General features: G+C 45.6%; 6 protein-coding genes and 1 long non-coding RNA gene across 34 annotated transcripts; 5 read left to right on the top strand and 2 right to left on the bottom strand.

The window, feature by feature from the left end:
* The first annotated feature begins 55725 nt into the window (after positions 1-55725).
* Positions 55726-66936, top strand: LOC130262543 (transmembrane protein 45B-like). 3 transcript variants are annotated; one of them, XM_056509771.1, is made up of 6 exons: positions 55726-55938; positions 61873-62074; positions 62571-62783; positions 63812-63996; positions 64987-65132; positions 66250-66936. In XM_056509771.1, exons 1-6 carry the CDS (start codon positions 55741-55743, stop codon positions 66362-66364), a joined length of 1059 nt encoding a protein of 352 aa, XP_056365746.1. In that variant the 5' UTR covers positions 55726-55740; the 3' UTR covers positions 66365-66936. The 3 variants fall into 3 exon arrangements, with proteins under 3 accessions (XP_056365746.1, XP_056365747.1, XP_056365748.1); XM_056509772.1 differs by lacking the exon at positions 55726-55938 and adding an exon at positions 57567-57741; XM_056509773.1 differs by lacking the exon at positions 55726-55938 and adding an exon at positions 57567-57777.
* A 7770-nt stretch (positions 66937-74706) lies between these two features.
* On the top strand, positions 74707-78116 carry LOC130262591 (transmembrane protein 45B-like). The gene is made up of 5 exons (XM_056509913.1): positions 74707-74899; positions 75583-75795; positions 76400-76584; positions 77192-77337; positions 77565-78116. Exons 1-5 carry the CDS (start codon positions 74710-74712, stop codon positions 77692-77694), a joined length of 864 nt encoding a protein of 287 aa, XP_056365888.1. The 5' UTR covers positions 74707-74709; the 3' UTR covers positions 77695-78116.
* An 8603-nt stretch (positions 78117-86719) lies between these two features.
* APLP2 (amyloid beta precursor like protein 2) lies at positions 86720-135552 on the bottom strand. Of its 12 annotated transcripts, none has more exons than XM_056509898.1 (18): positions 135401-135542; positions 112518-112691; positions 111153-111282; positions 106889-107001; positions 105204-105373; positions 104128-104345; positions 102366-102533; positions 100317-100432; positions 99652-99726; positions 98334-98492; positions 97764-97892; positions 94689-94788; positions 93968-94138; positions 93345-93380; positions 90534-90616; positions 89697-89771; positions 89059-89214; positions 86720-88304 (listed from the first exon to the last, which is right to left on the bottom strand). In XM_056509898.1, exons 1-18 carry the CDS (start codon positions 135479-135481, stop codon positions 88203-88205), a joined length of 2256 nt encoding a protein of 751 aa, XP_056365873.1. In that variant the 5' UTR covers positions 135482-135542; the 3' UTR covers positions 86720-88202. The 12 variants fall into 12 exon arrangements, with proteins under 12 accessions (XP_056365873.1, XP_056365874.1, XP_056365875.1 ...); XM_056509899.1 differs by having other exon boundaries at positions 90537-90616; positions 135401-135538; XM_056509900.1 differs by having other exon boundaries at positions 90549-90616; positions 135401-135538.
* Positions 135553-139318: 3766 nt separating this feature from the next.
* On the bottom strand, positions 139319-149963 carry LOC130262387 (uncharacterized). The gene is made up of 3 exons (XR_008842115.1): positions 149169-149963; positions 148637-148780; positions 139319-140818 (listed from the first exon to the last, which is right to left on the bottom strand). It is a non-coding gene; the product is annotated as an uncharacterized LOC130262387 (long non-coding RNA).
* Positions 149964-152859: 2896 nt separating this feature from the next.
* On the top strand, positions 152860-200524 carry PRDM10 (PR/SET domain 10). Of its 10 annotated transcripts, none has more exons than XM_056509465.1 (24): positions 153137-153242; positions 160156-160275; positions 162488-162689; positions 164411-164578; positions 166186-166245; positions 168945-169064; positions 170004-170211; positions 170591-170832; positions 171865-172068; positions 173965-174037; positions 174675-174792; positions 175735-175864; positions 180980-181204; positions 186268-186615; positions 188365-188520; positions 189224-189403; positions 190298-190408; positions 191448-191648; positions 192180-192323; positions 193399-193569; positions 194789-194929; positions 195563-195731; positions 196353-196465; positions 197231-200524. In XM_056509465.1, the coding sequence occupies exons 3-24, from the start codon at positions 162597-162599 to the stop codon at positions 197465-197467; spliced, it is 3612 nt and encodes a 1203-aa protein (XP_056365440.1). In that variant the 5' UTR covers positions 153137-153242; positions 160156-160275; positions 162488-162596; the 3' UTR covers positions 197468-200524. The 10 variants fall into 10 exon arrangements, with proteins under 10 accessions (XP_056365445.1, XP_056365439.1, XP_056365440.1 ...); XM_056509468.1 differs by lacking the exon at positions 153137-153242 and adding an exon at positions 154291-156503 and having other exon boundaries at positions 156907-160275; XM_056509466.1 differs by lacking the exon at positions 153137-153242 and adding an exon at positions 154291-156992 and having other exon boundaries at positions 158768-160275.
* A 1048-nt stretch (positions 200525-201572) lies between these two features.
* Positions 201573-220886, top strand: NFRKB (nuclear factor related to kappaB binding protein). Of its 3 annotated transcripts, none has more exons than XM_056509460.1 (27): positions 201573-201650; positions 201757-201917; positions 202248-202388; positions 202779-202977; positions 203069-203196; positions 204306-204480; positions 204675-204776; positions 205345-205418; positions 205823-205907; positions 206138-206318; positions 206517-206625; positions 207066-207192; positions 208153-208218; positions 209153-209232; positions 209303-209343; positions 209763-209820; positions 210638-210812; positions 211191-211297; positions 211747-211870; positions 212042-212118; positions 212732-212952; positions 213443-213722; positions 214375-214593; positions 215008-215784; positions 216629-216735; positions 217491-217626; positions 218372-220886. In XM_056509460.1, exons 3-27 carry the CDS (start codon positions 202266-202268, stop codon positions 218495-218497), a joined length of 3897 nt encoding a protein of 1298 aa, XP_056365435.1. In that variant the 5' UTR covers positions 201573-201650; positions 201757-201917; positions 202248-202265; the 3' UTR covers positions 218498-220886. The 3 variants fall into 3 exon arrangements, with proteins under 3 accessions (XP_056365435.1, XP_056365434.1, XP_056365436.1); XM_056509459.1 differs by having other exon boundaries at positions 209760-209820; XM_056509461.1 differs by lacking the exons at positions 205345-205418; positions 205823-205907 and having other exon boundaries at positions 209760-209820.
* Positions 220887-226873: 5987 nt separating this feature from the next.
* Positions 226874-248828, top strand: ST14 (ST14 transmembrane serine protease matriptase). 4 transcript variants are annotated; one of them, XM_056509590.1, is made up of 21 exons: positions 226874-227068; positions 227255-227416; positions 229483-229809; positions 237924-238083; positions 238303-238430; positions 238989-239059; positions 239474-239634; positions 240069-240104; positions 240383-240620; positions 240756-240895; positions 241303-241400; positions 241868-241977; positions 242776-242906; positions 243163-243267; positions 244281-244388; positions 244759-244872; positions 245059-245184; positions 245557-245743; positions 246397-246671; positions 246935-247071; positions 247600-248828. In XM_056509590.1, exons 2-21 carry the CDS (start codon positions 227411-227413, stop codon positions 247759-247761), a joined length of 2820 nt encoding a protein of 939 aa, XP_056365565.1. In that variant the 5' UTR covers positions 226874-227068; positions 227255-227410; the 3' UTR covers positions 247762-248828. The 4 variants fall into 4 exon arrangements, with proteins under 4 accessions (XP_056365565.1, XP_056365567.1, XP_056365566.1 ...); XM_056509591.1 differs by lacking the exon at positions 226874-227068 and having other exon boundaries at positions 227094-227416; positions 229483-229602; positions 229669-229809; XM_056509592.1 differs by lacking the exon at positions 229483-229809.
* Positions 248829-257989: the final 9161 nt, after the last annotated feature.

Genomic DNA, 257989 nt, shown 5'->3' with positions numbered 1-257989 from the left:
CTCTCAGGATCTGGTGTCAGGACTGCCGATTGCTCACCCCAGAAATCTGACCAGAGACAGGAGCCCTGGGGATTGAGCCCTGATGATGTTCAGGGGTATTTGGCTTCCAGCCCTGGCAGGAAGGAGCCAGCCCCGATGTCAGAATCCCAGCTCCCCTACAGGGATGGGAAGTGCTCATCTCCAGAGTTCTGGCTGGGACCCACCTTTTATTGCACCCACTCCTGAGGTAATTGTGCGAAGCACTGAGCTCATCCTGCAGGATGGTTCCCCCAGGTCCCAGCAAGGATTAATAAGGAAAGAAAAAAACCTTTATCCATTTGACTTCAGGCCAGTACAAAGAAATTCGGTGTTTGAGAGGGTTGTCAGTTTTCTCCCCTTCAAACATCTTTCTTTAGCAGCAAAATGGAAAAGGAGAGTATACAAGAATGGACTGGAAAAGGAGATGAGAAGAAGTAGTTGAAAGAAAAAGCAAAGGGGAAGAGCTTAAGTGCATTAACCTACATGAAAAATAAAACTATGAAGAAAAATAATCATGGTAAAAAGTCAACCTCTCTTTTTTTGGACAGACAAAGCACTAGTTCTGTAAAGAGGTATTTTTCTGTGGTTTAGCTATACGTGCAAGGATGATGAATGACAGGTTTTTTATGTTTCCTTTTATGCACTATAAATTAAAATACAGCTGGATAAAGAACAGTTCTTAGATTAGACTCAAGCTACAATACAGGATTTGTGCCCAAATCTTGACAAATGGAGAGGTTTGAAGTCTAGATCCTGTAGAATCCTAGATGTTGGGCATGAATATCCTGGAAGAGCCTCACTTCTCTTTCTTCCCAAGGTCTGGTACTGCCAGGCAGGATTTATCAGGTTCTATTGTAAATTGAAGAATAGGTGGTTTAGGGGCACCAATCTCTGGAGCACAGTAGCTTTCCATTATTATATTGTATTTGCAATTTAAATCTCTTACATTAGTGATATTTGGTTTAAATTAATATCTAAAAACTGGCAAAACTCCTCCCCAGCTTGTCCCTTGTCTTGTGTCTAGGAATCCACAACTGAATACAAGCTTCAGACCTTGAAGTCGTGGAGTTAAAGTCCATGGGAGTGATTTTTAATGCAGGGATTTGAACCCTAAAATCTAGATATATTTTTCCCTGGCAGAAATGGATTGTCTGGTTGTTGTTTTCATTTAAACCAGACACCCTGGTGTTTTTAGGCTTTCCCCACTAATTCCAGTCCCTTCCTGTATTATAAACCTCCTTGAATGTGGTGTCCCAGTGCAGTGGAATTAAAATCACTGCTCAAAAGGAACCTCTGGATCTGCTGGGATCCATGGGCAAAATGATCCCCTCCCAAAGGGAGAAGCGTGGGCAGCTACCCATGGACAGGGAACCCTTCCAGGCTGCTCTGGCAGGTCCCCCCACTGCTGGAAACACTGGAGATCTTGTTTTGTCAAACAACTGAGAGCAATAGAAAGTGTTACTCACTAGGAGAAGCTCCTGAAATCATAGACAGCCTTCCTTCCTGCATGCAGCTGGGAGTGGGGACTTCACCTCCAGAGAGGAACAAATTTATCAAGGTAAAATTTCAGGAACGAAAATTTCCTGGGGAAGAAGGTGGTGGAGGCTGCTGAGCACTAACAAAAGCAGAGGAAGTGATGGTACCCCTTGGGCAAATGATTGTAATATTTGCATAAACCAAAGGAATCAAACCCTTGTAGGGAAAAAAATAGTGAAATATTTCAGGCCCTCTAGGCTTCCTACATGGACCATTAATGCCCTTCCCAAGCAGGAGCCAGACTTGCCAGGTGGAGAAGGTTCCAATTTCCTGGGCACTTCACCCTCCTCACCACACCCAAAGCCAGCTCTCACTTGAGCTGAAGTGAAACTTGCATTAGTTGTATCAGAGCTGCAATACCCAATTCTGGTGCTGATCCTGGCAGACCACAATGAGTTCAGGTGGGTTTGGTGAGGACAAAGAGTACAAAGGACCCTGAAGCCCTGGAAGGTGTCACAGAGGCTGTCACAGAAAGGGGATTAAGTTAAAGCAGGTCTGATACCTGGCTGAAATCCTGCTATTTATGCTGGAAGGAGCTCACTGTGAGAAAGCTTTCAGCAGCATCCCTTCCTGTCCCAGCTTGGGTTGCTGTTCCAGCAGTGCCACCTTGTCATTACAGTGCTAGAGTAGTACTCTTACTTACTCTTACTCTTATGAAAGTAATGGGAAAAAAGAGGAGTAAACTGTCATGAAAACAGCAGGGTTCCATCCTTGAGGCTGCTGGGTACAAACCCTGCAGATTTTTGTGGCACTCAAGAACTTTTTAGAAAGCCAGCATTGAGGAAGGGGGGTTAACTGTAAATCTAGGTCACACAGCTCCCTGTGGCACTTTCCCGCTGCATCTGGAAAATTCACATTATCCTGTAGGTCTGGTAGCTCAGTGAGGAGCAAACAAGCTGGAAGTGGTGGATTAGAAATGATAAATGGCAGGTAGGTCACAGGCTGGGTGTTCTTGCTCACAGTGGTTCTGCTGAGAGATGGTGGTACCAGACCAGTGAGGAGACACTTCTCCATCATCCATCCCTGTCCTTGGCACGTCAGCATGGGCACAACCCTTCGTGTTTGGGGTAAGCTCCTGCCAGGCAGGATGGGAATTTCCATCTTCTTATGGACCTTTGGATTGCCCATAACCCTGTCTCTCTTCCCCACCTTCCTACCTTGGACACTCCTGCTCCATGCTGCTCCCACGGGAGGTCCTTTGGGCTTTGGCAGCTGGGGAATTGCACCCCATGGGATTCCCAGAGCTGTGATCTACCAATGCCACTGGGTTTGGAGCAGCAGACACCTGAGTGTGCTCTCAAACCACAGGCTGCCACACCAGTGCTGTTTTCCAGAACAATTGTTCTCTTTTTCCTGTGCTGATTGGTGTGGGAGGATTGGAGGAACGAGCATCAGCTCTCTACAAACCTCAAAGAGAACAAAGCTCTAGAGCCTGGGCCACCTAAGGAGAGAGAACAGCTTTCTGTGCTGGGATTTGCTTCATGGTGAAAATTAACAGCAGCTAATCCATAACATCACCTGCTTCTCCACATGGAGCTATTTCTATTATTTGGGTGGGGGAGCATGACTCAGAGAAACTATTTCCTCTCCTGTCCATGCTTTTCATTACTGGAAAGACAATGGAATTTTCCCCCATGTTTCATTTTGGGTTATGTAGGATAATGATGCTGATAATAATCCCTGATAATGGGATTAAAAACTCAGACTGGGAGTTACCTGCCTTATTCTCCATGTGCTTCAGTGAATATTTACCCCTGAGGTAATAATTAGATCTGCTCCTGCAGGGAAAAGTCACCATCTTGTGCAGTGAGATGAAGATGTCAGAGAGCAGAGGATGGGTTGGTATTTGATCCAAGCTCTTGCCAGAAGAAAGGGAACAGCTCATTTCTGAAGCATCAGCCAGTCCTTCAGCTGCTAAGTATGATTGTTATTGATTGTTATGAAGGTTCACTGGTTCCCTTCCCCAGGTTCTGCTCCTCTCCTTGTGCTGAATTACCAAAACATGAGTATTGGTCTAATACCGACACTCAACTGTGATGGACAAAAGACTCTCTAACAGTTTAAAGTTACAAAATGTGTGTTTATTCAGCGTGAGGTAATCCTCTAATACCCACTGCAAAATCACAGGTGATCACAAAGTCTATTTATTAGCAAAGGATTCAAACAAATACATATTCATAATAACAGCCCCTCCCATCCCCTGCTTCCTGTGATAATGACCTTGAATAGCTATTAAGCTGCATGATTGACTTCTTAAATTAAGTCTGGGGTCGTTTTTGTGGGGAGGGGTCTTAAAAGGAGGAAGTAAGGCGAGTCTTCCTCACCCTAAGCTTTTCACCTTTTCTATCACTGACAATACAAATGATTTCTGGGGATAGTCCAATTTTCCAAAGAATGGGTTTCTGGTTGCATTGTCTATGTTCCTTTGGATCTGCTCACTAGTTTCATCTTTTTCCATTGTAAGCACAGCTGAGCAAACATGAAATGACAGAAAATCAATTATTTAAGTTTCAGATAATTACTCCCTTCTAACTTTTAATTGTTTTCAGCAAGGTAACTAAAATCCTAATTTTCTAAAATTAGTGTTTCAGTGCCATGTTACCACCCTGGGATGAGCAAAAGCCCCTGAACTTGATCCTTCCCTTCACAGCAAGTGACTGGAAGCCGTGGAACAGTCTCCCTACACCCTCTCCCAAGGAATGCTCAGCTCCCTGCTTCCTTTGGGGCAGCATGGAGCCCTTCTGCTCCAGCAGCAATCTGGGAGCCTGAGGCCGCAGAGGGAAATTGTCACCATTTACTCAGCACCCTGGGCACCTTGTGTGGGACATGGGCCTGGAACAAGGGCCAAGATAAGGCTTTCAAGTCTGAAATTGAGGCATTTGGGGAGAAATGCTGATTCTGAAGCAGCAGATAATGCTGCCTCTGAAGGCACTGAGGGTATCACACACTTATCCTTGCAGCCCTGGTGCCCCCAAATCAGGACTTACTGCATATCCAATCCCTGCAAAGGCAGAATGTTTCTCTTTCCTTCAGAAAACCAAAGCTTTCTACATTTTAACTCTTTTTCAAGATCTGCTCCTAGAAAAGAAACTGAGTTCTAGCTGTGCCCAATGAATCTGGAGCAGGTGAACAAGGGAGTATTGCCAAAGCACTGATGCTCCCTAAGTGCTTCCCAGAGCCAGGTATCCTCTTTGGAGGATCCTATTTTGATCAGCTTCATTTCCTGCTTGTTCCTCCTAACAGCTCACATTGATTGAACTCAGAGTAGTTACAATGCAATAGAGCAGGAAATGGATGCTTGTGAAACAGAACACAAATGTTCTCCATTGACCTGTGCAGGATGTGTGCAGGTGGTGCTGGGGATGCCTTCTCAAGCTGGATTCATGGCAGGAGATAAAAGTCAGGATTAGCAGGGCTGTTTAGGTTATAAGACCAGCTTGTTGCTGTTTCACGTTTGTTCATATATTTTAGAACTTTCACAAGTATTTCTGTCTCTGTTTAAAAACAAATGGAAGGGGTTTTAGGTTTCTACTCCTCTTGAAAAGCTGTTGCAGAGGCCAGTTCCTGTGGCCACCCTTCATTAAATTTTCTCTCTAGGCCTCTGTGTGTCCCATTTCATGGCCTTCTATTTTCCCCTGGCATTGTCCACTGACACAAGCAGTTCTCCCTCTCTGCTGCTTCTCTCCTTGGGTATTTGAAGCTGGGGATCAGATCTCCAAGCAATCCTCATCCTGTCAGGCTCTTGGAGGTTGTCCCATGAGGTAATCTGCTTCCCAGGATCACTCCCATGTCCTTTTGCTGTCTCTGTTCCAGGCTGGATTTATCTTTCTTGAGCACAGGTGATGAAAACCATACACACTGCTGCAGTGAAGGTCTTATAGCAGCCTCTCCTCTACCTCAGGTATCTCTTCTGGCTCATTCTGGAGTTACAATAGTGGGGTTTTTTAAGGTGGGCTGGCTGATTTTGGTAGTCAGAGAGCTCATTTAATCATTCAGTGATTACCACATGGTTTGCTTCTGCCATATTTCATTTCTCAACCTCCTATTTTCATGCAGATTGTACAATTCCTTTGGTAATGGCAATCTGACTCAGATTTTTGTCATCAGCACACTTGGATGGCTCAAGTCTGTTTTTACTGCCCAGGGTTTTAATTAAAGACTTACATAAAATTAATCTCAGTTGGAATCCTGAACAACTAAGTTAATAAACTTCCACTTGCCTCTCTCTGAACACATTTTCCTTTTATCTCCAATCACCTCTGGATCCTCTTGTACAAGCTCTGCTTTTGTCAGTGAGGATACTGCTTCCCTTTGCATACAAATTGCTGGTGATGACATTTCCCTTGTCTAGAAAATCCATTATCTTATTGAAAATAGACTAGCCAGAGCAAATTATTTTCACTTTGTCCCATTTCCCTGTATTTCTTCTGCTTTATTCTCCTAAGCTGTTAAAATCTGTTTTATCAAATTTTCTTCCCAATTTGTAAATATATGTGCCAATTTTTCGTGCTAATTTGCTAAAACCTTTGCTCTGGGGTTTCTGTGATAAATCATCTTGTTTGTGACATGAAATTAGTTTCTTACAGGATTGTCATAGTTCCAAATTTTCTGCCTGAATTTCCCTCCCTGACTCCTGCTTTCAACAATCTGAGGATTTGTATTCATTTTTTCCTACGTGGAGTCAGGGTTACCATTTCATAAATGCAAATCCCACTTTCCACGAGCATGGAGATGTCCCTTGTCTAACCCAGGAGGTGCCAGTGGATGGGGACACCTGCACAAGAGATGGATGTGCACCATTCACATCAGGTTTATCTTACTAAACACAGAGCACCCAGACATCAGCCCAGCCCTGATTCTTCTGAGAATTCCAAGGTCAGGCAAACAGGGGAAGGAAGTGGGAGCAGTGCTGCTCAATACCATTCCAAACAGTTTTAATGACAATGGCCTTTCATACCTGCCAGTGGGGTTGTTGAATTTTTTTCCTTTTAGCTCTCTGCCATTGTTAATCTTTTTTTCCCCTCTCATCCTCTCTGTTTATTTTTGTTGCAGATTTATTAGGTACACGGTTAAGTGCCATTTAGCTTTGCTTTAGAACTGTCATCACCAGCACTTTATGAATGGGATCATTCACTGACAAACTACTTAAACTCTAAAAGGGGGGAAAATTTACTGCTCCAGGTCAGTGCAGGAGCCAAGATCAACTGAAACTCAGCTGTGTTTCTCCTTGAATACAGGAATGTGACGAAGGTGCTCAGAGTTTTCTTTAATGTATTCTCATCCTTAATTCATCCTCACACATCAAATGGAATGTCACTCTGTTTTGCAGTGTGACTTTTCCTAAAATAATGCCTTTTCTTTTCTGACAGCTTGCAAGAGCCCAGAGATCTAAAAATATGGGTAAACAGGCAGTCACACAGCTGCTAATTAAGGCTATGGATAAGCTGTGACCAGTCATGCAGGCACTGACAACCAATTCCAGGCAGGGAAGTTTTTTTGATAAAAAGCAAGGAGAGTTCTGCAGATCAAATTCAATCCTGGATGTGGGAGCCTGGGAGTTGGTCTCCCTTCATAATCTTGAAAAAATATCTTACTGTATTTTAATATTTCTGAACCAGAGCTGCCACAAATGCAGAGTGGTGTGTTCTTTCTTTGGACAGCAGATTCACAAGAATTCCTCAGGGTGCCCAGAGAAGCTGTGGCTGCCCCATCCCTGGAAGTGTCCAAGCCCAGGCTGGATGAGGCTCAAAGCCACCTGGTCTAGTGTCCCTGGCCTTGGAAGGGGGAAGAAATGAGCTTTAGCTCTCTTCCAGACAAACCATTCTGGGATTCTATATCAGAACTGGACTTTTTCCATGGTCGCCTGTTCCACCCATGGAGCCTGGCATTAATTAATTCTGTGGGTCAGAATGATTGTTACAAGTGCTCACCTCTGCCCTTCTTCAGTCTCCTAGCCCAGGGAAGTCCTGCAGGAAGCTGTACTTGCTGTGTTTCCCCCATTCCTCTTGCAAGGGAATTGTCTCCCTCTTTTTTTTTAGCCTGGTAATGTATATAACCTTCAAACAATGGTGCAAGGTTGTCTGTTTGCTTATGTGATTTCATGTGTTTAACCATGTCCTTCACATCCTAATCTTTCGGGGTTGTCTGTAATTCCTCGGAGTGTGTAAATATGTATTTGTGTGTGTTTGTGTGGCTGCAGGTCTGCAGAGGGGCTGGAGCAGCTCCAGGAGTGCAGCTGGTGGGGGCTGTGGGTGTGAGTGAGGGACCAAGGTGGCCTCAGGTTTCCCAGCTCTGATGCTCCAGCTCCCTCAACTCTTTTGTTCCCAAGTGAAATTTTCCTCTCCATCTGATCCCAGGATATTGCCAGGCTCACTATACGTGGGAGGATCAAGTTGTATTGTAGAGTTGATGAAAGTGACAATTTTATATCTTTTTCTCCAGCAGTTCCACATTGCTGTGGAAGTTTTTTGACTAATCCACTCAGATTTGGAGTTAATCCTCCTGCACTTGGAATATTTGAGTGTAGCTATTTGAGAGATTTAAATGGACACCACTAACCCCTATGGGGTTTCATTTCTTAACATACCTTAGAAACTCTATCTGTGGAGGAGGATGAGACACAAAGGTTTTTTTTGTGTTTTTTTTTTTTTTTTTTTTGTTTTTGTTTTTGTTTTTTTTTTTTTTGTGGCAATCTGCTTTGGTTTTACTCTCTTTATAGTGTGAAATCAAGAAAACAAGAACTCCATGGCTATGATTTTAATGCTTTGACAACTTTAGTTAAGGCAGAACTTCTAAGTTAGGGGAAGTGCCCATTTTACAGATATGGAAACTAAAGGCACACAAAGTTCTCAAAATAGCAAAGACAAAAGTGGCAGGAGTACAAACACCAGGGGTCCTCTCTGAGAGCAGCAAGAGTATGGACATGAGTTCAGCTGCTCATAAGGAATGTATTTCAATTCCTTTGAGAGACTTTGACTGGAGTTTCTCTTAAATTCTCCCAAGATTATGTGCTTTTGGTGCACTGGGAAATATTATAACAGCCTTTATTTTCACCACCTGCAATTGCAGGTGCAGGGAGCAAGCTGGAGAATTCAGGTCTGGAGCTGGATTATGACATCCCACAGTCAGGTGGAGTTTTCTGTCAGGGATGAGCTGGGGAAGGCCCCAAAGCTGAGTGTCAACAAAACCTCCCAAGTCCTCCTGTTGTTGTTCTTCAGTGCTGGAGAGGTTCAGGTTGAAGCTCTTAATGCCTGAAGCTGGAGCCCTGCCTGACTGAAGCCTCGAGTGGCTTTGCTGTCCAGTTTGGGTCTGACCCTTCAGACAGGGCAGGTCCCACCTCTGTTGCTGTGACTCACCTCCAGACCACCCTGTCAGTCATGTTCTTGAGCCCAATGAGCCAATACCAGTGAGTTTCACAAGGATTTAATGGTTTAATGTCACAATTTCTTGATGGAAGTTGCTAATGATTTACAAAATTTTGTTTCTCCTCCAGTTTAGGGTGGTAGTCAGTTCACTATGTCAATTTTTTGTTGTTTTTATGGTACACAAAAAATGGGCCCTTTCAGGACTGACAGATCAAATGTGAGGAAATAAACTTTTATTCCACTTTTATTTTTTTAACTTAAAGCTGATATTTTTATTCTCATCTTGGTAGTCTCTTAGGCAATGCTACACAACAGCAGTTTGAAACATTTCTTCCTTTGAATGGGCTTCATCCCACCCAACTTTGACCATCTTAAAGTTTTCTATTAAGTCTGAGCTGACCATCTCCTTCCATCTGTGACAATTTATCCTGTCTCCTGCAGAGGGGAGTCATTCTCTGGAGGCACCAGAGTTAAGTAACTGTACACAGATTTAGGATCCTTTCCCTAATCTCATTCATGTTTCTAGTTAACAGCTGAAGCCACCAGACCTTGATTTGTGAGGAAATTAATGATCACTGAGCATTTTTAGCAAAAGAAGATGTCTTAGAGTTTGTTTTTAGCTGAAGGCTAACACAGAATGGTCTAGGGGAAGGTGTCCCTGCCCATGGTGGAGGATTTAATGAGAGGGTTTTAACCCAAACAGCTCTTGGAAATGGAGAATTAATATGGAGTAGTTTAGAAAAGTGGCTGAGTTCAGTGTGTCCAGCGTCACCCTGGCTGCCAAGGGGAACACGAGGAGCAGCTCAGACTGAAGCAGAGCAATCTTTCCTCCTTTTCCTGGCCTCCTGCAGAGGCTTAACCCTGGTACATGACACCGTGTCTGCCTTCCAAGTGCTCCTTACTCTGGCTGGAATGACCCTAGATATCATTACCCACAGAAATGACACACGTGGTGTGGCAGGGAGTCCTGCAGCCTCATCAGGCTCCCAGTGCACCCTCCCTCCTCTCTCCTGTGCTGATCCACTTCTTGCTCACGAGATGGGACAAGGACGTGCCCTGGGTACCTCCCTGTGTGCCTCTGGGTCACTGTCCTGCCCTCCTTCCCTCACCTGCCACTGTGTCATTGTGCTGTCAGTGAGTGAAAGGAGTATTGAACCCATCATCTCTGTAATTGGTAGGGTTTATAAATAATAAAAGTCAATTTTTATAAATTTTTTTTCAGGAGCTCTTAGTACTTTATACTTTATTTCACAGTTAAAATGGGTAATCTAGCTGAGCAGGCTGTGAGTGGTGATGTTGTGCTCAGCCTTTGTTTTTAACTTGGGGAAATAGAGATAAATCAAGGTTGCTTACTGAGGTAATAATCACCTGCTGTTATTTCCATTTGGAAATACTCCCCCACACTCAGGCTCAGGGGGTGTGAATGGAGGCAGGGTGAACATGGCAGAGGGTCAACCTTTTATCACAGGGCTGGATTGTGCCAAGCCCCCTCCCAGAAGGAGTGAACTCTCTTGTCAGGGAGTTCATCAGCTCCTGGGCTCCAGTCAGAAACAAAGAGCTGCAGTTGCAGCCTCTGGAGAATCGTGTCTTTGAGGACAGGATTTTTCCTAATGAACATTAAACTTTTTTTTCTTTATTTTGCATTAAAATCTGAAATGACATCCATCTTATTTTTAAATCTAGTGGATTTTCCCTGATGGAGAGGAGGGGTAATGGAGCCATCAGGGGAGAGGTTTTAAGGGCGCAGCTAATTGAGCACGGAGAGTGTGCCCAGGGTATGGTGGAGCTTCCATTACTGGAAACACTGATATCCAGGGTAAATTCCTCTTCTTAAGAGATTTCCTTTAGTTAACATGAATTCTGTGCTTGTACTCCAATGAAGATGAGAAGAGGGGATCACACTGCCTCCCCCTCATGGTGTTATTGCCTCCCAGCCTGGCACTGCTCGGATAGCAACGACTCCTGGATAAGAATGGGAAAACTCCCAGGAGCTGGTGGCTGCTCTCAGCTGGCTCTGTGGCCAGTCCCAAGCCCCTGGCTGCATGTGGTAGGGGATCCATAACTCATCTTTCCTACAGAATAGCCTGGAATTGCTGCAATGAGAGAGGCTTAGTCCTGTCTTGGCATTGCACTTGTTTCGGGCGTGCCTCCCTGGCAATCTTGCTTTATAAATAGAGGCAGCAGGGTTGCCAAAATCACAGGCAAGGAGCATTTTGGGGCTGTGACATGGTGTCACCATATGTGAATCCACCAAGGATGAGGAATGGATGGCACAGAGCTCCTCTCATCTTCAGTCCCCAGCATGGCACATCTCCATCAGATTTTTGGGATCAACAGCAGGAGGAAAAGAGGGAATGGACAGACATCTGTAGGTAGGGCAGACTGGAATGATGGAAAAGGCAGAGAAGGCAGCAGCTGTTATTATTGAGGTTTGTATCTCGCCCCACATCAATGTTTCCAGAAAAAAACCAGATTGATTTTTCATTTCATTATCTTGCAATATCCTGTTTCCAGCATTCCCAGCACCCAAGGCCTGGAGTTTGCAGCTGAAACACTGACAGGTTTATGAGGTTCATTAGCCCAGATGGTCAGATCATCGTGCTAATAATGCCAAGACTGCAGGTTCAATCCCAGTATGGGCTATTTGCTTAAGAGTTGGATTTGATGATCCTTGTGGGCCCCCCTCAAACTCAGAATATTCTGTGGTTCGAATTTCTTCAGGAACCAGGAATGTTTATCCAAGGGTAAGTCTGACAGAGAATGCATATCTGGGGATAGTGTTGTTGTTTTCTGGTTTGTTCAGGTTTTTTTTAATTAAGTTGGTAATCTGCATTCCATTGGAGCAGGAGAAGGGAATAGTCCCTCATTGTTTTCACCTGTTGCAGAAACTTGAAATTTTTAATTAGCTGGAATTCCTGGTTCAGGAGCAGTACAGCACAGGACTGTACAGGAGATATGGTCAAGTTGTATTTTCAGTTGACATAAATCAGTGGGGAGCCATGTACACCTTCTGAGCATCTGGCTGGGGATTGCATGTCACCTTCTGTCCTCCCTGTGTGAGGCTCATCCCATGAGCAAGGAATAGCCTTGACCTGGAGGTGTTCTCAAGAAAGATCAGGGTCACACACAGCAGCTTGTGAAGAGCCACCAAGGGTGGGAATTGGCAGCTCTTGATGCCATATCCGTGGGAAGTTCTTCATCTTTCTGCTCTGGACAGGGAGGGGGAGAAGAGAGTCCTCCAGCAGTGGAGGCAGCAATGTCGTGGTTTCCCAAGCTGAGGGACAGGTCTGAAAATCATCATGTGGACAATAGAGCTACAAGAAAGGCTGGTGCTGGGGAACAATGAGATCTGCAATTGCAGACAAACACTGGGAAAGCCCCATGAATCATGAGCCTGTGAACTGAATTGTTACAAACATTTTGGAGTGGAAGAAGAGTCTTAACTGGTGAAGCCTGGCCCTGGCAGAAGAAGTTGTTCCCATCTATTATTTTTTAAGGCAGACAAAGAGTGAAAGAAAAAGGGAAGAGAAGATAGAAACCACATATAAACATTAATTAATGCTCTCCAGGCTTCTTCTTCTTGCTCATGTTAAACCTTTAATCCCTGGGATTTAATAGCACTGTGGCTTTTCATATATCTCCAGATAATAAGTGTGTAAAGAGAGTGCTGAGGAAAGCCTTTGCATCCAACTCTTGCAGAGGGACTGCCTCCATCCCACTGGAATGCCAGTGCCCCAGAGTCCCTCCACTAAACTCACCTTCCCTGTGCTTTAACCATTCCCTTTCCTGTCTGCAGCAGGCTGAGGGAGTGCCCATAGTCAGCCACATCACCTCCATGGGAAGGTACTCATTTTGGGGAATGTGTGATATGCTTTTCACACACACATGGGGAATCATTAAGGCTGGAACAGCCCCTTGAGCCAGACCCTCCTGACACTGCCCCAAAAGGGGTGGTACTCCAGAGCATACAGCTGCCCCACAGGAGCCCTGGATGTGTCCCTGGCAGGGAGAGCTGGAATGGATTTCTTCTCCACTGATTACTGCTGCTCCTTGGCAAAGGGAAATGCTCCCTTGAACCCTTGAGGTTAAGCCACATCATTCCTGAGTGTCATCCAGCCCTTAAAGGCGCTGTCAAGAAGATGACACAAGAATTTGTTAAGAAACTGATGTTTCCCCTCATCCCCTGCTGTCCCTCGGGGCTCATAGCACCCGGGCTCAGGAAGTGGTAATGAGAGGGGAGGAATTAAATCACATTCCAGCTGCCCCAGAGCCAGCACTGGGGACTGGCTCCTGCCTCCCCCTGGGCTGTGTCCTCTGTGGGGCGGGGGGGAAGGTAAAAGCTCTGGGCTGTATCAAATTGTTTAACCCCAATTATTGTAATTTATGGGACCCCAAGAAACTCCAAGGTTTATTCCTTAACTCCATTTTGCAGATGAGTGGCTGAGACTTGACCACCCAGTGTTTTCTCAACCTGACTTGCTGTTGCAAGGAACAGATAATATCAAGATAATACCAAGATAATACCAGTTTTAAGAGATAGAAAATACCACATTTCCATGTATATTTCTAAGAGCTGAGCATGCAAGAAGTGTTCATCCCACCAAGAAGTAGGAGAGAGCCCAGGGAGGACACTCAGCCTGAAAGGGTCTCCTCTTCAAAAGCTTTGCTCTTTTTTTCATTGCAGAGAAAACCATTCATTTTTTCCAGCAAAATAATGATAGTTTGGGATTAAGATTTATGGTATGGCTGCTAGTATCTTGCTGGTATATATGCAAGACTATTTAGCTCTTGCCAAAGGTGGAAATTCATAAAGATGATGGAAGAGTTTCTCCCCAGACAGTACAAAAGGTCATTTGTTTTATACTGAAGACCTCGTTGAGCAGGCAATGCTGTCAATTTTTCTCTCCTTTTCCTTGGCACACGTGCACATGACTCTACTTCTCTGGTTTTATGGGTTAACAAGGGTGCAGGAGAGGTACTTCTCATTTATTTTATCTCCCTTTCTATTTGTATTTCTCCCCTGGCATCTCTCACTCAAGTTCAAAGCTTCCAGCCTAAGCACCTTGGGACCACCTTGCTCCCAGCTCCTTCCCAGGCTCCTTCCCATCCAACTGCTTCACTCCTATCTGAAATTTTTAAGTGGTTTTTGTCCCATTGCTTGCTTAGCCCACAGGTTCCCCTCAAAAATAGACATAGTATTTCTGTTAGGAAAAAATCCTAAAGTGGGTATTTCAGAACAAGATAACAACAATTATTTCAGGTTCTGGTCCCAGTGCTTCAAGTCTCATCTTAGAATGATCTTTAAAGAAAAATGGAAGAATTAGGCACTTAACAAGGAGATAAAAAAAAAGAAAGGATAGATGGGTAAAACCTCATTTTGCTTCAGATCCAAAACCAACTGATCTGACCTCCCATGGAATATATTCCAAAAAATTTTCTGTGCAGTGTCTGTGTCAGAAGATGCCATGATGGCACTAACTTGGTATCAGGAGTGATGGACCACTGCAGGTTTCTTGTCCTAGAGAACTCATGGTTTCAGTGGATAAAGCAGGAGGAGAGAAGGAAGCATGGAAAAATGACTCCTGCAAAGCCATGCTCCAAGAGAAGGCTCCAAGACGTGACCACCCCCAGGTTTGGTCAGGCGCCTGGAGCACGGGATCAGGAGGAGGGGACACAGCACTTTGCTGTGTGGGTGGTCACCACATGCACAAGGAATAAGATGAAACAGCATCAGCTGCCCATGCCATGTCCTTCTTGATCACAGCTCTACTGCAGGGACAAGGGATGGGAAGAAGCTCTTGAAGGATCTCTCCTTTGCCTCACCATTGGCCTCACTCATCTCTGGTGTGATGGACATTCATTTTCCTACCAAACTTCTGGGACAACCAAGTCTTTCTGCCTCTTTCCCCAAACCTACACACCAAACTTCTGTTCTTCAGAGGCCAGGTGAAGAGCTTCCCTGAGGCATGGAAACCCTGACTGGAGCTCCAGCTCTGCCCACTCCTGGATGCTTTCTGATAACAATGTTTTAATAAAAGATCTGTCACTCAAATATTATCACTAAAGAAAAAATGAATTAAAAGTAATTAGACCCCTGAGCCCAAAGGGGTAATGTAAAAAACCCCCAAACCTACAACCCAACCAACAACACAGGGATTGAGAGACCCTAAGTTTGAAGCTGAGCTTCAGAATCCTCTGGGAATTATTTTCTTGTCCAAAATCTGTAGGGGCCCATGATTCATAGCCTGATCCTGCTCTACAACAGCAGCTGGTAGGAGTTTGATTCAGGTGTTGAATTCTTTCTGTGTCCTCCACCATCAGTTTTGAGCTGGGGATGGAGCAGTGGGAGGAGAGCCAGGAATGAGTAAAGCATCCTGAGCTGGAGCTGATCACAGCCCAGAGCTCTCGCTGCCACTCGGGCCGTGGTCCCACCACACCAGCCTCTGCCAGCTCTGGGATTCTTTCTGCTGTTTGTTGAGATAGGTGTTCATCCAGAAATCCTTGGCTCTAAGGGTCATGGGATCTCCTGAGAGCCTTTTATTCCTGGGAGAAGTAAATAAATCAGAACTTCTACCTCTTGCAGTAGGTGGGAAAATCTGGAAAAGGTGCCACCTATGAATGAAGAACTTAGGATACAACCTTCATTGTGTTCAAGTTCTGGTGGCTTTAAAGCTGATCTCATTCTCTGTGTCAGTGAGTCACAGTGAGTTGAATTTGTGTGGGTGGCAATTAAAAAATTTCCTCTGAGTGCGGAGAGCGGGGTTTGGCAAGTGGGCTCTTTGTGCTTTCTCCTCTCCTCCCACACCAGGACAGCATTGCTCCCAGAGGTGGAGGAGTGAATCATTTCTCCTTTTAATGGCACTTCTGCATCTTCATAGCCCATCCCTAGCTAATTATTGCTTAAAACCCATTTGGCAGAACCCTTCAAAAATTATTTTTTGCAAAGGGTTTTCCAGTAGGAGTTTGCAGGCTTGGGGGGCAGGGGTGGGATACTTTCTCACCTTCCCTCTTGGCCAGGAGCATCTCCTTCATCCAGTGCATGCAGTTAATTCAATAGCAAGAGAAAGAAAATTCTGCTGGGGTAATTAATCAAAAGCCAGGGCTCTCTATCTGCCCTCACTGCACCTCGGGCAGTTCCACTGTCAGTTCATAATGTGCCTCATCCTGTGAAATACGAACTTGGGTGGAGCTTCCCTTTTCACCTCTTTGATTGCTCATCTGGAATCCCAGGGGACTGGAAATTAAATACATTGGCTTAAAGCGATGTTCCCCAGACCAGCAACTGGATCCTGGGAGGATTCCCCGGGGCGGTTTTCCACCAGGTGGGAAGAGGGATGTGCCTCCCTGCCGTGCTGACCCTTGTGAAGGCAAGCACATGCTTGAGTCACTCACTCACCTTTATTTGTGTGATTTAGAGCAATAAATCACACTTGTCTTTTCCGGGCTCCCCCGTGCAATCCGGACACTTCTCCATCCCGTTTTAAAGCCTGGAGCTGAGCTCCCATCAGCCTGCACTGCCTGGGGACTCATTTTACCTGTTGATAGACATCTGCATTGGCAGCACTCATCCCTGGCAGGTGAAGGTTCCTCCTTCTGCCTCGCTGAAAGGTGCAAAAGGGAAAGGACTTGTCCTTTGAGAAAAAAATAGACTCTACTCAGCTTCTTGGAAAGTAATTTCCATTGAAAAATAGAAACATTAAAGCAGGTCATGTATTCCTTGAAGAAATCATTGTATTGGGTAAAATTCCCACTGTTGGTAGGAAGGTGTTTATGGTTAAAATTTTCTGTCTTAATCCTTCCAGCCTATTCCCTGTGAAAGAGAATTCAAATTAATCTCTTCTATCTCATCCTCACAGATGTTATTTATGTTTCTGTCAGGCCCAGCTTGGTGAAAAAACACCATTTTAAGTGCTGTCTGGAAAAACAGCAAACAACAAACCTGGCAATCCCCAAAAGTCATGAAACTCCATCCTTCCAGGACACAGAAGTTGTCTGGTTTTGGTCCTTTATCAGATTAGCAATTCTGGAATAATTACTTTGGTAGGAACATTTGCATCCTAAAACAAGTGTCTTTTTCTCCTTTATTTTAACCCAACTTGAAAGACAATTTCTCCATACCAGTATTGGGCAACTCCTCACCAAGGTGGTTACACACCATCATGCATAGTAATATTTCCTTCTGGGCTGGATCTTACACTCCAAGATTTCCAGGTCTTTGACAGTTCATAGCACCTTCAGTGACATGATTAATCTTGTTTACTCTCCTTCATAGAGAGAGGGAGAAACTGGTGCAGCAGCCCAGCCTACAAGAGGACCCAAAAGCACAGAATCATGGAATTCTTTAGTAGGAAAATCTCGAGGATCATCAAGCTCAACCATTCCCCAGCACTGCCAATCCACCACTGAATGATGTCCCCCAGGTGCCACATCCACAGCTTTAATTCACTCCAAGGATGGTGGGCTGGACCAGGGCTGGACAGCCCTTCTGGGGAAGAAATGTTTCCTAATGTGTTACCTGAACTTCTGGCAGAAGCTGAGGCGTTTCTCTGTCCTAAGCCATCGTGTGGGTTTGTGTGGCAGCCTCGTCTGTTCCTGCAGACTGGCCATGGCCTGCTGGGTCTGGGGGAAGGACAGGGTTGAGAGCAGTGATTTCCCCACCCCTGAGCTCCTCTGTGCTGTGCCAGGTGATGCTTCACCTGCTGGGGTCTGGGGGAAGGACAGGGTTGAGAGCAGTGATTTCCCCACCCTCTGAGTGCTGTGCCAGGTGATGTTTCCCCTGTTGGGGTCTGGGGGAAGGACAGGGTTGAGAGCAGTGATTTCCCCACCCTCTGAGTGCTGTGCCAGGTGATGTTTCCCCTGCTGGGGTCTGGGGGAAGGACAGGGTTGAGAGCAGTGATTTCCCCACCCTCTGAGTGCTGTGCCAGGTGATGTTTTGCTGGTGGCACGTGTCAATACAGGCACAGAGCAGATGGAGGAGCTTGCCTGCTCTGACTGAGCACAGAGCTCTGTTGTGGTGCCTGTTGCTATAAACACGCCAGCGATTTGCACAAGTATGTGGCATTGTAAAAGTTCCTGAAAGATTTTATCTGATTGGTTTTGGCTCAAAGTCCTTTATTCACACAGAAATGCCAGGTAGAAAGACAATACGTGTGTATCCATGTATATATTTTCAACTTCCTAAAGGCCACCAAATTGGAAAAGGAGTGTTTGCTTTACTCAAGAGTTGAAGACAAGGTAACCCAGGAAAAGCCTTTCATCTTAAAAAATACAAATTATAAATGTTGCTTCTTCCTGTACAGATTGTCTGAGCGATCTGTAACAATCTCTTGTACCTCTGAGTTATTTTGACTTTAAAATATTAGTTCATAACTCAAATCTTGAGTTGTCAGAACTAAAGGATTATACAAAATAGCTTCAAGGTTACATAAACAGAGTAGCTGGGAAACAATTAAGCAACACATATTCATTTGGACAGCAAAGATGTTTATTTTTTTAAAAAAATTTCCATCTGAATACTGACACTCTTTGTTTTGGGAAATATTTATTTAATGGGATTGAAATACTTTGTGACAGGAGGAGGAGGGCAAATGGCAGAGAAGGGAAGAGAGGAGCTGGGGCAGCAATTGCCATAGGTGTGTTTAAGGAGGTTCTTAATGAGAAGGAACTGGGGATGGGTGGGAGCTGGGAAGGACAAGGGGTATAAATTAGGATATGCTTGGACTGGGGGGAAATAACTGGGAGAAATCAAGCAGAGAAGGTAAGAGCCACTGAAGGCATAAAGAAGGTGGACAGATCACCTAGCAGGAAAATCCAGGGCCAAAAAAACCAGATATGGGTCAAAAGAATGGAACAGGAGAATAAATATGAGGGGGACTGGGAATGGGTTCTGGACTTTGTGCTGGAGGGGGAATGGATTAGTTCAGCACAGGGATCTTCTGGAGACAGTGCGTGGAGGAGTGACAAGGAAGAAAAGATTCATCTGCAGGGGTGAGGGGAACCTATTCCCTCTGTCCTGGCTGGATTTGGGACCCAACACCTGAGTAAAAGAGGAGGATACAGGGTATCCCTGCAGCTGGGTGTAGAAAGGAAAGACGCTGGTTATGTCTGATGAGCTCCCAGGGAAGGAAAGTAGTGGGTGAAATTCAGAAGGAGCAAATTGCTATTTGCAATATGATATGGAGGGGGCTACACTGGAAGGAGTTGTTGGAGTTTGGGGTGAGAGAGCTCTGCATTTAAAATCACTGTGCTGGAAGAGGGGCTGGAATGGAGGTGGCAACAGGAGCAGGAGAGAATGTGAGTGTGAGACCATAGAGCCTGTGGTGGGGACGAGGGGGGAGAGAGGGAGGAGAGGGACAAAGAGGAGGACTGTGATGGGACAAAGCTAGTAAGAGAACACCTGGCAAAACTCTCCATCCTTCGAGGCCTTCTGCAATAGCCTTTTCCTCCTGGAACAGGAAATCTTACTGCACCAGGGCACATGCCAGAGCGAGCTGCCCCTCTCCCCAGATGTGAATGTTATACTGCTAAAGTGGCTGGGACCAACAGCAGGAGGTGCCTCTCACAGTGCCCCTTCTGAGCCAAGGCTCCAGCTGCTTTCTTTCTTTCTTTATTATTTTTCAGGATATTTTTTCCCCAGCTGCAAATCTGCATTCATTAAATCACTGTCAGCACAGCTTCCGAGATGCTTACAGGAGTTGTGCATTCACACTGACCGTAATTCAGCAAAACACTTAAGCACATGTCTGACTTTGAGCAACTGAACAGGGCTACTGTGTAATTAAAGCTAAACATAACTTGGTGTCTCGTTTATTGAGGGCCTACTCAACTAATTAGTTAAACCTTCCATGAAAAGTCACCAAGATCCTTAATGAAGCAATGCTCCACAAACAGCTGCTGTGGGTCTCTGCCCAGGTCACATTATCTTGTTTGCAGTTTAGATGCTTGAAATATCTTTTTTTTTTTTTTTTTTAATGTGTGTAGAGTTTAGTGTTTATGAGATACCCTCCCTCCTTCCCCCAGTGAGGTACACTAAAGCCACCAAACATTAATTGATTTAAATCCACATGGCACCTACCAGGTAGATGTGGTAAATCACAGTTGTCAGGTAATTAAACACAACTCATAAATCACATTGGAGCATGTGAACCAAGCATTCAGTGTCAATGCTTTTTAATTAATGTTGTAAAACAATATTTTGGGCTTAGATGGAGTGTAGGGGGTGGATAACATATCAAATTATGGCCAATAAAGCATGAGTGGTAGGAATGGCATTAGGAACCAGCAGCCCCTGTGATCTGAAATAGCCCAGTTGCACCCCAACAAGGGCCTGCCTTGGAAGGTGGAATGCAGTGTTATTGCAGGGGGATTAAGGCTGGGCATTAGGCTCTCACTGCTCTTGTAACGCTGGATTAATTAACCAGAAAGCAGAATTGTCTGCCCCCAGATCCATCACCTGCTAAAATGTACCAGCAGGTCAGGAAAGATCAGTCTGGGGGCAGGGAGGCAGGGAGGGGGCTCTGACTCTGTCCTTCCTCCAAGTGCCTGTGCTGGCAGCCCTGGCACTGGCAGGAGGGGCAGCCTGGAAGAAAAAAGGAGATTTATAATATGTAAGGAAAGGGGCAAATTTTGAAAGTACCATGAAGGAGTGGGGTGTTGGCGGGTGAGAGACTTCCTGTGACCCCAGAAATCCAACCATGACTCGAACTCATCCCGCAGCACGGGCAGCACATGAGGGGAATTCTGCCCTCTGCTCTGGGGAGACTGAATCCAGCTCTGCAGCCCCAACACAGGGGGATGTGGAGATGCTGGAGCAAGGATTGTCCTGCCTGGAGAAGAGAAAGCTCCAGGGAAAACTTAGAGCCCCTTCCAGGGCTGAAGGGGATCCAACAGAGGTAGAGACAGACTTTGGACAAGTGCCTGGAGGAACAGGACAAGGGGGATTGGCTTCACCCTGCCAGAGGGCAGGGTTAGGTGGGATACAGGGGAGAAATCCTTCCCCCTGAGGGGGCTGAGGCCCTGGCACAGGGTGCCCAGAGCAGCTGTGGCTGCCCCATCCCTGAAAGTGTCCAAGGCCAGGCTGGACAGAGCTTGGAGCAGCCTGGGGCAGTGGGAGGTGTCCCTGACTATGGCAGGGCTGGCACTGGAGATTTAAGATCCCTACCAGCACAAACTACTCCAGGATTTTGAGTGTGATACCGTGTTCAGAAGGCAAACTCTGGTGCTTTTGAAGATCCTGGCTTATTTTCCTGCCAGTCTCAGCTGGGTCAGTGGCTCAGAGCAAGTTTCCTGCAGCATGATGGGGTTCCCAACCTGGCTCAGCAGCACTGGAGACACTCCAGCCCAGATGGGTGCCCAGGATGCCGAGGGGGAAAGTCAAATGTTGAGTGGCACATCCCAAATCCTGCAAACCCCTTTGTGATGTCCTGCCCAGGTTACAGTAAATCCCCTGCTGTGCATAGGGACTTTGAGGTGGATTAATGAGTGGAAAGCCTTTCCTTAGTGGGTGTTTGCTGGGGCAAACAGCCCGTGACCATTTATGGTCTAGACATCCCACTTGGTACAGGAATGCTGGGAGTCTGGGATAATTGAATTATGTTGCATTTGAGAATTATTGAACAATAAAGATGAAAAAAAAAACAAATTGAAATGTCCTTTAAGAAAAAAAAAAAGAATGCTCGATATTAACAGCCCTGATTTTGCACCAAAAGATTCCTTTTTCAAGCAGCAGTCTTTGCTGATAAAGCCATTAGCTATAACTTTTTTTAAAGCCACTGATGTAGAAAAAGCCTCAAATTTTGAAAAAGGATCAATCTGAGCCCTTCAAAATGCTCAACTTTCATATTTTGGTCTTCTTTTCCCCACAAAAAAGAAAGAACTTCATCTCTAAACCAGTTACTAGTTTCCTTCTGTCCACCTCCAAACTCTCCCATGCTTGAAAAACCTGTTCTCTTCCCACGGAGCATTTTAATTCCATCAGGCCAGCATTTCCCAAAATAATGAGCATTTCTAGGGGCTGTTATGCTGGTCTATTTAAATTTACATCTAATTGATTTCCTCACCTCTTCTTTCCTCTTCTCACTCAGCCATTTAGGTATTAAAAGTATCCTGATAGTCTTTATAACCCTTTGTAAATTTTATTAAGGGTTTATTATGTAATTTATTAAGGATTAAGGTTTACCTAAACCCCACTACTTTAGTCACATATCCATTACATCACTCTGAATTTGTCTTAGAAGTGCATTTTGGCTTGCTGAGCTCCCCGTGGGAGGAAGCTTAAGTTCAGACCAAATTTATCGTGTCCTAAATGCCTGGTGGGAAGGAACCAGTGTCGTCACTCAAGATTTCCTGCAGATCCCTGTGATTTAGCAGGGCTTAAAGTCCACCATTAAAAATTCCCAGGAATTTATTGTGCAAGTGAAATCCTGACCCAATTATGTTTGTAGGTAAATTTTAGTTGGTGGCTCAGGAGTGGGTTTTGAGGCAATGCAGGTGCTTTGGAGTCAGAAGGGATGCAATGCTGTCCCAAATTGGAGTGGACTGTTTTGGAAGGGACATGTCCAGGAATCCTAGCTCTGGAACTCTCCTCTTCCCTCCCTTGCAGAGCTTTGGCCCACCTGCCCTGCTCCTCACTCCTTTTCCTTTTCTCCCTTTGAGTAGCAGTTCTGGGTTGTTGGTTTTCACCCTCATTCCTCAGAGCTGCTCAACCAGTCCTCCCACCTGGAAGGCAAGTGGGAACAAAAAGGCTTTGTGTGTTTTCCAGAGGACTGTCAAACCCCCATGGCATAAATATTATTTGCCTGAAAGGGAAAAGGACTCTAGAAAAAAAGGTAAATAAATATTTTCTCCTTCCTCTCTTACACCTGTGTTTTGTTCCTTGATGTGTTTGTTGTACAAGCCTAGTGCTCACTTACTGTTTGTCTTGCCAAGGGGTCTTGAACCATTTTCCTCTTCCCTTGACTTTTTTGTTTGCTTATTCTTTCAGTGTCCTTGGGTGATGAAATGGTGAACTGTCCTCTGGCTTTTGAAATACTTCTGCTGGCCAGGTTGGACAGGTCTTGGAGCAACCTGGTCTAGTAGAAGCTGTGCTTGCCCATGGCAGGAGGTGGAACTGGATGAGCTTTAAGGCCCCTTTCAACCCAAACCACTCTTGGGGATGCCTGGGGAGGCTGGCCAAGAGCATTTATGTTTGAAGAGATTTTCTCTCAGGTTCACTGCTCACCTTGATTATGATGCTGCAGCTGGATGCTGTAATTAGGAGGTGTCGATTGAGACACATCCTAATATTGAGGAACAGACAATACAGGGCTTGGAGAAATAAGTTTCAGGCTATTTCCTGCATTTCCACTGTTCCTTGAGCTGTTCCAGGCATATTTTCTCATTTTTTTTTCCATGGGCACAAAAGACTGGAAAATAATTGTGAGCAATAGCTGCTTTTCTCCTTTCATTCTCTCTCCTTGCAGATGTGAAGGTGTCTGCTCCCTCTGCACTCCTCCTCTGAAGAGGGATTTGCTTGTTTGGGCTTGTGTTGTCTCCACACTTGGCACAGAGGGTCTCTAAGGCTCTATGGGTTCCACAAGAAATCCCATAACTCATAGTGCTCAATGCTCACCTAGCCCCAAGAACTGGGGTATGAGGAGAACCCCTTTCTGCCACGAGCTGAGCAATGCAGTCACAAGTTATGGCAGCACCACTGAGAAATGTCAGTGATTCTGCAGCAGAAATGTCATGCTGGAACCCCTCCTCTCATTTCCCTTCTCCTCCATTTTCCTGCTCCTTTCCCATCTTTTTTTCTTGTTTGCTCCACATCCCCTGCCAGCAAAGCAACAAAATAAATCAGCCCTGATGGCATTTCCTCTCTCCTCAGGAAGTGGTGTTAAACCTCCTGCAACCTACCAGTTCAACTCAAAGGCAGCAGGACCTGGGTCTTATATTTAATCTGCCAGAGGGCAGGGTTAGCTGGGATACAGGGGAGAAATTCTTCCCTGGGAGGGTTGGCCAGGTTGTCCAGAGAAGCTGTGGCTGCCCCATCCCTGGAAGTGTCCAAGGCCAGCTTGGACAGGGCTTGGAGCAATCTGGGATAGTGGAAGGTGTCCCTGCCCTAGAGAGGGGATGAAACTGGATGGGCTTTAACATTTCTTCCAGCCCAAACCATTCTATGTTGCCCCTTCTTAAAAGGAGTGAAATGCCCAACTACAGGTTGGCATTAACCTCCTGTGCAAATCCTCAGAGTAAGTTCAATATCATGACAGATTTTTATTTTATCTATTTTTTTGTCCCATGATTAAAGCAGCAATTTGGGGCTGCTGGAGTTTGGGTACAACTCATCCCCTGCATGTGTCACACCACGCCTTTCCAACCTCCATCTGCCACAGGGCTGGACTAAATATCTCACAGAGTTTAATTGTTCTTCCACAGCACTAAATAATTCACACCCCAGGGCTTCATGGCTCCTGTGCACCAATTTCCCAGTTTGCACTCCAGGGCTTCCTGTGGATTTTGTGGGCTCTGTTCATGGAAACGGAGGAGTGGGGACAGAAAGGGCAAGAGGGAGTGACTTTTCCCCTCTCCCTTCCCATTTCCCAAGTTTTTCTCTTTCCAGGCACACATGTTGGGACAGTTCACACTGATCTAGGTGAGGAGCTGGCAGAATAGAAGCCCAAATCTCAATTACCTTCCTCCTCGTCCGTTTGCACAGGATCCTTATCTCCCTCTGCGTAACTCTCTCTGTTTAATTATACATAGTGATAATACTTCACACACTAACTGCATTATTAAGCAATCCCTAAGATAAGTAGCTTTCTGGATCCCAAATTATGATCAGATATTGGCAATCAAGCTGTCTTCCACTCTTCCTCTTGGGGCTGGCCTGCCAAAGACAGCCTTGCTTAGGTAGGTGAGACACGAGACCCATGTGAGAAGAGAAATTTAGATAAGAGACTGTTCATGGGTAAAATGTTTAGTTGGCCACACAGGGCTCCATGGAGCTTTTTCAGACATGGATTTGGGGTTACTTTGCTCTTCCAGGCTGGCCAGGTACTGCCAAGTGTCCTCCACACGTGTTGCACATCCTAATCCATCCAGTTGTGGTGGCCACAAAGCTCTTGCAGCTCTGAGGTTTTGTGGTTTCCCATGCAACCTTTGCCTTGGTGGGCAGGATGGGAAACATTTCTGGCAGCCAGGTTGTGGTCTTGGATTTGCTGCAGCTTCACGCTCTGAAATTGAGGATCAGCAGAAATTAGTTTCGTCCATTTCTTTGCATAGTTTATGTTCCCTGGTCCTCTGACCACGTCTGTTGAGCTCCTCTGCTCCCTCCCAGTATATAGATTCCTAGAACAATTTGGGTTGGAAGGGACTTTAAAGAGCACCCAGTTCCAACCTCCCGCCACGGGCAGGGACTCCTTCCTCTAGGTTGCTCCAAGCCTCGTCTTAGCAGTGCTGGGAAGATGAACTGAAAGTTTTGCAACTTGGTAGAGGCTTTGGCAGCACAGAATGCTTTTGTTTTTCTGTGGGGGTTTCTCCTTCCTTCCTACTTTATCTGTCCCAAGTACAGCAGTGGCCCAGAGGGCTGGCAGGGGAGATCCTTGATACCCACGGGGTGTGAGCAGGTCCTGTGCTCAGCACATCTCTTGGGGCAGTCTTCCCTCTTTTGCCAAGAGCATTTCTGGTGCCACCTCGAGTTCTCTCTGTGCAGTTCCCTCATCCAAGTGATCCCCCACCCTGTGTGCACACATGAGATCACTGTGCTCCAATGGCCAAGGGATTATGGAGACTGCTTCCAATTCTGTGAAGGAAAATGCTGTTTGTAAGTGTAATTGAGAGGGTGGCTTTAGAGCTGATGACTCTAAGCTCATGTTTTAGATGTATCATGTTTCACCTCTTTCAGAGCATTTAAGAGCTTACCAGAAAAACAAATGTCATTGCTCAATCTGTGAAGTGTCTATAATGCAACTTTCTGTGTCAGTTCCTTCCCTCCAAGACACAGTGGAAACAGATTTATTTTGCTTTCCAGGCCCTCCAGAGGTGATAGCTGCCCTCACCCTCAGTGTTAATGCATACATGTGTGTACTTGTGTGTGTGTAAGGTGCATGTGTCCATGTAAGAGCACATTCATCCACTCTCCAAAGATTCCTGGTGGAACAAATGTTTAGTCTCAGCTGTTTGTAGGAAATCTTAAATCTTAGCTTTGCTATATATGTGCCTGTATGATCTGCACAAGGACAGACTGGCTCAGTGCAGCTGAAGAGTCTGCAGAGCAGGTTTTTTCCCCCCATCTTGATATTCAGTCATGATTAGCTCAGTCCTGATATTTGCACTTGAATGTGTGGGAGCAGCTTAGACAACCCCCAACTTCTAGAGCTTTCTGCCCTCTGTTGAACTGTTGTCTCATCTGACTGTAAAAAAAGGAGTAAGAGATTCTGAAAGAGGGTGGGTCTAAGTTAGATGTTGGAAAGAAATTCTTCCCTGTGAGGGGGGGTGAGGCCCTGACACAGAGAAGCTGTGGCTGCCCCATCCTTGGAAGTGTCCAGGCTGGGCTTGGATCAACCTGGTCTAGTGAAAGGTGTCTCTGCCCATGACAAGGGGTGGGACTGGATGAGCTTTAAGATCTCTTCCAACCCAAACCACTCCAGGATTCTGTCTACTGAGGCTGTCCAAACTTCAGAGACCTATGTAAATCAATTGCAGTGCTTGCAGCTAGCAAGTATTAAACAGGGATGTGGGGACAAACCCCTAAAAGGGACAAACCCCTAAAATGTGATGCAGAATTTGCAGCTTGAAGATGATTTACAGATATGGAAGTGAAGGCATCTCTGGCAAAGATCAGTAATGTCCCTGGTAAGGCATTTCTTTCTCTCTTGAGGCTTAATTTTAAAGCAGGAGAGCCCTGGCCTGGCCATGTGTTCATCCCCCAGCCAAGAGCAGGTCCTGCCATGCAGCTGAGCTCTGCTCACCCCCACTTGGTGCCCCAGCACCAGCCTCTCTGCTCGTGTCCTCCGTGGTTACCTGCCTGAATGAGGGAGCTGTTTGCTGGCAAGCAGATCATCAGGTTTCACACCCCACTTCCCTTTGGGAGGACAACATTTGTGAAACAGCAGGGGAGGTGAGAAGATAGAGCTGAAAGAGCTGTGCTACTGCTCCCCAGAGTGCCAACAATAATACACTTTTTGCCTTAATACCTTGCATTTTGCGAGTGCATTTTGTTGCGCCTCTCACAGCATTCTGCAAACATTAATTAATTAGAGTCTCATTATATCTGTTAGATCCATATAGTTATAGATGAAGAACTCTCCATCCCCAAGCACTCTGGAATCTGTTAATCACCTGAAGGCAAACAGGAGAGATGAGCTTTGCTGTGAAAATGCTGGGAATAAGCACAAAGATGTTCAGGTGAGCAAGGCTCTGGGTTAGGAATTCAGCTGAGGCTTGATTCCTGCTTCTGCAAACCACGTCACTGACATCATCCTGACATGGTGTAAATGCTTTTTTGGAGAGGATGGTGGTGCTGTGCCCTGTCCAAGTGCTGTGATGTGCTCTCCTAATGTGCTGTGGCACAAATTAAAAGAGATTCATTTAAACCACAGCTGGGCCAGTAACTTTGCAGACCACTGGTTCATGCCAGGCAGGATAGTCTGTGTGAAAACATCCTTTTTCTCTCCATCTCTTGTTTTGCTCTTTGCACTGAAAGGTCTTTGGGATAAGAAGAGACCATTCCTTATTCTGTGCTTCACAGCAAGGAAATAATTTTGGATTTGTTTCTCCATGGCACCATTTGATGCTTTAGTCTTCCAGCTTTGAGCACTGGAAGTGCAGAACACCATTTGGAGAAGTTTTGGTTGATGGTGAGCAGCGAGGCAGTCAGAGGTAACAGGATTATCTGGGTTGACTTTATGTCATCTCCTTGCCACACGAGTTTTAATTCCTACATCAGCAGGGCTTGCTGAGCTGCACATCTGCAAAGGACCCCAGCTGTCAGACTGGGCATCAGTACTGAATTTGGGAGCAGGTTTAGCACCCTTGGCTTCCCCACAGTGTCAGGTTGTGCTGGGAGTTAGCTGACCTGGTGTTACCCTAATCCCCTCGCTGCCCACGAGGTTGGATCATTGCATGGGTATATTTCTCCAGGCTCTGAAGAAGCCCCTGGAGAGAAAGCAAGCAGGGAGATGGTGGGATAAAGCCAGCAGCACACCTGGGAGCAGGTTTCCTCCCAGGCAGGGTGGCACCCAGGGCTGTCCCAAGGACTGGGCAGAGTGAGGGTCTGGTCATGCCCTCACTGCCCCCACTCCCAGCCTGGTTCTCCTCCAGCACCAACAGGCCCCAGTGCAGACACCCCGAGAGGCATCACAGAGGAGCAATTAGCTCCTGTGAAATTTTCCACCATTAGGAACAATGGCTGGCTTAGTTCTCATCTGATTGAATTAATGATATTCTAACAGGTGACGTTTTTTTCCTTTTAAATTCTCTCATTTGGAAGGAATTGCTTGTCATAAATTACACTTATAAAAATTAGGCTGGTGTTTTGTATTGTTTACAACAAGCACTTCAGGGTTATGGATGTTACTCATTGATTTATAATGTTTAATTCTTCTCCCTTTCTTTCCCCCTCCTTTGAGCTGTTCATAAATCAAGCAGCCCTGTCAAACCTGTGTCAACATTTCACTCACCCTGCAAGTTGCAGGCAAGTTGGGACAGTGGATCTTACAGAGAAGGTTGACTCTTCTCCTTCACTGTCTCTCCCATTTTGATGAAACAATAAAAAGGTGAGGCTGGCACTTACCAGTTATTTCTGAGTCACTTTTCATTAGGCCTTTTTCAAACACTCCAGAGAACAATGTTTGAGGCAAGTGATCCAAACAACTCATGTTCCTGCTTGTGCACTTGTGGGTTAGGGCAGCAGCTGCAGTGGAATTACACTGGGAGGCTCGACAGGTGTCTGATGGTCTGGACCAGATCTGGGTGATGTCAGGCAGCCTTACCCTGGCAGCCTTCTCCTCCCCACCAACCTGGGGTCATAGCTTCAAAAGCCTGGGGAGGTGGTTGGATTTTTTTAAAGGGTTCTCCAAGAACTGATGGGACTTCCAGGAGCGCCCAAAGTCAGGTAGAGTCCCTGGGATTTGCAGGTGGCCCAGAGCTGGTGCCTGGGTAAACCCTGAGAGAAGGAGAATTTGAGGGGTTTTAGTGACCAACACAGAACCCTAGATTGCAGTGAGTGTGCAGGGACCTCAAAGAGAATCTAATTCCAACCCCCAGCACTGTGGTTCCAACATGAGGGTTTCAACATTGTGCAAGTGGTCTGTGGTGTAAGGAGCTGACATTTGAGGGAAATTAATGGGAATTAGAGACTGCAGGTCCTCTGAGAGCCTCTGGCAACAAATTGCTTAGTCATAGGATAAATTAGCTCCTTTGGAAAACTGGGAAGAAAACCTTCCTTTCCCCAAAGATGCTGCTAGGAAACAGCAGAGGTCTGGCAAAGAATATCCAAAGAGGTGGAGGTGTAAAATTCCCTAAACCAGGTCAAAACTGAACATGTTCAGCCCTCTCCTCAGGTCAAATATCAGGGAGCTGCTACACCTTCAATATTGAACTGTCACTGTGAGAATTCCCAGTGTCTGACCTCCAGAAGTCAAAAGGTTGGTAGTGATGCTCCAAAATCCATCCTACAGGATGAACACAGATGTTTCTACTGGGACTGAATGTTAAATGAACAACCACATCAGCAGGGATGGTCATCCCCTGTTTCTCCCGCCCATCTGCTCTGTACTCACACTCTTTGGGAGGAGAAATGTGTCACATCAAGCCTGAAGTGCCTGCTGGATGCTTGTGTATGTGTTTGTGTGTGTGTGGATAGCTGTGGATTGGTGTGGATTCCTGCCCACACCATGCTTACACCAGGACATTTTACCAGCCAGCCCCTTTGCTAAGCAGCAGGACTCACCCAGCTGTAATGACAAAAGTAAATAAATACATTTTAATGACCCAATGGTGGTAATTAACAATGCTGAAATACAGATGTCTCCCTGAAGAGCTCACGAGGCGCCCGATTGCATAAGCTGCCCCATTATGTGGATATGAGTTGATTATTAAAAGAAAACATTTAGCTAATGCAGAACAGGATATTCATCTGCTATTACATAATGGTAATAAGCAGCTGGATCCAGGCAGAAATAGTCTTCCAGCCCTTACCGAATGCCGAGTGAAGTGCATTTATGGCCTCCACTATGAAATATCCTCCTTGTTTTTCCAAGAAGAGGAGAGATCTTTCAAGAGATAATAAATAAAATAGACTCTAGTTGCTTTAACATGAAGCAAGATGAGTCCTCGGGATTAGTTTGGATTAGTCTGTTGCCAGTGGCATGGAGCTTTGGCACACAGCCATTTATTCACCTAGAAGACGTACAGCTAATTGGAAAAGCACCTGTGAGGAGATGTAGCTCACCACCTGCACTTTGCTGAAATAAAATAAGCCTACATAATTGCCTATATTACCTATTAATGTTATGAAATCACCCTGAGGCATTTTCAATATTATTATTAATATTGTTATTATTATTATTATCATCTCCTCTCCCCACTCTTCTTCCTGAAGCTTTTATGAACCAAACTTTGGTCTCTTGCTGTTTCCGTGGAAGTCCCAGGATTGTGCTGCTGTACCAAGACCAGGACTGCTCTGACTGACTTGCTTCTCCCTGCAGGGGAATCCTAAGAAACTAATCCTCCTTGATAGGGAGATGAAATAGTCTGACATTTAATTCCTTTTTCTCATGGGACACAGCTTCCTCCTGGTCTCTACCTTTTCCCCCCAGAAAAAGTCTGGTGGGAGTCTTTTGAGTGCCCTACTGGTTGTTGAGATATCCCAGAGGCTCATGATGATAAAATAACTCCTTGTTGGCTTTTTTGTTTGACCTTGGCCACCAGCACAGGATGGGCTTTGCCCAGACACTGTTGGAGGAGCTGTTGGGAGCTTGGTGTGCTTGGCTGGATTGGGGGTGGGCAGGTTCCCTGCCTTGCAGTGAGCACATTGGGAAATGGATTCATCACATGTAGGAGAACCTGGTGCTATAAATTGCAAAATCTGTGTGTAACAGAGGGTGACAGGCAGGTGGTCACAGGGTCTGCCATGCTTAGGACAGCCCTGCTCCTGGCAGTGCATTAAAAACCACGCAGGGAAACCTCTGCTGCTGCATAACTGCAAGGGAACACAGAGCTGGGAAGACTCATAGAGAAGAGCCATCAGAAATTCCTCCTTTTTTATCTTCACCTCCTAGAAGCTTTGCCACAAACTTGAGCCACAGGCTCAAATCAAACCAACTCCAGAACAGATGAAGAGTTTCAGGGCATTTCTTTGGCTTTTGCACGTCCTGATTGGAGAGGTAGGAAACCTGCTGTGGTCAGAGGCACCATGCCAAAATGTGGGCCTGATTTCTAAAAATTCAGAAACCTTGTTTGTTCCCAGGAAAGCCAGTGTTTAGCTTTGCTGCAATCATGAAACCTTCATCCTCATGGGCTTCAACTTGACTGAGCAAACCCAGCTGTTCTTTGCCATTTCACCTCAGAGGAAGGAAAGTGCCTAATTACTGTCCCTGGTTGTTAATTACTACAGCTCTGTATCGATAATTACTGATGTTATTGCACAAATTATTGTGTTACTTTTGGCCAAAAATCATCAGCATCAGTGGGAGGATTGTTTTAAGCCCTTTTAGGCAGAGAAAGAGAGTAAGACAGAGAAGCCTTCTGCTCATGGCATGGATGAGGATGGTGAGTTTGGAATGTGAGAGAGGATGCAGAGTGGAATTTTGGGCTGAAAACATGGCAAACACGTTTCTGCAGACACCTGAGCTCTTTGAAGCACTGTACTTGTTGAAGTGGCTACAGTGGGTGCCCAGGGAAAATCTGAAATTTTTCCTCTCTTGCATTAGGAAAGAAAGGCTGTTCTGCAAATAAATTATTTATCTGTGAACAGGTCAGCCCTGGCTGCAGAACCTAGTTGAGGTACTCTTGTCCCATGGGAAAGGATCAAAGTCCCACCTTAGTGCCCCTCTTTGAAGCTGAGAGAAGAGCTCCAGTGGGGAAGAGCCTCCAAATCCACCAGGCACCTGCATGAAGGGTTCTTGCCACACAGCATGAGGGGTCCTCTGAGATGAATGGTGCTTGGGTGTGCTTGCTGGGGGTCTGTAGGGGATTGTAAGATGTCTGCAGGTCTGTAAGATGTCTCTTACCTCACCTAGTGCCCAGCCACTGGCTTGGCTCTGCTGCTCACTCTCCTCTGGACAGGGCCATTCCTGGGAGATGCTTGGAGGTGCTGTCTCCCCAGGCCTGTGTGCACGTGACAAACTCCAGTTTGGACCTGGACTAAAACATACTGCTTCTCATGTCCCTCCAAGTTTGCATTTTGGGGATTGCACCTAGATGTAGTACCCAAGGACACCAACAGGATCCCCAGGGGATCTGCCTTGCACAGCCAATTCTGTCCCAGATATGTGGGCAGGACTCAGAATCACAGAATGGTTTGGGTTGGAAGGGACCTTAAAGCTCCACCAGTGCCACCCCTGCCATGGGCAGGGACACCTTCCACTGTCCCAGGCTGCTCCAAGCCCTGCCCAGCCTGGCCTTGGGCACTGCCAGGGATGGGACCACCACAGCTTCTCTGGGCTCTCTGTAAACCACAACACAAGGTCTGGAGAAGACACCAGTGGCATCTCAAGATACATCCAGGCAGGAAATCAGAGGTGATTAAACTTTAACAGTGCTGAATCACCAAGGTTCAGTCTGAAGAAGACTGCAGGGAGTTCTTAGAGGCCTTTCCAGTGCCTAAAGGGGATCCAAGAGAGATGGAGAAGGACTTGGGACAAGGGGCTGGAGTGCCAGGATGAGGGGGAATGGCTTTCCACTGACAGATGGCAGGGATACATGGGATATGGGGAAGGAATTCCTCCCTGTGAGAGTGGCCAGCACAGGCTGCCCAGAGGAGTTGGGGCTGCCCCATCCCTGGAAGTGTCCAAGGCCAGTTTGGATGGGCCTGGGAGCAACGAGGTCTAGGAAGGAGTCCCTGACCATGACAGTGAGTTGAAACAAGACAATTGTTAAGATCCCTTCCAACCCAAACCATTCAGGGTTTCCAGGATTACCAGCAGGAAGGTGGCTGCAGCAAATCCATTTAATCCAGTGTTTGCATTTTATCTGTGGGACAGTGAGGTGCTCATGGCCAGCATCCACCTTGCAGATGAGCTGCTAAATTGCCATGGCTCTTCTCCATCTCTGATATTTGGATCTCACCTGAGTCTTGGGACAGATCCACAGCTACCAGGAACTGACTTACACACACACACATGCACACACACATTCAGCACTTCATACCAGGGAGACTGGAAGCAACCACTGTGGGCTAAATATTCCATAACTCAACCCCCTGCCATTATTGTGCTAGTCTTTTTCTTCTTGAGGCTCCTAAGTATTTTGGCTCTCATTATTTTAATTGACCTCTGAAAAAAGAATGGCATCAAAACAGGAGCTCAGGTTGCTGAAGTTATTACTGTGTTATGTGCAATGAGTGATTATTTCATATGTCAAGAGATATAGATACATATAAACTTTTTTTTTTTTTCTGCAAAGGGAGCAGTTCGATAAATAATTAATGTTTCCCAATCCTGTAGTTGTTTTTCTTGCTGTAAAAAATTAATTGGTTTTCCATCATCTGTTTCCCTCTGACCTGGAGGTATCTGGCACGGCGGCTGTGCCCCTGCTTAAACACGCTCCTTGTGATCTTTGTCATGCCCATGGTGCAGAATCTGGGGAATAAACAAACTAATGAGAGATATCTGAGGCACCTCCAGGAAGATTTAGTCATCGTGGCACTTTGCATCCATCCGTCTGGCACTAATTAAGGCTCTCAACCCCTGGTGAGGTAAAGGCTGTGCTCACTGCTGTGGTGGCTGCAAACAGAGTCACAGGGAGGTTACACGGCTTGCCCCAGACCACACAGAATGGCAGGATGGTCCTGAGGTAGAAAATGCTTTTGCACCTCCAGCCTACAAAAAGCAACTGAAATGTGGAGGTGGATGAGGTGAAATGATTAAGAGATCCCAGACAAGGCTGCAATGAATTAAGGACTAGCTTCTGCTCTCTTGGCTGGTCATGCACCTCTGACCTGACCCTCTGCCTGCTCTCCTTCAGTGGGAAACCACCAGGGAGGACACAGGCCCTGACCCCTCCCGGGGTTATCAGGGTCAGTGTGCTCATGTCACAAAACAAATCCCCCTCACAAGCCCTTGCTCGAACCTGGGGCCGATTTGGGCTCACAATTGGAGCCCATTGCTGTTGAATTCTCCCACTCTTGGCCCCAGTCCTGCACCATGGCAACTCGTGTGAGACCCAGCAGCAGCAAGGAGCTCTGGCAGGAGGATGGCATTGATTATCAATAAGAACATTTCATTTAATTTTTTTAGAGAAAAAGGCATTTTGGGAAGAAAAAGGACTTGTTCTTACTGCCTGTCAGCTTTTTTTTCAATGCTTCAGGACTGCTTTGGTCCCAGCCTGGTCCCCAGAGCATCTTCTGGTCCCTATTCTGGTCCCCTTTGTAAACACTGTCATCCTTCTGATCTTCTGTATCTTTCATCTTTCAACCCTTTTTGGCCCAAATTTTGCAGGTTAGGTGAGAGAAATGGGAAGCCCTTAAAGTTTCTCAGTGCTGTCTCTGGCAGCCCTCAGGTGTTTGCTGCAGGGATTTGACTTTGAGATGTGCTTTCTCCTCACTTACTTTTCCTCTTGGCCATGGGCAGATGCTGAGCATCTCCTTCAGCAGGTGGCATTCATAAATCATCCCCGGGCACTCCTGCCCCTCTCCCAACAGCACTGCTTTGTCTGAAGCCTTTACATGCCCTGGAGCATCCCCTGGGCGCCGGTCCTGAGAAGGAAGAGGAGGACAGCTTGCTGTAGCAATGAGCTGCTGCCCCCATTTAACAGGGAAAACCGTGGAACTGCAGGGAGAAACTAAGTACTGGAAAGCTGGAAAAAGTGACATTTGCACCTAATAATTCATCTCATGGCTGCTTTCCATCACCTGGAGGGTTAGTCTTGGGGTCCAGTGTCTCCAATGTCATAGCCATCTCCATCTCCTGTGTTTGCCATCACTACTGTTGCTTTACCTGTGTCATGGAACTTAAAAATGGGATGAAAGGTGCTATTTCAGGCTCCTGTAGTCTTGCATTAGCTGGTGCTGTCACTCCCACTTCTTGTGGGAGACTGGAGGGCTGAGCTTGCTGCAGTGCCTGGGCTGAGGAAAGCAGCTCACTGGGCTCTGCCAGGGAGATACACTCATTGTTTGTGCATGGATTGAGCCTGAAAGAGTTAATTGATGGGAAACAAGAGCCAGTTCAGCCTAGGGGAGCCAGCAAGTACAAGCATTTTCCTAATATGAAGCTTTGTTTAATTACAACTGATGAAGGTTTCAGTGGGAGCCACCACTGCCATTGCGTTTTCTGGAGCAAATTCCTTCCCTTTGATTTGTAATCTGCTCACATCCCTACCAGCCAATCTTGTACAAACAGCCCCATGGGCTATAAAATTAAATGGAAAATGTGGGCTCCCATGGCACAGCTCGAGTCTGAGCTGAAAGGGCAAGACAGGGAGGGCAGGGAGGTTACAAGGTAAAGATTCGTGCTCCAAGTTGTCTCTGCATGTGTCCAGACTGAACCCTCACAGTTGTCTGGAGATCAGTCAAAAGCCCAGCACCTCTGAGACCCACAAATTCATCCAGATGGTCCCAGGGTCCCCCAGCCCCACAGGAATCACAGTGTGGTGCTTTATGTCATCCCACACAGCAAACTTTCATCAGCCTCATCCCTAAAGCAGAGCTTCAGCCTGAGACATTCCTGTAAGCTGAATCAGGAGGGGCTGAGGCTGCTCCAGAGCACAGATATGGTGGCAGAAACACGAACTGGTTTGGGTTGGAAGGGACCTGAAAGCTCATCACATTCCAATCCTGCCATGGCAGGGACACCTTCCCTGTCCCAGCTGCTCCAAACCCCATCCAGCCTGGCCTTGGGCACTGCCAGGGATCCAGGGGCAGCCACAGCTGCTCTGGACACCCTGTGCCAGGGCTGCCCACCCTGCCAGGGAACAATTCCTGCCCAGTATCCTTCCATCCCTGCCCTTTGGCAGTGGGAGCCATTCCTGTGTCCTGTCCCTCCATCCCTTGTCCCCAGCCCCTCTCCAGCTCTCCTGGAGCCCCTTTCAGGCCCTGCCAGGGGCTCTGAGCTCTCCCTGGATCCTTCCCTTCCCCAGATGAGCACCCCCAGCTGTCCCAGGCTGGCTCTAGAGGGGCTCCAGCCTTCAGAGCATCTCTGTGGCCTCCTCTGGACTGGCTCCAACAGCTCCAAGTCCCTTCCACACTGAGACCCCAGAGATGGAGGCAGCTCTGCAGGTGAGGTCACACAAGGGCAGCAGAGCAGCAGGGGAGCCTCTGTCATACAGGATGAATTCCAGCACATCCCTCATCCTGGAGCAAGAGCATTTACAGTATGGGGCACCTGGGATGGGCCACTCCCCTCCTATGAACAGGGCACTCAGGGAAGCAGGTTTGGACCAGCAGGTTATAAACAATGGAGTTGCTTGGACCACCAGCTTATCATCAGTTTATAGGTATTTCTTGGCTAGCACAAGTCAGAGAAGCTGAAAGTTTTTAACTCAAAAGTGCACAGATTACTTTTCCCTAAGTGCATCGACCCTCCCCAGATCACAGATGACTCAGTCCAGTGGTTAATATGGTCACACTGGTTTCACAGCCAGAGTTGTATGAAGCAGAGTGACACAGAGTCCTAAAGCAGGTGCAAAGGAGAGACACTTTATTGCAAAAACCAGGCTTTTTTAAACAGTTAGCCCATTATCAGTTACAAATACAACAAATATAACAAATACAATTCAACCAACCACCATAAACCATGATGTGAGCACATAATGGCTATGTAATTTTAATTTTATTCCACCTCTAATTCAGCTGAGTCACTTTCCCATAGTCCTTTTCTGCTTAGCTGAGGTAGCAGGCCTGAGCCATGATTCTACAAGGGTAGCAAGGCCCTTATTTTATAAGGCTTTACCTATATGCAACAAGAAGCAAATATAATTGGTATCAAGAACTTCTTGCTAAGCTTAGACCAGCAAGGAAAAATATTAATTCTTACATTAAGCCAAAAGTTTTGAATTAATCTATAGTAGTACATTTGAAGAGAACATTTTTCTGGAAACTGGCAGAATGAACTCTTGATTCCTGAACTACTTTGTCTTTTACATCTTATTGCTACTGCTGCTTCAGTTTTTTGTCCTCAAGGGACTTGGATCATGATCCTGCATGTCATGAAGCATGAAGACAGCAGCATTTGCTAGTAGGAGCTGAGATCACAGCATCATTCCCCATGGGAAAACACATCTAGGAAACTTCACCCAGACACAGAATTCATAGGATCATCCCAGATATATTTATATGTTAAAACATAAGCAGAAATGACATATGCTCACATAAATAACTGCATTCTCTCATTACTCATACTTTGCCTTTGGATTTTTTTTCACCTTTTATTGCTGTTTTACAATAGTAGTAGAGTAGTAGCAGTAAATCTACAGTGCCTCTTTCTAATTACATCTTGATTTAATTATTTCCCTTCTTAGTGTCTCCATCCTAATGAGGTTTTCAGGCTGTGACAGTTGATGATGAAGTGGCTGGAAAGGTGTTATCTGCTCTTCACCTGAGCAAGAGCCATCCAAGCCAGAGACCAGAGAGGGCTTTTGACAGGGCTCAGCCTCGCTCTCTCTGCCTTGCACACACAAAACAATCCACATTGTGAAACGCCTGTTGGAAAGGCAGATAAAGAATTTGAACAGCCACAGGGCACCCAGGTTGGTGGATGGGTTCCAGAAACATTAGGTCATAGATTAATTTTTTTTCCCCCTCTCTCCCAAAATACACTCCGGCACTTTTCCAGCAATTATCAAAAGTCACTTTTTATAGCAAGAGTGTCTTCTACAGCATAGTCTTCCAGATTCTCATCCATTTGCTTTGTTCTCACCAGATTTCAAAGCTTTTCTTTATTTATTTTTCTTTAAGGTGGAATGGCTCTAGATGCAGGGTCACTTATTTCCCTCCAGCCCCCCCAGCCCAAATGAGCACCCCTGAGATCAGTACATTACTACCAGAAATTGTTCTTTCTGTAAGTGGGGTAGATACCTTGCTGTGCTTGCTTGGTTCATGCTTTGGCCTCTGCCACTTTGGACTTTTTTTCTGTTGACATCCTGTGCTGGTTTCACACGGAAGGGGGGAGAGGTGGAGCTGCCTGAGGGAAAGCAAAGGGAGGCTGGGGAACAGGAGGGCTGTCCCATCCCTGGGGGCTTCCCCTGTGAGCTGCGGGGATCAATCTGAGAGCTGGTTTAGTGGTGGACAGCTCGGGAAACCAGTTGAGAGTTATTTCACTTTCATTTATCACATGGGATAAAGTTAACTAGATCTCTTTCGGCTTCTGGCCTCCCTGGAGGTGCGGTGGTCTCTGGCCAGGGCCCCAGCCCAGCTCCGGGCTCGGCCTCGGCCTCGGTCCCAGCTCAGCAGGGCTCGGCTCAGCTCAGCTCGGCTCGGCTCGGCTCGGCTCAGCTCAGCTCAGCTCAGCTCGGCTCGGCTCAGCTCAGCTCAGCTCAGCTCAGCTCGGCTCGGCTCGGCTCGGCTCAGCTCGGCTCATCTCGACTCGGCTCAGCTCAGCAGGGCTCGGCTCAGCTCAGCTCGGCTCAGCTTGGCTCAGCTCGGTGCCGCTCAGCTCAGCTCAGCTCAGCTCAGCTCGGCTCAGCTCGGCTCAGCTCAGCTCAGCTCAGCTCAGCTCGGCTCAGCTCGGCTCAGCTCGGCTCAGCTCGGCTCGGCTCGGCTCAGCTCAGCTCGGCTCAGCTCAGCTCGGCTCAGCTCGGCTCAGCTCAGCTCGGCTCGGCTCGGCTCGGCTCAGCTCGGCTCAGCTCGGCTCAGCTCGGCTCAGCTCAGCTCGGCTCGGCTCGGCTCGACTCGGCTCATCTCGACTCGGCTCAGCTCAGCTCGGCTCAGCTCAGCTCAGCTCGGCTCATCTCGACTCGGCTCAGCTCAGCTCAGCTCAGCTCGACTCGGCTCAGCTCCCCTCTCCACGTGGCATGGCTGAGCAGGGGTTGGTGGAGCCACCAAAGGCTCTCCCTTCCCCTCCCGTTCTGAGAAGAGAGGCCCCAGATGATCCATGTGGCTCAGAGTTTTTCCAGCAATGGCCTGGCCCAGCTTCTTCACGTCCTAGATGCAACTTTAACCCTTTTAATGCCTGGATAATATCCTCGATCTCCTGAGCTCCCCTGAATGAGAAGAAATAAAGCATGGAGTCTACAGAAGTCAGCAGAATGAAGATAAAGTTCCTGATAGGAAGGGATTGAAAAGATGCAACTGATGCGTAGCTGAAAACCTTTTTTGTGGGGCTATAAGGGGATTGTGACTTCACTAAAATTCCTTTAAACTGTGAAATATACTTGGGGAGGTTTAAGTGCTTGAAAAGAAGACCTTTTTGCTTTAAGGAAATGGGGCTCTCTGTTTTAGGACTGGAAATATGGACAGAGACATTTAATAGAAAAAGAGATGAAGAGAATTTTGTTTTTCAGCAGCCTGCTTTTAAAAGTGGTACCCCAAGTGTGTAACATAACCCATAGCACAGCTCTGGAAGGACTGTGGAGATGGGAGGAGAGTCATAATCTGCAATATTTCCTGGGTGGATGTAGACTGTGAAAGTGAGACACCCCCTAAGCCTAAACCGAAAAAAGGGACTTTTCTCTCTAGTGTGAACTGAAATGACTATTTAAGTAGATAACTGACTGAAGTTTTCTGTATGTTGTTGTTAAGAAATGTGGAATGAAGAGAGGGGGAGGAGGGAACAATCTAGAAATCTTATTCTGAATTCTTTTTGTGTTATTAATAAATTTCTTCTTATACCCTTTTAAGTTTTAAGCCTGCCTTGTCTCTCCTCCTAAATCCTATCTCTAAAAGAAATTAAATATATTAAAATTGGCAAACCCAAGTCTCACTGTGACACATCCCAAAGGCTATACAGCAAGTGGGGAGGAGTTTGCTCTATTTAAATAATTATTTGCTTGGAAAAGCACAGGCCCAATTAACAGTTATTGCAACAAAACTGTGGAATTCACCCATGGTGCATTACCACACTGAGCAAAATCTGTTGTAAATTCAGAGCAATGAGATTCCTTTCAGCCCAAATGCTGCCTGAACCAGGAGCTGTACTGAGCTTTATAATGCACCTCCAGTCTGGAAAGTGGGAGAAGTGAAGTGGTTCCACAAAGACTATGGCAATCAGTGGTAGAATTCAGGGGAAATCCAGCAGTAATAGAGCTGGCAATGATCTCAGAGTTCACTTTGGGTAGCACTGCAGAGTCAACAGTCTTGTGCTGGTGTGTAGGAGCAACAGTCTCATTTGTGGCTGCTCATAATTCGTTCTGTCCCTAATGGCAGGGTGACATCATTCGGCTCGAGTAAGGAATCACATTCACAGACCAAATACATCACTGGGTGTTTAGTTTCAGAACTTCTTCTCAAGTCCAGTGAAGATTTGGGGTCAGGGGCAACATAACCACCCTAGTTCTTATTTCTCAGCAACATTCCTGCTGTGTTTTCCTACTTTAATGACAGATCAAAGGAAAGAGGAAGGCTGCTTTTATATCTGCCATTGACTTCAGCAGTGCAAGATCTGCAGAGCAGTTAAGAATATGTCTAGCTATAAATATCCCCTTCAGTCCCAATATTGACAGAGTTGTGGCCAAATGATTTCTTACCAATTTATGAAGCAGAGATGGAAAGTAGTCTTGAAACACCACATAACCTACCTGCCCCATGTTTGACACTTTTGTCTATCCTATCCTTAAAACCCATCAATTACTCAAATTCTGTATTTTCAAATCTCTTCTGTTTCTTCATTATACTTAGATGTTTCTCAAAGTTCAGTCTGAACCCCTGTGTTCCATTTTCACTTATTTCTTACTCAACTTACTGAGTGTCAATACAGGTTATTTCACTACCCCACTTAAATATTTTTGCATGGCTTTAATTAGCCCTCCCTGTCTAGCCCCCCTTTCTCAGCTGAGCAACATCATCTTACTCATTCTTCAGATGTCATGTTTTCTGACTGCTCACCAATACTCTGTTGCACAAAACACACAGATGATTGTCCTCAATCTACACACTGAAATTTGTTTAAATCTAAGTAGATAATTGAGACTTGCTGGATAAGTATCAGGCAATGATCTAATATATTGACTAGAGATCTCTATCTGGGTAGCAATGGGTTAGTCATCAATAATGACAGGGCACCTGTGGCCACATCCAACCTGGGCTTACACCATCTTATCCAGATCATCCACATCCATGATTTGGGTTCCCTCTGGGTCCACAAGGGCTTGCCCAGGGATGAGAGTAAACCAAAAACTGGTAAAAGGCTGTTGATGTCAAAGATTATCAGCATCTTGATTTGAATTTGAATTTTGCAGCTTGAATTACCTCCTGTCTGTCTACTGGCTACAAAGACAGCCCAAGTCCTGGGGTTAAGCAGGGTAGCATGAACCTGGTGAGAACAATGGGATTTGGGAATGCTTTCACACCTAGCAAAAATCTTCCCCAAAAGTCCCTACTCCTTTCATTCTTAGTCTGGGCTGAGCAAAGTTCATTAAGAACCTTTGCAAAAAAGTTGTGTTGCATGCTTAAAACATCAAATCCAGGAGCTCAGAAGCCACAGGGTATCTTCTGCCACCTTTAGTTGGTGAGACATGGGAATCTGAACACGACCCAAATAGCCTGAGTTATACATGATGTGGATTTAAGAGAAGGAAAAAAAAATATATTAGCACACAAAATATTAAGTCATTCATACTTTCTGCAATTAATTTATCTGTCATCAATAGACTCATAAACTATTTGACTTTATGACAGCTTGGAAAGAGAAGATGCCAACTTTTCCTGCAGGTGCGCATCTGTTTGGGAAGACACCAGCAATTGTACGTGCAGGGAGAGAGGATGATAGGAGAGAAACAGAGGGGTTGTGAAATAAGATGAGACTAATAGGCTTGGCAAAAATGCTGGCTTGCTGCATTTGTCCTCCTTGGAGATGGGAAGAAAGGGTTTGCAAAGCCCTGGCTTCAAGCTGTGTTACCAAAAGTAGGTTGAGATTCCCTTACTGTGCATTTTTATTGATCTGGCTTCAGGAAATGAGCATAAAAAGAGCCCAGGGCACTATAGAAATGGTTCAGCACATTTCCTATATTCAATGTGATACTTCAAATATTTATTGAGGGACAGACACCAGGTGATAGTGCACTACTGTGATGGTATGTCAGACTAACTTCATAGGATGTGAAACCTTTCTGGGTTTTGCATAATTGCTCTTCAGAGCTTCTCCCTTGGCACCTGTGGGGCTATTTCCATGCTGGCCCTGTTTTATAATCATGATACAAGGCTTTGGGGCTTGGGAGATGGGGAAAATTATCCCAAGCCGAGGCAGATTTGATGCATACTTTTAAAAGTCAAGCAGGGGTGGGTGAGATGGATGTTATAAAAACACTAGATCATATTGTGACTGAGCTCCCTCTCTCCTACTAGACTGAAAATATGCAATAATCCCAGAATAGGCTGTTTTATCTGATTTCCAGGGTCTTCTCTGTGCCAGGGCAACCTGGTTTCAAGGGGATGGAAGATGAACATGGTCAGTGGCCTTGGGGTTTCCAAGTACCTCCAAGTGAAACTCCTCTGTGACAGCAGCTACTAGAATGTGAGTCAGCTACAGGCTGCCTTTCCTGCAAGAGCTGAAAAAAAACCTGGTAGGCAGGAAGTTTCATCCCTTTCCAGAGTGAAAACTCCCCAGAGAGGTGATGGAGGTGACCTCTGGGCTTGGAAGGGGGACCTGAGTCTTCTCCTTTCCCTGCTTGTGCTTGGCTGGAATTTGTGTTTTCCAGATCTCAGTAAGCTGAAAGTTCCTGTAAAGGTAATTCAGTGGCTTTGTAGGATATCTTGGGGCAAAAGTTTCTTGACCTCCTTTTCTCCTTTTATTGAAGTTAATTAACTTTATTAATCAGAAAGATTCTGGTCCCCACACTAGGTTCACGTACTTCCCTCCTTCCTTGGAGACAAATTGTGAGGTTATGGCAAGTTTTTGTCTCTGGCAATTTTGGCTGCATAAAGTTCCAGATAAATGCCTGCTGATTTTTTCCCATACTCTTTTTTTTTTTTAAACAAAACTGGTGTTTGGATGAATCTGATTCTCAGAAAATTGAAACAGTTCTGCTGTCAAAGGGTAAAAGAGATTCATTGCTCACTTGGTGCAAAAGGGAGAAAAAGCCAAGCTATTACAGCCACAGAAAGGAGTAACTGGTGTGGAAATGCGGAAAAGTCCTGATTTGAAAGCACTGTCAAGAAGAAAAGTTAGTAATGAGTCGCAAAGGCCAAGGAAAAACTAGTAGTGAGTAGTGTCCTTGCTGTCTTTTAGCAGAAGATGAAGGGGGAAGGTAAGAGGGGACACTGCTGGATTCCAGAATGGGGAGACAGGAAAAATACACAGTGAGAAACAAGGCAAATAAGAGTTGGGCTCATGAAGTAATGAGGATGCTTCATTTCTACTGAAACTCAAGCAAAGCTAAGGGTGATTTAAAGTGAAACCTTCAAATAATTTGAGCCTGTGTGGTCTTTTGACAAGAGCCTGGATTCACAGGACAAAGGGGGATGGTTTTAAACCACAGAGCACAAGTTTAAGTTGAAAATGAGAAAGAAATCGTTCCCTGTGAGGGTGCTGAGGGCCTGGCACAGGTTGCCCAGAGAAGCTGTGGCTGCCCCATCCCTACAAGTGTCCAAGGCCAGGCTGAACAGGGCTTGAAGCAACCTGGGCTAGAGGAAGGTAAAACCACTCATGGTCCCTTCCAACCCAAACCATTGCAGGCACCTCTCCCATTTGGATCAGCCATGGAAATCTGCAGGGAGCCACTGCCTCCTTCAGTCCCCTCAGCTCTGCCAGCACATCCCACCCTCATAAAGGCATTCAATAAAAATGTGGGGAAAGGAGGAAAAGTGAGGAAGCAACACCAGGAATTTCACTCCACAAACAGGGAAGGATCTTGAACATGTCACTGGCGTGTTGCTGCAGACAGCTTAAGCCGAGAGAAAATTCTTTGGCAGTGACATCAATTCAACAGTAAGTAATGCATTTTCTAGGGCTGAGATTCAATTTAAGGTCTCTCCAGTGAATGGAATGATTGAATGACACTTGAAAAAAAAAAAAAAATCCAACAAATGAGACTTATTATTAAGCTATTGTCAGCCCATAAGTTAAAAGTGGAGGGTTTTACCCTCTTTTTCCATTGAACTGTAATTTTTGTACTGAAGTCTGCTAGAAGTGCTTTGAACTTGGCTTTTTCTAGAAATCACCCATCCACCAAACGGAGAAGTTGACAAGAATGGGTTTAGTGCTGGGTGACTCATCCTAGGCTTGTGGATCTTGAGCCCCTCCACACTCACCCCTTCTACTTACAAGCTGAGACACAGCAGAAATTGCAGATTCACTGAACAACAAGAAAAGGGACAATTTGGGGCTGTGCATCTTTGAGAAATATGGCACAGAACAATCTTTTTTATTTTTTTTTTTTCCTGGTAAACTGTGCAGTTTTCAGAAGTCAGTGTTTTGCAATCTCCCTAAACCAAAATCTGCCTGCAGTGCTCTGGGTTTAATAACCCCCAGCAAATTTCTCCTTCAGAATTTGTCACATTTTTTCCCTCTACAATTAAAAAAAAAAAAAAAATAGAAATTGCTATATTTTTACAGGGAGCTCTCACTGCCTATGAATTAAAAACCAGCCTGAATAATGCTCTGGTGAAAAGGCAGTAAAAAATAGTTTTGTATAATCAAGGCAAGGGCTTGAAAGTTTATTTTGTTGCTGAGTGACTGGAGTTAGGCAAAACCAGTCCCCAAAGGTTTCCTTGCTGGTCATGCAGCTCTGAGGTTTGCCAAGTACATACCCAACAGAGGACTACTTTTCTAAAAATAGTGATTAGGTCATGAACTCTATCCCCCTGTCTTGGTCCAAGTGAGTCTGGAGTGGTGGGAAAGGCTGAGGGGATGCCACTGAGCACTTCTCAAAGTTCTGTCCTCTTGTCTCCTGCAGATGAGGGCTTGGAGGGAACCTGCTGTGACCTGTTGACACCATCATATGATTAAATATGGTGTGGTTTAGGCAAAGGGGGAAAAGGAGGAGAACCTCAGATTTGGGTTGTTTTGGGATGAATAAGTGTATATGATTTTGGTGTTGGGTTTGGAGAATGTGCTGTGCTATGTGGGTGATCAGAGTTAGCCTCTGGCTGGGAAATGGAGTTTCTTTCTCATTGCTGTTTGAAAATGAGCTCTTTAATCAAAACTGGTCATCTTGACTGCAGCAAAGCGGGGAGAGAGAGATGTTAAGCCTGAGCACATCCTGGATCTGTCTGGCCATGGTGAGCTCATCCCTGGTGATGCTCAGTGGGTTTCGTTCCTCTGGGTGTCTGCTGGTGGATTGAGATGGGTTTATAATGGATTCAGATGTTTTGAGGTGGTCTGCAGGTGGATTGAGAGTGGGCACAAGGTGTGCTGGAGGTTTTCCCTCAGCAATCCCCAACTGTACAGTGACATCTCTCTGTCACTTGACCTCTGAGCAATGTAAGACCTGGCCACTGAAGGCTTCTGACCCTGCAAACTGTGCCTGAAAAATTAATAATCTTGGTCCAAGTCAGAATCAGAAGTCTTTCAGACAGGTTTAGGAGGGCCTGGTTCAGAGCCAATGCAGCCTCTGCCTTTGGAGAGGGTAATGTGAGGTACATTTGGAATGATCTCTCCCAGACATGATCCTTCAGGTTGAGGTTGGAGCACTCCGTGGGACAGGATGTAGAAGCAGTTTCCATAGCTGAGCTGCAACCTACTCCCAACGTGCCTTATCTTCATCTCTCCCTGTATCTATTCACATGCAATCAAAGCAGAGGGGTTAGGGATTAAACCTGCTCTGACTTACCCTGGGGGAAGCAACAGCTGGGTGTAGAGTGTTTGTTTTGGGTGTTTGTGCCATGGCAGAGAAAGAGGAGACTTCACTCTATGAAGTGGCTGCAAGGTAAAGCTCAACCCAGCTTCATGTCGGGGCTCAGCTTTGCTTGACAAGTCATCTCTAATCCTTCCTTGCTTTGCTGGTGGCTGCTATGAACACTGTAAGTGGAAATTCTGGGCAAAAATTATAATGCTACTACCAGGATTAACTCAAAATAAAATAAGAAAATCCCATTTAGGAATCAACTGCCACTTGTTAATTCATCTCGTTGCCATGGACCCCATTTTTCCTGCCTTGTGCTTCAACAACTTAAATGTCCTGGTTTGTGGAATAATTTGGATGAAAAGGGGGTGGGACGAGGGAAGAAATCTGCTTTAAAAGTAAGTCAAAGGCTCCAGCATGTGTTCTAGGTGGTTAAATTCAAGATGAGGGTTTTAGGCTTCCCGTGGGACCTCCCTTTCACAGCTCCCCCCTAATCCCCTGGAAATCGCCGGCTACCTACAGCTGTTGGTCACCAGATGAGCTATTTGTTCAATTATTCCTGGTCGTGCCGGCCCAGGCTGCCTCAAAGCTGCCGGCTCAGCCCTCGGCCCACTTCAGTCGCGCCCGGAGGAGCCCAGCCCGTGCGGAGCGCTCGCTGCTGCCGCAGGAGCGGCTCCCGAGCCGGCCCCGCACCGGCTCAGCCGTGTGTCCGCATCGCCGAGAGCCCGAGAGCGGCTCCAGAGCCGGCCCCGCACCGGCTCAGCCATGTGTCCGCATCCCGGACAGCCCGAGAGCGGCTCCAGGGTCAGCCCCGCACCCCGCACCGGCTCAGCCATGTGTCCGCATCCCGGACAGCCCGAGAGCGGCTCCAGAGCCGGCCCCGCACCGGCTCAGCCATGTGTCCGCATCGCGGACAGCCCGAGAGCGGCTCCAGGGTCAGCCCCGCACCGGCTCAGCCATGTGTCCGCATCCCGGACAGCCCGAGAGCGGCTCCAGGGTCAGCCCCGCACCGGCTCAGCCATGTGTCCGCATCCCGGACAGCCCGAGAGCGGCTGCAGAGCCGACCCCGCACCGGCTCAGCCATGTGTCCGCATCCCGGACAGCCCGAGAGCGGCTCCAGAGCCGGCCCCGCACCGGCTCAGCCATGTGTCCGCATCCCGGAGAGCCCGAGAACGGCCCCGCACCGGCTCAGCCATGTGTCCGCATCCCGGACAGCCCGAGAGCGGCTCCAGAGCCGGCCCCGCACCGGCTCAGCCATGTGTCCGCATCCCGGACAGTCCGAGAGCGGCTCCGGGGCCGGCCCCGCACCGGCTCAGCCATGTGTCCGCATCCCGGACAGCCCGAGAGCGGCTCCAGGGTCAGCCCCGCACCGGCTCAGCCATGTGTCCGCATCCCGGACAGCCCGAGAGCGGCTCCAGAGCCGACCCCGCACCGGCTCAGCCATGTGTCCGCATCCCGGACAGCCCGAGAGCGGCTCCAGAGCCGACCCCGCACCGCTCTATATCGCGGACAGCCCGAGAGCGGCCGGCGCTGCTCCGCTGCTGTCGGAGCGCCGCAGTGAGAAAATAATTACAAATGAAAGAGAAGATTAGCAGAGGCTGTTGCGACAAATGCCGAAATGGTCACTGGAGCGCCGGCGGCCCCTTCTAACAGGAGCGGTCGGCTGCAGCTGCCGTCCCTGTGGCGGTGCGGGTCCCGCTGGGATCCCCGAGTGAAAGCCTAAAACCTGAAAAACCACAGCTCAGGGGGATGAGATGACAGACCGGGGCAGCTTCACGTCATACAAATGGACTGGTAATTAACACAATTTTTTCCCACCTTTGTCTGCCCCACCTCTGCCTCCATGCCCCAGTCAGAAGTGCTCAAACCCGCCTAATAAATGGATCACAGCTGCTGAAAGATGGCTCTTGCCTGTGTCTGGGAATCCTCAGAGTTCACATTGCAGTGGATAGGAGTCTTCAGCCTGTCTGAGAGGTCATGAAGTTCCTTAGTGGTTTGTCCTGGCTTCAGGAAAAGCCCCATTTCAGTTTGCCAAACTTGTGCCTATTAAACCAAAAGGTTAGGACAGCACATCACGGTTATCCAGAAATTCTGAGTGTACGGGACATGCAGGAAAAACCTTGATGGTCTTTAGATGAGACCTGAAATAGCTGACTATTCATGTAAGGATGGGAGATAGCTTTGGGAAGCCTTTCCTGGTGGGTGCAAGGCTGAAAGCATCCCACACATCTGCCTGTGCATGGAGTATTTGAAGGGACAAGAGGAGCTGTTCTACATTAGGCTGTTCAGCTCCTGGGGTGGTTGACTTGGAGGGTAAATTCACTGCAATGGCCAGGGCAGTGGTGCCACATAGTAAATAGAAAGGTCACTGGGATGGATATGCTGCTGAGGATCTCTGGAAAGCTAAATGTGGGAAGTGTGCAGGAAATGGGCTTTAGTGGCTTGCAGAGGAGTGATGGAAAACAGGGAGCTCGGTGATACATCTGAAAGAGCCCCAGCTGAGCATCCCCTTTTCAGCAGGCAGATGCTGCATCCCTGGAAGTGCCCAAGTTTGGATGTGGCCTTGAGCAACCTGGTCTAGTGGAAGGTGTATCGGTCCAGGGCAAGGGAGGGGAATTAAATGATCTTTAAGGCCCCTTTCAATCCAACCATTCTGTGGTCCTGTGCTTGAGCTCTCAGTGACCACGCTGACCCTGGGAGGACAGTCCTTCTCACATGAAGGCAGAGCAGCAGAACAAGAAGAGGCCAAGATGATAGGATCTTTGTCTTCTCAGCCATCCAGCCCTTTGCTAATCAGAGGGAATGACAAGTTTGGCTCTGATAATACTCTAATCATCAGCTCTTACATTAGAGGCAACATCAAAATTTTCTCTCTACTCCTGGAGCTATGAAGAAGCTCTGCCTGGATGGCCAAGGCACAGCCAAAGCTTGGCTATCCCGTGGGATTGTGAGCTGCTACTGTTCCTCTCTTCTTCCAGATTCTGAGCTTTGCCCTGGTGAGCAAGGGTGTCACCTGTGTCACTGTCAGAAGTGGTGACTAGGAGAAATGTTTTGATGAGATGTGCTACCCTTTGGGTTCATAGAATCCTAAAATGAATGATTTGGGTTGAAAGGGACTTTAGAAATCATCTTGTTCCAACTGCCTCCCCTGGGCAGGGGTACCTTCCACTACGCCAGGTTGCTCCAAGCCCTATCCAACCTGGCCTTGGACACTTCCATGGATGGAGCAGCCACAGCTTCTGTGGGCAATCTGTGCCAGGGCCTCAGCACCCTCACAGAGAAGAATCTCTTCCTAATAGCCAATCTAACCTCCTCTCTTTCAGTTTAAAGCCCATACGTCTCTGTTTCCCCCATTTGGGACTTGCAGCACCGGAGAAGAGGCACTGCAGCACTCCCTGCTTTGCTTCCCCCCTCTCCAGTTTCTGAAGTCAAAAGAAATGTACACCCTCACCATGTCTGCATCCCCCTCCAGCCCCCCTCTTACTTCCCCCCACCTCCCAGCCCGTCTCCCTCCATCACTCCCAGGTCTCTTCCAGCTGCTCCCCACGTCTCCCGAGTCCCAGCAATTGCTCTTGAAACACATCAAAAGATCATGAGCCGATGCCGGTCCAGCCCAGCTCCTTTTCCCGGCCGAGTGGCCGGGCCAGGACAGGCTGGCGCTGGCGCATCCCCGCCCGGCGCTTTGAAGCGCCCGCCCGCGCTCGGCGGGGACAGCTGTGCCGCGCCGCAATCCCCGCGGCCCTTTGGGCTAAGCCGGCCGTTTTAAAATAGCCCCCCCTCCCCTGCCCGGCCCTGACAACTGCGCAATTATTTAATTATTTCAGACGCTGTTTATGGACCCGCGGCGTAACCGGAACCCGCGCGGGAGGAGTGGGGCTGAAGGGGGAGAAGGCGGCAGCCCTAAGTGGCTTTCACCCTAATTAGCAGCCCCCTTGTTTCTCACCGGGTGCTGGAAAATTCATCCATGCACGTCAAATCTGCAGCAGCCAAGAGATTCGTGGTGAAAACTGGCATTTTGTCAAAATCCTTGGTTTTTAAAGGATGGTTTGTGCGCTTTACGTTTGTTTCAGGGCTCCCCAAAAGGCAATTCTACCTCCTTTCTGGAGAAGAGAAGCTGCCAGGTGGGTCGGGAATTGCCTTGGGTAATGCCTCTTCTTGTGCTGCAGTTTGCCTATTGGCAAAATACGGATGTGATGTCTGGTATGAGCCCGGGCAAGCGGGGGAAGGACCTGGGACAGGGCTGATCTGAAACCAGCGCAGCAGCCCAGCTGCTGGCCAAGTGCCTTTGGAGAGGAAGGAATGTGACAAAGTGACACAAGAGCTTCTCGCACCGGAGCAGGGCTCCCAACCACCCCCAAAATGGGGTTGCAGCCCTTCCCCCCAACCCAGGCCTCCACCCTCGCACGCCGGAGCATCCCTCTGTGATTGAACGGGATCCTTTCCGTGAGCCCTCAGCACCACCTAGTGTTCCCAAATACTCCCAGGGTTCCGCCCCGGTCACAGGACGTGTGATAACTGCTCCCCAAGGCTGGGGCAGCAGCCCATATTCTTACGTCCACAAGGAACCCCTCCAACCCCCAATTCCCACCTCTATTCAGCCTTTAACATCACAAATCCCAGTGCAAGCTCTCAGGTGTGGAGGCTGCTCCCAAAAACTTCGGCACTGCTTCCCAAAGCATCCTCCTCTATGGGGGTGAATTTACAGGGAAGGCTGGATTGCTTTGACATTCAAAACTGCTTCTGCAGAGAGTGTGGGAGATGCTGGTTTGCAACACATCAGAGCTGTGTTTCCATTGCTCAATAAATGCCAGGTTTTGAACTTGCTCTTCTTCCCCGACCCTAGGTATGTTTTCTCGTGGTATTTTTTTATGGTAATTCAACTTTTAGGGTTGCAAATTAAACAAAAGGTAGCATTAGTTATAAATGTTTGCTTGGGAAGCATAGTTGGGGCAGGAGTGGTGGAGAGGGGGAAGATTGCAAAAATGATGACTACAAGGAAGAAAAGCAATTAAATGTCAGTATGGATGACACTTCCCAATTCTAATTTCAAAAGCTAAGGGCTCAGTGTTAACATGTCAAGGTGATGAACTGACTTCTCTCTTCTCAGATGAAGCTACCCACGACATCCAAACCTTCTGGTCCCTCACAGCTTCATGTCCCCAGTAATCTCACTGTCACTCAGAGACATTTCTTCTGGCTCCAGATGAACGAATTCCTGCCCCCAAATACCTCTTGCTTTGTTCGGTGATCTGGGCATGGGTAGCAAGGCTGAGCCTGGCTAAGGAGGTGATATTCCTCCCTCTGCCACCAAGATGTGCCCTTGCTCCATCACTGCTGAATGGAAGCTGGCTGGAGGGGGAGAATCTCCAAATCAAACCTCCCGGGATGTGAGGATTAAATTTTGCCTGGCTCCCAGGGACAATGTTGATGGCACAACCCTGAGGACTGCTCAGCTCCCCTGCACCTCTCCTGGATGTGTCCCTCTCCATGTTAGGTGTTTTAGGGGAGCATTTCCTTGCCTTCCCATTTATTTTTTTTTAAACTGCTCATCACGTATGAGTTATTTTTTAAATTCTGTTAAAATTTCCCACAGAGTTTGGCCACTGTGATGAATAAATCCTTCAGATGGAGCTCTGTTCTTGCTCCCGCTCCCCTTCTGTCCCTGCTGCCGCCCCCCGGTCCCGATCCCGCTCCCCCGGGCGGAGGGGGGCGCTGCCCGTGGCTCCGGCACCGGCTGGAATCCCGGGCAGGCAGCTGGTTTCACAGGAATACGAATTCCCGGGGACGTCACCCGGAGAAAGTTTTACAGCGGTTAAAGTTGTATGTTTTTATAAATGTTCCCGGTTGTCTGTAATGTTAATTGTTAATGTTAAGTTCTTGGCCTCACCCTGTTTCGGCCCCAATTATCTTATCCCATATCCCTTTCCCCTCGCGTCGGGTTAATGCCCTCGCTGCCCCCCTAAAATGGCACCTGTGACAGAGGAGGAGGAGTGACGTCAGTGGAGTATATGCAAATGAAGAAAGCCGCAGAGAATGCTGGGACACCGATCAGCATTGAAACCCTAAAAAAAATGAGCCCAGATAATAGCCGGGAAAATAAAGCAGAAGGCGTATTCGCATCCATAGCTCCTCCATGTTGCCGTGACCTAAAGATCATCTTACTAGTATGACCTCCCCTTACTGCAGGAGGTGTTCCATCTTTGTAGGGATCTGTGAGGAGGGGCCGCCCTGCTGCGCATACGATGTTATGGCAGCGTTATCTCTCTCGTCTTACCTTCGAGGAGCAGTTGAGCTGTGCACAGCCGCTGGGGTTGGGACCCCGAGCCGATCTGCAATAGGGGTGTTACAGAGGGCTGGGTGTGCTGGTCCGTTTGTTTTCTGCTACTTTGTGCTTCCTTGTGGGTGCTGTTGTTTTCATCTTTAACCTTCACCACCTCTCTGTTTCTTGTCGCTTTCTCATGCTCTGCCTTTTCTTCCTCTTCCTCTCCTTTTCTCTGGCTTCACAAAATTTCCTTTTCTGTCTGTTATTAATGCTTTTGCCATATCCAAGCATGCTACAGTCCTGGCATCCGGCTGGGACTGATGCAGTTGGAATCACATCAGGGCTGAGCCCTCCCCACTTTTATTTAATTCTCACCTGTTCTTACCCAGCTGGGATCTCGGATCTTTTCACAGGATGTGTAACAGAGACACTTCTGGAGTTTGTCTTTGCTTATGTCACCTTTCCTTGCCCCAAAGCAGTCCCTTTTCCTCCTGGCTGTGCATGAGTGCTGTTTGCTCTCTGCAGCTGCAGATGTGCCATGTTGGATTTATTCATCTCCTCCTTCTGTCACCTGGAAAACTCCTTCCTCGACCTCCTTGTGTGGGAACTGGGCATTTGAGAGAATTAGGTCACATTTCGGGCACAGTCTGGTGGGTCCCTTGTCATCTCCCTGGGGCACTTTGCACTCCCTATCTTTCTGTATGTGGAGGCTGAATCAGCCCTCAGAAAAGAATAAATTTAGGTGATGGGTCTCTGGAGCAGTTGCAGGTTTCTGCCCCTTCTGTTCCAAGGTACTTCAGGATCACTGGAAATCTGGTTTGCACACAATGGGTGAGCACTCAGGTGACAAACAACACTGAGATGGGAGGGTGCTGTGAGGGATCATTCCCTGGGTACCAGGAAGGCTTAGGAAGGTGCTGCCAGGAGGTGGCTCACTTAGAAACGGGAGCATCCTAAGTGCAAAACCTTCTGCCTGCATTACACAAGCAGGTTTTGTGGGTGCAGGAGGAGAGGAAGGAAACGAGACGTCATCATTTTGGTTGGAAAATACATCGATATTCCAGCAAGGAACAAGACAAATATCTGTGTCTGGCCAGCTTGCTTTCCCATTTTCCTGCCTTTTAAAACTGCAGGCAGCCTGTGCAGCTCCTCTCTCCGGATATGTGGCCACATGGCAAGTAACTCCTTCAACCTGCCAGCACAGGAAAATGAGGGAACTCATTTCCTGGCTCTGACACTCCATCATTTCCCCCATTTCTCTGAGCTGTTAGTTCTGAGCTCTCTCTGAGCATCACTCCCACAGCACACTCCAGCCTGCATCCCAAGCTGCATCCATGGAGACTGCAAGTATTGTCTAACCAGACAGCATACTGAGATGATTCCCAGAGAAGCAAACTCCTGTTTTCTTGGTCATTCCCAGCTTTGCATGTGGATGTGAAGGGACTGCCAGGGTGTTATTTGCTGCCAGATCTCCTGTGGATATGTTTTGGAGCTGCAGCTCTGTGTGAGATAAGCAGGGAGAAAATAGACATCAGGAGGTGGAAAATTAGGGATGGGAGGACACAAAAGAGTTTTTGGGGCCTCAAAATTTCTAAAATAGAAATTCTGAAATTTTTTTCAGGACTTATTTTATGGGAAGGCAATAGGATTTAGAAAATTTGCTGATTTGGACTGGTTTTTTAGGCTGGATGTGCTGAGCAGAATTCCCACCTCCAGTGGTAGCCCAGTGCCTGTGGATGGTGAGAGCCTGAACTGGACACAGGTTTGAAGCATTTACAGCCTTTGTATGTTGTTGTCTAAGGAGCTGTGAAGGTTTTAAGAGTGGCTGAGCTCTAGGAAATTACGGCTACAAGTTGAAGATGACGTCAGGTTTTGATGTGTCTTATCAGGAAATGATTGTTCAAGACCTCTTGGAAATGAGACATTCTGCTAGGGTTCTGTGTAACCCCAGACCAGGGAGCGTCTTTACTACAGTAAATACACCCAGAGAGGTTATTTGTTTCCTTAGAGTAAGATCCAACCCCCTACACACCCGTGATTTTGTTCTGCAAATATTTGAAGGTGCAAATTTCCTGGTAGCCAAGAAACACCAACATGACTTGGCAGAGCTTTGGGTGGGAGCAAGCTCCCATTTCAGAGTCAGGTTTAACTAAAGCTTTAGTTTTTAGCTAAACTCAGCCTTTCTTATATAACAGCTACAGCATGACCAAGACTTTTCCATGGCTTTTCTGGGGGGTTTAATTTCCAGTTTTGGACATCCCCTGGGGGGGTTTTCACCAATTTGTAGCAACTCCTGACTAAATAATGCATTTTTCTCAGGCCCTCCATCTAGACAGGTGTTTTCCTTCCATTTATTCCTCAGCCTCAGTTTTGGGGTAGTTTTTTGGGGGTAAATCCTTCTCTGTGCCTGGAGCAGGGTGAGTGTAACCCCCCCAATTAATTCTGATTTATTGCAGGGTTTGTGGGACACAAAATGTCATCAGGCTCCTGGGACATTTGTGAAACAATTTAATAAGAGACAAGAAATGCCTGCAGCTTGGCTTTTGCCTCTGGAAAATTTGAATTATCTGACCTGAAAAACACAGAGGATTTGAGCATCCAACCCCACCACTGATAAAGGAGAGGATGACTGTGGGATACTTCTTCCTTTCCATCAGCACTTACCTCTCTGGGAGGTAAGAAAGGATGAATGTATTGATAATTATTTATTATTTAAGAACTCATCTGTTTAAACAACACTGTGGGACCAGGAGAGGGAGCAGATTTGATGTCATTATATTACTATTTCAATAAATCAAAATAGTAATATAATAATAAAAGAAAAAGGTTTGGCAGACAGCTCTTCTAAACCTCAAGTAATTTATAAATCAGGGTGGCTATATTTAAAACATTAAAATCTGGCTTTCTTACTACAAATTCCCTGTGGAAGGTGTACTTGCTCTCAGTGCTGTACGTAGCTGGACTGCTCACTAAAAGTGAGTAAAACCCAGGGCTGGAGTACAGAAGGTCCTGCCAGAGCTTCCTTTACAAATAGCCATAATAATGCTTCCCTCCCTCCCAAGGGTGTCATGAGGATTAATTATTTAACATTTGTAAAGCACTTGCAGGACTGGAGATGAAAATGGAAAGTATTATTACGGATAAACTCAGTTTTATAGGAGGCCTGGTCAGAAAATTGCATTTGGATTTGAAATATGGGTTATAAGGGGGGATCCTAGGAGGGGCATCCATCAAACCTGGGAAGCACAGAAAGTGGAAAATGAAGTGCTTGGAAGGAGTTAATCCAGCTAATATTTAATGCAGTGTTTTGGGCATGAGGGGTGCAGGCACCTGGGAGTGAGGAGGGAATACCCACACACCTCCCCTGTGTCCCACCCTGCATGAGGTGGAAATGGGGAACTCTGATGGAAGGAAATTTGATCATTGTGCAAAATCTGAGAAAATTAAGATCTGGAAGGGAAAAGCCTTGAGACAGCCAGAATTCAGCAAACCATGGATAACTGTTGTGGGAGAAAACTGCAAATGAAAGCAGCTGGTGTGCCCAGGAGTGGGGGATTTCTGTGTGCAGAGTCACCTTTTCCTCCCAGCTGGGTTTGGGAGGCAGGGAGGAGGCAGGTGAGGCGGGTGCCACGGGCAGGGGAGGAGCACAGATCACCTGGAGCAGGTGCAGCACCGGGATCACCAGGACAGGTAAGGCTCTGCTGGCACGGGGGGGTCTGTTGGGAAGGGGCTGGCAGGGGAGGGGGTCACCCCACACCAGGGGATGGGAAGGGACCCCTGCCTGCCCTTCATGGACCCCTCAGTTTGGCATCCTGGCTCCACGGGGAGAGGAGAGAGGGGTCAGGGTGGGAAAGAGACTGAAGTGTGCTCAGCCCAGCGGGTGCCCCCTGCTCTGGGGTCCCTGAGGGGGCTCAGAGGGGACTGGCTGCTGTCCCTGCCGGGCTGGGAGGCGATGGCACAGCCCAGCAAACCTGCAGACGCGTTTCCCGAGGAGGAAGTTGAAAAATAAACATGGCATGTGGGGCCCCAAAGCAGGCAGAGGTGAGAGTGGGTCAGCCTGGAGGCAGCAGGGCCCCAAAACCCCCGTGCCCCTCTGCAAGGAGCTCTTGCTGGCTCCCTGCTCCACTCCCAGCCAAACCAAATGCAAACCCTCTGCCTCACAGCCAAACCGAAATTGCTGCTGTGTGCACTGAACCAAAAACTCCCTCCCCATGTTCCTCTGCCCACTGAAACGCTTAGAAAGGTCACTGCCAGTGCCTAACCCCTCGTGGATTGGATTCATGGAGTCCCAGAATGGTTTAGGTCGGAAGGGACTTCGCAGCTCATCCTGTGCCACCTCCCTTGCTGTGGACAAACCTCCCCTTGCTGCAGGAGAAGGTTTTTTCTTTCTTCCTTCCATGCTTTCTGCCAGCTTATCATTAAAAGCTGCCATGCCATCCCCTTGGCAGCACAGCAAGGGCTGAGGCTCCAGGTGCTTGTGGAGGGGGATGTTGAGGGCCACAGCTCTGGCTACCCAGTGCTTAACCTGGGTCACATTCTGGGGCACTGGGACAATTTGAGGACAAGTATTCATCTCTTTGGAAAATGCCCAGAGAAGCTGTGGAATCCAGCAAAGCTGTGGCTTTCCCACCCCTGGAAGAGTTCAAGGCCAGGTTGGAGCAGCCTGGTTTAGTGGAAGGTGTCCCTGCCCATGGCAGGGGTGGAACTATATTATCCTGAAACTCCCTCCTACCCAAACTGTTCTGTGATTCTAGGATTCTATAAATACTGATTTTTGTGACATTTTTGATGGAGGTAATGCTGGATTTGAGTTTATTTTGGGTTGCTACCTGTGAGGAGTTATTGGAGTCAGGGCTGCCCCATCACACATTATGGAGCAAGGTTGGCAGCTCAGGGCAGAGATGGCACCCACCCCTTTAGAAAGCAAATCACTTTACCAATCTCTTTACCACCACGTAGAGACAAAGAAAAATGTCTTTCGATGAGATTTTTTGAGATGGTGAAGTGCATTTCCTCCAGCAGATAATTTTTAAAGTCAGACCTCACTGTTTTAAAACCACAAATAAACAAATGCAGGTCACAAGAGAATTAATGACAATGTGCCCATTCTGAGTGCCTGTAATTAGGCTTTGGCTAATTTATTTTATTTCTTAGCTTTCTTTTTTGGGATGTAGCTTCTTGATGCTTCTCTGATGGCAAGGCTCAGAGCAAGGGTAGGGATGGACCATCCAAACTGGGGGCTTATAAAACAGAAGACAAATGGAGGCAGCATAGGAAGAGGAAGCAGAGTGCTGTATAACCTCTCCAACACTAGCTTTTGTATCTCTCTCCCTCAGTGTCTCCTTCCAGGTGGATCCATTGTGTCTATTAATAGACCTCTAGTCCAGCATCCTGAATTTAAAGCTTTCATCCCTGTCTGAGCTTGGACGTTGAACTTGCCCATTTCAGGAGGATGGATTATCTCAGTGTGTGCTCTCTGTCTGCTGCCACTGTGTAAGCTCCTGCAGTACCTGATGGTCCTTCAGATAGGTACTTCCTGGCAATTGAGCCTCATAGTTTCCAATGATGATGATAATTTTTAACCTAAGTCCAAACCCCTTAAGGATCCTTTAGAGGCAGAAATGTTGCTGTCCTGCTTTTGCAGCTGCAGCTGAGCTCACTAGTATAAGGAAGATGATTGCTCAGTGTCAGTGTTAACACTCCCTGGTGAGGGCAGAGACAGAGGGAAAAGAGAACCTGACAATTATGGGATGAAATGGTTCAGAGTGAGGTTTTTAGCCTGACATCAATGCATTAGGGATCCAGCTCCTGCAGGAGCTAATGGAAGTGCTGCTGAAAGTGCCTCTGCAGACAAATAAGACAATGCTGGTAATGAGTGAAGCAGCACAGGATACAGGAGAGCTTATCACTGTCAGTGATGCCTCTCCTGATACCTTTTGGGTGTCTCCTGCCATCCCTCTGTCCCCAGAGGCAGAGATATCTCACCCCTATGTCTGGACCACAGCCACCCCAATCAGGTGCCAGATTTGGGCTGTGGGGTTATATTGTACTCAGGGAGACACACAGAGGACGTGCAGGACAGGGAAGGGCTGACTGAAAATGGTTTTTTGAGCATGGCACCTCAGCTTCTGTCAGTCTGTAGGTCTGGGTTTGATGTGCTCCTGCAGCTGCAGATTCAACACAAGAGCCCCTCTGGAAAGCTGGGAATAGCTTCATTATTTCCAGACACACATCTCAGTGGCATTGCCCACCTCAGCCTGAGCTCAGCCAGTGGTTTTTTTGCAAGTCAAGACATTTCTCCTCTTCCCCGAGTCAGGTGTTCCCTGGGGACCATCCCTGTCACCCACAGATGCTCTGAGAGCCAAGCACAGGTCCTGTGGTGAGCTTTGGTGTGTCTGAGCTGCCTGATTTACACAGGTTGAAGGGCAGAGTTAATTGTAGGGGTGATGGCTGTCAGCTCCTCCCACTGGTGAACTTTAGACTGTAATTTCCTAGCTGGGGAAAGTGGAAGTGATGCCCTGACTGAGACACTATCAATGCACTTTCAAAAAACCCAAAAACAAACAAACGAACAAAACCCCTCTGGAAACCAAATGCACATTTGGAATAGTAAAGTGACCCAGGTTTTGGCTAAAAAGAGAGATTGTGGCTGCCAGGGTAGTCTGAGACGAAGGAAGGGAAAGTCTAAATTGGGCTCTCAGGCTCCTTACCATCCTCCAGATGCCTCCCCAGGTGGTTGGGTGCATTAGCTATAAACCAAGAAAAAAACCAGCTCCTCTGGGAGGTGATAAGAGCAAATGAAACAGTAAATCATTAAGCAGACACAGCATAGGGCACCACAATAAACAGGGGCAAAGAGCACAAATGACAAGCCAGCAGGGACACGGGGGTGTTGCCAAACCTGGCTGGGTGATAAGGGAAGGGACAAAGTCACATTCAGCAGGGATGCCGTGGGATGGTGGCTGTGGCCACCCACTGGACCTTCAGCTTTTTCTTTTCCCTGCTGATTGTGAGCATGTCTCGTTTCCTTTGGAGCTACAGGGATAAACAAGAGCTGTTTGCCCTAGGGCACAAACATAACTGTGGTTAGTTTTTTTCCCCCTGTGCTCACCCATTGCATGTTTTCAGAGGAGGAAGAGAAGCAGGAGAAATAGTTTTGCTGGTCACGTGTCCCAGGTGAGCCATGTGCTCTCTGCTGTTAGGCAGGAATGGAGACCAGCAACCCCAGAAGAGTCCCCATCACCCCCTGAGCTCAGCCCAGATCACATAAGCACTGTAAGGTGGCTGTGCATACCCCATTTAGCTGATCTTTTAATTGTGATTGATCAGTGTGTCCTTCAGGTCATCCCAGTTTGATTGCATTGATCTCAGGTGGGAAACCATCAGCCCCCACTTTATATCAGCCTTTCATATGTAACTGCAAGAGCTACATCAGGTATATAGTTGACTGAATAATGCTGAGGCCATGTTATTACTGGAGCATTAATACAGCATGTTAAGGCTGGAATCTTGTTGTGGTATTCTGGGATGGATTTGGTTCTGCTTCCAGTTATTACCCTGATATTTAACATCCCTCCTTGTACCTAATCTAAATTTTCCTTCTTTCAGTTTAAAGCCATTGCCCCCATTTCATATATATGATGAAATTCTCTACTCAGCCAGAAAACACGAATTTTTCAGCCCACTCCATGGCTTGGGAATGTTGCTTGCTTCATTACAGGGAAACAGGTGGATGCTCCCATTCCCGAATTGCCCCTTTCAAAAGACTACAAAGATGATTGTTTTAACCCACTGGACTGTGCCAGCCCTGCTGGTAAACAGCATCTTGCTTTGATTTTCTGTTTAATTACCCAATGCACCCATTGTCAATAAATCTTTCCTTTTAAGTCATGAAACAAGGCAGAACCCTGCAGTGCTAGTAGTGACCTGCCAAGCTGCCAGCCCATACCGTGCCCTTTCCATGCATAGCTTTTCCACTCTTGGATTAAATCTCCCCTAAATTCATCTTCATGAACCAACCAGGATAGCTCAGAGGTGAAGACAGGATGGAACAGCCTGGTGGCACTGCAGGGGCATCAGCCCTGTGTGCTGCAACGTGTGCTGTGTGTTCCAGAGTGATGTTTGCACACGGAGCCAATGTTTGCTTAGTTTGAGCTGTTGGATTTGGTCTTTGGTTAAAGCAGCTCAGATCAGGCAGGTTGGTTGCAGGGATTTAGGAGATTAGTTTTAACCCAGTGGATTTTCCTGCTCAGGGACAGACTCCTGTGGGAGATGGTATCATGAACCAACCATGGACTTCACAGGATGAAGCAAGGTGTGCCTGGGACAAACCAACCTGAAATCAGATAATAATAAAGCCAAAGAAACAGCTCCCTTTTTCCAAGGCTGACAGCATCAACTCATGTTTAACCTCACATGCAAATTATCCCTTGTGCAACAGCAGAATAAGAATATTTTTTGGTTTCTATTTTCAGCAAGTGGGGACTGAAGCCCAAAATGCTGCTGGGGAAGGTGGTTTCAGGATAATTGGGATGTCTGGGATGGGGAGGTCAGATCCAGCTCCAAACCATGAAACTTCTGTTATGTGGAGGGACAGCATCCACCCTAAAACAGAGACAATTTCTTCCCAGGGTTAAGTGTGGATTGGCACAGATAAGTTACTAAAGAGGAAGGAAGTCCTGGGCACCAGCAGCACAGCCTTTGTTATCAATTAAAACATTCCTAATGGCCCAGCCTGACACCAGCTCACACCAAGGCAGCCCTCAAACATATGGTCGAGCCCACATGAAAGAGCTGGTCAGTTCTCAACCTAATTAAGCCAACAGCAAACAGGAGCTGGCTGGGTTTAATTGCTGTAATTCTCTCAGGAAATGGGTCCCCCAGCATCCTGCCAACCTCTCGTGTGTGCGCTCCAGCAGCTTGATGCAAGTCCTGGTTTAGGGATGCTCAAGAGAGGGAAGAAAGAGTGTGAGCAGGTCAGGATGCAGGGAATTACTTAATTTGTTTGCCCAAACCCACAATGTTTTGTTTCCAGCAGCTTTTGAGGTATTTTGAAGGTATATTTTTAGCAAAATGCTTTGGTTTGTGGAATAGATACAGGTTATTTTTCACCTGTTTTTTTACCTCTTCCATGGCCTGAAATAATTCCAGAGATTCTAAAAAATTTTGGACTTCTGTGGCTGTTCATGGAGTTAAGAAACACTCTGCTGTTTACCTCTAGACATTCCTGTTTTCCCTGTGTATTATCTCTCCTACCTGGTCCCAAAAAGACCACCCTGCCCTGGTCTGCAAAGATCCTTAAACTCATACTTGCAGAAGAGCAAGAAAAGCAAGACCTACTGCTGAGAGGGATCCTTGGAATCAAAGGTTCAGGCTGGGATGTGTCAGACATTGCAGTGGATTTGGGGTCTTTTTGAAACAACTGTGGCTTTTTTAGACATTTCCTAGTCTTGGGACAAGGACCTCAGGGAGCTCCCAGGGGTTCCCAGTGCCCCTTCCTATTCCCATGTTCTTGGTCAAGCCTACTCCAGTCCTCCCTGGAAGAGAAATCCTTTTTTTTCCCCAGTGTTATGCCAAATAACTCGTGTAAATTGAATAATGACATTGTTTTTCTTTGCCTTGTAGTCAGAGGAGGTTGACAGGATGGCGAATTTTAAGGGTCACGCACTTCCAGGCAGCTTCTTCCTGCTCTTTGGGCTCTGGTGGTCTGTGAAATACCCACTGCAGTATCTCAGCCAGAAACTAAATAAGAAATCACACAGGACTCATTATTTCCAGCGTGTGGATGCCATTGAAGGGGGAATCAAAATCCTCTTTTCTCTAGTAGGTAAGGGTTATATTTCACTTGCTATGCCTTGTTCACCTAGCCTGCAGTGGTGACTGTACAGGAGCCCTGACTCCAGAGCAGCTGGTGTAGATGTGGAAGGATCAGAGAACCTTTAAGGCTGAAAAAGACCTCTTAGGCTGTTAAATCCAACCCCTGACCACTACCAGGTCCCACCATTAAACAATGAACCTGAGCACCACATCTACATGTTTTTGAACACTTCCACATGGTGATGCCAGCACTCCCCTGGGCAGCCTGGAGGCATTCTTGATGTCCACCTTGACTTGATCTCTGGTATAGTTTGATGTGGAAAAGCAAGTCTCACACCCCTTCCCAAAGCCAAGCTGCCATTAAACACAGGCCTGATTCTTCCATCCAGTCTTCTCTCCCTAATGCAAACTCACCAGCTCCTGCTTCAGAACCCCTGGCAGCAAGGAGCAGTCTCAGCCACTGCAGCTGAACCCCCAGAAACTCCGTGCTCTTGGGTGTCCTGCAGGGATGCTGGCGGAGCAGTTTGTCCCCGACGGTCCCCACCTGTACCTGTTCAGTGGGGAGCGGCGTGACTGGGTGAAGCTGATGAACTGGCAGCACAGCACCATGTACCTGTTCTACGGCCTCTCTGGGCTGGTGGATGTCCTCACCTGGACCTCCCAGCTGGTGCCACGGGGTCTGGATCGCCTCATGTTGGCCGTGGCCGTGTTTGTTGAAGGTTAGTAGAAGGTGGTGCTTAATTTGGGGAGGGATGTTGGGAGCCAAGTCAGAGAAGGACTCAAACTTGCCTGACCGAGATATGGCTCCAGATGCCTCTGGAGATAGGACATGTTGTAAGGGATATATTAAGGTAGGCTGGGATGGAATGAGATGGGAAATACAGTCACAGATAGGTTCTGCTTTGGGATTTCTGGGGCTACTGTGGTGCAAAGCAGCAGAATGAGGTTCCTTGTCATAAATGGCTGGTGGACTCTGCCTTCCTCTGCCATCCACATGCTGTTCTCCCACCTCGTGCTGCCCCTGAGAGCCATTAATTGCACTGCAGGCATCATTAGCCTCATCTGCTTGCGTGGCACGTGGTAATTTGAAGTGATTTATTTTGGCTTCAGCACATCATGAATATCATTCTGTCCTCAGGCTGCCTTGCAAGGCACCAGCCAGGATTCCAGACCCCTCTTGGATCATAGAATCTATAAAGACTTGGCTTGTAAGGAAGCTTAAAGATCATCTAGTTCAACACTCTCCCATGGAGAAAGAAGGTCTTGTTTATACAGAACCCTCCTTAATGAAGGCACAGCTCCTGTTATTTTTTCCTTTCCCAATCACAGCAGTTTTTGAGGCAGCAGCAGCAGGGGCAGTTCCACATGCACAGTTTGGCATGTGAGACTAGGAAATTTATCATTTACAGCTCCCAAGAAATTGTGAAGTTTAGCAACAGGAAAGAAGGGCACAGCAGAAGCCTGGCTAGAAGGGAAGGGTCATCTGAAGAGGGGATGGCAAAGATATGGGAAGAAATCTACCCTGTCCTTGGTCACTGTATTGCTCAGATCCTCCTGCCCCAAGGTTGGGCATCTCATCCTTCCAGGATGCTGGGCTGCCAGGAGGCCTAGGGGATGGTGCTGTGTGGAGTCCCTTCTTTCCATGGTGGCCTGTCTCAATTTGCCATCCAGGCAGGTGATTTATTCCACTTGGGGGCCACAGCTGCTGTTGTTAATGCTGCTCTAAGCAGGGCTCATGCTTTGGCAGGTTGTCTCTTCTATTACCACGTCCTTCACCGCCCCGTGCTGGATCAGCACATCCACTCCCTGCTGCTCATCGTCATCTTTGCCGGGGCTGGCAGCATCCTGCTGGAGGTTTTCCTGCGTGACAACATCGTCCTGGAGATGTTCCGAGCCAGCATGACCATTGTCCAGGGAACATGGTTCTGGCAGGTCTGTTCTGCCTTCCCAGAGCAGCGAAGCAAAGGGAAAAGAGGGAAACAAGTTGCACATCACATATCAGTCATACACCTCCCAAGGATTATTTTGCCAGGCTCACTTCATAAATAGCTCATAACCCAGAATGAAAATTTACTTATCACAGGTCATCTCTGTGGCTGCTCCTGCTGCAAGAGCTGATTGTTTTAGCTTATTACTTCTCCAGGGGGAAGAGAGAAAGCAAGTGAGCAACACTTTGCAGTACCTAACGATCAAGCAGTAATTGCTTAATGTGTCTAATGCTCCCTGCAGCCCTCCCTCTGGTTTAGTGGAAAGATACAAACTCCACCAGCAATAAAGCAGTTGACTTAACATAAAGCCAGCTGCTTGCTTTGGTAGGAGTTGGGAAAGAAAAGAAATCAGTTGGAGATAACTGTTTTCAAAACTAAACTGTTAAAAAAACACCTAAACAAGCAAATAAAGAAACCAAACCAACCAACCAACCAACCAACCAACCAACCCCAACCAAACAAAAAAACAACCAAAATAACCACCCCAAAACCAAATCAGTTTGTTTCTTTGAAAAAGAACCCTTTTTTTCAAGGCTACACTAGCTCAAACCAGCCTTTATTCAGAGGAAAAAAAAACCGGGCAGAGCTTGTAAAATACAAAATCTGGGGTTTTTAAAGGATGCCTTGGAGTTTGGAATGCTGAGGGACAATTTTGTCTGGATGTTGAACAGAAAAAAAGATATATTGGGCACAGATTGGCTTTATGTGGTCTCTTGTTGAAAGGATGGACTTCACTCTCTCAGCAAAAACCTCCATCCTGGTCAGGACTCGGGTTCCTCAGTCACCAGATGAATAAAGGTAACTTTCTGAGAAGGTGATGAGGCTCTGGCACAGGTTGTTTAAGGTCCCTTCCAACCCAAACCATTATGGGATTCTGAGATTCTGTAGTGTTTTTCCCAACATAATTGTTCCACCAACTTCTTGTACTACCCAGATCGGTGTTGTGCTGTTCCAGCCATGGGGAGGTCCAGTGTGGGATGAGAATGACCACAGCAACATCATGTTCCTCACAATGTGCTTCTTCTGGCACTGGGCAGCTGCTGTGGCCATCCTGGCTGTGAACTACACCCTTGCTTACTGGTGAGGCTGGGGCAGGTCTGGGGCAGGGGCTGGGAGAGGGGCTGGGACAGGAGCTGGGGCAGGAACTGGGGCAGGGGCTGGGGCAGGAACTGGGGCAGGAACGGGGGCAGGGGCTGGGGCAGGGGCTGGGGCAGGGGCTGGGACAGGGACAGGAACTGGGGCAGGAGCTGGGGCAGGGGCTGGGACAGGGGCAGGGGCAGGGGCAGGGGCTGGGGCAGGGGCTGGGGCAGGGGCTGGGACAGGGACAGGGGCTGGGGCAGGGGCTGGGGCAGGGACAGGGGCTGGGGCAGGGGCTGGGCCAGGGACAGGGGCTGGGACAGGAGCTGGGACAGGGGCTGGGGCAGGGGCTGGGGCAGGGACAGGGGCTGGGGCAGGAACTGGGACAGGGGCTGGGGCAGGAACTGGGACAGGGGCTGGGGCAGGGGCTGGGACAGGGGCAGGAACAGGGGCTGGGGCAGGGGCTGGGGCAGGAGCTGGGACAGGGGCTGGGACAGGCAGGCAGGGTGGAATGTCTGTAGTGAGACACAGATGAAAGCCAGCCCTTTCTGCAGTACAAAATCACAGCTGAATAAGCAGTCCCAGACTACTGCAGGTTTTAGGGCAAGGTACTCGTTGAGTGCACAGAATGCAAAACAGTGTCAGTGAGAGACACAGGCATTAAGCAGGGGGAAGTCAAACAACTGAATCTCTAGAGGGGCTCCTGGAAGTCACACTGCTTATTTTCCTCTGCACTGAGTGCTGAAGTCAAACTTTAATTTGATAAAGACATCAAAGCATTACTAGGACCCCCTGACACTTCATCCTCTGCCTTGCAAGGACTTCAAAGCGGTTGAAGGTCACTGAATTCTTCAAGGTACAAAAACTAAGACATTACCAGACCCTAGTTTGGCTTTTCCAAGGGGATGGGAAGATTATCCCACTTTGAGGGATGCTCTGAGGGATGTTCTGTGAGCTACAGAATGGATAGTTCAGTCCATGCCATCAAATAGACTTTATATAGAACATAAACCACTCAATCCCCCATCAACAGCATTTTTGGAACCCTAGAATGAGGGTTCTGGTGAGTGGCATTAGGTGGGGATTTTTCTAGTACTGATTTACTGCCCGTGTGCTACAGCTGTCTCCAGAGGTTCAGAAGAGGCAGTGGAGAGCCCTACATCAGCCTGGGGGTCCGGCAGAAGTGTGACAGCAGCTCCCAAGCTGCTTTCCTGAATGGCTCTGATGAAGAGTGAAGAGGGTGCAAACTCCTGCTTCAAATACATGAACAGGCTTTTCTCCAGAAGAAGCAAATCTAAAGAAATATTTTTGTTTTGAAAGAGTGAGAGATGCCTCCGTGGTGCTGCTGGGAGGAAGGCTGAGGACACAGGGGTGGCTGCCCTCCATCCATACCCAAATATCTCTGTTCAGACACGGGCAAAGCTTGAAGTGATTTTCAGCAGCAAAACAAAGAATGGAAATTCAACATGACAAGACTGCTTCATCCTATGGGCTTCCCCATGTGTTCCCATAGGGATGGAGGGCATCCTTTGGCCAGCTGACTTTTCCAAGAGCCTGGAGGCTTTGACCTGCCATGGTTGAAGTCAGGGAAATCTCCAGGCTGGGGTCATGCACCTCTGGAGAAAGGCATCACCCAAGGAGGGCAAGTAACAGAGTGCTGAATGTGGGATTATGGCAGTGTTTGCAACACCAGGGCTTGATTGTACACAATACAAATTACTGAAGCTTTGGAGTAAAGAGGGGCTTTGTTAATTGTTTTCATGTTCACTTAAAGGCTAAGAGACTAAATAAATGTGAAATAAAAATCCTCACTGAGCTGATACCCTTAAATTTAGATAAATTACAGAGTGTGTAATAATAGCTTAGAAAAATCCATCCCTCAGACCTGCAAAGCCTGTAAAATACATGGCTGTGCAGGAGGGATTCATGAAATGTCCCAGTTTTCCACCAAAAATAAACCCCCTCAGCTTGGAAAGCAAGATGAAACAGGCACATGGTTTGTTTTTAGGCTGCCTTTACTAGTTTATTTCTTGCAAAAAGTGACTGGAATTGTCACCTCCTAGACAGGAGGAAAATATGCTAGTAGTATAGGGATTAAAATATATATATATCCATTTATAAATGTGAATAAATAAAATGCCACCAGCACAAGGTAAATTGCCATTGCTCGTGTCTCAAACTCCAGGCTGGAAGGATGCTCTGCAGTGAGATTTTCTCCCTGTTGTGCAGTGGGGGATGGATAGCAGGAGCTTTTTGTGATCATGTTCAGAAAAAGAAAAACAGAAAAGCAGCTCCTGGCAGGTCCAAGGGAAGGCAAAGCTCATCCTTTAACCCTCTTCCCCTTGTGCAAAGAGCCAGTTGCAGACTACAGAGACTGCAGCCTGGATTTTATTGCTTATTAACAGTGCTATAAAGAATAGCTTCCCTTGAATGCCAGTTTTCCTGTATATCCCCTGATAAGCTGGTTTGTTTTGCAAGGCTGGATATTGGGAGATGCAAACAGACTGGGCATGATGAGAATGAAGCAGCAGAGCTGCATCTCTGTAAATCCATCTCATAAACTCATGACTGGGTCTCATGAGTCATAACCACTGAACATGAGGAGTTTTTTGTAGATATCTTTTTTCTGTCAAGGCAGAACAGTTTTTTAAAACATTACAAATTCCTCTGGTTGCTGTAGGGAGACACAACCCATTCTGTAGATGCCACTGCTAGTGGCAGAGACCCCAACCACAGTGAGGAAGGGGACAAATGGAGTTAATAGGAGTGCTGCAGTACAGGGATGGGTGCATTGAAAAGCAAAAAGGCCATGTATGAATTATTTCTGGTCTTTTGTGAATTATTTTCTTTCAGGAAACAGCCCAAGCATCACTATTGCCATCAAACAGCCAGGGGAGGGCAGCAGCTGCAGCTGGAGTAGGAACAGATCTAAGCTGGATGCAGTCTTGCTCCTCCTTCCCACCTGCAAAAGCCAGAGGGTTTTTCCATTCCAGGGCACACAAATGACAGCTGACTTTGGTTTTTAAAAGCACTCCTTGCCTTTGGAAGTGGGATAGGGTTTATTTAATTCTTCACAGCTCTCAATCAAGTTGCTGTCTCCTTTCCCCTCTCCCTTCTTTGGTGCCTGTCACTGTATGGCAACAAAACACCTTTTCCCTCCACAGCATCCGGTGTCTGGAATAGTTTCTGTTTGCCTCATTAACTCCCTGCTCCCACAAACATCCCAGGACTGCCAGCAAAGGACTCACTAATTTGTTTGCCAGCTCTGGAGCACATTCTTTTCCAAGGTATGAAGGTCAGCAATCGAGGAGAGATCCAGGCTATGATTAAGAAAGAAACTACAGTTTGGGTTCATTTCCACAGGAGAATTAATGGTTTTCATTTCAACTAAAACCAGTTTGTAAATAGTTTAGGTACCCAAACACGGTATGAAGGTGCCTGGATCAGTGGTACAGAGATGGTTTATTATATAGAGGTGCAACCATAAGCCATCCTCACATTTATTTCTTGATTGATGGATATTTTAGGACACTCCTAAATGAAGACTGGCTTTTAATACAACATTAATATCAAACAGTTGTTCTGGATCATGTTTTTCAGTGTACAGTGTTTGGATTTGATGATCTTGGAGGTTTTCTCCAACCTAAACCATCCTGTGATTCTATGAATTGAGTTAAGGCATCTCTGTACTGGACCCATTGGCCATGCAGCTGGGGTGGGCTGGGGGTGTGTTTGTATCCATGCCCACACTGATTTCAAAAAGAGCAGGATGCCCTTGTGCAGCTGTAGCCTGATGTTTGATTTTGTCAGTCGGGGTGTCCTGCTTGTCCATGGCCAGAAGGAGCTGCTGATACCACCCTTCTCTTCCCAAGGAGCCCAGACAGCACCCCAGAGCAGCCAAAGGTCCTGGCAGCTTTCCTGGCAGGAAAGACAAACCCTTAATTTCACCAGGAGCCAGCACAGCCCATCCACGAGCCTCTCATTCCTCAGAGATTGCATCTCCTGCTGCCACCCCTCACTGCCACTGCTCCCCGAGGCTGAAAGGAAGGTGTAGCAGCAGAACAAGCCCTGCCTCTGCTTTTACCACCTGCTTTACCTCCTGGTGCCTGTTTATGAGATCTGGTCTTAGCATTCGTCATAATAACAATAATAATAAAAATAATGATAGTACTTTGCACTTCCCGAACAGCCATCCATCTGCAGCACTCAAGCTGCTGGCAAACCTTTAATTAGATTGTGCCTCCCACCACCCCCAGAAAAGAGACAAACATTATCACATCTTTTCATTAGCACTGGGGCTGATGATGAACCTTCAGGGAGAAGGTGTTGCAGTCACAGCTGAGAGAAAAAGAAAAACCAAAAATATGAAATCAAATTCAATTCAGGGTTTAGCTTGAGGAGCTGGAGGGGGTCAGACACAGCTCTGCCACCCTCAGTATTTTCCTAGGAGTAAGAAGGGTATATTCTCTAAGGAACTGAAATGGAATCACACCCATTTGTGCCCCAGTGATTTTAGCATGCACGGAGTGTCAGTGACCTGCTAAGGGATTTTCTGGGGGATTTGCTATTTTTTTTCTCCCAACCACCTGTCAGAGTTAATTCCCCATTTTTCTCATGGGGATGGTTTAAAAGAAACCTCCTTTTCTCAACTATTTAAGTCACTGAAAACTTCTTTCACTGTCTGTACCTTAAGGTGCCCTCTTCATAGAAGCTTTCTCTCTGGCCTTTACTTGTTACTGGTCCTTTATGGAAAAAGGCACATTGATCCTCTATGTAGATACTTTCCATCTGGGCCTTGTTTCCTCCCTTCACTCTCCAGCTGATGCACTCCCACCTCACTTTTCCCCACTTGCTCCAAGGGCTTGACTCCTACTTCTTGGGAAGCAGCTTCTTGCCCTTTGGGGTAGTGGTTTATAGAGGTGGGGGGTTGCAGAAAGGAAAACTGAGCTGAAGGAGGCTCCCCTTCAGTAGATGGTGCTGCTGCTTTTTTTTCTCAGCAAAAAAAGTATGGTTTTTGTCCTGCATTATTTTCAGGGGTAGGTCTGTAAGGAAGAATTCCTATGAGGGCTGTATTTCTCCCTGTGCTTGGATTTAATGTGGTAAGTTTAGCTAAGTTCCTAAGCTAAAGCTTGGGTGAAACTGGATTTGTGGAAGCCCCTTTGCTGCTGTGGGCTTCCCAGGACCCTGTTGCAGTGTACTCATCCCTGTTGCTCTCATCACAGTTGGCAGTGAGCAGTGATGGGTGCAGGGCACAGCCTTGCTCTCCTTCCTTCCTCCCACTTGATATGGAGATAATGGGAATAAAAGGCTGCTGGCTATGGTGGCTTTGCTGGCTGTGCTGGACTGCAGCCCATCACCCTTGAGGAGGCTGCTTAGCTGCTGTGCTGCTCCAGCCTTGGGTTTCTGTGGGCTCTGAGCAGGGCTGGTCCTGCAGGTTTGCTTGGGGTGGGTTTGGCAACACGAGTGAGAGAAATACACAAATTCCCAGGGGAGCTGCTGGTTTGGGAGTGTGGCTGCCCCAGGGCCAGGGGCTTGGGCAGTGCTCTGGGGTGATGCTGAATGTTTCTGCAGCATCAGCTCAAGCACATGGGGACACTTGGGTGGCCTGAGGTGTTTATTGGCCTGAAGCATTTGCCTGCTCATCACTGCAGCCATCAGTGGGATGGGCATCAGCTTCCAGGTGGCTTGTGATTACTTGGAGAAGGGCAGTGTTGCATATCAGAGAGGAAAAGGAGTGGAAGCAGGCTGCTGTGTCCTGCCTGTCCACGTTTTGGGGGAGAGAGGGACATGGTCCCCCCACTTCTCAGCTGCTCTGGGCTTGTGAAGCTCACACAGGCTCCGCTCTGGTTTAGCAAGCTGCTGCCCAAAATCTCCTGTCCTCAGGCAACTTTGATAAGATTGGACCCCCTAAAAGGGTTATTGTGTCCCTGCAACCCAGTTCACAGATCCCAGCAGAGCCCAGACCTTGCTGCTGCCCTGGCTCTTCCCAGGTGTCCCCAGCCCCATCCTAACAGCTGAATATCCATGGTTGCCATGGGAACAGGAATTGGCTGCTTATCCTGATTTTGTGGCAAACTCCAGGAGAGCTGTTGGCTGGTTTTTTAATAGCAGACAGGAGGTGGCCCAGGTTGTGAAAGGTGGTTGACTCAGGGTGCTTTGAACTGGCCCACGGGATGTTCAGCTCCAAACATCCTGTCTGAGGGACACCTCCCCGGGGTGGCTTCTCCCTTTATCTGCCTCTTCTGAGTAATCACCTCCTTGCTGGCTCACCTCGAGAGGGAGAAGGACAGGTGGGAGTCACAGGTAAACTCTTCTATCCATACATTTGTGAACAGCTGTGCCATGGGAGGGACATGGCTGCTGGAACTTGGAGGGAAGGGACGTGGGGAGAGCATCCATGAGAGACAAAGGCTCAGTGTGATGGCAGCTGTGGTGAGGCTGGTAGAAGTCTTGCTGATGGTGCCAGGAATCTCTGGCTTTAGCCCTTTTTTAGGTGGGTTATTGTGTTTTGGAGCCACATCATAGCTGGGGATGGGAGTTACTCAGCCTAAAGAGGAGAAGGCTTTGGGAAGCCCTTGGAGCCCCTTCCAGTGCCCCAAGAGAGCTGGAGAGGCACTCCTGGAGTGTCAGGACAGGGGAATGGCTTCCCACTGCCAGAGGGCAGTGCTGGATGGGCTAGCAGGAGTGAGGGTGAGGGTGGGCAGCCCTGGCACAGGGTGCCCAGAGGAGCTGCAGCTGCCCCTGGATCCCTGTCCAAGGATGGAGGAGGATTCACAAAGAGAAGACCCCCCCAAATGTCTGCAGCAGCTGCTGAGCTTGCCCTCTGCACACAGGCTGGGGTGGAAATCAGGGATGGTGATGGATCTGGACCTGCAGTGGCTCCAGGGGAGAGCCTGGAAGCTGGGCAGGAATGCTGTCCTTGGCAAGCCCAGCCTGAGGAGCAGTCAGGCAAGGCTCAGGAAGGACAGCAGGCAGCTCCCAGATGGCATTAAACAGGAGCTGTGGATGGAGAAGGGCAGCTCAGGCAATGGCTTCTGTCTGCAGCCATATTTCAAGGGCTCTGACAGACAGAGCAGCTCCCAGGAGGAATAAATAACCTGGTGTCTCTGCTCTTTCCTGGCTGCCACTTACTTGGAGCTAAATGAGTTTTTATGTGAGTGTGGGCTCCAAAGCCAGTGGGTCTGGGGTGTTGGGGTTGAGCTTGATGGGCTGGGCTGGTCAAGGGGCTCTGTGAATGTGGGAAGTTGTGCTTCAAGTATGTGAGCTGTGCAGGTGAACTGCTGCTTGGAAATGTCTGGTTTTTTCTGCAGAATAGCGGCTGTTTTATAAAATGAGGTGGGATTGTTTTGGTTTGTTGGGTTGTTTTGTTTTGGTTTGGTTTTTGGCTGTTTTGTTTTGGTTTTTTTTTGATGATTAAGTTACATGCAAACCTCTGCTTGTCTGATGGTGGTTTGGGACATCTCTTCTACAAGAGGGATGCCCCAGAACATGGCTGGACTCCTGGAAATGTTCAAGGCCAGGTTGGATGGAGCTTAGAGCAACCTGGTCCAGTGGAACGTGTCCCTGCCCATGGCAGGGAGTTGGAATGAGATGAACTCCAAGGTCCCTTCCAGCCCAAACCATTCTGGAACCTGTGGTGGCTGTTGAAGGGCTGTTTCCAGTTGCTGGGAGCAGAGCCTTGTGACAACTCCCCAGAGCCTTGCTGAATTGGGCTGCAGAGGGGTTGTGAAGCAAGAGGGTCCCTGGCATTGCAGGGAAGAGCAAGGCTGCCCTGCTGGGGAGAGGGATGGCCAGGGTAGGATAGTCCAGGGACAGCTCTGAAACAGCAGGCTGGGTCTGCTGCTCAGGCCACGAGGGAGGTGGGGTGCATGTGGGGTGACAGATCCCCTGGCATGGCTTGGAGCAGCCTCTGGAGCTGCAGGCCGTTTCTGGGCCCTGGATGTCCCTGCTCTCCTTCTCTCCTCCAACTTCATCAGGTCATATTAATGTTCCTGATGTGTCTCTTGATCAGGGCACACTCCAGCTTCAGGCTGTTGCCCTTGCAGTCACGAGTAAGACAATGGTCAAATTTGGTTATATATCAACCAGTTGTGCTCTGCTTAAACGTGCTTTATTGTTAGTCACTTCAGATGTAGATGTCTGTACAGGGAAGTGTCCTGGCCTGGGTGCCAGGGTATAATCAAGAAAGATGTGTGTTCTCCTGGGGCATCAGCCACCTCACCCTAATCAGGCACCCAAAACAGACAGAGTCATCCACGATCCCCAGCTCCTGGACAGGGCATTTCTCACCTACCTGAAAGGCTGTTTAGCAATTTCCATCCTGAAAGGAAACCTTAGGACACATTGAAGCCTTTCCCAGGTTGCCTGTGTCCCAGAGATGCAAAGGATGACAATGGCTTCTGCATTCCAATCCTGTGTTTGCCACAGGGAGCTGAGCCAGTCTGATCCACGCTGGCTCTGCAGCCAGAGCCCGACTTGGAACGTCTGGCAGAGCTCTCCCTCCCCTCAGGCACTTGCCACATCCTACCCCTGTTTTGCAGGGCCTAATTACCTTCTAGTGTGGGAAGACTCGGAGAACGTGCTGGAGTTGTTCATCCAGCCTTTGCTTTGGTATTTATAAACACAGTGAGGATGTGATTTGTGAGCAAGGGCAGGTCGGTGGGGAAGCTTTGGATGAGTAATGCCTTCCTCTGTGCACATCCAGCTGCAGAAAAGGACTGGAAAGCCCATGAGGAGGAGAAGTGAGTCCTCCTTAGGTGGTAGAAGGTTTAAGAGAGCAAGGAGAGAGGTCTTTCTGGAGGGAACAAGGCCATCCCCAGGTAAAACAATGCTGGAAACACTTAGATCATTATTTATTCCTTTCTGTGCTTGCTACATGGGATTTTTCTAAGGAATTTTGGTATGGGCTGAGATACTTTGCAGGATATGAATTTGCTGTGCCTTTGCTCCTCTCCATCCTTCTTGGTTGGTACTCTGGCATTGATCTGACTTAGTCAAGGACTTTTTTATGCCTTTAGTCTTCCAGCTCTTCCTACGGAAAGGAAATCTCTTGTGTCAAATCACCTGTGTGCCACACAAAGGTTGTGTGAGATACACATGAGGCTCTGTTTTCAAATGTTATTGGTTCTTGGGTTGCCTCCTCCTGCACAGCCCAGAAAAGCCTTCACTGGCTGGAGCTCTTAATCCAGCACTAGATTCACACCCTGGTAATTGCATAGTTTGGAGGAAGTTTATGGTCTAAGGAAATAATTGTCATGTTGCTTTTTATTGGTAAAAACTTTGTGTTTCCTCTTCTAGTAGCTGTTATGCCTTCTTGGGCACTTCTGTGTTGTCTTCTGGCATGAAGTCCTGATGATTTTGTGTGCAGCCACATAAATACATACATGCACACATACACACAGTGGTGCACAGGGGCAGCTCCCCTGAGCTGATATCCCATTTCTGGTACTCCCTGTTTGCAGCTGAGCCACGTGCACCTGCTCCGTCCCGATGCGGATCCCTGGGGACGCTGAGCAGCCCAACAGCTCCCTTGGGGATGCTGTATGTCCTCAGGCACTGTTTGTCCTTGCAGGTGCGGAGGATGAGCCCGATGCACACGAGTTTCCTGGGCAGTGCCCTCCGGGGCAGCTTCTTCCTGGCGCTGGGGCTGTGGGGGTCGGTGCGGGGCCCGCTGAAGCGCCGCGGCCGCGCCGGAGCTGCCGGCGCCGCGCCGGGCCCAGGCCGCGCCGAGCTCCTCGAAGGCGCCCTCAAGGCTTGCTTTGCTCTCGTGGGTAAGAGGGGCTGACAGTCTCTGCCCAATATCTGCAGCACAGCAGCAACTCTCTCCCGAACACTGGGCCTGTTTGCAGTGAGGAACATCTGGCGTGGGAGGGCTTGGGGACATGCTGGTGGCACACCCTGGGACGAGGAGCTTGCTGTCCTTCTCCTGGGCAAACGCCACCACAGTTCTATACCTGCAAAGGAAATTCCCTCAGGCTTGTTATTTCCCCATGTATAAGGAAAAGCGACTTGTCGAAGTGAGAACCAAGCCACAACAAAACTTTTGGGCTCAGAGTATTGAGGGTTTAAGTGGCAAGAATAAGGAAGTAGGAACAACAGAGTTGACCAAAAACTAAAGAACTTTAATGGAAAATAAAACAGGGACGATGTCCAGAAACTAAATGCTGCATGGGGACAAACTCTGAGGACCCAAAACAAGGTGGGGTGACAATATGTACCCTCGGGGGGAGAACTTTCTGGAACTATGACCATGTAAGGGGAATGAGTAACCAATAGGGGGACAGAATTTGAACCAATTAACATAACAACACTAAGGACTGTGGGAAGACCACTTAGGCTTGCCCCAAGTTAACAAATGTTTCCCAGGGCTTGAATTCTATGCCTGGTCCTTTCTTGGCTGATTCTGTGTCCCAGCCAGGCCAGCTCCCACAGTGACTTTTCTTTCTTTGCCCAGGGATACTGGTGGAGCAGTTTGTCCCCACGGGTCCCCACCTGCAGCTGTACAGCCCCAAGACACACAGCTGGACTGACCTCACCCACTGGCAGTACTCCACCATCTACCTCTTCTTCCTCCTCTCTGGCGTCACCGATGTGGTCTCTCACTCCCTGCTCAAGCTGCCCCCTGGCTTGGAGCAGCTCTCGCTGACCCTGGCTCTGCTTGTGGAAGGTGAATTGCACCTGCTCCTAGGGGAGGACACAGAATAAGGAATTGCCGCAGTGCTTATGGGTGTGACAGCTCCTGGGTAGCCTGGGGACCACAAAGACACACCTGGACAGTGGATGCACAATGGCACTGGCTATGTGACAAAGTCACCCCCCTCCCTGCTCCTCCTAAATATGGATCTTGCCATAGCTGGATGCCACAGGGGATGCTTGAGGGATCTGTGCTTCTCCTGGGGGCCAGCATCTCCCTCACTCTGGAGTTATAAAGAGTGTCATTCCCCCACCTTGGTTGGATGCAGAGGGACAGACCCTGATACAAAGCTCCCCACCATTTTCTGAGCTCAAGGTGTCCGTCCTTGTGCTCCTCCTACAGCCCTGGCTGGGACACAGGGACCTCCACAGGTACAGGGGTTCCTCAGGAGCAGAGCCCGTGCTGGGGCTGCCTGGTCATTGTGGAGGGAAGGTGGTGACAGTAGCTGGTGGCTCTCTGGTTCTTCCCCCCAAGAAAGATCATGGCAAGGCCTGGAGCATAAGAGTGAGCTTTCAGATGATTGTTTAAAAAAACAAATCCCAGCTTGTCCTTTGCTAAAACGAGTGGATCTTGGCAGGTTTGCTCTTCTGTTTCCGTGACTACAGTGATGCTGTGCTGGACCATCACCTCTACTCCCTGCTGGCCATGGCTATCTTTGCTGGAGCCCTCTGTGCCTTCCTAGAGGTGTTCCTCCGAGACCATATCATCCTGGAGACCCTGAGGACCAGCTCCTTCCTTCTCCAGGGCTCTTGGCTTTGGCAGGTCAGTGTGTATCCAGAGTTCTCCAGATGTTCACGCCCAGGAAGGCAAATGGCTGGTCTGCCCCTTTAAGCACATCTGTTTGGGTTAAACTTGTAGGCTGTCCAAATATCTTTGTAAATAAGAAGAGGAAATGAGGCTCAGTGCCAGAGCTGCCATCGTGAAGAAGTGCATGTGTAATGCAGCAGCATGGACAGACCTGGAAATGAATGGAAAATGGAAGTCGGAGCCCACAAGGGAAGGAAATTGCAATCATAAATTTTTATTAATTATATTAGCTCCATTTTCTTCCTCTGTTTGTTCCAAGTAACTGGAAACATCTCTCATGCAATCCCCCAGATTTTGGTCTAGGTGGAAATGCACAGACAGGCAATGTCACCTTTTTCCAGGATGCTGGGCTTGCACTGCAAGCCCTAAGGATTATATGCAGAGAATCCATCTCTGGACACCCTTGTGTCAGAGGCTGGGGAAGCCAAGGGCAGTGCCCCAGGTGTCACTTGGGGTTATAGTGTCTCTAATCCACAGCCAGCAGCTGCAGCAGGTGGGCTAAAATCAGGAGGAAAACAGGAGGAACATGCTAAAGCCTGACTTCTTTTTCGTCTGTGACCAGATTGGGTTTGTGCTGTCCCCTCCATGGGGAGGACCAGGCTGGAATGACAGTGACTCCAGCAACCTCGTGTTCCTCACCATATGCTTCTGCTGGCACTACGTGGGTGCTCTTGCCGTTGTGGCCGCCAACGCTGCAGCATCTCGCTGGTATGAGGGGCTCCTGGCCAGTGCACGGGCTGGGGTGGCCAGGAGCACACCCAGAACCCGGGGTGGGCTGGGAGACCCACGCACGTGGGTGCCCATGCATGTCCAGGCATGGCTTGGCTGGAAAGGGGCTCTGTGCCACCACAGGGCAGCCTTCCCAAGCAGGGTGGGTGAGCTGCTTGTTCTCCCTACCCACAAGTCCCTGATCATTGTCACTGTCTCTCCTGCAGCTGCAATGAGTCCTGCCAGCTGAAATTTGGGGACATCGACGTGGAGTTGGACTGTGGCTTGTGCCTCCACAGAGGGAAGAAGAGCTCCAGTGGTGCCTTGCTGCCAGAGAGCAGCTCAGATGACAAATAAGGCTGTGGTGGGCATGGAAATCTCTTCCCTGGTGGTTTAGAGCTCTTGAGATGAGGTTTTTAATGAATTACAGCAGCACTTGACAGTGGAGCATCAGAAGCAGGAGGCAGGACCCTGAGGCAGAGCGTGGCAGGGCATGCCAAGACCTTCCTTGTTGCATCCCTGTGGTAGCCATGAATTCTTAATTCTCTGAGCTGCAGCTCAGGCTGCAGACTGCAGGACTGGTTTGCTGTTGGAGTCCAACTGGTTTGGCAAAGCTGACTATTTTTTTTTAATATTTTCCCTTCTGCTTCCTCAGAAGGAGACAAAGCTCCTGGTGGCTGTCGCTCACTCTGGTGTTAGTGGAGAGGGTTTTGTACAAAGCTGAATGTACAGAGTATCTGTGATCACCAATAAAGTGCTTTAACACATCTCCTCCATGCATCTCTTGAACTCCATGCTGCAGGCTAAGGCAATGTTGGTTGCAAAATGGTTTGGGAGGTGGATGAAGGACCGGGTATGATTTAACGTGGACAAATCTGCCCAGGGAAGGGTGGGTGGCCAGTGGAGGGAAAGGATGGAGAGGATGGAGAGGATGGAGGGTAGCTGCTCTCCTGCTTGTTCATCATCACCATGAGCCAGAGGTTTGGTGTTCCTGAGAGATGGCAGCTTGCTGGGCAGGGGGCTCAGCTGAAAGAGAGACCCTTGAAGCAAAATGATGGTTTCAGCTGGCTGGGGGTGGGTGTATGGATGGTCTTTGTAAGTCTGGGAGCCCTGCAGTGACCTCAGTTTTTGTCCAACACTTTTGTTACCCCCTTGGAGCTGGTCACTTCCAAGCAAACTTTCCAGTTAGGGGTGCCTGCCTTTCTGTTGGGGTCTCCTTTTGTTTGCAGCAGAACAGAGTAGGGAGATCCTTCCTGCAGGGAGATCAAGAACAAAATCAAATTTAAAAGATAGCATTAGGAGGATTAGTGAAAGAACATCATTAATCATAATCCAAAAGCTCATCATTAGCATCTAAAATATTTGTGCCGTGCACTTGGCTGAGGGCTGGGCTGGGTGAACAGGGGAGCACAAACAGCATTGATTTTATTATCATCCAACAACTTTACTGTATTTCCTAAGAAATGCAAGAGCCAGTTTAGTTTGAACACATCCCTGCTGTTCTGCACAGGCTGGGAGGAAAGAAAAATTATTCCTGGCTCACACTAGTTGCAATTCCCAGCCCCATGGGAGCTCCCTGGAAGAGTGAGTACTGCCTATTTTATCTTTGTATTTTATCTTTGTATTTTATTCCTATATTTTCTCCCTTTGGAGCAGGGCTGGACCAATGCTTTGTGTCCAGGAAAAAGCCTTGAGGAGCAGAGAAAACCAAGTTGGAGCAGTGTTTTTGTCTCCCATGTTTGGTATCCACACACAGCAGGTGGTTAGTTGGGATTCTGAAGCAGGCTGTCCTCCTGAGCAATGGCTTCTTCAGGGTCTGGCTGTCTTTCAGTCGGGCTGATGTGGATCCCCAGTACTGGAGTGAGAGCTTGCATCGTGCTCCATGGAGGTGATGTGCTTCCCTTGCTAATAATCCTCCTGGGACTAGAAGTGGGGTCATTGTGTCAAGTTGTTATAGACTGGCTGCCACGAATGGGAAGCTCAGTGCAGAGGTTACAACCTGGTATACTGAGCTCAGATTGAAAAGAAGGGGAAAAACAATCTCTTTCCCCTTTGATCAACTGATGTTACTTTTTTTTTCTGGATGTTTTCTGCCCAAATATTATCTTTACAGTACTGAATCTCCTACTGAGGGTTTTGCTACATAAAATGTTGGCTTTGTTGATGACGGTTTCTTCTTTCTTTGCATAAATATAAGTTAAGAGCAAATAATAATCATCCTGCTGTGTGTTTTGACAGGTTCAGTGGGATTACACTCCAAAGCCCAGAGGGTTTTTTGAATAGGGCACCAAAATTACCTGTTACCATGTTAGGTGATAGAGCTGCTCCACATTTGAGATAAAACTAATGTTTGACATGTCCACAGAGTAGGAAGAAGAAGAGGTTGTTGAGGCTGTGGCTGTGTTTGTTGAACAGCTCCCAGCTAGCCTGAGTGTGGAATTTATATTTCCTGCAACATCTCTCCCAGTGAAGCCTGAAGGGAATTAAACTCATTGAGTGAAGAGTCAGTCCATGGCAGGGGCTTGGAATGAGATGATCTTTAAAATCCCTTTCAGCCCAAACCATTCTGGGATTTCATGGCTAGACAAGGTGTAGACAATGACACAGACAAGGTGCAAGTGATCAGTAAAGTCCCCACTGTCCACGCAAAACCATTGCTGGTCGTGTGCTGTGGGCACAGGCAACCCTGAAATAGGTGGGAGGTGGAGACATGTTCCATTGCAGTCCCTGCCTTTCCAAGATGGGTTAGGATGTGTGCCTGGGTGAGCTTAATTACTAGGGACCTCACTATTTATCACATACAGACCTGACAGATGCTGTTCCTGTTATTTTCTGACAGAACATTCAATACCCTGTGTAGCTCCTGTGGTCTGTCTGTGCTGTTGGTCCCCAGGGACATGCAGAGTCTGGATGATTTTCTTTTTCCATGGCCTATGGGCTGTGATTCCCTAAAAATACCTTGACCAGAAAGTGATGCTCTGTCTCTTTGTTGTTCCACACATTGTTAAGCTTTAAATGATGCTGCACAAGCCAGGATCTGAGGTAATTCTTACCTGCATTTTACCTTTTTTCTTGCCTACTGGCACACAGAAACACTAAGACTGGTGGTTTTGATGACAAATACTTGCTGCTGCACAGTTAAATTTGGAGAATTGATTGAGGTATCCAGAACACAAGTGCTGAAGTGTGAACAGGGACTTTTGTGCTTCCAGATTGAATTCACAAGTTTTCTCACAGAAAGGGCTGGGAGAGTGTAATGATAACTTTTCCCATTTCCATAAATCCTCTGCTGCAGGTAAATATCAGAAACAGGCTTTCACCCTGGAGGAACTGGCCACAAAAGCCTTTGGAGGATGGTTGAGTGTAATTTGGGTATTCTCTTGCCTCAGCCAGAGGGAAGAGAAACTTCTTGAGAACATATGGAAAAGTGCGGGTGGATGAGCTGAGGTGCTTTACCAACCCTCAGTACTCAGATCTGTATGCAAAACCCTTTATTGCTATTGCTGAGAGATTTGCTGGAGATTCATGGGTTTAAGAGGAGTTGAAATTAGCACTTTAAGCACCACTAAAATCTATTGTTTCAGCTTAATTATTAAACTTAGCTTCCAAACTTGATGCAATTGCTGTTCAGAGGAAAACTGGATTTTCTAGGTCACTCATCTCTTCCAGAAGTTATAATTTTTCATTACTTTTTTCCTTTTTTTAAATCTTAATGCAATTCTTGCCTATTCACTCAAGTGATTTAAGAAGCAACAGTCAGCAATACATGGTTTTTTCCCTCTGAGGATGCACAACCTGGACCCCATCCAAGATTGTGGTGAGGCTGCACCTCGAATAGTGTGTTCAGGTTTGGGACCCTCACTACAAGGAAGACAGTGTGGTACTGGATATTGTCCAGAGAAGGGAGCAGAACTGGAAAAGTGCTGCCAAGGAGGGGGAAGTCTTCCAGCTCTGGCTGGAGCAGTTTTCTTAGGAGGCTGGAGGTTCTTGGATGTGCCTGGGGGGTGATCATGAAGTGTTTGGTGGAGAGGAGGCTGCCCTGGGTTCCAGCAAGAGTTAGGCTGTGTAACAGGGGTGATAAACCCATTGTTCACTGTTAATTGAATTTTTTAATTGTTAGTGTATTTCCACTGTACTTCGTAAAGCTTCAGACCAGCAAACAGTTTGCTGAATGCATGTGTATAATGAGATGCTCAAATATAATGAATCTTAAGAGTTAGAGTGGCCTTATTGAAATATATACAGTTTTCCCCTGGATGTATCAACTGTGGAGTCTCATAGTGCTCATATCACTCACCTCTTTCCTACCATGTCTACGAATTCCTGGTAGGTATTTGTTTTCCTGGCCCTGCTTTGAAAATAGATACCAGTGACTGGGGGGAAATAAAATCCAGGTGTGCCAATGTGTTTCACCAAATAAATTTCCCTGTATATTAACATTAAAATAAAATGTATTTTCCCTGAAGGCCAAATGCACTGTGTGAGTACTAAGGCTGATGTTAAATGTCTCACGTGCCCAGTTTCTGCTGGTTCTGTGAGGTGTTCTGAGTTCACTAGGAGCATCTTTTTCAGATGATGTCTGGTGAGATGGTTATTACATATCCTACTGATCTCCAGAAAGAAACTTGGAAACACCTTTGGTGCAACTGTTTAAATCTGGTGAACCTTTTGTCCTCAGGACACCTCAGCAAACCTGAGCTCTTCTTTGGAGTCTCTAACTGCAACAGCAGCCAAGACTTCTCTCTGCCTTCTTGCCTCAGTTTAAAGTTGGATATAAAGATAAAGAAAGGTTTTTCTAATGTTTAGTATCATTATCCAATACTTTCCTCTGGTTTGATTGTGTGTGCTGGGTAGAGATACCCACAGATGGTGATGGTGTGGTGGGGGCTTGAGTTACCTGGCTTTGAACCATGAGCTGCCAGCACTGCTTGGAAACCAAGCTGAATCCATCCACAGTACAGCAAAACCTGGAAAAGCTGCTCTCCAGAGCTGGTGCTGGGATGCTGAAAGAACAGAAGTTGCCTCTTGTTCACCTTCCTACACTGGTGAGTTCTGTTGCCCTTTGTTTCTCAGGGTTACACTGTTGGAAAATAAAATACGTACATCTTGCAGTGAGTGCTGTCACTGCCATGAAAGGGTGGACAAATGTTCTTTCCTACTGGGTTTAGGTGGTTCTTTTGTCCCCCTGTGGGCTGCTGGCACCTGATGGACATGGTGAGGCTCTTGTTTCTTCCTTTGCTTCTTACTCCCTGGGAGACTCTCTTTGCAGCACAATGGACAAAACCTACCTAATTCTGCAATATATCAGAAAAAAAATTCTACCTGGCCAAGCTGCAGCACAGCTCAGGTGAGGGCTAGGACTTAACTAACTTAACCTTGGCCCCCAGCAATGTCACAGAAACAGAATTTTTTCTTCTTAAATAAATGTGAAACTGACTCAGTTTCTCTTTAAATTCAAAGTATTTGTTTTAGATTGTGTAATGTTCTACACAGGGCCAGGAGTTTGAGTCTGTTGGGTTTTAAAGAGTTTTCTTTCTATACCACTTTCTCCCTGCAGGTGTTTTCTCTAAAGTGCCTGTGCTTTCAGCTGAAAAAATAAATCCACCTTGGCACCATCCAAGAGACTGGAGTTGCCCTCTTTTTTGAACTTGCCATAGACAGAGTCCTTCTTCTCAGAGACCCTGCAGGACAATACACCAAACAGCTGCTATGATATAATCCAGAAGGGATATTAAATCTAAATCAACCAACTGCATCTCAGTGACACGGTCCAGAGCACCAGCACTAGAAGCACCCTCAGCCTCTTCAACATCAAAGTAATATGTTTCACAGGGAGAGATTCTTCACAGCCACACACACATGGGATGAGCAGAAAGCCAAAGCACATTCAAAGTCTCAGGTATTTCACTTCCTGCTGAACAGTCAGACAGAGAAAAGCCCCTGGTGTGCAGGCAGAGGAGGGAATAGATGTGCTCCCTGCCAGGGAATGTTCCCAGGGAGCAGGAAGAAATCCCTGCTCTCACATGAAAAGGGTGAGATGCTCTTGAGAAGTCCTGCCTCCAGCCCGTGTCCAGAGGATGGATTTGGACCAGCTCATGTTTCTGTGGAGACTGCAGGGATGTTGAGAATGTCAAGAGGATCATTTGCAGGTAAACTGACTCCCCTTGCTCCTTCTGCTCTCACATTCAGGGATCACACAAGGAAATCTAAGGCCTGAAAACAGAATTTTGGCTAAGGCACAGCCATGAACCCAGAGCTCCATGAAGCTCTAACATGGGAGGATGAAGAAGCATTCAGAAAACATCAATTCAGACACAGCAGTTCAGGTATTAAGTTCCACAGACTCTGTCTCATCACCTCATCCATTCCCTTAAGAGTCTACCTCCTCCCACTGACACACACCATGGCAAGATTTTGGAGAGATGGGACCACTTCTCTCAGGTCCAGCCCCTCCCACCACCTTCAGCCCCACAGTCTAAGCACCAGAGTCTGTTCAGAGATGGCCCCAGCAACCTCCCTGATGCCATCCAGAGACTGATGGTTCTAAAACAACCAGCTCATTCAGCCCACAGCCAGTTCTTAAATTGCTCTCAGGAACGCAGTGCTGCTGGAAATACAATTTTTCATTAACCCATGCTGGCAGCATACACAGAGAGCATCCAGGCCAGGGGTTAAGTGTTCCTGCTACAAAGCACAGTCTCCACACAGGTGGAGCAAATACACTGGTAAATGCAGCAAAATGCTCACGTTTTTAGCCCACTCACTCCTGCAGAGCCACATATACATGAATTAAACCCTCATCTCTGTCAGATGCTGTGCTCAGCAGAATCTTCTCCCCGCCTCTGCAGCAAAGCTACCAGTGCCTGCTGGGATCAAAGTGTGAATTTATGGAGAGGCACCCAGAAGATTAAGGATGCTCTGACTCCTGCACTGGAGAAACAGCTTTTGATCTTGCTACTTTATAGTTCCCTGAGACTTCCATGCCATGACACTTCTAAGGATCACAGCCAGGTAATCTGAACGTGGTCCCACTGAGACCTGAAAGCAGGAACAGCTCCACACACCCTTGCTTTCCCTACCTTAATCTACTGTGCCCCATAAAAACTTTGGGACAAAGTTTTAGAAGTCTTTTTTTGGCTTATCACTGTTGCCCCTTGCTGTGCACATCTGGTAGCCTTTGTCACCACAACAAAGTCACTGATGCCACTGCCTGAGTTGCACCTGCTCTGGAGACCACCCAAATTCCTTTATGGTGGTACCAACTTTAAGCACCACACTCAGGCTGTACCAAAAGGACACCTCACCTTGAGACTTGCAGCTCTCAAACACCTACCTGAAACACCTCAGGTCCAAGGATTAGGAGGGTTTATGCACTCATTCAGGTGAATGTCACTTTTGATGGGGCAAGGGAAAGGCTCCAGGCACTGCATCACCACTTGCTTGAGCTCCTCGTGAGCACCTTTAATCTCTTCTGTTGGCCATGGCTGAATGATCAAAACCACTCTTCACACAAGTGTTGCTCTGCACATCAGAGACAAGTAAGGCTGGCAGAATCAATCCACCCACGTTCCATCCACTTGTTCCTGTGCACAGAAGAGGGCTGACGTTCATGACTGTGCCCTTGCAGCTCCTGGAGATAGACAAACTGACCAGTGCTTCCTCTGCTCAGCATTCCCAAAGGCCCCTCTCAAAGATCCTGTTTCCTTACCAGAGAGCTATACTGCTGCTCTTAAAACACTTTTTCTTTAAAATCAGTTTTTCTGTTGAAATGCAGCTCTCTACAACACACTGCAAGTCTTCCCCCAACCAACTACTCCACTGTGCTCTGAATCATTTAATTTTAAGCATCTTGTTGCAATGAAACTGCTGATATTTACCCAAACCACCCTGTCACTTGTCTGCTGGGATCAGCCCCTCTGCTTGCACAGCTGATACCAGGAACACTTGGGACATGCCTTAGCATCCATCTTGAAGCAGCTAAGTTTGAACATGCCTTTTCAGAACCTGTGGTCAAAATCCATCCTAAATAATTGATCCCAAGCTTGGCAGTCTGTGCCAAAGCATGGAACTAATAGACTTTGATTCCAGACTGATGCATTTATTTTGCAGGACTAATAGAATTTATCAAAGGAAAAATCTAATACCCAAATTCAATTCCGGAATTCAATCTGCAGCCTCTGTAATTTGTTTCACTTGCAGGTCACCCTACCTGAGGGTGCAGTCCAAGAATGGCTTTGGGTTGCAGATATGCTTTGGCATCATTTAAATTAAATTTAGTCTAAAATCAAAACTCTTTCCCAAGTAGTTGTGACAAGCCAACAGACGGCATTTTCTAGGACAGCATCTGCTCTTTCCTCGGTCTCTGAATAATTTAACCAGAATATGGAGGTTCCAGTGGAACCAAGGAGCCCACATTTAAGGAGAAACAGGACACACAAGTGCTTCCTGTTCAAAATTGCTAAACCTTCATGTTTCCTCATCTCCCTCTCTCCCTCCAGACCTACTGGGAACTGCACAGATAAATATGGAAGAAGATTAATTCTGTCTATTGACCTCAAAAATGACACTCAAGCGGCAATGACTCTTTGGACATTTCACTGAGATGAGAAAGGAGGAATCTGTGCTTGTGGTCACACCTCAAAGGAGAATAGAGAAGAATGACACATAGAAGCAGAAACAGCTTTGAGCTTTACAAGCTGTTAGTTTTAGGTGCTCTGCAAGAGAGACTTTAACCAGTTATTTCCCCTCTTAAAACAGCAGCAGCAGCAATACAGTGAGTGCTAACCTTAATGAGCTGACTGCCCTGGGCTCTGACTTTAATTATTTCACATCCGGCCATCCACAAGAAGAACCACAGAAACTGTGTCACAGAACTGTGAGGGCTTTTCCCCTGCCCTCATATCTAGGAATTCTAAGATTTCCCATTCCTGAGGCTCCGAGCACACAGCCAGCACAGGGTCCTTGTAGCTCCCAAGAAAGTGCAGGTGGATGGCCAGGGACAGAACAGCTTGTGACCACAGCCAGCCTTGGCTCTGCTCCCACAGGCTGTGCCAGCAGCCACCTGCGTCCTGGGAATGGGGAGAACCATCTGCAGGATCTTCCACAAGCAGCCAGAGGCAGTGGCAGCCCCAGCCCTACCCAACCTGCACTCCAGCAGCTGCTTTAACACTACTCAGGCTCTGGCTGTTGGTTTAGCATCCTGCTTCCTCCTCTCCACAAAGGTCATCAGAATCTGGAAATACCACAAAAGACTCCAGGCATGGCTATACATCAATACCTGTACAGTCTCTCACTGTCAGAGAAAGGTCACCATGAGTTCAGCAGAACATGGTAGGAGAAGGGGGCATGAGAGCAAGCCCATGAATAAAGAGAAGAAATAGTCTGGAAGTTAAAGTGTTTATTGATGTGTTTAAACTTTGTACATTCCCCACAGACCACACTAAGGAGTTTGCAGGTAAATCTGTGCATAGTGGGAAGAAACACGGAAAGGGGAAGAAAAAATAAAGTCACAGGAAAAATAGAAAAAATACACCACAGGTTACCAGAACCCCCAGATTTAAAAAAGCCGTGAGCATTAACACCAACTATACAAGCATTACAAAGACATGATGATGGCGAGTGGAACAATGCCCCTTTTGATCTTCTTGGGGCCTATGCATCCCATTTCCCTTAAAATAGGCAGCATCCCTTTCCCAACATGTCACTCTTTTCCCTCCTCAGCTGAGAGAGATCTCTGCATTTGTCAGCTCCCAAGGTCCCAGTTACTGCAGTGATTTGTCATTTCTGGCCCAACACCATCCAAGGAGATGCAAAGGCTCAAAAACCTGCAGCTCTTAACTACTTACCATGTTGGTGAGGCAGGAGAGCTGGGGAAATTAGAAAGTAGTAGCAAGAGGGGGCTGTTAATGCCAGGTGAGTATTGAAGGAAACTGGCTGAGAACAGAGGATTTCAATTCACTACCAGAACTTCCAACTCGAGAGCAGAACTGATTCTGGAAGGGGAATGTGCAGACCCCAGTATGCACAAACCATGTTCTAAAATTCCACTAGAATAACTATGAACAGAGATGCTAGAAGCCTTTTAACTCCTTGCCTCCAGGGAGTCCTGATTCCAAGAGCCCAAGCTGCTAAGCAGCAGGGTGCACACCACTGGCATATGAAGACGGGGGTTTTTTCTGTTTTTTTCTCTTTTTCTTTTTTCTCGTTATAAGGAATTTTGTTAGTTACCATTCCCAATTGCTTCCTTGCTTATGCTGTAATAGCTCCTATTCCTAAATTTATCTCTTTGCAACTCCCAGTGAAATTCACTTAAAAAAAAAAAAAAATAAAAAAAAAAAAAAAATTTAAAAAAAAAAAAAAAAAAAAGGAAAAGAGATTAATGCTTTATATATAAAAGCCAAAATGACTGAAGAGCCACAACTGTCTCCTTTGTTCAAGGTGGGCTGGTACAAATGACCCTCAACATACACGTGGTCTATCAGAAATAAAAATCAACATTTCCCATTTTTATATATATAGAGCTTGTATCAGACAACAGTACAACAGAACTGGTATTTTTCAGATTATTAAAAAAAAAAAAAAAAAAAGAAAACTACATCTCAGTCAAATATCTGCAATAGATCCATTTTTCCCATTTAAGGAGATTGATATATCATATTGTTATATTATCATTTCTTCACCCATTTAAAAGAATGGAAATTGCAACTCTACAGTAGTAATTATAGTCTTAATGATCCAGGAGTTCTGAATGTAAGATGAAGTCCTCTTGAAGCAACTGTTGGTCAGTAGTTGATCCAAAACATTGGACCACTTTGGCCCTTCACCCCACACCTTTTCCTGTCGGGGCTATTCTATCTTCATCTCTTTTATATCTGCATCTGCTCCAGGTATTTGTAAGTGGGATTCTCATAGCCATGGTTTTGCATCTTGCTCAGATGCCGCTCCTCAGGTGTGAGCATCGGGTCCACCTTTGGAAAAAACACAGGATACTGGTCAAGGAGATGCTTCCACAGAACAAGAGGCAACAGACCAACACTGAATGAACACTGTGGTAAGCAGTAAACAGGGAAAAAAGGTAAACTGCAAAAGCTAACTTGTTTAATGGAGCTGCTTGCTCAGGAGCTGATGCCTCCTGCCCACCCAATCCCCTGTGGGGATGTTCTCAGAAATCTGTCACTGCTCACTGCAATGACACTGCAAATCAGGGACCCACTTCTCCCCTTAAAGAGCTTGTTAAGATCTCCTACATGGGTGGGACAAAAGGAAAAGCAGCTTTCTCTGGGCTCCATTAAGTTGTCATAAAAATGTGCAAGGAAGGAGCTGCTCTTCCACCATTTGGCCAATCACATCTTCATTGTCAACTAGCCAGAAAGACAAATTGCTATGGACTGACTGACTGACTGCCCTGCTAAAGATATTGCCTGAAAAGCTCATCTACTGCTAAATCCTACCCCGAGCCAGCCAGGGAAGCCTAACTGAATCCTAGTGATAAGCAAAAGCAACTCTGGCGTGGCAGGTACCAGCACAGCACACCTGGAGCTGGCAGCTGCACAATGAGGAATGAGCCATGATGGTGTCAGCAGGGACAGAGTTAATTCCTACCGAGCCAGAAGCAGAATTCAGAACTCTCCATGGCCTGGCAGCTCCTGCCACCCTCTACCCCCACACACATGTGATTCAACACTGACTATTTTCATCCTCAGTTATGGAGCTGTTTCTCACCTCCACAATTCCATGGCTGATGGTCCCATACTGCCTCTTCCTCAGCATCACCAAGCTGATGACTATAACAGTAGCTATGGCAACAGCAATCACCAACAGCCCAATAAGGGCACTGCTGCTGAAGCCAAAGTCATCACGAAGGGAGTTGTCATTATCCTGGAGGGAAGAAAAAGAGCAGGCTGAGGAGGAGCAATGAGGGAGATGCACTGCTGAACACACACCTAAACCATGGCCACTAGAAAGGTCTTTGACCATCTGTAGTATCGAGATATGACCAATCATACACTAGACAGTGAATATATATCATACCTAAGTATTCCACCCCTAAATATTTCACCTCTAAATATTCTACCAAAAGGATAATGAACATAAAATTCTTTCCCCACTTAGTAGCTCTGGACAGACACTGGCCCATATCACTTCCCTACCCCACAAAACACTTTTGCAGTAGGAGTCAAGTTAATATCTAACGTGTGTTCATTGTTCACATGTTTATGCAGGAGGGCTGTACTGTGTTCCACTCTGCATGGGACCCAGAGCAGCATCCAGGCACCAAACTCTGAATTCAGTAAAAATGGGAATCAAAATCCAGCCTTAGGAATTTGCCCAGTCCCTGGATCCAGCAGGCACAAACATACCGGTTCATCCACCAGCCCTCCGACACGCTCCGCATTGAAAATCATCTCCTTCACATCAAGGGTTTCATCGATTACCTAAAAACAGCCATGAAAGTGTTTTATGGAAGGATCCACACAAAATGGAGAAGGAAGAGGAAGACAGACAAAAGACCTTTAATGAACACTAGCAAAGGCTCAGGACCACTTACCATCTCCCCTCTTCTCTCAACAGCATGGATCGTTCTCCAATTCTTATACAGCCATCAGAGATAGTATTACAGCTAATTACCTCCAGACTACCTCAAACTAAACCCCCAAAGAAAAAAAAATTTGCTAGCTTGGACCCAGCATTTCTGTTATGTAAGATCTAACCTGTGGCTTTAAAACAGTATTGAAAGGAAACTCAAAAGTTGACGTTTAAATTTTTTTAAATCCATGGAACTGAGGCGAAGTGGCTGCCACTAGAACCTAGAGAATTGTTCACATTGTGGACAGAGAGAACTCCTGCTGGGTTGCTCACCTTCAGAGAAAGGTGAGGCCTCTCCTGTCATGAAAAATGAGAACACAGAACACACCAACATATATTAAAAATAAAGGGACATCAAAGGGTCTCTGCTTGGGAAAAACATTCCTAAATCAGAGAGTTCTCAGACTCAGATCTGAAGCTCTCCTTCCCTCCCCGCCAATGCTAATCAGTATTAAGAGCCTACAACAATCACCAAACTGACTCCCCCACACCATATGGATAATGAACACACTGACATTCTATGAGCTGGAACGAGACATGAAAACAAGTCACTGCTATTAATTAGTGCCCATGGCAGGTTTAGCTTCACAAAATAACGGTGGAGAGCTCACCACATTTTCATCCACCTTGTTCTTGCTGTTAATCACTTTTTCTTCAGCACCAATCAGCCCATCCAGCTCGGTCATGCCAGAACCTGCACCAAAAGAGCAAGGAAAGCCCATCAGCCCTTAGGAACATTTTGGAAGGGTCATCTACTCTGTGTAGAGCTGCCATGGATCGTGTGTTTAACTGCACAGACCGCTGAGTATTAACCTGTCCTCATGCTGCTGTGTCAGATGGCAGCTCACAAGCTACAGTGACAAGTGATTAGGAGGGCTGTTAATGAGGGGAAATGAGGTGGCAATGAGAGGAGCGAACAGGACTCATCACCAAAATCAGGCTGAGGTGTCAATGCAGACAAACAGCACTGTTAAGTGCTTCTGTTAGATGGCCCCAGACAAGGCATAACACACAGTGAGTGCAGTAACAGCAGCAGGTGTCATCCCAGGTCCCCAGCATCCCTTTGTGACCCTGGACAGAAGTGGACACACATCATCTCTGCCAAGAGCCAGCACACAGGGAATGCTTCCAGCACGGCCCATTCTCTTGGAATCAGGCACATCAGCAAGTGCTTCGGGAATGAGAATTCCAAGGTCACCCAGCATGGCTCTGTAATGAGCTGCTATCCCATACCTGGCACAAGCCCAGAAACAATAAATCCCAGGGTAAGGGAGGAGCAGAGAACTAGACCAGCCTTTGTATCAGAACACTACCACCTCATTTCCAGGCTGGAACCAGCACTGGCTCAAGAGAAGAACATCAATTAGCACAAGGCTGGGCATAAACTGGTTTGATCCAAAGCGTTTATAAATAGATCAGATCAGTATGCATTCAGAGTTTGATGCAAACTGCCTTGACCTGACACCATACAGTACGTTAGGAGAATGCCAGTGTTCCACTGGCAGCAGGGACAATGTAATGACCTGTGACGCACTAGGTGCAAAAGCAGGATAGTGAAGCCTCAAACCTGTAGTGGGATTTTCCAATGATGGGGGGAAATTCTACTACAGCACTTCAGGCTTTGCTGGTGACTGCAAACAGCCTCCCCCTGCACAAACTACTGAGCTTGCAAGGTGCCCAAGACATCATGTCAACTGCTGCTGGAACTGGCAGCATGTTCTTTGACGAGATGCAAGGAAAGGCTACTTGGCTTCAAGGCAAGTTTTTACAGTGACAAGTTTGTATTGCATGATAATGCCACAGAAATAACATTTCACTATGAAGCATCTCCGAGTTTAGTGCACCACATTTTTCTTTGGAGGCAGTAATCAGATTCCAAGCACAGCCAAGACTGCCAGTCTGACTTCTCACAACTGCCAAAGCAGGTCATATTATTATGGAAGTCCTTTATTGGGATTTTCAGGAGAAACCAGTAACAAATAGTTGATACAGAAATACTGTATCAGCTTTTGGCCTATAGCTGCTTTATTCCAGTCTCAGGAGCCAACCCAGCACAGTCTCCAGGGCTGAGAGTTCAGCTGCTGCACTGAGCTCTGCTATTTGTCTGTGTGCTGTACCAAGTAACAGACCCAGTTCTATGTAGCTCAAAGGCATAGTTTAAATTATACACCTCACAGGGGAAAAAACCCAAAACCACACACCTGCATAAAATCCTCCTCCCCACCCTATGAACCCAAAACTCCTTGGAAGCCCTTGAGCAATTCAATGAACAGGGAAGGGAGAGCCAGAACAAGAGCAGGACAATTGTTGACCCCAGGTCATCAGAGACTCATAGATTTACCCAGACAGGGAGAACTAACACAAATTTATCATCCTCAAGTCAACAAAGCAGTTGTTCAACAATTTAATAAATAAAAAAATCAAACTAAAGTCTGTCCCAATTCTTGTCAGAGCAGTCAGCACATTTGTACACTGTTCCACAAGAGGGATGAAGGTGACTTACATTTGCAGAGAAACATGGATAATGAGAATAGTTTCAAGCTATTTGGCCTTCACCTTGTTACAAAACTATGTGTACTCACACAAAATGGTTATTAGCAAAATCTTTTGCTTTCCTTTGAGATCTACACAATATATTTGGAATCAAAGGCAGATTAAAACACTGGGTTTACTCCACACACAGTTCATGCAGCACTACTCTGCAAGAGCCTCCCTTCTCTACTGATCTTTCCCTGATGCCATATCACCAACAGAGACATTATTTAATGCTGGTATTTCTATGCTGCTCTTAAAGCCACTTTTTTAGCCAGGCACTAGCTACTGCAGAATTAATCCCAAGTTAAGGGAGAAATGGAAAACCACACACACTTTGCTGGTATGGAGAGATGCTACATGTGGGAAGGTGATGGCGAGGAACACACAAACATGGAGGAGGAATCTCCTGATTTATCTGTCCCATACTGGCTGTACTCCACAAGGACATTTAGATGGGAAACAGCCTGTGTCCTGAAGAACACTCATTCCTTGTTTACTGGCGTCATGGGGCATCAGGGACAGGAGGCAGCCTCTGGACTAGTCCCCACCAGCACAGCAGGGTTTAATCTGAGAAATGTCACACATGGAGAGATGGAAGGAACCACTGCAGACACTGGCCAAGGCCACCTTTCCCAAGGGCTAGGAGACACTCCAAGCACTCTGAGACCCTTGTGAGTAACAGGGAGGAACACATACACAATTAGATGCTCAGACTAGCTGGCTTCTTTAACACTAGGCCTAAGCAAGCAAAACTGAACATTACTGATCTAAGTGAGAGCAGGGAAATGAAAATCAAGGTGAGAATGGAACTAAAATGAAGCTATCAAACACACTGAGGAGGTAGGAGAGTGATTGAAAGCACTGTGAGGGAGCAGCTTAGAACCAACCTTTTTTCATTGGATGGTACAAATCCGGCTGAGGATCTAGCAGGAGGGAAAACAAAAACAAAAATAGCAGAGAAAGGAGATTAAGAGAAAAAGGAAAAAGGGCTTGTGCATGATTTCTGACTCAGACCCTGGGGAAAGCTTTTAGTCTACAGCTTTAAGCTCAGGACTCTGTTCAAGCATTTTTAAAATAAATACACACGCACACACCAGCTGTCAACACCCAATGGTACAAAAAAATAGATATTCATATTAAAACAAAAAAAAAAAAAAAAAAAAGGGAATTCCTTCAGCCCTTCAGCAGGTCACAGTACAAAGATTTAACATTACACAAGAACATTTCAGTTAAAGACTGAAAATTATTTCCAGAGTCAAGACACACTGTAAAAACTTAACATTCACTGCAAAATGAAAAGAGAGGACAACTTTGCAAAGAAAAGAATCAGAAAATCATTAGAACAGCTCAGCAGACATTACTTGCAGCACTGCTTCTCCAGTAAGTGAGGGGTCCTGTCAGGGCAACTGCTTTACTCTACATCACCCAAAGGGATGGAGCTTTGTCTGTTCCAGCTGAGTCTACTGTCTAAGGAAAACCACCAGTGAACCCAGTGTTCAGTTCCACATACCTTCACTTTCAGGCAAGGCTGGGAAGGTTTTCACCTGGAATGGGTGGAAAGGTTTGCCATCCAGGGGAATTTCTTCACTCTCCTCAGAGCTCACTCTGACATCCACCTGAGACTCAGAAATGGAGGATGTGAACTGATCCATGTCTGCACGCTGCTCCTGAAGCAGCTCATCTGAAAGGAATTAGAGGAATTATTGCACAAACTGCATGAAACCTGGCAGTGACAGAGAGGGGCAGATGGTTTGAATGAGGCTGAGGCAGGACTGCAGGGGAACACTGCTCTCAGGGCTACCAGGTTATTTTACCTTGCATATCTCATCAGGAATTCTCAGTAAAGGAGTTGCTTAGAAATATATTCAAATAAAGGCCAAGAGGTTTGATGTGGCATGAGGCTTTGGCAAGACAGGATTAACCTATAAAGGGAGAAAGCATCTAGGGGTTTTTTAAGGATCTTTTACATCTCCCTTGGAGAGACAACCTGGCTATTGTGAATATTGTTGATTATTTTTTTTTTTTTTAATGGACAGTGAGAATTCTTGGGAACAAGCTATTATGACTGGCTATTTTGTAACATTCAGACAGTATCTTCCCTGAGCCAAGCTCAAGTACATGTTGTCACAGGCACCCCCTCAAAGGAGAAAGAGCTGTCTTTCAGGAGCTCAGTGGATATAAAAACTTAGGAGTCTTCACACAGCAGCATAGGGGCTGGCACACACACTCACCAATCTCATCCTGGATTTCTTCAGCCACATATGGCACCTTGTAGAGCAGAGACAAGCTTTGATTCATCCGTTCCTCAATCACATGAAGATGTGTCATCACCTGCAGATGTAAAAGTGTGTTGGAATAAGCAAAAACTGTCAATCACTTCATAGTACCAGCTCTTTCCTTTTTCCTTGCTCGATAAAATATCTATTACTGGTGGATCTGCCATGACAGACAATAAGGGACACAGATCCATCCAGCCCAATTCTCTGACTGATGCTCTCATGCTTCACTGGAACTGGCTGTCTACAGAAAGTGCTCTCAGGAGTTTGGGAAATGTTGTGAGTAAGAGAGGGTTCAGTTGGCTCTCACTGTAACCAGCTCTCCAGTGGAAACACTAAAATGCCACCAAAGCTGGCATTTCCCATGTGCCCAACATAGCCATAACTCATCTCCTGTAGCAGCCTTATTAAATGGATTATCATTCCTGACTGCTAGAAAAGATACAGGCAAAAGGAACATACGGGATATCTTATCAGCTCTGGTTTCAGAACAAAGGTGCCTTTCAAACCAACTGTGGCATTCCATTTGTCCTATGCCCACTCACTGGTTGCAGTGCTCTCCCTTCCTTTGAGAAATACATCCAAGCTCTGGGCAAGCTCAAATCACTCCCCCCAAGCACATTAAATCCAGTGGTGAAGTCAGGCCTGACCTGAAGAGGGTGCTGCATAATCAGGGATCAAGGAGTGCAAGGAAAACATTTATATGGATAGCCAAACACTGCAAAAAGCTACAGCATCAGATGGACCTGTTTCACAGTCTGATGTGTGCCTGACCTTTAAGAGCAAGGATGAAAACAATTTAATTTTGCATGTGGCAGCCTGTCAACCAAAGAAATCAACTGAGGAGCTTAAAGCACATGTGAAAAGGGAATGGAAATTGAACTGTACCACCCACATCCCTCGCATGTCGATTTGTTGACACTGCAGCCTTCAGAATGAATTAAGCACTGTTTAGGGTTTAGCTTAAGAACACAATTCACACACTCTCCTCTGGGCTGTGGCAGCAGCAGAACAGAGCACTGGGCCAGGCTGTGCTTGACATGTCTCTGAAAACATGACCACGAATTCCACATGGAGAGCCAAGCATCATCATAGCCACCACAGCTGCCACCACTCCTCCTGGGGATATGCAGCTTAACAGGAATCCCACAGGCAGTGGGAGACCAGGAGGTGAACGTTCACTGCCAGGTGGAATCCACAGAATCTGCCACCTTGCAGTGTGAGGTTTGCTTCTGGAAAATCACCGTGACAGAACTCTGCCCCTCACCAGAAGGGACAGCAACAGGCTCCAGCCCCTGTCCTACCCTTAACCCAGGATATTTCCACCTCCTCCTTATACAGTTTTTTATGCATTTTTTCCTCAGTGACTATTTCTTCCTCTTGGCGGCACTGGATGTGCTCCATTGCACCGTCTCCCTGCAGCTCTCCATTCCTTCTTCTTAATTACCTTTTGTGCACTGTAGAATTCAAAGATACTCCAAAGCAGTACACCAGCCACAAACTGGTGGACGAGGAAAACATTGCTGAAGCTGCTACAGGACAGTGAGTTCTCTCTCAACCTGAGAAAGGGCACACCCTTCCAAACAGATCTTTCGGTGTTAACAGGCTATTCTTAATTTGAATTTTAAATCAGTTTGGCCTTTCAGCACATCTTTCAACATTTAAAAAAAAGTGAAAACAAGTATCAACATAATTCAAAGACTTCTGTGTATCTCCAAGTATACTTTTGTAAGTACAATGACCAGATTTGAAGAAACATATTCATACACACTACCCAGCAGAGGGAAAGATTTTCAGGCTGTTCAGAAGGAAAATACAGTGTAATGGTGTACTGGGTCTAGTGTTGGCAAAACACCAGTGCACCCACTAGAATTATTTACTCATTTTCTGCTGCAAGATAACAATTAGGAGGAGAGCAAAGCAGGCTCAAAACTTTAAAGGCGATAAAGAAAACTTTACTAACAGAATTGAAAGAAAAAATAGTAAGAAATCAGAATAAACCTCCAGAACACTTCTCCTCCCCCCAGCTTTTCTTTCTTTTTCCCACTGAGAACGTCAAAAGACAAATTTGGTCATTTCAGTCAGTTTACCACCTTTAAAATAATCTTTCTTCAGTCCAACTAGGGAGAGGAGCCTCTCCTGCCATGCCACGGAGACTGTTCCACAAGAAACAGTTCTCCCGTGGTTTTAATCTTCACAAACAGCAGCAGCCCAGAAATCTGCAATCGTGAAGTCCCTGCCACGATTTGGTCGTTTTCCCACAACTCTACCACCATGGGTCATTTCAGCTTATCGGGGTGCAATTTTAAGGATGAGTTGTTCTAGTACAGGAACAAAAGATTCTCTTTTATCTTTGGGAACAGAGACTTTTTCTTCTTCTATCCCTGGGGCAAGGTTTCTCATCTCTCTACTCTCTCTCTCTCTCTGTTCCAGCTCCTCATTGAATCACAGCTACTCTGACATCTGCTTGCTTTAACACGGGTGCCTCTGCTCACAGCTGTGCTTAGAACACTACATCCCCCAAATGCATCCCATGAGTAACAGGGGAAAAAAAAAAATCTGATGTATCAACTATATCTTCACCACAGCCTTGTAAAAGAATTTCAGTCACTCTGCAGAAGCATGAGAGAATTCCCACAAACCCCAAACACAGCCACTGTGAACAACAAGCCTAAGGAAAGAAACACTTGGAAGAAGTGAGGAAGTCTGTTCAAGATAACCAAGTTCACAGCAAATAAATTTCAGGAGTGCTTGATAAAAGGAAACACAGAACTGGTACTGACCTAGTTCTAAACCCCTCAAATTCAATCTCTGTTTTATACATTGTTGGTCACAGTAACAATTTTTAACACTGAGTCAGGCAGGGAGGAAAAGCAGGCAGCAAGCATCTCTGGTGACAGGAAGTAAGCACAGAAGAGGGAGAGCTCCAGAAGTAGGAAGTTGCTGTAGTACCCAGCAACACACAGCTTCCCTAGCCTCTGACAGCCAGGGTGGGCAATAATGGCTCCCTTGACAGAAACCCCCTCATACCTGGGATTTCATCTGCGCAGCCTTCTCCGGATCCACCGCCAGCACGTGCTGGTAGTGGCGGATGGTGTGCAGCCTGTCCTTGTTCTCAGCACGGACATAGCGCTTCAGGGCCTGCAGGATGCGGTGGGGCTGCAGGATGGGAGCAGGGAACAGGTCACTGGAGCACTGGAGTCAACCCAAACCCGCAGCTGAAAACAGTACTTCAGGTGTGAGCCTACTTTGGTGCTGGACAGATCTGACATCTGCACTCGCCCCCTGGATTTTTTTTTTTTTTTAATTAAGCCTCTTGGACTCAGAACACTTAATTTTAAGTCTGTATGACTCAGAACAGCACACCTAATGAACGGTGCCTTATGCACACCCAACCAAGCAGAGTTTTTTTACCCAAGCAGGAAGGAGAGGGAGTCAATTACAGACCCTCTGCTAAGTCTGCAGCACCAACTTCCACAGTGTCCTAGGAATCAATTCTCAGTTTCTGCAAGTCACAGGCAACCTTCTCACCAAGACACTTCCACCTGCCATCCCACCCAATGCTATCCTGCTGGAAAAATGCGTTGGGAAGAAACTCACACGTGGTGGGTCAGCCTGCAGGGCAGCCAGGTAGTTCTCCAGGGCGATGCGACGGCGATCATTCAGCATGGCTTCCACACGGGCCAGGTGAGTCTCCACCAGCTGCTGCTTCTCGCTCGCTGCTTCTTTCTCCAGAGATTTCACCATGGCCTGGAAGTGCTAGAACAAAGAAAGTTCTGTGTGAAACGCACTGTGTCGCCAACAACTTCTGAAACTCCTTGGGAACTAACAAAGACTGTCAAACTCCATATCCAACCCATTTACAGTTAGGACAGAAAGGCATGAAGAAATGCTGATGCAGACTTCATCTCTGCAAATTCAGTAATGATAATTTGCCTTCCAAACTTCCTTCACCATTTCAAAGGTCTGAAGAGTGAAAAGGAACTTGTTCATAAAGACCATGTTGAGGCTGAGAGATCTAGACTGTGCTGAAGAACTGACACAATATTAACTCTTTCCCTCGACCCTGCAATATGAAAACAAGATTGATCCCTTCAGTTTGGAGCCATTAATTTGAATTTGCAAAAGCTAACAACAGTATTGCATAGGGAATTTTCCATCAGCACACCTTCAGACCAAATCTCTCTGTATTCCTTTAAAAAGGTCACAACCCTCATTTCAAAACCATCCAGAACAGTCCACTAAGTGTTATGTTTCAACAAAAGATAATGACAAACTTTTGGATTTGCACATAGTTCCAAACAGTGAGTTATATTAAAAATGCAGAGGGAAAACTGTGTTCCAGGTTAAAATCCAAAGTGGGCTTAAAAGCTGGAGTCAATCACCTAGTTGTATATTCGTTTGAGAGAAATTCAGAGTTGTCACTGCCAGAAGAGTCTTCCCCTAATGATCCCAACACTGCAATCTCTCATTAACTTCACAGTCCAAGTGAACTCTCCTCATAAGGCACGAGATCAGTCTTTTGGCACCAAATCAGCTTCATCTGCTGTCTAAGCTTTTTTCACTAAGTCTGCCTGAGCAGGAAACGTGTGCCCAGAGAACCAGAGCTGACTCTGAACCAGGCTCTGAGGCCAGTGGTTAGTGCAGAACAGGCCAAAGGTCTGAAATTACAATTTGGCTCCACTGTTGCTATGCTGGAGGAGCGAGATCACTTTCTACTAGTGCGTGTAGGAAAGGACCTGGCATAGTATCAGATCATCTCCAGTTTTAAGAACAAAGCAAGCAATTGAATCAAACCTTCTCTAAAAGGCAGGTGTTGACAGAGTAGGAAGGCTGCTCTTGCATCTCAGCTGTCTTTTGGCTCTGAATATTGCCATCTCTCTCAGTAACTTTCCCCTTTAGGTCCTTCCATTCTTACCTGGATCAGAGTCTGCCTTTCTGCCTTGGGGAGATTTACAGCCTGGTGCTCCGCTTCCTCCCACTCCTTTTTCACCTGGACAGGAAAAGGACAGAACACATGAACAAGACAAAAATTTAAATCTTACCTTTATGAGCTGATTTGCCTTCACATGCAGATCCTGTCACAACCTAGCTGGGTTTTGAAGGCACAAAAGAGGTGTTGTGGGGTTTAAGCCTAGCACTTAATCCCTCTGAGTAACAAGTCAAGCTTCACAGAATCCCTGAAGGGCTTGGGCTGGAAGGCACCTTAAAGCTCATCTTGTTCCACCCCCTGCCATGGGCAAGGACACCTTCTACTAGACCAGATGGTTCCAAGCTCTGTCCAACCTGGCCTTAAACACTTCCAGGTACGGGGAATCCACAACCTCCACTGTGCCAGGGCTTCAGCACCCTCAGTAAAGTATTTCTTCCCAGCATCTAATCTAATTCCTCTCTCCCAACACCAGAGAAATAAAAATCAGACTCCCATGGTGTGGTCATACTGAAAGAAACACACAGAAGGCTGGAAACTGGAAAGCAAGTCACTTCACCACAAATTTTTCCAGAAAAAGAGGGGCAGCAGCCCAAAAGACTCACAAGGGCACAGCACAAAGCACAGCACAAAGCCTGAAGGCTGACACTCACCCGGTCCATGCGGTTGTGGTGCCTGACCTCCAGCTGCTCCTTGGCCTTCTGGAAGCGGGCATGCTCATTGTCATCAGCAGGGGTTTCAAAATAGACATCCACATCATCAGATGGCACTGCATGAAGAGGGAAGGGTAAGCTCAGCATCAGAAATGGAATCCTGGATTACAGAGGACAAGGAGAGCAATCTCCATGCCTGACTAATTAATAGTCTGGCAAGCTGAGCCTACTGAACCACCATTTTTCAGAGTCCGTTTTGGAATCTTTACGGTGCCAATTTCCTGCCCAACATCAGCCCAAATGGCAGTGATGACTACAGCTCCCAACACTGTTTGGCCTGCACAGTGCTGAGGTGAGCAGCACTCAGCTCCAGAAACACATCACCTGGCACGGCAGGATAAAGAACTCCTTTTCCTTTCCCTTCCATCTTGGCTTTGGATGGTTTAAGTGACATTCTGTGCATTAGCTGTCTGCTGACAAGCTGGCTCCAGACACCATTAATACGATTAGAGAGTTTGACAATAAATCTCCACAAAACCAGTATTTTACACTTCAAACCTACCTTCCCTACCAGACGCACCACGCAGGACTTACAGGCAATGAGACAAGACAGCAACAGAAGGAGGCTCAGTGTGACAGAGTGACTTGTCCAATACACTGGATGGTTTGTAACTTCAAGACATCCAAATTCAACACGGGGAAAAACAAAATTTCAGAACTGATAAACTTCAAGCATCTACAGAATCTACATCAGGGGCCCTGTATTCCACATACTGCAGTTCAGGAAGTGCTGAAAGTGCTCCTGCTACTGTTTTAGGAACTACACATCCCAGAGCCTTTCTGAAAGCTCTGTGGCAAACATGATACACTCTGTTGTTGCCCTTTGCCTGAGGGAAGGCACAAAGGGACAGTTAAAGCAACTCGCCATCCACATTAGTTATTCAGGTGGAAAAAACTCCAGCATGTCATTAAAGATAGCACACTTCAGAAAAAAAATTACCTGGCACTTCAGCATGAACACTGGGTAAGAGTTTTAGTATGCACTGCACCCACCAACCTTCCATCTAACTAGAGGGAAATAATGACAACATACAACACAGGCACTACTGCTGTGTGCAAGGGACAATGTCATATCAGTCCCATATTCTGGCCCTGCTCCTGGCATTTCTGAACCAGGCTTGGACACAGAACTCTTCCCAGCCCCAAATCCTTCTGTAACAGGACAATCTTTTGTACAAAAAGCTCCTGACATCCGCATCCTTTCTTTCACCGTCTCAGTTAGATCAGCCCAATCTAAAGCACTTGCATGAAGCACATTTTGTAAACAGGATTATGGCTGTATAGTCAGGCTGCCAAGCCCCAGATAACACAAAAAGCCTTTCAAAAGCTTTAATGGGAGCTGAAGTGGAAGTGCTGGAGTTCAACAAAAAGATTAATAAGGAGGTTAAAATGTTTTGGTAGTTTTATCATCTGACATAAAAGCCAGCTGAAATTTGTGCCAAAAACCTTAAGCACTCAAAAACACAGGGACTGAGTTGTGATTTGTATTTCATACCAAGCTGAAAATGGGAATCTGAATTCTATACTACTGATCTGGTCTTTAATTTCCAAAATTAAAATAGCAAGAAAATGCCTATTACCAGAACAGTAGCCTGCTTTTCAGGACCTACTGTCAAATATATGCATGGTAACACAACTGGAGAAAGCAAGGCCTCCCTTACACATATTTTGATTAAAAAGCCAGTTAGGCAAGAGGTCAGAGACAGCCCCTGATCGCTGTTATAGATGTGGAAGAGGACAGCTCAGCAAGAGCTGCAAGTCACCAGGGAGCATGGACAGCATAGGGTGAGGGGTACTTTCCCCAGCAACAATCACCCTATGGACCTAGGGAAGCAGAGACAGGAGGAGACTGCTGCAAAGGGACAGACAACAGAACTAAAGGGATAAGCTATGGACGGGTCCTCTATTGCCCAAGGGAAGGAGGAGGAGACACCACACGCCAGACAGACAGCGGCCAGCTGCAAAAGGCCAGTGGGAGGCAGGACTTACTCATCATTTTACACACAGCCATACAATACTCCTCTGACTCAAAATTGTTCCTGTTGCCTCCGCAGCCTCCATATATAAAGCGAATGCATTTTCTCTTGTTAGGATCGAAGTACCAACGAGGCATCACAGCCCGGCAGGGCCCTGTCATGGCCTCCTGGGAGCAGACAGCTGTGTGGAGACGGGTGAGAACATGAGCTGGTGAGGAGCACAGGCCTTGGCAAGCGATTTACATGATGCAGAGGTGGCTCTACTCCACCTCTTCCTCTGAGGCACTGGCCTCAGCACCGCTGCTGCACCAACCCAAGGGCTTCTGTCCGTTTTGGGGGATTTAAGATTCCAAAGCATCCATCACAAGCTGGTCAGGGAGATGCCTGCACGTGGTGCTTTGGAGATAGCCAAGTAGCTCACTCTGTCTCTACATGGACCTCTCACTCGTGAGAGATTTCTCCAGAGCCAGCAGGAATCTGTTCTGCTGATGCCACAGCATTATGCCCTGGGTGTCCCAGAGGGAGAGCCTCCACTCTATAAAACCAACAGCATGGAAAGCCAGTCAATTAGGACTGCTTAAAGCATCAAAGGATGTCCGGTTCACAGCAGTCTGCCTGGACAGATACCCCACATCTCACAGGGCAGGTGTAGGAGCAAGTGAAAAAGCAGGCTAAAGAAAGGGAGTGATCTCCACGCCAGCCTCAGACACTGAGGTTTTAAGGTTTGAAACATCTATGCACCAAATATTAAAACTTCATGTAGCCATGGCATGGGGAATGCTTCATGATGAGCCAGCAATAGCAGCTGGGCTGTTCTGAGGCAAGAGAGCAGATACAGCGCATAAATTAGCAACCGTTCATGGTACTTCAGTGAAAAAAGACTGTATACCCCCAAAACAGACACCCCAATCATATTCCTCCAAGCCTCTTACAACACTTGCAGATTTGCAACAGCCCTGTACAAATATGAGCTTAGCCTTGTTTCAGCAAGGAAAATTATCTGCAGCATGCTGGCATTTTACCAAAAATATGTGATAACTGCTGGCAATGATTCAGTGATCTGTAGATAATTGAATTTCATTCCCTCTCTGCTCCTCCCTCCTCTGCAGACACTTCTACATGCAAAGTGTAGGACATCATATAATGCTGAGGCACCACACCACGAGCCTTCTGCAAGGGCACCTACCACTGAACAACAGCTGCCAGCAGCACAGTAGATTCTACTACTGCAGAAAGTATACCTTGACATATAAAAAGTTGGGGCAGCTGTGCTGGCTGGCTTTCTTTTGTGGAAGAGAAGTGTTTATGCAAGGCAGCACCAAGGACATTCCTCACTCTTAAATGACCAGATGGCATGTCTGCAGAATATGGCTCACCACTTTCAGCTTCCTCATTTTAAGCTAGTTTAAACCACCAGACTTTAAATTTACCCCAAATGTCCCTTGAAGATTTTCCAAACTTTGCAGATATGGCTTTTCTGACTCATCACTGCACCTTCATGAGATAGCATGTTCAACATGCCAAACACTGGGCTTCCTGCCAGCAAACTGCTGTTTATTGCAGAACTGTACCTGGAAACATATGGCCCATGCTCTAGAGAGTTAATTTCAACACTTGGAACAAGCATCATCAGCTTTCCTCTGTTTGCTAACTTATCTGGCAAATAAAACTTCCAAGTGGCACTTACTGACTTAATCAAAACCCCATTACTAACTGACAGCCAACAGGAATGATGTTAAGGGAGCAGGAGGCCTGTGGACTGGAATGTATCTTACATTTCATGTCACTGCTCACTTCTTTTTCAGCCATAGCCTTGTCACTGCTGGGCTCTGTGGGGGTCTCTTCAATGTAGTCGTCAACCTTGTAGCTGTCATAGTAGTAATCATGATCTTCTGCCACGTCCTCCTCCTCTTCCCCTTCATCATCCTCATCCTCATCTTCCTCCACAGCTGTTCCTGTGAAGTCTTCTACACCTGCCTCTGTAGGGAACTCACTGGAGGGACACAGATAAATTAGGGAGTACAGTTAAGACTAATCACTTGGATGTACCAGAATAATGATTCTTTCCATCTGTTCCAGAAACACCAGAAATGGGAAAAATAAGTGCACTAACTATTGATTAGCCCATCACTCACAGCAAGGGCACATCTCTCACTACAGACACTCCTGCTGCTGCAAGCAGAGTTTCTCCATGGCTCTGGCTTCATCTGGCCTCTTTCCATTTTTCAGTAAGTAAAAGTCTAACCTTGGGGCAGGTTACTACTGTAGAATCCAAAAATGGTTTGGATTGGGAAGGACCTTAAAGCCCATCTTGTTCCACCTCCTCCCCTTGGCATTCCACTATCCCAGGCTGCTCCAAGCCCCATCCAACCTGGCCTTGGACACTTCCAGGGATCCAGAGTCAGCCACAGCTTCTCTAGGCACTCTGTGCTAGGGCCTCACCATCCTCACAGGGAAGAATTCCCTCCCAATATCCCATCCAACACTGCCCTCTGGCAGGGCGAAGCCATTCCCCTTTGGCCTGCCCCTTGTCCAAAGACCCTCTCCAGCTCCACTGGAGCCTGTTTAGGTATTGGAAGGGGCTCTAAGGTCTCCCTGGAGTCTTCTCTTCTCGAGGTTAAATGACCCCAACTCTCTGCAGGGATGAAGGGAGAGCAGATGTTTAGCTCCTCCAGTAAAAGGGGCACTGCAAAGTCAATTGTCACCTTCAGGATCAGAACACTCCTTTAGGATACTCAGAAGCACAGAAATTTGGTCAATCCTCACCACAATGGAGTTACTGTGTGAAACATTCCCAAGCAGCAGCTTCATTGTACAAAGCTGTCAACATCTACACCAGTAAGAACTCTACCTCTTGTAAAGGTCATAGTCTTCATCCTCATCCTCCTCCTCTTTGGACAGAGCCTCATCCACAACCTTAGTCTGAGGACAGCATACATATTCTGTTCCGTGAAACTGGTCCACTCCACAGGGCAGCAGCATCCCGTAGCTGTGCAGGATCATCCCTTCTGTCAGACAGGCCTGAAAGGGGAGCCCATTCATGTCAGTTCAGCATCATGCTCTTCCTTTGGATAAAGTTCAGATTAGCCTATCAGAGGTCTCAAGAATGGTTTAAGTTTTACAGCAGAAACAACAGCAATATATGACCTAAATCTGAACATCAAAGGAAAGTGGATTTGAAATTTGTAGGGTAAAAACAAACCCCACAGAAGTCCCAGATGCAGAAACACCCAGTACATCCTGGTGTTAACATTTCACACCCTGGCCCCAACAACTGCTGTTTTGTCAACCTGGCAAAATTCAGGGGGGAAAAAAACCAAATATTTTGTGTCAACTCAAGGAATGTGAACTTGAAAGAACCAGAAAGGGTGTTTGCTTTTCTGAGCTGGCCATTTCATTAAACTTTATCTATTAAACTTCATATTGGACCAGGTGAATAATTGCTCAAATGGACTTTGTGTCAAGATTATTTTGCCATGCTGTAGATGAAAATCAACCAGATAATTCAAGAAAAAGTCAAATGTAAACTATGCTTAGACATTATGTCTATATACTTCTCTTAAGCTAAAGAAATACTTGGCTTTGAGGTGCCCAGAAAAGAATGAACAAAAGCTTTATCATATCCATCAGACCCATTTTGTGCTTTGCTTTGTTACAGCACCGATTTTAAATGAGCCAAATATTGCTGGAAAAGTTCTCCAACTACATTTAAAGTAAATGATTTTCCAATTTGCTAGACATTAACAAGTTTACCCTCAATTAAAAGACAATTCCTCTAGTACAGCGTTGTTTAGACTGATTTTTAAAATCACAGGATTTTAAAGAAATCGGAATTTTAAGTGGAGCATCCTTAACCTCATCTGGTTAACAACTGGTCTTTGTGTTGCTGTTTCTACAATTGCTGCTTCAACAAAATGGACAACATGGACATTCTGTCATGATCTTGTTTTATTACCCCAGCTTCAAATAGGAGTGCAGAGCTTTTGCAACACTTTAGCTAGTCACATAAAAAAAACACAAAACCACCCCCCCCCCGCCCCCGCAAAACCATGGGCTAGATTTATTCTGAGAATATAATCCATCTCTTATGTAAAACCTCCGCTTTCAGTGCCAACAAAACTCAGATTGCTCCCAGGCAAACCCTCCCAACCAAATCCCCAGTAGCAGAAGGCACATTAAAGCAAAGTGGGCAAGAAAAAGAGAAACTATCCTATGCCCACTGTATATCCCAGGAATGAGAAAAGAAAGAGGGATGAACCATTGGTTAAAGCAGTATCCCAGAAAACTGATTTCAATTCCTAGCTCTATGATTTGGATAAACTATTTAGGACAGCTTTTCATGAAGAATAACTCAATTGCTACAGAGGGCTTTTAAGTCACTTGAGTACTTTTAAATTTTTATTTCCTTGCTATCTGCCTCAGTTCATCGACCTGAACATGGGAACAGTAATAGAGAAACATTGCTATGTTCGAACACTACAAGCATCCAAGTGGACAGATCCAGAATACACACTGCTGTCCCAGTGGCTCCATTACCTCCTTTGCCACGGTGTGCCAGTGCTGGTGGCTTTCACACACATCCATGCGCTCCTTGTGGAAGAACCGGCACTTCTCAGGAACCAGCAGGACGTCACTCACAAACTCACCCACTGAAAAACACAACGGCCACAGTTCACACTGGTCCAGCTTCCAACAGCAAACAAAGCCTTCATCAAAACTCCCCCAAAGTGCACTCTGTGCATGTGTGTGGAGGTTTCAGTTGAAGCAGGCAGAAACACCAATTTAAGTGGAGCCATTGTGGGTCACCAATACGAGTTTCCCAACCAATGCACCAATTCACGTACTGGGTCTAGTGCTGGTGAAACACCAGTGCACCCACTAGAATTATTTACTCATTTTCTGCTGCAAGATAACAATTAGGAGGAGAGCAAAGCAGGCTCAAAACTTTAAAGGCGATAAAGAAAACTTTACTAACAGAATTGAAAGAAAAAATAGTAAGAAATCAGAATAAACCTCCAGAACACTTCTCCTCCCCCCAGCTTTTCTTTCTTTTTCCCACTGAGAACGTCAAAAGACAAATTTGGTCATTTCAGTCAGTTTACCACCTTTAAAATAATCTTTCTTCAGTCCAACTAGGGAGAGGAGCCTCTCCTGCCATGCCACGGAGACTGTTCCACAAGAAACAGTTCTCCCGTGGTTTTAATCTTCACAAACAGCAGCAGCCCAGAAATCTGCAATCGTGAAGTCCCTGCCACGATTTGGTCGTTTTCCCACAACTCTACCACCATGGGTCATTTCAGCTTATCGGGGTGCAATTTTAAGGATGAGTTGTTCTAGTACAGGAACAAAAGATTCTCTTTTATCTTTGGGAACAGAGACTTTTTCTTCTTCTATCCCTGGGGCAAGGTTTCTCATCTCTCTACTCTCTCTCTCTCTCTGTTCCAGCTCCTCATTGAATCACAGCTACTCTGACATCTGCTTGCTTTAACACGGGTGCCTCTGCTCACAGCTGTGCTTAGAACACTACATCCCCCAAATGCATCCCATGAGTTACAGGGGAAAAAAAAATCTGATGTATCAACTATATCTTCACCACAGCCTTGTAAAAGAATTTCAGTCCAAGACTAAGGAAGGCTGGAAGCAACAGAGCTCTTCCCGGGGCTCGTTCCTTTTTAAATGTGCTATCACAGAGGAGCATTCAGCTCTCTGAAGTGAAGTTTAACAGGGTGTCAGTATTCAAAACTAGCCAGCTGATTGGTTCTGTTGGGTCCTAAGCTGCCAAGTTCCTTACAGGGAATCACTCCCATAGCTCCTGGATTTTTTCCTTAACTAAAATCCAAACTACGATAACCATGACAAGGTTCCTTGAGGGTTTGGTATATTCCCAAAGGAGATAAGTCACACCAACTCTGAAAATTATTTCTGAGAATCTAAAGAAAAACAGAGCCTCAGGGATTCCAAGGTAAAACCCTGACCACGAGGTAATCCTGCTGACCCCTAAAGCTGAACTAAAGGCAGAGTTTATAGTGCAAGTTAATAAATAGTTGTTCTTCCATGAAAGGATTGCATAAAGAGATTTCACTCAAATTTTTGTGAAGACTGTGTCTACACCAGCAAGTTTCAAGCTACTTAATCACCTGTTTTCAAATGAGCTGCATCATACTAAAGTTGCTTCATGCTGTCTGCTGCTGTAACAGCCTGGAAATTTTTATATGCTAAGTGTGTTATCTATGTTTTCAGTATTTGAGTAAGTCTCATTTGGTTTTGTTTTGTTTTTTTCCAGATGGTTTAATCAAGATAAACTGCAGCACATTCACTGCCCTAACCAAAACACAGAGGGCTGGAAAATAAAAACTATACAGCCTGAATATCAGAGTACAACCAGAGTCAGCAAATACACTGCATTCCAGTATCTAGATAACCACAACCTCATCAGCATGGGGAAAGCTTTGGCACAATCTTGGTGCGAAACCAAGTCTTGCTTTTGACGAAGACAGGAGAGAATGTCTCTTCTGTACAGACCCTACTTTAGTTGGACTTAAAAGCTATTTAGCCTAAATTTCTATCATCATTGAGTTTGGCACCAACTTGTACGAATTAAGGATTAGAATTAAACGAGCATCACTTCCTGTTCTCACCCTGGAAGTCCAGGCAAACACTGCCACTGGAATCCAGATGTGAAATTTTCTCCAAGGTGAGCTTTTTCTCTCTTTCTTGCAGATTCAAATGCTGCATTCAGTAATTTTAAAATAAGGAGAGAGCTAGATACTCTCAGAAGACCAGAAAAAGATCTTCAGCTCAAGTGTTTCAAAACACCATGCCCTGCACACATGACCAGAAGCTTTAGGAGTCATTTGTTAAAACTGGAGAAAAGCTTTTAAGTCAAAGACTTTTTCTCACAGTCTCCACAAAGTAGGATTCTTTGTCCAACCAATCTTTCACACAATCTTTTCAAAATATATTTTAAATATTGATTGCATGACCAACTTTTTTGCATCTCCTTACTGCTGATACTAAAAGATCACAGACACATCTACAAAGCACAGAGAAGTTAAATAGTTTAGATTGCCTGGTAATTGAAGACAATGAAATCAAATTACCTTCATCACCCCTTAGCAATTACTTACATTTTAAACTAACAGAGAGATTGTATTTTCCCCATTTTCTTATCTCAAAACAGGCCAGTTAGAATTTTGAGTTAATCTTTCATTCTACTCTACCATCAAAGGTTTAAATGCTTCTGGTAAGACAAGTAAAACTGAACAAACTTTAAAACCAAGAGACTGTGGTTCTGGGGGCTGAGGCAGGAGATTCATGGGTTCTTCTCTTCACCTTTGAAATACAAAAGAGCTTTCCTTGGTGGGGAGGAAGATTAAACAGGGTGTGGTGACAGGATCCTACCTCAAGGAACTCTCTGCACTAATGTATCAAGGAAAACACAACCAGGAAAGGGAACAAAATCCCACAGTTTGACTATAATCCCAGAGAAATGCCTCATCCATTTGCAACAAGCAATCTGTGGAATGCTAAAGACAAAGAAATTTTATAGATATATGTACTCCAGACTTGCAACTCAGATTTGAAAACCAAAGCGGTCTCACAGGCTGGGGCCTGCAAGTTATGAACACTGTGAAATACACTAATGAAAAACCTGAATTAATAGTTTAATGCTTAACAAATTTTGGGGCAGTGTCAGTAAAATCAGCTTATTTCTCAGCTGGAGAATATGCTTGCAGAAAGATTTTTTTCTAAAACTGATGACTCCTTATAAATCCAGGGATCTTCATTTCATCTTTATTTCTATCAGAAGTTCTCCTTATGATCTTGGTTGTTTCCCAAAGCTCAATTTCCACATCTATAAAGACAAGTACCTTTCTCCCAGGATGTGCCCACAATAAATTTTACGTTTAATGAAGCGCTTTATGACTGTCTAGTAGAAGGCATTACATAAAGGACAAAGTACACACATGGTTCTGCTGCTTTGCTCATGTTCTACCATGTCAAATCACACAGTAACCTGAGATATGGACACAAATTATGAAAACTGGTTCCTACTGAATGCTCCCAGCAATCACTCTCCCAAGACCTCTTACAAGTCTTTTCCAGCAGATAATTGAAAAGTAAGTCAACCAACTGAGACTAAGCTCACTCCTAAGAGCACATGTGGGGCAGCGCAGTGTCACCCACAACCCACAGGTCAGAAGTTACAAGTTAACCAGTTAAAACACGCTGCCTGATTCCAGTGAGTGGGGAGATTCTGGAAAGCACCACGAAATCCACCACAGTTTATCTCATATTCTTTCACAGTTCAGAATGGGGACAGGGGATACAGCTGCAAGAAAAAGGCCTTTTTGAAACAGCAAAGTTTAAATATAGTCATTGAAACAGAATAGAGATCTCTTGCCAAGACCAAGCAGGAAGCCTGAGCACACTGAGCATTTAAGTCTCCAAGGCAACAAAATATTAAAGCTTCACAAAAATAGGATCAAAGTATTAAATCCCAGTGTCTTTGTGGTACTCAGATACAATAACCTTCAGGTTTTTATGGCAATTGTAGACAGAATGGGGATTTGTTTTTCATGCCAGGCACCATTATTCTACCACAGCTGTTACCAAGCTGCCAATCTGCTCCAGAAAGGCAGAGTACCATCTCGTGGAAAGAAAAACATTTCAGTGGAACTGTGAAAACGACAACCTGACACAAGTCTTACAAACTGAGTTGTTCTCTCTGTAAGAATCCAGAAGGCAACTCCTTGCTTCTTCCACAGGAACGGTCAGCACACCCACAGCACACACTCACCCAGGCACTTGTAGGGCACGACGATGTGAGTGTGGTCCTTGCACTGCTTCTTGCCACGCTTGCACCAGCTGTCAATGCTGACAGGCTGGTTCGCTTCCACCACGTTGGTGATCTGAAGGTCTGGGTACATCTGGGGAACAGCACAGACAGAGAGGTTTCTTTTCAGAAAGGACAGAGAATCTGAAGAGTGGCTCCTACACCAGAGTAGTAAGGCTGATTCTCTACACAGGAATTAGTTGGAGTTTGCACATGGACATACACTCTGCTCTGAATCAAGCTCAGAACAGCTGGAGACACAAAAAAGCTCCAGATGTCTGTCACACAGGGCTTCAGAAATAGATATGCCACTGCTTTGAGGCAGAAGAAAGCCAGGTCAGGGCAAGAGTCCTCACTGGCACTAAGCTGAGAGGTCTGAATTTGCACAGCAGTGGAGGAGGAGCATTTGGGTATTTGGGTTTGGAGGAGATGTAGCTGTTTAATTCTTTCTAGAGCAGCACAATACCCCCGGAACAGCAATCATCAACAAACAGGGTGTAGGTAACATCTTCAGACTCTCACCATTTGTCAAGTTATGCACCCACCTCCTCAGGTTTCCTCATGCCTGGTCCATTTATGATGTATTCATATGATCCTTAGGCCCTGCTCAAGTTCTCAAGTCCAGACACTGATTTCTATTTAGGCTTCTAACACATGAAAAAAAATGCAGCCCCAGCTATATCAGCCTTGTAAAACAGTTTAAAAAAATCTTCCAGTCCAGTCATGGTACATTCTGTTTCTTTCCCATTACAAAAAAAAAGAATACATTCCCTGTGGTATTTTACATGCCTGCCACCTCAGAGGAGCAATTAAAGACACTGGAAAAGATCAATATGTTCCAGTGTATCTGGAACACACCAGAAGATGGTTATATACTTTTCAATAAAGTTTAAAGAGTTTAAAAATACTGACAAACTTTGAAAATATTTTTCTAATATTCTGGCTAATCCGAACATGTCACTGAGAACAGCACAGTTGTAATTCTACCTAGAATATGTGTCAGGCTCCATTTCACACAACAAGGAGCAGATACTGATTAACCAGCTCAGCGGCAGAACATCAGGGTGAAGCCCTGCAAACAGATAAGATACCTCTGACTTACAGACCAAGGACCTTCTGTGGCAGTGAGCTGATCTGAAGTAGCTTCTAAATCGTACTGCAGTGTCCTCCCTGCTCTTCCTGGACAATAGCACAGCAGGACAGCGCAGGGAATTGGACTAGGCAAAAGCAAGCTCGTCTCCTGCAGAGTCAGTTTGCTTCTGGGGAACTAAATTGGAATCCAATTCCTTCACAGGCAGTGAAGATTTAGGATTACACAGAAAATCTCACCTCCTGGCAGTATTGCAGAATCTCCTCCTTTCTTCCAAAGCAGCTCTTGGTCCCGGAAGTGTCAGGTTCCCATTTCCCAGTCTGGATGTTCACATGCATATTTAGCTTCCCACAGAACATGGCAATTTGAGGTTCTGCCACCGCAAACCCTGTCCCAGCATTAGCTGCAAGGGCCTGTGAAGACAAACCAAAACAAAACACCTTGACTGCATGATCTGAGCAAAGGCTTATCAACTCAAAGAACCAGAAACTCTCTGGCATGTTCTCAGACAGCTCCTGCTTGATCAGGATATCAGTGGAGTCTTGCAAACTATTTTGTAACAACATTCCTTGAAATGCTGAGCCCACCCCAAGTTTTCACCAGCAAGGCATTTGTTTTCCCAAACCCTATCTTTATAATTGAAACAACAGTTTACCAAATCCAAGAGTTATTCCCACTGAAAGGCTGCACCTACATGGGCTTAAACAGGATGTGTGAAAAACTTGTTAGATAATTTAATACTAATAACTTTTGGCAGAAGGACCTCTGTGAAGTATCAAGCAGGTATTACTACTACCAATAAAATAACTGCGTCCCACTACAAGAATCCTGCTCAGTGTTAAAAGCTATGCATTTAACCTAGTATCATTGAATATTTAGGATAGAAATACCTAGGATTTTTGCTCCAACATACAAATAAAGATAATTTCTGCTGAGTCAGAAAAAACAGCTGTGACAGCCAGCTCCTCAAAGCATGTTGTGTCCCATTCAGTGCACTCTTATGGGGAGCTGTTTCAGATGTGCATTTTGCGCACTTCCCAGACTGTACCAGCAGACAAGCACCTGACAGCCCAGGCCCACATTTGGGGAAATTGCAGACTGATCAATGAAAACAAGGTCAGGGCCCCTTTCTGAAATCTTGCTGGCTAACCAAAAGAGGAGTAAATTAAATTGCAGACTTTTTTTTTTTCTGAGCAGACCAAGTGGATGCTGGGAGCTGAACATGTTCTCCTTAAATAACTACTAGCTGTTGTAAAACAGAAAGGTATAAGGCAAAAAAGAAAATAAAAAACCAGATGAACTTCAAAAGCTCTTTAAAGTGTTTAGGGGAATGGAATCCATTTCAACTACTCCAGATAGAAACAGCAATGCAGAGAGTCTGCTGGCCTTAAGCTGATTTCCACTGACAGGCAACACAACCCCAGGCTCCCAGTCCTGCCTTCATATTTAACATTTTGTGCACTGAAAAATGCATGAATTACTGTGGGCACTGTTCAGTCCCTACTGCCTGCACTCCCCCATCAACTCATATCAATATTTGTATGCTTAAAGGAAATAAAAGGAGCAAAGAGTAGAATTCAACTGGACAACTTTGTGCAGCTCTTAGTTACTGGATATTAGGAAAAAGAGTAACTCCATTACCATCAGATCATTTCTCCCCCTCCCCTTATCTCTCTGCCTGGAGATAAGACATTTCAACACTCAGTAATTCAAGGATTGTTTAGTGCTGAACACAAGATTAGTGCTTGGGGGAAGAAACCAACCTGAGAAACAAATTCAAGCATTAAGGGCAGAAAAATGACCTCTTGAGTTTTAAGTACTATTCACCTGAGCATCATTTAACAGAAACAGTCTTACACAATTGGTTTCTACTTACTCTGACCCTTCCAAACAACACATGCCCATGACAGCATGTTTTAGCACAGACCACATAGCAATGAAATATCAAACTACATGTAAGAGATAGCAGCATTGATGTCCCAGTATCAAAATACTGCCAAGTTCATATATATTTTCAAGTTTACTGTGGGTATATGTTTTTTGCACACTCTGTCCTAAGGAAAAAGGAGCCATGTAGTTCAGGTACAGAAGGAACTCGGAGGAATAGACTGAAGCTGGTAATATGGTTCATTAGCTTGCTTCTTTCAGAAATCAAGCTTTTAATAAACATCTTACAAGTGCACACAGAAGAACTGGTGACAGGTCTTGCACCACCCTCCTCCCTGATGCATCTTTTCAGAAGAAAAATGAAAAAATAGAATGATCCTTCAAAACTCTCTAAACACGCACAAACTTGTTAAGAGGCCTTTTTTATCTCTCCAAACAAACACCACTTTGGTACCAACAAACATTTTCCAGAGAGCACGGGACCTGACATGCTGAAGAAAACAATCCTCAAAACAGTTTTGTTTGATGACAACATTGCAAACACATCCAAGTTCCACCCCTGGAAAAAAATGAAAAAAAAAATGCAAGATCAAGAACCCAGGAAGCAATAACCCTTGTATGAATACAGGGCATCAAAAGTGAATAAATGTACGTGCTATGATGGCACTGCTGATGCTGGGAATCTGGCTCCTTCAAAGCAAACTTAACAAGTCTGCAGCACAATAATGGAACTTCCTGAGCCAGAGAGGTACAGGCCTCATCAAGAGGCAGAAGTAATCCATTCATCACACCTCTTGCATGAGCAAAACTCCTGTTCAAACACATACCAACCTCCTGAAATCATGACCACCCCCTATTTACATACTGATGTGAGCCAGTGTTTGCTTTAGCTGTCTCTCCAGCTTGCTCTCTGCAAAGGTATCATTCCTCCTTCTTGGATTGCTCACATAGTTTGCATATCAGTCGAGTGCTGTTGCCGTAGCTACCAGAACATGCCAAGCCCCAATTCACAGCTGAACAAACGAGACTAATTGCCTGATTTCATCACTTTTAATCAACCAGCAAAAATCTTCTCTTGAATTGTGCTGTTGGGCAAGTTAATTATCTTTGAGATACACCAGTTGATTCTTTAACCCCAGGACCCACAGGGCAAGATTTTTGAGCAATGGGCTTTGATTTTTCCTCCACTGGCAGCACACTCCAGCCCTCAATCATATCAGTTGTTTAATTTAGTACTTTAATCTCATTTTAGTTGTAATGAGAGAATATAGGACCTCCAAACTTCATGGAGGCCACACCTGTAACACTCACACTGGAACAGAGAAAAAGGTCATCAACAAGAACCTTTTGGGACCAAGCACCTTTCGGATGCTTCCCACAACAGTGTATGAAAACTGGAAGCAGATCCCTCAGGCCACACTCAAGCATCACTCTGCAAAAGGAAGGCTGTGGATCATGTAAACGAGCATGAAGCTTGGGATTAAGCCATGTCCTTAGCTAAGCTCTTTAGTACTTCAGAGAATTCACCCATTCCACATTGCAAAGGGATGAACACACCAACAGCACATTTTTCTGTGGTAATTTCCCAGCCATAAATGGAAGCAGCTGCTTCTTTTAGTGCTGGGGAGCAACTATTCAATCCCTTAAATAAGCAGCCTGACAGATCAGGAGGGGCAACACACACGATGGAACAGAGTTCATCCAGCTGTGTATGTCCTTGCTGAACATTATTTCAGTAGCTATTAAACTATTAATACATACCCATAACATGACAGCAAGACAAATGTTATTTGAGAAATGATCGTTACTTTCCTCACTGGAACTTGCATTCGCAAGATGTTTCAGGAGAAACTGAGCTCTGCCTTTTGGTATAATTCTATAATCCAGTTTGCTTTCCAAGACAAGTTTTTGATTCCATAAACACAAATCTCTGGCCAGTTAATGTCAGTTAAATTCCTCACTCTGCTATCCAGTGCCTGATTTACGGTCCTGAAACATTGGAATTCAAGCCCTAAATCTTCATTTTCTCTGATGGAAGTGTCTGCCCAAGTATCCTGGCTTTTATTTACTATTTATTTTTTATTCATTATTTTATTTATTATCCTCTTCAGCTTGTGACACAGGGTTTGATGTGTGAGCATTACCTATCTGGAGGCCTGGGCTCCAGGCGGCTAAAAAGGGTCATATCTGTTCTTCCTGCAAGTACACCCCATTGCAAAGGAGGGACACAAGGCTTTAGTAAAATAAAGAATATTTTACATCTACCACAAACACAAGCAGTACCTTGCAGTTCCAGTTTATAAAGACCTAAACATGAAAACCACATCTATGCCCTTTTACTTTTATTGCTGGGATCTGGTAAACCTCATCACAACAAAACCTACTTCACATGCTGTCCATACAGCTCCCTATGGAATGCTATTCTGGAAAACCTCCTGGCATGCTGCTGGGGACTTGAGCATTGAAGAGTGATTGAAGCTTTTCTGTTGTGAAGAGAAGCTGATAATTATGATTCACAGAAATTAGTTCCTGAGAGCTTTCCTTAACAGCAAAGTATCTGCAAAATAACACGTTTAACTAAATTTCAGGGAGGTCAAACATGACCATAGCCTCATCCATCTGACCATATTAGCCAAAATGAGCCTTTATTCCAGCAAAACCAGAGTAGATAGGAACTTTGGAAGCATGGAGAGCCTGTGAGGAGAACCCACACCACCCACACTTTCCATTAGGCTTCCTCTGCAGCAACACGAGTAGCTCTCTGCATAAAACCAAGGAAGATTACGCTGTTTAAAAACTGAAACTCCAACCTCCAGAATACATCAGCTGCTGAAGAAAGCTCCAATGGAGAACTGCATTGACTTGGTGGCCAGAGAACAGATCACTGGCTGCTGAGGGCACACTCTCCCCTAAGCAACAAGGCAGGGCCCTTTGTAGGATTCTCCACAGGACAGATCAGATTTCCTGCTCCTGAGAGCTACATGTATTCCACAATCAGTTGCTGCTACACTGACCAAAAGAAAAAAAAAAAAAAAAAAAAAAGAAAAAAAAAAAAAAAAAAACATGACAGGCAGCGCTTGGAAAGATTACTTGCGCTGTTTGTTTTTAATTAAGCAAAGGCCCTTGAAAGCAATACTGGTTATTAAATCAGCGTCCACGAGAACCACGTGGGGCTTCAGAACAGGCTGTTGGCACTGTCCTTATTCAGACAAATCACACTACCCATCTTAAATTAAAGGAAAGGAAGACATTTTTCTGAATTTTTGTTTTTAAATTATGTTTCCTACTCTGAGCAACTCTGCAAATCTCCCTATGTCAGTGCAATACCCACAGTTATGGAGGATGTAAGTTGAACGCTTTCAAGACCACTGAAACTTTTAACAGCTCCTTTGACACAAAAATGAGCCCTGTTACCTTACCAGCCTTCCTATGAACACAACCCTCTATGGCTGCTGCTTTTGAGTGTGTGAAGATTCTAGTATTTTCCCTTTCTGGGCTGGAAAATCGGTGTGAACGTTTGTGCAGGGACTCAATTGCCACAGCTGCACCCACCTGATGTCCATGGGTCTTTTGCCTTCCACAAGGAGAGGCCAGCCCTTGGGAAAATGAAAACTAAGAAGAGCTGCAGTCACAAACTGAAGCTATTGGAAGGAGAACAACTGGGCTGGCATTGTAAAGCACAGCCCTCCTGGACCAAAACATGCCACAGGGCCCTTAAATCTAACATTCATTGCCATGAATCTCACCTGGGAATTAGTGGTCAGTCAGTCTTGAGAAAACCAACACTTCAACTAAAAAGTGAGGGAAGTTGGCAGAAGGACTTTACACACAAGAACTTCTGGACAGAATACTTAAAATTCCCCTGGTTTTGGATTTGTAACATGTAAATGCAAGCAGAGCTCTCAATTCATGCTTCAAATGTTTTTTCATGCTTTGTTTTCCTTAGCTCCTCTTCCTGCTTTTATTCAGCAGATAGGTGGCTTGAACCCAGGAAGGCTAATGAATGCCTGACACAGCAGGCAGTAAATCTACAGACTAGCAGCTCATCCTAGCTTTATTGCTTTATTTTTTTTTAAATTGCTGATAATTACAATAATGCACATGGGCAGGGGTCCAAGACAGGAAGAATTACTGTCTGCAGGCAGATCTGGTGTGAGCTGATAATACCAGCCTGTGTTTGCTTTTGAATTTAAATGGCAGAAATCTCACTAAAGCAGTCTTTGGCTTGCTTTAACTTGCTGGAAGGGGTGGGGCTCTCATCTGCTTGTCCTTTACTGACTTTTGTGGTAGAGGAGTCTGCACCAGCAGAGCACTGGGAGCCAAGGCAGGAGCTGCAGTGGTAGCTGGGGTGCAGTTTATATTTAGATGCCTGTGTTTATGGCCAACATGAAATCTTGAACACTCGGAAGTTCAGTGACAATAATTCATATATTTCCATATGTGCCAACAGAAACCGTAGGATTACACAGACCTGCTGCAGCCTGAAGCATTCCTTACTGCTTTGCACATTCCACTGCCTTTCTACAAGGAAAAGGGGAGATTTCAAAGTGCCTTCGACTAATGGGCAGCCTTTTGCCCTTGGAATTAGGAGGTATCAGATTATTTCCCCATCCCCCCCTAGTTTATCATAAGGGTGCACATGAGTCAATGGGCACAATCTGCTGTGAGGTATTTGCACTGTGAACTGCTGCATTTCAATAGGGAGTGCCACACCGAAGGCAGTGATGGTGCACTGCTAGGCTGGGGGAGCAGTGATCAAATCCAGGAAAGCCACAACTCAGCACTGCCTCAGCTTCCTGAAACTGCTTGTGTAACACGGTTGCCTTTGGCATTCTCTTTTCTATCCCTGGAGAGACAAAGTTCATAGCAACTCCACTGGAATATTCCCTGAACAAATGTTACTGTACCCAGAACTGTGTCCTCTGAAAAATATTAATTTCAGGGCCTCAAGCTTTCAAAAGTACAGCTTGGGTATAATGGTTGGGACTGGAACAGCTTAATACAGAGCCTCCTTAAAAATAAGGGTGAGAGAAGAGGAAAGCACAAACACTGATAATCCTCACACAGCACACAGGTAGTTCCAAATAGGTTTAATCAGCCAGGTCGCTTTCCACATGTCACAAGGACATCAGGGACAATTTCCAAGTTGAGTCAGACAGACACAGTCACAGCCACTTCCTTCCCCTTGCAGCAGAACACTGCCACAGCACTATTTAAAGTTCCCTTTTTACGGCGCCACTTTAAGTCCTATCCCAGCACAGGGAGCCAGGCCTATTTATCACTGGCCTAAACTGAGGCACAATGTCAAGTGACTCCCCTAAGGTCACCCAGCAACAGGCACAGCTCGGTTTAATGCCCATCTCCTCGCTCCAACCTGTGTCATCACCGTGTCTTGCATGGCTCTACTAATTACCACTTACTTTCCCACATTAATTATTTGGGCATCTGAGGCACAGAGACCCAAGATGTCCTGTTAACCAGTCAGCAAGTGAAAACTTGAGTGCAAGTTAATGTTTTCACATTCAGTAATATTCTACCAAAAAAATGGCCACGGGGCAATTTCGCCTTCCTGGACTACCAGAGGAGAGGTACAAACCAAGGCCTAAGGACAGCAGCTATGACTTAACTGTGTTTGAAGAGTTTAACTCTCAGGTCTTTCTTTTCTGAGCTGACTGTTAATATGAACCATCACTGCTGATACCACAAAGGCATCACTGAGAGCAGCATATGTGGAGGAGTACTGAGAAATGCTATTTAGTAAGTAACTTCTCCATGCTTTGATATGAAAATTCATGCTGTCTTAAGATACTTCAGCTACACAAGAGTTAGGGAATATAATCACTGTAGCTATCAGGACACAGATTCCATAATATATAGGAAAGTACATTCAGGAAACCTTTCATCACTTCAAAGCGATCTGTTCAAGGCAAAAGTAACTCCTGGACTAAAACTCATCCCAAGTCACACACCCACACAAGTTCTCCACTAACTTCCCTAGTGGCCAAAACAAGCAGAAAGGAGACAGAAAAATTTGTTAACATTAGGCAGACAGAAAAAATTAACCTCTTACTACTGATTCAAAGTGATTTAGCATTCCAGGAGGGAACAAACCAAAATTCCTTCCTCAAAACAGCATGAATATTTGTTTTACAGATCCTGTGAAGCTCACTGGGAGTTGCACAAAAGAACCACCACAGGAACCTGTAGTTCCTCACTCCATCCACTTGCCTGACCACTAGGCTGCCTCCAGATAAAAAGGTTGTACAGATTGTGTTTTTATCTAAAACACAATGATCCAAAAGGCAAGCAGGAAACCAAAGGGCACATTTCAGAGAATTTGAAGTGGCAAGGAAACATTCCTGAGGGGAAAAAAGAGCAAGATAAAAGAAGGATAACAAGCAGGAATGTGGTTTGCAGTGCAGTCTGAGTTTGGTACAAGTATCCATCCCCTTACAGATGGTTTTCAACATTACAGATTGATTATTTATGTGCACAGACTGCATTTGTTTTTGAACATGATAAAATACTTACAGTGATTTTCAAGCCCTGCAATTAGGCTACACAGCAACTTCCTGACAGCACACAAGAATGATTCAACAGGTCCTGCTCTGACCATGCTGGAGCTCTGTGGGTCATGCCTACTGCTTTCCAGCCCTAAATTCACAATCTTCTGTAAAAAAACCCCAAAACTCAACCCAATTAATCGGTAATTCTGTCCTCCAAACAATTCAGATCTGCAGAGGAAACCATGAGGTTTTTAATTCTTTGCTTTCCAACCCATGCCAATGACCACCTTTTGAAAACTGGAAAACACAGCTAAAATACAGGGCTGCTTTTGTCCTTGCTGCTGCTCCCTGAGCTCTGCCAAGCTTATGCTGATCCAGACCAAAATTAACAAGTTACCAAAAAAATTATGGAATAGCCTTGCTGAGGATACTTTAAACTTTTTAAGTCCACCCAACAGCAGAGTTTACTTCTAGAAGTTCCAACTCTATGAAAATAGTCAGCAGGTAGTATGTGTTACTGAGAACAGGTACTCAGGATAACTCTGGCTCTTAGTAAATCTATTTAAAAATAGTGGAAATTTGGATTTTAAACCAAAACCATCTCCCCATACACCTCCTCCTGTTACTTATTCAGAGTTGGTATGAAGCATCTTTCAGGCAGCAGCTTACATGACTGCTCACATACAAAGCAAAATCTTTTAAGAACCTTTAATGTCTAGGTGTGCAGAAATCAGTGCTTTAAAGATCCTATAGTGATGCTATAGGTTTGTTCAGCTCCAGTAAACAAGATCCTTTTGAAGAAAACTTCATCATGAACACTGTGCCAAGAAAGTTTAGTTTATAGTTAGCTGCTCATCAGGGAAAGCTCCTACCACTCACAGAAAAAAAAAAATAAATGCAAGAGAATTAACTAGGCAAAACCATCTTAAATTGTCACCAAAACAGCCTTCCATTTTCCTGACTGCAGCTATTTCTGATCCCAGCAACAAAAGTGGTGAAAGGCTGTCAGCTGCCCTCCATTACTGCCAGCAGACTGAAGGTGAGGGAGCAAGACCTCAAGCAACAGCAGAATGAAGAATGCCAAGTACCACCCTGGCTGAGTATGGAAGAGGCTGGAGTGCAGGAAGAAGGCTCCCAGCAACACTTCTTACTTCCAAGAGACCAAGGGCAAAATATTTATTTTATAATTTTTAAGCTTATCACACACAGCCAACTACTCCTCAGAAGATCCTGTGACTATCAGCAGAATTCAGGCTCAAATCTCCCAATTTACCTTCTTCCAAAGCAGAGGATGAAAAGTGGATTTCTATCCATTTCCTGGAACTCAAACACCTGGATTAAGCAGTCTGACACAGGAGAAGTCAAATGACAAAAAGCCTTTTGAAGTACCCCAAAATTTTTCAGCAGCAGGGTCACAGAAAGTTAAGGACCTCAGCAATGGCTTAATGTATTTCAATCTTTTCCACTCTTTAAAAGCAATCCTTAGTAATTTAGCAGCATTTTATTTCTGAAGCACTAACTCATCAGCTGGGGCTTAACAGGCACAGCACTATCCCACAGCTACGCTTGTACACAAGCTCTAATGGACATGTTAACCAGTTCCTTCACAGGAAGCAGCAGAGCTCTACTTAGAGCAGCTGCCTAATGCTATTAGAAAATTAAGTGGTAATTTATAGAACAGACTCAAGATGGCAGAGCTAAGATGCCCATTACTGATTTTGCTAATCCAGAAAGTAAAACTAGCTCCACAGAAGCTAGCCTAGAACCTCCAGTATTTCAGGGCTATCACTGCAGTGTATTTGCCTGGGTTTGCATGTTGAACACCTGAATTTCTTACGCTGACTTTTACAGCTCTCCACTCTATTGACCCGTATCAGATTGTGTAGCACTACATGGAAATAAAAAAAAATGGGAGAGGTGATTTTTATCTTTGATAAAATGAGATTTTAACTTGTTAATAGTCTCCCCCAGGTTCCAGTGGAAAGAATGAACCCTGTGTACACTGATAATTTTTTCCTTGATGTTTCTTTATGCATTTTCTGAAAAATCTCAAGGGGAGAAAACATGGTTCTTTTCTGTCTGCTCTGCTAAAATACAATTGACCATAAGATTAGTGGAAGAATTTACATGCTGCAGCTGCACCCATCTGATGGTCAGGTCCTGATGAGTTTTAAGTAATTTGACACTTCACTGAGGGCTTCTAAGCACAAAGCCATCAGTTGCTGAAAGCTTTATTCCAAAGGTGGAAGCAAAAACTGCCTGTTCTGCAACAGCAAGGGAAATCACTCTGAAAAAGAGCAGGCAGAACAGTTTTAGACAATCTTGTTATGCCTTAAAGAGGCACTATCCACCGAGAACCTCCATCACTTCAACTGATATTCCTCTTCAAGGTCTCTGAATGTACTAGTATTTTCTGATTTGTTTTTTAAACCCTTTGCCTGGGCTGTCCAGAGCAGCTCCTTTTTTTTTTTTTTTTTTTTTTTTTAATTATTTTTTGGTATAAAGACCAGTTGGAAGAACTGTAAAGAAAACTGTGAAGATATGTTATTTTGAACACAAGCATTCCAAACAATTATTTTCCTGCTTGTAAAAGGCTTTCAGGCAGGGAAAGAAGCAACTATTGACTTCTACTTAGAGATGTTTTTCCTTCGCCTGCTCAGATGCTCCTGGAAGACACACTTGAATGACAAAGAAATAAATGGTCAGCCTTCCACACCAAAGTTTTGCTTTCCTTGACCCCACAAGCAGACAAGGACAGCAATGGAAATGCTGACTTAACATACAAATCTGATTGCTGGGACAGTGGTTGGAGGGTAGATTGATCTGCCTATTGATGCAATTGGCCGCTCACCATTTTCCTACCCATGGGCTGAGTCATTTCAATAGTGCTTTCTCAAAGTCAAAGGACTAAAATGTTGCATAAAGTTCTACCCTTGGGGAGTGGTGGTTTTATATTTCACTGGTCAACTTCAGACATGGCCCACTAAGGTGATTTTAATTCAGAAACCCAGCTATGCACATATCTCAGCTGCAAATATTAACTTTGCCAGAATCTAGCAAATCCCTGATGTGGATTAGCCCCACAGAATCTATTCAGATGTCTCAAACCATAAGAGAGCAGCACATCAGAAAGCTATGCTAAAATCATAGCCCGATGATGCAACAGCATCAGACAGCCAGAAACATACCTCATTCTAATATTCCTACTTTGGACATCTTACAAAAGGAAAAAAAAAAAAAAAAAAAAATCACTTAGAGCCCAAATGAATTCCTTATCAGACCATGCTTTAATTATCCTGGAGGCTGCCTCTCCCTGCTCAATTCCCAGCCCACCTGGACAGCAGTGGGACCAGTACTGCATGGATTTGTGTTATGAGGCTGGGAATATTCTGAGAACATTGCACTGAGAACTTTTGTATCTCACTGTAGTACCTGTTGGAGAAGGAAAACAGGTTTGGCAACCAGTACAAAATGGATTTGTGGGTGTCAAGGCTGTGTGGCAACTCTACAGCCTGGACAGCAAAGGCAAATGGAGCAACTATTCAGTCACACAATTGCATTAGAGGTTGTCCATATTTTCATAGTTATGCCTGTCAAAGGATGTGAATGTTAACCCAGAGAGGCTGGAACAAATAAGAACGGGCCTCTGCTTTGGGTTGTTCCCAAAGTCAATCCACTGCAGGAAGCATCCTAACAAATAGTGCCAAGCACACCCTTTTGAGTGGCACTCAGGAGTCAAGTGAGGCAGATGGGAACAACTATCCACTCAAACACAGCAGAGAAAAATGAAAGCAAGAAAGTGTATCCACAGACAGCACTAGGCCAAGCATTTCCATGTGCATTTCCAGTGCAAACTAAGCACTGGTTTCATCTTTCTGTGATATGAGCATTTCAAATCTGACTCAAGTTAAAGATGTTCCCATCCTGATACATTCCAACAGATTGTATTACTCCAGAATGTTCAGTCTGTCCATATCTTTACTTACAGGACATTTGGTGTATTTGACAGCTTAATGACTATTATAATCCTCTTCATCAGTGAAGAGCATCATCCTGGAAATGCTGTAGAGAGAGACTGAGAGGGATGCTGCTCAGAGACCTATATGAAGAGCCACTCCAAAGCACAGCAGTCATTCCAAAGCAAATATCACAAAACAAAAAGAAGTATCTGCTTGATCTGGTGTATTTAAAGCTTGCTGTTATAAACAGTGAAAATCAGCAAAAAAGCCCTCTTTTATGGCCTGAGTAACAGCTTACGGCAGGTCAGCACCATCCTCTTTAAAAAAAAGACAAAGGACTCTTATTGGCAATGCATTTCCAAGTCAACACAGGAACGAGCTGCTGAAAGTTTAGCACATTAAACCCATCTTTGCCAATGCCACTGCCAGCTTTGCCTAAATGTTTATTATACCCCCAGCTATAAGATCAAAATAAATGTAAAAATCACAGCCTAAGAAATAAAATAACAGAAGATTACGAGTCAAGTTATCAGCCACCAAAATAATGAGGAATAATAATTCAGATTTTTGCAAAAATCTTTAAAGAGCGTGACACAAACCTCAAAAATCCAAATTGAAACTAAGGACAGCAAAGCAAATGAAGTAAAGTCATCTTTGCTTTTGCCTGGAGCAAAAGGCCATTTAGGGTCTTGGAAAGCAGTGCTCCTCATATCTTTGCTACAGTACACATGAAGCTTGCAGCCCAAAATTTTCCTAGGTGTCTCCATAATATTCTCCCTTGGAGCACGCAGTTTAGCAGTTAGCACACAAACCAGTGAAAGTATGACAGTGGCCATTTCAGAACAGCACTGCTCCTGAAATCCATCAGCATCTTTTACAAAAGGACTACAATGCTGCATTCTACTCAGGGCCCTGCAGTGAAAGAGGGAATTAGCATGCTGTAGATGCTCTGTGGAAGGCCTCCCATATAGTTATACTTTGAAAAGTATTCTCCTCATCACACTAATTCCCATGTGAAGCAAGTTGCAAAAGCTTGCTCAGTAGAATGAAGTGCAACAAATCTGTCCAAACCCAGGAATTTCAGCCTCAACTTCAAAATGCCTTTTGTCTATACTGGAGATTTTAGATTTAAACAAGTTCGAAAGACTATTTCCTGCCATTTAAAAGCCCTACTATGTGAGGAATCCAGCTCTTCTAGTTCCTCTTCCTGGCAGCCAGGATGCAAAGGGAAAGACCTGTTATGCAGGGAGAGATCAGCTGGGTTTATACTTATTTCTTTGTCTCTTAACCTGAGAAACAAAGATATACTCTGCAGCAAGATACAAGGATTTAAAATTAGGCATTAATTAAAAACTCTATGCATAAAACACAGAACTATGCATCAAACACAGGTAATATCTTGGAGTCTCTAAATTAAGAGTTTCTCTTAATTTTTCAGAGAGAAATCAATGCAGGGATTGAATTAAAACTTTTGGATGGGTTAAGTATGTTAAGCCACTCACACATAAAATAGAGGTTTAAGTTTAAGTTTTAGAATAAGCAAGCAAGCAAGTTAGTTTCAAGTGCTTTTAGAGAGTAAAGGTCTCAGATACCAGTGTAGAAGTCCGAGTTCTAGTGAAGGTTGAAAAACATAGTCCTAGATACCAGTCTTTCCATAGAGGCTCCAGAAACATAGTTTTAAACATAATAAAACTATAGTAAGAATATTGCTTACAGTTTTCAGATAGAACAAGATAGACCATATACATAGCTTATATGTAACCTGGCTTGCTAAGAAACTAGAATTCTAATAGGTTAAGAAAAGGTTCAAGTTCGTGTCTTTAGCTTGTTGGGAAGTTTGTACATAAGAATCTATACACTGGAAAGAGATTTGCTTTAGCCTTTTGCTTTTGCTCCTGCTCTCCTCACTGCCTTCACCATCGCCCAAAGAAGACAGGAGCTGCCACAGCAACATCGGCCCTGCTGGGATCTTCGGGAGTACCTTCTGCTTCTAACTGGGACTCTGTACCAATGCTTTAGCATGGACTTCAACGCTTGTGACTCCTTGCCTTTCGAGACTGATGTGTCTCTGCAATAAACAACTTTACAGCAACTAATAGCTGCTTGGCTCTTTAAAGAAAACAACCACAACCCAACAAAGGGTGCCCTGAATTAACCTGCAGTAATAGACTTCAGCTCTTGTGATTAGTGCAAGTCCTTACTCACAAACTCAAACTTGCATACTATGGAAAAAAAAGACAAAAAATGCATAAGCACAGAGGCAGAAGGAGAGGGACTGAACAGGTGATAAGCAGTGATCCAGCCCACAAAGCCAGATGTGGACAAGGCAGGGATACAGCTGTGCAAACCCTTCCATCACATCCAGCCTTTGCTCTGGCAGGTCATTCATCTCTGCCTCAGCTATTGGGAAATTACTTCCGAGAAAGCAGTTGTGCCCTAAACAGGGCATCCACATACTGACTGGCTTTGTTGCAGGGCAAGTATTGATGCAATTTGAACAAGACAGCATTTATCAGGAGTGACAGGGGCAGGAACATGCTTTTTTTTCCCCTTGTTTCCCCAGTGTCTCTTGCAGTGACACAATGGTCTGTCTCAAGCCCAAATTTCACACACCCACAGGAGCACCACAACTTCATTCTGCGACCCCCTCAAGAATCCCCTCAGCCTCTCCTGGGATTTGGCTCTTGCTCAGGAAAGCCACAACATCATGTCCATCCATGCCCAAAGGCTGAGCTCTAATATATCAATACACTGCAAATGCAAAATCTCAATTTTTTTGGCTGGTTACCAAGGGAAAATGTTCTCCACTGCCTGACATTTCCATCACTGAGGCTCTACTTAAAGCCTCTGGAAATTAAGTGGTTATTGAAACCCTGCAACTCAAACTACTTATAGGCACTTAAATCTTATCCCAAGTCCAAATGGGAGCTGCAAGCCTCCTGCTCCATCCAAGAGTAATAACCGGTTTCCACGATAACATGCACCCTCAACAATTTCTCAGTCTCCTTATTTCCTGGCAGGCAGCACATTTCAGCCATGCACAAGCACTGCTGTATCCTGCATTTCAGAATTCATCCTTGACCAAGGCTGCTAAGGCAGGCCAGTGTTCTGCTTGGATCCTGACACCATTTCATTCTTCTTTAGGGTTTCTAAACGTGTTTGTGACCTTGCAGCATAAAACAAAGCACCTATCAAATTCAATTTCTTCAGTGAGGACTTTGATAAATTATGCAGGGAAAGACTCATGTTCAAATGCCAATACACTCTCTGGGAACACCGACCACAGATTTGAATCAACATTTTGCATTTAATCTTTTGAGATGAAGACATATGAGATTAAAGCAAATCTGCCCCTCTCTATTTCAGGCCACAGATACTGTAAGACAACTGGTGCAAGAAGTCAATCAATGCTTAGTATTAGTGAATTATCCTAATTCACACAGGTTCCTCTAGGTCTATTTTTGGCAAGTTACTAGGCCTGATATGAACTACAGAAGATTAAAAACTGATCAAAAAAAACCTAAAACTAAACTTAGACCAGGCAACGTGTCATGTCAAATCCAAAACCATATAGAGAATTTGGTGATTAAAAGCTTTATGCTAGAGGGTACCATACGTCTAAGCAGAGACAGCTTCTGTTGTGAATATGCAATCCAAATCCTCTTGGAATCTAATAGGAGAGCATAATATTTATTGTAACAGATGGTATGGGTAAGATTTTTCTTTTTGTTGCTGCCACTTCACACTATGCAATGACATCATAACTAGTGGGATTCATCAACATAAAATCCAAAAGAAAAGGAACAAAGCTTTTGGCACGGAGCTGGAGCTAAAAATAACACAAGAGCCTTTAAAGAAAAAGCCCCAAAGATTAAAAATGCAAATAATTGGGTTTTGATTTAAGCATCTCAGTACTGAAGTTAGCATAAGGCAACTACTGGAAAATACCAAGTAGTTTGCTAAACCTCTGTTTCATCTCTGCAACATCATCATCAGATTAAGATTTTTGAGTTCACCTCACTGGCTCCATTTAGAGCTTTGTTGGTGACAAGTTAAAAAACCCAAGCACAATATCATAATGAGAAAATGCAAGCCCTGCCATAGTAGAGTGTTAACACAATAATAAAATTCTCACTAATGCAAGAATTGAAAGAAACCAACCCCAGACCCACAGCTCAGAACATCTCAGACATTTGACATAACCAGACAATGATTGTTGGAAGAAAAGAGACCTAAATGAGAACAGGAATTTTCAAGGTTAAGCACTGCTTTAATTTAAACATGAAGTCATCTGTAAGGAGATGATAATTAACTACTCGCAAATAGAAATTTCACTGAGTATCAACCTGCTGTTAGAGTTAAGTGAAGCACGGCCCCAGCCAGCTCAGTGTGCCCGTGAGTGTCTGCCTGTCCCTGTCCTTGACCTGGATCAAAACAGACTTTGCACCACTGTAATTTTGTTAGAGAGAAGCTTACTGTATGAAATTACCTAAATGCATCCCTGTCACAGAGCCAGAGCCTGGGATGTGAATGCTGAGGCATGTTTATCATCTGCTGCACCTCAGCACAATACCATGGGTTGGTGACACTGCCAATAGCTGTAAGATATCAATGACTCAGTGCCTCACCCTGAAGCTTCTCCAGCACAAATAGGAACCAAGGCACAGGTCCCACTTTCTGTGGGTTTTGCTGGGATTTTTCAGGCTGCATCTAAGTTATGCTGGCAATTTTAATGTCCTTCATACCTGGTAGCTTGAAAAACTTGAGCTCAAAGTCATCATTTGATAATGATTTTCCACTAGTCTCAAAGCATAGTGCAAGCACATCCAAGCCAAACAATAATTGACTTGTCTTCTCCATAAGCTTCTCTGAAGCTCACACGCTGCATGGAACAACAACTTTAAATCCTGCTTCATCAACTGAAGGTCTTGTCTAGCCACAGCATTTTACCCCGCAACTCGACTGTGCAGGAAATCCTGGCACTAGAAATAACTGGTGAGGCTTTTGAAGGTACAGAGGAGGAATCCCCCAAGAAAGCACTGGCAAAGAAGAATAGACTAAACTGGTTGAGAACTAAAAATTCCCTCAAACCACCGCTAACAGATGTTACTGCACAACCCAACAGTCATCTTGAGAAACAAGTCATCAGGAAAAAAAAAAACTAGCTCAAGTGAAGCCACTATCATTGCAGTAAATACACCAACACCAGGATAGCCCAGATGCTCCAGTTCTCACAGACTACTGGGCCATCTTGCCAGGAGAGATTGCTAAAGCAAATGAATACATACGTGTGTACATGAACCAGGTCGGCCTGTAGCAGAGAACAAAAGGATTTCTGGACCATGCTTCACCCAGCAGTGAGTTTCCCTCAGGAAACAGAGTGCCAACATGTGATTTGACTTCCCACTGTCACCAGTGAAATGGAAAGTGAAATAAACCACCAAATGCCACACAGAGTAGCAGCATTTGAATGTACACATTAGTTAAGAGTGACTAGGAAGCTACTGAAGATATAAACCAAAATTAAGGTCTGCAATACATTAATTTGTCCAAGAGCATTATCACAGCAGGCAAACACGACAACAAGGAGTTAGAACTCAATTTAGTTCATCTACAGGTTGATCTTTCAAGAATAAGGCGTACATCCTTCTCTCCACTGGCTGTATAGAAAACATCCCTGTAATACCTCCAAATGAAGAGCTGGTAAGCAGCTTAGCCACATGTGCTCCTGATCAGGTGGACACCTGATTACATAAAGCCAAGCAGGCTGAGATTAGTTTAACATAATTTGCAGAACAGTGGTGTTTTGATCATTCATCTCAGGTTGGAACTTAAAACTCCTACAAATGCACATAAAGACAAAATCTTGCATTTTAAACATCAATCCTTCAGAGCAAGCATTAGAACTTATGGACATTTAAAAGCCAGGCTAAAAGGTAGATTTCACTCCCGTATTCTTTGGTACAAGGGTTTTCCATATTCTCACATAAGGCAGTATAGCTTAGAGAACACTCAATCACAAGTATATATTTAATTCCAACTGAGAAGGCAGATAGAGGTGAAAGCAGTAAATCTAGTGCTGAACAAACTAAAAAAAAGTGTCATTCACAAGCTAGATCTCCATGTGAAATGTATGTGTGTGCATGTATATATAGCTCCCTGCTCACAGTTGCAGGAATTCATAAACTAAAAGAAGCAAAATCTAATGTTAAGAAATTGCTCTCAAAGAAAACTCCAGCTAAATTATATCTCCCAAAATGCACTTTTTCCCTGTGCACTGCCCCTCAGGAGTGAGAGTGCTGCTCCTACAGCACCAACCCTGAATTACCACTTGCCTTATAGAAGTCACAGTATTAACAGGCTAAAGTTCTATCCTATTGTATCTGAGGAGGAGCCATCAGCCTTTCCACCCCAGAAAAAAACATGTAATTTTGGTTAATTCACAATAAAGAGAACCTGACAATTTACTCCACTCACATCTTCCTTCTTACTGCTTTATAATTCACACTTCTAAGCACACAGTAAATATATATCTACATATATGTAGATATATATATTTACACATGGAAATGTAGATATATATATTTACACATGGAAATGTAGATATATATTTATGTAGATATATATTTATGTAGATATATATATATCTACATATAGAAAAATTGTAAGTTTGCACAAAATTGTCAACCCATTTCTCCCCACAAACCTGAGACTTACTGGCACCTATAGGAAAAAGCTGAAAAGGAAAATATCCAAAAGCAAATTATAAACTTAGTATAGCTAATGCATAGTCACAGAGCCCTAAGTACTCCATTTAAGGTACCCAGCAAGTAAAACCTGTGATAGGAGATGACATTTCACTGTGAAAAACTCACTGCAAGTAGAGAAAGCAGAACATGTGCATAATGGGTGTGGACAACAGGTTTGGGGAAAAAAAAAAAAAAAAAAAAAAAAAAAAAAAAGGAGTAATCTTGCAAGTTCCAGTACAGCTCTGAATTAAGAACCTCACCAGAACAGTTTCTAGGCCATTGTGAGTATTCAAAGCCTTCCAATTAAGACCAAGCATCATCTTAAATTAACAGCATGTTTCAGAGGTGCTGACTGCCTGAACTTAAAAACAATGACCCCAGTTTTTACTGAACAGAAGCACAAGAGCAAGAGTCTGAGGGATTGCATCCATTTTGAAAACCTGAGGAGTTAAGGAGCAGAGTGTGAAACGCCCAAGTGTAGAGAGGAAAAGGCTTGCCTTTAACGAGAAATAGTTGGGGATGGTGTATTTCTCTTCTACTTTCAGCTGAGGAACAAGGCTTTGGGTTAAGTGCACGTGTAGAAACTGATGCACAGTCAAAGTGACTGATGCTTCCAAAATTGAGCCCATACACCTCCAAAAGACACACACAGAGGTAAAAGCAACGGCAGAAGTTTTACAAGGCACATCTAGAGAGAAGCACAAGTGGTGCAGAGCACAAGGAACTGCACTAATCCTTCCCTGCACTTCCTGGTGCTAGAGGAGCACCAGTGTGTAATCATAATACAGCTAAAGCCACCTGGAGAACAGCTTTTGAATAACTTGCAGGTGATGCAACGATCACATTAACAAAAAAGTCATTAAATCCCTGGTAGAGCTATTAATGCCTAAATAACATTTAATAGAGGTAAAACAAGGAGAGCTGAAAGCATCCTCCAAAAAGGAGCACTTACCTTCATTTGCCATCCTACAACGCAGCAGAAAATCCAGAGCCTCTCTGCAGTATCAGATTTGCTTTATTTCCATATCTTAGCTTCAGAGAAGCTTATTGAAGCTTAGAAGAGGCACTGCATATAATCACTTTCATAGGAAGCTGCATTTCTTAACACCGGGAAGCAAAGTTTTAAGAACTGAGAGCAAACTAAAGGCCACAGACTCAAGACTGGAATTTTCCTGAGCTGTTTCTGCTCAGGACTCGAACACCGAAGTGGAAATTTCCCTAGGTGGAGTTCTTTGTTCAACGCAGCAGGCAATTAGAAGTCCCCAGGGTCTGCAGAAATGGCACAAGGCTGATATTTTTGTCAGGGAGAATTTAAGCAATACAAGACAAAAATAATGACACGAAATTCTGCTGCAAAACACTTTTTTTTTTTTTAAACTTCCCCCAAATCCTGGTGATTTCAAGCAGGCAGGTAACAGACGTAAGCATGCAAGAGAGTTTTGGAAAAACAGCAAACCTTATTTAAAAAAAAAACAAAAACAAAACAGTATCCAGTCTGCATTACCTTAGACCTGATTACACAAAAAGGTCAAGTAATAAAAAACACTTTGCACCTTCAAAAAAAGCCTTGAGGGCACAGCAAAAGCAGTTTCTCATTGGAATACAGATCTAATTCGCATAGATTTATTTTCTTTTTCCAGTTGGCATCAGTGTTCTGTTTGAGTTTCTTGGGGACTTCACAAGCAAAACAAGCAGAATTTAGACACATACTGCTATGGAAACACAATTAATTGCTGGGATCCATGACTTCTTTAAACACTTCCATTCATATTCATTTGGAAGAGAGACTGTCAGAGGTTATCAGCCATCCCCACACTATGATCTGAAAGGGAGACCGACTGTCACCAGCACCAACCATCGGGAACACCCTAGAGCGTCAAGAGTTCAGATACAACAATTTCAGAGGAAAAAATAAACTGCCACTCCCCTTGCTCTGGGTAGGACAGAAAGAAAAACAGATTGTAGTTAATAAGAAGATTACCAGGCGTTTCAGGGACAGGGAATGGGAGCTAAGATAATCAAGAGACAGAAAATCTACCTAATGGAACAGTGCCAATCCAGCTGAACTAATAATTGCAGACATTGTTGCATGCTTTCCATAAATTTCAAATGACATCTTGATTATTGAAGAAAATCAATTATTTGCATATTTTTCATCACATTATCTGATAAAATCCAGTAATGACCACAGTGTAAGATCCTGAACAAACCATTTACTTCCTAAACTTGGCATCGAGAACTGTTCTTCAGCAAATCTGACAGCAGTAAAGACTTGAGAGCTGCAGTCCCCCCCATCGACAGGACAATGGGAAAGGATGCAGCAAAAATAAGGATTAAAATGCCACAGCTGACATTTTATGCCAGCAGACTAAGGCGACTATCATGCCTTTAGAGGATACAAACTGAATTGCAGGAATGTTTTCATTTCAATCCTTCTCAAAAAGGTCAGTGAACCCCTCTCTGGGGCTGCTGGCCCCTCCTGGACTGTCAACGTGTGACACAGCTGCTCTCCCCCTATGCCTGTCCCCGGACAGGCAAAACCCAGGATCTGTTTCATCACATAGACACCAGACTTTGGAATAAAATGACAGCTAGATTTATTTTCCAAGCTGATTTTTCATGGCACATGTTCCTAAGCAGCGGATTCCAGAAGCAATGTGCATAGCAGCCAAATTTGTCTCGGATGTAAGAGAGGAAGTGACCTATAACTAGAGGAGTTGCCAAACAGGTGCAAGAGATTTGATCAGCAGCAGCCAGGACAGTGCCCTGCAATCAAGGCAATGCCAAGGAACCTGATCTGGGCATTAGCTCTATGCCCTCAGAGCAGTCCACCATCCTTCCTGTAAGATAACCTTCACACGAATTGTTCCACAAACAGTTATCAACCATGTTCAATTGATTTACAGAAATTTAAACAGAAGGATTGTACAAAGTATGTGGGATACTATTCCTCAATAGCAACCAAACAAGCAGAAATCATAGACTAGACCAGTCCCATACAACACACATTAAAAAACCCAAAAACCACATTTACTGCGAGTTAGGAATTACCATGAGCTTAGAGCTTGGGAATTTTGCATCACACAGAGGTAGATGTTCTGCTTAATCAACCTTGCTATAACAGCCACAAACCTGTTCTTTATCCAGCCCTAAATAACCCAGAACCTCCACAAGACAGATGCAGCTGTTTTGCAATTCCAAACAACATTCAGACCTAGATTATTAAACTCTGTTTACGTACCATTTCTGAAGCTCAGCACATACTTTGCTCCTTGTTTTGCTCCATCCCTCTAATAAGATAGATTATAGCGTCAAGCTTTTAAATGCGCAAGATTTTCTCCTACTCATCTTGTTGTCTGGAGAGCTAGATTACATCAAGAATTTGGATTTAGGATAAAGCTGGAATTCCCTCTGTCCAGTTATTTTCATACATGCAAACACAATACGTATTTTGTACGTACAGAAGTAACATATACTCGTATATGTGTGCGTGTGCGTGTATATATATATATATATAGACACACACAGACCCCTGCGGGCATCTAAGACATTTCTATATGAAATGCACAGCCTTTATACTCGGCTGAAGCATCTTCTCCGAAAGCCGAGGTACCAAATCCAATCCAAAGATTTATTTTGGATCCATCAGCAACCAAATGTATTCGTTTAACAGAGGTTTTTCTCTAGGCAATGGTTCTCTAACAGTCTTCTAAGCTTCTGGACGCATCTGAAGCTGGCCACTCCTGCTCCCGTGCCAAGAATGCCGAGGTCACGTCCCCAAGAAAACAGCCCCGAGCATCCCGGTGAGACGGAGCTCCCGTCCACACGAGCGGCCTGAGGGATACGGCTTTACCGAAACCACGGGTAAAACACCATCTCACCACCCCGGGAAGGTCTGGAAGAGGCTGGACGATCTCCAGGTGGCTCCACACCAGCAGAAACACCCCGAAGTCCCCTTACTTCCCGCCGGCGCATCGGGTACCCCCGGGGAAGCCCTGCCCGCCCCGCACCCCCCACACACCTCGATGTATCCGGCGAGCGCGGCCGCGGGCCCGAGGAGCGCCAGGAGCAGCAGAAACGCAGAGCCCATCGCTGCCGCCATCACCCGCCGCCGCCCGAGCGCAACTGCGGCCGCAGCGCCCCCGCGGGGACCCGCCTCGCCAGGCCACGCCCTGCCTTGAGTGACATCCGCGAGCACCAATCGGGAGGCGGCTCGTAGCCGCACCCTCGCCACACTCTCAGCCTACGGGACGAGGCGCATGGCGGATGGGGCCGCCCCCCGGCGGGCAATGGCTGCCGGGAGCCGTGAGGGGACAGGCAGGGCTGGGGCGCGGCCGCTCCTTGTCACCTCTGGCAGCCTGGGCTGCTACAGAAATCAGTCCCCAGGTAAAACTCCGCGTAGCGAGCACCCGAAAAGGCCGTGGCCTGTATGGCCGTCTGTAGGCTAAACGCTCTACCCCACGACTGTGGTGAGCAGGAATGCTCTGGGGTAATAAAAGCAGAATGAGACATTTTCATTATCTAAAAATAATACAATTATGTTTCCCACTCGAAAAGCCATCTGTACATCTGTTCTCAAAGCCCTTGACCCACGTGCAAGCGCCAAGTTCTCAGCCATCCGAGTTTCGTAATAAAACTCAACACGTGTCCTTCTTTATTTTTTTCCCTTAAGATGCAGCTATTGAATGGTAAGAATGATAATCATGGCTTCATCTTGCTGCCAACACTGGGTGCTCACCAGACACTACCTGGAAGACATTTACGTGCTGCCACACATGCTGTTCTGTAAACACAGCACAGCTCTCCATAAACTTTAAACAACATGCATGTATTTAATTAAAAAACAGACACGTTTGGGTTTTTTTTCTCCAGTTTGTGTTTCTTTTCAATCAGAGCATGGCAGCAGTTCCTTCCAGTGAAGATGTTCTGCCACTCCTGGTGCTGCTATTTCAGGAAACATTTCTGGCTTTCAAACCAGGTTTTTGTGCCAAATTTGCATTGAGGGTATTTTAGTTTCAGCATGTTACTTATAAACAGATATTTGAAATAATTAAAATTTTAAAATAAGCAAACCCTTCTGGAACAAAGCAGATCTACCAAGTGCAGTTGCTGATACCACAGACCTTGCACATCTGTGCAGAGCATTTATCAGCCCTTTTTTAGGTTTGCCCAATGGAAATGTACATCAGTCAGTTCAGGGATGACAAATGCCCATCTTGAATATGCAACCACTAAAGATCCCAAAGGTTTCAAGAACATGAGATCTTTAAAAATACCAGTATATTTTAGACTTGTTGGATTTTTTTTTTTCCACACGGATATGCAATGAACCCATTGGCATTAAATTAGAAAAGCGGTATCATGGAATCACAGAATGGTTTGGGTTGTAAAAGCTCATCTTGTTCCATGCCCCTGCCATGGGCAGGGACATCTTCCACTAGACAAGGATAGAATATCCTATAGATTCCATATATTTGCTTTCAATTTTGTGTGAAGATATGGATGCTGAAATGGGATGGAAAAGACCTTAGTATAAAATGTCACAGTTATAAAACATTTCCATTCTAAATTTCCATATTCTTTACTGGCTCTTACAAGTGCTGTTTTCTGAAATAGGAACATTATTGAAATGTTGCAGATGGGGTGAATCTGTGCAACAGATCAATATGCAGCTCAGTTTTAATTAAAATTGCTGACTGGTCCACTGGTCACTTATTATAGTCTCTTTCTTACACTATTTGAAAACCCTTAAATCTCTTTTACTGCAGTCCTCTGGCATATATAATTTTCTCTTTAGCCTGGCCAAGTTCAGTTGAGAAATGGAGTAAAAGCTGCTTTTGAAAACAGACACATTTTAATGTAAATATTTTAATGTGCAATATGAATACGGGAGTAAATACCAAGACATTTTGAGATAGGCTTTTCCTTTTACTTAAAAAGGAGGGATATTTTTTCCTACCCAGTCCAAAATGTACAAGTTTATAAATCTTTGGGTAGGGGCTTTCATTCAAGGTTGAATTTATCTAGTACTTAAAGTACTAAATAAATTAATTTCCTTTCAGTATTTATGTAGTGCTTTGTGAGAATTGATGTTCACAACAGTGACTCCAACAGTGTTATTCGTGTTTTTCTGAAATTTTTCTGAAATTTTTTTTAAATCTGGTGACTCTTGGGGAAGTCTCTCAGATAAGTATGAGGTACAACCTCAACTACATTCTCACCTGCTCCTAGTCCTGCACTGTAGATACACCAGGGTCTAAGAGCTGAAGTCCTGCAGCGAGGCTGCAGCACAGGATATTCCTCTTCAACAGCAAGGCCATCAGTGCTCAGTTCACTACCTAAAAAACAAGTGAGAAATCAAGGTTTGAAGAATAACACATTTCTCTTCATACAGAGATCAGCCCTACCAGGACAAAAACTCCCCAGAAAAAAAAAAAGGTTTAATCTCCCAGATCTTGGTCATTCCTTGGTGATGATCAGAAGCTATACATGCAACTAAATTCATATGACTGCAGGGTAGCAGGGAGAGAGATTGAAATAAGAGCCTCCAGCAAGATGCAAATGGAATTCCATCAGTTGGGAAAAACCAAAGGCTTTCAGCATGGCAAGGCTTTGGGGATGGCTGTTTCAGGTGCCTCCTGCCCACACAGAAGCAGCGGGTCACTGCAGGCATGGTGACACTCATGATGGCCGTGTTTAATTCAGTGCACAGGTCTGTTTCAGGTGAGCACTGGTACTTGTCTGTTGCCTGTGACAACAGCACCAGTTTCAATCAATGCTACAAGGCTGCAGCATTCCCTAGGACACCTCTCCTGCTGTTAAACCTGTTAGGTAGGTGACAGTTTATATTTACTTCCAAGAATCCCATTTCACCCAAGTTCTGGAGCTCTTAGTGCCCTTTTCCAGGACATCTGTGTTAATGAAGCACTGAGCATCTCATCCTCACCTTTGGCTGCCAATGTTATTTCTGTAAGAAATGTTTCAAGAGAACATCTCTGCCCCTAACCACTGGAAGGACTGTGATTGTGTAAAGAGAAAGCACATATTTGTGATTGCAAAAATATGCTTGGTAAGAATAAAGTTAAAATCATGATAAAAGGAGCAAACAGAAGTCATTTAGGAATGCATTTGGTACCATTAAAGTCTCTGGGAGCAGCAACTTTAGCAAACTGGTGCATTGAGATCCTGTCAGGACCTGGAAAATGAGTTCAGAGAAGTGAGGAAATCTTTGAAGATTCCCATCATTCTCTTAAACTCCTGAAATTAAAGCATAAAATTAGTCTAGCCAGTGAATTGTAGTCCTATATAGCTAAACTTGTTTGAAGATTTAAATGGGGGTTCACATGATTCATAATAGCTCTCTGTGTGACAGGTATGTGCAAGGTAGAGCTTGCAGAAGTAGAGTCAAGTCAGTCTGGGGTTTAGGAGGTAGAATGAAAACTGAAGTTAGAAACAACTAAAGAATGTAGTGGGATTAGGTAAAGAACTCCCTATCGCTTATTTTTGGAGTGTCATAATCATACTCCAATATTATTCCTGCTGAACACAATTCAGCAATCTGCTAAGAAGTATTAAGCAGTGCTTCTAGGAAAAATATACGGCATAATTTGCACAAATGATGCCCAAACTCACCTGGAGCCATCCTGTCCTTCAGAAAAGACCTCTACCTGTCACCAAGGCTGTGCAAGGGGCAGAAAGCAATGCAAAACTGTTATTAGCCAACTCAAACTTGATCCAACATCCAGCTGTTTAAGTGCCTGTGGGACTTAATATTTCTCCAGACCCATAAGTAACACCAGAAGATTGCCAGCCTGTCTGGAATTGGACATCTGTATTTGGCTGCAGCACTTCTGTGGGCAAGTCCAGGGTTCCTCCACCCTTGCAGCTCAGCCTTCCATTTGTGAGTCAAATCTTATCTGGGGATAAGATGTAGGAAGTCCAGCAGCAGTGAGATGAAGGAAACTGCTGAAGAAACTGGGCTTAAGATATTTAGTGAGAACAAAGATGCTCCATAGAAAGAGGGTAACAAAAAATGCAGAAGCCTTGAGAGGCAGACAGGCAAAAAGGTGATTTTCAGGGGAATACAGTGAAGTTAAGAAGAGTGAAAGGATGGAGAATAACTAAGAACAGATGCATTGCAAGTGGGGCCATACCATAAAAATAGGGATAAATGGAGTAACTGCATGTGTGAGGAAAAGCAGCACAGAAATCTGTGAAAAGGAGTGACAGAGTGCTGGACAGCAAGCCTTTCTGTTTCTGCTTAAAGACTTCTTTGGGAAGGGATTGGTGAGGAAGGAAGAAAATCTGCCCTTCATTATATCAATAAACCCTTAATTCTTGATGGCCATTTTCCCACTGCTCTGGTCCATGTCTGAAACAGTGACACTCATCTGGCTTCCACTGAGGTGTTTGAAGTGGGCAGATCTGCACAGCAGTTTGTGCTGTGTTCATCTCAAACAGCACAATCCTTGCCTACTGCATGTAACAGACTGTTAAGGAAACAAGCCTGGCACTAATACTCCTGTAAAACTGAAAACTTCAAAATAACCCCTCTGTTAGGTTTGGAGATACTACAACTTTGCTGAAGCACTAGCACAGAAAGGTGCAATTGCATTGGAAAATGAAAAATCCATCAATCTAGGATGCTTAAGGGCAGCACAAGACAGTGGCTGCTAAAGAAAGCTGCTGCTCCTTCAACTGCATATGAATCTCAGCATTCAGAAAATGTGATAAATCTATGATCTCCTTTCATTTCTCCATGGGGCCAAAACCAATGGTGAACTTAACTGGGCAATTTGTTTTTCTGAAGACTGTCCAAGGCAAAAGCAATGTCTGAGAGACACAAGAAATCCATTTTGGAATAGAGTTGCATGTATGTACGATTCACTTCCCAGGGAAAGAAATTACTTCTGATAATTCAATAATATATGATTCAATAGAGTAATGAGCCCACACTCAGACTGAGGATCCAGAATGCAGAAATAGCAGGGACTAACCACCTTTTTAGCTAATACACAAACTGGGAATTTATGCTGCTCATTTTCTCTCTCCAGATGGATCCGAGGCTTTGAGCATGATCTCACTAGCAAAGCAATGCCTGACGTTTCTCCAAGGAACTGAATGCAAACATTGAATCTGACACAGAGAACTCAAAAGACCGAGGGTCTAGAGGTCTACAAGTAAAGGCACAGTAAAGGCATGGTGGGGAGAGAGGAAGGAGAGGCTGCTTTGCAGAAAATATTTAACTCTCATCCTCTTGCTTGGTGACACATCTTCCTACAAATGGCATCCTGTCTCCTTTATCTCTTCTAGTCCACCTGTGAAGACTGAAGTGATGTTTAACCTCTGAAGATGGCAGAATCAGTCATTCATGTATCAAGGCAACCAAATAATTCCGACTTAAATAAGCTGAGCCCCACAGCTGTGGTAGAGAAGCCATCTGAAAGAGAAAAAGCCCACAGTTAAAAAGAATCTATCAACAACTGATATTGGCTCATTATGGTGCTGGGATTTCTCCTGTTGTCCTTGGATGTTTCTTCCCTCACCCCTCCTCTGCTTGCCCATCTCAGTCATTTCAGCAGTGTGAAAGGTTGTTCATTTTATAGAGGTCTTTTATGAACGATGAAAATTCAAATATGTTATAATTAGCTGCAGTTTCACATAAGTCAGTATTATTGCAGCTTTTATATCAGATCCTAATTTATCCCATAAATGTATGTGTCAAATATTACAGTAGAATAATTAATGACATCAGACATAATGGAAGGATTGAGCATTGATGCAGAAGACCTGTTTGAGAAGAATAATTTTAACTTCTTTTCACTCAGAATTTTTCCAGAATTTTTGTCCTCTACTGTAAAAGAAACTTGAAATTGAAAATAAAAATGGTTTGTGTTACTGGCAAGCAACAGAAGAGGTCTGATTCATGATTTAATTCTTCATTCAGTATTCATTGGTAGATTAAAAGCCAAATCATCGTAACAAATGGCACAGCAATGAGCAACATGGAATATAAAAATCTCAGGACTTGTTCTGCTGAATAAATGTGGAATCATTTGCATCTTTGAAGATAAGTGCAATTCAACAGCAAAAAATTGATCCCTCCCTCTGCAGTCAGGTCTGATTCAGCACCTGCTCCATCAGGCATCCTGGAATTGCCTGTGCTAACAAGCTGTTTCATGGCACACCAAAGTCGCCTTTTTTTCACCCGCAATTACTTGTTTGAGCAGTTACTCAGTTTGTAAGAATGGGGTGTATGAGGAAGGAACTTATGACACAGGAGCAGGCAATAAGGAATTTAAAATGTCTGGGAGACACATCATGTCTGATAATATGAATTACTGAGAATTGTAGTTTTCCATCAGCTGCATGGTACCTTTAAGCGCTCTTTTTCCTGTTGCACTTCAAAGCAGAATAACTCCAAAAATCCCCTCCTTTCTTTAATTGGGTATCAGCAAGAAGGCTGCAGTTTGCATCATTCTATTTAAACAAATATTAAGGCGTTTCCTGTAACAATCATTGTTGGGGCCTCACAGTTCTCAAACATCGAGTCATCCTTCTTATTTCAACACAGGAATATTGACTTTAGGTGCTGGAAATTCACATCTGGAGACACAGGACCTGCAGCTTTCCCCTCTAGCACTATGACCAGCCTGGACATTGAGAAGGAGCCTTACAGTCTTTCCTGAGTAGCAGCCTCTCTTCAACTGAGAGTTGGAGGAAAATCAGTGGGAAGCAGAAATTCCCAGGCACAGGAATTCATATTTGCAGACCTTGCTTTACAAGTTTTTTATTTTGTATTTAGTGCCCTAAATACACCCAGGGCTCTACAGCACTATTGACTTCCAAACTCATTCAAGAGAGAGGCTTTGTATTGTGCTCTGGGGTTTTTATAAGCTTTGAAAGAGCTCTTTGGAGTACCACAAGGAGTGAGATGTAGCAGTACTTTGGCACCTTTTAAACTCTTAAGGCAACAAGAGGTTTGAATATAGGTTCTCTTGGTGATAAGAAATAAAGAAATACATGTATTTGAAGTCAGTGTCAGTTGAATAAAGGCAAAGAGCAGGACACAGCTGGAAGGAACTAGGACATGTAAGTAGACACTAAATCCCAATGTCTCCAAGGGAAGGAGGGGACTGCCTACAACTTCCACCCCAAACCTATGGCCTGAGGGGGTGAACAGCCTCTTCTGAATCACATTTTCTCAGAAGATGACTCAGCTCCCAAGAGATCTTTAACAAAATATCCCTGTCCTGCAACTTTCCAATAGTCTTTTCCCATATCTTGCTAAGGGCTGAATTTGAAGTTGCTCTTTTCATTATTCCATGATTTTCCCTTATGGGAAGAGAGAACAGCCTGTGCCTTTTGCCATCACAGCTTGCCAAGGCTTGAAGATCCCTTTTCTCCCCCAACATAAAAGGCATTTTGCCCTACAATAATGAAAAACACCATTTTGCAGGCGAGCTTCACGTTGATATCAGTGTATTCAGCATTTTTGGAAGCAAATTACAAGGCTTCCTCCAACTCTAGGCCTTTCTGCCTTGTCCCAGTCACTTGGATGACTCCCCAAGGTCTCCACCAAGATGTAGCTCATTGGCTAAGTTATAGAAAAAGAGTCTTAAGTAGAGCACTGTATTGAGGTTTGAGTTTTCACTTTAAAATGTAAATGGCTGGTAGTTAATTCCCTTTTGGAATTTAAGAGCTGAATTTAAAATGGGAAATGATGACACAAAAATATACATCAGAAAGCATTGCAGTGTGAGTAATGAATCCTTCACCACATGAATGCAGACTCTTGGGGTCAGCAGACATTCATTTATCTGTATTTTAATAGTTTCCCTCAAAGCTGCTTCTGGCTAAATTCTTCCTTAATGTACTACCTGGTACACTCTCAGTGGACAACAACAAGGGCAAAATTTGATCAGGTTTTCTATTTCTTAAAATCCTATACATCAACGTATTTAAGTGCATCAATATTTTACTGGGTACGATAAATAACACTCTCATTTCTGTTAAGAAGTCTAATGAGGCCTTTTCCTCACTGAACATACAGCTGGATGACAGGCCCATTTGCCAACTAGGAACTTGTCAACTAGGAAGGCTAAAAAGCAATCCAAAAAAAGTAGCTGCGTAGCAAAGATGTTAAATCAATATTCACTATCCAATTGCAAAAGTCTTCCATTTCCCTTTCTCCCTTTCTTTTTCATAACTTTTTACTTTTTCATAACCATTTTACTTCCAACAGGGGGAAAAATAAGTATATATAATTATGTCCTTAGATCAATTTATGCTTAAACACATACACACACAGATACACCCCTGCAACCTTACAGGAACCTGGGATTGCAAGTGCTCTAATATGCATTTAAAATTCAGAGTGTCCACTCCTTGCATGATCAGGCCTTAAGTAACACAACTGTATTCCTTCTATTTGTTCTGTCTTCTGGAAAATATATCTTTACATAACCCTTCAAAAGAATCACTTCTATGCACATGAACACTGACACAAACACATCTACCAGTTTTCATAAACCTTCTCCCAGCAAAGGTGGAACTGCATCAGCATGAGATGAAAACTACAGATCACACCAGGCAACTGCTAAGTTCCTGGTCTATGTTTAGAAGGCGTAAACCTGGATCAGGTTGATAAACTAGAACTTATTTGTATTTGGATAAAGTTCCTTTGGCACATGGGTGCAGAGCTGTGGCCAGGGAGCACATGTGGGGGGTGAGAAGGGAGCAGCCCCCAAGCCAGGTGTTCCCCTGGCCAACATCATGTGATGATCCAGCATCAGCTGGATAACCTAGAAAAAGCACATGGGTAGATCTCTTGGCAGGGTCAGTAATTAAATATCTGTACCACCTCAAAACCTAAAAAGCAATGACTTACACAAGCCTTATTTCAAGCTTTCCCTCTGTCTGTACAAGAATATATCAAATAGTCTAACTTTTCAGTTTTGCCCTTTTTTTCTCTCATTGAGAACTGTCCCAATTCTCCAGGCTCTGTTCTTTTTTTTTTTTTTTTTTTGGTTAAACTGATTTCAAACCCTAGATCTGAAAGTCCCCAAACAATCAACAAAGAGTGTATTTCAGTGAGTTAAATTTGAGAAGTCACAATAAGGGCTGTGGTATGGTACTATTATATCACTCACAAAGGACTGTTACTTCATTGTGAATGGAAACAGCATCTGGCATGGGGCAGGAAATCATTTACCAAAGGAGCATCCAAGAAGTACAGCAATGAAAAATAAGATTCAAATGAGTTTATGGCTATGTAAGTTGTCTTTGTTGGAAAGGTGTTTCTCTAAAATCAGAGAAGGAAAAATATTGCACATTATGTCTTTTTTGCACCTTCAACTCCAGTGTTTGCCAATAGCTTTTCAACAATTGCATGATTCACTATTGAGCATTCCGTGCTGAGAGAAGCCAGTATTCTGTACAGCACAGGGCTCTTTCATTCCTTTCTATTTCATATTTCTGTTATCAACCAACATGTCAGCTGTGAAATAAAACCTGGAGAAAAACTTTGAAAGGAGATAAATTCCCAGCAGGTGTCACAGAAATATTGAATTGACTTTTAGTCTTAATTACACCTTCTGTGTGGTTTCACTCTGTTTCTCTTGCTCTGTACTAAATGAAATAGTGTTATTTTAAAATACTTTTTTTTCTACGTTAAAAGAGAAAGTGAACAGGTCAAGATAAAACTAGGTAAGTGATGGGAATAAAAGAGAAACAGGCATCACCAGCACAGTTCCTAAAAGTTCTGCAGGGAATTACTGCGGAAAGAGCAGAGAAGGGGAGCCAGGATGTGGAATTCAGTGCAAAGATGAATACAGGAAATCACAGAATCCCAGAACAGTTCGGATTGGAAGGGACCTCAAAGCTCATCTCATTCCACCCCTGCCATGGGCAGGGACACCTTCCACTAGACCAGGTTGCTCCAAGCCCCATCCAACCTGGCCCTGAACACTTCCAAAGATGGGGCAGCCACAGCCTCTCTTCTCTGCTTATTTACAACCTTTTGAGGTTGAGGAGAACCACTAGGATGTGAAGCAGCTCATTCAACTTTTAGGGTAGTCTCAGGTGAAACAGAACTCATCAGGGAGATGAATTCAGCTCATATCAAGCTGATCCAAGTAGTGAAAAATGACCTTGTCATATTAGGCCTATTCCTGTCTTTTGCCTTCCTGAGTACCTCAGCAACTATGAGAATAACTTTCAAGATTATCTTACCATAGTGGCAAAGACATTTCAGTGTAAAAATCAGCTTCTGAGGGCCTGGGCCTGCAGCTGGAAAAGTCTCTTGATTAAAATTACTCAAATTTTGCTTTGAGAAATGCCATTGCTATTACCATGCTCTATTATTCAGGCAAATTCACTAAGCAGCAGATTTTGGAAATCAGGGATCAAAGTCTGGGATCTTTTGATAAACCTGAAGAGTCCAGATCCTACCTGAGCTCCCAGTGGGGTGTACTGGCTTTAGAGACAAGTTCCCAAGCAAACAGATTTTAGAGCCCTGGGAAATACCAACAGTACTGTAACAGCAAAACTCTGGAAACAAGTCTCCATGGGGATCTTTGCAGGCAGGACAAACCCAATATGATGCAGGACACATGAGCACTTTCAGATGGAACTGCAGCAAACCTTTTATTGTGAACTGCAGCCTCATGCTCAGGCAAGCAAATCTGGAATTTTTCCACTATGTGCAGGCTGGGGTTACAGGAGTTCAGCAACAGTTTAACAGTTTAATTCCATAGTAGCAGAGAAATGCAAAGTCCTGGTACAGCTTTACCACGTAAATGTGCTGCTTTGAAGAAAACACCTTTATTGGGGTCAGGCTTGCCAGGTGTCTGGGCACACCTGGAATACGTAACATTTGGGTGCACCTGGATAACACCATCTGAGCTTTGACAATGAGGATTATTTCCTGAAAAAGGACTGGCTCAAAATAATTATGTTTAGGTTAGTTAGGTTATGTTCACTAGAAGATTTTGGGGAAGCAAATTTGTAATTTCTTCCCAGGCTAGTGTCTGCATCCTTCCTCCAGTGTTGTTTCACTGAAGCACAGCAGGAGCCCTGCCATCATTCCCTGCTCTGGGCAGCTCTGTGCTTTTCCCCTGAACAGCACATTCTTACGTTTTTCCTGTCTGTGTGACCACAGAAGTTTTTTATTTGTAGCCATCTGCACCCAGGCAGAGGCTGCAGCTTCAGTCTTAATGGCTGTCTGGGATGTTATCATATGGTTTTTTATCAGCTTCAGAGATAAGGGCAGCATTAACTCCCTGAAAAATCCTGGCACTTGCTCCATTTGATTCCTCCTGGTCTCCTAAACCGGTTGTTTTCAAAGGCATTCAGGTATCTGTCTACAGTGTGGGTGGAATACACTTACCTTCCAACTCAGCTAAGTTGGAAAACATTTCCTCCTTTTAAACTAATCACTCACTAAACAAACATTTCTCTTCTACCCAGACTACTACCCTCTTCAAGGACACATCCAACTGCAAAAACCACGCTGCAAAAATACTTTGAATGCAATCCAAAACCACACCAGTCCCAGGGTCTGCTCAGACAGCATCTGCTGAGGGTCACAACTCACACAGGAAACCCCAGTCTGCAAGGTGGTGACAAGCAACATAAGCCCACCCACATGCCATAATGGGGGCTTCTTTCACTTAAAATTGAAGAATGCTGTAAGAAAATGTAGCAGTGTTTTTCTTTCCAAATATCTAATTTTTAATATGCTATGATAAAAAAAGTCAAAGAAGGACTTAAGATCATGGTAAGTAAAGGCTTGAAATTAAGGAAAAAAAACCAAGCACAACTGTATTTTTTTTTTGTGCAGCAGTCCTATAAGCTGTTAACAAATAGGGTAAAGATATAAATATTTGATTTAAGACAGACTCAAATTACACTTTTATAAAAAATAAACCAAACCAACTTCTCCAAGAGCCCATGGCTAAATAAGGACTAAGATCTACCTTCAGCACCTGAACAGCAGTACAGCACTAAGTTAGACCTCAGAGACCACTGATAAATCTTCCTGATCCTGAGCAGCTTCACCTAGGACCATCCCCCTACAAGCACAGGCATCCTATTTAAGCCAAGTTCAGGACTATTGCTTCTTGTCCAAGTAATTCTAGAGGAGTATAAGTTTTAGCTTAGTATCAACTGTAACTGGCTATGGATTTGGAATCTATGCTATTGCTCTAGGCTAGGTAAGTTACTAATGGATTTTGTCTTACTTTTATTACCAGCCTACATCATGACATGCAAATTTGATTCTAATCTTGGACTCAGGTCTGCCTTGGCCTCTTGAACTTGCCTGCTGAACCTGTATTTTTGAATGCTCTCTGGATGCCATCTCTAGCTGAACCTTAGTCATCTTCTATAAGTGCCAAAAGATGGAATGGGAACTGGTGAGTATTTCCAACAGCTTGGAAATCCAGACATTTAGGTAAGAGCTGGAGATGTCCTAGGGGATGTTTTTTGCCCTTAAAAATAAATCCATTTCTAAAACTGCATCATCTATGATGAAATCTCTGTAAAAGCCCTGTTGCCCCACTAGAGCAGAGGGGCTGGGTAGACAGCTGGGAATGAGGAATGTGTTAGACAGCAGGAAATGAAAGAAACACAGTTTATGTAGCCTGACAAAAACCTTGAGGAGGATGTGACTGCGCTCTATAAATACATCAGGGAGTAAACACTGGGGTAAGGATAAAGACTCTGCTTAAAAGGCATGAAATAAGTAGGAATAGACTTTAGAAGAAAGAACCAGCTTATCTTCAATGATGTTTTTTAGTCTTTTGTTTAAAACTGGAAGAACAAAAGTCTCCATTTCTCATCAGGGAAAGCCTGCTCAGGTTATAGACTATATAGACTATAGAGGTATCTGTGATGGAGAGGACCTGCTAGCTTGGAAACCCTCTGCCAGCTTGGAAACCCTCTGCCAGCTTCTACATCCATAAGAAGGTCAGACTTGTAATTTCTAAATTCTGCAGAAGGAGGAAGACTGACCATCTGACAGATAAGTATTTTTATCCTTATACATACTGAAAAAGAATACAGTTTTCCCAGCTAGGAGTCTTACTTTTAGCTGTTCTATAAAAAGCCAAGATAAACAGAGTATAGAGTTAGTACATGTACTAAATTAAATCTTAAAATATGATTAAAAAAAAAATGTGGCTGCTGTTGAAACATCTACCATAAGTTATCACTGAAAGTGTTTATATGTTGCCTCTTTAATTCATCTATCAAATACCTGCAGGTGCAGGAAGAAGCTCTCTGAAGATCCCTTCTTTCCCAACAGAGGTGGGGGAAAGCTGACTGTCATCTCATCATCACGTTTTGAAAAAGTTTATGAAAGGCTGTATCAAATCCTTTCCCAGTGCTGGAGACAAATCTTCTGGAAAAATTAAAAATCTTGTATGAAACACTATAGGAATCATTTTAATAGAGAATATTAAACCTTTATTTAACTTTCTAGTGAACTCAGAAATATTCCAAAGCATGGAGGTTTTCCTGAGTCATTCTGGCCTGCTTAATGGAAAGGAAACCCAAACACCCTCTGTGTTTACTTTGCAGTCTATGCACAAATTATTTCCTATTAATGTCAATGCTTCTACACAACCAGAGCTGGGCCAGGAAGACACCTGAACTTCGGTGGGAAATCAGCCAGTAGTGTTGGGTAATCAGCAGTTTAGTGCTGTCAGGATCATGGTAGCTGAGATCCTTCCCAGAGAAGAAATGCGTGCACTAAATTAACAGTAATCCCAGCTAAAGAAGTAGCTGACCTGGATTTGAACTACATCTGTCCAGCGCAGATTCCTGGGAAATGCTCCAAGAATGAACAGTCTGGCAATGCAGAGAAGAACTGGGTCGCACTGGAGTTCCTGTATTTGCCTAAACTGGGCTGACTGGAACCATGGCCTGCTGCCTGCAGAAAGGCTGGGATCCACAGGAGCAGCCAAGCACAAGAAGGAAAAAATCCCTTTCTAACCCTGCAAAATCTTGCAAAGAGACGGTTTGCAGCAAAAGCTGTGGAGTGTCAAACTCCCAGTTGATTTCTGTCTCCTTTAAACCATGGGATCTCAAGGAATCATCAGGAGCAGCACCTGCCTTTATAAATATTGTTCTAATAGAGTCAGGGAGATATTGGCATGTGAGTGGCAAAATATTTTCCCTGCAGGCATTTTGGCATCAGGACTCACTTTTCCTATCCCAACACCCCAGCAGGGCTTTGCTAAATGAAATTTCAGTGAACTGAAAAGCTTCTTTTTCCTAAAACTTGCTGTATCTTTTACCAAGTGACCAGTGAAAATTATGGGGCTGGAGGGGAGTGATACAAGTTGTTCCCTGCCTTGTTTTGGTGCCTTTTTATAATTAAATATTGGAGAATAAATGCCACTTCGCTGGGGACAAATCAGGCAAAAAGAGAACCAATAGTGAATGCATGAGGTGAAATGTTTCAGCTAATGGTATGTTTTTCATTTAAAATAAAATTTATTTTTTTTAGTTGATGCAGATACTACTTCAACACCCTTAGACTTGTTTTAGTCAATTTTTTTTCTTGCAGTTAAAGAAATTAATTTAGCATGTCAAAAAAAAAAAAAAAAAAAAGACTAATTTTTGGGGGGAGGACTCATCCTGAAAACCAAAATAAAATAACTTTATTCTACTTGTATGTGTTTTACATGAGGTCACATTAATTAAATTTATTGTGGCTTACTCTAAACTACTGAATTCATGTTTTGTATTCTCTGTGCAGGATGAAAAGTAATTACATTTCAGTTGCATTATAATTTAGCAGGTTGTAACAGACACAAGGACAGACCTGAAGTTTTTCCATCTTCTAGATTGGAGTTTTAAATCACAGCCAGGTGCTGACTTGCATGGGGGTGGGAAGTGGGTGCCCCAAAGCATAGCCAAATTCCATGTGCAGTTTAATTTGGGAATCTAGACCTAAGTACCTACTTGTCATGCACAGAATGAGACTGGGAGGTCACCAGGGCCAGGAAGGTAGTGGCTGCTTCTATAACTCAAACGAGTTTAGAGCACTTCAGCATTTTTCTTTGTCATATTTAATCTATATGTTCCTCAAAATGGGATTATGTCATGGAGAAAAATCCAATAAACCAAACAAAACCTGAAACACCCGTATAGATGGGGAAAAATCAGAAAATCTTCCTAGGAGGTCTTTCTAGATTTAAGGAGTGGGGTCCAGGTTTGGGAGGCTTGTTTTTAAGGCATAAACTTAGGAGTGTTTTTTTTAAGTGAAAGGAAGGGGTGAGGAGGTCCAAGGGAAAGAGGGCAAAAAAAGATACTCATGAGTAAATTAAATGGGGTGGAGTTCCAGTGTGCTTTTCTACCTGGAATCTGAAAATGGGGGAGAAGACAGTCAATACACTTGCTTCCATGTGGGAACTAGTAGAAAAATGAATGTTGGAGTGACCAGAGGGAAGAGACAGAATAGGCAAGATGAGAGAAATTGCTGCAGCAGCAGCATCCAAATGAGATGATGTAGGGATGGAGACATGGATCTGAGTATCTGATGGCCTGGGAGAATGAGCAGGAAAGGAGGATTTTCAGGAGGGTTACAGCACCAGACTGGAGGTGGAGGGGGGTATTTAATGTAATTCACTTGAACTCCACAGATTAGAAATAAATAAATTAACCTCATGTGAAGGCCTTTCTCTCTGCCAGCACAAGACTGTGGGGGAAACAAAGCCTCTGCTGGAGCATCAGAAACAACACATGAAATGTGGGAATTACAATAGGCATTACATCAGATGCTGGATACTGCAGGAGATGAATCAGAGCAGCATCTGGCAGCTTGGTGCATCTACAGTGAACTTGCACTGATTTGACTACAAAAGGATAAAAAATAGCATGTGGAACAACTTTCAGTGTGAGCCCTGTTTAGGGAAAGGGCACTGGTCTGTATTCTACCACGGGACTACATCTCTTGATGTGGAGCCACCAAGTCTTCCAAAACATTAGGGAGAGTCCTGGAAAACCCAAATAAAAATACATTTTGATTTTTCAAAAAGTAACACACGAAGCTTTTAAAATTTATAAGAAATAAAGCAGTTTTGTTTGCTTTTATGTATTTCCTTGTAGTACTTGTTCACCAGAAGTTTCAGCAAGGTATAATGAAATTGAAACTGGTTCTATGGACAGCAAAATAAATTAATTCCTATGATTCCTATAATTTAAATTAAGAGAACTGCCCAGAGGTATAAAGTATAGTTAAGGGGAAAAAACTAACAAACTTCTAAATTAAAATAATTCTGCTTACTTTAGGTTTAAAACCCATACCTAACATTTTAAGATCAAGTTCACAAACATAATTTAGAAAATTTGTATCTCTGTGGGCTGTTTTTTAAATTTTGATTGCTTATGGAAAAGGGGACATGATTTCATACATGATATAATGCAATGATTTCAATTTGCAACAGCAGCTCTTAATTTAAAAGACTAGTCCAGGCTTTAAAAGGACAGACCTAATGGAGAGTTACACTTAATGGCACCAAGATCTGACCCTCTCACTGTTCTCCCAGCACAGAGACTGAGCAGAATCAGTTCTGTAAAAGTAGTGATTAATATTTAACCCAAATTTCCCCTTCCTGTCCTCCTGGGATTTGGTCAGTTGGCCACAATGGCCCATTGCGGGATCTGTAGCTGCCCACACTGCAGTGAATAGTGGTTTACACACAGTCCATAAAGCCACTTAGAATAAAACTAAACGGTCTTAAACACAAGGATTGTCTGGCTTAAATATCTACTTGACCTACTTGATTAAAGAGCTACCCGAGTGTGTGCTAATGGCAAATGAGTGATAAGAAAGGGATGTTTTTCCTGGCCACCATAATACAAATAGATAAATACTAAACACAAGTATGGCCGTAACCGCCCTGGAATGACCAATTAGTTGCAATTTTGAACAATAGTAATTCTTACCCTTCTTTGAGCAGACATTTAGGATTCAGACACATGTACCATGAAAAAAATTACGTAGCAACATTTAAGGTCGTATTAAGCAGAAGGAGCCCTTTAGTGCGCATTTCCTCACGGGTTGATCTTCGACAGATACTAATAGCTCATGTTTCAGCTTTCCGTTTATCAGCTTTAAGTAAAATTCCAGTGGAATCCGCTGGTTTTGACATGCTCCAAATAATGCTCCGAGGGGCTGCCAGATGGTGCTCAAGGGGCTGCAGAGCATTGCGGATGGGAGCCCACGAGAAGTTTGGGAGTCACCTCCTTATCCCGGAGGGAGCGGGGGACGGGCCGGCCCTACCTGTCCTGGAAAATTCGGAGCGAGGGTGCGGGTATCGCCGCACCGCCCCTTCCCGCCACCAGGGGGTGCCCGGCGCCCCCCACACCCCCCCAGTAGGGGGCACTGCCCGCGGCGCCCACACCGCCTCCCGGAGGGGCGGAGCGCCATGAAAAGCGCACTCTGATTGGCGAAGATACCCGTGGCGGGGATGAGAGCGAGGCTCTGATTGGCCGCTAGCACCCGAAGGTGGGAGCAAAAACCCGGGCAAAGGACCCCTACTCCGCTCCCCTTTTCGCGGATCGGGGTGTCCCCCACTCCCCCCTCCCCTAATCGACCTGGGCGCTCTGAGTCTTTCCTTGAGGAGTTATGTGCCCCATCGTGTCTGGCGGAGGAATTTCAGCCAATGAGCGCGCGACGCCGCGGCTTGTTGCCAGGCAGATTATGGTAATGAGGCTCGGGTGGCCACCCCCCCCTTCCCCCCCCTCCCGCTCTGCAGCTACCATTGTGAGGTGAGGACAGGTGGGGGGGTTCGGGGCCGCCGCAGAGCCGGCGGCGGCAGCCGGAGTGCGGCACCCCTACGGGACCCCCTCAGGTAACGCGATGGGACGGTCCGGGAGGGCAGCGCGGCCCGGGGATGCCGCGGGGACCCGCCGGGGGTTTTAGACTTGTTGTTTTAGTCGCACCCAAGATGGCGCCCGGAGCTGGCGGTGCGGGGCCGGGATAAACCGTTCGCTCCCGCCAGTGGGGGGGGAGGGAAGGGGAAGTAGGGCGTCCTCATTCCCCTTCCTCCCCCACCCGCGGGAGAGGTACAGTCCGCTTCCCCCTCTCCCTGCCCCAGCCGGGATCCCCAGCCCGCCCCGGACGCGGGGAGAAGGGGGTGCCCCCACCCTTATTCCCCCCTCCCTGCGTGGTACGGTCCGGACCCCGGCACCTGAGCGGCGGGGGAAAGGGGGGGGCGCCCAAGCTATGTTTTTGCGCCCCCCCCCCAGCACTGCGGGGGTCTCATCTCTCCACCATAATTCTGGGCCGCTCACCCCGCGCTTAGCCCAGCTGCCCCGCCCTCGGCTACGGGCCCGGCCCGTCCGCTCAGGCCGCCCGCCCGTGTTCCCCCTCGGCCCTCAGTGGTTGGGGCTGGCTGGCCGCTGGGCGCTCTTACGGGGGGCTGATGGCGCCGCTGCCCTCAGGCGGGGGCGGATGGGGGGCGCGGCGGCGGGAAGCGGGCGGTGTGAGTGGGGGCGACGCTCACGCCTGCTGATTGGCCGCGTGCCTCGCGCCCCTGCCTCCTATTGGCCTAATTAGGGGAGGGGGTGTCTCACCCCGTCTTCGGATTGGCTGTAATGGCCGTGGAGACTGTATTGGGGGGATTGGTGGGGGTCCCCCAGTCCGCCCTGTGAGGGGCAGTGGTGGGGTGTGTTTGCGGGTCCTACTCTCACGAGGTTCTCTTGCTCCAGGGGGCCCAGTGGACATCAGTGTGTCCCCAGCAGGGCGAGGTTCCTGGCTGGGTGGCTCTGAGACTTGGTGTGGAGGGAAGTTAGGCCCTTCCCCATTGCCCTAGGATGGTTCTATTCATGAAGTTCCTGGTCTAAGTAGCAGCAGTTGCTGCAGGTGGAAGCTGTGGGGTTCACTGTTCTCCTGACAGTGGTCTTGCTGCCAGAAACTCTTTTCCTGTGGTCTTGGGTATGGTTTTAGCAAGTGGATACTTTATCTTGCAGCTCTCTTGCTCTGTGGGTGTTGGTGTTGATTTGTCGTGTTTGCCTTCCTGTGCCCCAGTTCCATTAGAAGTGAGTTGATGTGAGTTTGTTAAATGGTTAAGTTGGAATGGAAGAATAACGTCCTGATGCTGTGCCTGTCAAAATTACTCATCCTAAGGGGGTAATTCACCTTTTTTAGGGGTATTTTCCGGTATGAGAGCTATGTGTGGTCACCTTTCATCTCTCAGCTGTATATTGCAGAGCCTCAGGAGGGCTCTTACAGGGTCCCTAAATTAGAATTTTAATGTGGTTTAGGCTGCTGACAGTATTCATCGTCCTGACAGTGAAATGAAGGGTCAGGATTTGTGATGCACTTTTTGGTACCTCGGCATCAACCTGTCTAGTGCATCACTATATATTTATGGTTCTTACAGACCTTTAAAGAATTGTCAAATGCAAAGCTGGGTGTGTAAAATGCCTATCAATGTTTCCCTGTGAGTTTCAATGGGAGTAAAGACTATACTGAACTTTTGCTTTCTTCTGTCAGATTTTTCATAATTCAGGTTTTTTTTCTTGTAGTTCAGTTAGAAGATGAGATGCTAATGAATCACCAACTGATTTTACAAGAGGATTCTTTGCATCTTTTGTGGACACAATAAAATAATTGGTAGTCTTGACCCTTCTAATGCCTTCATTTCTAGGAAAAGTAATGCAGGAGCATGTATTCTCTAGTCTGTCCTTAAATGGAAAATTTCTCTCTGAAATTGTGAAGGTTTTTGGCACTTTTCTACATGGATGCTTCTCTTGTGTGAAAACAGACAGCTTTATTACCTTGTTTATAGGATGAGATATCGGTGTAATTGTTATTATCTGATAGAATAATTGACAATTTGATTTTAGAGAGAAACGGGTCTATAGTATTTTCTGCTCTCCTCTGGCACCCTTAGTTCTACCATTTGCAGAAAATCCCTGGATGAGCTCTCCTGGGGTAAATTGCTCTGCAGTGAGCAGCCACTTCCAGTGTGTTCCTGACCACTTGCAGCTGCTGGCAGCTGTGTACACTGAATTCTAATTCTAAGTGTATTAAGGGGGCTGGTTTTGTATGGTGAATTTTGTTTGGGCTTGAACGTGAGATTGGGTCTATTTGTCACTTTTAAAACATGCAGTTGTATCGTTGCCCTGAAATGGCTCTATACGTCAGTCTCCACCTGTTTGAAGGTGCAGATAGTCCGTTTGTTCTCTGGGGTAGTGCAGAGCAGCAGCTATTCTGAAGGAGCCATCTCAGGTATGTGTTTTTATGTGCAGAAACAAGGTAGTTTTGTTTTTTTGAATTTTATGACAGGTGATTTAAATTCAGAGGAAAGGTGTGGGGGTGGGTGAGGGAGAAAGGAAGCAGCACTACCTGCATGTAGGAGGGGAAGAATCCCCTCCAACTGACAGTTCTTTTGGGAAGAGTTTACTGGAGGAGGAGAAGGGATGGGAGACAAAAAAATGGCAGGAAGAAGCTGGAAGGGAATGGTTTGTTTTCTTTCAGTTACCCCTAACAGAGCCATTTTGACGATTATGTGGGCAGAACTGTAGAAGACACTGATACAGACACTTACTTTCCTTTTGTGTCATCCTGTACTTTAAATGCATGTGTTCCCTGCTTCCTTGCTTTATCAGATTCCTCTCTCTGTGGTTTATAAACCATATCCTTTAGGAAGGCAGGGTTACTGCCTCGAGCAGCTGGAGCCCAAGAACTGCAGTATGTGATTCAACAGCCCATGATATCACGGGGACCTCAGAGGATGAAACATTGGGACGACAACAACATGAGGAATGTGGCCATAGATTAAGGAAGCTGAGAGTGGGAGGAAGAAGTCAGTTGCTGGAGTGGATATTTAGATGTTGAGCAAATGGGAAGAGAGGCAACTAAAGAAGAGATTTGCATATGTAGAAGGTAATGAAGTTGAATCTTTGTCCACTGAGAGAGAGGACAATGTGAGAAACATTTTATTATACAAGAATTAAGACTCAAGAGAGATGTCCTTGGAGCATCTCTCAGTAGGTGTCTAAACCCAGCCTAGGTAGTCTGTAGGAGGATGTTAACCTGTGCTCAGGCTGGATTCTCTCCTGTATTCTGTGGTAGAAATGGATTTTCAGCTAATGGATTTTACCTGGTAAGTTGTGAGAGAATAGTTACATCAGAGTGTTGTACTGTCACCTTTAATGCCTGCGCACTATCCCTTTAGGATAAGGACTGTAACGTGATGGGCACAGCAGCAGAGGACTGGCCTTTGTCTAAGAGATCTCTTCCAGCTTGTTGCTTTGATGATGTATGTGCCATAAGGATATGGGTATACATTCATTATGCACAATGGCAGTGAAGAGTGAGTTGGTGTTTGGCTGAGCTCTTCTATTAATTATACAAGAAAATAAATTGAAGCCATTTTTCCCTTTGTGGAAATAAGTAATTCTTGCTGTCCCAGCCCTAGTATGATTCCCATTTTTAACTCACCAGTAAAACATAAATATTGTGCTTTTACATCACCTGATTGATAACATTCACGCAAAATGCACCAGGGCCAGAGTTCCTTGAAACAGTACGTGCCTGTGATGGATGGGAATGCAGAGGAGGTGACGACAGTCCTGAGTCAGTCCTCTATGAGGTTAGAAACCTTCTTGCTGCTATGAAAGCATGTTCCTACTAAAGGATCTCAGGAAATGCATTGGCTCTGCCTTCTAACTGGCATAATTAACTTTGTGTGGGATAAAGCTTTTTGCAGGCACGTATGATGTTCCTTTTGAGCATAATAAATTATTTTCATATTAAAAGCTAGAGGAAGACTGAGAGTTGTAAAACCTATTTTGTACCAATCTTACTGCACTTGCACATGGCTAGGGTGACACACACTTGTCAGTGAGCTCAGTCATGGGAGGATTAAGCCAATAGTCCCTGCTGTTATTGCTGCAGGGAACCTCAGGCTGTGCAAGGCTCTTTTACACTGGGGAGTAGATCACATTAGCTGGTTTATGCACCATTATTGCAAAGTGGGTTCTCGTTTTGAGGTACTGAGTGGCTTTATTGCTCTCTGAGCAGGGATGTGGTCTTTTCCCCTTGCTCAGTTTTAATATTACCTTTTCTCATCCTGGAGAAGGGACAAAAATGAGTGTTTGGCAGCCACTGGCTTGGATTTTTCAGCAGAATGCCCTTAGTGAGCCTCACAGAGGTTGCTGCAGATGAAGTCCCCAGAGAGTTTGTCTCTGCATTTTCTTGTGCAGTCGCAGCATTGAAAGAAATTGTCATTCTTTTATAGCAGGTTTGCCAAGAACATATGGTTATTGTTGATTTTAATTTTTTTTTGGTGGTGCTTTTTTCTGACTTTCAGAGCTTACCTTTGAAGCCCTAGGTGAGTTCATTGAATTTAACTGGTATTTAAAACACTTAGACACCAAACACAAACCAGCAGTGACTTTGCTCTAAGTGGTTTTCTCTTACAGCACCGTTCACTCCTGAGTCTTTGTGGGGGGATCATGGATGCACCTGTGAGGGTCCCCACATGGACCTCTGGTGGCTTAGGGTGTCTAATGCTGAGGCAGCAAAGTTAGCAAGGGGCATTGCAGTTGGATAGGCAATGAGGCACTTTGCCCATTTGATTTACTATCCTCTGGAGCTGGATGCAGTGCACGGGGAAGCTGCTGATTTAATAAAACGGCTCCAGAGAAAGCACCATCCCACAGAACAGGAAGGAGGAGTTGGAGGGTGTTGCAGAGGTCAAAAGGAGGTTTTAAGTAAGATTTAAAAGAAAAAAAAATTGTCAGACAGTGACACCAAGGTGCTTTCCAGGTATCAGAAGTTTTGTCATTAATTACATTTTCTGGATTGGATGTAAAATGCAAAAACTAAAGAGAGATTGCTGTAGGTCTGTGACAGCAGTAGGTTCCAGAAGGTGTTAAGAAAAGGAAGGTGAATGTGAATGGTGCTCTGAGACAAACCTGTGTTGTCCTGAAGGGATGGTTAATTTACTTGCACAGCTCAGAATGAGCTAATGTTCCACTATAGGAGATATTTCAAAGTCACAGGAGCTGTGTGGTTTTAGATCATGTTGTGTTGTGATTTGTACAATGTATAGTGTCAGACAGTCACTGCTTCACCACTGCCATACTAGAGTGGTACTGGACTGTATTTGTACTCTCTAGTTATGCCTGTTAATGTTTCAGCTTGTGTCATCACCTGGCGTGGACAGGGTGAGGCATGCCTGTTGTTTGGGGAAGAAAATGCTGTGTCTGCACTTACTGTAAATGCTTTAACATCTCCCACTGGCAGTGCTTCTTGCTCGTGTTTGTGATGCTCATTGTGTTGTATGAAAGCATTGGGGTGCTGGCAGAATTTCAGGTGACTGTTGGGTGATATGTCAAAATTGACTAATCTTTCAACTTCCAGAAAAGTGAAATTTCATCATCTTCAAGTTACTGAAGTACTTACTATGAGTATACAAAAAAAAAAAAAAAACGATATATTGAATAATATTTGAGCCAGGCCTCTTATATTTTATAGTGGAGAGAATATAGTTGTGACAAACATAACACGTAAATTTGACATAAGTTTAAGCAAGCTGTTTGGATTATTGTTTTACTAAACATCTACATGCATTTTTATTACAAAATATAGCCTACTTTCTTCATATTGAGGAAAAACTGAGTTTATCCTATTCCAATGCCTTTTATATTTAGTTACGCTTTTTTCTTTTAGGATTTATGCAATTGAGTTTCAATTTCTGTTACACTGATTTTTATGGTAATCACTTGGACATAGCAGAGCTTCTCATTGAGGTGCATGTCTTGGTGTTTATTTAGCTTGTCTGAAAATGTGTGATGTGTACAATATGGTGAGAAAAATCAACAGTTGCAAAGGATAATCCATGGACAAATAGTGTGGAGAGCAAGCAGAGAGTGCTCCCTGCATGCCAGTGATTCGGCAGTGCTTATGTCCGAAGTTTCACGTTTATTTCTGCTAAAAAACTACCAAAGCTGAGAGAAGACCACAGGGAAATGGTTAAAAGTTCAAGACACTGTGGCTGTCAGGGTTGAAATGGGTATTGAGAGTGGGATCTAGGGAAGGAAATAAGATTGTGTGGGATTAGTGAGAAGCAGCATCCCATGGAGGACCAGTGAGCAAAGTTAGCTTGATCTTCTTGTCATCAGTGTCAGAAAATTCGCTCAGGTGTTGGTGTTTTGTGGCAGTTCTATTGTCAGTGGCTTTGGATAAGATTTTTGCACCTTCTGGCCTTGACTGCACGACTTTTTTGTTTCACAGCTGAATTTCAGCACTTGCTCCTGCCTCCCACCTTCTTTATTGCTCATTCCTGGGACCTCTCTGAGATGTGGCCTGTCTTTGCTCTCAGCACATCTGTTATTCCAGGGAAATGGGCTTTTTGTGATTCCATTTTCCAGGGAAAGTGTGTTTTCATGATTACCAACATACTGATGAAATGCATACCGAGAGGTAGATACTAGAATGAATTTGGAAGCACAGAAGTTGAAAGCATCAGCAAATCCTGCAGTTCCTACTATTCTCCCTTATTGCTGCACAGTTGGCTGGGCTGAACTGTTTATTGTTTTCATTTCTGTCAAGAACAGCAATAACCGAGCTGTTTATAGAATCTGCAGCACTGGGCCACTGAGTTTGGCTCAGCCTTGCTTTTTTCCCACAAGATTTTAAGTTAGTGCTAGCTTTGAGAACCATAAAATGACTTCTGCTTTCCTTTCCAACTTTATGGTACTTCTTTTTTTTCAGAGATGAATCTTAATATCCAGTTTTGTCTTTTAAAGGCCCTGCCTGAACCCTTCGGTCTCCTTTGTACTCAAGTTGTAAGTTATCTGTGCCAAAATGACTCTGCAGGAGTGAGTCAGCATCTTCCTTCAGACCTTCAGTGTCTGCGGGTAGGGAAGGTCAGCCAAAATTTCTGCTACTTGTTTCACCATGTGGAATTAGCCAGAACTGTGCCTTTTCCTTAATTCAGTTAGTAGTTAATGTAATTGCATTCTTTTTATCAGGGTAATTATATTTTTCTTTAAAAATCAAACCACCCCAAATTGAAACCTCTAATGTTCATTTTTATTTTTTGTTTTCTAAGCAGTTAGGCTACTGTTAGTGAAATTACCTGAATTGGCTCTTGATTAATAATTGCAGTCTAGGAAAAGAGCTATTGTGGATAAACCCACTGAAGAATATCAACAGGATAGGTGTTAAATTTTGCAAAGAAGTGGTTCGCAGTGTGTTACTGACATAAATGCTGTCATATTTTGCATGGGTAGAGGTGATCATATACCTGATGTATGTATATAGTTAATTATTCTGAATAAAGAACATTTACCTGATAAAATGAGTGAAGGAGGTCAGTGAATAAGGTAGGATTAGATATGAGAAAATCCCTAATTTAATGCTTAATAACATAACAAGTAGCAAGCAGAAAGGTTCTGTGTAGGGACGGGTGGTATTTATTAATAGATCAGAGCATGTGTGCGCTTAGATATATAAATAAATAATATTTATCTGTAAATTGCCCTGACTTTCCACACTTGGAGTACAGGGCTGATGTTTATCACTCCTAAATATTTGCTGCAGTTAATTTTTTCATACTAAACTCAGGCATTGAATGCTGGTACATGGATTTTTTTTTTTTTTTTTTTTTTTTTTTTTCTCCTAAATGCTTTTTAGGGATGTTTTGTATCAAGCAATATTAATGGAGATGAGATTTCTGTCCCTGTATTCCCTTAACTGGAGATGTTTGGATATAAGAGAAGGTTAGAAGAGTTGCTCAGTGTCTGCTTTTGTGGGCCCCACGTGTGCTGGGTTGCTCAGCATGAGACAGCAAGCGTTAACTCCAGTCACCAGTAACAGCATGACTCGGTGTCTAGCAATGCCCAGAAATATCTTTCCCACTGGTTTTCTTTGTCTATATGGAAGCAATACGATTTTTTTGCTCCACCACGCAATTCAGTGACGTTAGCCTGAGACTTCCCTGCCCTTGTGATTTATCCATGCTTGCCAGGCCCAGTGGAACAGTCAGTGCTCAGGTCTGCACAGCTTAGTCCTTGCAGGCAAAATTAGGAGGAGACAGAAAGTGCCTGCTTCTTTTTTTACCTCTCCTTATCTATTTTTCAGTCTGTCAATGACAAGCCAAATGCTAGCATTTATAGGGATAAATTATGAGTAAAATAATTTGCATTGAAAATGCAAATGAATGAAAGCATCAGCAAGGAGCCCTCTGCTTCCTTCCTGGTGCACAGATGGGTACTGGTGTTGGATCAGCCCAGCAAGACACTGGATATAAAATAAAGTTAATTGGAGTAGCTGAGAAATTAAATGGGCTCAGCCTCATGCTAGTTCCTGGCCTGTGATTTAATATGACATTAGAGACAAAGGATTGAGAAGGTCCTGGATCACCAACTAAACCAATCACCAGAGCTGTAAATTACCCTTCTGGGATTGCAACGGCAGATTGAGAGGCCCCAGTAAAATTGTAAGAGGTGAATAAAACCAAGCTTGGAAGCAGTTTGTCAAGATCTTTGAGACTTTTAAGTTTCATTGTTACTTTTTAGTAGTTGGCTGTTATAACACTGTACTAACCTGGGACTGGGGATTTGTCCAAGGTCAAATCTGTCTGTACATGGAAAACCAGTTGGTGCTCAAACAAAACCTCATTCAGGCAAACTGAGGAACTGGTGATGCATTTCTGTGCATAGTTGTTTCCTTGTTGGAAGCCTCAGGTCCGTTTTTTGCATTAGTTATTGATTTCTAGGTCTTTAGGTGCCAAAAGGACAATGAGGAGAAGGTGGTGTAGATGGCACGTGGCCAAGGAAAGACATGCAGGAAGAATTCAGTGCAATCTTTCAGTTCAATTAGTGCAATGCTTGCAATGCTTGATTTGTTTCCTCCTTAATGGGACATGGAAAGCGGTGAACAGCAGGACTTGACCATGCTCAGTGAGATAAGATTTCTGTTCCTTTATTCCCATAACTTAAGGTGTTTGGGTCTTGTAGGAAGTGTTTGTAAAGCCAAACCTGCTTTACTCTGTGTTACTGAAGTGTGGTAGCTGATAATAAATCCTTCATAGCTCTGTGCAGTGTGTCATGCTGGTTTTAATGTCTCCATTCTCAGTTTTTTTTACAGCCATGTTGCTGAAGATCACTTTGTCTTCTGGAAGCAGAAACTCAATGAACAGATGAATCCCTTCAGCCAGACATTCCTCCAGTAGATCTTTCCCCTCATGGAGCACCCAGGCAGGGAGGAGATGGACTTGAAAGAGGAAAGTCCTCAGGTGTGGACTGAGTCTGCAGCACAGGAACAGAACACTGCTCAGGTGATTAGTCAGAGCTCTGCCTCTGCTCAGGCTGCATTGGGATTGGTGGGGAGGGTTAATTCCTGTTTGGCCCTGATTTAGAGTCTAGAAGCTCAGCTTTCATTTGAGCAGAAATACAAACATTTCTGTGGTGATTTGGGGTTAAAGCTTCAGAAACTGAGCAGTGCAAAGCATGGCAGTGAAGATACAGAGCTCTAAAATGAGATGACCGAAGTCAGGCAGTGGCTGTAGAAGTTTCAGTGTCCAAATGTATTTATAATCATGTGGGAGAGTAAAGGATTTAGAGTAATGAACATGAAGAAAATCTGTGATTTGTGGCAGCTGCTTTTCATGGCATCATTCAAATCAGTTGGAACTGTGGGTGGACCTTGTGGAAAGTAATATGAGCAATTTTTTCCAGCTGGACATCTGGGTAGTGAGGAAGGGAGGAATGTTAATTGTAAGTGACTAATGTAGTCAGGTTCTGCTGTATGCAGTTTGTCCTTCTGCCTCTGAGACAACGCAGCTGGGAATTTCTAGAATACTGTAAATTGATTTACTCTGTTAAGTATTGTAGGAAAAGGGTGCTGCATGGTGTTTGACCCAGCTGAGAAATTCTGCCTCTCAGTAATTTCCAGCTTTGAAATTTGCAAGGAAAGGCAATTCTCAGTGGCCTGTGTTCCCTTCTCTCTACAATTGAATAACCATGCTGCTGTTGGCAAGTGGCAGTTTTAAGGCTTAATGAGAATTTGCAAAGTGCTGTTCAAATGTGAAATTGTAGTGTTTGTGAGAGGATTTATCGCACAGAATCAGCACTGAGCATCCATGGGGGAGTACCAGGTGTCTTCTGAAGCATAGGCTAAAAAGTGAAACAAAATAAAATACGTAACTGTGGCATCATATTATGTGAAAGAATTTTATGTGACTGTACTTGCACTCAAACTAGGTTTCCTGCTCGTTGTCCTGTTTTTCCCACACACTGAAAATGCTTTTCAGCTCGTAAAGGATGGCAAAAGCTAAACATATTCCTGTTTTCACTGGAGTTCAGTTTTCTGTCTCATTTAATATAGGCCTCTGATCATCAATTATGGTCATAATGTTCTGGTAAAATCGACTTGTTTCAATTTAAAGTGCTGCCCTAAACATAACTTTTTCCAGTATTCCTTGGAATCTGTGCCTAATGTTTTCAGGTATCGGTTTGTCTGTTTAAGTATTTGATGCTGCACATACATACTACAGAGAACCAGTCTAATACGCCCTACTGCTGCTTCTGAGAACCTCAGTACTATAACTTGAGGAGTATGAGAGTTAATAAGTTCTATTAGCCTCTCATCAGACAGTAAAAATTACCTCCAACTACAGAACTAGCGGAATGAAGTCATTATCATAAATCCTGAAAGGGATATGAGCATACAGGGAAACAATATTCCAATAAATTTTAATAGATACATCAGTTCAAATATAAGTTTGTTCCCTTACAAATTGTCAAGATACCATGCAAGAACTAAGTATGGGTGGGTGCCCTTTGTAGCAATTACATCTTGAGTTGCAATGCAAAGTAAAACCAGAGACTGATGGGAGCTGTGTCCAGATTTCTGTTGATAGCATAATTGAGTGAGATTTGAAATATATGTCTTTCAGTGCGTTCAGATTAGCTGGGACACAAGTTCTCTGTGCTTCCCAAGGCACCCCGTGGCTCTGGTACTGTGTTGGTGCGAGTGCAGGCTCTCTTTGTTCCCCAGGTGCGCTTTGTCCCCGAGGGGGGGGCAGTGGCCCAGATCATGTACAGTGACGAGCAGGAGCGTGGCCCCGCACAGCAGGTGGTTTACACGGCTGATGGCACCTCCTACACCTCTGTGGACACCTCGGAGCACACCCTCGTTTACATCCACCCCGTGGAAGCTACGCAGGCACGTGTGGTGTGTGGTTCTGAGCCCAACCTGGTTTTGGCACCTAGAAAACACAACTATCTTGTTTGAGATGAAAGCCAGTTACCAGCCAAGTGGTATGACTGGAAAACAGCAGGCAGTTACTCTCAGCAGTTTTCTCTGCCCACTGCTGAGCAGGGGCTTCATGCTGTTCATTTGTCTGATGTGCAAATCTGCTTATCAAAGGATGGTGAGGCCATGAATTATGAAATGCTGATTACTTTGCTGAAGGTGAATGAGATTATAATTTACTTAAAGGTGTTTTCCAGAAAAAGGATAATCTCACCAGATAATTTCACCAGAAATTCTGCCTTTTGTATCCAATAAAAAGCTGAGAGCCATCTATGTTCTTTCTGGAAGAGTCTTTGTTTTGTGTAGTACAGTTGTCATAACTGATAGTTATAGTAACAGTGGTGCCTTTTTTTAGGGCATCTCTGTTTATTCAATGTAATTTTGTAGTCTCTACAGAGTTGCTGATTTTATAGAACTTTTATACTCTTTTCTTCTGCATAATCATATCAAAAAGCCTTTATTCCCTTGCAGCACATGTTTATATGGGGTCAATATGCTATGCATCTGTGCCTCTGTGTGGACAGATTAAAAAGAAGCAGGCTTGCTTTGTCGAGAGTGTTTTATAATGTCTTTGCTGACAGGGGATATTAGCTGTGCAGCAAAGTGCACGTACCTGACACTCCTGTCATGCTGGCATGGGCCTCATGTGGCACAGTGTGTCTTGTGCAGCTCTCAGCTGTCCCAGAAAACCAGCTTCTATGTGGAGAGATGTCCTGAGAGAATATCTCCCAGGAAGTTCCTGGCCAACTAACTCCAAAACTCTGAATGTTGTCATTGTGTCAAAAGATGTGTAGTATTCTGACACTCTTCTGCATCGAAGATGAAATTATCACAATGCTGAAGGAATTTGTATTATACCATACTTTATTTTGTTGTAGCCAGACTGCTACCAAGGTCAGATGTTTCAAGTTTTGGCTAAGTAAGGCAAGCCTCAGTCAGTCTCGTTTTTCCTGGGATTCTGTCCTTGTTTTGGCTGTTCTCGCAGAATATTGAAGTTGGCATGGCTTCTATGAAATTAAACAGCATCCTTACCATATCAAAGTCCCATATAGGATGTGCATGATAGTTCCTCAAAAGAAAGCATACAACAGTCTTGTGAATTTTCAGTAAGAAAAGGCTCACAGTTACCTTCTTCCCTTAAGTGTTATCTTTAAGCTATGCCCTTAAGTATTATATATTAAGGGCATAGATAGAGCTATATTGAATTTCATCCTGTTGCCTTTATCAAATCAACAAAGTGATTTGGGTAAAATAAAATACACCCCTGAAACACTTTAGCTGTACAAATGCAAAGTGCTGCATAAATATATTAACCCTTTAATGGAGCATTACGTAATTTTTAATTTCTGTGTGTGTAGGTCTACTTGGGTAAGTCGAATTTTCTATGATAACAGGTAGATTAGAAGCTGACAAAGGCTCAAATGTGGGTTGTTTCATGGTGGCAGGGTAACTTTTGTGTTAGTTGGGAGTAAAAACCCCTAGGGGCTGGTTTGATAAGCCTTTTTCACTTTGTCTAGACTCTGTTTACAGATCCATCCCAAGTGGCTTACGTCCAACAGGATGCTACCACCCAGCAGGTAAGCAAGAGATACTATTCATTTTGGGCCTAAAACTATGAGGGAACAGTTAGGGAAGGTAAAGGGTCATTCATGTGGTGATGGAGGGTAGTGGGCTATCTCTGAAGGTGTCCAGTGGCAATCTTGTGCTGTCACCTTGATCAAGACCAATGGCCAGCTTGGGCATAAATTGCAATAAAAGTTTTTGGGTTTATTCTCAGTAATTCTTATTCAACAAGAATTCCAATTAATTGCCACAGATAATATAAAAAGTCTTTCAACAGTGTCCCTGCATCAGATGTGGCTGATGTTGTCTTAATGTGCCATTTTGGAAAGGCTGGGTTTTCAGCCTTTTCATGTCCTCATGCAGCTTCTGGTCCAAATTCCTTTAAATCCATGAAGGACTCTCAAGGGATAGAAAAATTGGATTATGTTCTAGGTTTACTAGAAACATCATAGGAAAATAACTGCAGAACCTGAAGAAGTTCAGTGACTGGCTCCCTTATCACGTGTGCTGGGCTTGCCAGTGTGAGGTGGGCTGGGAAGAGAATAAAGCTGCAGCCTGTGTTTATAAGGTTATGATGATTTTTTCTTTTTCTTTTTACATCCGTCATGGATGGGGAAGTTTTTTTGTTAGCTCTTACTGGTGTCTTTGGGGACTGCACTGTGCAGTCAGTAGACAGGTCAGATCAGCTGTAGATAGGTGCTTTCAGATCTCTCTGGTTGGAATTCTCTGCTTGTCATAGACTTAAAATCATTACTGCTTGGTGGGTCTTTAATGACATGTGTGAATGGATGTGTTAGATCCAAATCATCACCAAAGCCATCATTAAAATGTGTGTTTATTGATAGTCTTGAGGCAGTGAAGGATTGAATGTGTGCTGAAAATAAATTTTCTTGCTAAAAGACCTTCTAAATTGTAAGACACAGACGGGAAGCAATGACTGACACAAAAGTGTTACCTGTCTTCTCATTCTTCTCTTTCTCTGGAGTTTTGTTCTGGAATTTTTTGCTCCATAAGTTTTCTTGCATTTAAAAGCCAAAAATTCCTATTTAATTGTCTTAAAGCTCATTTAACAAATATATGATTAATTAGAAATAGAGATTACTTGTGTGCAGTGCAGATAGCAGTGACAGCAGAGGTGATCTGCTGTTATTATCCCAGAAGCACTTGTCTGTGTGTCCTCAGCCTGTCCTCCGTTCCAACACTGTCTACAGCAGTCCTAACACATATATTAATTTTTTTCATGAACAGTTAATCCCTTATTATATCAACTCCTGCCTTTGCAGCTGTTTTTACATCAGCATTTTGTGTGGGACATCCCTGAACTGACAACTAATGATAAAATAATAATTAAATCTCCTCTTGTCTTTCAGAAGAAACTTTATTGTAGAAAGAAAGTGAGAGGTTTATAAAAATAATGCCCATAATCCATGCAGTGACTGACATAGAAGTGCAAGTAAGGGTATGTTTGGTGTGATTAGAAGAAGGCAATGCTAATAGGGGATACAAATAGATCCAAATCTGTGTGACCCTCTCCTTGCTGGCACACTGGAGGAATAATGATGCCTCTTCTGTAGCTACTTGGCATCAGAAGTGTCAATACCACACTGTCATGGTGGTTTCCTTCTCACTGTCACACCATTCCTTGAAGTATTTTTGCTGTTGTTTTTCAGGAATTCCGTAAATTATTCTTAATACCTCTTTAAACAAAGCAATTACTTGCAGTTTTAAGTCCAAGTGCTCACATTATGGATTTTGTTGTCTCCCTCACTACTGGCCCAAGTCACTGTTCTCAGTTTTATCTGATATTTATTAAGCACTCTGCAGAGAGGCAAGAGCTTGGATTTTAGCATAAAAGCTGTGTAACAGTCAGAGGCACAAACTAGAAGCCACATGATGTCAGCTGTAGAGAAGGATGAAAAGTCACGTGGACTAATGTTGCAAATTCCTGTATAGACAAGCAGGAAACAAAAGGCAGGAATGGTGATTCCTAGGGACTTAGTTGTGCTTTGTTTTATTACTGAATGGATGAGAACAGTGTGGTAATATGCATTAATTTGGTTGTTACAGCACAAAAAAATAAGTATGTAAACAAAGTGTGTAGTGTGACCAAATGTAAAGAAAAGTAATTGTTGGGATCCTCTTGTTTGAGAGTTTGATCTTCTCAATGAGGTCAATAAACCATGTTGATTTTTTTAATGGATCCTGGATCATAGAATAAATGGATGATTTGGATTGGAGGGGACCTTAAAGCTTATCTAGTTCCAGCCATTGGCAGGGTTTGCTTGAGAAAAAAAAAATCAGAAAAAGAGGAAATGTTTCTTAGTCCTTCTCTACCTTTTCCCTTGAAAACGAAAGTAAATTTGGGCATAGAGGAAAAGAGACCCCAAATCAGGGGTTTTACAAGAGCTAAAGAGCTCCTAACATCTGTTTTTAATGCAATTTGAGCTCAGGCTGGGTAGGACCTTAATTTAAAAATGTGTTATAGGTAATTCACAATTTGCAAAGTGCATAGACTTGAAGCCTTTCCCTTTGTCCCAGGAGCTGCAGGTTCTGTCCAAGCCTATCATCCCTATTTGAACCCCAAAAATCACAGGAATGCCACAGTTTTTGAGTGAGTGCAGGGCTCAAGGGAGCTGTGCATGCTGGGCCATGCCCATGTGTTAAGTGACTGATGGAAATGCTGCAGTGCTAAAATGAGTGCCTGTGATTTTAGGTAACTGTGCTCTTGCCTGCTGCTGCTCAGAGCATGAATCCCACCAACCTGTCTGTGCTCGGCAGCATTGCTGACCCCCCCCAGCCAGTGGCTCTGGAGCAGGGGCCACAAGCAGATAGAGTAAGTTGCCAGGCACCCTTTCCTTTTCCATGTACGAGTGCACTGATTCCATTGTTCCATCATCTCTGGGGATGAAATGTGGCTGAGTGATCTGGGAGGAAATGTGAGAAAGCTGTAGTGCAGATTTGTACCGTCTTCCATAGTCTCACCATGGAATGTATGGGGGCTTAGGAGATCATGTATTTAATATACAGAGAAACCTGGTTAGTAAAGGAGCAGCCACCTTAAAATTCTAGTGCTGAAGAGTGAAGCTAACAGGTGTAGTGCTGACTGTCACAGCAACATCCACTGGGTTTCCTCACCACTGTTTTCAGATAGCTCTGCTGGGTGTAATATTTCTTGTTCTCTACCTGAGATATCTGTATGGCTGATGAAATATGTGCCAAACTTCAAATGTTGCGATTCTTTTAAGGAAGAAAAGGGCTAAACTTGAAAATTAGTGGAAGAATGCAATGTCCTCAACTGTTCTTCGTGTCCCATTGTTTATATCTAGTCTCCGTTACCCCTTATTGACCTCTGCCTTTGTACCTTGGAGATAGGTTTTATTTGATTGTAAGGAGATCATGTGTCGAAGTTCAGGATTCTCTTGCTTGTACAAAAGAAGTTAAAATACAGCTTTAGGCTCTAGGTAATATCCACAGAGCCTGGACTTCATTTTGAACTTTCTGCAAGGGTCCAGTGCTTCCCCTGAGTTCAGTTTCTTCTGAGACCTGAGTCTTTGGCAGGGTAGAGCCAGGCAGTAATACAGGTGTTTTGAGTGAGGGCATCAGTAGCAGTGAGCCATGCAAAACATTCCTTGGCAGACATTTAGCACCTTCCCTTGTCCTCCTGTCCATTAACAGAGGCAGCAGGAAGAGTAGACTAGCAAGGACCTTTATTGCTTTTCCTTGTGGTTTTCTTCATGGGTCAGCTTGAATTGTTTGTGAATTCTCTCCTCAGGCATCATTACCGGTGCATAACCAGGTGTTACCTCCCATGGAGGCTGTGGATGGTTCTGATCCTTTAGCACCTCTGCAGAATCAAATGGAAAGGATAGAAACAAAAGAAGAAGATGATGAAGATGAAGATGAGGATGAAGATGGGGAAGACACTGACATGGATGAATGGGATCCAGATCCACCTCGTCCCTTTGATCCCAATGATTTATGTAAGCATGTGCAGTAGTATGTAGTGTACTAGCTGCTCCCCTCTTTTTTCTTCCCTCTCCATCAGCGCTGTAGTAAAGAGAGGCAAAAACCATTCAGATTTTAGAAGTAATGAGTGAATATGAGTCTTTATTCCCAGAAATGTAAACTCAAATTGGGCTGCTTTACTGAATATACAAGATTCTGTCCTTAGTGAAGTCTCTAAGCTGCTTTGTTTCTATTTTGCTGGACACTGGCCTGTCTAATATTTTAAAATGTAGGCAGACTGTTGGCGTAAGTGTTCCCATAGCTGAGCCAGAGATGTTTAGAGAGAGATAGGGCTGTTTCTGAGCTGGTGTGTGTCTGCCTGAAGGTCACATCCTCTCTGCCTTTGTGTTGCAGGGTGTGAAGAGTGTAATAACGCACATCCCTCAGTGTGTCCGAAACATGGACCTTTGCATCCCATCCCAAACCGGCCCGTGCTGACCAGGGCGAGGGCCAGCCTTCCCCTGGTGCTCTATATAGACAGGTTTTTGGGAGGTGTGTTCTCCAAACGGCGTATCCCAAAGCGTACACAGTTTGGGCCTGTGGAAGGACCCCTGGTCAGACAGACTGAGCTCAAAGACTGCTATATCCATTTGAAGGTAAGGGTGAGAAAAGGGGGAATCGATTTGTGCCTAAGCTTTGATTTTCATCTATTTGCCACTCTACCTTCATCAATTCACTAGAGATAATTTGTTACTTCAGTCTCTGAATGTAACTAAGAAATACCCTGATTGTTTTGGCTTCCAATCTGCTCTGTTACTCAGGGTGACACACTAATCCTGGTGAATGTTCTGGCATTATGGTGCTAGGATATATATGTATATATAGGGTGCATAACATGGAAGGCTGTGAATCACTCTCCCATGAGCTGAAGCAGCATCTGGACATAAAAACAGCAGCCCATTCTGAGGGTGTTCTGCAGCCATTCTTTTGTGTCATGTTGTGACCTCAGTTCAAAATATTTTTCTTACCTTTCTGTTCATAAGATGTAGGGGAAAGAAGATATTTTTATTCCCTTCCTTTTGCCAAGTAACTGGCCTGTGGTAAAATGGATTTGAGTGAATTTTTTCCATTTATTTACTAGTTTCACTATAAAAAATTGGTCCTTAATTTGTTGGAGTTTAGATCCACAGTCTTAGGAGGGCTCTGATGGTCAGTGACCATAGACAAGTTGTGACCGTAGACAGGTTCAGCAGCTAAGAAATGTTCAGCTAAAGAAGGGCTGCTTCCTGCTTGAGGCAATGTCATGAGTCAAGAAATGAAAGGAAAAGTGGGTCTGCCAGTTAGAAACTTCTGACAGATATTTCTGTAGCCTACTAAAGCTACAGATATTTGTGTGTCATTTGTTATAGTCGCATATTCATACTGTGCTTGACCCCTTTAGTGAATGATTCTTGTCCCTGAAAGCCTTGGAAGGATCCATTGTGCCTCCCTAGTTAATCTTTACTTGTTGCTAAATATTTTTTTTGCCTGTTTCTGGGTCCATGTTAGTAAAGAGAGAATATTAGCTATGCCTTCATTGCTCCCCTAATGTAACAGTTGCATGGGCACAGTAGTTTTCCTAGTAACTCAAATTCTTTTGAGTGTGCTGCCAGGCAGTTACAGTCACATGTAATTGGATTTTGCTACAGGTTTCTCTTGATAAGGGTGACAGAAAAGACAGAGACTTGCAAGAGGACCTGTGGTTTGAACTTTCCAGTGAGGCTCTGTGTAACTGGATGATGTTTGTGCGTCCAGCTCAAAACCACCTGGAGCAGAACCTGGTGGCCTATCAGTACGGCCACCACATTTATTACACCACCATTAAAAACGTGGAGCCCAAGCAGGAACTCAAGGTATGGTAATGCTTATGTGTCAGGATTCTCTTTTTCTACTGATTAAATAGTACCTCAAAAGTTGCTGCCTAATAAGTGCCAGAAACTACTGGTGTGAATAGTTTTAGAGCTTTTTTCCTCTGATGGCATGAATTGAATGTCACTGAAGTCAGTAAGTAGTTAGTCACCAACATAAGTATTTTTATGAGCTTTGCCTCATGAGGAAATTTAAAATAAAAATATGTAAATTATTTATCTCTGTCATGCTTTACACAGCATATATTTTGCTGATACAATCTAATTTTTATTGTAGCAGTCGTATTTTTTTAATTCTGTATGCCCTTTCCAGTTAACCCTGTGTGTTCCTGGCTTGTTTTCTGGTGCCTTAAGTGAATTTGGTCTCTCCTTTAACCTGGCTTTCCTGAAGCTTTTGAAACTTTGCATGTAAAAAATGATAAGGAATATTGTGACTTCCCTATGGTTTGCTTTTTCTTCCCTCTAAAAATGTATTGATTATGATGAGCTCAAGGCAGCGTGGCTGGCTGAGAGGGCCTTAATTTTCAACATTTTTTGGGTCACTGGCGTAGGGATCAAAAAATTTTGATATCAGGAAATTTTGTTGTTCTTCAAATATCTTCTTGCATGTAGATTTCAACAATTTGTCTGGAGAAACAATTGTTTAGTAAGTGTACTTACTAAATCAGGGCAAAAACCTACTTAATACCATTTAAGAGCAGGACTATCTGAAATCAGTCCTTGATGTTTTTAAGCTGAATTACTAGAAATCTTACTAATCCATTTAAGTGTATTTAAACATCATTTTCTTAGCAGTTTTTAAAACAATTTGAAATCACACTTTAAATCAGTACAGACCTCCCTGTGCGAGCATGATTTTTCTTACTTTGTGTTAGTAGTGTCTTTTGGGTCAAATGGCTTGCTAAATGAAAGGCTTGGTAATGTGATTTCCTCCTCAAGTGGATGTAGAGCATTCATGTACATTTTGTCCAGAGATTGAAGTAGTTGAAGCTGGGAAGTTCCAATTTGCCTGCCAGGTATGTAGTCCGGGAGCTCCAGGCTTTCGTCTTTGTCCAGCTGGTGAGATTCCTGCAGAGTGACACACCTGCTGGAGAGTCCTTGAAATCCTACTCACCTCTGCCTGTGGCCCACTGCAAGTTCAAACTTGTTTGAGTTTTTCATGCTGAAAATCTGTTGGTGCGTTCTTTGAGAAATCTCTTCGAAAATCCACTCTTTTTCATCAAACAGATGAAATGATGGAAGAATTCTCAGCTAAATGTGAGCATCTGCTTTTAGGCTTTAAAAAACTTTGTCTTCCTGGCTCTTGTGGTTGTCTTTGCTAGTCTTGAATTCCTTGTATGACAAAAGTGGGTCCATCATGTTGGTGCCTGGCAGATCTTTGTTTTGGGAAGCAGAATTATATTGCTTCAATCCTTCAGAAACTCAGAAGCATTTTAAATTATTCTGTGTGGATGGTGCTGCCTATTGTCTGTGTAAGGAGAGCAGGAAAGAAATGGGAAATCCCCAAGATAATAACATTTCCATTCCTCTTGGTACAAGTATCAGTACTCTGCTGACATCCTTCCTTTACAGTCATGTAGCTGGGTTTGGAGATTAATCATATTTCCTTTAGAGCTACTAGTAGCCATGTGTGAGATTAGCATTCATGTTAGGAAGCTAAACCTTAAAATTGAATGGATATACTTCCTGAGCAAAGCTTTTTCGTTCCTCAGTGGGGGCACATTGATCTTATCAAACTTCATTATTGAGGATGAAAGGAGCAGTAAGAGTTAGCAGTTGAGGCAAGTGAAGTAAATGTATTGCTTAAAACCCATTTTCAGATAAATTTCCATTAGTTTTGGCTCCACCTAGGTGTCCTATTACCTTGTGCTCCTGCTGCAGGTGTGGTATGCTGCCTCCTATGCCGAGTTTGTGAACCAGAAGATCCATGACATAACTGAGGAGGAAAGGAAGGGTAACTTGGGGTCTTCTGCTTTCAGTGTGGTGGTGGTTGCAAGTTTTACTCCTTAGTTTCAAGTACATGGCCTGTATAGTGCTCCCAAATTTTTGCTGGGTTGGGAAAAGTTAAACCAGATCTAGATTGTGTTATTGGAGCTTATTTCCAATAACTATGCTCATGAGAATATTACCTTAATTTAAGCCTTCGTTTCAGTTTCTGGGAAGCATTAGATTGCTTCCTCCCAGGAAGATGTCTGTTTCTGTACTCAATGTCTATGGTGTGTCATAAACTGAGGTGTGACTGCTTTAGATTTAGAAATTTCCCTTGATCTCCCTTAACCTAAGCCAGTGGCACAATCCTGTAGGCTCTTCCATACAAGGGTGAATTTCAGAATCCCTCTGAATTTCTAACAGTGTTGATAGTCCATAGGAATTGTCCCTAGTGGTCATTCTGTGTCTCTGTGATGAGCTATGGTTATGGCACAGTGCAGAGGGCATAAATGCAAAGACCAGTGGAGCAGGGCTGGGTATTCTGCAGCCTCTCTAACCTTCAGGGGAGAAATATGGCCCAGAGAGGATAGAGAGGCTGGGGGCAAAAAAATTAGGTGTTTAATTGATGATGAGTGAAATGGTGTTATTGACATTTCCAATAGTGCTCAGGGAGCAGGAAAAGAACTGGCCATGTTACGAGTGCAATCGGCGTTTCATGAGCTCGGAGCAGCTCCAGCAGCACCTCAACTCCCATGATGAGAAGCTGGACTTCTTCAGCAGGTACTGAGCCTTAGCTTCACTTGTGGATCACTGTGGTGCTTCCCCAAACATGCAGAAAGGAGGGGCTTTGTCCTGCAAATCTTGGTGACCAACTCAGGAGAGATTAGCTCGGCACCAGCTAGAAAAATCATGGCAGCAGGAGGCTGACTGGTATAAGAAATTTTGTGAAAAAAGTAGCTTGAGAGAAAGAAGTAATCTGTTGAAATTAGTGAGGTTTTTTTGTTTTTTGACAATGGTTTTTTTTTTGACAATGACTTTAAATATTTGTAATGTTTCAGTATCACAGTTATTGAAATACTGTGTTTCTCAGAGATATGGAAGTACAGAGCTTGGAAAACAAGGCTTCTAATGCCTCATTGGCCTGGTAAGATAGTTTGTCCTGAGCTATTAAAAACTGAATCTACAAATACCTGTCACAGAAGAGAAGGCATTAGTACCTTCTTTCTCCTGAAATGTAGCAAGTGACTCTGTTTTGTTTTGGCTTTTTGACACAAAATTGTTCCCTTCTGTTTAGTGCCTGACATCAATGGCTGAGTGCTTTTTGGGGGAGGATGTTGTGGTCTCTGATTTTAAATGGGTTTCTGTGTGCATTTGTAACTTCATGCTGAAAATGCTTCAGCACACCATAAACCAGGGTGTTAGAAGTGGGAGACTTGCTGTGGCGGAGGGCTGGATGGAAGCAAGTAGTCCTCTTGGTCCCATGATTACAGAAATTCTAATGTGTTCTGAACTTTGGTTTCTCATAAAGCACAAAATAAGTAGATACCAGCCAGAAACCCTTTGTTTTTGCTGTCACAATTCCTTCAGTTTGTATTACTTACTGCATCATTGTTGCTGAGTTGAATGGGTGACTAGGGATGCTGACAAAGGAGTATAAAATCAGTGGAGAATCCAAATACATTTTTTTCAGTGTCTAACCTGGAGCACTCTTGTGTTCTGCAGAGCCAGAGGCCGAGGTCGTGGGCGAGGAAAGAGGAGATTTGGACCCGGCAGACGCCCCGGGCGCCCTCCCAAATTCATGCGCATGGAAGTATCCAGTGAAAATGGTGAAAAGTGTGAAGAGGGGACACAGGTATATTTTTGGAGATGGAGGGGGGGAAAAAATATCATGTGGAATGTAATAAACTCTTGACTAAAAGAATTTGGGACATCAGTGCATACTGAGGGTGTGCTTTGAACTTACACGTGTAATTCTTGGTTTCTAGCTGGAATACGCTACCAGAAGAGCACAGTACTTCTATAAAACATGTAAAATCACTTGGATTTCTGCAGCAAGTTTCACTCCAAAGCACTTAGCAGTGAGCTGGGTTATTGTGGTAGTATAGCAGCCTCCCAGAAGTAATTTAGACAGTAAAACTGTAATAGGAATTTAGGTTCTTATTTGTCCTTTCTGGAATGTGAGATCAGCCTGCTCTTACAACTGTTAGTGACGGAATTAAATCAGTTTGGTTTCAACAGATGGTGATAGAATACATACTTTTGATTACATCCTGCTTTGCAACCCAAGACATTATCCACCCCTTATTCTATTACCATCTGCATCATACCTAAATCAATACCGTCTTTAAACTCTACAATTAAACCCTACACACAGTTCTCACTTAAGATTAGGTTTCCCTGCAGTACATAACGGGTTTCTCCATCTCTCAGCATTACCCACCAAGTGTAACCAGGTCCTTGAGCAAAGAGGAAATCCCAGAGATAGATTTGTCTTTGCCTGAGGTGGGACTAATCCAAACAGTTTTTCCTAGAAAACTGTTCATATGTACCACAGGGACTTTATCTCCATCCACTGTGTGCAAGGGTTCAGATTGATCAGGACCAGCTCGATTGATGGACCCTCGGGTGTTGACCGTCCAGGTGGCCTTTGCTAAGTTTGTTTCCCAATTCTTGAAGGTTCCCCCACCAAGTGCCTTCAGGGTTGTCTTGAGTAGGCCGTTGCACCATTGAACTTTCCTTGCAGCTGGTGCATGTTAAGGGATATGATATATCCATTCACTGCCATGTTCTCTGGCCCAGGTGTTTATGAGGCTGCTCTTGAAATGAGTCCCGTTGTCTGACTCGATTCTGCCAGGGGTACCATGTCTCCACAGGACTTGCTTTTCCAGGCCCAGGATGGTGTTCTGAGCAGTGGTGAGAGGCACAGGGTAGGTCTGCAACCATCCGGTGGTGGCTTCCACCATGGTCAGCACGTAGCGCTTGCCCTGGCGGGTCTGAGGCAGTGTGATACAGTCAATCTGCCAGGCCTCTCCGTACTTGTACTTGGACCACCGCCCCCCATACCAGAGGGGCTTCACCCGCTTGGCTTGCTTGATGGCAGCGCACGTGTCACAGTCGTGGATAACCTGGGAGATGCTGTCCATGGTTAGATCCACCCCTCGGTCCAGGGTGATTTGCGTTTCCAATACAGGCACGCTGTGTGATGAGAGCAATCCATTTCTCCATGTAGTGGGTAGAGGTAACCTTTCCTTTAAACATCCACCCTAGCACTGGCAGTCAGGGTGCCAGGAGAAGTTGTGCCTCCGTGTCAATCACCTCTGAGGCAGTTGAAACTCCTTCATAGGCTGCCAGGATTTCCTTGTCTGTGGGAGTGTACTTGCCTTCGGACCCTCTGTAACTGCTGCTCCAGAATCCCAGGAGTCGGCCTCGAGCCTCTCCAGGCACCTTCTGCCAAAGGCTCCAGGACAGACCATGGTTCCTGGCTGCAGAGTAAAGCACATCCTTTACTTCTGGTCCCGTTCTGACTGGACCAAGGGCTACCACATGAGCAATTTCCTGCTTGATCTGGGTGAAGGCTTGCTGTTGTTCAGGGCCCAGGGGAAATCGTTCTTCTTGCAGGTGACCAGGTAGAGAGGGCTCACAATCTGGCTGTACTCAGGGATGTGCATTCTCCAAAAGCCTATGGCACCTAGGAAAGCTTGTGTTTCCTTCTTGCTTGTTGGTGGAGACATTGCAATGATCGTATTGATGACCTCAGTGGGAATCTGACACCATCCATCTTGCCACTGGATCTGTCGAGCACTTTGCTCTTCTTGATGGTGAAGCTGGCTTCCAGCAGAATCTGGATGATCTTCTCTCCTTTCTCAAATACCTCCATTGCCGTGTTCCCCCACACAATGATGTCATCGATGTATTGCAGGTGCTCTGGAGCCTCACCCTTTTCCAGTGCAGCCTGGATCAGTCCATGGCAGATGGTGGGGCTGTGTTTCCACCCCAGGCCAGTCAGTTCCAGGTGTCCTGCATGTCCTGCACGCCCCTCCAGGTGAAAGCAAACTGAGGCCTGCACTCTGCTGCCAGAGGAATGGAGAAAAATGCATTGGCAATGTCAGTGATGGCATACCACCTTGCTGCCTTGGACTCCAGCTCGTACTGGAGTTCCAGCATGTCCGGCACGACAGAGCTCAGCGGTGGAGTCACTTCATTCAAGGCACGATAGTCCACAGTCAGTCTCCATTCTCCATCAGACTTGTGCACCGGCCAGATGGGACTGTTGAAGGGTGAGTGGGCTTTGCTGACCACCCCTTGGATCTCCAGCTCACGGATCATCTTGTGGATGGGGATCACAGCATCTCGATCTGTCCGGTACTGCCGGCGGTGCACTGTCAAGGTGGCAATTGGCACCTGTTGCTCTATCACTTTCAGGAGCCCCACTGCAGATGGGTTTTCTGACAGTCCAGGCAAGGTGTTCAACTGCCTAATCCCCTCTGCCTCTACAGCAGCTATTCCAAAAGCTTGCCTGAGTCCCTTTGGGTCTTTGTAATAGCCATTCCTGAGGAAGTCTATGCCTAGAATACACGGTGCCTCTGAACCAGTCATAATAGGATGTTTCTGCCACCCTTTCCCAGTCAGGCTCACTTTGGCTTCTAACAGAGTCAATTCCTGCAATCCCGCCGTCTCCCCAGCAATGGAAACAGGTTTTGCCCCCACATGTCCTGATGGCATTAGGGTACACTGTGAACCAGTATCAACTAACACTCTATATTCCTGTGGCTCTGATGTGACAGGCCATTGGATCCATAGTGTCCAAAAGACCCAGTTTTCCCGTGCCTCTCCCTGGCTAGAGGCAGGGCCCCTCTAGCCCTGGTTATCATTTCTTTCCTGGGCAGATATAGTAGAGATTCCTTCAAGGGGATCTGACAGATCATCCTCCCTTCTGTAATACCCGGCAGCTTGGTCATGGGAGGTCGAGGCTACCTTCACTTTAGTGGAATTTCCTCAGTTAGTGTTTCCCTCCTTGAGTTAACACACCCGTGCTGCCAGGACAGAAGTGGGTTTCCCATCCCACCTTCTCATGTCTTCCCCATGGTCACACAGAAAGAACCACGGGTCAGCTCATGGGCTGTACCCTCTCTCCGTAGGCGGGAGACATTGGGCTTTGACTTTAGGGCCTGTGACTTGCACAGGTGCCATATGGGAACTGTTCGCCTTCACCTCCTCCCTTATTTCCCTTATTTCTTCTTTGAGTTCCTTAATTACAGCAGAGACATGGGCCTGCATCAGGCTATTGATCATACTCTCAGAATTTCTAAGCTTATTGGTAACAGAGCCCTCTGCCTTTCAGTTGTTTTCAGCATTAATTGTTGCAATGAAGGTGGTGTATTGTGATGGCCCCACATTTGCCAGATTCCACAACATCTTCCCTGTGCACCTGACCTTGTCAGGGTCATTATCATGCTCTCTGTCCCTCCCAAAAAGTACCACCAATACCGCCACTTCTCTCTGCTGTTGGATCCCTTCCACAAGGGTCTTCTATTGCATTCTATGATGGTGCTCCTGCATTCTCTCTCCGTGGACAAACCTCTCTTACACTTGTTAAAAGCCACTCCCAGAGGGAAAGGGGGCCTGGCTCCTTTACGAATACCTGATCCACACCGGAGTCCTGGGTCATGGGTCCCAAATTCCTTGCCTCAATACCATCCAGTTGCACATCTGTATCCATAAGGTTCCAGACCCAAAGTAGCCAGGTTGAAAAAGCCTCACGCCCCCTTCGTACAATGTCTTTTCGCAGATTACGGAGACCTTCGTTCAACCTTTGGCTCCCCTGCTGGTTGTGAGAGCCCTCCTTTCTTATACTTATTAACTGGGTGCCATGATTTAATCTTAGACTTTCTAGTTTCCACAGGGGCAACTGCTGCTGGCTGTGACTGCCCTTGCAGTTCAGCTGGAACCTGGACAGTTGAAACATCTGTGGGTTCCACTGCAGAACCATCAGACTTTCCCTCTCTAAGGCAGGGGGAGAGTTTCTCAAGAGCTGGGGAAATGTATTCCTTTAGCATCTGGCCCATCTCACATATCTCCTTCAATAAAGCCCCTACCCAATACGGTTAATTTCTGAGGTGGGCTGTGGGGCAGGGTCAGGCTCTGGGGCAGCATCCCTGTTCTCTGAAGTAGGTATCAGGGTGGTTATCCAAGCCAATCCTCCCTTATCTCTGAATATTAAATAGAACAGGTTTAATAGGCATATCAGCAACACCAACCACTGTATGATATCATTAGCATTTTGAGAGGATTTGAACCCTTTGAAAACTAATGGGGTAGACCCAAAGAGATGGGTGAAGGGTTGGGAAAAAATTTCCCCTGGTGTCATTTCCTTACAGTAGGTACCATTTTTAAAGTAACTCCAAAAACATACAGTTAGTGTATGATACCTGCCTTCCAGAGGAAGTTAAAAATCCATGAATTTCTCACCTTATTAACCCATAAAACTGAATAACAGCCATAGTAACCTTAGTTATAGGAGCCATGTTTAGATAAGGGCCTACAAATGGGAGAAATATAGCCACGATGACGTGCCATCTGAAACAGGGTAAGCTAGAGCATATGGTGCCACCTAATGAGGTTTCTATATCCAGCACACAAAAATTAGGCTACTCAAGAACTGTTATTCCTTTATTTCTCTCAATGCCCTCATGGCCCATGTTGGGTGCCAAAATCTGTCTTGGTTTAAAAGACAGGTGTTTGTTAAGAAAGGCAGAAGCTGCTGTAGGTGAAGATGATGTGCCGAAAGCAGCAGTGGACACAGCAAGAGAACTGTGGGAGTTAGTATAGACTGTAGACCGTACACTATGCTGTTTTGTTTACAGCTTGTGAATAAATATGTACAAATCTTGTTGTCTGCTGAGTATTATCAAAGTGTGTTTCAGTGGGTGGGGGGAATAATCACTGGTTGTATGATTTGCGATTTCAGGACTTGCTGCATTTTTCCAGCAAGGGGCAGTTTGATGAGGCCGGACAAGCCCCATTGAATGGGCTGGAGCAGCGGGAACAGACTCCGGTGCCACCAGAGCCTCAGGCAGCACTGGAGCAGCAGGAAAACCACGTGCTCAACATACAGCCACAGCACGAGGGGAGCACAGTGCCCACGCAGAGTACCATGACAGCAGATGACATGAGGCGAGCAAAGCGCATCAGGGTAAGCTCAGAGGGTGGGGGATCACATCCAGTGTAACCCAGGGAATGCCAGGCGTGCCTGCCAGGGCCAGCTGGTCCTCCTGTCACTGTTGTATCCATTTCCAAATCCCAAATAAAGCATCTCATTCCTAGCAGTTTTCTTTGCACTGAGAGGAAGACAGATCTCACTTAAAGGACCACTGTCTCATAGGTGCTAGTGAGAACTGGTCAGGAGCTGGAGCTGATTGAATTCCATCACAGTAATTCTTGCATGGAAACACAGTCCATCCAAGCTGGCAAGCAGGGGTGCTTCAAAACAGCTGGCAGAATTGTGGTGCTGTGGCACAGACTAATTACTTGCTCACAGCACCATCTGTGTCTCTTAGAACTCTCTTGCAAATAATTGCCAAAGAGGAACCACAACCTCAGTTTGGATCCACTTAGATGATTATGGTATTTAGTGATGAAGTCCTATTTTGGGGTAGAAAACCCTGCCTTTGTGAGCAAAACATGTTAAGAGCAAACACTTTGAGCCTGAGCTCTGTGTCAACTGGCTGAGCTGTTTTTTCTCTACTATATGTGGGAGGGAAATGATTCAAGCAAATAATCCGTGGAGCTTTGTAACTGGGAGATCAGTTTATTTAGCTTAAAATCTTTTTCTCCCATGTGTTAACTTTGGGTTAAGGAAAGAAACAGCTGCAGTGGGGGTAAGGGTTCATTTTTAGGGGATGAGGAAGGGTTAGAAAAGAGTTGAGCAACTATTCTGTATAGGAAGATGTTGAGCCAAATTTTGATTGCAGTTTACAGCAATATATATGCAAGACCAATGGTGGTGTTACCCCAAAAATGCTGTGGCATGTCTTGAAGGAAGAGTTCAGCTTGGGCACATTAAGTTATAACCATGATAAAATGCTTGCAGTCTCTAAAATGACAAGTTTCTACCAGTGATTTTATTTTCATATGTTAAAAACTTGGGGGATTTTTTACTGAATGTATCAAAGTGTGTAACTTGGGGGATTTTTTACTGAATGTATCAAAGAACGTATAATAGAATACAGAGGGCGATACTGAAGTTTTGACTTCGGGATGGGGATGTTCTGCTTACAGTGTGCTACATTGTCCTCAGTAAGAAAAGTTCTGGCCATTTCTGTCAACTTAGGGTCCTCTGAAATAATGAATATAGGAAGAAAAGAACAGAAATTCTGAAGTTACTTCCTTCTCTTGTGACTTAGCTTTTGTTCTCTGTTCTCTCGTCACAAATGGATCACAACTCAGAGGAGTGCAGTGGTGGTTCAGTGATATGTTTGTATCTCAAGTCTTCCAAATTTTTCCTGTATCTGACAGCTGGTGTTCAGCAGAGTCCTGGAGATGTTTCAAGCCAGGAGCACTGACAGAATGGCAGATGGAAGGTTGCACAGACCTTTCCATATTGCATCAGATTGTGAGCAATGGGCACTTGAGATAAGACTAAACCAGTGAGCATCATTTTTTAAGCACTGAGAAACCACCTTCTGAACACTCACTCACACAGCACCTGCCCACGATAATATGCGCTTCATAATAAAAGCAAGCAGACTTTTGGTTTTTAGATATGTGGTACGTTACTCACTTCCAATGAACAGGTAGAAACTCCTGACCGCTGGTTATTATTCTGAAACCTGTGTAGCTCTAATTCTTTCTTATTACTTAGATAGGATTTTGTTTTCAAAACCAGTTGTGAATTGCTTCAGCTTTTCTAAGGCTTAAGACAGTGGTGCTCCAAGACTCTCTTCATGGTAGCTGGAAGTACTGATCAGTCCTGCCCCAGGGTTCAAGTCCTGATAAGATCAGTTCATTTTTCAGCCTCTGCTTTAGATCCTGTGGGGTTTCCTTGGAGATCAGACCTTAACTATGGCAGTTGTGGCCCTAGTATTGAAGATACACCCACCCTTCAAGAACTCTTGTAGAAAATTAGAGGAACATTGTGGTCTACAGCCAAAATGAATATTTGCTTTTAGTTCAATTCTGGGCAGTATGTAGGGTGTCTGTGTGCTAACGCCAGAAACCGGAGGGATAGGAATATGATTTGGAAAGCAGTCACTTCCTTCATGGTGAAAGAAATGCAACTGGTTGTGTAACAAGGAGCACAACCAGTAAAATGAGGTTAGAAAAAGTCCCTTCTCCTTAACTTTTTTACTCTCCCTATCCCTACCCTGTTGTCATCCTGCCCTAATTATTCCCTTTTGCTGAAAGCATTCTGTTCTCACTGTGGTTCTGCAGTGCACATTGCATCCTTGTTAATCAGCCCTAGGAAAACAGAAAGGCCACAAAACGCCTTCAAGATTAACTGTAGTTTTTATCTTTGCTCTTGAACTCTCCCCTTGAGCAGTTACTAACTACAGAGTAAACCTGGAAGATCTGTTAAGTGTTTCCTGCAGCAAAAACCTCAAAGCAGTAAACTAGTTGGAAGAGCCCTTGTAATGACCTGCAGGTCTGTTTTCTCAAGGCTTCTATTTTCTCAAGTCCATTGCATAACATAAGTATTTTTCTCTCTCTCAATGCTGCCTGCTCAGCTGGAGCTGCAGGTAGGTTGGGGTTTTTGTTTCATTGGTTTTTGCTGTATCTAATCCAATGGTATGTATCGACACCACCTTCCATGTTGTTTTGTCCAGCTCCTGTTTAGGGTTTCCTGATTGACCCAGCACCATAAATTGTCACATTCATTCTTCTTTAGGTAACCCATGTCCAGAACTAAGTGTTACCTGAATAACAATTTGCATTTTTCTAGTTCTTTTCGTACCAGTTCTTTGTAGATTTAAGGTGGATTTTACAGGAGTAAATTGCTTGGACGAAGAGCTGTAATATCAGTCCTAAAGTTTTGGAGGATTTGTTTGCACAGTTGTTTTTGCCGGATCAATACTACAAGTTAATGAGACAACACTTAGTTTTTTTTGTTCTGTTTTTGTAGTCAATAAATTACCTAGGCTAAGACCAGTAAAACATTTCGCCTTTCATAGCCCTTGAGATAACAACAGGGCTATGTTGAGTCTGGCCTGCTGTATTAGCAGTCAGTTCCCTGCTAAGGTACCAGTGATTAAAACTTAAATTAATAGTGCAGTTCAGGACTTGAAATACATCTTTTCACCTCTGTTTTGTTAGCATCTCCCTGTGGTTAAGGGGGTGATTATATCCTTTGGACTCTAAGCAGCACATCAGTTTTTGCACAGCACATGGCTGTCTTTCCAATTCCCAGTGTGAATTACAGCAGATCTCTGTGTCTCCCATGGTCTCCACTTGCAAAATAGAGAACGGTGATGATGACAGCTCCTGGGAAGCCCTATTTGGAGCTCCTGTATTAAAGTGTAAACTTATTTTTTTTTGTAGCAAAACATTTGCTCTCCTGCTGTTTCCTGGAATGAAAGTCTACGTTTCCCTCTGCAGTTCAGATGGTGAAAAGGATCTTTCAGGTTCACAAATTTAATTCTTAGCACAGCATTTCACAGTATTCCCAAGTAGTCCCCTCATTCCAGCAGAAGAGCTCCTAACTTAACTTAATCAGTGTCAGCTGTTGGCATGCACTTACGGAACACAGCAAAGTCAGTTGTATCAGCTGCCATGTTCCCACAAGCAAAGGAGACAGGAAACCAGGGAAATTTGTTTGCAGAAGTCTTGAATGTGTCACATAGAGAAGTGGATCCTATGGAACACATGTGAGCAGAAGTGTCAGCAATATTCTAGTGGAATCCAAGTGGTTTGTGTTGGGAGTGACCTTAAAACTCATCCAGTTCCACCCCCCTGCTATGGGCAGGGAGACCTTCCACTATCCCAGCTGGCTCCAGGCTGCATCTAACCTGGCCTTGAACACTTCCAGGGATGGAGCAGCCACAGCTGCTCTGGGCAACCTGTGTCAAGGCCTCACCACCCTCACAGCTGAGAATTTCTTCCTAATACGTAACCTAAACTTATGTTCTTCCACATTATTTCTCTGCCTATAATAATGTAGATTCTGTGTGCAACATGAAAAGAGAAGACATCAATAAATAATAGTTTTTAGTAGTATTTGAGGGAAGAGTGGATATTGCTTAGACTTGCAGAGTGGGGCATTGCAGTATACTCTGAGTTCAGTATGGGTGACAATGTGCTGTGGGATTTCATAGGACTCAATTCTAGATTTGCAACCATCCAATATGAAAGTTCTCATCCAATATTGAAATGCAGGTGCAGGACCCTCTTCTCTCTTTCTACAAGCAGTGCATCCAGCAGCATCTGTTCCTCCGGCAGAGAGTGCTGGTCAGGACTGGGATGGCTCTGTAACATTTATCTGAAGGGTAAGGGGAGAAAATGAAGACAGAACGATCATGAAATGTTACAGAAAAGGCAGAGTGAAGGCAAACACACACCAAAACAAATTAGGGGCTGAGAAGAGACATTGTGCACATTAGGAATGGAGAATTGCTCACAAGTTCTTACCTGCTGCTCATAAAGCTGCCATTCTGCCCTTGCCATCATGTTTTGAAACTCTGTTCTTCTTTTTGGCAATAGTAAAAAAGTTCAGACCAGCATTTCTTGAATTTATGTTCCAGTAGAAGTTCTCCAGGCAATGCTAAACCACTACTGCACATCTCTGCGGTGATCTTTGATGCAGAAGTGCTTGTGGAATTTTATAACCCCTGCTTCTGAAGGAAACACAGGGTGCTGGCTCACCATTCCTTTGTGTCGTGGCTGAACTTACAATGTGATGCCCAATACTCAGCTGGAATTGCAGCTTTTTCTCAGGCCTGGGTCTGTGCTTCAGAGAGGGCTTAGTTTTTTTTTACAGAAAAATGGCATGCTTAAAGACAAGTCAGCTAAATCAGAAGAAATCAGGGATGGAGAGAACTCCCTCACTGTGTTCTGCTAACTCAGGGGGTAGCTGCAGGTATGTTGTCCCCCGACTTCTGCCTGTCACAGCCTCCCCTGCTGTAAATTGGAGGCAGCATATGATGGAAAATAATTTCTTGAAGTTTAGGTTCACTGATCATCTGGTATAATTAATCCTGAATATATATGGATGTGGCATCTATACATGGTAGTGAAAGCAAATGGTCTCTTGGATGCTTCTTTCAGAATGCAGCTCTGCAGCACCTGTTCATCCGGAAATCCTTCCGCCCGTTCAAATGCCTGCAGTGCGGGAAGGCCTTCCGGGAGAAGGACAAGCTGGACCAGCACCTGCGGTTCCATGGGCGGGAAGGGAACTGCCCTTTGACCTGTGACATCTGCAACAAGGGCTTCATCAACAGCGGTGCTCTCGAGAGCCACATGAAATTCCACATGGACCAGAAAACATACTCCTGCATTTTCTGCCCCGAGTCCTTTGACCGCTTGGATCTGCTTAAGGATCATGTGGCCATCCATGTCAATGATGGCTATTTCACCTGCCCCACCTGCAAGAAACGCTTCCCAGATTTTATCCAGGTGAGTTGCTGTAATGATTTGAAGCGCTGCTTTGGGGGGCCTCTCAGAAGGCTGTGGGTTTCTCAGTGCTCTCCCTGTGTAACTGCACAGCAGTTCATTCTCACAAACTGCAGGGAGTCCACCACAGTCAGAAACTGAAGAGTGACCAAGCACTGCTAGGCATATTGTTGTCTTATGACACTGAAGTGCTCTGTCCACTAAATCGTCAGATGTGATGCTTCAATCTGGCATTAGAAGGCACTGTACTGCAAAAGGGTGGGTGCCTTATTCCCAAAAATTGCCTGAAGCAGAGGTCCTGACAACATCATCTCCATGGCACAAAAAGGAATTGTCTTTTGCTGTATTCAGCTTGTACTTGAGCACACCTTACCCTTTGTCATTAAAATTCTGAACAAAAAAATGAGTGGTTTTACATCTTTAATCCCTTGCCTGTTTTCTGTCAGGATAATTCATTTGAACAGCTTGAAGAAATGCCAGAACAGATCAGGATACTCTGCTTCCTGACTTCCCCCCTGGGCTTCAGCTGGGCATATATTCTCCTTCCCTGCACACTGCACTGGAGCAGTGAGTAATGCAGCTATTCTGCACTATGCTTGAGCACTTGGACAAGGTCATTAGTAGAATTTAAAGATTCTATTTCCATGTCCAGTAAGAAAAAACTGAGGTGGACCATGCACATATTCATTATCCTTCCTAGGGTCAAAACAATTGATGTGCCTTACTGAGCTGCCTGACTGAAATTGTAATGTAGAAATCCAGTTTAGATCAGTAATAGGAACAGATAGACTATCCACTAGATTAAGAAGGAGAGGATGGGGGAAAGTGATTTACTAATATAATTCTGTCCTGGCAGAAGTCCTTTATCTTCTGTGAATGTTCAACAAGGAAGAATGTTGATGATTCAGAAATGCTGTGCTGCAACTTAATTCCCTGTAAACTTTCCCATGCAAACAATTGAAAGTCCCATGGTTTTTTCCCAACTATTCAGTTGTATTTTTGACATTTAACAATGATTTTTTTTTCTCTTCTTGCTATATGAATAATTAAGACTAGTGACTGCTGCCTACTGAAATACTTCTAGGTGGAACAGGTAGAGTTGCCAAGTCGTTCCGTGTCTAATCCGTGTTAGAAGATGGTAAGGATTTAGAGATCCATTTCTTGAGTAGTGCTTGCATTTCAACTGTCAAACCTCATTAGTCCCTTATTGGAGGGAAGAAAAGAAAAACCCGCTAGATTATTTGAAGAGGTGAAGGATAGTCCCAGAGTATGGAGAAGTAATTGCTATTCAGGAATGGTGTGCCAGTGTTCTTCTGATTAAGCTTTTTTTGCTTTTTTCTTTGCCAATTGTAATTGCAAGCTCATTGTAACTGATTGAAAGGAATTAGTCTCCATGTTTTGGTTTCTTATAAATTAAAGGAAGATAATGAACCTCAGATGAATGTGTTAACTTGAGGCGGTTCTGTGCAAACGGTACATTGTGGACTTTTGCTGCCCATTAAAGGCAACTGTTGAATACCTGATACCTTCAAGAATCAGTCTTAAGGAAATCAAATCACCCATCCAGATGCGTAATAAAGATGTTATGGCTTTATAGAAACTATTACTGAGATATCAACTGTTCTGATCAAATACTTTTTAAAACAATGCAGATTTTTTCTTTTCTTTCACATTGCGAAGAGTTTCCTAGACTGTGTTACCACTCACTTCTCTCTTAAATAAACTTCATTTTTCTGTGATCTGCCATTTTAGGTCAAGAAACACGTGCGCAGTTTCCATTCTGAGAAGATTTACCAGTGTACAGAGTGTGACAAGGCTTTCTGCCGCCCCGACAAGCTGCGACTCCACATGCTGCGGCACTCGGACCGCAAAGACTTCCTGTGCTCCACTTGTGGCAAGCAGTTCAAGGTGAGGTGGCTCTTGGCTGGATCATTACTGGTACAAAAACAACTATTCCTTACCCTCCTTCAAGGAAATAAGCTCATGATCTCAAAGGTGAAAGAAAATAACACGTGTAAACACGCTAGACTTGCCTGTGAGTTGCATGCATTGCTTGGTGTCCTGTATAAGCTGTGACATCAATCTCTGAAGGACAAGGGGCAAGGTCACCTCAGCATCTTATTTCAAACAGATCTTCTTCCTAATAATTTAAAAGCAGAGGAACTTTCTATCTGCTCATTTAGAACTGGGGCATCATACACCTCCCTTGCCAGGTGTTTGAGTTACGTTGCTTATATCAGTTCAGTTAAGAAACTTCTTGCTGATGCTAGTGGGTTAATAATGTTCGTGGCCAAGATGCCTATGTCCATGGCATTCATCTTGTCAGCACATGTCATCCAGATGCCTTTCCAAATCCCACTGGGACAGATGGAGCAGACTGTGAGCCAGGTATATTGTGGTGGCAGCAGCCTGCTCCCTGTCTCTGAGTTTGTTATGTCTCACTGAGGGACTGGATACTTCTGGGAGAAGGAACACATTTTTCTAATAGGAAAATTTCTCTCTCTGGAGAGAGATTCCTCAACAACTCGAACTGTGGCTCTTACACATAACAGGCAGTATGGCAGTTTCTGTGATGTTACTGACATTTTTCTCCCCAATTTCTCCTTCCCAGAGGAAGGACAAGCTGCGAGAGCACATGCAGAGGATGCACAACCCAGAGAGGGAGGCCAAGAAGGCTGATCGGATCAGCCGCTCCAAAACCTTCAAGCCCCGGATCGCATCCACTGACTATGAGAGCTTCATGTTCAAGTGCCGCCTCTGCATGATGGGCTTCCGCCGCAGGGGCATGTTGGTGAGTGCCCAGGTGCTGTTACAGCCTCTGTACTCTATTCTGATGAATAGATAAGGAATAAAGATGGAATTCCAGCATTGGAACACAAGGATCCAAAAAGGATTTGGGCTGGAAGGGACCTTAAAACTCATCTCATTCCACCTACCTGCCGTGGGCAGGGACACTTTCCACTAGACAAGGTTGCTCCAAGCCCCATCCAATCTTGTCTTATCCAGCCAGGATGCTGGGAAACAAATTTTGGGAAATTTAAGATTTTAGATTTAGATTTTAGAGTTGAGCTGATGCATCTTTTTTTAAACCTGTGTATTTTATCTCTTCAGCAAATTTGCACATTTTTGCTACCTGCGCTGTACATCTGGTTGTCAGTACCATATTTCAACACTAAGTAATGCTGACTGATGTGTACTTAACTGGACATGAGATGGAAATATGCCTTGTTCAGCCTTATTGTCTTATTTTTTCTGACTGTCTTTCCTGGTTTTTGTTTCTTCCCTTTCTCGAGGGCCTCTTCTGGCCATGTCTTGTCACTGCCTCTGCGTAAAGGTGGTTCTGCAGAAAAAGATTATTTGTAAAGGTTTCATGGAGGTTCTCATCTGAGCAGAGGCCCTTTACACCACCTCACTCGCAGATATCAGCTACAAGACAGTTCTGGCAAACTAGAACTTCAACAAACCCCTTCCTATCTAATTATGGTTAGGTAGATGAGACCTAGCAAGACCAAATTTACCTTCAGCAGTTAAATGTGAGTTTACAGTAACCCTTGCAGCAGCAAATGCTTCCAGTGCTGCTGGCTTGCATCGTTCAGTTTTGGTTTGGCTGTTACTCATGTCTGGAAGAAGCACAAATCATTTGGCTTCCAGCTGTAACACGTTCTTGTTCTCTGTTTCTCCTAAGGTGAATCATTTATCAAAGAGACATCCAGACATGAAAATAGAAGAGGTGCCAGAGCTCACGCTGCCCATCATAAAACCCAACAGAGATTACTTCTGTCAATACTGCGATAAGGTGTGTGGGAAGTCACCCCTCGGAGGATAGCTCAGTCCCAGTCCTGGATGCAATCAGTTTGTCTCTGCATAGAAATCTCTGGCGGGGTTTGTAGCTTTTCTGAGGTGCTTGCCAGCAACAGTCCTGCAGTACTGTCAAAAAAAAAAAAAAAAAAGACAACAAAATGCACTTAGGCCAAGGCAGTGGAATGCTAATTCAAAGCTGCAGTTTTCCCCTGTCTGCTGTGTTTGGCATTGGAAAACTTGAATACTGTTATTCAGCAGACAGTCACTGACCCTTAGGCTTGTGTTGGCCCAGGACAAAGTATCCTGTCTGTGTATAATTCCTGGCCAGTAAGTACGTTTGGTTTCTGTATCACTTTTAAAAGTTAGTCTTTAACACCTTTTACTGTAAGCTGCTTACTAGGTCATGTGCCAGTTCCCAGTGGTCAGTGGAGCCTGAAGCTGCTTCTGCAGTTCCTTTGGGTTTTTGCTCTTATTCTCGTTTGCCTTTTATGCCTGGGGGCCTTTATCTACCAGGGAGTGTATTTTTACTGTCCTAACCCTCAATATGTCTTTCTGTGATGTCTTTTTCCTTTTGCTTGAGGGGAGAAAAAATAGTTTTAATTATTAAATAGTATTTGTTTGTTGATGTGCCTAAAAAGAAGGAAAAGGTATGTTGATCACTGAAATAAAAGAGTTTGATGCTTTGTGTCAAGTAGAGACATCAACCCCCTTAACAAATTAACGTTTGGCATTTGATCTTCAAATATGGGAAAAAGGGTTTTCCTCTTACCTCCTTTTCCTGCTTTGGTGTTTGATTGTGGCATACAATATGTTCTTAAAAGGCTTCTCTGCGCTACACAAGGAGTCAGTTGCTTTTACAGGTTGATGTAACATGGAAGGCATATGTTCATGCCTTTTGTTGTAATTGTTTGGGGATTTAACTAATTGTATTCTCTAAAGCAACATGTAGGCTTTCCAGATCAAGATAACCTGTAGCTGTTTCCTGTGCAGACACCAGGGTTGTACCATTTTAATTCCGAATCTTTGCCCTGCAGGTGTACAAGAGTGCCAGCAAACGCAAAGCACACATCCTGAAAAACCATCCTGGTGCCGAGCTACCTCCAAGCATCCGGAAACTGCGTCCTGCAGGCCCAGGAGAGCCAGATCCCATGCTGAGTACCCACACCCAGCTGACAGGCACCATTGCCACCCCTCCAGTGTGCTGCCCTCACTGCTCCAAGCAATACAGCAGTAAGGTATGGGGGGTTCTGGCCTCGGACAGCCTCTCGCTGGGCATGCTCTTCCACCATGGTCTCTGTCACCTCTCTGTCCACAAGCTGAGCTCTCTTCTTCTCAGTCAGAGTGCTAGTTTTGTGTTGTGTGCTGACAGTACAGGCACAGTCTGTTTTAAGGCTAAAAGATGCCATGAATAGAGGGTTTGTGCTGAAAAGTTACCAGAGCACGATCATGAATGGAAGGGCTTGGAAACTGTTCTCTGATAGTTACAGGGGAGATGAGCAGGGAAACAAAACACAGAAAAGATGACCTTTGGAAAAGGTCATAAAACACTTGGCTATGTTGGGGTAAAAAGCTGTTGAGGACAATACTTCACTGTCAGCTCTAATCAGCAACAGGTTTTCAACTTTTTTAACCAAAGGATCTCTTAGTCTGTTTCTTGATGCTGCTTTACTGGGGGAAGCCTAAAAGCTGTGTTTGGCCAGGCTTTCACATGGCCCCGAACAGAGTTACTGACCATGCTTCTAATGCTCCTTTGCTTCTGTCTGCAGACGAAGATGGTGCAGCACATCCGCAAGAAGCACCCAGAGTTTGCTCAGCTCCCGAACACAATCCACGCACCGCTGGCGACGGCCGTCATCAGTTCCACGCCAGCTGTTCTTACCACCGACAGCACAACTGGAGAAACTGTTGTGGTAAGGGCTGGAGGCACACAAGGGCAGTGCAGGGAAACACACAGAACAGGAGCCTTCTGGTGTTAGAAACCTTGGTTTGTTTGGCACACATAACTTTAAAACCTGTATTAGGATATTATTTGAGATCACTTCTGGTTTTGAGCCTGTGTTGTCCAATTTTCCACTGTCAGGAGCTGTTAATTTCTTTCTGGAGTGTTAAGGATTTGTCTTTTATCCCCAAATCCATTTCTTTCTTTCATTCAGACCTACTGACTCCACATAATGAACTCAGAGATACACATCTCTTGGATTTTCACTGGGAATTTTCTCCTGAACTGAGAGATGCAGTTCCTGGCATCAAGAAGACAAGTTTAACAGTGACTGGGGACTGGATCAAACTGTGTTCAGGGAGTCAGATTTTTTTGTAATCCTTTGGACAGCACAGCACTGAGCACGATAAATCTCTGGTGGCTCTCTCTGTTAATGTATCAGCTGCCACAGAAGTGGAAGCTGAGACTAGAAAATGTGTCCTTCAGTGTTGCAGGATACTATGTAGTATTAAAAGTCTTACTGATCACAGTTTAAAACTTCCTATCTAAAGACTAACTGGATAAAAGATGACTTTGCTTGAAAATTGAGAGGTTCAATCAGGATGCTGTTGGCTTCACAAACCTGATTAAGTTATGTACTAAATGTCTTTACACATTAGAAATACAGTTGTCACTCTGATAGGGGAGGAAGAAAGGTGGGTTATGTCCATGAATTAGTTTTTTACTTGGAAACCAAGTCACCTCTTCACAAATACAGGACTTTCGTTGTTTAATGGAGTACTTGTACATTACAAGATGAAAATAATCATTTTTATTATGATATGTTAACCATTAATGGTCCTGACTTGGATTTAGACAGAAGAGAGCAATTCTAGAGGATGATCCCTGGTGACTACTTATGACCCCAAACTCTGTACACATTAAGCTCCTGTAAATAAATTACCAGACTCACCAAAGTGTAGATAAAAGAACTAAAGCCCTGAAGTAGTACGTCCATGTGATGATAATCTGTACGTCTCTCTCTCTCTCTCTGTCCCCCTGCTCAGACAACAGATTTACTGACCCAAGCAATGACAGAGATATCCCAGACCCTCACTACAGACTACCGGACTCCCCAGGGAGATTATCAGCGCATCCAGTACATCCCTGTGTCTCAATCCACAACTGGCTTGCAGCAGCCTCAGCACATACAGCTGCAGGTTGTTCAAGTGGCCCAGGTGAGTAACCTGGTGGGGATCTTGCTGTGCTTTTGACCCCTTCCCTACCAAGCCTATGTGTTCTTGGTGCTCTAGCATACAGAATTGTGATAAGGAGTATTTACAAAAAGTGCTGAGCTACTTTTTACACATAAATCAACTGACAAGGCTTAGGGTTCCCTTCAAGAGCACTTGTACCAGGCATAAATAGCCCTTCCAGCCTTGGTCATCTTGCTGGAGACACATTGACACAGTCCTGAGTTAATTCTACCCATCTGGGCAGCCTTGCCCAAGTCTGCTCTAGGAATGTTTTCCAGCAGCTGGAAAGGTGGATCAGTAGGTGACCCATTTTCTGCAGTTCAAGACTGATTTGTACTTCCTTATCCTCAAATGAGTCAGAGCCAAAATTTGGGAGTACAGATAGTGGTTGCTTTTTTTCTTCTTAGCATCTATTAGAATATTCATTCTCTTGATGCTCAACAGCCTCCTAAAAATGAAACCAGAGTGTAACGAGAATAACTGGTCTAAGGAAGATATCTCAGGCAGCTGTAAGAAATCTGATACTCACTAGAGGAAGCTGAAACTATCATGTGTTTATGTTTTAATCTGAAATTCTGTGTTTTCTCTGGCCCCTCATTACAAATCAGGTTATGAATTTGGTTAATAAAGGCCTAAACCATGGCCCCAGTTGATAGTGACCGTGGCTGTTGTAACGATACAAGAGCATGACTCCTGCAGGTAATATTAGCAAGATCTTAATTTTATAAATATCCAAGACTTGTAATTCAATTACTGCAATTGATATCATTAGCAAGTGTTGCTCAAAAAAAAAAAACCTTTAAAAACCTCTGAGCACTTGTCTTGATGCAGAGCTGTGTCAAACTACAGAACTGGATATGCAGATCTCAAGTATGTATACATTGTAGAGAAAGATGCTTACAGAGAAGTGGTTAACACTTAATGCTGGCTTTTGAACCCTTTGGTTTAGTCCAGCCACTGCCACAAACAGCTTGTATGATGTTAGGCAAGTTCTTTCCACTGGTATCAGTGAGGTAGAACCATCTCTGTGCCATTACATCTGTTAAATGTACTTTGTCTTCGGGGTGCAAAAAGCCTCAACAAGGTTCAACAGGTGTGCTCCAGTAAGGCTCCTTATTCCAGACCTGTGTCCCAGAAGAGGTTTACACAACTGCTTTTGTAAAGAATTTGAGGTATAGACCTCTGCTTAATTTTTTCCCAGGCTACCTCCCCTCACCAGTCCCAGCACTCCACAGTGGATGTTGGGCAGCTCCATGATTCCCAGACTTACACCCAACATGCCATCCAGGTGCAGCACATCCAGGTCACAGAGCCATCACCAGCAACTCAGTCATCATCACAGGTATTTCCCTCTTCTCCTCAGAAAATACTTTCCCTACCAGGCTGCTCAGCTGGCATATTGTATATACTGATGCAGGGGATAGTGCTTTCTTTGTTATTTAAAGGACCACACATGAAATGATTCTCACATTGAAATCATCAAGAAGTGCCCAGATGTCTCGGGGTTTATGGGGGTGTTTTGTTGTGGGTTTGTTTGGGTATTTGTTGTGTGGGTTTTTTGGTGTGGGGGTTTTTTTCTCCCCCAACAGTATGTACAAAAGACACATAAATAACTAGAAACAGACACATTGGCAGCTAAATGAAATTTGTCAGTTGGAAGATGTAAAGGGAAACTGACATTCCTCAAATATTTGAAGTGCAGCTCTTCATGCTCGTGGGTAGAATTTAGCCTCTAATCTCAGGTCTCTGCCATAGACTCACTTTGGCAGGGAACAATATCACTATTTCAGTTTCCTGGTCTCAGCTTACTTACCATAGAGTGAAACAAGCTGGAGGAAAGAGAAGAGAGTTCTTGTGCTTGATATGCTCTGGAACCTGTCCTGTGTTTTCCCTTAATGAGAAGGTTGTATTTGTGATAGCACAGAGCTGTGCAATCTTTACTACACCAAGAGCTCTTATCCCTTTTTTTCTGTAGGTTGGTGGTCAGCCTTTGAGTCCTTCCTCGCAACCACCTCAGCAGGAACTCAGGCCCTCACAGATGCAGACAACTCCATCAACACCAAACCAAGCCCTCCAGCAGCAGCAAGGCTCCTCAGTCCAGCACACATATCTCCCCAGCAACTGGAACTCATTTCGAAGCTACTGTAAGTGTCAGCAGTAGCTCTAACTACTTGTCTGGCAAGTGTGTCTGACTAGTACATGCCCCATGTCTCCAGCTACAAAATGGGGCAGTGTTTTCAGAGTTCATTCAGCTTTGTGATTAATATTCATAGATATGGAGAAGATAAAGCTTCAGACAAATGTAAATGGTTGTACCAGCTTTTCCACTATCATCCATACTGATCCAGTATATGGTTTGGGCAGGCACACTGGGCTCCTTCATTCCAAGGATTGCATACAGCAAGAATTCATGTGTTGGATAGCTACTTGTTCAAATTTGGATGCATGCTTGAAAGAATTGTGTGGAAGAGGAGTGTGACACGAAGATGATTTCTCATGTCCATGCAGTTATGGATGGTAATTCTGTGATGATTTGAGTGAGAACAGGATGTGTTTTCTCTGCATGAATTGCAAAATCTCCAGCTGATGTTAACTGGCGTAATTCTGCTGAGGCCTGTAGGGTTCTACAAGGCCTTGTATCACCTGAATTTCTATTCAATACCCACTATTTCAGATTTTAAATCGTTCTGATATAAGATACGATCTTTGAAGGTTGTCTTTGAGTTTGATTGGAGGTCTTGATTATCCAATTTGCAATTTTTTAGCATCAGAGATTCAGATGATGACCATCCCCCAAGGGCAGTATGTAATCACAGAGACTGCTGTGGGTACCCCAGTCACCCCTGTCAACACAGGGCAAGTAAAAGCAGTTACTCAGGTAAGGAAAACCATCATGGCCTTTTTTTCATCCTGGGTATTATCAGACATAAAGCTCTTCAGCTTGAAGGTTTAAAGAATGCCAAAATCATGACTGGGGCACAGAGTGGAGAGGTACCTAAAGAGATGAAGACTGCACAGTATAGGCTGCATGTAGCCATTTATAAGGCTCATGCTGTCTGACTCTTGTATGTATGACTCCTTCCGATTTAAAATCTTCACTTAATCACATTTGCAGAACAAAATTATTTAGTGGTACTGCTTTGTCTTAAAAATATTTATGACTAAGCAATATCCATTAAACCAAATTTCAGAACACCTTCTGGAAACATTTCAGTAGCTGTTATCTGTGACATTCTGAAAATAAGAAGAGTTCCTGCTGTTCCTTGTAAGCAATCTAGCATCAGGAGACAGGTCATTGGCCTGTGTTGATCTTGGTCACTGGAAATACAACTTCTACTAGAATATGTGTAATACAGGAAAAATCCTTTCAAAATAGTTGAATTGAAAATTGCTATTTTCATCTGTAGTGATGGCCTAGTTGTGTAATGAGTTTAATCATTTGTAAATTAACCAAAAGCCAAGTAAGTCCAATGTCCTTTGAATCAAAAGACTGGTGTTATGTTGCTCTCAAATACATTTAAACAAAACAGAGGTTAGTTTAAAAGTTCTTTGTTCAAACCAAAATGTCTGCCAGTAGATATTAGAACAGAGAAGTTACAGAAGATACAGTGGTTATTAATTATTTTCTATATTCCCCATGCAGACTCACTACGTGATATCTGAAGGTCAGCCTGATCTGGATGGTAAACAAAACTCCTCACTGTCCAGCGAGGTTCAGGTGGGTGTTTCCCAGCCCACAGCCCACACGGATCCCTTGGAATCCCAGACGAGCAGCCAGCAGCAAACCACCCAGTACATCATCACAACCACTACCAACGGGAGTGGCGGGAGCGAAGTGCACATCTCCAAACCCAGGACTTTCTCAGCAGAGCATGAGTGAAAGAGCCTCATGGTGCCATTTGCTTGTCCTTGTCACCTCCCTGACAGCCCAGATGTGGGGGTACCCTGGGGCTCTATATGTTTTAATGTATATGCTCACTTACCTTCCACTGAAATCCTGGAGCTCTTGTTAATGCTTTAAGAGGGTATAATTAACAGTGACTATGAAATACTCTCAAAATCCTTCTGGGATGCTTTTTATGCAGCTTTTAAGAGAAAGGACAAGAAAAGTGAAACCTCTGTTGGCCCTGGACTTTATTTTTGGCATGTCTGCTGATCCTTATTTTTCCTTTTTGGAAGTGTGTCCAGCAAACAATTTTATTTCAACTGTATGGGAAAAAGAATTGCCTAAATGAAGGCTTCCTGGCAGATTGTTCTATGTATATTTTTAAGAGGAGCCACTAAACAGGAGAACATCATGTAAATTGCTAGAGTATAGCAGAATTGCTTCCTGTGGCTTCTAGCAACTTAGGTGAAGGGGAGTGTCCCTGCACCGTATGAGCAGACTGCCTGCAGAAAGAAGCAGCAGCAGCCAAGTGGTGGCTCCTGATGTCCCCTTATGGGGATGGATTGAACAATGAAGCTGTGAAGATGTGCCGAAGCAGTCCATTAAATTATTATTTTTCCAGCCCTCCAGAAGTGTTTACATGCTGTCTGCTCTGCCCTGTTTTACCCAGCAGTGCAGAAAGCAGGAAAAGCACAGTCTTAAACCCATGTTGTTTGGAACAAACTGGTTGAAATCTTAGGAGCACCTAAGGGTAGTACAGAGCCACTGTTACTTCTTTTCCCTCCACTGTTTGCAGGAAAAATATCTTCTTTGCCTGTAAACAAATAAAACAAAAACAAAAAATAAAAAAATAGGGCTCAGCTAAACCTGCACAGCAGCTTCTGCTGTGATCTAAGATAGTTGTGCCAGGAGAAAACAAGGATACAGAGCACTCCTGTGAAGGAACAGGGTCATTATCTCTGTGGCCACCTCAAAGTAAACATATTTCTCCTTTTCAAGACTAGATGGAGAGTTGGTTACTTCGATTTTTCTTTTTTCCAAATAACCTTGTTAACAATGCACTGTAATTCCTTTGGACAGTTCCAGAAAACAACCAGCCCTGGACTCAGGAAACACACGAGAGACATGCTAGTGAACCACTATTTATGGGACATGGAAAGCCATCCATGAGGGTTGCCTGATGTGATGGACCTGGTCTACATACAGGATTCATGTTGCATTTAGGGACCAGGAGAAAGGGAAAGTTTATCTTTTAAGGCCGTGTGATATATTTTTCCTTACATAGTTCTTCGCAGGTCCTCCTGGTTGTTTAAGGCATTCTGGTGGTTGCAAGCACATGACTAGAACTCCATTGACTCCTGATGGGATATACTGTGTATGTCTGAATTTCCATTCATTGCTGGAAAACTCATCCCAGAACATCTGTGCATAACAGGATACATTTATTTATAAAACAAATGCAAAGAAGGGTGCTGGGTCTTAGAGGCCCTTGGGACAGAAGAACTTGAGAGTTTTTTTTATTTGATTTCTCTTGTACTGCACTGAGTGTGAATGTGGGATTCTTCCATAGGTATTCCCATGGATTCAGGTATGGATTACCCATGCCAGTAAGAACTACACGTTGCAGTATCAGGTTTTATGGAGTTAAAGCTCTTTGAGGGAACTCCACACTCAGGCAGCACAAGAGCAAAGCCTTGTGGGCAAAGCCTTGTAGCAGGTATTGCTTTGGTAATTATCGTATCTGTTAATGTGGCATGGAAATAGTATTGAGATAAATCAGTTGGCAAATACTGGCCAGCTCAGAAGTGTTCTGAGGTAACTTCGAAGTGGCTTGCCAAAACATGGATTACTTTGTTTCTGGGATTTCTCTTTTCTAGCTGTACCACTATACCAGGGTACTTAATGAGCCAGGTAGAATTAACGTGGACCAGAGCTCCCATTTGGCCAAGTGCAGTGATGAGTGACATTAAATTCTGTGGCTTTGGCAGCCCAGCCACTGTGGCAGTGTGGGCAAGCAACCACAATGTCCAGTAAGTAACTCAAATTCATGTTGCTGAGGACTTGAGAATTACAATGTTGGGCCTTGCAATGTTCATGTGGGAAGAGAGTAGGGAGAATTTTGTCTTGGCTTTTTTCAGGCTGCTGGTGATTTAATAGCAAGCCAGAAATGCTACAAATAGTAGGAAAATAACAGACTTGGAAATGGGAGACTGGGAATACTGGGATACTGCCCTGCAGGAGCAATTTTAAGAGTCTTAAAAGTTTGACCATAGATGAACATCAAATACAGTCCCATTAATGATGTTGCAGATGTGGGGTTTAAAAACTATTTTGCTCTATTCACCTTTGTTGGAAGGGTTCATGAAATGAGGACAGTTGTACCAGTTATTTAACTGAAAACTATTTAAAATAGAAAACCATTTTAAAACAGCCTTTTTGAACTCAAAGCTTCTTTATCACAGTTTCTCTGCCCTGCAGTAGCAGCACACTTGGGTTGTTGGTCTGACTCCAGGTGAAGTAATTCCTAGTGTCCCAAGTTGAATGAATTGCCTGCATAAGAAGCATGCTTAGAAATGGAAGTACCACAGATTTTCCTTACAAAATAAGGAACTACAGTGATTGGACAGATGGCAAAGGTTGCATGGATTTTTTTTCTCCATTTCTGCAGCGCAGAAGGGCGTAGGATGTATTATTATTGTTTTTAAATCAGAGCAACCCAAAGATCTCTCTCTTTAAGTCATGTCCCACAGAAGTCAGTGTAAATCCAGAGTCCTCTCAGTTGCCTGTAAGGTCCATGTTTTGTTTTTGAGATGCTGTCTCTTGGAGGCATTTTGGGTCAGATTCTGTATTTTCTTGGAGGAAAAAGAAAACAATTCCAGCTTGCACAACCTGATCTTGCACCTCTTGGACTGCTTGGGCCCCATCTATTATTTAACTGTGTATGTTTATTGTACATTTGGTGACTGTTGTTGTTTTCAGAGTCTCGTGCAACCTGGCAGGTGTAAAAAAAACACCAAACCAACCTGAAAATAAAAAATCTGTTTCTTTTTTTTTTTTTTTTTTTTATTTTTAAATCACTCACACTGACCAATCTGTTTATTGGGGTAAGGTGTTCAGTGGAGGGTGAATGGTGTGGGGTGTGGATAAATTGGATGATAACAGTATAGAAGTTACAGGGGAAAGTACATTTGCTTCTCTCTGGATGGAACACAGAATTTCCGACCTCCCACAACACAATCCAACAGTGTAGATGGAGAGTGGAGAGGAGCCCCTGTCTCTGTTGAAACCCTTGCAAAGTAAGGAATTTTTTAAACTATATTTAAATTTAAAAGGTAGTACTTTCTAGCTGGTCAGCTGCACAACATCTGAAAACTGAGAGAGATAAGGATGATGTCCCCTGGATCAGCAAACCATGACAAAATCCCTCTAGGAGTTATTAATGTCCCCATCCCAGGGTTATCTCAGGTACTATTCTGACCTGTGAACTCCCAAGGAATGACCATCACTCACTAAGATGTGTGATTCGAGTGACTCAAGCCCCACCTAAACGATCTACTTCTCCATTGGCATGAGCTGTGTAAAGAAAGTATAAGAACGAGTTTAAAAACAGGGCGAAGTTAGTGAAGAGTCCGTTGTAACTTCTGCACTGAATCTGTCTCTTGCTCATTGGGTAAGACTTGCACTCTGATACATTGTGGGCCAGATTTTGTCATGGATTAGAGCTTGTCTGTACATTGCTTTACTGTTGCCTGCAATCCTCAACATTAACCTGTCAAGATTTTATTAAATGAGTGTTACTCTGGAAACTGTTAATGTGAGTCCTTGGGCAGTGGGAAAGGCGTGGAGACCCAGGAAGAAACCTCCGTTTGCTGTATGAAAATTTGCTGCACTCAAATTCAAAATACTCAGCCTTTCAACACTTCACTGTAATATCAGCATAGCATCTTAATGACTAATCCACTGCACAGGACTGCAGTCAAGCTCTATAAATCTGCGACTGATAGGTGGCTTCAGCATTCCACAAGTACCGTGTCTTTAAGGCTCCTCTCGGAGTTCGCTGCGCTATCGTGGCCTGTCGCGACTCGGGGTCGTGCGCAGGCGCAGTAGGGAGGGGCGGAGCGTTCGCGCAGGCGCGGCAGCGCCGCCGTCTTCCGCTTTCGGCCGGGCCGCGTGAGGGGTAGGAAATAAATCTGTTTTCTCTGTTTTCTTCACTATCCACCCGGGTTTTAGCGGGTTTTTATTGCCATTTTCTTATTTCGCATGTTTCATGCGTTTCTTCGCAGCTCAGAGCGGCCTGGCTGTGTCGCGCCGGAGGGGACGAGGCTCCTGGCCCTGTCACACTGAGACAAACCCCACCTTAGACCTGACCTTCGGTTCTGCACCTTAAAACCACCCTTCAGTATTTAAATGTAGTCTGTCCTGCTGTTGCAAACAGTTCCTGCAGGTGGGAAGGAAAGTGAGATGGGTCAGCTGTACTTCGCAGTCTACCTGTCTGCAAAAGCATTGGCATGACCTGTGTTGTAATTTAAGAGTAAATGTGTGTTTTATATATGTATACATATATATGTATACATGTGTGTGTGTGTGCGTGTATACATTTGTATATATTAATATAGCCTTGCTATATATGTATACAGATATTGCAGGCCAGCTCTATAGCTTCCATTTAAACAACCACCCATCAAAGGTGGCTCCTCCATCACTCCTCACATCAGGATGGATGTATCTGGGTTTGGAACTTTTGTTTGTTGAGGCTTTTGCTGTCGTTGTCCAGGAGCAGGAGGGGTGGAGGATGGATTCCCTGGATCACATGTTCACAGACCCCCTGGTGCTGGAGGGCAGCTGCACACGGATCATGGAGGATTGCATGCTGGGCACCACCCGGGTCAGTCTGCCCGAGGACCTCCTAGAGGATGTGAGTAGTGCTGAGACTTCACCTTATCATAACCTCTATATAAGTGAAATGTTTCACTCCATTGTGGGGGCTTACAGAATAAACTGAAAACGGGAGGTGTTCCCAACTGCCTTGGAAAAAGTGTCAAGAAGGTCTTTGATTAATCTCACAATATCTTTTAAATCAATTCTGTTCTTATTATTTTTAAATTGTCTTTAAGAAGATTGTTACAAGCTTTGAATTTATTTTCTGGTTAGTAGTATCAATTTCTTGACCTTTTTATGCTCTATTGTTTCCTGTGTTTCATAAAACACTGTCTCATGACTGGTGTTACTTAAAAAGCATCAAGGCCTAAAAAATGGTCAAGGGCTTGGCTGCATTTTCTTTACTGCTATTGCTTTCTTTCTTTAGCCTGAGATTTTCTTTGAGGTTGTCAGCTTGTCAACATGGCAGGAGGTCCTGACAGATGAGCAGCAAGAGCACCTAAAGAAATTCCTGCCTCACTTCCCCGAGAACAATCGAGAGCATCAGAACAAGCTCATCTCAGCGCTGTTCAGGGAGAACTTTCGCTTTGGGAACCCTCTGCACATTGCCCAGAAACTCTTCCGGGGTCAGTCAGCCTCATGAGCTTCCCTGCAGGTTTGGGGCAAGTTCTCAGCTAGCAACTGAAAACCCAGGTGTTTGTTTTGTCTTTGTTACAGATGGACACTTCAATCCTGAGGTGGTGAAGTACCGGCAGCTCTGTTACAAGTCCCAGTACAAGCGCTACCTGAGTGCCCAGCAGCAGTACTTCTACAGGCTGCTCAAGCAGATCCTCGCTTCCCGCAATGTGAGTGTGCTCTGCGGTGAATAACTTGGCGTTACAAAACGTGTCTTGGCGCAGTCACAGTTCTCTGAGGCCTTTCCTTTAATGAGCTGAATGAGTAATGCTTCTGGATTTTCCAGTGGCCCAGAGAGAACTCCAGACCTGTTGCTATATTTGCAGATTTCATGTTGTGTGACTCTCATAGTGCTCACTTGTGTGTACCTGTCTTCTTTTCATGTCCACCTTGTACCTCCTTCCTGCATTTGCCCCTTTACAACTTATTATTTTGTTAGTAAGTCATTCTGCCTTTGTTTACCATTTCTGAAACAAGTACAGTTGCTAAATACAGTTAGAAAATATGTGGATCTAAACGTCTGATTCACATGCCTGCAAATCCCAGGTAAAGTCTTCCTCTGTGGAACTTCTGTGAGCAAATTGTTGCCAACTGAAATGTGTTTGCATTCAGCTATTTTTCCTTACACTTAGACATTGAAACATATGACACGTAGGGATGAAGAAGTCTGGCTATAAAGTCTGTCTTTTTAAAATGCCGTACAATATTGTGGGAAATAGAGAATCCCAGAATGGTTTGGGTAGGGAGAAACCTTAAAGCTCATCTCATTCCAGTCCCCTGCCATAGGCAAACCCTTCACTAGACCAGGTTGCTCCTGGCCTTGAACCAAGGATGGGGCATCCACAACTTCATTGGGCAACACTGTGGAATACATAGGAAGTTATTTGCTCTGTAGCTATGAGAGGTAGAATGGTTTTTTTTTCAAAAGACAGAACGTTCCTTGTTGTTGTTATATATTTGTGTGGAAGCTACACCTCACACTAATGATTTAAGATCTTCTCAACGGTCCACATAAAATGACAGATTATGTGTGCAGAAGATGATGCAGAAATTTCACCTGGGTTTTTTTTCTTCCCTTTAAAAGATGGTCTAAAATGCTAGATTTAAAACCCTGTGTGTGGCAGATACTGATCCTTTCCAAGGTTTCCCTTGCACAGATCTGAGGTGCTGATGGTGTCACATGGTAATTTTGCTGGGAAGTATCTGAGCTGGGCTTGCCTATCCTGGCTTACAGCACTGTAGGTGACATAACTAATGTCACATGAATCTTTCCTTTCAGCACTTGCTGGAATTAGCCAGGAAAGGAGGCCCTGACATGACCCTAAGGAGAAAGCACTTCCCACTGACATATGACTCAGAAGAACGAGACAGACGGACACATCGACGCTACTTGAAGATCCTGAGGGAAGTGAAGGAGGAGTGTGGAGACACTACCTTGTCTTCTGATGAAGAAGGTAATGCCTTGGGCTGAACTAAACACTCCAGGCATGAATGGAAAAAGACACATTTTTGATATGGGGATAGAGCCTTTGATAAAAGATTGGATTTTGAGCTCTACTTCCGCTGACTGGGATCTAATGAACACATGGTAGTAGTTACACAGATTGGTGACAGGTCTTGCAGAAGTAAATTTATACCTCTGTTATAGATCTAATCTCTTGGCCTCCAAGTTCTCCAGCACGTTGTTCAAGTCCACCAGTTCCCCTGAGAGTGATCCCCACACTGTCAACCATGGACATGAAAACTGCAGGTGAGAATCAAACAAGGAGTCAGTATAAATAGAGGGGGGAGAATTACCTTGAGACCTTGCAAGAAATCATCTTTAAAATTCTCTGTGTGATGGGAAATCTTGTAATGCTTCATTTTTGCAGTCTCCACAACAGTTGGCTTTTTTCCCAGTTAAATCTGTTTCTTCTTACAAGGCCAATTTTGAACACAAGAGTCGTAGTTTTTGTAATACTACTGATTCCTCTGTTGTTTTTTACCTTTAGTGATTGAAGCATTAGCATAGTACAGTTCAAAATACTTGAGAATCCCTCCTAAAGTGACTGTAAACAATTCTGCAAAGTCTTCAGGCTGGTTCTGGCTTCTTTTCTCTTCCATGCTTGCATCAGCGGTGAAATCTGATGAATGAATGAAGCATTGAAATGAATGAATGAATGAATGAATGAATGAATGAATGAAAGAAATTCATATATGGAGAAATGAGTTACTGAAATTTGGAGATTGCTGGAAGTGTAAAGGGATAGAAAATGGCATTCTAAGAAGTGTGGAAGGTAACAATAGTGAAAAACTGCAAATAATTATTTTCATTGCAGACAAGATAGAACTTGGGGAAAGCGATTTAAAGCTGATGTTGAAGAAACACCATGAAAAACGAAAACGTCAGCCTGTAAGATGTCAAAAAGTCTTGGGGGGTGGAACCACATTTTATCTTTGGTGTTTTTGTCTCTTTGCCAGAAAGATCAGGGTACTTCTGGGTGACAAACTCATTGCTATTTTTGTGTGCACCTGCCCATCAGCCTTATATTGTAACCTGGGTTCAATTGTAAGTGTATAGATGCAGCTCCTGGCCGTGTTTATCTGGATAGAAAGATTTTGTAATTTTGATTATGTGTTTTGGGGAGACAGAATTTTGGATTTCAAGGTTAGAAGACTGCCCAACTTTTATTGCAGTAAATAATTTAATAAGCTGATCTTGAGTTTGGTGCATTTTAGTACTTGGTACTTCTTCACCTTGCTGTCTTAATACTTCGTCCTTTCTCAGTTTAATTTCTCTCCCACTGTCCTGTGTAGGATCACCCTGATCTAGTCACAACAGACCTGACCCTTGAGGACATCATGACTCGAGTGAATGCTGGCAGAAAAGGTTCCTTAGCAAGTCAGTGGATCCTTTGCCTTTTTCATTTCATATATATTGGTTTAAAAGCTTGAGGTTTTCTGTTGAGGGGAAAGGTAAAGATTTATGACAGCAGCTGGGAAGGTGGAATGATTGAGGTGTGAACGAGTGTGCACAACATGTATTTCTAGATACATACTTAAATAATTTATGATTCTCATTAAGGTATAGTAGGAAGCTGTCTTAATTTTCCTTTTTAACTTTTATCAAAGCCTTATTTGACTTTGCGACCCTCAAGAAAAAGGTGAAGGAGAAGGAGGATAAGAAAAAAAAGAAGCCGAAGATTATTAAATCTGAGGCGGAAGATTTGGCTGATTCTCTTGGCAATGCAGATGGACTCCCATCAATGTCTCAGGATTTCTCCCCCCTCCCTCTGTCATCTGTCAAAGAGGAGTAAGTGCTTCAGAGGGTCCTGAATACCTTGCTTGGATGGAAAAAGCAACGTGTTTCAGCTTACATTTTTGTGGGACTGTTGCAGGCTGTGTTTTTATTTGGTTTGGGATGTGTGAAATGTGTGGTGTTCATCTTTGTATGCGAAGGTGAATATTTACTCAGGGAATTTACTCTGCTTTTGTTCTCTTTCATCTGAAGACCTTTTGAAGATATTAAACCATGCCTTGAAATAAATGAAATATCATCCAGCTTCTTTTTCCTTCTTTTGGAGATACTGTTTCTGGAAGGACCTGCTACTCTCTCTGTGGTAAGGAACCACCCACATATCTAGGAATCATTGCAGGAAACAAAATCAAAGAATAGAGGAAGTTATAGCTTTGTAATAGTGATTTTTCTCCAGACTTACTTTGCTGTAAATTATAATATTTAGCTTACGTATTAAAGAAATTAAACCCTGTGGGAGTGCTACCACATTCTGGTTTTAACGTGTTTCATGAGTTTAGTCAGTTGAATCTGTGAGTCTTTCCATACTTGTTCTGTAGATCATAGTTAGATATATATTAAGGGCAGAGATGGGGAAGTGTTTTCTTCTTCTTTGGTGTTGTGGTTTACTTGAAAAAGTCAGGCAATTATTTCACATACCTAAAAGTCTTTTTGTCCCCTGCATATATTCAGCTGGTATGTCTTCTGTGAAGACATAGTTTAAAGTGTGAGATCATTAATAAAATAATTCTTTTTCCTCTTCAGCTTGAAGATAAAGTTCTCGATTGGCAATCTTCTCATGCAAGTGCACTAAATAACTGGTTCTCCTTTGCCCCTAATTGGTCTGAATTGGTTTTACCTGCCTTGCAGTATTTGGCTGGTGACAGCAGAGGTAAGAAGAGATGTTAAAAGTACTAATGGTGCTTGTTCCTCTGTTTTAGTCAGTGCTGGTTTGCATTATAGCTCAAATCAGTTTTTCATTCATTGCCACAGTATTTCTTATATTACTGGAAGCATTTCTGTGATAGGCTGTTTGGCTGACATGTCTTGGTTGTGATTGTCGACTTGTTTTGCATGTGAATAGTAGATAAGACCCAGCGTGATTCCCAAGTATGTGCAAACATCTGTGAAATTGCCTCTAGACAGACAGTTTCTCATGTTCAGATCATGGCTTCAGTCAGGGTGTTTGAAGCAGGAAGAACTTAGTCTCTTCCTCCACAGTGTGAAGTCTTTGGAGATAATAAGAAATTAACTAGATGATGCCCTGAGCAATCCATTGAAACATGAGGTTGACCCCCTTGGGCTTGGGCCAGCTGAGTTTCAGCCATTCCTTTCAAGCTGAATTATGCTGTGTGGTTCTAATTTGCTTAGTGGAAAGTTTTAAAGGCAGAGACAGAGTAGATTATGGTGGCTTTGCAGCATATTGTTCCTTATGCTGGTGAATACTGTAAATCCCAAATTCACTTCCCACGAGCCCATGAATTATCACTGTACAATAACAATCCCTGGGGCCTCAAATTCCTTTTTCCTCTTCAGCTTGAAAATAAAGTTCTCAACTGGAAATTTTCTCATCCGAGTGCACTAAATAACTGATCTGTACATGGTGAACAGCTGACAGCCTGTTGTTGGAAGGCTCATTATCCTGTTCTGTTCTTTCCTTGTGTTTGCCCTTATACTCTGAGGTTTGCCCTTCCCTCTGGGCAGAGATAAATTTAGAAATGCATTTGCATAATCATTTAAAATGCTCTATCTGCCATCGTGAGTCTTTAACTTGACAGTTTGCATTACCACAATAGGATTTTGAGGTTGGACAATTGTATCATGTCTCTGACATGCACATTTGTCATTGTAGATGCTCCTTCCAGCTGCTCACCTTTTGTTGAATTCAAGGAAAAAACTCAGCAGTGGAAATTGCTTGGTGAGTACCTTGTAGTCTTCTATGATGTGTACTATAGTAAAGGTTTGTTGTTTTCTCCAGGACTTCACTTTTCATCTTGCTGCAGCCTGGAGAGAAACACAAACAACTGTTAATTCCGTTATTAGGCATTTTCTTTTCTTTTACCTGAGCTAATACATGGTTTGGATTTGAGGTATTCACAAGACACCAGTATCAGCAGCAGACATTGCAAAAATGAACAAAGACACTGGGTTGTATTTCTTTCTTGCAGACTTAACCAGTTTGCCACCCTTCAAATTTGTCTGAACACTTTCATATTTTCCCTTCCGCAGAGCATACCTTCTATTGATTCAGAGTAATTAGAATTTATTACAATTGCAAAAGAATTAAGCTTCTCTGTAGGGCAAACTGATACTATTCTCATTTTTAAAAGTGGGAACCAAAGAGCAAATTGATGATCAATGTGCTCAGGCTCATAACAGTTGATTTACAGATGTTATCTGTTTATGTTCATTCCTTTAGTTACTACACAGAATTCTCCATTCTTAACTATGGTGATTCTAGTGATCATATTTGCAGGCTTAAACTGGCAGAGATTTGGAGTCAGGAAGCTTTTCCTCTGATCCCTTTCACAGTTTTTGGTGGAGGTTATGTAGACAAGTGTTTCTGCTCACAGATTTAGTAACTGGGTTTACTTTGGAGAGTGGGAACAGGTGACTGTGTCCCAAAGAGCATCTTGCCTTCTGTGCTAGGAGTTGAAGCGCCATCCTTTGTACCAGTACAGGGGGATCACTGGGATTTAGCGCTGGAGGTGTTCAACTATTGCAGTTTGAACATCTGTGACTGGTGATGCATTGAGGAGGGAAGGGAACAGGAGAGGACTGGGAGTTGCAAGCAGCTGGCTTCCTAACTATTAAAAGACTTCCATTTTTACATTTTCGTGATTTCTTACTAGGTAGTTACCAAGATCATGAGAAGGAACTGGCAGCACTGTTTCATCTCTGGCTGGAGACCAAAGACCAGACTTTTTTCAAAGTGAGTCAGACCATCTTCTAGGAGCACGAAACCTGTGTTCTACCCAACACTGACATTTCTTTCTCAATAGGAAAATGAAGACAGCTCAGATGCCATGCCACTGCCCAGAGTGTAAGTTTGTAACACTGCTTGAAGACCTTTGTAGTGCTGCTGAAGCTGTGAGGTTTGGGCCTTGTGTCTCTGGATCTTAAAACAATTTTACATGGAACAGGAGAAAATTTTATAGTCTGATTTTATAAATGCTGTAACTGAACTTCATAAAGTCGACTGATTTTATCCAAGTTCACATATATTATCAGAGCAAAGCTGCAGTCTAGCTTAGGTTCTTCTAATGAGATTATTTATAGGCCTTGCTTGCCTTCAGGTAGTGCATGCAGCGTATTTTAAGATCTCTGCAGGGCTTACTTTTGTTGCCATAAATGCTTTCAGAATTTCTTCAGAAGAATTTGCAGAAGGATGAGGGGATTCATCCTTTGGGACTATTGTGGGCTTGTTGTGCTCAGAACTGATGGTGCCCTTTGTTTCAGAAGGACTGACTATGTAGTCCGGCCTAGCACTGGAGAGGAGAAACGGGTGTTTCAAGAACAGGTAGGAAGAGAATCTTCATTTTAAAGGCACTTGCTGAAACAGCTGGACACTTAACCAGGAGAATTTCTGCGGTATGGCAGTTTTATACTGCCAAATGTAGTTAATGTGAAGAATTGATGTGTTGCTTCTGCCTTGAAGTCAGTATCTTGGCCTTGCATAAAACTTGCTAATGATATAGCCTAGCTGCTTGTTTCAAAACCATCAGTATTTCCCGTGGATAAAAATTAATTTGGTTAAAAAAAATTGGATAAAAATTAACAAAATGATAGTGTCAGTTGTTTAGTGCCAACCCCACTGTCTCCTTTGCCATTCCCCACCATCAGAGGATAACTTGCCTCTCTGTTTCTTGGGAATGTATGTATGCAAGCAAAAAGTAAGTGTCAGTAAGTGCACCCATCCACTTAGTTACCTGTAGTAGATGCAAGTGGGTATTAGAGGGAAAACATATGTAGATTCTTCTCCCTTCTCTCCATGTGCTGTCTGCAGGACAGAATTTATAAGTGAAATTTTGGAAATCTCTCTTTAGCCAGGTAAACGGAGGAAGGGGAAGGGGACCAAAGGTATATCTCTTATATTTCTGGCACCTCTCTAGTCTGCACAACTGCTTGACAGTGAACGCATTGCACCTGCACACCTTGCTTAGGTGGAGCATTGTATTTTGCATGAAGGAGTCTGTGATTTTCTTGATCTAAAATAAGTTTATACAGCAGTATTTGAGCCTTTAGTTTAAAAAGGCTTTCTCTAGAGAATGATAACAACTTGCCTTGTAATATAGCATAAGGCTTTGCTGTATGTTTCCTGTTGTGTTCACCTCCAGGAGCGTTACCGTTACAGCCAGCCCCACAAAGCCTTCACCTTCCGGATGCACGGCTTTGAGTCAGTTGTTGGTCCTGTGAAGGGGGTGTTTGACAAGGAAACCTCCTTAAACAAAGCCCGGGAACATTCTCTTCTGCGCTCGGACAGACCAGCATATGTGACTATTTTGTCCCTTGGTAAGGTCATGGCCAAAATAACTTTTTTAAAGAAGAAAAACATTCCTCTGACCCCTTCAAACAACAGCTTTAGGAATCTGCATTGGGGTTGAATGCTGTACTCAAAGTTCATCACTATTAGCACAAAGTTGGCACTGTTGATGTACTTTAAAATATTAAAATATACTGTATTAATATTAAATATATAAATATATTTAAATAAATGTACTTTAAAATATTTAAATATATTTTGAGCGATTTTAGGGGCTGGATTATTGTGAGCAAGTAGGCACTATGAGAGCAAGGGTAATAGAGCAGTCCCAAAACATATCTGATGGAGTACCTGAGTACCACTGCCCAGTAACAGATGGAAGCTTAAGCTCTGGTTTTGTGTTTCAGTTCGTGATGCTGCTGCTCGCCTTCCTAATGGAGAGGGAACTCGAGCTGAAATCTGTGAGCTGCTCAAAGATTCCCAGTTCCTAGCTCCAGATGTCACAAGTGCTCAGGTAAGTTGGATGTCCTGTCTGGCCTCAGATTCTCATAAAGATATACTGCATGAACCCAGGCACTATTCAGTGGCAAAGGCCCAGTAGTTTTTATGCTGCTGTGATGAGCAAAAGGGAGCTGTGTACTACTGAGACAAGCTGCTGCAAATCTGCACCAACTTTGGATGATGAAAAACCAGCTAGAAAAGCCAAAGTTAACACTGTCATAGAACTGCTCACATTTTAGATTGAGGAATAGTCAATTTTCAGAGTTTTGGTGGAAGCTCCATTTAACCCAGTGTGGCAAACACAATCCTGTGCTGCAACATCTGCCCTCAGTCAGTTCTCACTCAGAGGGAGATTCCTCACAGCTTACTCGGGTTTTATACCAAGTAGGATCACTTTTCTATTTATCAGTTTTGGCTAGTTCAGCGAGGGATATCTTGTAATCTGTGAATTTTGAACTTCAGGTAAACACTGTTGTTAGTGGTGCTCTGGATCGATTGCATTATGAGAAAGATCCCTGTGTGAAATACGATATTGGGCGGAAGTTGTGGATCTACCTGCACCGGGACAGGAGCGAGGAAGAGTTTGGTAAGCTGCGTTGGTGATATCTTAAGAGTTAAAAATGTTTATATAGGTGGATAATGAACATTAATTGTCATTCTAGCCTTTTTTTTCTAGTCAGTTTGCTCATGTTAGTCCTTCAAGCACTTAAACACAGTCTTAGAAAACAGTTAATTAACCATTAATTTTTCCTTGCAGAACGGATCCATCACGCTCAAGCTGCTGCAGCAAAGGCCAAGAAAGCTCTTCAAAAGCCAAAACCTCCAGCTAAAATGGTAGATTTCTTTGCTCAGGGTTGTACAGCTGCTTTTGGGATTGAGAAGGAGATTAGTCTTAATTTAATTAATAAATTCTGCATCCATAGCAGGTGATGAAAAATACCATGTGTGAGTTAGAAATTCATCATGTATATGAATGTCAGTGCACAAAATGAACAGGGAGAGAGGGAACTTTTCCTCCACCCAGCTTCCACTGCTATCTTCTCATTTATGCTCCCTATCAAAGAGATGATCTTTCAGATCTAGTTTTGAGGTTAATTTGTAACGGTGTGTGGAACACCTTTTCTCCCCCTTGCAGTGCTGAAGCCCTCAGAGTTGGGATGTCTGATTTAAATATGTCTGAAGTACTTGTCTATTGTCATATAAACCAAGGTGAAGATGTTTGTCACAACTGAGGTGCACTTTTCCCTGAGAGCAGGAGCAGCCGAACACACTAATTCATCCATGGCTGCAGCTGGGGAAAGGCAGTCAGACAGTCACGTTTGATTTCAGGATTTAGCAGCAGGGCATCATTCATCACCCCACAGAACTCAGGCTGAAGTGCTCAGCCTGCTGTAGGGTGCAGCAATCAACCCCAGATTTTGTGATGCTGGATGTGGTTTCTTTGTAGAAGTCAAGTAGCAAGGAGGGTGGTGTGAAAGCCCTCCCCACCAGCACAGCAGAGCCTAGTCAGCAGAGCCTCAGTGACTCCAGCATGCCACCAACTCCTGTGACTCCTGTGACACCGACTGCACCTGCATTGCCAGCAACAGCCATCTCATCCCCACCAGTGTCTGTGGTCAGCAAGAGTGTATCTGGTGCTGGGTCAGAACCAGCAAAGCCCAGCCAGAGGTACTGCTTCTGTCCCCTTTGTCACTGCTGGCTGTTTTTCAGTAATTTGTATGATTCGGTAATGAGGGAGTTGGGATTATTTAGCCTTGAGAAGAGGAGGCTCAGAGGTGACCTTATCACTCTCTACAACTCTCTGAAAGGAGGTTGGAGGCTGGTGAGAATTGGACTTTTTACCCAGGAAACAGCAACAGGACATGAGGGCATAGTCTCAAGCTGTGCCAAGGGAGGTTCAGGTTGGGCATCAAGAGGAATTTCTTCACAGAAAGTGGCATTGAAAGAGGTTGCTCAGGGAGGTGGTGAAGTCCCCATCCCTGAAGGTGTCCAAGGAACAAGTAGACATGGCAGTCGGTATTCTGGGCTGGGTGACAACATGGAGATCAGTCACAGGTTGGACTCAATGATCTCAGAGGTCTCTTCCAACCTCAATGATTCTGTGATTGTGTGAGTTTCCTACATTTTTGCTGATCTACTGGCTCTGTCTTTTCTGTAGTGTTCTCCTGGTGTCTTCCCCCACCATGCCCCAGCTGGGGACATTACTGTCCCCAGCTCAGAGCTCCCAGGTGCAGCCAGGGCCAGCGCCCCCCCCGCGTGTGGTCAGTCACAGCAGCTCCTCAGGCCTGCCACAGGTCCGCATGGTCACTGCCCAGTCCAGCCTCCCAGCCATGTCCCAGCAAGCCCCCGTGGTCGCCCAGCAGCAGCAGCAGCAGCCCACATCAGTGCCTCAAATCCGTGTTCCAGCTACAGCCACGCAAACCAAAGTGCTCCCTCAGGTGAGTTGGAAGGGGTAGAGCTCTGACATCTGATCTGACTTGCAGTGTTTTGGTGTGATGCATTCTGTGCTCATTTGGAGCATGCACTAGCTGCAGACAAGAGCACAGAAACAGTTTTACATATGCAATACTGCTCAGTGCTCTGAACACCTGTTTACCTGACATCATTATATTATTCATTATGTAAAAAGACCATAGAACTTAGAATCACAGAATTGTCAAGCTTGGAAAAGACTGTCAAAATCATCAAGTTCAGCGATGAACACAGCAACATCACCATGCTCACTACTAAACCATATCCTCATGTGCATCATGCATGTATTTTTTTGAACACTTCCAGGCATGGTGACTCCATCACTGCCCTGGGCAGTCTGTGTTCCAATGCTTTACAACCCTTTCAGTGAAAAAAAATTTCCTGATATCCAAGTTAACCTTCCTGGTGCAACTTGAGGCCAATTCCTCTTGTCCTGTCATTTATTACCTGGAAGAAGAGACTGACACCCACCTCACTACAATTCCAAGCAGTTGGAATCCTTGCAAGGGAATTCTTGTGAACTCTCCTGAACTTGCAAGCTAACACAATACAAAGAAGAATCACTTGACTGTTCCTACTGTGGTAGTCTGCTCATAGTCTTCCTTCTCTCTTCTGTAGGCTGTGATGACTCTGCCTGTAAAAGCTCAAAGTAGCCCTGTGCAAGTAACGAGAGCAGGAAGCTCCATGGCCAGCCAGGCAGGTATCACTGTGGCGGGGCTGCCTGCTGTGCCCAGCCCTGCTGTGAAGCCAGTGACCAGCTCTCCAGGCAGTTCTGCTGCCAGTACCTCCTCCACCACTGTCATTCAGAATGTAGCTGGCCAGAACATCATCAAGCAGGTGAGAGGGAGGGAGAGAATAGGAATTGGGCTTCACGACCTGATTGTTTCCTGTTTGTTGTGCAGGTGTGAACATTTGGGAACTGTAATGTGTGAGTTGATGGGCAGTGCTGGTTTTGTGTGTTTGAGCCCTGTTTCCACATACAGGTGAAAGATGTTTTTGTGCAGGTTCTTTAGTGATCTCTCCGTCATTTTGTTTGGAAAAGAAACTAGCTGACAAGTATTTCCTATTTCAGATGGGATTGGGAATGCCTCTTCTACGCAACCAGAACCATTTCCAGTAGTGTCCTGGTTGCCCGCCTCTTTCCACTTGCATTCCAGTGGGAGCAAATACCATCCTGTTGGCAATTTCTGCTTTGAGTGTGCCTTGGACCTTGTCTTAGTTTGACAGAACCATTTTTCTGATCTCTCCTAGGTGGCTATTACAGGACAACTTGGCGTGAAGACCCAGGCTGGAAGTGGCATCCCACTCACAGCGACCAATTTTCGGATCCAAGGGAAGGACGTGTTGCGCCTGCCCCCATCCTCCATCACCACGGACGCAAAGGGACAGACGGTGCTGCGCATTACTCCAGACATGATGGCCACCCTGGCTAAGTCTCAAGTCACTACTGTCAAACTGACTCAGGACCTCTTCACAGCAGCTGCAGGAAGCAGTGCTGGTGGGAAAGGCATCTCTGCAACTTTGCACATGGCATCCAACCCTATCCAGACTGCTGAGTCTCCAGCCAAGACAAGCACAGTGACTCCTGCCTCTTCCAGCCCAGCCGGAGGCACCGTGGTTAAAGTGACTCCCGACTTAAAGACTACAGAGCCGACAAGCTCTGCTTTCCGCCTGATGCCTGCCCTGGGTGTGACTGTGGCAGATCAGAACAGCAAAGCCATAACCACGGTGGCATCCACGGAGGCCAAGCCAGCTGCCACGATCAGAATTGTGCAGGGGCTGGGGGTGATACCTCCCAAAGCTGGGCAGACCATCACTGTAGCCACCCATACTAAGCAGGTGCCATCATCCTCGGCAATGAGTGTTGCTGGCACAGGCCACACCTCCTTACCCACCGTGAGTGCCACAGTGTCCAAAGCAGTTGCTGTGGCCTCAGGAGCTGCAGGGACCCCCATAACCATCGGCACAGGAGCCACGGCTGTGCGGCAGGTGCCCGTCAGCACCACAGTGGTATCTACATCCCAGGCAGTGAGTAATGCTGAGCTCTCACTGGGGTGGGGAAAGAAGGAGGGTGGCAAAGTACACTGATGTTTTGTGGCTGAAAACTGCTCTTTGCATCCACAAAGACGCAAATTAATATGGCAGAGTCATACAATGATTTAGGTTGTGGAGGACATTAAAGCTCATTCAGTCCTACCCCCTGCCATGGGCAAGGATACCTTCCACTGAATCAGGTTGCTCCAAGCCTTATCCAGCCTGGCCTTAAACACTTCTGGGGATGGGGCAGCCACAACTTGTATTCTGGGTATAGGTCTGCAACTCATTTTATGGTATTCAAATTGCAGCTAAATGCCCCCCAAAAGTCAGATACTTCCCTTATCTCCTCTTGCAAGTGAATAAAATAAACTTTGCATATCTGAAGCCCTACTTCATGCAGCTCTGTGTCTTGCCCCACAGCTTGGCAATAATTTCCCTTGGAATGGTGTCAATAGAACATTCAGAACTAGAAGTGCTTGCTACTTGTATTAACCTTTTTACTGATTTTCCCCTTTAATGCTATTTTAATGCACAAATCTGAAGGCACCATAAACTATACTGTGGTTACATAAGCTAAATGACACTATGGTATTTTCCCAAGGATAAAAATCATGAATCCTGTGGTGCAAAGATGATGTGAATTTTCAGAGTTCAGGCAGCTGTGTAGTGAATGAGAGGGTGGTGAATTTTAAGGGGCCTGAACTGGAGCACAGATTTCATCAGGAAAGCTGCTGCTGGTTTCTGCTCACAGGACTCTTGCAAAGCAGCCAGTGTTGTCGGGCAGTTTCTGTGCTGAGCTCCCCACAGCTCCTCATGTGTTCTTCCTGTTCTCCAGGGCAAACTTCCAGCACGGATCACAGTGCCCCTGTCAGTGATCAGCCAGCCAGTGAAGGGCAAGAGCGTGGTCACTGCTCCCATCATCAAGGGCAATCTCGGTGCCAAGTGAGTGCTTTGCACCTCATAGTTCTGGTTTAGAAATCAGCTGAGGAAGGTCTGTATTCAGTGGGTTCCTGGGGAGCAAGCCACAGAGGCTATAGGCTAGAGGAATTGTTGTAGAGGCTGCAGTCTGTTAACAGGTCCATCAGCTGCAAGAAGCTGAGTGGATATCACGTCTGCAATGAAACTGTAAGTTTTAGTTATTTAATTTGAGACACAGGTTCTACCAAATACACCAAGAAAAAACATTCTATGCCTTGAAACCAGCTGTTTGATTAGTTGTCTCTGTTTGAGCAAGAATTAACAAACTGAAAAATATCTGTAATCTGAAGCCATCTCTTTATTCAAGAAAAGTTAACTGCCTTAGTGAGAATTCCTCTGGTATTCAGATACTGAAGGCTTTTTGTTTATTCTTCCATAAATTCTGATAGTGTCTCCCTTGGTTAATATTTCAAGTGCTCAGCTGTTTTCTGCATTGAGAAGTGTTCAGGTCTGATCAGGCTAACCCAGTGATGTGCATGGTCCAGAGTTAATGGGTGTGCTTTTGTGTGCTAAATTAATTCTATATCAGTTATAATTACTGACATAAATTTGTCACTAGTATATTTTCCAGTTTTATGAGGGAAAAAAACCCGCTACTTAAAATGGTTAGTACATGTGGTAGAATTATAATCTACTAGCAGTTGAAGAATTGGTTTGGAGTTGGAAAGATCAAACCTGCTGTGCTGTTTACTAACCTTCCAACAATTATTCTTCCTTAGCATCAGTGGATTAGGCAGAAATATCATCCTGACTACAATGCCAGCAGGGACTAAACTGATTGCTGGGAACAAGCCCGTGAGTTTTCTGACTGCACAGCAACTACAGCAGCTGCAGCAGCAAGGCCAAGCCACACAGGTAAGGGCACCTAGAATGATCAAGCTATTTGGTTTTTTATGATGCAACATCTCCATTAGGACTTTAGACTGGACACATGGGGTTACAAAAAAAAAGAAAACAGGCACACAGCTTGGTTGTAGTGTCTGCATTAAGGACGTGGAATCTATCATTATCTTTACCTTCTCTCCATCCAAATAAAGTTTTTAAATGTTTTTGAAGCACTGCCAGTATAATTAATGAATGTAAAACCAAAGGTTCTGTCAGGATTTTTGTGTACACTTAGCTGTCTTTGTAGTGCTTTGTATTTTGGCTTCTGTGGGTCACTTTTTCTTGAAGAAATCACATAACTGCTTTGCATATCCATCTTTCTGTCTGGAAGCTTAGTCTTCCATAATTCCAAATAATTAATCTCCATTGACAGCTAATCATTACAAGTCTGTTGAAGTGAGGTATCCAATGGATCCAAGTCCTTCTTCTGAAAATGTGCAAAAGCAGCTGACATACAGGTTTTTATTCAAACTAGTTTTCAGGCCTTCCTCTCTAATCTGTAATCTCGTCTCACCATCTCGTGTGGGCAGTGGGTGGAATGACCTTCTTATGACAGGTTCTGTTCTGGCAGTGGTTTTGGTTCTTGGTATTGTTCTGATAACTGAGTTTTTGTTGGCAGCAGAAGCACGTTTTTTACCAGAGCACAGTGCAGGTGCAGTCATTGTGTCATCGGGTTGTTCTTGAGACGAGGTTTTTTTCTTTTCATTTCACACAGGTACGAATTCAAACAGTTCCAGCCTCCCATCTCCAGCAGGGAACAGTCTCTGGCTCTACTAAAGCTGTATCCACTGTGGTTGTGACAACAGCTCCATCTCCAAAGCAGACACAGGATCAGCTGTGAACACTGGTTTGAACATGGATCACTTTCTTAAAACTACCCTGAGCCTGTTGTCATCCTCCATCTAAGCAACCACCTGAGGCTGCCTAACCCCAGCCATGGCTTGGGATTGGACTCAGTTCTGCCCTTGCTTCTCCAGGGTCAGCACTGCAATGACTGGGTGGAAATTCCACAGAAAAAAACATGCTAGACCTGCAAAACAAAATGTTTCAATCCAGATGTGTAAATCCATGTTCTTTGGAATTAATGATTTAAGAAATGTCTTCCCATTCTTTGTTCTTTTTCCATCCAAAGGACTTTTGGCTAATACAGTTCCTGTGAATTTTCAGTTGTAGACAAAGCAGTTATCCTGGATCTTCATTAAGCAGGGAAGGTTGCTTGGAAGGGGTTATTCAGTGGCTTTTCAAAGTCATGGAGAAGATGTCTCCTTTTACTGGCATATGCCTGTCACTGCTGTTACCTAGTGACTCAGGATGGTGTCTTTGATACTGGAGTTACTGTATCTCACATCCATGTCAGGTTGCTGTCAAAGACAGGGTGAGAGTCAAGGTGGTTTTTTTCCTGTAACAGAGTGAGTGACTGTCTTGGTTTGATTTGGGTTTGCCAGTCTTAATATATTCAATTTCTTTTAGAAATAGGATTTAGGAGCAAAGACAAGGCAGGCCTAAAACTTCAAAGGGTATATAGAAGAAATTTATTAATAACACAGGAAAAAAAAAAAAAATTCAGAATAAGATTTCCAGATCATTCCCTCCTCCCCCCTCCCTCAGCTTTCATATTTCTTAACAACAACGTACAGAGAACACTTCAGTCAGTTTTCCACTTAAATAATTATTTCAGTTGACTTTAGAGAGAAAAGATCCTTTTTTGGTTTAGGCATAGAGGGTGTCTTCCTTTTCACAATTTGCATCCACCAGGGGAAAATTTGCAAATTGTGGAACTTCCTCCCATCTTCACAGTCTTTCCAGAGCTGTGTTATGGGTTATGCCACACACATGGGATATTACTTTTAAGGGAAAGCTGTTCAAAGACAAAAATTATTTTTATCACTTTTTCTATCAAATGTCTCTGTCCATCTTTCCAGTCTCCAGAACAGAGAGGGAATGGGCCCTCAGAGCTAAGGATCTTTTTCCTTACGCACTTCAACCCCTCCCTCCCCCAAGTAGTTTCCTACAATTTAAAGGGATTTCAGTGTAGTCCAGTCCCCCCATAGTTCACAAAAAAGGTTTTTCAGCTAACTTATCCGTAGCATCTTTTCAGTCTCTTCCCATCTGGAAACTTAGCTTTCACTTCACTGACTTCAGTGTACTTTTTGCTTTATTCTTCTCATTCCGGGGAGCTCAGGAGATCTGCAGTCTCATCCGAACATTAGAAGGGTTCAAATTGCATCCAGAAGGTGAAGGGAGCTGGGCCATGGTATCCTGGAAACTGTGCCAGGGCTTTGGGGCTGCACGGGCTGTGTGGAAGAGGCTGGATGAAAACTGCAAAGTCCAGCGAGCAGATGCGGGAGGGAGCTCAGCTGGAGCAGAGCCCAGCGGCACTTCCCAAGCTGCGTGAGCAGCTGGGGGCTGCTTCTGCCCCTGGCCATTTCTAAGGTGGCAGCAGGGCCCTGGCTGAGCTGTGGCCACGCTGGAGGAAACCAGGATCTTAGCAGATTTCCCTTTCCTCTGGCCATCAGGGCCCCGAGCTGAAAGCAGGGGAGGCCTCGGTGATTCCCCCATCCCTGCCCAGCCAGGCCGCATGGTGGGGGCGGTTGTTACCCACCTTCTTGACAGAAGTGAAAAGAGGGACATTAACTTTACCAGTGTAATTTATGAAAGTGAAATAACTTTTTAATTGGTTTCCTGGGCTTTCAACCACCAAGTCAGCCCGATTGGTCCCTTCAGCCCACAGAGGAAGCTCTACAGAGGAAACAGCTCTCCTGCATTTCTGTGCCCCTGCTCCTCCTCTCAGGGGACAGCCCCGTGCAAAACCAGCACAGTGACCATGGGAGAAAGGGAGAGGAGATACAGAAAGTCACTGTGTGAAGGAGTCTGTCAGCAAATGGGACTGTAGTGGAAAGGGAAAAGTTGATGTTCACAAGAAAGATCATCTTTTAATTTTCCTCAACAAATAAACCTTTTTATGAGTGGAAACAAACTGTACATTGGTTTAAAAGGTTGGAATATGTTTTCAGATACATTCAAACTGTTGTCTCTTGGGTTCTGAAGAAATATTTTAACCCTGGCCCTTGGTTTTGGTTTTACTTTTGCAGTTTTATCTGTTTATGTAAATCTTTTTTAATTTTGCACATACGGAGATGAATTTGTGACTGTTCTGACATGACCTTGAATCTGAATGAGATCAAAAGATGTGTTGGACCAGAAAAAGAATAAAAGTGTAGAAAACCTTACAGATCTCTACCATCTCCTTTTGGTTCAGCATGTTTTGTGTACAATCATCGTCCAGTTTACCAAAGGCTAATAGTCTGTCCCTCTTCTTGGTAAGATTGTTCTTTTAAACCTGGTCTTTTTTTGTAGGCTTTTTTTTTAAAGATGGGATTTCCTTCAAGTTATATATTATAGAATATAATACAGTTAAAGAACCAAATTGTACAGTTCAGGACTGTTATGGTTGGAGCTCTATGTGTGTTACTCTTTTGCTGGGCTTCAGGCTGGGGTTGTGGATCTTTCTGTACTGTATCCAACCCACTTCAGTCAGAGCAGCTTTGAAGCAAAACAGGTAATTTGGTAAGAAAAGGGGCTGGATACAAATACTGAATTAGCAGGACACGTCAGTTTAGCATTTGAAAGCAAATATTTGAATTATGGTTTATATGCTTAAGGAACAATTTGGAGTGATAAATGTTCCCTGTCCTGCTTTGTCACATTTTGTACATGTTTTGTACATTTATCAATCAGGAGACAGCAGAAAGGTTGTGGTTTGGAAGTGAGGACATTCCAAAGTTATTTTAGTTGTGAAATTAAAAGAAATTAAGGAGGCAACAAGCAATTTCCTGCTATTGCTTATGTGGAGAGCCTCTAAATTCAAAACATAATCAAGATAATCCTTCTATGTTCATAATTAATAAATTATTAATTAACCTACAGTCAAGTGCTGAAAGATGGTTACATTGTGAAGACCCTTTAATTTCTCTCAATCCTCATTAATTTCTTGCTGGACACAGGAGGCTTTGGCAGTATTAAGCTTAAGAAAACAACCTTCATCTAATCGTAGAAGTTTAGTGTGTCTCAGATGGTTGCTGCTGATTTTAAGTGATTTTAAGAATTTAAGATTTTAAGATTTTGCTGTTGATCACCATCCTGCTTTTAAGTAGCCTTTGCATCCTGGCTGCTTCTCTTAGGTTCCTGCTCTTTTATTTTGAAGTCTGATTTTTGGGGGAAAGAGCATCAGGCACTGGATGGGCTTCTGATGTTGAATGGCCAGGTGCTGGCTTGGTAGGAGGCGTTTACTTCTAACTTTCAAGAACAAAGTACAGCCTGTTATGATTCAGCTGCCACCTGATGAGCTGCTCCACTCTGGTTGAAAAATAACCCCTAAACTACTGCAAGCCAAGAGCCCTTGTTTTTAATAAGTAACTTTCAACTTCTACACATGAGGCAGAAGGGCAGAAAAGGTCTCCAGTGTTTTTGTGGGGTGTGCTGAGACTGGGGGAGGGTATCTATAAACTAGACTGTGTTCCAGGTGGTGTATGCTCCCACATCCTCTTGCTCTGCAGCCTGAAAGCTGTTCTGGATGACTCCTGCAGTAAGAGCTGCAAGGGCAGCATGCAGGGGAAGAGGGCCTAGAGAAAGTATTTATACAGACATTACCCATTTTCCACCTGTCCTGCATGAAACCAAAGGGACATTCAGCCTGATGAATCTTTGCCATTACCTTTTCTGGTTAAAAAATTAAGTACAGCCTGTTTTTGTCACAGTGAGAAGCTCACAAGTTATCAAAGAGCCTTGATTATCTCCTAGAAGCTGTTGATTAATTAATTTTATTAGGTATTTTATTAGTTTTTATTATTATTCTCACCTAGAGAATATTGTGTCAAATCTGCTTTAAAAAATTGATCATGCTACACAAACAGCCACAGGCCATTTAAAACCTTTCTAACTTTTATTTTAACAACTGCTTTGTTTTATTTAAATCATGGGTGAAATCTGTATTTATATACCTCAGTATGATTCCCTCATAACCCTGTGAACTCACTTGAGGTTACCTCAGGTGTCCCTTACAAAATAATAATTAATTGGACATGTTTTAGCAGTTGATCTTAATTTCCCTAATACCTTTGAAAACACTGGCATTGTTTTTAGTAAATGCAAAAACCTTGTTACTTGTTTGTCACAAGGCAAACCTGAATCACCTCACAATAGACCTAATTCTTGTGCCTGCCACAGGTTGGGTACATGGTGTCTGAGCTCAGGACCCTTCTGGCTGGGTGCTGTTCATCCTATAGGATGGCAGTCTGGAATTTAGACTTTGCCCCGGAGCCTAAACACTAAACACAGCAGTTTATTGCAGAGCTGTGGGGGGAAGGGCAAATGTGCTTCTGGGTCCATGCTGGAAACTGGCTTTGATAGAAAAATGGTTTAATCCTGTATTAAACCCCCTTTGCAACTGACTCATCCCAATCTGAGATTTATTGTTAGTTATGTGGATAGACCAGATGTGTGTCCATCCAGAGGTGGTAGGCTTAACTTGTGCTTTGAATTTCTCAATAGATGAATTTGAATTTCTCACCCCAAGACTGTATTTGCAGTTGCTAATCCCTCCAGAGGAGAATTAATTTGACCTCCCTCCTGTTCCTGTAGGGTGAATCATTCTCTGGATAGAGCCATTTGGACTTGTGGAGTATTAAAGGAATTCTGCATGAGTAGTGCAAATTTGAACTAATGAAGATTTAATTTAGGGGTGACACAGGTTTTGTCAACTTACCCATTCAATGTGGATAAATTTGTTCTGGCCTGGATTAATTTTGTACGTGGCATCCTGCATTGAGGCATGAAAAATGAAACTCAGTCAGAGGTATTTTAAGAACCAATTTGTCTCTGTCTGGAAGTGTTCACCAAACAATTTGGTGAGCCTTGCACCTGTATCTCCTAATGTTACTTTTTCTCACTGCCCTCCAGTTTGCACCTGGAGCAGAATAAGTCACCTGCCAGACCCAAGTTCCTTGAAGCAGAAACATGCTGGTCCTTCAGAGCTCCAGGACCAAGTGGTTTTGCAATGACACTTAGAGAAGGTGCCAGCCAAATCCCAGAGGAACATCAATAAGTGGCTGTGCTGACCCACAGCAAGGCCATCAGGGCCTGGAAAACAGAAGAGCAAACCTGCTGGAGATCTTGGTGTTGTCCCTGCATACTGACACTGCTTCAGGAGTTAATCTGGGACCTGCAAGGTGCTGGCATTGTTTGAAACTTGGTAAATGGCTTTAACTTTCTATTTGTCATTCTGAAGCAATTTATAGCAACAACGGAAAATTTAATTTTTTTGGTTTGTGCTTGGGGAAGCAATGGCTGCTTGGTACTTACAAGACATGCATACAAAAATATGCTTCTATATATAGAAAAATAAGCTTGATTACTCAAAAAAAAATTTGCACTGAGGACTTTTAAACTGCTTAAAGCAAAGTGCTTGTAAGTCACCCTGTGGTGAGAATTATTCTTGTGTACTCAGTTATACAGTGAAATTACTGGTATGAGACAGTCACAAGCCCTGGAGTTACTGCAGCTTTATGACTTTCTGATCTCCCTTTTCACTTCCTTTGTTTGTGTATGGAACTAATTTATGTTTCTCAGCTGGCAATATCCTGAGTACCTTAATGACAATCAGTAACTTGGTAAGCTGAGCTTTTGCTTCTGTCAGTGCTCCTGTACTGAGAGTGGTTTCCAACTTAGGATGGCCCCTGAAATGGCTGTGAAGGTGCTGGTGCAGAAGCTGTTACCTGTCCTGTCACTTTCAATGTCATATGCAAATAATTTCAATGCCATATGCAGCCTCTGTCCTTTACCAAAAACCCTAAACTTAGCTGGGCTGTTGTTCCAACCTCTGCTAGAACAGCTGGGAGGAGGGAAGGTGTTAATATGCAAAGCTAAGTATTTCCCAAAAAGCCCCAGGTACTTCCTTGGCAGAAAATTAGTACCCTGTTCCTTTGAAAGGCATTAGGAAAGTTTAGTCTGTTTTCAGGCAGTGGTGACCAGGAGAGCCCCCAGTCAGAGGGATGAGTCCTTTGTAATTATAATTACAAGGCTGAATTAGGTTGATAAGATCCATTGTATTCTTATTTTTCAACTTGTGTTGTGGAGGTGAATCAAAGGGATGTGGGGAGGGTGAAAGGGCACAGTTTTCTGCTCACTTAGCAAACCCAGGAAGTCCTTCCAGTGGGAAGGAAACTTACACTGACTGTGTTTATGCACCTGAATTTTAACCGTTTTGTCAAGAATTGCAGAGTTTGCATTAGAACTGGATTTAATCCCTGCTTATCTTTTTCCTATTTTTTATGCTCTAAGTCAAGCATCATAGAGAACGAGTGTGTGGAAACAGTGGTCCCAGTTCATAGATTCTCCAAGGGAAGTACTCACTTCTCTCAGGATTTGAGATGGGTTGCAAGGTGAGGCAGGTTTCCCAACATCTCCCTGCCATCTGATGGAAGGAATCTGAGGGCTGTCCTTCAGCCCTTGGGAGTCAGCAACAAATATATGAACTTCAGAGAATCGCTCAGTTCACAATTTTTCATGCAATGAGAGAGATGCATTTTGGATATTACAAAAACTCAAAAGGTACCATAATGCTAGAATAGATTATTGTGAGAGGAGGAGAGTTTCCAGACAAATATTATACCCAGACATGCTGCTTTTGGGGTGGAATATGGACTAAAGCAGGTCTGCAAGCATGATCTGTCCAGCAGAGGGTTCTAGCACCATCCAGGAGAACACAGATTGGTTCTCACCTCTGCCAGACTGAGACCTAGGGGAGAGCTCACAACCTGTTTTCCCGATATAGGTGGACACATCAACAGCATGTGCAGTGTCCAGCACCCTGGGACAGCTGGAACATCAGGCAGCTCGTGGCTGAAAGACAGCAGGAGCTGGACCATGAAACAGCAAAAGTGCTCCCTATGTACCCACATCCCTGGTCCTGTGCACCGACAAAGTCAGGGAAATAAGGGGGGTTAGTGAAAAGTCCAAGCTGCATGCTTTGTCTTCAGTTGTAATTCCCGACACAAAAGCCTGAATTTGTGAAAAATAAGGAGGCAAGGCAGATGAGCTGAGGCAGCTCTGCCTGTTTATAATGAACCAAAAAGAAATGGGCAATTCCAGTGCATTAAAGCATCTCTGCTTTAAGCTAAGTCAAGGCCTCAGTTTACACATTCGCAGCTCGTTAGAGGACAGACTTTACCTGGCTTGGAGCCTTGGGCGTGCCCAGTGATTTCGAAACACTCGGTGCCAGAAACCAGGCAGTCAGGCCTGTCCACTCTTTGCATTTACAGTTTGACTGGCAAACACTGCTGCTGCTGATTCAGAGCTCACAAAAAGAGGTTCTCTTTTTGTGGTTCTCTTTCACGAGACATTGAAGATCTCAAGAAGACCTGGCTATCTTTATAGTCCTGGCAGCAAGCTTTCATTCTAGTGTTTCCTAGTGCTTTGCATTCCTTTGAGAGCCCCATGACTGCCAGGTGGTCGGCACCAGAAGCAGAAGCACAGGAAATGACCCCCCTGGATTTTGAAAGTGAGTCCAGGAGCTGTCTAGGGTGTGTTAGAGGCTGTTCTCATACCCATGTCATCCCTGGGATGGAGCAGGGCACAAGACCCATTGGTTCCAGCCAGCTTTCATGATCTCAGGAGGATAAAGCTACTTCTGATCTCTGCCAAAATCAGGTTTTGGGGGCAGGGCTCTCATTCCCGATCTCCTGAGAGAAGCATTTGAGATCAAAGGAGAAGTTCCCATCCAAACGGCGCAGTAATCCTTAAAAAGCTTTGGGAAGAGGAGTGCCACCTCCCTGTTTTGCCCTAAAGCAGCGTGTAGCAAATTGAGGGCAACTCACGACAGTTTTCCAGCTCCCATTCTCCACAGTGAGTAATTATTCCCTTGCATTGCAGATGGAGAGGCTGGATCAGCCCAAGGTGACTGTGCCCATCCCCAGCGGTACCCGGCCTTTGCTCTGGGAGCTGCCTGTTCATCTGGAAAGCACAGCACTACTGGTTCTCCTCTCCTCCCACTGAATCAGCCTTTTATTTACTCTTTGGAATGCAAAGTAACAGGACACCCTGTGAGTTTTATCTCTCTCCCAGTCTTTTGTAATGCTTTGGAAGTTGCCAGACCGGATTGAGCGTTCGAGATGAGGTGGTTTCGGGGTTGGCTGGCAGGAATCTGGGTGGGAGGGCACTGTCGCTGAAATTTGAATTTGGGAGTCGCTCTAAGAGCACAATCATTGAGCCACACTACGGGAAGGAAAAGCTTTTGTTCCTGACTGAATCCGGCCCGTCGCTGGTGTGGATAGATGGTGCTCCCATGCTAGAATTCTTGGCAACTGCCTCCACCAGAAGACTTTTCCCCCGCAGGCAGCTGGCCTTCATTCCTTATGTAAGCACTTCTTCCCTTCTTTCACGTGCATGGCATTCCCAGGGCTGGGAGCTGATGCGGAAGGATTCTGCCTGCCCAGACCGTGTTTGCTGCTCCTGCAGCTGATCCTCGTCTGGGGTTCGAGCTCAGGGCGATTTAGGTCTTGCAGCTCTCAAAGATTCTGACCAAGCCGGACTTGGCTCTCAGATTTCAGGGCTCTCTTTCCTCCCAAACCTCGGATCTTCTCTCAAGATGCTGTTGTGGCTACGCTGAGACAAAGCGAGGAGGAGGTGGCAGCTTTTATTGGATAAACTGGTTCCAGCGGGAGCAAAGAGAGCCTTTGCAGCTGACTCCTGCCATTGCATGCGGGTGAGTGCCTTGAACTCTATTGCGTTTTCACTGTGCCTCGGCTGGGCTCAGCATCCTTCAGTCAGCCATGGAAGTCTCTCACCAAGAAAATCACGTGGCAGGCAGGTTGGGAATTGTTATTGTATGTTCTGGGGCTGTGCAGTGCGCAGGAGGGGACCTGCTCCCACTACGGTGACTCGGTAATGGCTGCAGCACAGCCACGAAGGAAATCCCTTTGCTCCAGTAACAGAGAAACGGGAATCCTGGTATTGAGGCCTCAAACCAGCTGCTTCCCAGCTATATAATATTTACATTTAGCACGTGTATTGCTTGCTGGTTTTCCCCACGGTGATTGTGTCCCCTTGTTCAAAGACGCCTCATGAATTAGTTTGTAAAATGTCAGTGGCTTGAAATGGCAGGAAACAATGAGCATTCACAGCTGTGTCGAACTAGGGATTGTGGATTACGTTTCACATTTTGGCTTATCATCCACATCCCTGAGCACGGGTGTTTGCCTGGCATCAGTCTGGAGGAGATCAGTGGATGTGCCAAACGGGAAAAGTGTGTAGAATGTAGAAGCAGTGGCTCAGCTGGGAGCAGCTGCTCTGTACCCAAAATATGCTGTTTCACGGGGGTGTTAAGACAGACCGCAGCCAGGCAGGTAAGGGAGTGGCTGTTAAAACGGGGCTGGGCAGGGCTGGGTATCGGCGGGAGCACTGAGAGCTCCGGACATCAGCAGCCTGACTAACACGTCCAATTTTTAAGGGGAGTACCTTAAATCCAGGGGTGTTTCCTCCTGTGCCGTGTTCCGCGGTAGGTGGAATGCTGGCAGCCGCTGAGAGGGCAGGGAAGGCGGTGGTTTATATGTTTCTACAAGAGCACAGAAGTTATGTTGTGTTTTTCACCACAGCAAGATCAGAGACCTCACCTCGTCTCTATTATTTCCAAAAAAAAACCAGCTGCAAAAAGCCTGAAAAACTTCTGCTCTGCCGGAGACAGAATCTAGAGCAAGGGAAAATGAAGGAGATTCAGCAAGGAATTTCCTGCATGTGATCAGCAACTCTTGTTGTACCAGAACGATATTTCTGGGAAATTTTAAGTGCTCAGGTGTTTAAAAAATTCAGTTTCAGGGCTGGATGCAATTGGTATAAAAGGTTTGGATCGGCAGTGGGGTGGCCAGTTCAGCTTTTGGTGGGCATATCACATATTCATATGGACTGTCACATGTAAGATGGAGAAAGGAAGAATCTTTCCATGAAAAAGTGAGTTTGATCCAGCTATTTTAATCCTGACTTGCTCTTGAATGTGAGAAACCTAAATGTCAGAGTGTATGTGTATGAATCATCTTTTCAAGAAGGGGTAAATGGTGAAGTAAGACTGAATGCAGCTTTCAATGTTACAAATTCTTTCAAACCTCCATTAGAGAATACTCAGAACCCCAGTCCCTCCTTTCCCTCTCTGTTGAATATTAAACCACACAGTCCCCAGGGGCTGTTGCTGTGTGAGCACGAGTGCCACATATGTGTGCACATGCAGTTTCTGCAGCACTGCTGTGTTGTTCGTTTTGTATCTGGTCTCTGTTAGCCAAGAGAACGCTCATTCCTACAGTGCTGTAGCCTTGCTGAGGGCAGGTTTCAGGTTGGGAAAAGGGAATATTTGCTTCTGAGTGTACCAAATGTTTTTGGGAGCAGGAGGCTTGTCCCTGGGGTAAACTGTTCATGCTGAGAGTGCCCTCTTTGCAGCAGGGTTTCATAGCATGATAATGTTGTCACCTAAGGAGGATACACAAAGCTTTTCTTTAGGAGCTGTGCATCTCTACGTGCCAGCCAGCCTTCCTACCAACTGCAGGGCAGCTTTTCTTGGTAAAAGACAGATTTTTCTGGTTTCATTTCCTGAAGCAAAGCTTGTGGCTGAAGGATCTCTTGGATGATGCAAAGCTGATACCGGACTTTTGGGGGTAGATTTTTGAGCACAGTGTTTTCCCTTATTTCTGTGGAGAGGAGAGGGGGGAGCCTCAGCTGGACACAGAGTGCCACAGTGGAGTGGCACAGCCCAGCAGGGTGTTTCCAGCTGCCCTCACCTGCCAGGAGCACAGGAGGGAGGAGCCGGGCACCGCGCCCAGACCGGAGTCACCGTGCTCAAGTCATCGCACCAGGCCGGAGCCACTGCACCAGGCTGGAGCTGCCGTGCCCGAGTCACCGTGCCAGGCCGGAGTCACCGTGCCCGAGTCACCGTGCCAGGCCAGAGCCACCGTGCCCGAGTCACCGCGCCAGGCCGGAGCCACCGTGCCCGAGTCACCGCGCCAGGCCGGAGCCACCGCGCCATGGCGGCCTGAGCCGCTCCACACTGCCCTGGCCATGGAGCACAGCCGCCCGGCCAGCGGGGCCGGGGTGCGGTACAGCGCCCAGCTGCAGGTGAGAGCACACCTGGGCACGAGGAGCTCCCACAGCACCTGCCAGCCTTTTGCCAAGCTGCCTCGTCCTCTGCTCGCTCTGGGTTCTTCAAGCCGGGTGGGTTCAAGGTGGCTCTGGATTCCTCAGGAAGGGGGAGATTGCAGCTGACCCTTGGGTAAGGTCCGGAGAATCTGTTCGGGGGACGTTGCTGAGCTCAGCAGAGCAGAAAAAGAAAGAAAACAGCTTTAGGGAAGTGGAGATCTCCACCTGTCTGTGGAGCCAGCTTTAGATCTCCTCAGTGTCGGTGCTTCTGTTGCTCTACGGATTTTGGTTTCAGCTTAAGTTGAGGGCATTGGGGTTGTGAGTAAAGGTAAACTCCACGCTGGTGAGCTGTGTGCAGAGCCTGGCTCTGGGTTGTTTAGCAACAGATCCAACTAAACCTGTTCAAGCGTTGTAAGGGCCAATTTTATCCAAGGGCTGTGGGACTTCATTAATTAACCTCTGCATTATCAGTGTGTTCTGAGACCTAAGTGAGCTTCTTGTGTAGATCTTCCTGGCTGAGGGTCAGGCAGGAATGGCTGAGTTTGGGTTGCACCTCCAGAGCCTGTTCTGTGCCACAGAGCTGTTCCAAACACAGGGTTTTGGGTTAAAGCAGGACAGCAGCATTTCCCACCCTGCCTGCAGGCTGTGTGGTGTCTGTCTCCGAGGCCTAGCTTTAGTAGTTATTATTTGCAGTAACGAAGGAGCTGCTGGTTCTGGCACTGGTCAAAAAGCTGGCCTGCAGCAAGAAATTTTCCCTTGCCTCCAGTCCCACTGTCCAGTGTGTGCCATGGCTGGGAGTGGGAAGGAGATGCTCTCGCTGAAGCAGTTCAGCTCAACCTCCTTGTTCCTGGCCAGGTCAGAGTGGCACTCGTGTGACCTGATCTTCCCTGCCTGGCTTGTTCTCCTGGCAGAAGGTAGCTTTGTGCTCTGATCTGTCTTTATGCAGGACTGAGGGCTCGAGTGGGTCCCTTCCCTGGTTCTGGATTAGTTTTCCCCCTGCATCAGTTCAGGAGGGGCTGATCTGATCCAGAATTGCTTCTCTGAAGACAGTATCTGCCCTCCTGGCAGGAAACAACCCAAGGAGTTTGTCCCTCCTGGACTGTTGTTGGATTTGGCTCCTTGCAAATATGAGAATGGAGGAAATGAGTGGTTTTATAATGTCTTGTATCTCCTCCTGTGCTGGTAAAGGAGCTGCAGTAGCTCTTGGCCTGAGAAGAAGTTGCTGCTCTTCCTTGAAAAGGTGCAGAGTGTTTCTTTGGGGTAGTGGCTGACAGGTGAGCTGCTGCTCGGGCCAGTTTGGCTGCAGTTGGTGCCAAAAGCAAACAGGGATAAGGAAGACACAATGAGTAAAGGGCTGAGGCCAGACCTTTGCTTAGCAAATGAAAGATCACTCTGTAAAACTCTTGAGGAAGCAGCGAGAGTGTTTTGAGGGCCTGGCTGTGGGGAAGGTACGGGAGCAAAGGTTCTCCCCTTGCCTAGGGTAGAATGTATCATTTCCATCCAAAGGCCGGCGGGGACAGACGGGGAAATAATGCCCTGCAATATCCGGGTCATAGGCTGGGGCGGGGAGGGAGCAGCCAACAGAGATGGATTTGGCAGACGGACTTTTCTGGTTGGAGGTGCTCATGTTTTCCTTGCTGTTAGCTTCAAACATTGGAGACTTGTGGTCCTGATCCACCTCAGAACTGTAGAAATGAGTGAAGTGTCACAAGGATTGTGGAGATCAAGGCTCAGCTGCTTTGGTTAAGCTGCTGGAGGTGGTTCTGTTTTCCAGACAGTTCTGTCTGTACCAGGAAAGATGTACGAGCAATTTAAATGAGCTGTTTGCATCTGTGGCGTGTTTCTCTGCTGCTCTTGGGACATCAGTGTGTTGTAAGGAGGAATTTCATGGCTCATAGCTACACAGATCAGGGCTGTAGGGTACCTTTATTCCTAGCTTCTCCCCAACCGTTGGTAAGACTTAAGTGTAAAATTCTCTGCTACCACAGACACACAGAAGCATAGTAGCTTTTTCTGAGCGCCTGTGATGCAGGACAGCTGCACCAATCAGCCTGGATGGAGCAACAAGCCAAGCCTATGCTATCCCTGCAAACATCAACATGAGTTTCTTCTGTAATAAACCTAAAGGAATTCGGTTTCTCGTATGACTCAGGGTGGTCACAAGACAATCAAAGGCTCTAGAGGGTTAAGCTCAAACTTGTTGTGTGAAATAGTTGTGTGTGACCTGTATCTTTCACTATTGCACCTGCCCTCCGTGCCTGGAAGATACACAGTCTGGAGGACTCTGTCCTTGAGCTCTTGCCCCATATTCCCTTTTTAGTTTTGATGTCATCATTTTATAGCTTCATTGCCCTTAATACTGAACTGAAGATGAAAAATAATGTGCTGGCAAAGTTTCTTCAGTCCTTTACTGCCCATGGTGGGGCAACATAGCACGAATATGCCTTATGTAGGCTTTGCTCCCATGTGAGCTGTTTCCATGTGTTCTTATCAAGTATAAGAAATGAGGAGATGGTTCTTATAAGATCATTCTCCAGAGGAGTTGTTGGGATTTGCAGCGAGAGTTGGTGTAGGAGTTGATTTAAGGATGGTGTAGCTGTACTTGAGCTACTTGGGTGAAGTGAGTTGCACATGCTGTTTACATTTGTTTAACTTTTTCTGATGGGAAACAGGCTGTTTCTCCTCATGCCAGCACCACAAAGCTGGTGTTGGCTTTCAAGGCGATAAAGGAATTCTCAGCTTTTGAAAATACTACTTTTCTGGTTCTTTTTGCCCACCCTGTTGGTCTTCTGAGCTTTGAAATGGCTTGCTGACTGTGTCCTGAGATTGTGGTTGAGTCAACAGGTTTCATTCCTCTAGTTTCTTATGTGGTATTTGTTTTAGTTTTTATTGAACACCACCCGAGGCAGGTGTGGCTGGAAAAGGGGAGGTGGGAATTGCCTATTGAATACACAGGCTGGGATCTGCAAGTTGTAATTACCCTCAAGACTAACCATGCTTCCATGACTCTGCTTCATCTCCAACCTCCCTATGCCTCCTCCAGCCTGGCATTTTATGGGTTCCTTTTCTTGGTTGTGTACATTGATATCAGATAGTGATGTTTTTTTGCTGTGAGATTTGATTTGGTTGCACACCTGCTCTTACCTTGTATGGTCTGGGCTGCTGGTCCGCCACAGGACTGCTCAGGGCCAAAGCTGAGTCAGGAGTTGGGAGAGTCAAAGAAGTAGATGGATCTCATGTCTGGCGCTGGATGAACAAATTCCCTGGTGGTCATAAAGGACAGGTGAAACTAATGGCAAGGGGCCCAGTCCTTCTGTGGGTCAGGGTCCTGTGAACAGATGCAGACACTGAGGGAGAGATTGAGCAGCTGTTTTGGAGCAGAGGGGAATAGTGAGGGATTTGGTGCCCAGGACGCATCACCATCTTGGTGGGACTGCCAAACAAGGCAGAAACCAGCCTCTGTGGGGGATGCTGATCACAGAGGGACCCCTGCTTTGCACACATCATGCGGGAGAGCCATACTCCATGGTGTATCCCAGCCTTTCTATGATCCCCCACTGCAGGAGGATCTCTCTGCTTTCCTGTAAGATCTCCAGTGCAGAGCTGGTTCCTGTCAGCCCCATGTGCCAGCTGCATTTCCTGCTGACAGAATTAGTCACTTCTGCATCTGGTTTGTCCAGTTGGACAGAGCACAGTCACTGTCTAAAAATACATTGTGTGGCTTACAGAGGAGGGGTGGGAGGTCTACTCTTCCCAGAATTGAGCTCGGACTCTGCATGGAGGAGCAGGAGCCCTCCAAGTGCTCTATAAATCCATCTATGTGCACTTGTTTTCCAAGTTTCTTCATGGAGTTGGAACTCCAGGAGAAACTGAGGCATGAAAGGACTGGGACAGTGCCTGTCTGAAGCTTTCTCTGGATTGGTTTTTGCTGCCACTGCCAATGCTGTGACCAGATCCCTCTGACCCTGTGTGGGGAGCTTGGCCGTACCAGCAAGGACTGAGTGAGGAGGAGCCAGGAGGAAGTAACTGCTCCAGTGACTAAGGCAGAGAGAATATCAAGGGAGGTTTTCTTTTAATAATGTTTATTGGAGCAGTTTCCTCGAGAAGGGTGAGACAGTCAGACCTTGAGTCATTTGGGGCTAAAGATGGTTTCTGGAGGAGCCATGGACAAGGTGAGAGCAGGATGTGTTCAGCTCTTCTCTAGTTTACAGCTGCCACTGTTCAAAACATGCGAGAGAGATGTGCAGCAGCCATCAACTAAAGGAAATTAACATTGCAGTTCTCTTTTTCTTGATTTAACTGAGATCTTTGATCCTGTCTTGCATGTGGTTTTGTCTGGTTTCCATCTAGCTCAGAGGATGGTGACAGGTTATTTTTCCTCCCAGGTGTTGGGAGCAAAGGAGACATGGAGCACAGAGAGTTAGAGGGGCAGAGGCTGAGCTGCACTCCTGGGCACAGGCAAGTCTGGTCCTCAGGTCAAATGAGTGTTTTTTTGTGCTGAGTATGGGCAGGGAGATTTCAGCCTCTTGGAGCTCGGGACATGGGGCCTCATCTGAGACCTTCTGTATGGCCTGATTCATCATTCCAGCAGTGCTTGGGGGATGCTTCAGATCCTTCACCGGGTATTGGGAAGAGTTTGCAGGAACGACTGTTGCTTACCCAGGCTGTGATAGGTGAGAACTCTTCACACAAGTGTCTGTGTTGGCTGAGGAGCACAATGGCATCCATAAGGTATGGGAATGGGAGAGGATGAGAGCTGGAATACAACATAGGGCGAGGAGGGAGGAAAACCTCTTTGGATCGCGTCGCCTATCTGCCTGTAGCCGCAGGGTAATTTCTGGCAAGTAACAGTGTCAGTGGCTGCTTGTGTACTTTGTACTGGAGGAAAAACAAAAGTAACCTTCCCAGAAGTCCCTGCACTCCTGTCATTTCTCCTGTGTTGCTGCTGGCTCAGCTTTGTAGCAAGAACAAACTGTAAACTCTCACAGGTTTAACATTTTTAATCTATTTTTTTTTTAATTTTTTTTTTTTTTTTTTTTTTTTTTTCCCCAAGGAAAGCAGAGAAATTTCCTAAAGAAACAGCAGATGGTGAGTTTTCCTGCCTGATTTCCTTGCTCTCAGGAGCAGTGCATGTGCCTGTGTGTGCTGGAGGCAGAAGGGAGCTCTGTTTGCCTTCTGATTTAATCACAGCAAAGATTTTCTCCCTGGGAGAGTTTTCTCTCAGCAAAGACACAATCTTTAGCTGAAAGGGGATGTTACAATGCATCAGCCACATTTTTGTGCAGTTTAGTACAGCAGGAGCTCCTGCTTGCTGCTGACCTTAATTTTTTTCTGGCAGTTTGGTGAAACTGAAGTGTAGGAATTCTGCAGAGGGCTGAAGGGTTCTGCTGCAGCTGAAGGGTTTTCTTATGGAAAATTGGTTTCTTTGCAGTTCTTTCTCGCTGGCTTCAGGAGCTCTGGGGAAACTGATATATCATTTAAGCGCCTGAGATGGTCTTCTTGCCACAGGCTCCTGCAGATGTTAATAAAGAATTAAATACTTTGCTTTCTGCCAACAGCAGCAATGTCTTGGAAGTCCTGAGAAGGCTCAGCATTGTGAGCAGCCCTATGGAGAGAGAGAGAATGTGTTTGCAAGTTTTGTGGCCAGTTTCTTCTCTTTACCAGGTTGGGGGGTGTGTGTGGGGGGGAGTTATTACATGATTGGAAAACTGGTAGGAGCCAGATGGATGTTTGGAAGACATCCATGAAATGTGTCCAACCCCAGGTAGTCTTGACTTTGATTGAGGAGTTTCTTGATTTAGAATGTCTCTATGTATTTAAGTTGTATTTTGTGTGTCATCTGTTTCAAAGTTTCCTTGGGTTTTTCATGTATAATCAGAAGACAAACAGGATTCAGAGTATTCCCCATAGCATTGTCCTCTGCAGCCCTGCTAGGTCTATTTATTTTGGAGGTGGGCAGATTTTAGGGCTGGAAACAGTTCTTTCTGCCTATCCTTAGGCAGTAAAACTCAAAAATGAACAAAGGTTCCTTCCCTGAACCACCAGATGGGAAACTGGGAGGATTCTGAGAGTGGATGGTGTGAAAACTTGTGGGTTGTTCTGGTCTTGGTGGTCTTCTGGTGCTTGCAGAGGATTAAACTTACGGAGTCCTTGACAAAAACTCAGAGTAAGGTGCCTGCCACTTCCCTTTCTGTTGTGAAGGGCCCTGGGCAAATACCGCAAGGAGGAGAGGCTGCAGTGGGGTGTGGAGGCTGGGAGGAGAGCACAGGCATTGGGTGAAGAAAAGGGCAAAAGAAACAGGGGAATGGTTCAAGTGGGAGCTGGGCTTTCCTGCCAGGCAAGGCTGAGGAATGAGAAGATGAAGCACATACTGGAAGTTCAGTGAGGAAATGCAGTGGGGATGGCTTGTTCCTTATGTCTGCACAGCAAGCTCAGAGGTCCCTCTGCTAGAAGGATCCCCTTTGCTAGTTGTTTTTCAAAGAATCCCAGAGTGGTTTGGGTGGGAAGGGACCTTAAGGCTCATCCAGTCCCCCCCCCTGCCATGGACAGGGACACCTTCCACTGTCCCAGACTGCTCCAAGCCCTGTCCTACCTGGCCTTGGGCACTTCCTGGGATAAGGCAGCCACAGCTTCTCTGGACAACCTATGCCAAGGCCTCACCACCCTCACAGGGAAAAATTTCTTTCCAGTATCCCATCTAACCCTGCTATCTTTTAATTTCAAAGCCGTTCTCCTGCGTCCTATTGAGACATATCCCCCCTTGTCCATATTTTTCCTGATTGTAGGGGCTTGTCACATTTGCATCAAATTAGCTCAAGCTGTTGGAGCAGGTTTGTGTGAGCTCTGGGCTGAGAGAGGGCAGGCAAAATCTGACCCTGTGTTTGTGGAGACATCATTACCCTTTGGGAGTGCAGAGCATGTGGGAATACCGCAGATTTGTGCGAGTTGAAACTTTGTGCTGTGGTTTCCATGCTCAGGTTCCAGAGCCCAGGAAGCCTCTGAATGCCTGCTAAGGAGAAAATAGGAAGGTGGTGAGCAGAAAGGTGAGGGATTGTCCTGTTTTGGGCTTTTGAAGCAGGTGCAGGGCCCTTCCTGCTCAAGTGAAGACAGATACGAAGCAGGTGTGGTGAACTCTGCCCACACTACTGCCACTGCTGGGAGGAGAGGAAGTGTGAGGGTAGGTGCAGATCCAGGCCCCCATTATGTCCAACAGTACCAAGGATGCTGTGTGGGATCCTCTGAAAACATCTGGGGCTGCAGCTGTTCCAACCCCCTCTGGGTCAGAGATGCAGATACACGAGCAGGGCAAGGATGGAGGAACAGAACAGAAGGTGGAAGAAAGCGAACCCTGGGGCACCAATGGTTTTACAGCTGATACAGAGCTCAATGCTTCAACTTCCATTTCCTTACCCAGCCCATTATGGGATGGTGATGACAGTGAGAGCTGTGTCATTCCTCGTTCCTTTCTTTGTCTTGTCCCAAGAGCATGGCTGCTCATGGGCTGTGGAGATATTTTGTGTGTTCATCGTAGTTTTCCGGTTTATTTCATTTAATGAGTGTTTTGCTGGATGGGAGATTCCAAGCAGAAACACAGGAGTGCTGATGGCCCAGGAGGCATGACAGAGAGCTGTGAAAATGTAAAGAAATGAAGCAGCTTGATCTCTTCTTTTAGGGAAATGCTATTTATAGCATGCTGTACCCCATGAGCTCCGGGTGACACACCTGCACACAGCAAGTGTTTTGTGTGGGTGAATTTTTCTCTGCAGTTTCATCTGCTGAGGCAGATCTTGGAGCTTGTGGGCTTGTGACCTGCCATGGTCACGGGAGGGTGTGTGGACTTGCCTCTGAGTTTGCTTGAGCTTGTGACCTTATATTAGGCCCAAAAAGGAATTTTAGGTGTGTGCAGAAAAGCAAAGAAGAAACCTTCAGGGTTTGTTCTGCTGTGGCTGGGGAGCTGCCAATGCTGAGGTTAGCCCTCGGTGCTTCTGCATTCCTTGTCCCTAAACCTGCCTCAGGCTGCTCTGAGGCTGGACCTCCGCAAGCCAGGCTTTGGGAACAGCCTTCCCACTGTCCTGCCTTCCCTCCTCTCCCAGGACATGAATAACCTGGACGAAGGGGTGGAGTTCCTTCCTGCCATGAACTCCAAGAAGATGGAGAAGCGCGGCCCAAAGCGACAGGTGGTCGTCACCGTCCTGATCATTGTTTTTCTGCTTGTCTCCCTCACCACTGGCCTCCTGTTTTGGCATTTCAAATGTGAGTGTGATGTCTGGTGGGTGGTGACATGTTGGGTGACACCCTGGGAATGTATCCATCCACATGGAAAAGCTTTGTTACCCATGTTGCTCAGGTGGGGCCTCTTAAGCTCTGGAGACACCATTTCCACCTCCCTGCCCCAATTGCTGTCACTGGGGATCAGCTGTGACACTAGTCCCAGCCCTGACTGCCCTTCCTGACCCTGAGCTGTTCTTTCAGATAGGAACACACCCATCCAGAAAGTTTTCAATGGCCACTTGCGGGTTCTGAACTGGGAATTCCTGGATGCCTATGAGAACTCTAGCTCTCCAGAGTTCAGTATGCTGGCCAAGAAGGTGAAGAGCACGGTAAGAGGTTTCTTGCCTCCCTTCTTCTGCAGGCAAGGTATTTTCTTCTTGCCCCATGGCCATGGGGATATGCCATGTAAGATTCCTTGGAGCTTCCCCTGCTCACTCTGACACACTGGCTGGGAGCAGGGACCTTCTTTGGAGCTGGATCTTGGCATCCCAGCTCCAGCCCAATGCCATGGCATCTCCCTATGCCATAGGAGCTGCCAGGGCATGTCCTAGAATCACTGAATGAATCAGGGCCAGGAATTGAGGCAGAAGGGTGTCTGAAAGAGGCTGAAGCTGTGGCTGGTCTTGCCTCTTCCCTCACACTCAGGGATTCACTTCCCCCCAGGGAAGAGTGGGGTGAGCTGTGTCAGAACAGGCTATGATGGGCAGCTCTGGGCTCTTCTTGGGCTCTCAACTCTCCTCCTCTCTTTGGCTCTGCAGATTCCTGCGCCTAGGGATGCCAGGTATGTGCCCTGGTTTTCCTTCTCAGGCTTGAAGCTCTGTCTGTCTTTAGCCTTTCCTTTTTCCTCACTTCTAGACATGCTGAACACCCCTTTTTAACACTTTCAGGTGGAGGAGATCTACAAGAATCATGCTGATATTGGTCCTTACCACAAAGAGACAGTGATCACTGCCTTCAGGTGAGTGTTAGGCACTGCCTGAGCCCCATCTGGGATGCTGGGATATTGCATCAGCCATTGACCCTCCTTCCTGGGATGCTAGGATCGAAGCACCCCAGTAGTCATCCCGAGTGATACAGGAAAGGATGAGCAGTAAAAAGTGACCTGAAAATGCATTTTGTTTTCTGCCAGATGTATGGGGAAAATCAAAGTGTGGTGTAGTGAACTGCAGTGGGTGGTGCCTGGCAACACTGAAAGAGACTCCCTGGACTGCCAGGGGACTCTGCTGTTTGCTTAACTTGTCATTGAAACTCTCCCTTCCCTGTGGCCAGGCTCCAAAAATAGCTCATCAAGTAGTCTGGCCTCTTCTTCTAGTGGTATTTGAGTCCTCCCATGTCTGTCCTTGCCCTTACCCCACACTTGCCCTTTCCACAGTGAAGGCAGTGTCATTGCCTACTACTGGTCAGAATTCCTTGTGCCCAAGTACCGGGAAGAGAACCTGGACAGGGCGATGGCTGACAAGCAGAGCCTGGTGCAGAGGTGGAACCCCCGCCTGAGAAACCCCATGCTGAAGGTGGAGTCAGTCATCGCTTTCCGTGAGTATTGGTTCTGCTGTCCCTGGGCCTCTGCATGGGACCAAGTGGGATATTTCCCTGGAATGAGAAGGTGCTAGTGACAGCCCTCCCTTGGGAAAGCCAACCCTGAGGGTGGTGTAAGAACCTGGATGTCACAGCACAACTTAATGGGATACCTGAAGGGAGCTGCATGGACCTGCTCCTCTTTACTGGAGCCCTCTGTGTTCTCCTCTGAGCTCAGGGAAGAGGAACAGGGATGAGTTCTCCCTCTGCAGATGAAAAGTTTGTTCCCTCAGCTCCTAGAGGCCAGGCAGGAGCAGCCTCCCCTGCCACTTTGCAGGGGGAGACTCTGCAAGCAAGGCCAGATCAATGACGATCTGAGAAACAACCTCAGCTTTGTGCCCAGGGATTTCCCATAGCCCAAAGGGTGATGCCAGCTCTGTTTTCTTCTGCAGCTGTGGACCCCACCATAGCTCACTCTGCCCGGGACAGTAAGTACAGTTCTTCTTCCATCTCAGTGGTCTCTTTAGGGTGGTGTTTCTCTTGGAGGATGGGGAAGGGTCTGGAGAGAGGTGCTCTGCATGCAAGGCAGACCCCAGTGTGCTCCTTGGTGCTGGTTTCGGGTTGGACAGACTGTGGCACAGGCCTTGCTATTACCCAGGAAGAGCCTTCTGCCCTGGGATAACCTGCAGGAATTATTCTCTGCATCCCAGGGAAAGGCAGAGCAAGGCTTGTTTGCCTTGTTAACTAATCCCTACTCTCTGGACAGACAGCTGCATGTTCTCCCTTCACGCCAAGGAAGGGGAGGTCACCAGTTTCACCACGCCGGGCTTCCCCAACAGCCCATACCCCAACAATGCCCTCTGCTACTGGGCATTAAGGGCAGATGCCAGCTCCACCATCAGCCTCACCTTCAAGACCCTGGAGCTGGAGCCATGCAGAGATGACAGTGACTACATCAAGGTGTACAACTCTCTAAGCCCCGTGGAGCCCCATGCTTTGGTTAGGTGGGTTTTCCTGCCTGGCACCAAGTCCACAGTGATCCTAAGATGTGCTGCTCTTGCCCCTGTTCAGAGCTGAACTGTGCTGCTTGAGGCTCTCTGTGCAGCAGTGCCTTATGGATTCTGTCCTTTGCTTCCTAGGCTTTGTGGGAATTATGCCCCATCCTACAACCTGACCTTCCTGTCCTCCCAGAATGTCATGCTAGTCACATTGGTTACCAACAAGGAGGGGCGATTCCCTGGCTTTAAGGCTGAGTTCTTCCAGCTCCCAAAGATGAAAGGTGAGCAGAGGCCTTGGCCTGTTTCCCCATCTCTCCCTGCCATGGGCAGTTGAAAAGGGAGGTGGCTGTGGTGAGCTTGTCAGGGATGTTTCCAGGGCTGGAGCACCTGGAAGCAGGTCACCTCTTGGCACTTGCCTTGCCTACTGTGTTCTTGACTGTGATAATTATGTCCCTCAAGGAGGCAAAAACGAGAATTATGTTGGATTAGACATACAGATTGATGTGTACAGGAAGCACCTAATTAATCTCCTGGGTTCTCTCAAGCCTTGGAGCAGAGCTGCTCTTTCCAGAGAGTGGCTTAACCTTGTTAGCGACTGTGCCTCTGCCTCCAATGACGGCCAGCTGAGACTTGGAAAATCATCTCTACATCTAGATCTCTAACTTATTGCCTTCCTGCTTGTGTTTAGCCTGCGGTGGGTCCCTGAAGGGAGACAGCGGCACATTCACAACTCCCTACTACCCAGCACACTACCCCCCAGACACAGACTGTGTCTGGAACATCGAGGTGAGATGTTCCTCTCTTTCCCTTAAAAAGTGTGTCAAATAACCCTGATCGTACAGGACATGGTGCAAGAGAGCTCACAGCAGCTGGCGCCCAGAGGCTCCAAGTCTTTCATGACTGAGGGAGCTGGGGGCGAAGGCAGAAGAGGTTGTGAGAGGCCTGAACCCCATAGGAGCCCATGAAAAATCCTGTAACTTCACACAAGAAGGATGAGAGTGTGGGCTTTGGGACAGGCCAGTTACTGGTGGTTGACCAGTCTGGCTTCCTCTGTATGCCCATTCCACTTGGGATTCTGGGGCCGGGGTGATTCAGTGACTGTTATGAAGCTTACTCTTTTCCTGCTGGAAAAACTGACCTCTCTTTTCAGTTATCTTCTTTCCTCCCCTCAAGCACAACCCTCTTCCTGTGAAACTATTCCTTTTTCCCTGCTCCAGAAAGCAACATCCCACTGACTCTGCTTCCTTTTTTAGGTTTCCTCTATAAAGAATGTCAAGGTGCGTTTCAACATGTTCTATGTGCTGGAGCCTGGGATCCCAGTCAGCTCCTGCACCAAGGACTATGTGCAGATCAATGGCACAAGGTGGGTGTTGGGTGGCTGAACCCATGAAGGGGGTTACACAGAACCTTGTGCTTTCCTTAATCTGCTCTGGGAACAAGTGTGCTGGTGCTGTCAAGGCTGGGAGGAGGCAGGATGATGCCCAGGACTGCCTCGTGATGAGTGAGGAGCCCCACACTTAGATCTGTGTTGTGCTGCAGTTGAATCCCCCCCAGATGCTGTGGAGCATCACAGCACACAGCTCATGTGGGGGTAGGCAGGAACATCTGGGATGGGTTTGCTTGAACAAGCAGCTCTCTATTCTCAGGGCACTCCTATCTTGTGATGCATTTCCTTATGCATTCCCCAGCCTGATGTAAGGCTGTCTGTCTGGGCCAGGCAGAAAACTTGGTATCTCACAGCAAGGTGATTATCTTATTTCACAATGTTTTGGACAAGGAAGCTGACCCTGCCTCAGAGAAGGGGTTTTAAAATCAGCATCTGCCTCTGCAGTGCTGGTCATGTACATGATCCCACCTGCCCGTGGTGAGATGAGTCCAGTGTTTCTGAGATGAGACACATCATTGGGCAGGCAGGGATGTGGAAGAACTTGTTCCCAGTCATTCCTAAGGTCACAGGCTGGTGTTTACAGCTGGCCCAAACTTTCTACCAGCAGTAGCAGAATTCAGACCTTGAAGCCTGGCAGTTTATGCTGGGATCAGACCTGCTCCCTGCTCTCCTGCCCCCTCAGCTCCCAGGGTGTGGAGGGAGATCAGGGTTAGAAGGAGGTTTCTTTGGTGCTGGCCTCCAGCCCTTTGACTCCCCTTTGCTCTTTCCTTTCAGATACTGTGGGGAGCACTCCCAGTTTGTGGTGGCCAGTACCACCAACAGAATCGAGCTCCTGTTCCACTCGGACCAGTCCTACACAGACACAGGCTTCTCTGCCGAGTTCCTATCCTATGACTCCAGTGACCGTGAGTTGAAACCCTGGGGCTGGGGTGGGCAAAGTGATTTCCATGAGATCTGGAACTGTCCCTCCTCTGTCCTTACACTGCCCTGTAAACTGGGAAGCAGCCTTTTCCAGGTGGATAGCAGCGTGCCTTGCTTTCCTGCAAACCTCTTTGTCTTCCTGCTGTGTTCTGCTGTAAGCAGGCATAAGGAACTCAGCAGAAGGAATGTAGAGGGGACACCAAGAGGGCTGATGTGTGGTTTTGTCTTTCCTCCTTTCAGCCTGCCCTGGCAAGTTCACTTGCAATACCGGCCGCTGCATTGACAGGAGCATGCGCTGTGACGGGTGGCTGGATTGTGTGGATGGCAGTGATGAGAGATCCTGCAGTAAGTCCAGCCTTGGTTTCCCTTTGGCACAGCATGGGAAAGGCCATGCTGCCCCGGGGTGGTCAGGCTTGTTCTGGGTAATGTGACTCAGTGCTGGCTGGAACCAGCACTGCCTCCTTCCTCCAGGATGGAGTGAGACTTGGTGTGGGATTTGGATCCCTTCTCAGCATAGGAACTGTGGGCTTCTGCTAATCCAACCCTCTCCCAGTGGCATTGCCTCCCTTTCCAGTTCCGCCCAGCTGGGAATGTGTTTTTCTGCTGGTTGTAGATTTGGCTGAGCTGAGTGGTGTGGAGGGACACGTTTCATTACTCAACTGGGCCGGCTTTGCAGAGCTCCTCTGGAAAACCTGTGGGACAAAGGGGGAATTGTTTCTTTGTGCAACAAGTTTTCCTCCTGCATTTGCTGAGCTGTCCTATAGTTAATGTTACTGTCCAGGGTCTACAGTTCATTAGAGAGGACAGGATGCCCTGGTTTGGGAGGGGCAGTTTTCTGAGAAAGAGTGTGCTCCTGGCCCATCATCCTGGTTTCTCAGGTGCTTTCCCACTGCTTGCAGCAATTGCTTTGCTTCCTTATTGCCTCTGGCTGTCCTGCTGTTGTGATGTCAGCTTCAGCTTCCACTGCTTCAGACACAACAGCTCCAAATGGCTTTGTTCTCCAGAAAAGTAGAAATACCGTGATGTACTTGAGTGTTGTGTATTTATGTACACATGCACAGTCCTGAGCTGATTGCTGGGGTTCCCAGTGCTTGCACACCCACTGGAAAAGCTGCCATGGTGGGCGGGTTGCTGGTGACTCCACAGATGCCTTTGCAGGCCTTTCCCTTAATTTCTAGCATTGGAACAGGCTGCCCAGGGGAGTCACCATCCCTGGAGGTGTCCAGGGAATGACTGGACATGGCACTCAGTGCTCTGGTCTGGTTGACAAGGTGGTGATTAGTCTCACGTTGGACTTGATGGTCTTGGAGGTCTTTTCCAACCTAAATGATCCTGTGATTCTTACTCTCCTCTTCCAGCCTGTACTGAGCAGCAGTTTAGGTGCCAGAACGGCTGGTGCAAGCCCAAGTTCTGGGTCTGTGACAACGTGAATGACTGTGGCGACAACAGCGATGAGCTCCAGTGCAGTGAGTGACTCACCCCACAGGCACAAAGGGCTGAGGACTTCTGCAGGCACACAGGGGGCGATGGGGGTGGTGGAGGCTTATGGATGGAGGGAAACAAGTGCTGTGCTGGAAATGAGCAGGCAAAAGATAAGCAGGCGTGGCAAGGGCTCACCTGTGCAGGTGAATGAGAGCTCAGAGGAAAGAAGGATGAGCAGAGGGCTGAATAACTGAGTGGTGGTGTGCAGTCTGAAGAAGAGACACAGTATGTTGGAGACACAGTATGTTGGAGCTGCAGAGGCTTTACTTGTCTTGGGGGGGGAGCTGGGCACAGCTGTATGCTGAAGTGCTGTAGGATTCATGCCCAGCCCTCAGAGCTGCTCTCTGTCCTCAGGCTGTGCAGCTGACAGCTTCAAGTGTGACAACGGGAAGTGTGTCCCCAGCACACAGAAGTGTGATGGCAAGGATGACTGTGGGGACGGAAGCGATGAGGGCAGCTGCAGCACAGGTGAGGATGGGCTGCAAGGTGGCTGCCATCAAACGCAACCTCTGACCGAGTTCCTTGGGGCTGGGCACCCTCCTGTGTGTGTTTGCATAGGGTGGAAATGGTCTGGGGGAGGGCAGAAGAGGTGAACATGAGGTGACCTCCCCAGAATCGGGTCTAACCCCTGTGGCTCCATCCTACCTGCACCAGGCCTGACCACAGTCCCCTGTAAGAAGTACACATACAAGTGCCGCAATGGACACTGCATCAGCAAACAGAACCCTGAGTGCGACGGGGAGCAGGACTGTGAGGACCACTCTGATGAGGACAACTGCAGTGAGTGCCTGAGGAATGGGGAAGACATAGTATTCTGGGCTGGGCCTCAGAGAAACACCCCGGTGTGGCAGAGACAGCCCCTGGGTGTTTCTGTGCAGGACCTTGATCTGGAAATATCCAAGCCACGTTCTTTAGCTGCCTGTGGAGAGTCTGTATTGTTCAGGAGGGCTTAGATGGGTAATAGAGAGGCTTATCTCCCCTTTACAGAGTTGGCCAGTAAATGTTGTAGTTAATTTAGCATCTGTGCAGAGAGCATCAGCCCTTCCTGACACAGGTAACAGTGCACTTGTGCTGTCAGACGTCCTGGAGGAACAGAGGGGAGGCATGGGATGGGAACAGGAGAAACCAAGTGCTCCTTCTTCTTTGCCTTAGACTGTGGGCTTCGCTCCTACGTCAGAAAGTCACGGATCGTTGGTGGGCAGAACTCGGATGTAGGAGAATGGCCATGGCAGGTCAGCCTGCACGTCAAGGGCCAGGGACACATCTGTGGGGCCTCGCTGGTGTCGGCGAGCTGGCTGGTGTCAGCAGCACACTGCTTCCTGCCACTGCAAGGCATCAGGTACTGACCTCACATGCATATGCTTCCAGGTATTAGAGAATCACAGAATAAGTTGAGTTGGAAGAAGTGCTCAAGCATCATCGAGTCCAGCCCTTGGGCCCTGCACAGCACCATCCCCAAGAGTCATACCATGTACATGAGAGTATTGTCCAAATGCTTCTTGAGCTCAGTCAGGCTTGGTGCTGTGACCACTGCCCTGGGGAGTCTGTTCCAGTACCTGACCACCCTCAGGGGAAAAGAGCCTTTTTCTGATATCCAACTTAAACCTCTCCTGACACAGCTTCAGACTATTCCCTCTAATCCTGTCACTGGGCACCACAGAACAGATATCAGAGTCTGCCCCTCTTCTCTCCCTCACAAGGAAGTTGTAACTGCAATGAGGTTTCCCCTCAGTCTCCTCTTCTCTGGGCTGAACAGACCAAGTGCCCTCAGCTGCTCCTTATACAGCTTCCATTCAAGGCCCTGCACCATCTTCACTGGCCTTTGGAAGCTCTCTTATAGTTTAATATTATTCTTACATTGTGGCAACCAAAACTGCATACAGTATTCCAACACCAATTCTGAGAGGCATTCCTCAAGGAAGCTGTTTAAGGTAGTGAGTGGTGCTGTCTCTGAGATGAGGTCTCACCCTGTGTTTCATGACCCCCATGTAGGTACTCAGACCCCAGCCTATGGACAGCCTACCTGGGGCTGACAGACCAAGGTGACCTCAGTGGCCCTGGTGTGCAAACCCACAAAATCAAGCGCATCATCTCCCACCCCCTCTTCAATGACTACACCTACGATTATGACATTGCTGTGCTGGAGTTGCAGAGCCCTGTCACTTTCACAGCCGTCATCCAGCCCATCTGCCTGCCCGATGCCACCCACAATTTCCCTGTGGGCAAGGACCTGTGGGTGACTGGATGGGGAGCGACTGCAGAAGGAGGTGAGCACTGACATTGATGTATTTTAAACAGGTTGCCAAGAGAAGCTGTGGTTGCCACATCCCTGCCATTCCAGGCCTTGCTGGACAGGGCTTGGAGCATCATGATCTGTGGCAGGGGGTGGAACGAGACGGGCTTTAGTTCTCTTTGAATTCAAACCATTCTTGGATTCTACATGTCTATGATTTCTGTGTTTCTTGAGGGAAAAACATGGAGCTGCTTAAAAAGGTGTATTTTTACTTAAGCTACTCCTCCATCTTGGCAGGCACAGGAGCCTCCATCCTGCAGAAGGCAGAGATCCGGCTCATCAACCAGACTGTGTGTAACCAGCTCCTGACAGACCAGCTGACACCACGCATGATGTGCGTGGGGATTCTGACTGGTGGTGTGGATGCCTGCCAGGTAAGGCAGCACCTAGATTTAGTGCTGGTTGTTGGTTATTAGGCAGGGAGACAGGCCTATGCTCAGCCCTGCTCATTCTGGTACTTCCACTTATATTTACATTTTTAACATGAAACAAATAAATGGGAATCCTCCTGGATTCAGACAATGGACAGATTACAATGGGCACCAGCAGCAAATTGTGTCAGTGTGTGACTTAGACTCAAAAACTACAGCCCAAACCCACAGGATTTAGACTCCATCTCACCTGGTAGGACATACAACCGTACTCCAACTTCTGGCTGTTATTCAGTCTTAGTTAGCAAGCCAGTCTGCTTGACTGATATTTTATAACTCTTTATTCTGGCACTGTGGCTCTTTTTGTCATGCTTAAATATTTGTTTGAGGGAATGACCAAAAACTTGTAATGACTTAGATGGGGATTTACTGATTGATTATTGATTGCTCAGTTTTTGTGATTGACTTTAACACTGTGCATGAGAGGTATCTATGAGGTTGGTGCTTATGCTCCTGTGTGGTTCTGCGCAGGGAGACTCTGGGGGGCCCCTGGTCAGTGTGGAGCCCAGCAGTCGGATGTTCCTGGCCGGCGTGGTGAGCTGGGGTGATGGGTGTGCCCAGAGGAACAAACCTGGGGTGTACAGCCGGCTCACCAGCCTGCGAGACTGGATCCAGGAGCACACAGGCCTCTAGGAATGGATCCCTGCCTGGACACCTCTTGGACAGCACTGGCTGGAGACACTTGGCAGTGCCAGCCATACACAGCCTCTACTGTGAACTTCAACCTTCCCTCTACCTCGTTGCCTGGGACTCCATGTGCAACCAGAGCTGATGGTTTGGTTTAGCCCTTAGTCTTAGAAATCCATGCTTGGAGAAGTTTCCCTTGGGGGGTAAGCTAGTGCAGCTCCCATGAACAATTTAAATGAGCCATCATTCAAGATTACATATAGTAATAAACTTTTTTAAAAATCAAATTAAAAAGAAAAGACCAACAGTTTTGTGTTTAGAGGCAAACTTTACTGGACAAGTTCAAAAACATATATTCTAAGTCATGCATTTGTTTTCAAATGGCCGTCCATACCCCGTTCTCTGGTGTTAAGCAATAGGGAGGTTGAAGGGAGGTCTTACCATAGTTTCGGGGGGATTCCCTTTGGGATCCCTCCCTCGTCCCACACCATGGTCTCCTCCTTCTCTCCTCTGTCCAGCCCTGCTTCTGGCAGAGCCCCAGGGCTGGGGGCCTGAAAGAAAGATGTTGGACTGAAACATCTTCACTTACCTCGGGGGAAGCCACAGGCAGAGTTCAAATGCCATCACTCACCCCAAAAAAGCTATGGGCAGGGCTCGAACACCATCACTCCTGTGAGGGAAGCCACAGGCAGAGCTGCTGGCACACATGGAGACCCAGAGCCATTGGCATCACCACACTGTGCCTTAACATCATGCTGAGCTGATGCAGCTTTTGCTGAGCCCCAGGTGCCTGGAGTCACTGTGAAGAGCACAAGGGCTGCACTGAATTCTTCCTGGAGTGCTTCCCACAAGGACACCACCTGTGCACACCAGCCTTACACCTATCTTACTTTTGTAAAGAAAAATGTGACTTGTGAATGTGCTGATTTTCTTCCTTTTTCCTCTGTAGTCTGTTCCTACCCCAGCAAAGCACACTCCAGCTGAGTTTGTCCCTTCCTTACCTGTAAATACACTGTTTTGTAAAACTCTCAGAACTGAGATGCTGCAATAAACTGGGATATTTTCTAATACTGCGGATGTGTGGTTTTCCTGAGCTTCTGTGCAAGTGTTCCTGAAATGGAAACCTGTAGCACAGGCCCCAGTGCTAAGGGGGAAGCTGAGCCTCTCCTACTAAAACACTTCACTGCTGCTATGCACAGCAGCTCTACTGTGTTGGAGAGACATGCAGAGTCTGGGGAGAAATCTTCACAAGAAACAGCTGTAAGGGCTCATGGGAGCATGGTTTGTGCCTCAGCCCTCTGCAGAGATAAGGAACATTCTGCAATCTTCGCTTAAACAATGCTACAGCAACACAAGAAGAAGCATTTACTGTGGTCATTCCCTTGTCCAGGGAGCATTGGCAACACTTTTCCAGCACTGAGACGCCTTTCTCTGCCGGGGTCCTGTACTGCCGGGGGCGGTACCGAAGGCGGTACCGGGGGCGGTACCAAGGGCGGTACCGGGGGCGGTACCGGGGGCGGTACCGGGCGGGGATCCAGGTGCGGGGCCGTGAGGTGATCCAGGGGCGGGGCCGGGCCCGGCACAGGTGCGCGGGGTCTCAGTGCGGCTGCGCGGGGCGTGGCCGAGGTGATTTAACTCCAGGTAATTGGCTCGGCCCCCATTTGCTCAGGCTGAGCTCGCTGCAGACAGGTGGCTGCGTTGGAGCTCCGCGCACAGGGACAGGATGGATTTCTGCTTTCCCTCCTCTCAAACCCTTTACCCCTCCTTCCTCCTCCTCGTGTTTCCCTTCTTTTTCTCCCTTTCCCGCCTTTCTCTCTCCTCCTCAAACCAACTCTTTTCCTCGCCTTTCGGCCTCTCCTCCTGTTTCTCTCTCTACCTTTCCTCTCTCCTCCCCGTGTTCCTTTTCTTTTCTTTCTCCCCCCAACCTGTCCCCCCCATTCTCCCTCTCCTGTCCCTACCCCGCTCCCCTCTCCTGTTCCCCTCCTGGGTCCCCCGTCCCTCTCTGCCCCCGGACTTTCCCTCCACGTCCCGCTTCCCTCCGCAGCCCGAGCCCTCCCTGCTCCTCTCATCCCTGTGTCCCTGCTCTCCGTCCCTTCTCCCCTGTCTGTTTCCCGCTGTTCCTTCCCATCCGCCCCCCATACCTATACACACCCTACCCTACCCTGTTCAATTCCTTTCTCCTCCTGCTCCTGCTTCTACCCTTCCTTCCCCCAACACTGGATCCCCCATCCCCTCTCCCTGCTCCCATTCCCCCCCCCCCAATTCCGCCCCCCTTCAATCCTCCCCTCCTTCCTCCACTCTCCAATTCTCCCCCCAGCACCCCTGTCCCCTGTCCCCGCTGCGCCGCACACTCCGGCACCCCCGCCCTCGGTCCTTGGTCACCCACCCCGACCGCCCCGTCTGCCCCCCATTCCCATCCTCCGTGCCCGCTTTTCCTCTTTCCCCCGCCCCGCGGGCTTCGGCGCCGCATAATAAAGGCCGGAGAGCCGGAGCGGCTGGACCCGGCCGGGCGCGGGGGCCGCCGTGCCAGCCCTGGAGCCCCAAATCCCGGCGCTCCCGGTGCCCCCGTCCCGCAGAGGCCCCGCAGCCCTGAGCGCGGAGCAGCGCCCGGCTCCCCGTTCCCGTGCGCGCACAGCCCCGGGGCTGCTGCCCGCGCACCCCTGCGGAACGAGCGGGGCTGGGGCGCGGGAGGAGCCGCTCGGCGGGGCCGGGCACGGTTCCGCTCGGGCTGTTTCTCATTCACCTGCCAATGGGATGCTCCCCCTCTCCCTTGCTTTGCAACTCCAAGAAGCTCTGCATGGCAAAGCCTCTTTTATTAAAACTCGGCTGCGGCTTTTCCCCTTTGCTTCCAGGTCACAGGATATACTGGGATTGAGAGGGTTCCTAAAATCCGACTCTCGAGGACACGGCCCGTGGGAGAATTGAACTCACAACCTTGGCACTACCTGGACTGTGCTCCGACTGACTGAGCCCTCTGCATCCCAGGTATGAAACTCCCAAGGATGGGAATCCTTGGCTCCAGCAAGCTGCACAGAGGTCTCAGTGCTTCCCACTCACTGCCAGCAATGCTCCTTGTTGTTTCTGTGTGTCCCAGCTGTGGGGAACAGGGGGCAGGAGGAGGCCAGGAGTCCCCGAAAGGCATCCAGCACCTCTTGTCCATGGGCCCTCGGGGCAGGGGCTGTGCCTGCAGCGTCCTGCCCGTGCCGAGCACACGGCCCGGGATGGGCGCTGGGTGCCCGGCCGGCACTGGCACGGACACGGCTCAAGGGCTGCCCGTGGCTCCCGGGCCAGGGGCTGCTCTGAGCAGGCTCCTGGAGATGCTCCAGCCTGGATACAGGCCACTGACAGCCCAAAAGCAGCCCAAGGAGCAGCTGGCGTGTCCTGGTGATGGTGGCACGGGCTGCGTGCAGAGGGGCTCAGACAGCAATTCCTGGTTCCAGCCTCCCAGAGCTCCCAGGCAGCTGCCAGGTATGTCCTGTCCACCCCAATTGCCTTCCCTTCCCTTCCCTTCCCTTCCCTTCCCTTCCCTTCCCTTCCCTTCCCTTCCCGCCTGAGGCCTCGTTCAGCAGCAGCAGCAGCACTAAAGCCAAGGCAGTCTTCCCTCACAGCTATTAAATGCCAACCGACAGCCTGCAGAGATGCCTTCAAATCAAAGGTTCAGGTGGGATGAAGTTTTGTTTGGACGAAGGTGGGAGTTTCCAGGGAGCCAGCTGGAAGTGCAGAAGGGATGGAAAGCTTTCCCAGGTGGGTCCCACTGGAGGTGTGCTGAAGGCAGGGATGTGCACCCTTTGCTGAGGGAAAAGAACTTGCATGAGGCCCTGAAAGGAGCTGAGCTGCTGCAGGGAGAGATGTCCTCCCGTGGGCACGGGGAGCTGCCTTGGCACGGGACGGGAGCGCCCCCGGCCCTGCCTTCTCCTGCTTGAAAATATCACCTGGAGCCCCGGCTCAGGGGGGCTAAATCAGCTGGACTCCAGGCAGCTCTGTCAAGTGCCCCCAGGGACATGGGCGGGGCTGGGGGATGAGGGCTTTAAATAGCCAATTCTTTGGAACAGATGCCTGTCCCTGTCCCGATGCTGCTGAGCTTCCTTGGACGCTCTGCCCGTTCCTGGCACAGCTGGCGTTCAAGGGGCAGCTCTGCACGGGAATATCCACCCTCCGTGAGGCACTGTGAGGGTATGGCAGCAGGAACTGAGCAGATAATTGGGGGCTGTGGGATAATTCACGGGAACTAGCAAAGCTGAGAGCGAGCCCCGAGTCTGGGCGCTGCACAGAGAACAATCTTTGTGCTGCCCTGTCACCTTTTTCTTCTGGTTATTTTTTCTTTTTTTTTTTTTTTTTTTTTTTTTTGTTTCAGGTGCTGGACTTGCCTCTGGGATGTGTGCTGAACTCTCACTACAGAGGACTGTGAGGCCTGACTGGCTGTGAGTTTGTGTTCTTCTCACAGGAGAATCAGAAATGATCATTAATTAGACCACCAAAATCTTTTCTGAAACCTTTCTCCTTTCCTGCCCTTTGCTGGTAAGTCTTTTCTTTCTGCCTTTAACTCTACAGCTGTTCCCTGATGTCATTGCCCCTGTCTCGCTTCTGTGCTGCTCCTAGCTGGGGAAAACTCATAGTAGAGCTTGTAACAAGTAAGCACTTGTTTCTACGCTTCTTTTTCCAAAACTTTCACCAGAACTTAATTTCACTAGTTAGGAAGCGTGGTGAGGGGTGCAGGAGGAGCAGGAATAGGGGAGGGAAGCCTTGAGCACTGCAGGCTACAAAGATATGCATTTATCAATTGATTTAGTCCTGCTGTGTTAAGGATACATAAATAGGCAAAATCTAAGGCACAGGGTGAAGTTCCTGTGACAATGCTACTGTGTGTTTATCTTGAATTACTCAGTGTGCCCCATTTCCCTTTAATAAGTGCTCTGATACCCCTGTAGAAACAAACACAACATGGGTGGGACAATGCACCTCACAGCTCCACAAAGAGTGGCACCTCCACCTCGTATGGCAGTGCCATTTTAGTACAGCCCAACTGTCTCACAGCAGAGGGCCAAAGGCCCCTGGGAAAACAATTCTGGCACGCCCCTGAGCCCTTCCCCGGCTCTGTGGGGTGCCCCTGAGCCCTTCCCTGGCTCTGTGTGCCCCAGCTGCCCTGTCACCTCACCCCATGGGCACACTGCTCCCTGCAGCACACACACACTTCTGCCTTCCTGGCAGCTCCCAGGCACCTACCAGCCACGTGTTGGACGGGATCAGGAGGGAAAACAGCCCTTCTGCAGCCATTTTCTGGGCAGCTGGCAGTGATTCACGCACAAGGGGCATGGATACCATCAGTGGGTTCCCCTCAAAGTCTGTCCACATCCAGCAGCACACGGTGCTATTCACCATCTGCATCAGTGACACGCACAGGGAGTTAGGGAGGAGAACTCCTTAGTTCAGCAGGAAGCAGCAGGGCAGGAGAGGGCAGAGGGGCTCACTGGGATGGGATGGGATGGGAAGTCACAGTGAGCCTGGCAAATGGCCCCTGCAGTGTGCAGGGAGAGGCTGTGCAAGGAGAATGGCAAAGTGTAACTCAGAATGGCAATTATTAGTAGAGTTTTGGTTGGAAAGGGCATGAAAAATACTCTCACCTGGACAAGAGTTATTTCACTCTGTGATGTATTGACAGGAGTGCCCAAATCCCAGCTGGAGTAACCCTTGTGATGCCATCAGCATTGGGAATGTCTGGCTCTGAGAGTTCTCTGTGTGGCAGGGGGTCCCAACTTCAGGGAAATAGTGGGGCCCTTGGAAAGGCAGGAGAGGGACTCCTCAAAGGCCTGAGAGCCTGGTTTCTGACAGAGAACTGTAGTGGTGGGAAGACTCAAAGTTCTGAAATTTTTGAGAGTGTTGAGACTTTTGAAAATACTCTTCAAAAAGAATGAACTTGTTATCCATGTGCACTTGGGATCAGGCAGAGAATCCTGAGCTGCAGTTCCAGGTGGAGTGGTTCATGCCAGACCCTTGTAGCCCTGGAACAGCATTTTTGACGTGAAGTCCCTGTAAGACTCTGAGAAGAAACTCAGACGGAGATTTGTTGGTGTCGCTGCACACTCGAGGTAGAGAGGGCCAAGAGCTGACCCACTGTCAGTCATTTCCAGCTGTGTTACCTGTGATTTCACAAGAACTGGCGCTGTGATTTGTGGCTGCTGGTGTCAAGGTGACCAAGAACTCTGTAGAAGGGGATTCCAGTGGAGGGTTGGAAAGGCAAAGGGCTGTGCTGGGTGCCCCACCTTGGCAGCAGCTCTGGGGTCTCAGGCTGGCAGCCCTCCTCAGCTTTTCCACAAGGGATAAATCACTTTAATGTGTGAAGGGAAATAAAGTAGTATTTTACTGTTAAATTAACTAATAGATCAAATGTCTTGCAATGTGCTTGCAGTCCTTCAGAATTTTCTCCAGGTAACATTTGCTGAATGACACCTTTCAGATCCCAGTCCCCCTTAAACAGCTTGGGATGCTCAAACTTAGAGGGCTTTTCCAGTTGTAGGAACAAGGAAAATGCAGTCTGACTGCTGCTGCCCAGCTCCTGGCGCAGAGGAGTGTCTGTAGCAGCAGAGGGTGGCAGCCCAGGGTGACCAGCACCTTGCCATTGCAGGTGGCACCCGGGTGGGTTTGGAGCGTTGTCTTCTGGTTGCAACCCCGTTGTTTTGTTGTGATCCCGTGTTCAGGATCCTGGGAGGAGCAGCTGTCTGGAGGCAGGGAAGGGCAGTCCCAGCATGGTCCTGTAGAAGCTTTCCTGTCATCCTCCTGGTGCTCCTCAGAGCTGTAGATGGAAAGAAGTGGGCTGTGCTGTGCCACTGCCAGCATCTCCACTGCTCCTTGCTGGGTGATTCTCTTGCACCAAAACAGGACAGTTCTGCCCCCTTCACCTTCTCATTAAATCAGAGTCTAGGAAAAATGTTACTCCCTCCAGATTTAGAAGTGTGATACCTCAGCTGTCTGTGCAGAATTTCCAAACAGTAACTTGGGGTGTCATTGCCAAAAACTTTGGGTTCCTTTACCCACCAGGCCGTGTCTCCAATCCCAGCCCACGTTCCAATGAACGTGTCACTCACTCCTGCAGACGTTGCCATCAAAGCAGTGCAGATTCCCTGGGTTCTGGGGTGCTGCTGTGTTTTTGAGTGGATGTTTTCAGCTTAACAGTGTGTTGGGGCTGGGGAGGGTGGGGAGACACAAGCCTTTGCTAACCCTGACAGAGCTGAGCAGTGCTAGGGAGAGAAAAACCAAGAGAAATTCACGGTGTGGTAGCAGAGAAGCCATGGGATCATTTCTTTTGTTATTTGCAGATAAGAAAATGACCCAGTGGGAAGAGCCCAGGCTGCAGAACCCAGCCATCACCACAGGCCCAGTAAGTCAGAGCTGTGGGATCCTGCAGGAAATGCCTGACTGGGGCACAGCTGGAGGAGCAGCAGCCCCTGCCTGCTCCTGGGCTCAGGGGTGGGCAGCCTGGGAAGCAGGAGCTCTCTGCCCACATCTAAGGCAGAGGAAGCTGGGGATGTCACAGCAGGCTCTGGGCAGCCTCCCTGCTTGCTCAGGGTTTGGGGATGCCTAAGGGGAAGTGCCCCTGTTTGCCTTACCTGGGTCATTCCTGGCAGTAGCATTTCACTGGGCTGGCACACTGTTCTATTTATTTGAGGATCTCTGGACCATAAAGAGCTGTTTGCACTTGGGAGGAGAGAGGTGGGCCCATGTGGATTCAAAGTGGGGAAAAAAAGGCTCTGTGTGTAAATTCACCTTTAGCAGCGTGTCCATGGAGCGTATCTGTAATTAAATTGGTACCTGTACTTGCCTTTGTACACCTTGCTGTCTTTTGCTGTGAATAAAAACATTCATTCAATAAAGTTAAGTCGCCCCTAGTCAAGATACCCCACGTCTTCCCCTTGGCTCCTGTCTTTCTTTTTCATATTTGCTGTAGCATTAACTCTATTTCTTTTTCTCTCTATTTCTTTTCTTTTTCTCTGGATTTCTTTTTCTCTCTATTTCTGTCTGACTCTATTTCTCTTTCCCTGTTTCTAGTAGTCTCTAACTCTGGTTCTTTTCTTTTTCACTCTTTCTTTTTCTTTTTTTTTCTCTCTAACCTTTTTCTAACTTTCTTTTCCTTTCTAGCTGTACAATTTAAAAAACAGCAGTACAAATTTTCAGGCTCCTTGCAAGTAAAAAAAAAACCCAAAACACCAAAAAACCTTATGTTATTATTTAAATAAAATTATTTACACCTCAGGAGCCTGAAATTTTCTACTGCTGCACCAGACACACATATTTTTTTCTCCTTTTTCATATATGCCAGGTTAGGGCCCCTCATTAATACTCCAGATGGCAGTGACTAATAATTACCTTGATTGAACATTACATGCCTACTCTGGAGTACTAATGAAAGTAGTTATTAGTTAGTTGGGCAGTTAATTCAATATTTAGCTAACTAGCCAATTTCTCGGTGCACCACCACGCCTGTCACTCACCCAAAGATCCACTTCTCACACAAGCCCAGCCCGTCACAAGCCCAGCCCCGGTCCCTCGACACGTGGGGGCCCCAGGGTGTCACCTGCACATCACGGCATCTCCTGTGCCCGAGCGCCTCCGGAGGGACCCTGAGGCCATCCCCAGCGCTGATCCCGTCCCTCCCGAGGGACCCTGAGGCCATCCCCAGCGCTGATCCCGCCCTCCCTGAGGAGACCCTGAGGCCCATCCCCAGCGCTGATCCCGTCCCTCCCGAGAGACCCTGAGGCCATCCCCAGCGCTGATCCCGTCCCTCCCAGTGGGACCCTGAGGCCATCCCCAGCGCTGATCCTGTCCCCTTCCGTGTACCGTCCCCCTGGGACGCTCCTCCAGCCCCGCCCCTGCCCCGCGCCCCAGCCCTGGCTGCGCACCCGCCGCTAACGCCGCCTTGTGGGCACAGCGCGGTACTGCAGCCGCCGCCGCTCCGGCGCCCTGGCAGCGCTGCCGTCCTGTGGGCACAGCGCGGTGCTGCGCGCGTGCCCTTCTGATGATGGGAGCGAGCGCGTGCCGGGACGCTGCCCTGTAGGACTGCCGCCACGCTGCGGATGCCGCTTGCGGCAGGAGCCCGGCCGAGACAAGCATCCCCGCCCGTGCCTGCCGCCGCTCGAGCGTCGGCCGGAGCTCTTTTCGGCGTCGTTGCCGGATTCAGGCAGGCGACTTAGAAATTGACATGGTGAGGGGCGTTAAGGGTACCACAACAAAGATGGCAGCCGGGCCGGAAGTGGCCTCTGCCAGTACTAAAGATGGCAGCAGGAAAAGCGGAAGTGACGTCTTGCCACTCTCAAGATGGCGGCTCGGCCGGTACTCGCCTGACCTTCTATATCTGGGCGGCAGAAAGGGCGGGAAAATCAAGGACCCCAGTCTGTTTTTTGGGCTGCCTGCCCGCGACGCCGACACCGGTCCCCGCGGCGCGATTTTCTGCGGGGTTTCCGAGAGTGCGGACACGGGCTGTGGGCTCAGCGGCGCCGCGGGCGCGCGGGAAACGGGCGGGCGCCTTTCTCTGTCGGGGTCCTGTACTGCCGGGGGCGGTACCGGGGGTGGGGGCCGAGGGCGCTACTTGGGGCGGTACCGAGGGCGGTACCGGGGACGATACCGGAGGCGGCACCGAAGGCGGTACCGGGGGCGGTACCAAGGGCGGTACCGACGGCGGTACCGCGGGCGGTACCGGGCGGGGATCCAGGTGCGGGCCCGTGAGGTGATTCAGGGGCGGGGCCGGGCCCGGCACAGGTGCGCGGGGTCTCAGTGCGGCTGCGCGGGCCCGGGGCCTATTTCTATGCGGCCGATCCGCTCCCGGCCCGTTCCATTCGGGAACACTCGTGCTGGGATGCGGCGGGATCCTCGTCGGAGCGCTGTGCCAGGGACAGCTCCCGGTTCTGCGCGAATCCTGGGGCGCTCAGGTAGGACCAGGGTTGGGTCTAGGTTTTGGCGGTATTGGCTGGGGGTTCCAGGCGGTGCCGCCTCTCCCCGGGCAGGCAGGGTGCGGGTAGCGGGGCCGGGATCGGGATCGCCGCAGGCAGCAGCAGCAGCCGCCCCGGACGGGCGCTGGGGCTGAGCCCGGCGCTGCCGCTCCCATTCCGTTCCGGCGGCCGCGGCACTCTGGACACGGTCCCGCTGTGGCCGCGGGGAGCCGGGGCTCTGCCGGTAACCGCGCCCGGAAGAACGGCGGCGGGATCTCCCCGTGTAGACGCTGCATCGCGGCTGGACCCGGCCG

The sequence above is a fragment of the Oenanthe melanoleuca genome, chromosome 24 (assembly GCF_029582105.1).
Source record: "Oenanthe melanoleuca isolate GR-GAL-2019-014 chromosome 24, OMel1.0, whole genome shotgun sequence".
Classification (NCBI taxonomy): Eukaryota; Metazoa; Chordata; class Aves; order Passeriformes; family Muscicapidae; genus Oenanthe; species Oenanthe melanoleuca.
This window is presented reverse-complemented; position numbering and strand designations above follow the sequence as displayed.

Coding starts and splice junctions, on each gene's coding strand:
- LOC130262543 (XM_056509771.1), top strand. CDS start 55,741: ATGGATAACTGTTGTGGGAGAAAACTGCAAATGAAAGCAGCTGGTGTG. Junction 63,997..64,986: donor AGGGAACATGGTTCTGGCAG/GTCTGTTCTGCC, acceptor TGTACTACCCAG/ATCGGTGTTGTGCTGTTCCA. Junction 65,133..66,249: donor AACTACACCCTTGCTTACTG/GTGAGGCTGGGG, acceptor CGTGTGCTACAG/CTGTCTCCAGAGGTTCAGAA.
- LOC130262591 (XM_056509913.1), top strand. CDS start 74,710: ATGAGCCCGATGCACACGAGTTTCCTGGGCAGTGCCCTCCGGGGCAGC. Junction 74,900..75,582: donor GGCTTGCTTTGCTCTCGTGG/GTAAGAGGGGCT, acceptor TTCTTTGCCCAG/GGATACTGGTGGAGCAGTTT. Junction 75,796..76,399: donor CCTGGCTCTGCTTGTGGAAG/GTGAATTGCACC, acceptor GGATCTTGGCAG/GTTTGCTCTTCTGTTTCCGT.
- APLP2 (XM_056509898.1), bottom strand. CDS start 135,481: ATGGCGGCAGCGATGGGCTCTGCGTTTCTGCTGCTCCTGGCGCTCCTC. Junction 107,002..111,152: donor CGTGCCCTACAAGTGCCTGG/GTGAGTGTGTGC, acceptor TGTGTTTTTCAG/TGGGTGAGTTTGTGAGTGAC. Junction 98,493..99,651: donor AAAGGCAGACTCTGATCCAG/GTAAGAATGGAA, acceptor TCTTTGTTCTAG/CACTTCCAGGCCATGGTGAA.
- PRDM10 (XM_056509464.1), top strand. CDS start 162,597: ATGGAGCACCCAGGCAGGGAGGAGATGGACTTGAAAGAGGAAAGTCCT. Junction 181,205..186,267: donor GGCGAGCAAAGCGCATCAGG/GTAAGCTCAGAG, acceptor TGCTTCTTTCAG/AATGCAGCTCTGCAGCACCT. Junction 186,616..188,364: donor GCTTCCCAGATTTTATCCAG/GTGAGTTGCTGT, acceptor CTGCCATTTTAG/GTCAAGAAACACGTGCGCAG.
- NFRKB (XM_056509459.1), top strand. CDS start 202,266: ATGGATTCCCTGGATCACATGTTCACAGACCCCCTGGTGCTGGAGGGC. Junction 205,419..205,822: donor AAAAACGAAAACGTCAGCCT/GTAAGATGTCAA, acceptor TGTCCTGTGTAG/GATCACCCTGATCTAGTCAC. Junction 209,344..209,759: donor GCCATGCCACTGCCCAGAGT/GTAAGTTTGTAA, acceptor CCTTTGTTTCAG/AAGGACTGACTATGTAGTCC.
- ST14 (XM_056509590.1), top strand. Junction 240,896..241,302: donor CCAGCTCCCAAAGATGAAAG/GTGAGCAGAGGC, acceptor GCTTGTGTTTAG/CCTGCGGTGGGTCCCTGAAG. Junction 241,978..242,775: donor GTGCAGATCAATGGCACAAG/GTGGGTGTTGGG, acceptor CTTTCCTTTCAG/ATACTGTGGGGAGCACTCCC.